The following is a 231964-nucleotide window of genomic DNA, read 5'->3' as shown; positions in this document are numbered from 1 at the left end:
AATATTTTCCCAAGTCAGAAGACTTCTGGTCAATAGGAACAAATGTGGGACCTGGAAAGGTGCCAAGCAGCTTCCTTGCAGTCAAATAATTCTGAGGTTCATCTTATTTTAAAAACTTATCTATTTTTAAATTGTATCTCATGTAGAAAACAGACACAAATCAATAGATCGCATGGAAATGACAGCCCCAATCACAAAGGATAAAATGTTCTCCAAGGACACGCTGCTCTTAAAACAATGCTTAATGCCCTCCATTCTCAATTTTATTTAGGTTATTGTTTGTTTTGTGGCTCTGCCGGGGATTTAATTGTTTTCATACACACAGGATATGAATTATTGTGATTATTATTTCAATGGATCGAAAGTCTTTTTCCAAGCTCCTCTTTAAAAGTAATTACTGGCTCTAGGAGGATTGTTCAAAGGGCTGGAACACATGCCTGGCATGCCGAGGGCAGGTTCAATCTCTGGCACTACATAGCCGCCTCCCTGGTGCCTGGGAACCCCTCACCCCCTAAAAAAAAAAAGAAAAGCTGATTGCTTGGGCCAAGAACATGGCCTAGTGATAAAGCACATACCTGTTGTATGTGTAAGGACTGAGCTCTATTCTCTATACCACAAAATGATGATGTAGATGATGATGACGATGATGATGATAATAATAATAATAATAATAATAATAATAATGACCAGAGTGATATCATAAGGGTTATGGCACTTGCTTTGCCTGTAGCCAACCCTGGTTCAATCCTTGGTACTATACATGGTCCCTTGAGCTCTATGATGAGTTATCCCTAGCCACAGAGAAAGCAGAAAGCCCTGGGTTGTGACCCAAAGCTAACAACAACAATGATAAAAATCACTTGGGACTCTCAGCGAAGTACCCTCAGTATTCTTGGTATCCCTGAGCATGCCTCTATTGGGGAGGAATCTCCTTGGACCTCAGTATGGTTGAATCATGAACAAATCAAGAATTTCATGTATTTGTTTTTTTTTTTCAGAAGAAAAGAGACTGCAATACAAATAAACTGTTTCACCAGGGTGAAGGGAAATGCATGGCTGCTGCTTTTCCTCACTAGCTTCTCAGTTCTCAGCTCAAAGGACAGAGTCTCAGGATTTCCTGGCTTAATCACAACAGTCAGGGTTCACAGAACCTCCCTGGGCCTCAGTTTCCTTTTGTTTAAAGATATAGCATCCACCTCTAGGGGGTTAAAATAGAATAGAGGCTTAGGGAGAGAGTTCAAAGGGTGGTGATCCAATGAATGTCACTGGGGAGTGACCCTGTGTCACAGGTGTGGCCCCCTACTAACAAATACCTAATTAAAATAGATGATGTAGGTGCTGGAGAGATCCTACCGAGGTTAAGGCATGAATATGATACTCCCCCCACCTCCCTCAAGCATCATTAGGAGTGACACTCCACAGCCAGGAGTAAGATGTGAACACCTCTGGGTGTGGTCAACAGCCTGCCCTCAATAATCAATTAAATAATGACTTGTATAAACAGGTTTTCTGTTTGCTTTTGTAGAAAGGCAGCTTGTCACATGCAGCACTCCATTTGGATATGCCTGGCGTCTTCAAGGTTGACTACCCAAAGTTCTCCTACAAATGGATCTGGAGGGCTTGTTTGTAGGTTCTAGAAGCTACTAAACTGGATAACTGTCTATTCCAGAAGGCCATTCTCTTCAATGGAGGACACAGCTTGGGAGTAGAGGGATGGAGACACATATGAAAGAGTGAGGGAAGAAGGGAACACCTACCTAGCTATCCAGATCATCTCAGTCAAACTTGATGGTCAATGGTGCCCTCAGATCCTATGTATAAACAGGTTTTTTTTTATAGATAATATAAAACACAGGACAAAATCTGCAATATGATAAGTGCGCCATGAATGTTAGGTCACAGTTATAGCGGTAATGAATCTGTAAAATACTGATTATTGTAGTTGACAGTTAGAATTTCATCTGAATACTTTAGTGAGTATTCCTGGGGTGAAGGCATTTGATCTGGCACTTCCCACAGCTGTTTTTTCTTCCCTATGGATGTCCTAGAGTTCATGGACTGCTGGGTTCGTGGGGAGAGAGGCTGAATGAGAAAAGTTTGCTGTCTGTCTGCTGTTCGGGGTGCAGAGGAAAGCACTCCTCAACCAACACGGGCAATGCTGCAATCTTATTGCATTGCTAAACAAACTATTGCAAAAAACATCGCAATATCTGTAATCAAATTAATTATACTTATTACTTATTTACTGGGTTTTGGTGAGCCAACACATTGCAAATATTGTCCTACTTTTCCCTATTAGGAACTCTATGAAATAGATGGTATTATTCCCATTTTGCTGATGTGATCATATTTCAGAAAGACTAAATAGCTAGTTCAAGGTTGTATGGCTAGCTAATGGCTGAAATTGTTACTTGAGCTGTTTAAATCGAAAATTGGTGCTCTTACCAATATTGCACTGCCTCCCACAATACAATATACTATTATTATATAAGCACAAATATGTATCACTTTATTAACATAATAAATATATTTTTAATATAGATCATAAAAATCTGGAAATTGAGGAACTAGTTGGCTAATTCTGCCCCAGGGAAGACAAGACAATAACATTTGAATTAACCAGCAGAATTATTTTCATGTATGTGCCAGAAAGTAAATTCAAATATGCAGTTAGTTTTCTATCCCACTCAGCTACCAGAAGGACCTAATTTTCAGCTCTTCCTAATGCTTTACAATACAGTTTTAAAATTTCCTTTATTTGGTCACTGAGCACATTTAATCACTGAAACTCTTCTTTATTTAATCACTGAAACTCTTAAATAATAACAGTACTCCCTTTCTAGAAGAAAGCAATTCTCCCTTGCACACTTTCTCTCTCTTTTTCTCTCTCTCTCTCAAATACACACATTTCAGAGATCTCTTTACATAACCAGCTCCAATAAATCATGATGCATTTAATAATGTATAAGTATTATATGCATGAAAATGTTAACATTGATCAGTTCAAATTCTGAGTTTATGACTACAACCTGTCTACTTCTGAATTGGCAAGTTTTCTCAAAAAAGATGGTTCCTTTGCCATCAGCTTGTATATTTAAAATAACCAGCAACAAAACATCCTGCTTTCCTGAAACCAAAGTAGGCTCGAGTCACTTCCCACGCCAGGGCTCCAGCTCCAACTACAGCAATAAGCTTCCCTGTGGCATGAACTGTCACACCCGGACAGAGGAGAGGAGATGCCAGAACTTGCACGTGATAGGCGCTTGACAAATATAAACATGTAACTCTTACTGTGACAGACCAACACCTGGAGGAACCCATTCAACCTAGAGAGGAAGTCAGAGTTCAAAGTCCAGGAACTTATCTTCTGGCAATCATTGTGTGCATAAAAGGACCACACATCTTGTTGAATAGTTAGTTGTCCTATAACACTTGGGTTTGTTGTATACAAGGTGCTGAGAGGGAAGAAAAGAGGAGGGGCTTTGAAGCTTTGACTATCTTGCAGTGCAGAAGTCAACAAGGATTGGGAGGAGAGAACAAAAGGCTGGAGAGCAAACTTCACATGTGGGAGCCTCAGGTTTGATCCCCAACATCAGTATCACATGGTCGGCTGAGCACCAGCACCAAGCCAGGCATAACTGAGTCCTACTGGGTATATCCCCAGAACCAAGTAATGTGTAAACCTTTGACAAACCCAAACCAGAAGATATGGGAGTTTTATTTTTCAATAGTAAAAAGAGGCAAGTTTTTCTTTTAAAAAGATTCATTTAATAATGAATGCCTACAGTTGGAATCAGTTTAAATTCTTCCAAGTGGCAGAAATGTAACCTCCTAATTCCAAGACTGCCTCTCTCCTGGTATGTGCTGCATATTGGCTTAAAGTTCGAGGGGAAACAAAAAGATGGGAGGAAGAATGGGGCCAAGACCAACCCACCCCCTGCTCAAGTTGCACCTTGCTGAGGTCTGGGGTTTAATCTGGCCGAAGAGGACGTGGTGGCTGCTGGGAGGGAGCCTGTTCTCAGCCGCACTGACCCTCAGGCCGTCCTACCAAAGCACCTCTTGAGGCTCCTGCATGCTGGAGAAGGATTGGGGGCTGCACCAGCTCCAATCTCTCCTTTTTTTTTTCTTTTTGGGTCACACCCTGTGATGCACAGGGGTTACTCTTGGCTCTGCACTCAGGAATTATCCCTGGCGGTGCTCAGGGGCTATATGGGATGTGGCAAGGGAATTGAACCTATGTCAGCCGCTTGCAAGGCAAACACGCTACCCGCTGTGATATTGCTCCAGCCCCTCCAATCTCTTCTTGCACAACTGGAAATGCTTTCTGGAACCTTACCAATATGGGCTGTGGGTAGTTGACTGACTGGAAGGCAATCTGAGCCTCGGCTTACCTTTGATTGCTAACATTCATCTAATAGTGGGAACATGACTTTTGCCTGAGGAACGCAGCTCATGTCCTTTATTTCCCCTCAGATATTCAGGGAAACTTATCACTTGACCCATCAGCCGGTGATCTCACTGGAAACTTTTGCTCTGGCGTTACTGTGTATTCTCTCAAATCCATTTACTTTGCCTAAGAACGCCTTGTTCCCTGTGGGGTTTCTGCATTTGAACTCAAGTCAGAAAAAAACACTTATTTTCTCACTCAGCGGATGCTCTTTGGATGCAAAATGGGAGAAGGGTTAGAGGATTATAAGAAAACACTTGAGGGCCTAGGAGAGATAGTAGAGTGGGTAAGGCATTTTCCTTGCACACTGCTGACCCCAGTTCCAAGAGTAATTCCTGAGCATCAACAAGAGTGATTCCTGAGCACGGAGACAGGAGTAATACCAAACATTGAAAGTTATGCCATCTTTCCCCTCAAAACGCAACAACAACAAGAAGAAAATGCATCAACAAAATCCTCTGGTCAAAGGTTAAAGTATTTTGGTAGCAAATACTTAAATGATTCTTTACTCAAAAAAAAAGGCAGCGAGTCTCCTGGAAGGGAGCATAACATGACACTTGCCATAACCATGACGCCAGACCCTGAGCCAGGCTGTTTCACTCGGGACACCCTGGGGGGGGGGGGTGAGACCCTCTCCCCGCCCCAAAGGACCCAGCCCTGGCAGCCGAAAACCTCCAGAACCCAACTGTTGCTATGCTCACAGCTACTCTCCACACGCTCGGGCTGAGCCTCACCCATGAGGGAACCCCGGGAAAACCCAGATATGCAGGACTTTGTGACTGAGAACTCTGGGTTCAACGGAATTGGAAATGGAGATCCCCTGCTTGTATGCACCTCACCCCCCACCCTGTCTCTGGCGACTCAGCAGTCACGCCCATAAGTCACCCTTGGCAGGAGCCAGATAATCTTGTCATTGGCCACTATCCAGATGGCACGTCCTTTTCTCCCGGAAAGGAGCATAATGTGATACTCGCCATAGCCACGCCACTGGACCGTGCCCAGGCTGTTTCACTCGTGGAGCCCTGGATGGCGGTGGGTGATACCCCTCTTCACCCCGAGGGACCCAGCCCTGGCAGCTGAAAACCTACAGAACTCAACTGATGCCAGGCTCACAGTCGATCTCCACACGCTTGGGCCGAGCCTCACCCATGAGTGAACCTATTCCTGGACGCTTCATATCACACACCCTACCTATACTTCAAGAGTACTGCACCACATTTGATGGGGTTCAAAGTAGGAGGCAATCAATCTTGGGAAATATTTTTTAACATATATATATATATATGCACACAAAGCTCAACTTCTAACAATATGTTAGTGATCTCTTCTAGAAGGGCTTAATGGCCTCTGGTGGAACACAATGATCCTTACCCTCTTTTCTCTAAGGATACTTTTTTGTAGTCTTTTCAGCAGTTTTTCATAACAAACAACACAAAATATATTTTTTCGGTTCAACTTTGGGGCAGGGATTGGGGCTCGGGATAGAAGCACCTGAAATACGGTGGTGGGAAGGTATAATGGTGGTGGAATTGGTGTTTGAATATTAAATGTAATGAAATATTCTGAATTACTTTATAAAATTATGTATATATAAAAGAGCCAGCGAGATGGGCAGGTCTAGATCTCAGACCAGCCTGAGATGTGGTGGGAAATGCTGCAAAGTTGACCTGGTCTAGTAGCCAGTACACAGGGATGTGCATGGACACCGGCTCCTGGTGGACAGATTTGTAGAGTGCTGGAATTTTCACAATTGTCAGACAGAAGCAACCAGAGAGAATAAAGCTTCCTATGATGATGAAAAATAAATCATGCTACTCTCCTTCTTCAACTCTTATTCTTCAGGAGAAATGGTCTACCTGAAGCCTTCTGGGGCTCAGCTCTCTATTCGCTGATGGTTTCAAGCTGTGTGAGTTTTGTCATCAGTCAGGAGTGTTGGTGTCCTTCACTCAAGGCTGACACCAGAGGAATAAAGTGCCAGGTGGAAGGAATCAGCAAGGCTTTCTGAAGACCAGATGAAGGATTTCAGGAATCTTTTTCCTACAACCAACAGGAAAGTTATTTGTAACCGTAACACACTCAAATTTGCATTCAGAAGAATTGCTCTGGTTGAAGGATATCTCCTTTCACTCAGCATCCACACTTCAGGCCTCATCAGCACTGCCTGTCACAACATCTTCCTCTCGGCTCACCAGCTCTGCCCCTCCCGGAAACAAAGGCATGATCTCCTGGTATCCACCTCTTCATTTCATCCAGCCCTTCAGCCTTTTTCTCATTTTGCTATCTTCTGAATCGTCTACATCAAAACTCCATGCATTGTCTACATCATTTCTCTCTTTCTCTTTCCTGCTTATCTACCTGACACCTCTGAATATGCCATCTTGACATAGGGTTTATTTGGGGCAAACAAAGCATATGAATGTTTTGTTTGTTTCTTCGGTGCCAGATTGAACCCAGGGCCTCCTACATTCTACATGTAACTCCTGGATCCAGAAGGCGTTTAAGAATTGTCTGGGGTCAGGGATATGGCCCAAGTCATTGAGCACATGCCTAGCATGTGTGTGGTCATATATTTGATTCTGGGCACGATTTGTACACCCTGCTCACACATGCACATGTGTGTACCTCCCCCCACACATATACACACACACATACACACACACAGAGACCCAGATGCAGCCTAGGAGGCCCTAAGCACTTCCAGAGTGGCACCTACATAAACTAAAAAAAAAAAAAGATTAAAATATGGCACACATAGACCAAATGCTTTCCCTACATGAGGCCCTGGGATTGATCCCCAGTGGCCCTTCCCTCTTTATACCGTCCTCCAAGTAAGCTTAAAAATAAGAAAAAGAGCACTTGCGGGAAGAGCTCTCTGTCCTCCTGCTTTTTACCTAAAAGCAGGACATGAATTTCCCATGAGAAATATCCTCTCAGAAGTAGGGAAAGGAGCATATTGTTCACTGGGAACTGTGATTCTCTACCAACAGATGCACTAAAATAGCCCTTATCTTTCATTAGTTCTTATTTCTTATTCACATATTTCTTAGTCACTTTCCCACAATTCACTTCTCCACCTCAAATTCCTCTTCCTTTGTCTTGGCATATCTCCACAATTTATTGCTCTTTGTTGAAAGGGTGCGTTTCGGGCTGACTTGATTGTTCGGTCTTCATGTCTTTTCTGTAAAGTTTCCCAGACCACGTGAAAATAGTGCTATATCCAATACTACTAGCACACTTGTCTTCTGCTTACCTATCTTTTTTACCAGTTAATTATCAAGCCCAGTCACAGAACCAGAGGTCAGAGGCAGAGCCTCTTTGCCCAATGTGATTAAAGGTTCAGTATCCATCATTTAAGTTTTTCTCTTACTATATCCCAGATTCCTTGTCCCTATCTTCTCGGTCTGACACCTGCCCAGCAGAAAGCAGTGTGACACAGAGCAGAAGCACAATTACAACTGGTGGGTGAGGGGCAAAAGAAATAGTACAGGGGTTAAGGTGTATACTGACCTTCTTTGACCCTTGCTCCCGCCCCTCTGAGTATTGCTGGGCTGCTGGGCACAGCCAAATTTCTAGAGTTTTAAGCATATACTATTCCACTGTCTCCTTACCTCACTGCAGTTAGACCTGTGCCCTCAACATACCGGGCAAACCAGTCCTCTGAGTCATCAGGGGTCAGATTAGTTCTCCAGGTCCCTGACTCCTCTGTCCTTGCCAGTGACCACATTGTTCCTTAATTCCCTTAACCCAGGGAGGGGAAAAGGGCTTCTTGGTTGTTCTCCTACACGCCAGCCCCCTCCCTATTTTCATTTCATTGATTCTTGATTTTTACCAACTTAGAAAATGATGGCATTTACAAGAGTATTTTTCCCCCAGGACATTTTTTTCAAACTTCATTTTCTCCTTAGAACCTCTCACTCTAAGCCCCCATTTATGAACTAGTGAAGACAACTCTTAAATCTATAAAATCAACTAGCCCATTGCAAGTGCTTTCTCTACAACTACAGCTCTCCTTGATATTCCTTAAGGACCTCAAATTCAACAAAATAGTGAAACGGAACACATGAACATCCCTCCCAAACCAGGTCTGCACAAAAAAATTCACTGCCTGTTTGGGTGCTAGGAAACCACCACTCCATCAAAATTCCTACTTCAGCTGGAAACCTTGACTCTTTCACCATGGACATTTAACCAGCAAATTTGTGTCTAAAATGTTTCTCAAAGCCCTTCACATCTTGTCACACTGCTCCAGGTTGTCATTCTCATTTGACAGGAGAGTTAAAAAACTCCCCAACTGGTCTCTCAACCTAGTCCTGCCTCCTCAATCAAGGCTCTCCATCTCAGTTGTAATTGTACATTCGACCCTACCACTTTTACTTAAATTCCTTTAATGTCTTATCTGTCCTCTTGGCTACCTGTCCTAGCCTTCATTTTAGCTCCACCAGACTTTTCTCAGTGGTTTGCATTCAGCAGGCTCTTCACATAGAATCCCAGACAAAGACCATTTCTTTTGCCTAGAATGCTTATCTACTCTCCTTTCCTCCATCTGATTATCTTCCACAGTCTCTTCTTTGAAGCGCTCCCTGGCTGCCAGACTAAGTTAAGTCCATCTGTTTTATATTTAGAAAAACTCAGGACTTTACATTTTAAATTGCTTTAACTTTCATGATGTGTCTGTTTAGTGTTTATTTCCCCTGTTAGATTCTAAGCTCGAGGAGGGTGGGGTTTATTATCTGCCTTGATCATCTTTGTAGCAACAGGAACTGGAGAAGTGACACCCTCATTACATCTGTAACTGACCATCTTTCCTCTTGCTCCGTCTTCAGATTGTGGGCATCCAGTAAATAGTCAAAAATTGACCTTAACATTTGAAATAAAATCTCAGGGCTAGAAAAGTAGTGGTGGTGGTGGTGGCGGGTGGGGGGGGGGCATGGTAAGGTCTTGTGTATAGGCAACCCCAGTTTTTATCCCTGGCATCACAGTCACCTGAGTACTACTGAGGGTCACTCCTGAGTATGGAGCCTGAAAAGTTTCTGAGCATCGACCCAAATTAAAACTGAAACCCACTTATTTCCTTAATGGTATATTCCAAGTCAAGCAAAATGTTGATTGCAACTGTGAGCCTTACTACTGAAAGTGACATAATCCTATACTGGGTTGGGTAAACTGCAAGCAAAGATGACACACACAGTAACCGAGAGAGGTGCACTAAGGGCCCTCCACTTCATTTAGGAGGATGCTGGAGCAAAAACAATTTTAACTGTGACCTTAGTCAAGGTGATACAACCGGTAACTCTTTTTTGTAAAACTTGCAAGTGATTTTGTATTTGTTACTGAACTCCTTCTAGCTACTCTACAGTGATGTCTGCTAAGAACTTGCTAGGAACCAAGCGGATAACAGAGCAGCTCCTGCTAGCTGGACATAGGGCTGTGGGAAAGAAACCAAGCAGGACCTAAACCTTCTTGCCCAGGGGACCGCCAGCCCTCTCCAGAGCGCTTGCCCACCTGTACCCTATTGGGTCACTAGCGCCACCTGGTGGACACTATGGTGGCTACTTTGAATTTTGCAGAATTCCTCACAGGCGTAATTAATGCAACCCATTTCCTGAACTTGCTCTTGGATTGTTAGGATGACAGACTTAGGCACTATACTACATGTCTAACAACTGGATTTATTTTTTAATTTACTTTTTACTTTTAAGTCTTTCGAGTCTATATTGAAATTTGATTAAAAATAAAGAGAGGGCCTGACTTTTAGTATGGAGGTTCTGAGGGGTGCAACCCTGTTCTGATTCACAGCACACATGACCCATACCCCTAGACCAGAATCATTGGGCATGGCCTTGAAGATCACCAAGACATCTATAGGATGGCCCTACTGGTCCCCAGCATGAGAGGGCCGCAGCAGCACTATGTCCTTGGGTGCTAGCATTGTACTACAAACAATCGAGAACCACACAGTGTGATGCTGGGTCACTTCAACTATCACTCTGGAAACTTCCAAAGAGAAGGAAAAAATTTGAAGCAGTCAGTTGAAAGGGGTGGGGTGCATGAGCACTGCAGGGGAGTGACGAAAAAATCCAAGAAAAGGAAAAGTACCAGGAAGCTAGCTCAGGGCTAGACCATACAGGCCCTGAGTTTGATACTGGTACTGCATGTCCCCTTCACTGCTGGGCTGTGTGACTCTGGTGGGCCCTGAGCATGGCCAGGAACAACACAGGGGTTGGCCACTGTAAAATTATTCTCTAGTTACTAAAGCAGGTGTGCATCAGTCAAAACTATTTTTAAAAAAGATTACAAAAAGTGAGAAATTTGCTATTGTCACTTAGCAGATTGTCACTTTTCTTTTTTTTTTCTAAACGATGAAGGCAAAAATCTCTCAGTCAATAGATTTAAATTTTGTGACTCTATAAGAAAGATAAAAATCATGCAATTTGGGTTTGCTTGGATTGATCTGGAGAGAGTCGCACTGAGTAAAGTTAGCCAGAGAGGAAGAGGGACAGACAATAATCTCCCTCATATGTGGGATATAAAGAAGCACAGAAGGGGAATAACAGATGCCCAAAGGCAACAGAAATTAAAAGCTGGACAACTGGTCTTCAGTAGGAAGCTTACCACTGGGGTGAGGGTGGGGGATAAGTTAGGGAAGGGAACACTAGGACAATGGTGGAGTGGAAAGTGCCTGCTATCGAGGCAGGCTGGGGAACAGGAGGGAGACTGGGGACATTGATGGAGGGAAGTGGACACTGGTGAAAGGATTGTTTTTGGAAAATTGAACACTTGCAGCATGATAAAGAATAACTTTTCCAATCTGTAATTCACAGCAATTCAATACAAATAACAATAATAAATTAGTGGTAGATCCTGAAATTTTTTTAAAAGTCTGTCTCTCTTTTAAATGATTATATAATAGCATCAATCGGGGCTGTAGTGATAGCACGGTGGTGGGGAGTTTGCCTTGCATGTGGCCAACCCGGGTTCGATTCTCAGCATCCCATATGGTCCCCTGAGCACCTCCAGGAATAACTCCTGAGTGCATGAGCCAGGAGAAACCCCTGTGCATGGCCGGGTGTCACCCAAAAGCAAAAAAAAAAAAATAGCTTTTATCTCAGAGAGTTATGATGAAAATGATATCAATTGATCTATATAAAGTGACAAGACAGTAGCCAGCACATACAGTAAACATTCAGTAAATGTGACCTGTGATATTTAATGTCCCTTAGAGGATCAAGACAAAGACAAACACTTTAATTTCTAGCATTCTTCGATTCATTCCTTTTGAAAATAGGTATGAGCAAAAGAGAAGGTGAAATATTACAGCTGGGCAAAAGTTTCATTCATTCTATGAGTATATTCTGAGTCTCTACTATGTGCCAAGGAATCTTGTTCCTTGTCCCTGTATGTCAGGGGCAAGGAACAAGATTCCTCAGTCTTTTAGAATTTAGTCTAAGGGCAGAATAAGTAGGTGGACTGAGCCAATAAACCATGTGATACTGGGAGCACAGAGGTCAAAAGCAGCTTTTTGGGAAGGCTGGAGAGAAATGAGGGTTGAGTCAGGGAGATGGAGATCTGTCTCCAGAAGCCCTGGGAAAAGCCCATCCCTCCTGGAGATCATCTTCTACTTGGAGGAAAATCCTTTCCACCCTAAATCTCCCCTCCTTCATTGGAGGTGATGGTCAGCTAACCCATGCTAATGCAAAACCATTTTAACCTGCTGCACAGTCACATAACCCATCCAAGGAGCAGTTGCACTTGAAGGGAATCCAGTCAAAAATCAACAAAATTTAAGATGTTTAGTAAAATCTACTTGAACGGCATAGACTATAAATTTACTTGAACAGCACAGAAAGATAAACAAATGGTCATTAGGAAGAAAAATCCATAGTGAATTTTAGAAGAGACACTCTTTCCTATTTGAATGGATATGACTGTTTTGTTAAAGGACAAAAGCACTTTAGGATGTTTTTGCTCACCCCATATGCATACTCACTCATTCATGCTGTGGGTATTAGGAACTTCTATAAGGGACATCCTGGGTCCAGATATCACAATACAATGGCTGCCAAAGAGCCGTTTTTAAGAGATAAATACTGCTTGACTTTCTGAAAAGATCTCTGTGGATTAAACATTGACTTAAAAGACTTTAATTACAGCAGTGTAATTCCTCACTACCAAATAATACCATAACTCAAAAATAGTTTTTTGTCTTTTTGATTTAAGGTAAAGGTAAAGGCCCTCCCGTTGATCGTCGATTTGCTCGAGCGGGCCCAGTAACATCTCCATTGGAGACTTTGTTGTTACTGTGTCTGGCATATCGAATACTCTCGGTAGTTTGCCGGGCTCTCCGAGAGGGGCAGAGGAATCGAACTCGGGTCGGCCATGTTGGCCGCTTGTAAGGCGAACGCCCTACCACTGTGCTATCGCTCCAGGGCTGGGGCTTTTTGATTTAAACATTAAAAATATTTTTGTCGTTTTTGTCAGCCTATCCATCTGCTTCCTGTCTTAACTCTCCCGTTACCTACCATCATTCATCTGCAGGTATAAACTAAGAATAAAGCATAACCTGCCTTAAAAAACTCTTCCTCCCTCCCTCTTCTTCTTGTTGACATTGTTGTTGCAGTAATGAGAGAGAGTTTTGACCACATGTCTGACTACGATCTTATACAATTTTTAGCCTTGGGGTTTGTTGGGGTTCAGCTTCTGGTGCTTGTACATCTCGTTGTGGTGCCAGTCGAGATCTTCAGTCATTACACTGTTCCTCAGAGGCTATTTTCATAGTGAAAGCAATAAGTTAAGGTGGTGGTAGTTGCTGGGGGCCACACCTTTTTTTGTGTGTACACACACACACACACACACACACACACACACCTGGCTGTGGTATGATCAGAAATCACTTAGTAGCACTGGGAATCACAGACACCAAAGCAGCCAGGATCGCACCTGGCACATGTGAGACACGGGAATTTGAACCGATGATTGTATGCCAACAATTCAGATGCTTGAAGACACTCTACTATTCCTCTGACCTCCACCCTTCCCCCAAACTCACCAGTTACAGACAAAAACTCTAGAGTGTAAGTATAAAATCCAATAAAAGTAATGATGGGTTGAATAGGGATGCAGAAAGAATGAGTCAACCCCTCAGGGTAGCCCCTAAACCCTGAGCATGTCAAAGCATAGCATTAAATCACAGGTTCTCTGCTGACATCAAATAGGAGCGTTCATGGTCTTACCTCCCCAGGTCTCCAAACCACCAAATTGTCATCTCAACACCAGGTTCCCTGACTCAGGTTTACATGTACTCCCTCCCAGAGGACAGGACAATAGAGATGCTGCACTCAAGTTTTCCAGTCCCTAAAAGTCACACCCTCCACTTCTTGCCCATCTGTTCAACATTTTTTGGAGGCAAGTAATATCTCTGAAGAAAATTCTGTTACAAAATTTTGGAGATCTTTCCAAGTTTCTCAGTCCAGTAGAATAGTAAAACAACATTAACAGGGTATTTAGTAGAGAAGTTTTACATGAGAGTCCCTAATAAGGGTTGACTTAACAGAATTCAATTGTCCAAGATACCACAGGCAAGTAGAGGAAGGAGATATCGTCTTTTTTGTTTGTGTGTTTGTTTCTTTTTTAATTCCACAACTGATTAACACAGCTAAGTTATCTTGAGCCATTTTGTCTGTCAATTAATGGCTTTCCTAATCAAACCTTTGTTGAACAACCAGTTTAGCTCCAAATAAAAAAATTGCTCAATTAAATGACTAAGGAGATAGGTTGGAGGAGGTGGAATATTAACTCCCAGAGGATGACTTAAACTGACAATTATTGTATTCTGTTGGTATTTTCATAAGTGATCACTGTGTTGTTGTTTTTTAAAAAACTCCCATGGAGTAGTTGTTTTCTGATCCAGCAAGTTGAGCCAGTTTCAAGTCTCATTAGTATAGTGTAAATGGCCACTTGGCTAGAGAATGCTTCTTTCAAACCATTCTCTTTGCCCAAATTGCCCAATCCAGGTCAACACGAGGACTTGAGGGAGTATCAGGCTCCCTTTCCATAGAATTACTGCTTCCAGCCAACCACAAGTTGGAAGTTAATTGCTCTAATCTCAATAAAACTGGCTAATTCAACTTTCCATCCTAAAACAAAAATCTCCCTGTAGTGTAGACAAACTTAAATTAACTATAATTTGCAACTCTAGTTCAAATCCTGGGTCTTTCCAAAGCTACTCTAAAAACAATAGCAACATCATATGAACCAATGACAAGAAGACAGGATCTTTTTTTTAAAATTTTTATTAGTGAAACACCATGAGGTACAGTTGTAGACTTACAAATTTTTGTGTTTGGGTTTCAGTTATACAATGATTGAGTATCGATCCTCTCCACCAGTGCCCATTCTCTACCACCACTGATCCCAGTATCCCTCCCACCCCCCATCCCACCCTGCTTCTGTGGCAGGGCATTCCCTTTTGTTCTGTCTCTCCTTTTGGGTGCTGTGGTTTGCAAAAGAGGCATTGAGTGGCACTCATGTTCGGTCTAGAGTCTACTTTCAGCATGCATCTCCCATCCTGGGAGGATCTTCCCAACACCCTTTATTTGGTGCGCCCTTCTCTATCTGAACTGCCTTTTCCCCTAGCGAGTGCGACTTGCCTCCAAGCCATGGAGTAAACCTCCTGGTACTTACCTCGGCTATTCTTGGGTGTTAGTCTCCTATTTTGTTACTTTATGTTCCCCAGATGAATGCAGTCCCTCTCTTTCTGACTCATTTGGCTTAGCATGATACTTTCCATGTAGTACTACTTGTATGTAAATTTCATGACTTCATCTTTTCTAACAGTTACATAGTACTCCATTGTGTAGATGTACCAAAGTTTTTTTAACCAGTTATCTGTTCTTGGGCACTCAGGTTTTTTCCAGATTCTAGCTATTATAAACAGTGTTACAATGAACAAACAAGTGCATATATCACTTTGACTATACTTTTTTGCCTCTCTGGGATATATTCCCAGGAGTGATATTGCTGGATCAAATGGGAGCTCAATTTCTAATTTTTTGAGAATCGTTCACACTGTTTTCCAGAAAGGCTGAACCAGCTGGCATTCCCACCAGCAATGAAGGAGGGTCCCTTTCTCACCACATCTGTGCCAACACCGGTTGCTTTTGTTCTTTTGGATGTGGGCCAGTCTCTGTGGTGTGAAATGATATCTCATTGTTATTTTGATCAGCATCTCCCTGATGATTAATGATGTAGAGCATTTTCTCATGTGCCTTTTACCATTCGGATTTCTTCTTTGAGAAAGTTTTTGTTCATTTCGTTGCCCCATTTTTTGATGGGGTTGGATGTTTTCTTCTTGTGGAGTTCAACCAGTACATTGTATATCCTTGATATCAACCCCTTATTGGATGTGTATTGGGCGAATATCCTTTCTCATTCTGTAGACTGTCTTTGTATTTTGGTCACTGTATTTTTTAAATAAGTATGGGCTCAATTGTGACACTTGTTACTGTGTTTGTCATATCAAATACATCATGGGGAGCTTGCCAGGCTTTGCCGTGTGGGCGAGATACTCTTGGTAGTTTTCCAGGCTCTTCAAGAGGGATGGAGGAAATGAACCTGGGTCAGCCAGGTTGGCAGGGCACTTGCCTTGCCTGTGGCTGACCGGGCTGACCCATGTTCTATTCCTTCGCTCCCTCGGAGAGCCTGGCAAGCTACCGAGAGTATCTTGCTCACTCAGCAAAGTCTGGCAAACTACCGGTGATGTATTTGATATGCCAAACACAGTAACAACAAGTCTCACAATGGAGACCTTAGTGGGCCCGCTTGAGCAAATCGATGAACAATGGGAGGACAGTGCTACAGGACAGTGCTACGGTGTTAAGTATGGGCTGAAAAAGAAGCCAAGCCTCCAAATCATCCCAGGCATATTGAGCTTTGGGCTGAAAGCTCAGAGGCCTTCACAGAATGGGGGTGGGAAGATCCCTCTCCCTTCTAGCAGCCACCACGCCCGACCTCTGAGATCAAATGGCCCAGCTCCACAGCTCTTGGAGGTATGGGGGCATGACACCCCCTCTATATTTCACAGAACGAATAGATCAGAGATGAACACAGCAAATTTGAGAGGGGGGGATTGCATCAAAGTCCACCAAGCTCAGTGAGCAAAAACAATGACAGAAAAAGCTCAACCAGCACCAACCTGCCCAGTAAGTCCTCAGACAATAAATAGCACCATTTGGTAGCACCATTATAAAATACAATAACACAAATGGACTTATACTGATCTATTTTCTGACAATTCCCCTTGCCATATAACAAGCAATATGAAGTAATTATATTTATGCCTGTTAAAGGAGCAGGTTTCGGAGGTGGGTGAGAAACTAGAGACACTGGTGGAAGGAAGGTCACTCTGGTGGTGGGAATGGTGTTGTGACATCAAATATCTGAAGTCCTGAAACAACTGTATTATGAACAACTGTGTAAACCATGTTTTTTACATAAAAATTAAATAAAAGAAAGTAGACTGTATTTGTAACTGCTGTATTCAATATGCCAAATACAGTAACAACAAGTCTCACAATGGAGACATTACTGGTCCCACTCAAGCAAATCAATGAACAATGAACCATATATACATATACTATATATAAATATATGCATGCATGTATATATACATAATGCAAATATGTATTGGGGCTAGAGCGATAGCACTGCGGTAGGGCGTTTGTCTTGCACACAGCCAACATGGCCGACCTGAGTTCGATTCCTCCGGCCCTCTCGGAGAGCCCAGCAAGCTACCGAAAGTATCTCTCCCGCACAGCAAAGCCTGGCAAGCTCCCCGTGAGGTATTCTATATGCCAAACACAGTAACAACAAGTTTCACAATGGAGACATTACTAGGCCCACTCAAGCAAATCAATGAACAATGGGAGGACCATGACCGTGACAAATAGGTATTATGTATATATATATATATATATAGAGAGAGAGAGAGAGAGAGAAAGAGAGAGATTACACGTATATGGAAACTTTGAGCATAGCAAATTAAAAATGCAAACCTAAGTCAATATGACCTGGAGGGAAAGAAAAATATGTTTTGGAGTTAGGAAGAACAATCAGAATATTTGTTCAGCTGCCTCGTTGAAGCATAAAGTACCACACCTAAGACATTCTCAGAAATGAATGGATTTCATTTACTTACCTTTAAGGGTAGCAGAGCAGACTCTCTAGGAAGGAAGTATGTATGTTGACTGCCCACAATACCCTTTGTTCCCTGAAAACTATAGAGAATCACCAGCATATCGAGGATCAAAATATAAACTATTTCTATTAATAAAATTAACACAGGCTTTTCTATTTCTAGTACTATAAATACCACAAAGGGCCAATTTCTAAAGAAACTATTAATATACATTTCTTTTATTTTTTTAGATTCTTTTTTTTCCTTTTTTTATAATTTTATTTATTGAATCACCGTGAGAGCAGTTACAAAGCTTTCAGGTCTAAGTCTTAGTCATACAATGAAATACCCGTACCTTCACCAGTGCCCATTCTCCACCCCCAACAACCTCATATACGCCCACCTCACACCCTCCCCCTACCTGTGGGGCAGATGATTTCTACATTACTCTCTCTCTACTTTGATCACATTCAATATTTTGACACCAGACCCACCATTATTATTTGATATTTTACCTCAACACTCAGATCTGCTGAAAAGGCAACCGTAGACAATTCGTTTTCTATTGCTGGTTATGAATAACATATGATGTCGCGTGGCTGCAGTAGTGGCTGCGCGATTTTGAAATTCCAAAATTTTAACACTTAAATCTGGAGGGATTTCTACCAAAGCCTGCTGGGGTTCCAAGATTTGCTCCTGAGTCTCTGGGATCATGGCCATTAAGCAGCTTGATTAGGAGCCAGAAAGGCCTTTCGTGGGCGATGACTTGGGGTCTCGTTGGGGTGGGGAGGACAGGACCGACTCCACCCCCATCCCATGAGGCCCAAAATGTCTCGTCACTGCGGGCCCAAGCCTGACTGTCCAATGGCCTCTGGAGGATGGCGGCCACCGAGCCACCAAGGGGGAGCAGGTGGAGGGACAGCACCCTTTGCCCCCTGGGGTGGCCCGGTAACAGTAACCTACTGTGGGGTCCAGACACATTTCTGACAAAAGTCACTGGGTTTTGAGATTTGTTTGTGAATCTCTGGGATCATGGCCATTAAGCGGCTTGATCAGGAGCCAGAGAGGGCGTTCATGGGCCATGACTTGGGGTCTCGTTGGGGTGGGGAGGACAGGACTGGCTCCATCACCATCCTGTGAGGCCCTGTGTGTCTTGTCACTGTGGGCTCAAACCTGAGTGTCCAGTGGCCTCTGGAGGATGGTGGCCACTGGACCGCCAGGGGAAGAGGCCAAGGCACGAAACCTATTCCCACCTGGGTTGGCTCAGCACCGGTAACCTACTGCAGGAAACGGACGCATTTCTGCCAAAAGCGTTTGGGTTCTGAGATTCGTTTCTGAGTCTCTGGGATCATGACCGTTAAGCAGTTCAATCAGGAACCAGAGAGGCCATGCCTCCAATTATATAGCTGAGCTGGAGGTGGTTTGTGGGTGTGTCTCCCACATACCTAACTTTTGGCTGTTTACTTTCTTGGTAAACTTTGCCCCAAGTTTTGGGGTCTGGCCAGAGATACAACGTCAATTTTGGGGTATCTGGAAGTCTGATGGCGTCAGCAGGCTGCTGATGCACTCGCCTCACAGGTACAGGTTGACCTGTTGGCGGCACCATACTCCCTATACATTTCTTTTAAATGATTTCTTGATCACAGAAATTTGCCGTTGATAATAATTCTATTCACCATTTTTTCTTCCTTCTATTGTCTTAATACAGATTCTTTCACTTCTCTTCCTTTCTGTGTTCTCCCTGACACTAAGCTTGCACCTGCACTAACTTTTTTCCCCACAAGACTATCACAAATCAAAATAAGAAGCTCAAAACCAAGTAAAGCCAGGCAATATGTTGCTTAAGGCTCTATACATAAAGGTAAAGGTAAAGGCCCTCCCGTTGTTCGTCAATTTGCTTGAGCGGGCCCAGTAACGTCTCCATTGGAGACTTTTGCTGTTACTGTGTTTGGCATATCGAATACGTCACGGGGAGCTTGCCAGGCTCTGCCGTGCGGGCGAGATACTCTCGGTAGCTTGCCGGGCTCTCCAAGAGGGGCGGAGGAATCGAACTCGGGTCGGCCATGTTGGCTGCATGCAAGGCAAACGCCCTACCGCTGTGCTATCGCTCCAGCCCAAGGCTCTATACATAGGAGAAAATATATTACTTCAGAAAACAAGAAAGCAGTAAGCACAGAGCACAGGGTTGTGGTAATCTACCAGAGGAGGTATGAAGATGACGGGAAATAACTTACACACAGAGCAATGAAATAGGGACTGCTGTTGTTCTTAAATGGGAAATGACATCTTACTCCTATTGAATAATGAGTTCATGAGTATCCACCCTCCTCTTATAATTCATAATTTATATCTGACATATTCTTTTAAAATAATGAATTATTATGTAACATTATTATTGATGTGAGTTAAAGCTGATTTAGAGAAAAGTTAAGTACATTGGTACATTATAAAGAGTGAAAATGTGAAAGCGATGGAAAAAATATTACCGAAATGTAGGAAATATGGACCTATGGAACCAAATCTATATTTCTTAGGAGATCATAGAAAGTGAAGTCTGGCTCAAGGTCGCTTCTCAAACATAACCTCTGTCTGGCAGACCCCCTTCCAAACATACCAAACCAATCACAGTCTTGCATGTCTTGTGCCTTTGGTCCATACCGTTTCTTCTCGTTGATCCATTCATCTTCTGTTTTTCTCCTGATGTTCTCCTACTTATAGTACACATACTTATAGTAAGTAAGATACTACCTTTCCTGGGAGCCTGAGGTACTGTACTAAGACAGAAAGATTTCTTTTTCACATTTCCAGGACATCCTCTCTGTTCTTATGCTCTATTGCACTTGTGTGTTATATGTTTCTTTTTATTTTTTCCAGCAGTCTTCCATCTGAAGGTTGATTTCCTTGAGACTGGAATGTACTCACTTTGCACCTCCAACTTCTAGGACACTGTACATCATTGAAAAGGTGTTATTGCATAAATAGCTCAGGACTGATCCCGACAAGTAGCCAAAAGTGTATCAAGTGTTTCTCTACTTGAGTTGCATTGTGGCCTCCAGCTCACTTAGAATTCCAAAGTATATAGCCCTGTGAAGGGAAAGAATCACTGAGCACAGAGTGTTCTCAATGATAAAAGGTGCATCCGAGAAAGATTAAGAAACTCTAATTTGTTTTGTTATTGGAGCAAACCCAGCTGTGCTCAGGACTCACTCTCACCTTTGTGTTTAGGGAATCATCCCTTTCATGCTCGGGGGACATAATATGGTACCAGAGATTGAACCCAAGTAGGCCACATAGAAAACAAGTGCTTTAATGTTGGATAGGATGCAAAGTAGAAGCCAACAAATCTCGATTAAAAAAATTAGCATACAAAGTTCAACCCGTAACAATATGTTAGTAATCCCTTGTACAAGGGCTCAGTGGCTCCAGGGTAAGATAGAACAATCTTCACACACTTTATTCTAAAGATACTTTTGAAAATCATTTTTAGAGAATTATTCATAACAAGCAATATAGCACTGCACTGTAGCACTGTCCTCCCATTGTTCATCGATTTGCTCGAGTGGGCCCAGTAACATAACGTCTCTATTGTGAGACTTGTTGTTACTGTGTTTGGCATACTGAATATAAAATAAAAAATTAATTATTTAAGGACTGATATTGGGGCAGGTTTGGGTGGTGTTGGGAAATTTGAAATAAGAGTTTTTGGAAGGTGTAATGGTGGTAGTATTGGTGTTGGAATATTAAATGTAATAAATAATTGTGGAAAACTTTATAAAAATAAAATAAAAATTTAAAAAGACTCAAACAGATGACAACAAGAATTATAAAATCTTACCAGTTCCATGAATACTCACTCCTCATGGAAATTCCTAGTGAGAAGTGTGCCTGAGCTGTAGTCTCACTTGCATTGTTGGCCTCTGGTCCACAGAGTCAGAGAGCAGAGATGCCTGCACACCTAAAGTGAGAGAATTGGCTTTTGTTTAAACATGGATTAAGAATCTTGTCTTGGAAGTTAGCTCTGATGCCTATTTTCAATGTGTGTATTTTTAGTGGAGGAAGAGTTCCCCCCACCTGCAAACTCTCCATGATCCTACAGTTTAACTTAACTCAATTCTGACACTTCTGCAAGACATAATGTCAGATCACACCTGTGAAGGCCTCAGTTCTCCCAGATGTCTGCAATCCATGTCAATTGCCATTAGCAAGAAGTAGTTTCCAGGTTGCCCACAAGGTTGCCCACAACTTCATTCTATTTAGCGACAGATCAAGGTTCCCACCACCACTTCCTAGGTTGAGTTAGTTTACTAGAGGATCTCAGAGGACTTGGGAAAATACATTTCGCAGTTATTAAATGATATAATAAATAATACAGATGAACAGACAGATGAAGTAATACAGAATATGAATTCTAATTCTAGCCACTGTACTTTGCTAAAGACTGGGGGATGTGGTTGAAAACTCAAAGCTTCTACTCATGGCTTGGTCTTTCAGTGACCAGTTTTATCCAGAAACCAATCTGACAACTCACCTAAGCAAATTCACTGTAGCAAAAGATGATTCTAGTGTTTTTATCACTTAGAAACTTATAGGAGTTTTAAGGGTTCTGTTTGAAGAGGTCTGAATCAAAGACCAAATATTAGAGAAAGAGATTCTCCCTCCTATCGCTTTTATCACTTTAGAAAATTAGAAGAGTTTCAGGAGTTCTGAGCCAGGAACTGGGGCAGAGACCACTATTTTTTTTTCTATTATATCACAGGGGTCCTTCTATTCTCCAACATCACTCATTCCACAATGATTTGTTAGGCTGGAAAAATAGAACCACAGATTGAGGGCATGCTCTGCATGCAGAAGGTTTGATACACAGCAATGCACAATCCCCCCTGCTGGGCGTGACCACAAAACAAAAGACAGTAAAACAAATAAAAGACAAAACCACAATGATTTGTTGAGTGCCATTAATTAACTGACAAGGTAGAAGTTGCTAGGAAATCCCTAAGATAATTAAGATTCAGCACTTCCTTTAATGAACTCACACCCTCCTAAGGATAAATAATGTGTCAAGTAAGTAATTGCTTAAGTTAGAAATGATAGCTATTCTATGTGAAGTGTAGGCCAAGAGATATGGAGATATAGAGGAAAGTTATTTCTCAATTTAAAGATATTGACAATAAATAAATAAGCATGGGAAGAGATAGATCATCTGAATAATGAGGAATGGGTAGAAATTTCAAAAGTATGAACAGAATTAGGTATACAAGAGAGAAGGGATAATGCGAAAATGTGGAAAATTCAGAGAGAACTGAGAGTAATTAACTTATTCATTCTAAGGGAATTCAGAAATATCTGAGATTGTCCCCAAAACAAATATTTCTATGGTATGGTATGTAATATCTCTTATATAACAATTTATGATACTTAGGTGGATTATCACTTAAAATGGATTTTAAAAGCCATAGAATCATTCCCAAATTATCCATGATAGCAAAACATATGTATTACTCAGAAATGGTTACATTAATCATTTAATGCAATAATATAGAATACAAATATAGAATTAGGCTTTTCTGTTTATTTTGAAAATAACCTTATGAGATATGGGATTGGATTAATACTAATGCATTTGGCTTCTTATTGGTTGGATATTTATTTTTAATAATGTGGCAAATTTTCTGCTTCTACCAAAAATAGTGGAATACTTGCTACTGGGCTTATAATACTTTATAAATCATTAGAAAACTAGACACAATATAAGAAAAAAATAAGCTTTCAAATTTTAATAAGGGGCTGGAGAGAAAGTACTCTGTGGTTGATGTGGATTCAATCCCCACATTGGTCCCCCCAAGCCCCACCTGGAATAATCCTTAGGCACAGAGCCAGAAGTAGCTCTGAGTCCCAATATGTGTGGCCCATATTTTTTAAAAAAAAAACTTTTTAAAAAGAAACTAAAGAGCAGTGAGTAACCAACCTGACACCGCTATTATTATAATATAATCAGTAAGATCATTTTGTATTTGTTATGAGATACATAAATTAATCAATGAGAACATTAAGAAAGATCCCCTATATCAATGTAAATTTGGTGATGATATGTGACATTTTGGGTACTAGGAAAAGAATCATATTTTAAAAAACGTCACTTATTTCTATCACCTATGAAGGTCAACTCAAGGTGTATTAATGATTTAAATATTAAAAATAAATTTGAACATTTATAGTAGAAAAATAATGTGATTTAGATTTGGGGATAGGAAAGTTTTTTTTAAAATTTTTATTAGTGAAACACCATCAGGTACAGTTGTAGATTTACAAATTTTTCTGCTTGAGTTTCAATTATACAATGATCAAACACCCATCCCTCCACCAGTGCCCATTTTCCACCACCACGGGTCCCAGTATCCCTCCCACCTCCCATCCTCCCACCCCACCCTGCCTCTGTGGCAGGGCATTCCCTTTTGTTCTCTCTCTCCTTTTGGGTGTTGTGGTTTGCAAAAGAGGCATTGAGTGGCAATCATGTTTGGTCTATAGTCTACTTTCAGCATGCTTCTCCCATCCTGGGAGGATCCTCCCAACACCCTTTATTTGGGGTTCTTTTCTCTATCTGAGCTCCCTTTGCCCCTAGCTTGTGTGGCTGGCCTCCAAGCCATGGAGTAAAACTCCTGGTACTAATCTCGGCCACTCTTGGGTGTTAGTCTCCTATTTTGTTACTTTATGTTCCCCAGATGAATGCAATCTTTCTGTGTCTATCCCTCTCTTTCTTTTTTTTTTTTTTAAGTTTTTCTTTTTTTTTTAATTTTTTTTTTGCTTTTTGGGTCACACCCAGCAATGCTCAGGGGTTACTCCTGGCTCATGCACTCAGGAATTGCTCCTGGCGGTGCTCGGGGGAGCATATGGGATGCTGGGAATCGAACCTGTGTCAGCCATGTTGGCTGCGTGCAAGGCAAACGCCCTACCTGCTGTGCTATCGCTCCAGCCCCTCTTTCTGACTCATTTAGCTTAACATGATACTTTCCATGTAGAACCACTTGTATGTAAATTTCATGACTTCATCTTTTCTAACAGCTACCTAGTACTCCATTGTGTAAATGTACCAAAGTTTCTTTAACCAGTCATCTGCTCTTGGATACTCAGGTTTTTTCCAGATTCTGGCTATTGTAAAGAGTGCTGCAATGAACAAACAAGTGCAGATATCACTTCGACTATACATTTTTGCCTCTCTGGGATATATTCCCAGGAGTGGTATTGCTGGGTCAAATGGGAGCTCAATTTCTAATTTTTTGAGAATCGTCCATACTGTTTTTCAGAAAGGCTGAACCAGTCGGCATTCCCACCAGCAGTGAAGGAGGGGCCCTTTCTCACCACATCCACACCAGCACTGGTTGCTTTTGTTTTTTTGGATGTGGGCCAGTCTCTGTGGTGTGAAATGATATCTCATTGTTATTTTGATTTGCATCTCCCTGATGATTAATGATGTAGAGCATTTTCTCATGTGCCTTTTAACTATTCCGATTTCTTCTTTGAGAAAGTTTCTGTACGTTTCGTTGCCCCATCTTTTCATGGGGTTGGATGTTTTCTTCTTGTGGAGTTCAACCAGTACTTTGTATATCCTTGATATCAACCCCTTGTTGGATGTGTATTCGGCAAATATCCTTTCCCATTCTGTAGACTGTCTTTGTATTTTGGTCACTGTTTCTTTTGAGGTGCAGAAGCTTCTTAGTTTAAGATAGTCCCATTTATCTATCTCTGTTTTCACTTGCTTGGCCAGTGGCGTGACATCTTTGAAGATACCATTAGCTTCAATGTCATAGAGGATTTTGCCAACTTTGTCTTCAGTGTACCTTATGGATTCCAGTCTGATGTTGAGCTCTTTAATCCATTTTGATCTTACTTTTGTACATGGTGTTAGGCAGAGATCTGAGCTCACTTTTTTGCATGTAGCTGTCCAGTTTTGCCAGCGCAATTTGTTAAAGAGGCTTTCCTTGCTCAACTTCACTTTTCTTGCCCCCTTATCGAAGATTAGATCATCATATGGTTGGGGGGAGATGTCAGTATATTCAACTCTGTTCCATTGGTCTGCAGCTCTGCCTTTGTTCCAGTACCATGCTGTTTTAATTATTACTGCTTTGTAGTAGAATTTGAAGTTAGGGAGGTTGATTCCTCCCATTTTCTTTTCCCCAAGAATTGCTTTAGCTATTCGTGGAGGCTTGTTGTTCCAGATAAATTTTAGGAGTGTTTGCTCCATTTCTTTGAAGAATGTCATGGGTATCGTAATAGGGATCACATTGAATTTGTACAGTGCTTTGGGAAGTATTGCCATTTTGACAATGTTAATTCTCCCCGTCCATGAACAGGGAATATTTTTTCATTTCTTTGTGTCCTCTTTTATATCCTGAAGTAGCGTTTTGTAGTTTTCTTTGTACAGGTCCTTTACTTTAGGAAAGTATTTTTAATGTAAGATTTTAAAATTCTTTAAAAATGTTTTGGGTTTTAGGGCCACAACCTGACTGGATCAATAGCACAGAAGGTAGGGCATTTGCCTTGCACATGGCCCGCCCGGGTTTGATTCCTCCATCCCTCTCAGAGAGCCTGGCAAACTACTGAGACTATCCCGCCTGTATGGCAGAGCTGCCAAGCTCCCCGTGGCATATTTGATATGCCAAAAACAGTAACAAAAAGTCTCACAATGGAGATGTTACTGGTGCCCACTAGAGCAAATTGATGAACAATGGGAGGACAGTGCTACAGTGCTACAGACAGGACCACAACCATTGTTGCTCAGTGGTTACCCTGTCTCTGTGTTCAGGGATCACTCCTGGTAGTGTTCAGGAGACCATATAGGATGCTAGGATCAAACTCATGTCAGTCATGCACAAGACAAATGCCTAACCAACTTTAATCTCTCTGCAGCTCCTATGCAAGATTTTTTAAGCAATTACTACACACATTGATAAATTATATTTAAATATATATATATATATATTTTCTTATTCTAAATGTACCTGGGCTGGAGCAATAGCACAGCAGATAGGGCGTTTACCTTGCAAGCAGCCAACATGGCCGACCCGGGTTCGATTCCTCCGGCCCTCTCGGAGAGCCCGGCAAGCTACTGAGAGTATCTCGCCCCACGGCAAAGCCTGGCAAGCTCCCCATGATGTATTCGATGTGCCAAACACAGTAACAATTGTCACAATGGCGATGTTACTGGGCCTGCTCAAGAAAATTGATGAACAACGAGAGGACAGTGACAGTGTCAAATGCACCTGGAGAAAATGGAGAAAAATACCAATTTGAGGAAAAAAATTGTCATATGCTGTGATAAGTATCAAAATAATAAGTAGCAAAAACATTTAGCGTCTGCCGATCAACAGTGGAGATGCATAAAATTAGAGAAAAAGGAAAAAAGACATTGAAAGCCCTTTGTCAGAAGCAGAAACATATATAGGCAATATACACATAAATAAATGATTACTATCACCAATCAACAAACAAACTAATACCACAGCAAAATATCATTTTATACTTATTTGTAGGGAAAAATACAAACAAAATTATAGCACTGTCCTCCCGTTGTTCATCCATTTGCTCGAGCAGGCACCAGTAACATCTCACAACAATTGTGAGACTTGTTGTTACTGATTTTGGCATGTCGAATACATCACGGGTAGCTTGCCAGGCTTTGACGTGTGGGCGAGATGCTCTCGGTATATATTTGTTAAATTCATATTTGTTAAAATTTCCAATACTAAGATTCTAATGTGTTCTAGTTTTGGCTAAAGGGTATAACGTCTATAAGGTAGAAACTTAAAAAAGCAGTTTGAAACTAATCCCTAGAGAGTATTAAATGATAGACTTGGAAGGTATTTGAGGCTATAAGGTAACCTCTAAATGAGAACTACCCTTATTCAAAGTAGTGATTTGTGATTCAGCTTCTTAAAATATCATCTCTAGGCTCTCACAAACCACTGGCCACTGGTTTTATTTCAGAGAATATAAAGCATAAAAATGTTTTTCATATGATTTAAAATTTTACATATAGCATTAATTACTTCAAACCCCAAACGAAGAAAGTTGGGGATTTGAAATGTTTAGGTGAATGGGAGAAAATTCTGTGTTTTGTTCTAATAAAATAAGTACGTTTGTTGACTGAATGAATTTTTTGGTGTCTTTCTCAAATACCTGGAAATTCCCACAGGATATGGTGGATTAGATCTTATCATTTTAGATTTTGTAAAAAATGTGTTTGCAGGCTCAAATTACAGAAAGGGAAGCTGTGGTTAAACAGTGTTCCATTTGAACAACAACAATACCACCTCACATTTCAAAATTCATACACTTTTCAAAGCTCTTATTAATTTTGTTCATAACTCTTTGAATCAGAATAAACATTATTCACATTTTATAAGTTGACAAACTTAAACATAAAAATTTAGTTGCCTTGCCTAAGAAGATGGCCTCTTAATGGTAAAGTTTGAACTATAACTCAGCTCTCTTTATTCAAAACTCCTTATTCTCATCTCTCTGTATTCCCTTTTCTGTATTCTTTTTGTCCTGTTTCTCTTTTTTTAGATAACAACTTTAATAACTACTTAAAGTTTATATTTATTGTTGATAATGTGGAAAATATAAATAAATTATAATCACTATCTTCTACTGCAGCTACTCTTAAAATATATATGTATGCCTATTAATTTTTTAATTTGTGTATGTATTTTTAAAATTGTGTCACACTTACATATAACTTTTATTACATATCTTTTATTTTAATGATATAATGGGACTATTTTCCAAATCATTAAATAATTTTCAAAACCACATTTTGCTGATTGCCTAGTATTATCAACCTTGACTATACTATAATGCATATAACCTATCCATTCTATGTGCTATTTTCATTGTTTCAACATTAAGAACAGCACAGAACTACAGATGTGCATATATCTTTGTGTACATCTCTGATTCTTTTGTCATGATAAATTCTTAGATGGAAAATTGGGGGAGCATGCTTTTGTATTGTAAACATATTGTCAAATTGTTCAAAGAACCTCAATAATTACTTACAGCTATGGGGAGTCCCCATTTCCATGATTTCTTTGCCAGTATTGTTTTTGTCTTAAAAGAAGTTTCACAACAGAAACTGAAATTGGTTTTTAGCAGGAAGCAACTCACACTAGGGAGGATGGGGGAATAGGACAGGGTAGAGAACAGGGAATAATGGGACATAAGGGAGGAATCTGACACTCTGATGAGGGGTGTAGTGTTGGAATTATTTTTGTATGGAACCCTGCCATTGTCAATATTGTAAATCATGGTGGCTAAAATAAAACTTTAGAAGTTCCAGTTACCATGGCATGTTTAAGACCCTAGTACTATGGACCTCAGCATCTTAACAAAAAGTACCTGCTAGCTCAATAAAAATACTATTTATTCATGTAACATTTGTTATATGAATAAATAGTATTTTTGTTTTTGTGCCACATCCAGTGATACTCAGGGCTTACTCCTCACTCTGTACCTAGGGATCACTACTGGCAGTGCTCAGAGGACCATATGTGGTTGAAAAGGTCAGCCTCATGTAAGGTCTTACCTGCTGAACTATTTCTCTGGCCTCCTCACATGAACAAACTCTTAATAAGCACGTACTATGTTCTATTAACCATGACCATCCTCTTTAGGAATTGAAGTCCCATAGGGGTGGCAGTTTCCAGAGAAATTGGACTAGCTCTTGAGTATGGGGTCCCTGGGTAATGTACAAAAGATTTGCATTCAAAACTCCAGAGGTTTGTGAAGTTATTGATCATTATACAGTTTAAGTATGTGGTTCTAATCTTTCCAAGAGGCCTAAGTTTATCTCTCTCTTTCTCTCTCTCAATCTCTCTCTCAATCTCTCTCTCTCAATATCTCTCTCTTTCTCTCTCATACCTGATACCTATGTATAATGTCACTTGTCCTCTACCCTCCAGTATTCAAAGACCGGGTCTTGTCACATGCTGTACTCCATCCAATGTATGGCTTGTGAGTCTGGGGTCTAAGACTGGAACATCTTGGGGCTTGGAGATTGTACAGTGTTGTACAGTGGTTAGATAGTAACTGATCGGCATAGGTTTGACCCTGGCACTACGTGTCTGCCAAGCACTGCATGCTGCAGCCCTGGAGGCCCCTGAGCACTGCTGGGTTGAGCCAGATAATTCCTAGCACTGCATGGTCTGAGAAGCACAGCGTTTTCAGGCTGCTGCACTGAATTGCTGGCCTGGTTGTCCAAGAATCCTAGTAGGGTCTCTATACCTCTGGAGCGTTTCTTGGGAGTTTCCCCTTGCACCAAGATTCTTTTGTTGGAGGATCATAGAAAACCTTTCTGCACAAGTACCCAAGTTAGGGCTTCATGAATGAGTAGAGAGAGCAAAATAAAGAGTAGAAAAAGATTCCAGGCAAAGGAGCAAGGTATCAAAAGAAAGATTGAATTTGGTATTATGTGCCCAGATGCCTTCAAGTCAATAAAATCCAATTCAAACCTTCTAAGCCACATGACAATTCATTACCAGGCACAACAAGGTCACGTGCTGTGTGGGCCTCAGGTGGGTGTACAAAGGTTAAACTGATTATCTGTGCTTCTCAGGCTCTCCCTTCATCATGGGACAGATCCTGCTCCATCCTCAGTGTAAGAAGAGATACCATCATTTCCAGGATTTTTCTTTAGGATTGAAAACATCTTACTCTGGATAAAGAACTGAGTGCTAAAAGTAGATAAAGGGACATACATGATAGTATCTGTATTGCAAACATAATGCCCAAAAGATGAGAGCGAGTGAGCAAGCAAGAGGGAGAGAGAGAGAGAGAGAGAGAGAGAGAGAGAGAGAGAGAGAGATGGAGAGATGGCGGGGGAGGGGGGGAAGTACCTATCACAAAGGCAGACTGGGGGATGGGGCCAGGAAACTGGGAACATTGGTGGTGGGTGGGAACTGTACATTGGTGAAGGGTCAGGTGTTGGAACACTGTATGATTGAAACCCAATCATGAACAACTTTGTAAATGTATAATCTCATGATGATTCAATTAAAAAATTAAATTAAAAGAAAACATTTATCTCTGGTGATTGCAAGCTGACTTCCCTTGTGTACTAATGGCCAAGATTGGGTCAAATCCACCTTCTCAACCAAACAGTTAAGAAGGGTGTGAGGTGACTGTGTTTGGTTTAGACCAAGATCTGGATTGCTGATGGAGGGTTGGGGGTGTAGGATTGACACCACATTCAATATCTAAAGAGCACAAAGCAAGTTCCACGGAACTGTAGAATGAGGTGAGAAGGGGCAAGAGATGATGCTGAAGAAGCCAATGGGGGAAAAGCCTTTTTCATGAAGGATGGTGAGATGCTTCAAGGTCAGGGAACCCAAGGCTGTGAAGGTGCACATTGGTATTACTGCCAGGATATTACTTGAGTTTCTGTCAGGAGGACTGAGAACAGTGTGGAGGGGATCACAGTCAATGCCATGATTCTTACAGAAAGGGTAGACTGAGGAGAGACTGCAAGAGGCAGGCTGAGGCTTAAGGGAAAGATTTAACATGTGACAGCATGAAATCTGCCTCTTTGCTCTGGAGAAGAAGCCAGGAGAGAAGAGAAATGGAGGCCAGAGGAAACAAAAATGCTTATCATTCTGCTAGGGAGAGTAGGAGGAATAGTCTTTTCCTGATTGAGTGTGATCTGACCGTTCAGAGAAGTGACTGTTTTTGCAAGCATTTGAGGAAAGGCAGTAATGAGAGAAGGTGGGTAGTAAGAGGTTTTGGAGTAGTCCAGGTGGAGGAAAGTGGTCTCTTATCTCAAAGGACCAATCCTCAGGCCTTTGGTGCAGAACCAGCAAGGCAGACTAGAGTTGGGGAGAACAAGATTCCACAAGCAGAAATAAAGAAGAAAGCATCCAGACGGTAACTCCAACCCTGCTTCTCCTAGCAGAGAGAGTGCTAAAAGTAATGAGAGTGGGAGGGAAAAGAACTGTTCTGAGGAGTCAGAGAGATTAAAAAATGCCTCAAGAAGGGAACACAATATAAAAAAGTAGAGTGTTGATATTCAGCACACATTTCTTGAACCCTCACTGTGCTCTAGACACTGAGTTGAAATGGAGTCATTTTAACATTTTACCTTTTATAAATGCCTATTGTCACTAATTTCTTTGTTTGCCACACTTGGCAGTGCATGGGTGTCATATGCAGTGTCAGGATTTGAACCAGGGTCGTGGTGACAGTTGCATGCAAGGCGAGTACCTTAACCTCTGTTTTCTCTCTGCCCCAATTTCTTTATTTCTTAAAGAATAGAAAAAGGAAGAATTGAAACCATGCTCCTGGCTAGACCCCACTGCTCAGATGAGCCTCACCCAGAAATTAATTTGTTGAAAAACTCAGGTAGGTGGGTTTTGTGACTGAAATCTCCAGCCTTCACAGTGTTGGGGATGGGCTGCCTCCTGACATCTTCCTGTATTTCTGGAAACCCAGCAGTCACACACACACACACACACACACACACACACACACACACACACACATGCCCCAAAGCCACCACCCAGTTAAGAATTTAACTTATCACCCCATTAAAAATTCTGGACTCCCTGGAGCAATATCTCATACTGTACAACATAGATAAACCAAGAATAGCACACCCGATTGAATGGGATGTAATGAAGAAGGCAACTAATCTCAATCAACAAAATATAAACATAGAAGTTTAACCTGTAACAACCTCTTAGTAATCTCTTATACAAGGGCTTAAGAGCTCCATGGTGAGATATAATAATCGTCACCTTTTTTCTAAGGAAACATTCTTTGATCATCCTTTTAGCAAATTATTTATAACAAGTAGCGATAGCACAGCGGGTAGGGCGTTTGCCTTACAAGCGGCCAACATGGCCGACCCGAGTTCGATTCCTCCGCCCTTCTCGGAGAGCCGGGCAAGCTACCGAGAGTATTGGATATGCCAGACACAGTAACAACAAAGTCTCCAATGGAGACGTCACTGGGCCCGCTCGAGCAAATCGACGATCAACGGGAGGGCCTTTACCTTTACCTTAATGTAAAATAAACTATTGAGGGCCTGCCATGGGGGCAGGCTCAGGGGGTGATTAGGAAAATTAGAAATAATGCTGTTGGGAAGGTGCAATGGTGGCAGGATTGACATTGGAATATTGAATGTCTATGACTAAACTAATGACTTAATAAAGTTATTTTAAAAATAAAATAAAAAAGAAAGACAAAGATAGAACCGGTGAGATAGGACGGCAGGAAAGGCACTTGTCTTTCACATGGCTGACCCATATTTGATCCCTGGCACCTTATATGGTATTCCTAAACCCTACCAGGAATTATCCCAGAAAGCAGAGCCAGGAGCAAGTCCTGAGCACTTTGGGAGTAAGTAAGCCCTGAGTACCACCAGGTGTGGCCCAAAAACCAAATACAAATAATAGGAAAAGGTTTATTGAAGATGAGCATACATTCAGAATCGGGGTGTGGGTGTACTCACAGTGAGATTCCTTGTTTCCAACTAAGACAAATAGTTTATTGAGTACACAAACCCAGAGTCATCCTGTGGCCATTCTCCAAAGAGGAATCCACCTGTCAATTTCAGTGTGGCTCCTTGTTAGTTCCCATTGACTGGACCCCACCCCTGGTCCCCACCACACCTGTCTTTTGTTGATACTTCATTAGCTAGACTAGAAGTCATCAGGAGTCTCAGGCCCTGATCTCATTCCCAAACCTATTTTGTTTGCCCACAGAGTGTTTAGATGTTTTTGAGCTTGTTGTATTTTTTTTATATAAAAGAATCAGGGGTGAGAGAAATAGTACATGGTGAAGCTACTTGCCTCGCACAAGGCAGTTCCATCCCTGGCACTTCATATTATGGTCTCTGAGTATAGCTAGGAATGAACCCTGGGCAGAGAACCAGGAGCAAGCCCTGAGCATCCATGGTGTGGCTCCATTCCCTTCTCCTGAAAATCAGGAATTTTAAGTTTCAGATCTTTTATTTTTATTTTTTTTTGGAAAATCAGAAGACTGAACAACAGCAGGCCTCAGCTACAGAAGAGCAGAGCCCAGTTTCCTTCTGTGGCCAGACTGCAAGATCAGCCCATCCTCTCCTGTCCTGGGGACAGAAGAGCTTTCTGTACCTTCAAGGGCAATGTCTATTCTGTGCTCATGATGACTCTGGACTTTCTTGGCACACATATGAATGTGGAGACAAAGGGGGTTTTCCTCTTGCTGTTCAAGTCCTTGTGTGTGGACATGGTCCAGACCTGAATGCCAGCAGCACTCAGGAGAGCAGTAGAACACTGGGCAAGGACAAATGAAGGTGAGGAGGATGATAGAGGGAAGCAGACCTAGGAGAACAGTTGTAAACAACTGGATTTTTACCCCCGACATATAGAGGCGAAATAAAGGATGATTTAACTATCATCCTTAAATGTGTGCGGGGTAACTGACAAGAATGATACCCAACTGCCCTTTATCACAAAGTCATGAAAGAGACGTTTTTATCCTGTGAAGGGAAGGAGGCAGTATAACAAGCAATTTATTATTGTTATTATTATTGCTTTAGTAGGAACTTTGGTGGAAAAAGCCCCATCTGCCTCAGCCCTTTGTGAGGGTCAGGCTACACTATTTCATATAAAGCTCAAAAAGCAACAGTAGGCGGCATTTTGTTTGTTTTTGAGCTACATTCAGTGATGCTCAGGGGTTACTCCTCACTCTACACCCATGAATTAACTCCTGGTGGTCATATAGGGTGACTGATATTGGACACAGAGTAGGAACATGCAAGGAAAGTGCTTTACTCACTGTACTATCTCTCCAGCCCCCAAACTAAGTGACTTTTGAAATTCTTTCTCAACTTTAATTCTTAGTGCCTTCCTCTATCATGTTCTCTTTTATTTCCATAAGTTTCTCAGAAGTTGGAAAGAATTTCTTTAATCAGGAATCATCATGTGAATCATTAGAAAGTCTATCTTTAGCAGCTTCCATGCTTAGTGTTCCTGCAGTAAAATGTACGTATCCGCTTTTGAAGCACACAATTAGAATACAGCTGAGAAAGAATTTACACTGCTTTTCCCAGTTAACTTTTTACCAAATGGCTGTAGGTCTCATTTGCTCGACAGTCTGTAAGAGAATAACTTGGAAGACTTAAGCAGTGGGCTTAGAAGAAATATTCCTGAGTTATCCAGTCTTGATTGTTTTTATTTAGTTTTTAAGATAATGGCAAGTTTCTATGTCTCTGCTTGTGAGCTCTGTACATCTATAAGATTGCTGGAAGAATTTCTCATGTCAGAACTAAGAGACAGCATCTGCTACAATAAATTAGAAAGCAGAACCTGGTAGATGAATGGTTATGGGACATTTTTGTTGGATATGGTTTTGTGTTTGTCCTCCCAAGCAGTACAGGGGGGCACCACTGGGCAAGGGAAAGAGCTCAAAGGGCTTGAGGTTTGCCTGTGGGAGCGCTGGGATTCTCCCTCCCTCCCCCAATCCACCCAAGACCTGTACCCCAGCACTTGCAGAAGCTGGGAATAGTTCCCAAGCACTGCTGAGTGTAACCCAGTCCTCTCCACCCCCCAAATACCCAAAACAATAACTACCCTTTGTTATGAGGCCAGTGGGTGCCAAGTGCTTTTCACGTTAATCTTCATAATGACTACATGAGGGAGTTATTAATATTCTCCTTTGACAGCCTCAAGTACGGAATCTGTCAGAACACAGAGTCACCTTGTTCAGGGTCACATAGCCAAGAGCAGTCACATCCAGACTCCAGTGCAAATCGGCTCAACTCCAAATTCTGCGTTGTTTTCATTCCCTGCCCTGTTCCTCCTCCCCATGTGGCTCTTTGGTTTTGTTGAGTGAGCCCCCAACACAGAACCACAGTAATTTAAGGGGTTCTTTGTTTGCTCTGAATTTTTGGTATTACCCCTCTAGAGGAATATTTTGGGTTTTGTTCTGTTTTTGTTTTTGGGCCGTGCCCAGCAGGACTGGGGGCTTATTCCCAACTCTGCATTCAGGGTTCACTCATGTGGTGCTTGGGTGATCATATGTGATGATGGGAAAGAAACCCAGATCAGCTGTGTGCAAGGCAAGTGCCTTGCCCTCAGTACTATTTCTCCAGTCCTTAGGGATTCTCTGGGTCAGTCTCCCGATGTCACTACTTTGCTGACTAATATATTTCACTAATGTATTTCACTAGCTTCCACAGTAAATGAAAGCACAAGTCCAAAAACAAAGGAGCTCCATACCTTTCTACAGGTCCACTGCCCACCCTCTGCATATGATCATCTGTTCAATTTTTTGGGCCTGCAACTTTGCATCTTCAGAGCTGTGATGGCTTCACAATTCCTACCAGTGTACCGTACCTCCTGACGTTCTTATATTCTTTCAGCAATCCTGTCACTAACACACAATTCCTTCTGGAATGTCCAGGTTCATGTGTAACATGGAAGATTAGGAGAAAAGAATTCCTGGGTTTCATCAATGATCTACTGAATACAAATCTCTAGGGTGACTGGAGTTAATTCCAGGTCATTTTTAGGCAAGATAAAGTTTGCAAATCATTGCTCCTAAAATAGTTGTTGTCCTTAACCTTGATTGTAATTGTAATCACCCAGAGGACTCAGGCTGATTATAATTACCACCACACCACCCCCCATTTTGATTTGTCTGGAGTAGGGCTAGGGTATCGAATCTGGGAGGGGAGAAGGGGAGTTGGGACATACCCATCAAAGCCTACTCCAGCTTTGTGCTCCAGGGGTCACTCCTGTGGCACTAGTGCTTGATAGACTGTGTGGTGCCTGGTTTGGACCTAGGACCTCCCATATAAACCCAGGATTTGAAACTTTATCTGATTGTAGGGAGCCAGGACTGAGAGTCATTTTCGAGACTGAGAACACCGCTTCTCAAATCTGAGCTCACATCAGATTCAGCTGCATCCCAGACTGCTGTGCAGATGATTCAGTTGGTCTGGAGTAGAACCTGAGAGTTTTCCTTTCCTGTGAGTTTCTAAGGATTGCTGTTCCAGAGGTGACAGTTTGAGGGTACAAAAGTGAGAGCTCCAAATATTGTCAAGGATCACTGCCAGAATTTAAATAATGAGGGAAAAAGTGTTTTCTTAATTAATTATGCTTCATAGACACCTTCTACTTTTCAGCCCCGATTTACATTCTTTTGCATATGTTAGGTCCTCTGTAGACTACATCAACTCAGCCTTGGAAATGGAAGAATTACTAACTTATATTCCCCCCCTCCCGGGGAGATAATAATATTCAAGGGACTAAAAATCAGCATTTACCTAGAAAAATGATGATGATGATGATGACGACGACAACGACGATGATGATGATGATTGTAGGAAAATTGTGCTTTGCTATGTTTGGAAAATTCTGCTACGTGGAGAACCATTTCTGTACAGGATACTTCTAAATCATGGTATGGGTTGGCCAAAGAAAATGATCTGAGAAAGCAAGCCAGTGCTATCCCCTTGTTTTGTCATTACGGGTCCATTTGCCACTGTCAGAGATGATGGGAGCAATAACCTGGACAAGAGGTCTCTGGGGAAGAAGTGGATCACTGCAGACAGACTGATGGAGTATGCACCACACAAACCTCCGCACCACTGATGTACACTTCAGTGTGAATCACACCCCTGAGGATCGTGCTAGACTAGACCGGTGAGAGGGCCACATGTTGTCTGTAGCTGCAGAAATGATAGCAATTCTTGCCCTAGGAACAGGCACTTAGAAAGTTATATAGCACATGCCCCCTGAGGTCAGTGTTCAGTTCAGGGCTTGACCCACACCACAGCTTCCAGGCACTGATTCTGCCATAACCCACGAAGGGAGAGAAGGGGAACACACAACATTTCCACAGAATATGATCCTCCATGCAGAGAAAGATGTGAGAAATCAAGCTAGGCAAACTCTGATGACAGTCTTGGGGTGAAGGAAAGAACATTCTTGAATATCCAAGTATATGTGTGAAATAAATCCTGCTTAGAGCCAAACATGTGAGTTACATCTTTGTAACTCAAACCAGTTCCCTTCTTACCCCCTCCCTCCCTTTTCCCTTTCTCTCGCTAGGAATCAAACTCAGGTGTCCTGCATGATGGGCAAATGCTCTACCAATGACCCACATCCCACTCTTCTTTCTCTACCTTCACACAGTCTCTGTATTCCCTGCTGTCTCCTTTTACCAGTTTTAGAACCACCATATACTATTGTGTGGCTTGGAGAAACTTCAATTTATAATATTTTCGTGAGTCCAGAGATCTGTCCTGGTTTCTGTTCTGGACATTATTCTTTTCCTTTTTTTTTTAGAGGTGTATGTGTTGAAGTGTGAGCAGGTCCCAAGCAGTGCTCATAAGGCCCAAAGACCACTCCAGGATATTTGACCAATAGGGTCAAAATCAATGCTTGAGCCTAAGAATGAGCTACTCTCGGCCAGAAATGCTGGGGGTCACCACGGTTACACATGATTGTCCTAGAGAGAGAGCTCCTGGGACGTCAGTGTATCCCTGGGCCCTGGGCCCTTTCTGTGGCCCTTTATGGATGGCCTTCACTGCAGCCTGAAGGACAATTAGGAAGTGGCCGCTCCTGCTCCGATTCCAGTGACTGTCTGGGCACCAGCCCTCCCCTCCAAGAAGCAGCTTCTGAAACGGAGACTGTAAACTAGGAGTGAGTCATGCCTGTGGGACTAATCCAAGTAATAAGTCATTGGTTTCAAGTAAATCTTCCAGGCAACCGGAATGAAATGTCAGCGATCCTTGGCCCTTCCAGCTGTTGCATCTCAAACCCATTGTTCTGGATGGGATGTTTGCGTCTCCTCAAAGTTCATTGATTTAAGCCCAGACCCTCAGGGGTGGCTGTGTTTGGAGTCAGGAAGTAATTAAGGTCACGTGGGATGGGAAAAGCGGGTTAGGATTAGTGTCTCTCCCATCTGTCCCAGTAAGGAATAAGACACTAACAGCCAGTTTGCTACCCCTCCCCCATGAACAGACTGAGGAAATGCCATGTGAGGACAAACAGGGGGGCTGTGCCAAAGCCAGGGGAAAAACTCCTATTCCAAACCAAGTTTTGAGCCCAATCTTGATTTCTCATGCTGCCCCTCAGAATAAAGGGGAATCGTCTATGTCTGTTGTTAGAACTATGGTTCGAACCCATGGTCTTTTGTTTTGGCAGTGAGACTTCAGTCCTTTCTTCTCCCTTTCTCACTTCAAGTCAAACTCCTCTACCCGGGGTTGATTCTTTGTATAAAGAAATTCTCTGAACTCCGATGAGGAAAAGATGAGGAAAATGCAAATCAAAACAACATTAAGACATCACCTCACGCCAGTAAGACTGGCACGCATCACAAAGAATCAGTATTGTTGTGGATGAGCAGGGAAAGGGCCCCTCATCCACTACTGCTGGGAATGTCAACTGGTTCAACCTTTTTGGAAAGCAATATGACTGCTTCTCAAAAAAGCTAGGGATTGAGCTTCCAGATGATGTCGCAATTTCACTTCTTATTATCCACCCCAAGAGCCCCAAAACTCTTTTCTCAAAAGACATTTGTGCCCCTGTGTTCATTGCAGCATTAAAGCACAGTAGCCACAATCAGGGAACAACCCAAGTGTCTAAGAACAGCTGACTAGATAAAGAAACTATAGTATATATACATTATGGAATACTGCTAGGTTATACGAAAAGACAAAATCATGTCACTTGCTGCTGTGTGAATGGTTGGACTGAAGGGAATCATGCTGAATGAAGCTTGCCAGAAGAGGTCCAGATACAGAATGTTCTCTCTTCTATGTGGAATATAAAGAAGCATAGTAAGGGAATAATAAATGGCCAAAAGCAACAAAACCTGACAATGAACAACTACAGTACTGAGCTTACCAGGGTGGTAGAGAGTTGAAGATAGAATGAGGGGCGGGTGGGGGGCACTTTGGTGGAGAGTGTGGTGTTGGAACGTTATAGGAATAAAGCCCTATCATTATCAGTATTATAAATCACAGTGGCAAGAAAAAAAGTGTTTTTTTTAAAAAGACTGACACTTTATAGTTCTCATCATGACTTCTCACAATTGTCAGCTCTGGATTATAAATTGCCAAAAGTAGTGACTGGGGTTCCGTAGTTTTTATAGGCTAGCTGTACCTCTCCCATTCTTCTCCTCCAGTAACAAGAGTCAAGGATGCCTGCAGAAGGAAAACTCCTCTGCTACCGTGGAATTAGCTCCTTGACTGCCAATGATTTCCACTACGCATCTTCTCCCACTGTGGAAACTGTGTCATGCCTGCTGAGGGCAGAGTAGAATAGAACAATAGCTCTGGAAACAATGGTTGTTCTGCCAAATGTTGGAGACAAAGCTTTCTGCATTGTTTGGCTCAAGTGATCCAGGCATTTGATTCCTCTGTCTTGGCTGGAGATAGCTAAATTCCTGCTCCGGGAAATAGCTTGAGACGCAGGAGATGATCAATGGGTTGTTGCATTGGTGAGTCCTTGATAGAGAACCACAAAGATCTTTCCAATATTCTCTTGGAGAGGCCTTCAAAATATCTAACACCTGGCACGGTGGTTGTACATAACCCTGTAGTGGTATTAGTGCCTAGCAGCTGCTCTTCAGCCCTGGATGGAGCTAAATGCTGTTTCCACTTTACACATGTGCTGCATAGACAAAAGGCACATTTGTGGACACAACTAGATCCAGGCAGTTAGGATCCTGTACAGTTTATCAAAAGATTGCATGCCATTATGAGAACAAACCAAAGAACTAAGCCATTCAAAGATACAGAGCCCGGAGACCCTTTTCTAAATGGTTGAATTTAGACCCTTTCTAAATGGTTGAATGGAACCTGGTTTTTATTTTGCTAATTTTTCCCATTTTCCTTCCCTATCATTGTTGTGATGACCAGTGGCCATTCACACTTGCCTGTGGTGCTTGCATACCTTAGCTGTATTGCTCAGAGACTTGGTGGCAGCAGCCTGGAGCTCATATGCTCTTGAGGAGCTGGGGATTCCAACACCAGAGCCACTAAGATATCTCCAGGTGGCTAACATATATTTTTTTTGTTTTAGAAAAACAAAGAAATAAGGCCCATTGTGATCCTTATCAACATAATATAATAACTGAACACAAATACTGACATCATGTTTTCACATTTTTGTTTCTGCTTTTTATTGGGGGTTGGGACTTTGTTAGTTATTTTGGGGGTGGGGAGAACAACATTAGGCTGTGCTCAGGGATCACTCCTGGTTTTGTGTTCAGTGGACCATATACAATGTCAAGAATCTAACCCAGGTCAGTGGCTTAGAAGGCAAGTCCCCTGCTATCTCTGTGTTCATTTACATGTATTTTAACTTCTTTACTTCCAGGCTTCAAACACTGTGAAGAATAGATTTACAGAGAATATGTCGGGAGCAACCCTAATCATAGATGAGTTTACACTCTAACAATTATAAAATGTGAGAAACCAATTACAAAATGGAGAAACAAATTCTATTGTTATCAAATAAATGTAATTTGATAAACAATAATAAAGGCATTGGATGTAACTGAGAGGAAGAATTCAATCCAAATTGTTCAGGTTATGTGCAATTCTTACACATACTTAAAGCACATACTCTGAGAGGAAACTCCCGTATTTGGAATGTATTTTGTGACAGGGAAAACAAAAATGTCTTCAGTTTTACAAAAGAATATGCATGTGTATGTGTGTGTATGCGCATGCACGTGTTCATTTCAATAGCTATAATAGTTCTCAGATATTCATCTGTCATTTAGGTGGGAAATTTAGTTATTCAGAACCCAATTGAGAATCTGGAAGAAAATTCAAACATATGGCATTGTCATTAATTTTTTATTTTATTTTATTTTTTGTTCTATAGCCATACCCAGAAGTGCTCAGAGCTCAGTCCTGTGGTCTGTGCTCAAAGGTCACTTATTAGCAGTGCTCAGGTACCATATATAGTTCAGGGATCAAACCATATGCAAGACAAGTGCCTTTTGTACTATCCCTCCAGGATCAGTTTTTTAAGTTAAAAAATTTCCCTTCCCAGGGAACCCCTAATCATGGGTCAGTCAGAATCTGAACCCGTGGACTTTCACTTATGAGACAAGCGCCTAATGTTATTAAATCATCTTCCAGAACCCCAAATGTCACTCACCTCGCCCTCTGGAAGAAACCCACATTATTCAAAATCTCTGCATGAATTTTCAGTTTGTATATTTACCATTGGAATATAGCAGAGGCTGTTAGTGGTTTGACCCCAATATCCCCTTTTCCCTTTATACTTTATATCAAAAACTCATCTATTCAGGAAAATAATGCATCAGAAAAACATTTCCCACTGTTCTTAAATCTCTTTAATGTAACACCTCTCTTTTTATTGTTGTTGTTAATTTTTGGGTCACAACAGCAGACCTTAGGACTTAATCCTGGCTCTATGCTCAGGAGTCATAGCTGGTAGGGTTTGGGGGACTGAACCTGTGTTGATCATGTATGAGGGAAGCACCCTACCTGCCATAGTCTCTCTCCAGCCTCTACAACACATTGCTGACCAACAAGGTACAAGTGGAAATACTTTGTGATACATCCCAAAGTATCATCTGATTGTGGGAAACAGTTCTCTCCGAGTTCCAGTCTGCTGACAGAATCTCTGAAGTGATGACTTTGGGGCCAAGCTTATACTGTGATGATAGAGCATGACCCACGTATGTTGCAGCCGAGTGTTAAAAAGAGCCAGAAAGCTTAATAAGCTCATGGCATACTGCAAACAGTTTGTATCACCTATCTCTGGTTTTGAAAATAAACTCTTATGCGTCAGTAACTCTTAGTTTTGCTCTAAACGTTTCATGCATTTCAGTTTATAATGCTACATAACAAAAAATCCAAACCAGTTTATGTTGAATATCTAACTGACTATTTAGATGATTCATGGAATCAAGTAGCTTATATATAGCAAATGCAAGAGTGATCCTATCCCAAAATCAATGCAAAATTAAAGAGTTTGTGTTTTAATTGGCAAGGGGTGGGGGCCAGGTATACACAGTTTTCATGGGACACTCCCACAGGCAGTGCTTAAGGGGATAAAAAGGGTTCAGAATTTGAACCTGGGGTTTACCCTTAGAAAGCATGAGTTCCCAGTCAAAGATATGTTGCACAGGCAGAGAGAAGGCAAGATAAGTGAAGAAGGGATTATTTCAGGTAAACACCTTAGATAATGTACCTATGATTGGCATAGAAAAAGATCTTTCTAACAAATAGGTTGTGGCTGCAGAGAGAATTTAGGCACTTGCCTGGCATACACACGACCTACCAGTTTAATCTCCAGCATCTCATGCAGTTCCCTGAACACCACCAGGAGTAATCCCTGAGCTCAGAGGCCAGAAGTGAGCCCTGAGCATTATCCTATATGTTCCAAAAACTATTAAAAACAAACAAACAAACAAACAAACAAACAAAAGCCATGTTCTAAGGCACGGAGTTATCCCCATAGCCTCCTGGGAAAAGATCTTATGGTAGGTGTCTCATTTTCTTTTTGGGTGGTTGTAGAAAATAATATCTTCTTTGGTGCTGACCAGAAAATGTCTACACTGATAGCTGAGACAACCATCCTGGAAGAGGATAAAATTGCAGTGAGGTTAAGTATTAAGTCATGGCGGGCTTGGCATTGGTGCCTCCATTTTGAGACCGCCATTATTTTGAACAATTCTTATTAATTCATTGTAGCACTGTCCTAGCATTGTTCATCGATTTCCTTGAGTGGGCACCAGTAACGTCTCACAACAGATTCTTATTAATAGCTCAACATAAATCAACAGTATTAAACTGAGAATTTTGTTGCTAGAAGCATAAAATCTAAGGAAAGGATATTTGCTACCCCCAACAATGACAGAGACATAACAAAACATAAAACCATGAACAGCAACCAAATTTGAATAGATTTTATTTTACAAGTACCATAAAACATAGAATTCTAGTCATACCCATTGCAGTAAACTATTCTACAATCTTAAATACTGAAACACCAGTTTGTTACAGAAAAGTAGAACCATCTGAGTTAGCCAATTACATTTGGAGTCAGCAAGAAAAGAGCAAATTACACTTAAGAAATAGGAAATATGGGAATGTTTTGTTCAAAATATCTGTCCTAAAATCATGTCATTCATGAAACATGTAGCAAAAGGAGAATATTTTCTGAAAATTCTGTAATGCTGATGGTATATTTTTCTAAGTTACAAAATAAATGAGTTGTCACTGTATGTGCTTTTGCTGGTTTGGTTATTGTGCTAATTTTAGAGCTAACATTTGTGAAAATTTCTTTACAATTTAAATATTACATCAGTCCTATTTTGGTATGTATTTCATTCCCACTAGATAACACTTTCCCCACAAAATAAAACTAATTTAAATGAAAGAATAAAACAAAACAATAGAGAATATAAAAACCTCATCTGTCTCTATCTTTGACTCTGTCTCTATCTCTGTCTCTCACTTTCACTCTCCATTTAAAAAAATTTTAGAGCAGGAGGTCTTGAACCCAGGTCTCAAGTATGTATGGCTTATACTTGAACACATACACTGAGTCAAACCTGACCCCTTAAATCTCAATCTTTCGCTAAAGTGAACTAGGGGAAAAAGTCATTTGCTGGAATTTTTTTGTTCTTCTATTCAAATCGTGTGAAATTCTCACCTGAGCAATGCTTTACAGGGATGCCTGGAGGAAGACCCAGATCTTTCTGACAAGGATCAGCAGTAGGCTAACTGCAATTCTGCAATTTGATCTTTAAGTCAAAACCAAATAAATGAGAAGTCTTTTACAAATGGAAAATCTACTAAGAACTTGTTGGGTATTGCCATTCTGCAAAGAGAGCTAAAGATAGCAGAGGTGCAAACAATGGAAACAGAAGGTTAAAGAACAAAATATTTCATTAAAATCCTGACTAGAACCTTCCTGCTTGCAAAGTCACGGGCCCTGTCCCCTCGACTTCTTTAGCTTCCAGGAGGTGCCTTTCCCATCTTCTCCTCACCAAATGCACCCATGCATCCCTTAATTTCTGTCTTTCCTTGGGTCTCATCAATTGTCACCATCATTTTTTCACAAAAGTACTCATCTCTATGAAAGAAAAGGACGGTCTCTTATTCATGATTGTATCCCCATACCCACCCAGCAGAGGGTCTGGCAAGTATTAAGTACTCATTTAGATGTTAGATAAACAGAAAAACAAATCAGGAAGGAAGGGAGGGAGGGAGGGAGGGAGGGAGGGAGGGAGGGAGGGAGGGAGGGAGGGAGGAGAGGAAGAAAGAAAAATTTTGAAGGAGAAATAATTAGGGAAGAGAAATTTAATTTTAAAAAGAACTGTCATTAACTTCTTCTCCTTTGTAACTTTGATTCTGATAATATAAGGATTCATTTTTAAGGGAGATAAAAATATAAATAGAGAAAAGAGGATGGTAATGAAATGCAAATGAAGCTATGAAAAGGTTAATTAAGTTGATTTTCTAATATTCTAATGTGCATCCCTATATACATATGCTCACATTAGTCCTAGTACTCCTCACCATCCAAGACAAGTCAGGATATTTCCCCAGTGGTTACTTTGAATATATTGTGTAAATTAGATAATATGCAAAATTTCGCAACCCTAAACCTGACAATTAATCCTCAGGAGACAGGTGGAGGCGCTAGTCCAAGGCCCAGTAGCCCCATTTGAGGTGGGGAGATTTGCATTTTATGCCTCACTTTCCCTCTGGTTCTTTAGTTCTTTGGTTGATGAGTAATAGTAACAGTAAAGTAACAGGAATTAGAGGCAGGACAAGAAAAGCAGGAAAAGAGGAGCAGCTTATTTAGAAACCAACACACCTATATGAATAGAGACCAAAGCCCAACTTTATCAATCATTTCTTCAGTACCAGGAACACAAAGCTCAGCAAACAATACGGCCATGGAAAGAGCTGATCAAAGGGATTGTCCCATATGCAATAACAGCCCTGAGCTTCCTTCTTTTTATTTTATTTTATTTATTTTATTTCTTTTATTAATTTTTATTAGTGAAACACCATGAGGTACAGTTGTAGATTTACAAATTTTTCTGCTTGTGTTTTGATTATACAATGATCAAATACCCATCCCTCCACCAGTGCCCATTTTCCACCACCATGGATCCCAGTATCCCTCCCACCCCCGTCCTCCCCATTCCACCTGCCTCTGTGTCAGGGCATTCCCTTTTGTTCTCTCTCTCGTTTTGGGTGTTGTGGTCTGCAAAAGAGGCATTGAGTGGCAATCATGTTTGGTCCATAGTCTACTTTCAACATGCATCTCCCACCCTGGGAGGATCCTCCAAACACCCTTTATTTGATGCTCCCTTGTCTATCTGAGCTGCCCTTTCCCCTATAATGCCCGGCTGACCTCTAAGCCATGGAGTAATTCTCCTGCTGATCTCAGCTATTCTTGGATATTAATCTCCTATTTTGTTACTTTATGTCCCCCAGATGAATGCAATCTTTTTTTGTCTATCCCTCTCTTTCTGACTTATTTCACTTAGCATGATACTTTCCATGTAGTACCACTTGTATGTAAATTTCGTGACTTCATCTTTTCTAACTGCTACATAGTACTCCATTGTGTAGATGTACCAAAGTTTCTTTAACCAGTCATCTGTTCTTGGGCACTGAAGTGTGGAGTGTCCCTTTCTTGCCACATCCACACCAGCATTGGTTGCTTTTGTTCTTTTGGATGTGGGCCAGTCTGAGCTTCCTTCTTTTCTAGGTATGCTGGATTGTTTGCCCACTACCATCTGTTATACTTAGAGATGTGGCTATAGGATTTTCTGTGGTCAGCAAAATGTGAGTGGAAGTGATGTGGGCAATTCCTGGTAAAGCAGTTAGGAGCTGGTGGGATTCTCCTGGGTAAAGATGAGCTGTTTTCTTCCCATGGCTTTGATGTGCAACCTCCAAATGCGCGTACCTCCTCCAGCCAGCCTGGCTTCTAGCTAGATTGAGGAGGATTGAGAGCAGGAACAAGCAACCTACTGTCTCTGACTTGGTAACTTGCATTTTGGTTGTCTTGCTTTAAATATGGGATTTCTCAGGGATGGAAAGACAGTGCCATGGATAAGGCATTTGTTCTGCATGCAGTCCAATCTAGTTTGATTCTTGGCATCACATATGGTCTCCTGAGCTCTACCAAGAGTGATGCCTGAGCCGAGTCAAAAGTGCACCCTGAGTACAGTCACATCTGTCTATGGGAATGCGTCATGAATTTGTGCTGGAGTCATGTAATCTTTTTATTTTTTAATTGAGTCACCATTAGATACACAGATACAAAGCTGTTCATGATGGGATCTTAGTCATGCAATGATCCAACACCCATCCCTCCACCAGTGTCCATTTCCCACCACTGATGACCCCAGTCTTTCACTCACCACTCCCTCTCCCCCTGGAGTCACGTAATCTTGAAACATCTTTGAATCATTCCCATGTTTGTATTTGTGCTGCTGAAATGAGCACTGGTAATTGTTTTTATAAATAAAGTGTCATCATAATGCAGCCAGAGCCATTGTTCACAGTACTTTCAGGTGACAAAAAGCAGATCTGGGTTGTTGTACAAAGCGCAAAGAACCTGCAAGTCTCTAGTAATCACCAAATGGTGATTTTGCTATTGCCAGTGTTGAGCTGCCACGGGTCACACACACCTTCCATGCTTATTCATTTGTTTATGGTGCTCCCTGGGAGTTGCACTCATTTAGCTGTGGTGCTCTCACACCATCTGGTTATGGAACTTGAAAGGGGCTGCTAGAATTATAAGACATAGCTGTGATGCTCATCAAAGGTTGAAGTTGTAGTGCTGGCACACTCTTGGCTTCACCAATATAGACACAGCACACTGTATTTCGAACACAGGGTTTGAAAAACAGGCCAAGCCCATGCTTGATGGGTGTGTTGTCCCTAGGGATCAAACATAAGGCCTAATGCTTGTAAGGCAAGTGCTTTTACCACTAAGCTACAACCCTAGGCTCTGCATTTGTAATTTTAAATCAAGAAAGGAGGCAAAGGGCAGGAGAAATGGTCTTAAAGGTCACATGCATGCCAAATATGGGGAACCCCAGGTTCCATCCCTGGCATCACATGACCCCTACGTCTGAGCATCCCAGGGAGAGAGCCCTGAGCACTGTGACAGGGCTGGAGCGATAGCACAGCGGGTAGGGCGTTTGCCTTGCACGCAGCCAACATGGCCGACCAGAGTTCATTCCTCCGCCCCTCTCGGAGAGCCCAGCAAGCTACTAAGAGTATCTCGCCCGCACGGCAGAGCCTGGCAAGCTCCCCGTGCTGTATTCGATATGCCAAACACAGTAACAACAAAGTCTCCAATGGAGGCGTTACTGGGCCCGCTCGAGCAAATCGACGATCAACGGGAGGGCCTTTACTTTACTCGAGCTCGAGCAATTAATGACTAAAGGAATTATCAAAAAATACTTCAGTAGAAGGAAATATGTGAAAATTGTTACATCTCACCATGGGATCATTAAGTTCTTATCTGAGGGTTTTATCCTTCTGTGTTAATGTTTCTGTTTATTGAGCTTAGTTGGCTTCTATGTTGCTTTTTCATCTAATTTGGTGGGCTCCTACTAGGATGTATTGTAGAATTTGGAGGGTCTCCAAAACTCCAGGATATTTAGCTGGGGTGGGGGTGATTGTACATGGAGGCAGTTCTGGGATGTGTGTGTGTCTGCCAGGTCTTCTGGAAGGGAGGGTAGGGGAACTGAGGGGAGAGTCCCCCCCTCCACTCTGAAAAGATTCTCAGCCTAAAGATTGGTGTATCTAGAATTTTCGACAGTTTGGCATCCCTACAGCACTTATTATGGAAGCAGCTGTGGGGTGTGTGGGGCTACCAGGGCTTTGGCAAAGTGGGAACTCAGCCAAACCCACCTTCCTGAGGGCGTCTCAGAATTTCCAGTTTGGAGAACAGTGTGCCCATGGATTTTTACAGCTTGTTGATCTCTCAAGGCAAAGATTCTTTGCTAGGCTATGTTTAGAAGGATGAAATCCCCCCCCCCCAAAAAAAACCAAACTTATGTATAGTGGCTTAAACAATAAGAAAAGTTATTTCATGCAATGAAGTTAAGAGGAAGGAAAGATGCAGCAGAATGGAAGGTGAATCATTGGTATCGTGAAGAGAACTAGGTTCTCTTGTCTTTTTATTCTGTTATTCTGAGCATTGACTTGACCTAAGATTGGTCTGCTTATGATAAATGATGGCAATCAGCAACACAATAAAGAAAACCTTCCACTGTCTTCCATTGTTTCTGGGCCTATAACATCTCATGTTCATGCTGGGTGGGAGTAGGAGTGACCAGGGCAATGTCATACACTATTTGGTTACAAAAGATCAGGGTTCTGGAGGCAGAGAAAGGATCCACTATCTCTATGTCAGTCTGCTGCAAGATGAAGGAACATAATATCAAAATAAAATCAAGATCTTCCTTAGGGGGCTGGAGCAATAGTACAGTGGGTAGGGAGTTTTCCTGGCATGCAGCCCATCTGGGTTCAATCCCTGGCATTCCATAAGGTCCCCCAAGCACCGCCAGGAGTAATTCCTGAGTGCACAGCCAGGAGTAACCCCTGAGCATCACTGGGTGTGACCCGAAAAGCGAAAGAAAGAAGGAAAGAAAGAAAGAAAGAAAGAAAGAAAGAAAGAAAGAAAGAAAGAGCTTCCTTAGTAAAGAGGATGGGTGTTAGATAGCAAGCAAATAGCAGTGCCTATCAGCCAAAGTGCAACCATTCTCTAACAGTTTTCTCTGACACCCTTTCCCTGGGGAGCCTTCCACAAAGAATTGATCAACATTGATCAACTCAATATGTTGATTGAGTTGGGAAAATTTCAACTCTCATTACACTGTGAGTTTGTATCTGAATGTTCTCTATGAACAATTTGTTTTAACTATTTGGGGGAGTGGGGACACCAAGCTGTGTTCAGAGCTTACCCAGGGCTCTGAGCTCAGGGATCACTCCGGGCAGTGTTCAGGACCATATTTGTACTAGGTGTGGAACTTGGGTTGGCTGTGTGCAAGGCAAATGCCTTAATCCCTATAGGTTTTCTTTGTTCCAACTTGCTTAAACTCATGAGAAAAACCATACAAACAGACCAAGACCAGACTGTCCAGAGTCGTGCATTCCCCACAATGTTTTCATCAATGATATTTGCATATATAATATTGGACCCAATAAGATAAACAATTTAAACTAAACTTGAAGTAGTTTATTCTTTCAATGTTTGTGTAGTGATATTCTACAGCATTTAACAAAGACAAAACATCTTAGTTTCACATGTATTAAAACACAGCTCCATCATTAGGCAACACAGAAAATAGAATTCTGACCCACCATCTATAGCAACCAGCCCAGAAAACCAACCTAACTACAGTAATCAGTCTAGGAGTTAGGATCATGATTCATAACAATCAATCCGTAAAATTCAGTCTACAACCCTGAAACAACTGGCCAAAAATACAAAGACTCGAATAATTAATAAGTTCCATATTTTTTACCCCAACTTCTGAAATCTTAGAAGCAACCAAAGCAAGCCAAACATATCCTAAATATATAGGTGCCCTCTTTTTGGTTAGTCCACCTACAGCTTCTCAAGTCAACAGCATCCAGTCATACCAGATACAAAAATTAATCAGTTTTCTGCTATAAAGTTTTCCCATTGTCTCTTGCCTGTGAGTCCCTTCCAAACACAAGTTATGGTAGCAGACTACTGTGCTGTAGCAAGGTCTAAATAACCGTGCTTTGTTTACTCTCATTTGTGTGATTTTTTTATCTTGTCACTCTCTAGGCTTCAGAATCTTCATCTGTAATGTGGGGATACTCTTAATATTGACTTTAGAGCATTGTCCAGATTAAATTAGATTAGGCATTAGATTAATGTGCCTTTAGGTGGGCATTGCTTCTTGAGAAATAATTATTAACTCTTTGGTGGACTTATTTATAGATGGCAAAGAAAATTTAGTTTTCACCAAAGGGTAGGACTACAAGAAGCCCAATACCATAGGGTCAGAGCTGAAAGGGCCCAGAGTCACACAGCCAAATATTTCCCAGGAGGAGCCATTTACTTTATGTGAAGTGTCCCACAAGTCAGTGAGTATCTGTAGCTTCACTGACTTCTGTATGGGCTGGTGGAGGGACACTGATCTGGATTTGATATCAACAAAAGAAGCCCAAAATATAATTTTGTTGATAGTTTTTCAGTGTCAGTTCTGTATCTTTACAGAGTAGGTAGGTGGTGTGGTATTTGTCCTTCTAAGGAGTCAGGTTTCTTCTTAAGATGCCCAAAATAGATACTCTTCTCAAAAGTGCATCCTTGGTCCTCACAGATCTCAGAAGATCTGTTACTGTTGCTTAAACAATGCAGATCATATTAAATTGAGAGCAGTGAAAGATCTTGAGGTTAAGAAGCAGTTCATATCCCTGGCTTATTTCTTTGCCTTGTTCCGAGTAGAAGCAGCAATCATTATGAAAAATAATATCTTTTATTATCTGGATAATGTGTTATACGGAGTGTTATTCAGGCTTATACTCATCAGTAAATATGTTCTCTCTTTCTTTTTTATTATTTTTAAATTTTATTTTCAAAGAGCTGTTCACAGTAATTGATTACATTCAATAGTTCAACACCAATTCCACCACCATTACACCTTCCCACCACCATTATTTTGAATTTCCCACCACACCCAAGCCTTCCCCAAAGGCAGATGCTAAATAATTTATTTTGTATTGCTTGTTAAGGAAAATTGACTAAAATGACCTAAAAAGGTTTCCTCAGAGGAAAGTGTGTGAAAATTGTTGTAATCATTAAGCCTCTGTATTAGAAATCATCAGCATACTTTAGAGTTTGAGTCTTGTGTGCTTTATACATATATATATACATATATACATATATATGTATATATATGTATGTACATATATATGTATGTACATATTAAGATTGGTTGTCTTTTACCTTAAACCCATAAATGTGGTGTCCTACTCTTGGCATAATATCAGCGGCATTATTATGAGATCTTATGTGGCCACTTTTGTGTCCACATGCTCCTGGAATTCTAAAATTTTTTCATAATGTGCTAGAACTGGAGTTAAATTTTTTTTAACTGGATGGTAATTTGGGGGTCAAGAGATGTCTTTGCAGTGTGTTGCTCTCTTCCTTGTTCTCTTTTTTCTATGAGATGAAGACAACTTCTTCTTGTCAAATGAAAAGTCTCCTCATTTCTCTCCTTGATGTTTCAGATCTCCTGAACCAGGCCATATAAACTTAGAGCTATGCATATTCTCTCTATGTATGGCATTAGATTGATTTTTCCTTTGCTGACTTGTTGATGCTATTTGAATTACTAGTCCACCCAGAGAAAAATACTAAGGACAATATTTGGTCTCTGTACTCCAGTAAATGTCTGTTAATTGACTGAAAAAATAAATTGTGCTAATTATCAGTGTGAACAGTTTGAGAATTAACTTGAGTTTCATATGGAAATTCACATAACCAAAGAACCTAAAATTTCTAGGGCATGTGATTAAAACATGTACTTTAGTTCAAACAAATATTTTATTATTATTTTGTTGTTGTTGTTGTTGTTGTTTGGGGTCCAAAATCAGCAGTGCTCAGGGGCCACTCCTGGCAATGCTTGGGGAAACATATGCACATCACAAATAAAACCACTGTCACAGCTGCCGGCACATGTAAGACACGCATCTTAACCTCTGCACTGCCTCTCAGGCCACTCACAAATATTTTAGACCACAAAATTTACAATGTATTACATCTACTGAAAAGAAGAGAAGAAAAAATTTAATGTGAAAGAGAAATACATGAAGTTAGAGAGAGGATACAGAGATAGAGAAAGAGAGAGAGAGAATATGAAACTTCCCCCATTTACTATGAGACACATAAACAGGAAAGCAAGAGGTTCCATGAGAAAAAGTCAAAGAATAGGAGAGAGAAGTATCGTACAAAGGAGCAGAGAGATGACTCATCCCCTAACTATTAAGAAATTTTTAAGTGTGTTGGTTGTATGAACCCATCCATGTTGTACATTTTCTTATTTAAAAAATTAATTCTTTAAAAAAAAAATTAATTCTTTTGGAGACGGGTAGAGTGGAGGTAAAAGTTACCATCTTGGAGAAAATTATAGATTTACTCTGTTTATTCTTCAAAGGCCACGACAAATGATAAAAGAAGTGAACAAGTATAAGACATGATGACTCAAGGTACAGTGAGATACCTTGCCTACATGAGAGAAGGTAAATCAAGCTGGAACTTCTCAAAACTATTCATGTGCCTCCCTAGATTTGTGTTGAACTTCTGACATGAAAAAGTAAATATGAAAAAACCTGAGCCATCCACATGGTCCCTGTATGAAGACTGGCAAATACCTGTGAGGAGTGGAGAAAACAGAATTTTATTTTGAAGGTGATGACTGTAGCCCCTGGGAAACACTGAGAGTGCAAAGGATCTGAAAAAATGAAATCTATGATCATCTATAACAGAGAATGGTGAGGAGTAAAAAAAATTCTTTAAAAGAGCAAACTAGAAGAGGCAATAGAGAGGCAGAGGCAATAGAGAGGCAGAGCATTCACCAGTGTCCTGTAAACTATAAGCAAGAGTGGGTTTCAAAGCTCAGAATAGCCCTTCAAGTATAGCCACGTAGGCCTTTTCTCACAATTAGAGAGTTTTCTGCTCTCTGATTTTTCATTTGGTTTTCTTATGCTAAGGGCCTCATCAAGACCTCTCTTCTTCCATGAAGTACCATCTTCTCATTCTCCATCTCTCCCTCTGAAGTGGATACTGTCTCAAACTGCTGTTGACACTCAGAACTAGGCCCATAGAGATACTTACAACCTATTTTTGACAATGATGAGAAATCAAGCAACAGAGACAAGAACTCAAATTTGATAGATAGATCTACGTGTAGAATATAAAACTGAAATTTTTAGATGACCGCTAACTCAACAGGCCCATCTCCACATCTCAGACCATCTGTTTTCTTATCTAACCTTCTAGATGAGGTTAACCTCCCTGCTAACATCTTTGGGCTTTTTTGGAACAGGAAGTGGATTCCCCTTCCTTTTAGCTGGGTTCATCCTGACCGCCTTCATAGCAGACTCCAACATCTCAGCAGGCCCTTCTCCACATCTCAGACCTTCTGCTTGCTTCTTCAAGTGGCTGCTTGTATTTTAAACCATGCAGCCATGTGACAGCTCTACTCATCATGTGTCACACACTCATACCTCATGTCACTGAGTGAAGACCAGCAGGGATGGAAAGGAGCAACTCTCAGAAAAATCCCTTAGAGACTCCCAAGTGGGGTTAACTGCCAGGAGCACAGCAAACATAGTAGGGAAACCACACAAAGTTCCACTAAGCTCAATGAGTGAAAATAGAAACACAGAAGGCTCTACCTGAACCAAGCATCTCTGCAAACTCTCAGAAGACTTTAGCAGGATGTTGAGGATGTTTGATGAACTCAAATAAATGATTTCACAGATAGTCAGCAAGGCACAAGAAAGTATGAGAACTGGAATGAGAGAATCAGAAGTGACAAAGATGAAGAGTGATATGAAAATGCTCAATAGAAAGTCTTAAGAGTGGAATAACAGAAGTTGAGCCAAAGATTGATAAGCTCCAGATGAGATGTAGGAAATCTAAAAAACAACAGAAGATAAGGGAAAGTGTGAAGAGAAATGAACAGAACATCAGCAAACTATGCGATGAGTCCAAGTGGAACAACATACGAATAATCAAAGTCCCTGAAGAAAAAGAAGGAAAATTCAATGAACCACCAGCTAAAGAAATCATGCATAAGAATTTCCAGACAGGTGCAACAGAACAGCGGGTAGGGCATTTGCATTGCACACAGCCTACCCAGGTTCCATCCCCAGCACCCCATAGGTTCCCCTGAGCACTGCCAGAAATGATCCCTGAGCACAGAGACAGAAGAAAGCCCTGAGCACAGTCAAGTATGGTCCACACCCACCCTGAAAAGAATTTTCCAGTGTTGAGGACAGCAGGAGCTCAGACTCAACAAGTCAGAGGGTCACAGCAAAAGTATACTCATATAGAAAAACTCCAAGACACATTATAATTATAATTACAATTACAAAAACCAAAGACAGAGGAAGAAAACTAAGAACAACAGATCAATAAAGGAACTTACAGTCAAAGGAAATCCCATAAAATTCAAAGCAATTTTATCAACTGAGACCTTATGAGCCAGAAGTGAATAGTAGGAATAGTAGAAATGAAAACAAACGAATAAAGTAAAACCTCACCAAGAATATGCTCTCCAGCTAGCCTATTATTCAGATTTGAAGGAAAGATATAGAGCTTCACTGACAGGCAACAGCTCAAGAAATTTATATCCTTGAAACCAGTTTTTCAAGAAGCATTAAAGGAACTTTTTTGAAAGACAAGACAAACTTTCTGCACTATGACATCAAGTATGAGATTTGTTCATGGCACTAAAGGTTGCCCTCTAGTCGATTAACAAATGTCTGTCTACTTCTTCTACCTTGCTCAGGGATTTTATATTTTAAAAATAATGTTTTATATATATAATCTCTGCCTATTCATATGATATTTTTACATCCATAGATACTTTTATTACAATATTTTACTTATAATACAGATACTTAAGCATTACTATAATAGTTTCTAACAAAATTTTAATATTCCCATTTTAGGATAAAATATACTTTTATACTTTATAGGCCTATTCAGATTTTACTTTTAAATCTTTTATTTATTTTATTTGGGGGCCACACTTGGCAATGCTCAGGGCTTACTCCTGACTCTGAACTCAGAAGTTACTCCTGGCAGGGCTCAGGAAACCTTATGGGATGCTGGTGATGAAAACCGGGTGAGTCATGTGCAAGGCAAGTGCCTCCCTTGCTGTACTATCTCTCCAGCCCATACTTTGAAAGTTTTTAAGTCTCCTCTTCTTACTCTTATCAAATTGTAAATCTGTATGATTTATTTATTTCATGTAAATTTAAAATGTATTATTCATGATATAATTTTAATTTTCATTATACAATTTTATGCTATAATTATTCATAATTTTTAAAATTTATATACTTGCAAAAGGAAATATACAGTTTTAAAAAAAGTGTTATTAGCTTATCATTGATTTACAATGTTGTGAAATTTCAAAAGTTTAGCTTTATTTATCTATATGTGTGTAGGGTCACCACCTCTACTGGAAATAAAGTTTTCTCTCATATGTAGTGTATGAAGAAACATAGTAAGGGAACAACAAATGCCCAAAGGCATTGGAACTGGAGATTTCGTCTACAGAACATAGTTTTACCTATGGAAGAGGTGGTTGGGAGGGGCCTTTGGCATACTGGTGGAGAAAAGCAGTCACTTTGGTGATGGGAGTGGTGTCAAAATGATGTATGCATGAAAAGTATAATTAATAGTATTGTAGATCCCAGTAGCTCAGTAAAAAGTAGTTTAAAAAGTTTTAGGGAAAAAATTATAGAAAATAAAGAATTCTTAGACTTGATAAAAATAAGATCCATAAAAGGAGAAAGCAACAAATTAGACTGCATAACATTAAAAGTATTTGCTCTGGACACAAAAGAATCTCGGAACCAAGCAGCTCACTGCAGGGATGCTTCCAGACCAATTTCACCAGGGTGCCTCAGACAGGAACAGGCGTTCTCCCTCCACCTGCCCCCTAAAAATCCCGGTGGCCGCCATCTTCCAGAATCCAGTGAGAAGTACAGGTATGTGGGTTCAGTGATGGCAAACTCTAAGACTCAAGGGATGGGACCCTGGAGGTCATGCCCACAAACTGCCTCCGGCTGCTACTTAATCTCCTGGGCAGTCATGACCTAGAAACACACAAAAGAGCAAACCCAGCAGCTTACTGCAGAGATTTCTCCAGACCATAATTATCCATAATTATGGAAAACCAGCAGGACCTTACTACTGTTCAAGAAGGGAGACATCCATGACATTGGCAACTATCGCCCGATCTGCCTATTGTCTGTCATCTACAAGTTGTTCACTCGAGTCATCCTAAATAGGATTGGCAGAACACTAGATGAAGGACAACCATGCGAGCAAGCCGGGTTCCGCAACGGATTCAGCACCATCGACCATATCCACACGATAACCAAGCTCATTGAGGTTTCTCGGGAGTTCAAGATGCCGCTCTGCTTAACGTTCATTGATTTAAAGAAGGCCTTTGATTCTGTTGAGACAGAAGCGGTCATTGAAGCCCTAGCCAATCAGGGCATTCAATCCCAATACTTCAGGATCCTCCGTGAGCTCTATTGCGGATTCACTACCAGGATCTCACCATTCTACAAAGAAGTGATCGTTGATGTCAAGAGAGGGGTGCGGCAGGGTGATACCATTTCACCGAAACTCTTCAGTGCCACCCTCGAGAACATCATGTGACGACTGGAATGGGAAGGAATGGGAGTGAAGATAGATGGTCGGCAATTACACCACCTCCGCTTTGCTGATGACATTGTTTTAATAACACCAAACATCAGCCAAGCGGCACAAATGCTGGCCGACTTTGACCATGAATGTGGAAAGGTAGGACTACAGTTGAATCTTTCGAAGACAATGTTTATGAGAAACAGCCTCGTTCCTGATGCCCCATTCGCTCTCAATGGAACGACCATCTCCGAATGCAACAGCTATGTGTACCTAGGTCGAGAAGTCAACATGACAAATGACCTGGCACCTGAGCTGCGCAGGAGGAAGAGAGCGGCTTGGAACGCCTTCAAGAACGTCGAAGAAATAGCTAAGAGGACGAAGAACCTCCGGCTCTGGGCACATCTCTTTGATTCCACTGTTCTTCCTGCATTAACATATGCCTCAGAGACCTGGGCCCTATGCAAACAGAATGAGAACGCTATTCAGGTCTCCCAAAGAAGAATAGAAAGAGTTATGCTTGGAATATCACGTTTCACTCAAATGAGAGAAAAAATCTGGAGTTCCGACATCCGTCGATGATCAAGAATCAGGGACTCTGTCTCATTTGCCAAGGTGTCAAAAATCAGATGGGCTGGTCACGTAATGAGATTTAAAGACGACCGCTGGACTAGAGCTGTTACTGACTGGATTCCACGGGATGTCAAAAAACCGCGTGGCCGCCCACCTACCAGATGGTCAGACTTCTTCGTCAAGATCATGAACAATTGGTTTGAGACTCTTCATGTTCCCAGAGCAAACAGATGCCATTGGGCTACACTAGCACGCGACAGGGACATATGGAGACGTTACTGGTGCCTGCTCGAGCAAATCGACGACTAACGGGAAGTTAAGTGATAAGTGATAATTATCTGCAATTTTGGAATTCCAGGAGCACATGGCTGCTCTTGTGGCAGCGTGACATATCATGCTATTCATAATAAGCAATACAAAATAGAGCATTGGGTAGATTGTCTGCCATAGAGTCGGGGGTCGGGGGGGAATACTGGGTTTGTTGGTTGTGGAAGATGTGCACTGGTGGAGGGTTGGGTCATCGATCATTGTATGACTGAAACTCAAACAGGAAAGCTTTGTAGCTGTATCTCACAGTGATTAAAAAATAATAATAAAAATTCATAGTGTGAAATTTTGTATAGAGAGTCAACATAGGACAATTTTAATGTGAATAAACAAATTTGTGATTGCCAGAGATTAAGTATTAGAGAGGTTACAAAAAGAAGGTGGGTGTGGCTGTAAAAAGGCCACACAAGAGATTTCATTGGTGTTGGAACTGGTTGAGATTGTAGCAAAGTCAGTAGCTTGGTTATGATATTATACTTTAGTTAATTCAGGAAAATGTGTACCTTTGGGAACTGGATGAAGTGTACCAACATGGTCCAATTCTTCTTTATTTCTCTATTAACCTATAATCATACATATATACAAACATATATATGTATGTATATAACACAGATATACATATATACAACCAAACCAACAGCACATGTCACCAAACTAAACCATGCCCTTTAAAAACTAATTCTCACCATTCTAAAGATTTATATGTCTACTCTAAGACCAGGCTATATCATACCCATAGAAGTCTGTTTTTTTTAAACGTTTTTGTTTTTATTTATTTTTTTTTTAATTTTATTTTTTTTACGTTTTTGTTTTTATTACAAGATAATGAATTGTAGAAAAGATGAACGATAAAAAATAATGAGAAGAAATATAAAATCATTTATAATTTTCCCACCCAACAAAAACTTTCTTTCAAGAGACTATGGCATAATAGAATTTAATTTTGGGTTTTGCTATTTTAGTAAAAGGTAAAGGTAAAGGCCCTCCCGTTGATCGTCGATTTGCTCGAGCGGGCCCAGTAACGTCTCCATTGGAGACTTGGTTGTTACTGTGTCTGGCATATCGAATACTCTCGGTAGCTTGCCGGGCTCTCCGAGAGGGGCGGAGGAATCGAACTCGGGTCGGCCATGTTGGCCGCTTGTAAGGCGAACGCCCTACCCGCTGTGCTACTATAATTAATTTTCTCTTGCATTTTCTCCCATAATATCTAAGGCTTTATGTCTTAGCACAGGCTATGTGTTGAAAAATTATATTTTTATTAATTTACTGTTCTAATAAGTACAAAAGATAGGTAGATAGCATCAAAGCCACTATCCCCTTTATGACATTCTGCTACAGTTTTATTTTTGTATATACATATGAACAACATAGTACAACTCCTATAGTACACATAACCCATGAACATTCCTGCTCCCTGCTTGGGATTACCCAATTCTGTATCCATGTTCATGGAGGTGTTCAGGAACTCAGTGTGTACTTAGAAACAATGACCTAATATCAGACACACACCTGCAATGCTGCTTAGTTAGATGATTCAAAGTGTTCTAATTAAGGATGCATATTCAAGGAGAGATAGACAATCATTTAGTGCCTGTTAAAGATAGAAAGATTGCCACTTCTGAATTTCTGTCGATTTTACTGCATCTCCCAAATTTTAAAGCAGGTGTATTCCACAAGCCTCCTTAATAGAACAAGAGGAAGAAAAATGGCCAACAACCTTCCTGGCGAGTCCCATTTTCCAGCCCTTGCCTTGTCTGGCAGTGGGTATATTTTCCTTTTTGGTTGCATTTGTGCAAGCCTGTAATGAGTTTTCCTGGGCAATGAGAATTAGATTCTGTCATTTCTTCTGCTTCCAAAGTAGAATTTACTGGAAAGCACAACCTGTATGAAGAAGGAAACAGCAAATTAAGCGTATGATTATATATATATCCCAGGCTTTGGCATCATGGTACCATAGAAGAGCAGTTGTCTTTTTCAATTTAAAGGGAGTAAAATGGAAAACTCTTCATGTACAAAGCAAGTGTGCTATTACCTTCATTCCAGGTGAGGTTTTCAGTCTCTAGAGCAGCACCTGACAGGTCCTGGAATTGGGCATCTTTTCCATGGTGGAAGCAGAAATTTTAATGCTTTGTTTGTACCTCTGGTGTGGCAAAACTGCCTAGAAACTACCTAGGATTTTTTTTTTTTTGCAGACTTCACTGAATTGCATTGAATTTGTAATTTTCCTGTGGTGGCGAGGGAAAGAAGTAGAAGAATTGATGGATTGAAGACTGATTTTTCCTCTCTTGTTTCTCTATCTTCTCATTTTGGGTTCGATTTGCTCTGAAATCAGAAGTGAGACTGCTCTTGGCAAACACATCTCAACTCAATGCCAGGGCGCACCACGGCTGGCGTCTACTGGTGGAAATTTGAAGCCAGTTCATCAGTTTCCTCCCACAGAGCTAGGGCAGATATTCAAACACATTGATGCCAGGCTAATTTAAGACCTGATAGGAAACAGATTTTAGCAAGCTAAAACTATTTTGAAATTTTCTCAGGCAGGAAATAAAAACAAGAAGTTTCCTAGGAATTTATTTGGAACGTGAAATAAAAGATTAGTGGGCCTTGTACAGCTGCAGTAGCTACAGAAATGCAGGCAGTCAGAAGGTACAGTTCAGACCTTAATCCAGGCAGACATCATACATGTCAGAGGTGGAAACCCACAGACACTGAGGCAGTCTATGAGGCTGCCAAGGGCAAAGCAAGTAGATTTGCAAGGAATAAGACTATTTTCAAGGAACAAGAAACATTTTGCTCTCGATGCATGTTAACCTTCAAGACACCGCCAAAGGTTGACTTGATAGCTGTGCTAAAAGGGCACAGAGTGCTATGTGTACCCGTAGGGGTGAACTTAAGAACAGAGGAAGACCTCTGAGCCAAGCCTTCGAGGAGGAAGTTTAACACAATAGATTTAGCATTAGAAAAAGGCAATAATTCAATCTGACATAATCACCTTCTTTTATTGCACTTCCTCTTAGTACTATACCCTATTTCATTTCCGAAGACCATGTTTTGCCTCTGGAAATGTAGATTCTTAGAACACTCACTTTGATTCATCAACCAGGCAGGCAAGGATTGTTTAAAGAATTTTTGATCCAAAATCAACAATCACACTTCAAAATTACCTAACTAACATCTTTCCTCCAACATTTTGAAAACTGCTCCTAGACATTACCTCACTAAACCAACACCTTATAAAGACTCTGATAATGGCAAAAGTTGGGTGCCAATGACCACCCCCCCCCCCACTGGCCTTTCACCTGCCTTGTTGGTTTGATATTGAGCAGGAGGCAAGCAGTCTCATTTCATACGTGCTTTGACTCAAGAGTATTATTTCAGCAGTCTAATGCTCAGGCTTCTCAAGTTCTCTTCCAGAGAGGTAGAGCAACTTGCTATGCCTAAGATCAAGGTGTAGCAAGGTATGTGAAGCAAAGTGAATGGGTTACCTTTAATATCAAGGCAATATCCTTGAAGGAAAAATGACACTATGAGGTTCCATTTAACTAAAGTAAAGTAAAGTAAAGTAAAAGCCCTCCCGTTGATCATTGATTTGCTCGAGCGGGCCAAGTAACGTCTCCATTGGAGACTTTGTTGTTACTGTGTCTGGCATATCGAATACGTCACGGGGAGCTTGCCAGGCCCTGCCGTGCGGGCGAGATACTCTCGGTAGCTTGCCGGGCTCTCCGAGAGGGGCGGAGGAATCGAACTCTGGTCGGCCATGTTGGCTGCGTGCAAGGCAAACGCCCTACCGCTGTGCTATCGCTCCAGTCCCTGCCTCCTCCTTCCCCTCCCCATTTAACTATCAGCCATTTTTCTGTCCATTCATTCATTCATTTTCACCTAATTTCTGCAACATGGCCTTGGCTGTTAGCTTTCTTTCCCCACTTCACAAGGAAGATCGGAGCTGCAGATCCTCTAGTGCTGCTGTCTGAGAACTGGCTGTGGCTGGGTTAACACCACATACCCAGAAGCATCAATGGGCAAGGCCAACTAAGGCACCGAGGCCCCACTGCCACTGATTCCAGATCCCATGGCATGCATAGGGCCTGAAGGGGGTGTTGATGCAACTGAGTTTGGAGTAGTGACAAAATGGAGTGAACTCTGACCAACCAAAAATAGAAAATGAGAGATCTAAACCCTAGTTTTAGACACATGTAAAATAAGTGTCTAGATCTCTGAGATGGCTTGGCTTGACATGACAGGATGGTTTTTCCTTCTCCCCACTCCCCTTTAGAGGGGATAACTTATCTCAAATTGCAGTTACTGTTGTATGGTCTCTCTGGAGATGGTTTTTCAAGACTGAGCAACTAAGCTATTTGTGGGAAAGCTCTGCCTTGCTAGGTCAAAATCTGCAGGCTTCTTTTCCTCGTCGCCAGCCTCAGTGCTTTGAAATCCCTGGGATTCCATCCTATCAAAGAACATTAGAACTTCAGGGTCAGAGAGATAGGACAAGAGTAATGCTTGATTGACCAAGATGTGGTTGATTGTGACTTGGTCTCCAGCACTGAGCACCACTAGGAGTGATACCTGAGCACAGAGCAAGGAGTGATCCCTGAGACCAGCAGGTATGGACCCTGCACCCAAAATTATAACAATAATAATAACAAACATAATAAATGATAATAATAAATGTTATTATTTTAAATTTTGCCTCAACTTTTGCTTTCCAGACTGAGACAGGGGTACAAATAATGCCCTTAAATACACTTTCAGAATATATTGGCCCCTTCTATGCTGGCAAACTGGTGGTCCATATTCCTGGGCATGCAGTAGTGTCAAAATTACTAGCACATTCACCTGAGCTTAATCGGTTAGAGGTATAGGTAGAAAGCAAGATATTGGCATATCAAGTGTCTGCTGTACTTGATCAGTAATGGAGGACTGGTAATTACAAGGATTATCTTATGGGGTGACTGCTTTTGATGGCATTGGGAGATTTGCTAAAAGGAGTAACAGGCTCAGGGGAGCTAATTGCCCACTTATAGCATGCTATGAAAGCCAGCAGGCTCTGTGGCAGCTCTTAAAAGCCTCCTGTCTCTGGCAGCTGCAAGACAGACAAAGAAGAAAATCAGGTCCAGGATTGTCTATTATAGGATGATAAACCCACAGAAGAGACACAAGTGCTATGAAAGTGCACAGCCTCCAAGTACTCCAATGTCAAAGGGAGGAAAAGAGAAGAAAACTAAAGCCTGGAATGTGGATATCTGAATGAACAAGTTGAATATTTGTGAATGTCCAAATTCACAAATAATAGGCCCTGCAATAGCGTGGAACAGAAATTACTCCCAAAGAACTGAGACCACCTTTTCTCAGAGGGGGAGAAAAATCAAATTGCCTAGAGCTAATTCACTGATCTCACCTGAAATCTTGAAAGACAATACTTGTTCTCAAGTATCTGCAACTTTGTCTGTGGGCAGTAATTGAGGTAACAGCCAGAGCTATCTGGTTTAGGTGGAGGCACTGGTGTTTTGATCCACAGGGATTGCTAATGATGAATAATGAATCAAAATTTCCTAGGAGCAAGATGGATAGACAGAGGCTAGAATGTTGTGTCCTTTCTCATTTTTCTCTATATCAGTGAATCAACAGGCCTATGGGCCTAGTCACAAGCCCAGGCAGCAGTCAACATCTACCCTGACACATGAACTCTGAGTCTTCTGATATGAATATTATGAAGCTCTCTATAGATAGGAATTCTGTGTAGAACCTCTGAAACATCCCAGAAGAAAAATATCATAAGCCCTGAGAATGCATAATCAAGCGATAACTTTTTTTGGGTAGAGATCAATTTCCTGTTTGGGAAAATAACACAGTGCTCATCACACTGGAAAATGTAATCCCCAATGTAGATCTGTGAAATTAAAGGTACTCATCATGAGCTGAATATTATCAGATCTACCAAGCTAGGTGGGTATCACAATAATTATCACATAATGAAAGGGGTACATTCAGAATTGGATTGAAGTCTAAATTACATGGAAAGGTGCCATGAGCTCATTTCTCCAACTTCTATATAACCCAAATCCACATCTATGGCATCTTTGGAGAGCCTCTATGACCAACTGGCAAAGGAAGAAAGGACTGGGTCCTGATTTAAACATGTTAAACTACAATATGTTTAAACTTGTTGGTGCAAGCCAGAAATGGAACAATTACTGTCTGAAAACCCCACTTAAAATTGACCCTGAAGGAAACTAGTTAAGAGAAATCCTATTGAAAAGAATAATACATTTAGTTATTCATTTCATCTTAGGAAAAGGCCTGAGAAAAGAATATAAGCTGAATCCTGAGCATTGAAAATATATTTGATTTTATAGTCATCACTTAGAAGAAAAAACATTCAAAGACATGTGACAAGGATCTAGCAGGAATGTATGCACATAGGAAAATAGACACAATGCATGTGGATCTTTCATTACATACTAAATTGCCTATAAAGATCTGTCGGAGAGTAACAATCACATATAAAACTCCCCCAAACCAATTAGATATGTAATACCAATTTATTACTGAGGCATTCTAGTATTTGTGCAATCGGACCATGAAGCAATGGTGGCAAGAATGGAAGCAAAGTAGATATCAAAAGTGGGATTCTATTTGTTAAGTTTAATCTAACTAGGGCTACAACAAACTCTTACTTGTCAGGGTGAGAGGCTGATGATGAATCTTTGGTATGACCTCACTTTTGGAGAATAAAAACAACTGAAAACCAGTTGGTGGCAAGCTAATGTCATCAAATTCTTTCTCCTTAAAGAAATCAGTGGTTCATACTTACCTATATTACTCCAGTTATGAGGTCTTCTCCCCGGATCACTGTATTTCTGCTAACACCACCAGATAAGAACTATAGAATCTTTGATTACTAAGATTTGTATGACATTTTGTCAGAATAAAGGACTAATTTTATAGTAAATGAAGTACACCAACAGGATTGTGACCATACATTTTAGGAGTTTTACAATAGTTGGTCACATAGAAACAACTTGATTGATAAAGAGAGGATGTGGAAGACTCAGCTAAGATGTCACTGAAAGTGAATGACTTCAAGTATTGTCCTTTATGGTTTTTTTTTGGTCCTCTATAATTTTTTTATTGTCCTCTACAATTAACTAGATAGATGAATGCAAAGCTGTCACTGTCACTGTCCTCCCGTTGTTCATCGATTTGCTTGAGCGGGCCAAGTAACGTCTCCATTGGAGACTTAGTTGTTACTGTATTTGGCATATCAAATATGTTATGGGTAGCTTGCCAGGGTCTGCTGTGTGGGCAAGATACTCTCGGTAGCTTGCCGGGCTCTCCGAGAGGGGTGGAGGAATCGAACTCGGGTTGGCCATGTTGGCTGTGTGCAAGGCAAACGCCCTACTGCTGTGCTATCACTCCAGCCCTGAAATAGAGGTGTTTGTTCCATCATAACTGCAAGTGACCCACAAACAGAATTGCAGAATTTTGTTTCTTATCCCCACACATTCAGCCTCCTCTAGACTGGATGTTCTAGTCTCTAGTATCAGAGTAGGAATTCTTCTACAGCGATTCCACTGGACAGGGAATATCCACCATCTGGTCACTGGGGGTCTTTTAAGGCAGTGAATTGGTCATTAAATACAAAAAGCTACTATAATAACAGGAATTATGAATGATTTCCATGAGAAGTGAGGACAGCTGTTAGAGAGAGGAGGAGGTCTACATCTAAGAGGATTTACTGGGATTTATCTTGGTTTGTCTCTGATCAACAATACCTATAAAAGACTCTTGCATCAAAAGTGATCTGAGAAAGTAAAGAAACTGAGTACTGAAACTCTTCATGGTACTTAACTAAATACACATGTACACACACACACACACACACACACACACACTCACATACACACGTGTGTGTATACCTCATTAGTCAAGTGGAAGAAAATCTAGAATTGGTGTTAAAGAAATGATGACTATTGATAGTGCTATGCTGGACCAGAAGCTTTGTTTAACCCTATCTAAGCCTTTTAAGAGATTATGATTGAGCATTACTTTGAAAGACTGGGTTATTCGATCTTTTGGGAAAGATAAGAACTTATTTTTGTGGGGTGGGAGGGGGAGAGGACAGTTAGATGACAATGATAGTTGGAAATGATCCTTTTGGACAAGAATTGAGTGCTGAAAATAGGTCACTCTCACTGTCCTCCTGTTGTTCATCGATTTGCTCTAGCGGGCCCAGTAACATTGTGAGACCTGTTACTGTGTTTGGCATATTGAATACATCACGGGTAGGTTGCCAGGCTTTGTCATACAGGGAAGAAGGGGCAAATATGATATGATAACCTTATAGTTCCTGTATTACAAACCATAATGATCAAAGGGAGAGAGAGAGAGACAGAGAGATAGAGAGAGAGAGAGAGGGAAGTGTCGCCATAGAAGTTGGTTGGGGATGGAAGGAGGGAAACTGGAGGCATTGGAGGTGGGAAATGTACACTGGTGAAGGGATAGGTGTTGGAACATTGTAGGACTGAAACCTAATCATGGACAACTTTGTAACTGTATAACTCACAGTGACTTAATAAAAAAAAATTTTTTTTAAAGAACTTATTCTTATCTGGACAGTAAAGTTGTGGGCATCAGAGCTGAGGAGTACAGGTAGGGATCAGGTCAATTTCCCCTCCATTCTTTAGATTGCTTTGAAATGACAACTACTACATACCCTCTTATTAGACCCTGTCATGAAGCAATATCAAAAGGAAGGGAAGAACCAAGTTACTTTTGTGAATAAGCCCAAACAGTAAGTTACAATCAAGTGTAACTAGGAAAGCAGAAATACATAGTGAGGTGAGGTGATTCAAGAGCAACTGGTTGTTCCTAGCATTGATTTTAGGAATAGTAAAAAGTGCCTATATATGCTACCTCTAGAGTGCAGACTGTCTAACATAATGAATGTTCTTAGAGGGCAGCCAGCCTAAACCTTGCTCATCAAGTTTCCTCTAGTAAATACAGAGTTACCAAGGAAGAAGATGCCTTAGTAACTAACTCAATAACCTCAGAATCATAATGGGGAAGCAAGGAGACATTTACACATTTTATTGTGCAGAAAAACGGAAATATATTGTGTGTAGTGTATGTGATATGCTACACAGAACATATATGGTGACAGTGGTGTGGTGCAGGGCAAAAGGAAAACAATAACTTTTTTTCCCAAAAGAGCTAGAAAATCAGGGGAAATCCAAAGGAGCATTAATGTTTATCAGTTAGATCAAATACAAATTGAAGGAGCTAGAGAGATAGTACAGAGATTGAGGCACTTTTCTTGCTGGTGGAAGGCTTCAATTCAATCTTGGAGTCACATATAGTCCCCTGAACACTGGCAGGATTAATCCCTGGAGAGTCATGGGTAAGTTCTGAGCACCACCTCATCTGATGCCAAAACCAAAACAAATCTGAAGAATTGAAGAAGAAAAGGAAAAAGTAGAACTTTCTCTATCAAAGATATTACTATACTGATAAGTCATTCAACTGTTATTTATACTTGAGACTCGAAAGGTAAAGAAAAGGAATCTAAAGAGTCAAGAAAAGCCCACCCTATCTGATAAAAAAAAATCAGTGATATATCCTGGGTATCTGTAAATGGTCTCCCTATAGTTCCTCTGTATTAAATCGATTTTGTAGTGAAAACACAGCTTCTGTTGAGGAAATATCAAGAAAATGGTCAGTTGGAAATGATCACTCTGGATAAGAACTGTGTGCTTATATGCTGAAAAGGCAAAGAAACAAACATGATAAACTCTCACTGTCTGTATTACAAACCCTAAAAGGGGGGGGGAGATACAGAGAGATACAGAGACAGAGAGAGACAGAGACAGAGAAAAACAGACAGAGAGGGAGAAGGAAAGTTCGTAACATAGAGACAGGGGGAGGGAGGGGAGGGAAACTGGGGTCATAGCGTTGTGATTGATGGTGGGAAATGTGCATTCGTGGAAAGATCGGTGTTGGAATATTGTATAACTGAAACCCGACCATGAACAGCTTTGTAACTGTGTATCCCTGGTGATTCAATAAAGTTAAAAAAAAAAAAAACAAGGGTTGGTTTTTTCCATTCTATAGAAGCCATGTTCTCTCTTAAACATCTTTTTCTTTCTCCCCCCCCTCCCCGCCCCGCTCCTCTCTTTCTCCTTTCTCTCCTTGTCTTTCCTGATATTCCTCTAAGTAAATTTCTCCCATTAAAACTATTTTGTTATGGGATCAGTGGTGGTGGAGAATGGGCATTGGTGGAGGGATGGGTACTCGATCATTGTATAACTGAAGCCCAAGTACAAAAATTTGGAAGTCTACAACTGTACCTCATGGTGTTTCACTAATAAAAATTTTTAAAAATCTATTTTGTTTCACTAAAAACAAAATAATAATGTATGACTAAATAGCTGGGTACAATGACCTACCCAAATTAACTCATAAGAGTAATCACCACAAACAGTAATTCATGCGTATTTAATTGCATGATAAAGCTGTGGTTTTTTGTACTGAGATAATGAGTGTATTAGTTGAAATTGCAATACAAATGTTTTAATTTAGCCATTAGCACACATTTAAAATACATGAAAGTGGTTTATTCTCTGTAAATCAAGGAAGCATCTACCCTAATCACGATCAGTTAACACCCCAAAATTTTATAATCTATAGGGTTGGTTTTTTGGTTGGTTTGTTTGATTTCTTTTGTTTTGTGGGTCATGCCCAGCAGAGCTCAGGGCTTACTCCTGTCTCTGCATTCAGGGGTCACTCCTGGCATGTTTGAGGGGCTATGTGGAGTTTTCAGTATCAACTTGGATCAGCCGCACGCAAGGAAATCACCTTACATACTATACTCTGCAGCCCCAATATGTTGGGTTTTTAAAGATACCAATTCATCTTGGTTTTTATGGGATCGTCTTTATTTCAGTACTAAAAATCCCATTGCTCATAAACTCTTCCTTTCCAACAAATCAACTCAGGTACCTGTATTATGTTATGCAAATAACTCCCCCTCATCTCTCAAGAGAAGCCGGGATTTAAGGTGGACACGATGGCAAAAATAATTTGGGGTGGAATGGTTATGAATCATTTTATGATGCTTCCTAAGGCTACTTCAAAAAGAACCATTAAAAATAAAAACAAACAAACAAACAAAAAAACCCAGAGGACCAGTAATGGGACATCATCCCTGGGAGACTTTGTCATTAGTTGTAGCTAATGAAGAGCTACATTATGCTGGCAATTTCCCATCTAAAACAAAGTTGACCTCACTGTTTGTTTCCATGACACTGAGGACAAAAGCCAGGGACTGTCAAAGGAGGTAGCTGTCCTGACTGTAGGTACTAAACCATGTCTGTGATTGGTTCTGCCCTCCTCTAGGTCATAAGAGACCCATGACAACCCAGGATTAAGTTCATCAGGTGCCCCCAAACCTCCTGCACAGTTATAATATTCCACCTTGGCAAGACACTCTTCCATCATCTCCCATGGCATTTGTCTGTTACCTGGATTCACTTACATGAGTGGTAAGTAGAAAAATGCTTAGGAATCTAATAATTAGTTTGTACTATACATAGAGCTTTATTTTACAGAGGTTCCCAAACTTATTTGATTACCAGCCCACTTCCAACAAAACAAAACATTATTTACCACTTCTCTGGAAAATTTTTCTTTAATCAAACAGAAAGTGAACCCAATCACATCTGAGCCTTCTACCACCTTATGGATCACTATAGCATGTCCCCCTCCCCACCAAGGGGCAGAATCATCCTCTTTCGAAAACACTGGTCTAGGCCATAATCTGAGCTTGGGAAGAATATTTGAGATGGAAAGAATATTTGAGGGGAAAAGAAGTAAGATATTGTCATCTTATTAATGTTCTACCTTTACGTTCCCTGAGTATCTTTTTCATTTTATATTTCCTACTCAGAATATAAAATTTTTAAAAATTATAAATATTTCCCGTATGGCAAAGTCTGGCAAGCTACCGTGACATATTCGATATGCCAAACACAGTAACAACAAGTCTCATAATGCAGACGTTACTGGGCCTGCTTGAGAAAATCAATGAACAATGGGAGCACAGTGACAGTGATTTTTATATAAATATTTGTATTGATAAAGTATTTAAAAAGAACTCAGGGAGCAGAGAGACAGTACAGGGGGTAAAGCACTTATCTTATATAAAACCCACCCAGATTGGATCCACAGTACTGCATATGGTACCCCAAGGAGTGATCTCTGAGCACAGAGCAGAGAGTATGCCTTGAACACAGTCAGGTTTTTCACAACTCCATCCTCCAAACTTTCAATCAAATGAAATACAAAAGAACCAAAACGTAGGATGCAGAATATTTATAATTTTACTTGTACAGATATGAATATGAAAACATGTGAGTACTGAAATGACCCCATTGTGTAGTAATTGCAATGATGTCAATGTTTGTCTCTTCAATTCTAGAGATAGTATTCCTTAACTTGCTGCCTGCTTTAAAACAAAGATAGTATTCCTTCCCTTGCTGCCTGCTTTCTGTCACTGTCCTCCCGGCGTTCATCGATTTGCTCAAGCAGGCCCAGTAACGTCTCCATTTTGAGACTTGTTGTTACTGTGTTTGGCATATCGAATACGTCATGGATAGCTTGTCAGGCTGTGCCATGCGAGCGAGATACTCTCGGTAGCTTGCCAGACTATCTGAGAGGGGCGAGGCGGAGGAATTGAACCCGGGTTGGTCGGCCGCATTCAAGGCAAACACCCTACCTCTGTGCTATCGCTTCAGCTCCACTGCGCAATGGATAGTGCATTGGACTTCTAGAGGCTGAAGGCTGTCTGCTTTAAAACAAAAGAAAGATAATGGGGGCACTCCAGTGGGACCGAGGTGCTGCTCCCATGGTGCAGCAGTGTTTGGGGCATCATTTGGTGTTAAGAATTGAACTGAGGGCTCTCATATTCAATGCATTGATCCAGCCCTTTGAACTATCTCCCTGGCCCTTAATGTAATGAATTGGTTTAAATTCCAGGTCTCTGTTTCCTAACTTTGTGCCGCTGGTGAGGAATCTGAAATGACTTGTACCCCTGTTCCTTATGAACAATTTGAGTATAATAATACTGACCTCTAGGTTCGGTGTGGATCAGATGAACTAAACAATCACACAATCAAATGAAAATGTATAACAAAATGAAATAGCCAAGCCATAACAATACTATTTGAATCAACCAATCACCAAGCTTTACAATGAAACCTCTGGATATCCCTCCAGTTTCTCTCATCATCCTCTAACAGCTCATCCTATTGTGACATCAACATCCCTTTAAGTTATAGCAGAGATTTAAATCATATTCAAAATAAAGAAATTGAGCAGTTACCTGAAGTGCTGCTACAGATTTGGGAAGGAATGGCAGATGTTGTTCCCATGTGAACTTAGAATGTCATCCTGCCTGAAACTCTCTTCTTGGGCTTTGGTTTTTCTAGTCTAACTGAACTTTGTCCTTTTTCTCATCTTCAAGCAACCAACGGACATATTAGTATTCCCCTAGTTTTAGATCAGATGTCACCTGGCCAGAAGTCACTATAATTTAGTTCTCTCATCTAAATTAGAGGGTCCTCCTCCAAGTATGACTAGAACAACAAATTGGAAGGCTCTGGAAAGGTATGATTTAAGACTGGAATCCCTCACAAGACTATTATTGCAAAAATATTTCATGAAACAGGCCTTAGAACTGCCTATTCTAAGAGGATCTCCCTACTCATAGGCCCTAGGTGGTCAAGTTTCTTAGAGTGTCATCTTCATCTTTTCCATTTGAAACTGAAATTGTTATGGGTACTTGCTCCAAGAACCACAACTAAGAATTCTACCCTACGACTTCGTGTGAGGGTGGTTTCAATCCTATAGGTACAGAAATATTGCCACTGGGACAGTGGATAAACATGCAGAAGAATAGCATGTTACTGAATGAGGGCTATGGAAAGTCAAGGACACTTGTCTCCTGAAATTCCCGATAACAGAGCCAAAGTGGTGGTAGAAATGGTGGTTGCTGGAGCAGGTATGGAAAAAGACTCAGATGTCACATGAAAAAGGCTTGAAAGAGGCATATACTACAAAGGACTACAGAGGTGGACAGAACTATTGAAAAGATTCTAAGAGAGACACATGCAGCTTGCTACCTGTACTTCCTTCATATTTGCCACCAGAACTAGAAACTCCTGTGAACTTCTCACTCACCCCCCACATGCAATTATGCAATTCCACCTCAAAATAATGTCTTTGAAATGTAGCATTTCTTCTCTAATGCCATTGCCACCATCTTAGTGTAGGTTTCATCAGTCCTTGCTGAGACTATGGCCCAAAACTCAATACTTTCTCTATGCTATCCCCTTTTCCTTAGTCCAGTCAATACCAAGACTCTGGCTAATCCTGACACCTCAACCATTTTATGAATCAAGAGGCTGTCCTTATGTGACCAACCTACCTCCCCTTGTCCCAAATATCTACAGTCCTGATCCCACTCTGGGGCCTTCGTATAGCACCTGGGTCTTTGTAAATGTCCCTTCCTGCACCTTCTCTTGTATTTCCGTGGTTATCTATTTTGGTTTTAGCAAATTCTTATGCATCCTTCAAATCCTAGCTCAAATAGTTATCTGAGTGATGCCTTTCCCTTTCTTCAGGCAGTGTGACCTTGTTTCACAGTCCCAGCCCCTATGTTGCCCAGTAAACTATGAGCTCCTTAAAGAATAAGATACTTCTAGTTATTTCTAAAGGCACAAGGCCTTGAAAGCAGAGTGCTTGTCACTAGTGAAGTTCTGATTTGCACATGATTTGAAAACAATGCTTGAGTACAAGAACATTTTTTGAGTGGGTAGCTATGCCCTGTTTATGATTCTGCACTCCCAGACTCTGCCTCTATACTTTCAGTGTCTTGTTTCCATCCACACTTACACCCTTAGATACTCTTCAAAACTATACCCCTAGATCCTCTTCAAAACTCCAAGCAGTGTTTCCCTGCTAACCTCAGGAGAGGTTTCTGGAAGTAACAGTTCTTGGAGGCAAAGAAGAGCAGTCAGTTTTCTACAAGAGCATTTAGACTGCCTACATGTTCATCCAAAAAAATATTTTTATTCCTTTGACTGAATAAATACCTAAATAAATGCCTAAATAAGAACACAATCTTGACAGAGGAGAAGAGGACTGTGAATTCACTTATCCTTCATGAAGTGATTCATTTGGAACATAGATTGTAGGAAGAAATCTGTGGTCAGTCAATGTTGCAACAGCAATTCTGATACAAAAATGCACACTGAAGGGGTATGGTGCCACCAGTAGGTCAATCTGTACCTGTGAGGCAAGTGCATCAGCAGCCTGATGGCACTGTCAGACATTTAGATACCCCCAAATTGCTGCTGTGCCTTTGGCCAGACCCCAAAAACTTGGGGCAAAGTTTACCAAGAAAGTAAACAGCCAAAAGTTAGGTATGTGGGAGACACACCCACAAACCACCTCTGGCTCAGCTATATAATTGGAGGCATGGCCTCTCTGGTTCCTGATTGAACTGCTTAATGGCCATGATCCCAGAGACATAGAACGAATCTCAGAACCCAAAAGCTTTTGGCAGAAATGCGTTCTGTTCCTGCAATAGGTTACTGGTGCTGGGCCAATCCACGTGGGTATAGGTTTCATGCCTCGGCCTATTCCCCCTAGAGGCCCAGTGATCGCCATCCTCCAGAGGCCGCTGGATAGTCAGGTTTGGGCCTGCAGTGATGAGACACGAGGGGCTTCACCAGATGGGGGTGGAACCGCCCCTTTCCTCCCCATCCCAGTGAGACCGCAAGTCGCTGCCGACAAATGGCCTCTCTGGCTCATGATCAAGCTGATTAATGGCCATGATCCCAGAGACTCAGAAACAAATCTCGAAACCCAGTGGCTTTTGGCATAAATGCACCCAGACCACATACAAGGTGGCTGCTGCCTCAGAGCTTATTGAAAAGCCAGGTATGAGCAGGCGGTGACGGGGCAACTGCAGTCTCATGGGAAGGGGGGTGGTACCGACTCATCCTTCATGCCCTACCGAGGTCACGAGTTGCCCCCCACAAGCGGCTCCCTGGCACAACCATGGCTCCAGAGGCAAAAGGACGTAATCCAGAGCCCAGCAGCTTGTGGCAGAAAAGTGAATGGACCATGCGTTAAACTATGGCGCCATGCCTCCCTGGGAGGGAAAGAGTGTTGCTCCCTTCCACCTCCCCACCTCCCGGCAGCAAGGTGGCTGCCTCCTCAGAGCTTATAGGAAAGCCAGGTAGGAACCAGTGGTGACAGGGCAACTGCAGTCTTATGGGAAGGGGGCCGGTACTGGCTCGTCCTTCACACCCTACCGAGGTCACGAGTTGTCCCTCACGAGTGGCTCTCCAGCACAGCCATAACACCAGATGCACAGAAACCAATCTCGCAATTATCTGGCTCTTTGCAGAAATCCAAAATCACACAACTGCTATTGCAGGCGCATGACATTATATGATTCTCATAACCAGCTACAGAAAAAGTATTTCACAATGCCTTTTCAGCAATTCTGATTGTTGGGGGGGGGGGAATTCTAAACAATAATGGTGCATCTTTTGTCGAAATAATGAATGTAATCAATGTAGAGAAGAGTTAAGTAGAAATCATCTGCCTCACAGACATTTGGAGGGTTGGGAGGGGGGGGTATACTGGGGTTCTTGGTGGTGAAAAATGAGTACTGGTGAAGGGAAAGGTGTTTGATCATTGTATGACCAAGACTTAAACCTGAAAGCCTAGTAACTTTTCCCACAGTGATTCAATAAATAAATATAAAAATTTAAAAAATTAAGGTGGAGTTCATGCCCATAGCAGTACTCCTACATTTAAAAAAAAGCAATTTCTGACCAGTTTGTAATTTGCATATTTTGTTCCTTTTGTTGGTGATGATGAACAGAGCAAGGAGGAAAGGAAACTCAGTATGATGTACTTGTGGAATTAATCTACTGGATAGGCACAATTCAAGGGTTATTGGATATCAATTTGAGGACTGTCATAAATCCTGGTTGCTTATGTTGACTGAAAATATAATACTTAAAAATCTGGAATTTTGTGCTAAGCATTTTCATTTGGTCATGTCTTCCACTTGAGTCACTTGGTATTAGATGAAAAATGAGTAGGAAGGAGAGGATCTCTGCCAGCCGAAAGGAAAGGGGCTAGTCTGGGCAGTACATGTTGTAGGATGCAGATTTGAGTGTAAGCCAACTCTTTTTAAAACTCTCATTCTTCTAAGCTGGCACATGCCCTCTTGGTAAAGGCGAGGCAATTCCAAAGGTATGTTTTTGCCATCTGGAGTGGACTGTGAAAATTCATCTAGAAACCTGCATCCCTGTGAATTTGAGATTAATCAGAGTGATGAACAAGGAGAACATGCTGGGGCAAAGAGGTCAGTTTCATTTGATAAGAATGGAACGCGTGGTCTAGCTGGGAATGTGCTGACATTCATCACATTCAGGAAAGTTCTACACAGCCTCTCCCTGTGCAGAGGATTCCTGAGAAAAAAAAGGCCTCCCTGTGTGTTAGTAAAATGGAGAACCCCCTCAAAGTCTCTGGCTTTTGAGGATGTCCAGGGTCACTGGGATCTTAATGCCATGGAATACTGCTGTTTTATGTTGTGGAAAGAAAAATCTCTCTCCTTCTCTGCTTTTCGGGTTGGCTGAATTCTGTGTGTGTCTGAATTCTGTCAGAAGCAAATGCCTAGTTACTAGTAAGCAACAAGTTGGAGTTGCTTCCTACCAGGCGTATGGCTTTAATTTTGAAGGTATCTCTTCCAGTGTTCTTTCTCACTGTTGCGGGCTTGTAACATAGCAAACTGCATTTCTCAGTTTGGTCTGGGAAACCAAATGCAGATCTGGCTTAAACTTCAAGCAGGCAACGTTATATTTTGTTGGTTTCTGTTGCTATTTGATTTTGGAAAAGGCATGAAGAGTAAACAGCAGTGAGAATGAGATTCAAAGTTTGCTTATGATGTTTCATTGAAATAGGTACTGTTAACATGCAAAGAACATCTCAACTTGGCTCTTAAAATTGAAATGTTAGAGGAGCAGCAAAAATCTGGCAAAGGATCATAGACTTTAGAGGGTGACAGAAGATATGTAAATGTATGGATTACAATCCCTTTAGTAAAATCATAATCTGTGGTTGTCTTTAAAGTGATTCATCAAAATTAGTTAACACAGAAGAGTCTAGGTCCTTTGTAGTCTCTCCTCCATGTATTAGAAGTCTGTCACAAAGTCTACTTGTACTTATATGAAGATGACTTTTGATTCTTCAAGTACAGAGGATCTGATTTGAACAGAAGAGAATCTCAACCTGCCTCTTAATTGTTTAATTGTTGTGTGAACTAGTTTAAGTTTCTTGCACACTCTGGGCCTTTTCCCCTTCTATACTATGAGAATAATAAAACTGCCATGCAGAAATGATTACAGACTAGATATAATTGTGCTATTCCTCCTATTTGATTAATATAAGCAAAACTTTCAAAAAAATTTTATTAGTGAAACACCATGAGATACAATTATAGACTTACAAATTTTTGTGGTTGGATTTCAATTATACAATGATCGAGTACCCATCCCTCCACCAGTGCCCATTCTCTACCACCACTGATCCCAGTATCCCTCCCACCCCCCAACCCCCCTGCCTCTGTGGCACGGCATTCCCTTTTGTTCCCTCTCTCCTTTTGGGTGCTGTGGTTTGCAAAAGAGGCATTGAGTGGCAATCATGCTCGGTCTATAGTCTACTTTCAGCATGCATCTCTCATCCTGGGAGGATCCTCCCAACACTCTTTATTTGGTGCTCCCTTCTCTATCTGAGCTGCCTTTTCCCCTAGCATGTGCAGCTGGCCTCCAAGCCATGGAGTAAATGTCCTGGTACTTAAAATCTGATACTCTGCTATTCTTGGGTGTTAGTCTCCTATTTTGTTACTTCAAATGGGAGCTCAATTTATAATTTTCTGAGAATCGTCCATACTGTTTTCCAAAAGGGCTGAACCAGTGGGCATTCCCATCAGCAGTGAAGGAGGGTCCCTTTCTTGCCACATCCGTGCCAACACTGGTTGCTTTTGTTCTTTTGGATGTGGGCCAATCTCTGTGGTGTGAGATGATATCTCATTGTTGTTTTGATCTGCATCTCCCTGGTGATTAATGATGTAGAGCATTTTCTCATGAAGCAAAACTTTTAATGCAAAAGAATTGTGTGAACCAGTGTTAATCTAAATTATTTTTTATCATATCAAGCATACACAATATTATATTATATTTATTCTCTATACAATATACAACAACATAATACAACTAAATAAATGTAATACAAAGGGCAGAATTATTGCTGAGATGTAGTGTGGTTACAACATGAATTCAACAGTTGTGCAAAGATTTGTTTTAGTTCAATGGGGCTATAACATCAAGTTCTATTATGTAAATTCCCAGGAATTCAATTAGTTCCCAAAGAGATTTCTTTCTTTGCTTTTCATAGCATAATGGGTGGCCAGATACTACTTTTATACTTCTGTCTGAGACTATTTCTTGGGCTAAAAGGATTTTGCTGACCCAGATACCTATAAAGCCAATCAGGTTAATAGGAGCCCTACAAGAACCTCTGTCTTGGTGCTCAACTAAGAACATTATCACAGATACCTACACTTGCTTAGGCAAAGGGACCAGAAAATCCTTCAACAAGGATACACCAAATTCCTCTTTTAGGAGAATCATTTTGGGAGCAATTTTGAGGATGGGTCAAGAGGCTGAGCATGAAATCAGGGAATGCTGCCTGAACCGTAGAAAAAAACCCAAATCATGAACTTGACATTTGAAACACCACAGTACAGGTCAGCTTTTACTTGTCAATCTGAAGCTCTTGCTCCTGCCAATATGCCTCACATTATCTTCCCCAAAGACAATTTCCCTGTCCTTTCAGCTTTTTCTTGGGCCCTTTTCTTCACTTATACATCTTCGCCCTGTCATTATCAAAAGTCCTATTATAATTTTGGGAACATCTTTTCCATCCAGTTTGCTTAAGGTTGCTCAAATCACTTAATAGGAATCACAAAGTGCCATATGCTGAAATATTTAGGCTAAGTTTGTCTCTTTGAGCAGTTGGAAGAGACAACAATTGTCAAGCAGTGATGTGATGTATGTATCTTGCACAAATTAGACTCGCACCTGGGTTTAAGTTACTGCTGTTGATCGTTTGGTGTCAGTTCTCAGATGAATTATAGATGTTAATAGGTGAGTAAATAACTTCCCACTGACCCATCTTATAGACAGTAATAAGGACAGTATTTAATAGCTGTTTAAAATGTATCAAATTTGTTGTTTTACATATAAGTACATTAGTGAAAAGTGAGAGTTCACACTTACAGAAACTTATTGGATATCCTTGAATAAAGCTTATTTAATAAACTATTTTACAAAAGAACACATACAGTCATGGAAAACCACAGAAAGTGGGAGTGATGTAGAAACATACTTTCAAGAATAACATTTTGTTGATTTTTAAGGAAAGTAAAAATAGAAGTGAACAGTGAAAAGACTGAAATAATCTTTCCTCCATATGTTTGGCTTCATATTTGTTTTGCTTCTGACCATGACAAAAACAAACTTACAGATAAAAGATGGCACTTTTTAGTCCATAGGAACAGGATACTGCTAGCAATATATTGAAATGTAATAAAGTGGTAAGTAAAAACAGGAAATGTGAGATCTACAGGCAGTCAGAATGATAATCTTACATTGTAAATTTTTTAAAATATCAAATAGAACCAAAATAAGGTTATAAGAATTATTTTAAGACACTAAATTTTCTTTGGATTTTTATCCTAGCTTCAAAGAAAATCTTCAAAGAAATGTAAAAACATAATCAGGACTTCATTACCTCTTAACCATTATTCCTTTGATAATTTTTTAAAAAGAAAAGTCAATACCAATGATTAAGGTAAAAATAGATTTAAAAAAATTCTCAGCTGAAGCTTTTATAACTTTGGAAAAACCTAATCAACTTGTTTTCATTTTAGTTTTTTTCACACATAGTAGGGTGTCCTTACAAAATTAGACCCAATCATTGTCAAATGAGTGAATGAAAAAAAAATTCACTCTAAATTTCTTGATAATCATTTCCTAGGTCAACTAGAAGTTTGGGGTTTTAGCCATGATTAGATGCAGGGACTCTTGTTGGCTTTGTTCAACAATATCTTCCAGAGATAGGGGGAAAGCCACCCAGGACTCTAGGTTCTTATCACTTAACAACACCAAAAAGAAAACATCCAAGAGATTGACTACCATAGGCCTCTCATGAGTCCAGACACATAGGTCACTAGAGGGAAAGAGATGCTGAACTAATACTACCATGTTCTTCACGAAAAATCCCAAAGTAGAGAATTTGGTAGCACGTCTACATAATTCTAGACTCTGTCCTAGAATATGACAAAATCCACTTTGAGAATTTGAATTAGATTTTGAACTGGAAAGGGAAAAATATACCTGAGAACAAGATAGATGCTCCAGTTAGGATAAAGCCCAAAGTCTTGGGGTGAGAAACAATTTGTTTCAGCTGTGCTATTGAATAAACTCAATCAGGCAAATAAATAAACCTGAAACAATAGTCCTTTCTAAGCTAACATTTACACAATAACAGTGGACAGCAATGGTGAAAAACTCTCCAGATGGACAGACTCTCTAGGACATTGTCCCTGCATTGGCCAGCTCCTGTCAAGGTGTTCTCCATGGTAACCTGACCTTGAGTTTTGCGCAGGCATCATTTACCAGAGTTAATTACCTTCCACCTGATAACATTTACTCCATTGGTTATCTCCAAAAAAAAAAAAAAAAAAGCAGCACTCTGTTGGAAGCTTCCACTTAAAGAAATAAGCAGAGCAAGAGCCAAATGAAACATACTTGGTACTCTCCTAGGATTGCCAGAGAAGACAATAAAGTTAGTGTAGTTCTTACTACTTGGCCCTTTGCCTTAAATGAAGTGGTAGAATCCCTATCTGGGGATTCTGCCCTTTGCTGGAAAGATGAGTTGACTAGATGATCTAATCGTTTTTTCTCCCTCTGCCAACCACTGTATATAATCCATTGTTATCATTATTAAGCAACAGGCAGGGGTTTTCTTAGGGAATGGCAGAGGGAGTGAGAAAGACAAACACAGGGAACACAGCCGGCCCCTATGATGTCAGTTTCTGTTTTAGTTTAAATATTTTTCAAGGATATCCCAGTTAAGCCAGACATCTTGTTTACAATGGGGCAATTCTGCGGGGTATAGACAAGAGTACAATATACTTTTTTAATACAAGTCACCACTATGCAATCATGTTAACGTTTTATGTTAACTCTGATTAACTAGCTGCTTTTAATATGGCCAAACATGACAAACTTTTCCATCTCTAAGAGTCTGACTAAACACTGTTTGATACATTACCACAGGCATTCCAAGAAAATGAACTGATTTTTCTTGATAAGCCTGTTGTACACACAGTAGCACTGGATAAAGATGACTACGGCTCTTATATTTCCTGTGTGGGTTTCCTATGCTTAGTAGCAATAAGGATATAAATACCCAAGTCTTGCATTCACCTGAGAAGTGAGTTGCAGTACCAGAGAAAGTTCTCTGGAGAAACTAACCAACTGACCATGGCACAACAAACTTGGGAGAGGCAGCCAGGAGCTTGTCTTGAAAGTGCTTTTGTGTACCAACAATGCCATCTTTACTTAGACAACATCTATTTTAGGGAAGGGGATGTTAGTGAGGCATTAACATGGCTACTCTGTGTAGAATGAACAATCCAGAAAAAGTATGAAAATCTTACCTAAATTGACCAAATTCCTGGCTTAGATCTCTTCAAAGACACAAATCTGAAAATACTCAAGTTATGCAAAGCCAAGAATAAATCCCCACAATGATTGGAGTTAAGCTTTATTGTTCATAGCCCTTCTGGTTACCCAGCCCTGTCCTGGATAAATCACTTTCCCGTATACTACTCACAGCCTCAGAGCAAGCTGGTGGTTAATTTATTAACTCTGTAAACCCTGTGATGTCTCAGGGACAAAGCTATTATATGATCACAGGGGGTAAAAGCCTGGACAATAATACTCTCCTCATTTTAAAGTGAAAGAATCTCTCTTAAAGATAAACTCAGAAGTAAAAACAAACAAAACCTCCATTTTTAGTTGCTTTAAATTGGGTTCCATGGAAGAATAGTGCCCTCTGGTGTTTGTTTAGTATTCCAATCTCCAGAACGGGCTAAAAACAAAACAAAACACAGCGGTAAGGCGTTTGCCTTGCAAGCTGGCGCCGGCTGAGCTGGGTTCGATTCCTTCGCCCCTCTCAGAGAGCCCGGCAAGCTACCGAGAGTATCTCGCTCACTTGGCAAAGCCTGGCAAGCTACCCTGATGTATTCAATATGCCAAACACAGTAACAACAAGTCTCACAATGGAGACGTTACTGGGCCCGCTTGAGCAAATTGATGAACAATGGGAGGACAGTGCTACTAGGTACCCCACATCAAAAGATTTACGTGACAACAGTTTTCTAAAAATACGACCTTTCCATTAAAAACTGTCTTCATAGGTTAGGGATGTAATTCAGTGGTAGTGTTCTTCATGAGTCAGACCATGGGTTTAATTCCCTGTACTAAGAAAAATAAAAACTAAAACTAGACTGTTCATAACTGTTAGAATGTTCTTTCATTGAACTAATAGAACCTGAAACTAAAAAAGACTGTGGTAGTTCACACAGAAAGATGGATGCAGGCAGCAAAGGAATAAAATATGTGTTCTACTAGCAATGATTTGAGAATTTAAACAATACTCTTTTGGATAGAGAGCATGTTTGGGACATTGGGGGGTCTACTAGTGATTTGGGGGATCTGTTCCTGACTCTTTATTGCAGGTGATGTTCCGGGTTCTGAGGACTTAACCAGTGTTACCCCATGCAAAGCAAATACCTTAACCCCTGTTTGATCTATCCAGCCCCAGTAAGTCAAACAATTCTTAAGAGAAAGAACATACCAATGCTTCGTATTAAACATTTGATTCTTATTGTTCACTGGAGTTACAGAGGACTACAATTTCCATGGAAGTATCTGACATATTTTGGTTTGGAACTGGCTACATATTCCTTGACAAAATCTGTATGAGGGAGAAAGGATGCTATAATCATCTAATCACTGTCACTGTCACTGTCCCTGTCCTCCCATTGTTCATCAATTTGCTCGAGCGGGCCCAGTAATGTCTCCATTGGAGACTTTGTTGTTACTGTGTTTGGCATATCGAATACATCACGGGTAGCTTGCCAGGCTCTGTCATGCGGGCGAGATACTCTCGGTAGCATGTCGGGCTCTCCGAGAGGAGCGGAGGAATCGAACCCGGGTTCGGCCATATTGGCCGCTTGCAAGGCAAACGCCCTACCGCTAATAGATTCTTTTCATAAACCAGGAACTTATTACAGATGATTATTTGCTTTGGGAATTAATTTTAAGTTAATTTAATGAGTTAAATTTTTTGCTTAAAGCATAGAATGAGCTGATAGTGATTCTTATCTGATATAACCATGACAAAACTATTGCTCCATATAGTTAAGGCTGCAAATGGGTCCTTCATGCTTTTAAGAGAATCAAACTAATGAATAAGCAGGGAGAACGTAGTTGGTCATCTTTTTGGGGGGGAGGGGTGGCTTTTTGAGTGACATCCAGATTGCTCAGGAGATACTTCTGGCTCTGCACTCAGGAATTACTCCTGGCGGTGCTCAGGGGAACAAATGGGATGCCATGGATTGAGCCCAGGTTGGCCGCCTGCAAGGCAAACACCCTACGCTCTGTACTATAACTCCAGTCCCGGTCATGTCTTCTTAAATACTTCAATCCTTCTTGCTATATAGGGCAAAAATAAGCTGTGGGATTCTTTTTTTCTTCCCCTTTAGCCTTTTCTCTATCTTTTGAGAAACCACTTATATATAATGCAGGTCTTATATAGATTGATTAGAGCTAAAAATATTCTCTTAGAACAGAAAAGAACACTTGTAGCATTTATTTCTAAAGTTCAGTTATTCTACTAGAAGAGTGAGCTTTGTGCTATGTGTGCGTGGTTATATTTTAAAATGTATCTCAAACATCAAAATTCAGTTTTTTCCTTAAAAAAGTCTATACTTGCAAATTTTCCCAAAAGATTTTTTAGATGAAAGCTGGGGATGTAACTGACTGGTTAGAGCATTTGCTTGCATATGTGAAGCCCTGGATCTGATTTCTAACACAGAAAATAAAATCACAGTCACAGTCCTCCCGTTATTCATCGATTTGCTCGAGCGGGCACAGTAACATCTCCATCGTGAGACTTATTGTTACTGTGTTTGACATATTGAATATGTCATGGGGAGCTTGCCAGGCTTTGCCCTACGGGCGAGATACTCTCGGTAGCTTGCCAGACTCTCCGAGAGCGGCGAAGAATCAAACCGGGCTCGGCCGGGACGGCTGCACGCAAGACAAACGCCCTATGGCTGTGCTATTGCTCCAGCTCAGAAAATAAAATAAACTAAGTTATTTGGGGCAGAAAAATTGTCTCAAGGAGCTGTTAGAAAAATTATTACTAAGCCCATCACCTGCTAAAGGAGACTGAGCCACTAACATCGGGAAAAGGGCCACTCTTTGTTCATCTACAGAGCACTGGACGCTCGCGCTGCACTTTAGAGTTCTATCAAAACATTTGAAGGCCTCTCATTTCATCTTGTTCACTCTTCTTTCTCCCTTCACATTAAGTTTCATTCTGCCCCATCACCATGCCTTTTGCTACAGAAGTACAGCAGAGGAAAAGCTCATGTGTCAGAAATAACTCGTCGTAAAATCTTCCAACTCTCTCCTAGGGACTCCAACACTGATACTCTGGATCAAAACTAAACTACTACCATGACTACCAAGAAGGAAGAGACCGAAGCTCCCACTCAGCAGCTCAGAAGCCGTATTCCGAGGTGACTTAGAAGCAGAAGGCAGTAGCTCTGCCTTTAATTGGATTTGACCAGTTATTAGCAAGGTTCACATATTGGAGACTGAAGTCATTTAGGTTTAGATTTCAGTCTTCATTCAATGTCCTAACCTGTGTTACTTACGCAGTAAACAAACAAAACAATTATTCTCAAAGATTCTGGTACCAGATGACTTCTTTACAATGATGCATGATGTGTTCAGGGTATTTTCCTTATTACTCAAAAGGATGCCAGTCTTAGTCCTGCATCACTAATCCATTCTTCCCCTGCCAAAAACACATCTATTAACCTTGTGGGGGAGGGGAGGGGAGCACGGTGAAAAAACATAAATCCTAAACTTTCTGATTGCCTCAATTTTTTCAGACCTCGAATTCTGCATTTCAGTGGCATTTATGTTTAGTCCTATAGTTCAACTGAGCACTTACTCATTTCATATGTTTCTTTTGCCAATATTTTGATTTTTCAAAAAGATTCTTCCCTAAATGATTCTCATTTTGATGATCACAACGTAGGAGCTCAGTAAATATTTCATACTGAAATAAATGGATTTTCAGACAAGTATACAGCCATAGTTCCTGAAAGAGTTTTAGGACCTCTGCTTTGGACATGTTGGTTTAACAGGGAATAGAATTACCATATAAAATCCAAGAAGTTTCATTAAATTAGAATTTCAGGCTTGCTATGAGTATGTAGAAAAACAATATTGGAAAAAATAACTTATTGACATTCAGGTTTGACTCAAACTTATTTTACTAAGTCCAGAAACCCTCTCTAATTTTTCTCCTGCCTTAAAATAACATTTAAGAATACACATAGAAATACATAAAACACTGTTTTTCTGAACAGGTTTTGTAATGCAATTATCCCTGAGGAAACAAACCATGCAATCTTTATGATCAACTCAATTTACTTTCTGGAAGAGTTTTACTTTCTAGAAGAGTCTTAAGGCTCTGGTCCAGAAAGACTAACATCAAACAGAGTCTAGTAGACTCCCTGACATGAGAAAACAAAGTTGAGAATTTGGGGAGGTCACATTTTCTATAGTTTACTAGGAAGAAAGTAAGAGGTTTCAGAATGTTTTTCTTGATTCTTTTCTTGAGATAACCACTACAATGGCCATAAAGTGCACCCCCTGGTGAGCATGTGTTCATGCACTGCAGCAACACCTTTATAACCAGAATATATGTAGTCCCATAACTAGAGTTTGATCCCTGGAGAGCTCGAGTGTAAAGACAACTAAAGGAGTATCACCTATTAGCCTTAGGTGATGGTGGCCAAAGTGTGTGAGCACCACCATCCCCAACAACCCTTACGACTAAATGTGAGAGCATCACAGTCAAGTGTGTGTATGAACACTTCCCCTGCCCTCCACGCACACACCCATCATTGCGATGGCATTGACAACAATGAAGGGAAGTGGAGGATGAAAATAAATAAAATGGAAAATTTAAAAGACAAATGAGACAGAAAACTGAACTGAAAGCAAAGTGTTCAGAAGAAAAAGAAATTAAAAGTGTGAGTAGAAATCAATGACATGGCAGACAAACAACCAAAAAAAAGTATAAAACTAAAATGATATTATTTGATAAAATCAATAGAATTGATAAGCTTCTAGTCAGATTGTCCCAGAGATATGATACAAATCCCCAACACTAGGGTAGACCAATGACCTTATTATTGAGTTAAATAGAGTATCACATTATAATTTTATAATATTACAATTTTTAAAAATAATATTTTAAAAATCATTAAATAATATATTGTGTGAGTTTTGCACCTATAAATATCTAAACTTCTAAGGTAAATTCTCTGAATAAAAAATTATCAATCCTTACTCAAGAAGGAATAAACTAAACAGTCCTCTGTCTAATAAAGAAATTAAAGTCATAGTTTAAAATTTTCCACTAAATAAAACTATAGGAGGGACCAGAGAGATAGTAGAGGAGGTAATGCACTTGTCCTGCAAAGCAGCTGACACTAGTTTAACCCCAAACTGCATATGGACCCCACAAGTGCCACCAGTGGTAGTCCTGAGCACAGAGCCAAGAATCACTGTCACTGTCCTCCCATTGTTCATCAATTTGCTCGAGCGGGCCCAGTAACGTCTCCATTGGAGACTTTGTTGTTACTGTATTTGGCATATCGAATACATCACGGGTAGCTTGCCAGGCTCTGCCGTGCGGGCAAGAGCCAAGAATAGCTCCTGAAAATCACAGGATGTGGTCCTAAAACAAAACAAAACAAAAAAGTTCATTAATTAAGATAAATTAAAAAAAAACTCTAGGCAGAGATTGCTCTACTTGTGAAGTATTCCAAATATTTAAAGAAACAATGTACATAGCTTGTTCCAGAAAAAATGGACAGAAATATCATTGTCGCTCATCCTGAGTCGAGTATTATTCTAATAAAATAAAATGCAGATATTCAAAAATAAGTTACAGGGAAATATATCTAATAAAAGTAGTTGCTGAAATCTTTCTAAAATGTCAAATCCTATCTAGCAATGCATAAAATGATATATATCACAATCAAGTATGTTTATTCCTGTCAATGAAAGACTAGCAAAAAATATTAAATCAATAAAAAATCACTATATTAACAAACTTAACAAGAATCATACTAAACCTGAGCATATTAGCAGATTCAAAAAGACCATATATTTGACAAAGTTTAGCATTTATTCATGATAAAATTCTTGGAAAAAGAAAATACTAAGTATAAAAGTTTGCTTCTTTAAACTAACTATAAAAAAAAGTACATAGGAAAAACTTACAGTCACTTTTATACTTAGTGGTTAAAAGTAGCAATACCTTCACCCCAAGATCATGTACATTCAACCATCACGGCTGTTAAACATTGTACTACAGGAAGGACATACAGGTTGGAAAGGCCAAAATGAATTGTTCCTATTGACAATAACCTGACTGTGCATGCAGAAAATTCCAATTTGCTCCATTCTTTAAATTCTTATTTACATCCCTGCATAGTCTTTATCAGTTTTTTCCCCTTTCTACTACCACACCATACTGTTTTGTTCAGATCCTTTTCTAAATAACAATGGTTATTCATTTGAGAGAAATAGAAATTGAAAGATAATATTCTCAACCCTCTTCAACTTAATTGTTCAAATAGAATTTTAAAGTTCAAAAACTCACTTCACAGGTTTCCCACACTATCTAAGCAAAGCTACAGCATTCCCATGACACCTCTTGCATGACAAAATAATTTAAGTTGAAGAAACAATTACCAGTTCTTGATATAGAACTTTTCTCAGTGTTCCTACACAGCCCCACAAACAACCTACAGAAGTATGCCAAATAAAACATGAAGTCTAAAGTAACGGTCATGTAAAGAAAAAGCAGAAATGACATAGTACATAGTACATATACAGATCGCATAGAGTAGTTCCTGATGAGTAGTTTTTGTAATATCATCTTGATACTCAGACTGCCTGATTCTTCTAAATCTACAAAGCAAATGCTGAACATCATAAAAGTAACCCTCTCCCTTTTTTTATGAAAAAAATATTTTAAAAAATTTTATTAGTGAAATACCATGAGGTACAGTTGTAGACTTACAACTTTTTGTGCTTGGGTTTCGATTATACAATGATCAAATGCCCATCCCTCCACCAGTGCCCATTTTCCACCACCACGGATCCCTGTATCCCTCCCACCCCCCATCTCCCCCAACTCACCCTGCCTCTGTGGCAGGGCATTCCCTTTTGTTTTCTCTCTCCTTTTGGGTGTTGTGATCTGCAAAAGAGGTATTGAGTGGCAATCATGCTCGGTCCATAGTCTACTTTCAATATGCAGCTCCCATCCTGGGAGTATCCTCCCAACACCCTTTATTTGGTGCTCCCTTCTCTATCTAAGCTGCCCTTTCCCCTAGAGTGCCCGGCTGGCCTCTAGGCCATGGAGTAATCCTCCTGGTACTGATCTCTGCTATTCTTGGATATTAATCTCCTATTTTGTTACTTTGTCTCCCCCAGATGAGTGCAATCTTTTTATGTCTACCCCTCTCTTTCTGACTCATTTCTCTAAGCATGATACTTTCCATGTAGTACTACTTGTATGCAAATTTCATGACTTCATCTTTTTTAACAGCTACATAGTACTCCACTGTGTAGATGTACCGAAGCTTCTTTAACCAGTCATCTGTTCTTGGGCACTCAGGTTGAAAAAAAAATCTTTTATCAAAGAGAAAGATCCTCTTTTTTTGGTATTTGAGTTTGTGAAAATAGGTACAAAGGTAAATCTTTATAAAAGCAAAGTAGATGTAATGAAGCTTTTGGAAAGCAAACACTATCTGTATCAATTTTCGATTGATAAATGTGAGATCTTATTATAAAGAGACAGTGATATGTTATGATGCTACATGTAATAACATATAGTGATATAGTGGTACACATGTAATATACAGGTCTTATTATGATGATGTAATGAAGGTTGAAGAGTGAACAAAAGAGTCTCGGTATAGGCTTTGAGATTAGAGCACTTAGCAAATGTTTATGAGTACCCACTCTGTGCCAGATACTGAACTGGACACTGGAACAACAAAGTAAAGTAGCATTTAGTCCTGAACTTCTAAATCTTCAATTCCAAGAGAAACCAATCATGGGAAATACACAAAATAGAATAAAACAGAGGCTGTGGAATATTAAGTTAGGTAACTGGAGCGATAGCACATCAGGTAGGGCATTTGCCTTGCACGTGGCCGGCCCGGGTTCGATTCCTCTGTCCCTCTCGGAGAGGCCGGCAAGCTACCGGGAGTACCCCTCCTGCACGGCAGAGCCTGGCAAGCTCCCTGTGGTGTATTCAATATGTCAAAAACAGTAATAACAAGTCTCACAATGGAGACATTACTGGTGCTTGCTTGAACAAATCGATGAACAACGGGAGGATTGTGCTACAGTGCTACAGTTTAATAGTTTAGGGTAAACAGAACAGTTTGGGGGAAGAATTTTCAATTCAAATACCCTTCCTGCTGTCAAGCATCATTTTCAAATTTGTGGCTGAACAGAAACAGACACTTCAGGTACAATATAAACAAGATGCTGTAGAACCACATAGATTGCTAAATGTTTTGAAATTCTAAAGGCAAAGTGTCTCTCCTATTATTCGCTGAAGACTTTGGATGTGTGGATAAAGGTCCATCCACTCCAAAGGAAAACTGTAGGATCAGCACTTATGCATCATGTAACCAATGGGCTACATAGGAGTCTATTTTGAAATTTGTGTATAATTAAATTTAATTCCTTGGTAGTACACTAAAAAAAAAGTATTGTTTTACTCTCATCGGCAGGTAAGTGTATTAATGTATGAGAATGATTACAGGCATTGTTTCCAGAGCAAGACAGATCTGACTGTGAATCCTGACTCTGCCCTTATCATCTGATCAACATTGATCATTCAGATGGCGTATGCCTCATGGGGACAGCCCACAAAGGGATTTCATTATTCATCTCGTGCCCACTGGTCTGCTGCCTACCCTTTCCTTCCTGTTCTTTCCCTATAAAAACCCCCTTATTGTGACTGTTAGTGAGTGAATTGCTTGCCTGTTTGGGGGCTATACCTAAGTAGTGCTTAGGAGATATTCCTGGCTGACTCTTTTCAGGGTTACTTTTGACAGTTCTTGGTGAATAACACGCAGTTCTGGGGATTCAACTATAGTTGATCATATGCAAGGAAAGTTTCTTAACCCTTGTATTTTTCCGGTCCTGTGCCATTTAATTTTTTTAATCCAATATTGATCAGTCCCACTAAGCTGCAATCTTCTTGTATTACAACTGTAGATTAAAATTATATTTAACTATATGAGGTGTTGTAAGGATTGGTTAAACTGGTGTTTAGGAAGTTGCTAAACTTTGGTATGAAGTTAGAGTAAATGAAAATTCGATTTTTTAAAAGAAAATTAATTTGTAGATGTAATACCTCTAGGTAGCAGTAGAGGGAGCAGAGTCATTGGCAACTAGATGAGAAAATTAACATGAGATAGATATTAAACCCTTCCTACAAAACATTTCCTTATTTTGATAGAATTTGAGGGTCCTAAGAAGTCTGAGAGATAGTACAGTAGGGAAGGTGCTTGCTTTTGTATGCAGCTGATTCAAGTTTGATTCCACCAGCCCATATGGTCCACCAGCACTGCCAAGAGTGATCTGCACACAGATAAGATTGTCAGACCTACACCAAGCTATCTTGTCCCAAGAATCCTTCACTGATACTAGGATATGCTACCTCTGCTTATATACATGTTCTGCATGGGCAGTATCTGACTCCAGGATATCCCAGTTTCTTTGAGAAATGTAAAAGAAGTAATTTGAATAGGAGAGACAGATGCAAACAGAAAGAAAAAGGAAGGAAGGAAGGAAGGAAGGAAGGAAGGAAGGAAGGAAGGAAGGAAGGAAGGAAGGAAAAAGGGGAGGGGAGGGGAGGGGAGACAGAGGACAGGGGACAGTGGACAGGAAAGGAAAAAAGGAAACCAGCAAAGGCTTACATTCTTTGTAGAACAACTGGAAGAAAGTAGAGTTGGGTTGCCACCTGCAGCAGGGAGAGGGATCACTCTTTTTCTTCCTCTTTTGCTGCCACCATGATTAACATTTCTGAACTTGGTGAAAAAAAATCAGTCAGAACTGATTTTGGGGGCTAGAGAAATAGTACAGTGGGTAGGGCACTTGCCTTGCACAGGATTAATCTGGGTTGGATCACCAGTGTCATATGGTCCCCTGAGCACCCCTGCAAGAATGATTTCCAAGTGCAAAGTCAGGAGTAACCCCTAAGCATTGCCAGCTATGCCCCCCTCAAAAAAACCAGAAAGAACTTTGATCCTCTCTGCCTTTAAGTTACAGGTGTGAACCTGCCTGCCTTATTTCATTCCCTTCAACTTCACTTGAAAACCTGTGCAATAGTGGGTAGAAAAGGCTGAGGGTCAACTTCGTGAATTCAAAGTTCCTCCTCAGAACCTGATTATTTTTCTATTACTATCAAGCTATTTTTGAGCATCTCTTCTTATCTCCATCCATTAAATCTTTGAATCTTCTCTGCACTTTCATGTGGGATAAAATATCCCAATTTTTATAAGAATATTGGAGCTTAGAGAGATTAGGTAGCTTATCTGATTTTATGCAGATAGAAAGTGGCAAAGTGAGAGAACTTAATCTATTTTCCTAAAGATCTGTAATCTGAGATTTTCCTGGGAAAAAATGAGGCAACAAAATATTAAGAGTTATATTAGAGGCTTATAACTGAGAGCTCATTTTTTTTAGGACAGAGAAGAATCAATGGCAGCCTTTGTATTAGAAACATTTATGAGAATTTAACTTTAGGATATTTTTGTTTTTCTTTATATTTTCTTTCATTCCTTCTTCACTTTCCTCTTCTTTTCCTTCTTCTTCCTCCCTTTCTTTAGATCTCAGGGTGTAGTAAGCCCGACTTAGTATATGAGCAAGGAACAGGGACTTGATTGTCAGGAAGAGAAGCAGAGTTGGATACAGAGATATCCATTCTTAGAAACCCTGCCATTATCAATATTATAAATTACAGTGACTAAGATAATTTTTTTAAAGATACATAAGTATAAAGCAGGATGCCTTAAGCAAGAAGAATGTGTTGATTTCAGTGAAGAGATCTCATGATCTCTTGACCTATACCTCAGGATAAACTGATTACAGAGAGTAGAGCACGTGAAAATGTCCTTAGATCCTAAGAATGATCCCTGAGACCTTTATGGAGGTCTGGAGAGAAAAAACTACTTTTGTAATAGTATTGTCTGGCCTTTTAACTCAGTTCATGTCTGCACTGGTGGCACCAAAGCAGTGACGGATGACACTGCCAATACTCTAGCACTAAACAAGGTAGAAGTGCTTGATTGTGATCATTTTCTTTTATAGTCTTCACCACTGCACATTTTTTAGAAAATTAATCTTCACCACGGCACAATTTTTAGAAAATTAAATACCAGTTTGGTTAAAGAATATTTTAAATTAAGCTGCAAAAAGTAGTTTTACTAAATCTCAAGTTTTGAATACAATTCTCTTTAATATTCCTTGAATAAAATGGGAAATATGCATAATAACATATGATGAGCTCCTCAAGGGTAAACTTATATATCATTGAATTGCCCACTAAACCAGTCAATTTTTTTTCACTTAACTCCATTTTCAGTTCAAAGAAAAATTGAAGGGCTGGAAAGTAACCCAGGAGGTAAGGCACGTGCCTTGCATGTGCCAACCCAGTTTGAACCTCTGGTACCACAATGATCCTCCAAGTACCACCAAGGGTCTTTCCTGAGTTCAAACCAAGGAATAGCCACAGAGCATCAGATGGGTGTAGCCTAAATACCCCTTCCCCCCACCAAAGAGGAAAGAATGAATGCATAAAAACCCATATTTATCGTCTTGGGTATTTTAAAAAAAACATTTTCCTGAAAAAATGAACAAAATATGTTACTTCAAGGAAAACAAATTGCAATAGTTAATGCCAATAAAAAAAATCTTTCAAGGAAAAATTATAATTTGGAAATTTGGTATTCTCACCATGTGTTTAATAGGTTCTTCATACTTACATTTTTTCTGGGGCTATAGAAATAGGATAGTGAATAGGACAATCGCCTTGCACATGGCCAGTCTGTGTTCAGGCCTGGGTTAAATCCCTGGTATCATCTATATCTATGATCCCTTAAGCTCCACCAAGGGTGGTGGTCCCGAGAGCCAGGAGTAAGCCCTGAGCACATGTGAGTGTGAGTCCCCCCTTCTCTCATCATTGGATAGATCACCCAGACAAAACATCTATGAGGAAACATTATATTTATAGAGATAAATGTAAGACTCAGCTTAAAAGGCATACATGGGACTTTCCACCGCCCCAAAAAATTATATACTGAGAATCTCAGCATATAGTTCTCCCCAGTACACCAGGGATATTTTCCAGGATAGACCCCCTATTAGAACACAAAACAAGCTGTCTATAAAATCATGAAGATAGCAATAATACTAAATATCTTTTTAAACCAAAATGCTAGGAAAGTAGAAATAAGACATAAAAATAAGCCTGAGAAAAACTTTAAAATTTGGAGATGAAACAACATACTACTGATCAGCTATAGGATTACAGAAGAAATCAAATTTCTTCTGAAAAGAAATTTCCAAATTCCTAGAAACAAATAAGAATAAAGTCATGAGCTTTTAGTACATAAGGGACACAGCAAAAGCTCCATCAAGAAGCAAACTAACAGAAATACAGGTTCTTACCAAACAAGAAAAGATTCAAATAAAAATTCTAACCTAACACCTCAAGAAACCAGAAAAGTACAAAAAAACAAACCCAAAATAAGTAGAAGGAAGAAAATAATAAACAGAATGAAATCAATAATACAAAAATTAAAAAGCATAAAAAGATCATTGAAACTGAGTTGGTTTTTTTCAAAAGAATAAACTAGATCAACAAACTCTTAGCTTGACTCATGCAGAAAAGAAGAGGAAAAATTAGAAATAAATTGGATTAGAAATGAAGGAGGAAAAGTTACAATTGATACACCAATCAAATGAGGTGGGACTGAAATATAATCAGATTCTCAAATCAATAGAATATAATTGAGAATCCAGAAGTAAATCCTCAGTTGACATTTGTCCCCAAAACACCAAACCACTAATTAAAAATGCATGCATACCTATTGTTCATTGCAGTACTAATTATAATGTCCATGACCTGGAAACTATCCAAGTACCAAACAATAAATGAGTGGATAAAGAAATATGGTATACACCCAGAATGAAATATTACTCAGCTAAGAAAAGATGAAATCCTGTATTTTGTTTGGATGAAACTGAATGAAGGCTGTCATGTTAAGCTAAGTGAGTCAAGATAAGGACAACAAATAACTAATGATCTCCCTCATCTTTGGAGCATAGTGGAACAAAGCAAAGGAACAGACAATAGTCAGTGAAAGCAAACCCATGGTTCTGCCAACTAAATGGAATCCGCAAAGCAGGGAGATAGTGGTGGAAAGATATAGGTACTCTGATAGTTGATATGGTGCAGTAACATTGTATGTCGAAATCATAAACCTTTATACTTCTATAGATCAGAGTAGCACTGCACTATAGCACTGTTCTTGCATTGTTCATGCTTGAGCGGGCACTAGTAATGTCTCCATTGTGAGACTTGTTACTGTTTTTGGCATATCGAATATGCCACAGGGAGCTTGCCAGTCTTTGCCGTTGCAGGCAAGATATTCTTGGTAGCTTGCTGGGAACTCTGAGAGGGGCGGAGGAATCGAACCCGGGTCAGTGGCGTGCAAGGCAAACACCCTACCCATTGTGCTATCTCTCCAGCCCATAGATCAGAGTAACTCAATAAAATAAAACAAAATATGGATTTCTATGATTCTCGTTTCTAGTGATGCTAGAGATAGTGGAGGAATGGGGCGACTTCCAGCAGTGCTCAAGTGTAGGCCTGACAGTTTCAACTTAGCATTCTGGCCTATAAGTGCTATGGGGCTACGAGAATCATACCCAGTGATGCTCAAATAGCTATGACTCCTGGAGGTTGAATCCAAGGTCTCACATATGCTAAGCATGTGCTCCATCGCTTGAATAATATCTGTGACCCCTACATCAATAGATTTAATCTAACTCTATGTGTACGACTTGCTAAAATGAATTAATATTCTACTGTCACTGTCACTGTCCTCCCGTTGTTCATCGATTTGCTGGAGCGGGTCCAGTAACATTGTGATACTTGTTACTGTGTTTGGCATATCGAATATGTCACGGGTAGCTTGACAGGCTTTGCCGTGTGGGCGAGATACTCTCGGTAGCTTGCTGGGCTCTCCGAGAGGGGCAGAGAAATTGAACTTGGGTCGGCTGTGTTGGCCCCATGCAAGGCAAACGCCCTACCGCTGTGCTATCACTCTAGCTCTAATATTCTACAATACAACCAAATTCTTTTTTTTTTTTGTAGGAGTACTGATATTTATTCAGCCACGGATTAGCTGATTGAATTGGGCATGAACTCCACCTCAATTTATTTATTTATTTATTTTCTTTTTATATTTATTTATTGAATAACTGTGGGAAAAGTTACTAAGCTTTCAGGTTTAAGTCTCGGTCATACAATGATCAAATAACTTTCCCTTCACCAGTACTCATTTTTCACCACCAAGAACCCCAGTATATCCCCCCTCCCACCCCTCCAAATGCCTGTGAGGCAGATGATTTCTACTTAAGAGTTGATGACTTAATTTTTTATGACTAAATATAATACATTGATTATATTCATTATTTTGACAAAAGATGCACCATTATTGTTTAGAATTTCCCCCCAAACAATCAGAATTGCTGAAAAGGCATTGTGAATATTTTGTTTTCTATAGCTGGTTATGAGAATCATATAATGTCACGTGGCCACGATTTTAGATTTCTGCAAAGAGCCAGATAATTATGAGATTAATACAACCAAATTCTTAAGTAACCATCATTTGTTAGGGTTTGGTGTAGCATCAAAGATCTGTTTTCAATACACGATTGCACTTGTTTAAATACAGATTTAAATACTTAAGCCAAAATAAGAGTTTGCAAGACATTAAATGCAGAACTAACATAAGTCAGCTCTCATCTCAGATATAAATGTAATTCAACACCATTCTGTTCACTAATTTTTAAAGGATTTCTGCATTAGAAAAATGCCATTTTTGATGGGAAAAATGTTTATTTTTCTGTAAATGAGTTGATGATTTAATTTTTTATGACTAAATATACACAGTAACTCTTTGGGATTGTCACTAGTTTAAGAATATAAAGGGATTTTGAGGACACGTAGTTTGAGAACTCCCAAGGTTGGGTCCTTAAAAGGAAGAAAACAAATTTTTTGCTTTTCATATTAGACACTCAGTAGATGAATACTGTGATGTTAAAAGCAACAAAAGTAGCGTGACTAATACTAAGACAGGAAGTGAAAAATGCTAAATGAATGATACAGATCTATCCACTAGCCATTTGTGGCTATTCAGCATTTGAAAGGTGGCGTCTAAATCGAAATGTCCGAAAAGTGTCAATCACACCCCAGACTTGAGAGATTTAATATGAAATATTGCAAAGTTTCTTGCTAATAACATGTATATTGATTATATGTAGACATGTTCATATGGGAAGTGTGATGAGAATTTCAAGTAGAGGAAAAACTCCTCTGGATTAGGGTCTTCACTAACCCTTCCATAGGGGATAGTTTTTCAATAAGGAGAAAAGCTGTGGGGAGGAAATTGCCGTTAAAGGAAGTAGAAGAACTAAAAGATGAGAGGGAAGTCTAGGGGTTGAGTGGACAGGCCAGCCCCTCATTCTAGGAGAGATATAATTCCTAGCTAGGCTAGGGCCACATTGTGCAGAATTTGGGACCAATAAGACGTAGTGACTATGCATCATGATCAGAAACATAAATACTACTGTCAACATGTTAACTAAACTAGAAAAAAATTAACCTGGGCCTAGGTTAAAAATTAACCAAGAATTGGACATTTTTCCTAGAGCCAATGACTACTATCCCTAAGGACATTATACCTAGATTTTTATCCTTACAGTCTCTGCCCTGCTGTTTAAGGGTTAATCTGTATTGGGATGTTCCCAGTGGGCATACAGCCAAACCTGGGCCCAATGATCAGAGAATTTTTAATTTTGGTACAAAACCAAGCAGTGCTCAGGACTTACTCCTGTATCTGGGCTCAGGGTTCACTCCTGGAAATGCTCAGAGGACCATGTGTAGTGCCAGGAATACAACTGATACCAGTAACATGTCAGGCAAGCATCTTAACCCCTGTAATATCTCAACCCTCTCAACAGCTGTAATTTTAAGCACCTGATAATAGCCCTGCGGTAGTGCAAGAGGAGATAATAGAAGAGCCAACGGCTATAGCCCTGTGAAGACTCTTCAGAGCCAGAGGTGAAGCAGACCCCAACCTGTTTTGCCCTGAATAAATCCCTCTAGCAGATCAGAACCATTCTTTCTGCCTCTTTTCATCTATGCTCCGTTTTAGTCTTTATTTTCCGGAACAGCTGCAAAACTCTCACTGTGTGTCTAGAAGCAGGAAAAAAAAAAAAAAAAGGAAAACATCCCTGCCCTGCCTTCGGCTAACTCCCAGAGAAACTGGAAATCTCTGAGGACCTTAGTTTCTGCAGAGAGGAAAGAGGATTTAGAACCAAAGGAGAGACTAGGGCGCCCTCTAGCGCTGGGATTCTAGAGCGGACAGCGTCACAAGGGGCGAAGGGGCTATAAAGGACCGCGTGCAGGAGCTCAGAGAGCCTGAGGATGGGTAGGGGAAGGTGTGTGCCACCTGCACTGGAGCTGACCCTCACCTCGGGGTGCTCATCCTCCTGCCAGTGAGCGCAAGTACTGGGAGGTTTTGGCGAGTTGGATGCTTGGCTCCTTGCTCCCAACCCAGGATTGTAGGTTGCTTCAGGCAAGCACGTCTGAAGGTGGGGTCGGGATCCTCGGGCGAAAGTCCCCAAGTGAGTGACCACGAGTACCTTCTCCCTCCACCTCCTCTCGAGGCCCGGGGGTGGGTGAGGGTTGGGTGGGTTCGCAGCCCCTGTTGGGGATGTAGGTGAGTGGGTGGTGAGGCGGGGGGCTGCAGACTCCTAAGGGAGCCAAGGAGAGGTGCGAGGGCCTCCTCGCCCACTGTTGCTGCTCTTTAGCATTTCTAGACTAGCGAGTGGGTGGGAACCGACCCAAGTAAAGTCCCAGAGACTCTCAGCACTGACGCACAGGAAAGCCTCAAGGGGGGAGGAGAGATGCAAATGTGCCCCCGACGCTGGTTTCGAGGCTTTACCTGGGCGGGGGGACGGTGAAGGGCGGCGATTCTGAGTGGGACCCGGTGCCCAGCTGCAGGTACGGTGCGCGGACACGCCTTCCTGCGGCTGCCGGGGCCAGGCCGGGCCGTCGGGGCTGCGGCGTGCTGCGGGCCTTTGCGCGGGGCCGCGGGTTTGACAGTTCCTCTGCTTTCGCTGGGCTGAGAACCGGCAGGGTTTGAAAGCGCCGCGCTCGTAACTCGCAGAGACGTGCTCCGGTGCCTCGCGGAGCTTCGGGTGGCTGCGGGCCGTGGTGGGTGGGCGAGCTGGGGCTGCGGCGCGGGGGCTCGGGGCTCGGACCCGGGGGAGACCCCTCCCCACGTTTTTATCTAACCTTTCTAAGAGTCGCGGGGTCTGACGTTCGCTCCAGTACCTGTTTCCGACAAAAGAGAGAGAGAGAGAGAGAGAGAGAGAGAGAGAGAGAGAGAGAGAGAGAGAGAGAGAGAGAGAGAGAAGGAAGGGAAGGGAGGGAGGGGGGAAGGAAGGAAGGAAGGAAGGGAGGGAGGGAGGGAGGGAGGGAGGGAGGGAGGAAGGAAGGAAGGAAGGAAGGAAGGAAGGAAGGAAGGAAGGAAGGAAGGAGAAAGAAGGAAGAAAGAAAGGAGAAGGAAGGAAGGAAGGAAGGAAGGAAGGAAGGAAGGAGAAAGAAGGAAGAAAGAAAGAAGGAAGGAAGGAGGAAAGAAAGAAAGAAAGAAAGAAAGGAAAGAAAGAGAAAAAGAAAGAAGGAAGGAAGAAAGGAAGGAAGGAAGGAAGAAAGGAAGGAAGGAAGGAAGGAAGGAAGGAAGGAAGGAAGGAAGGAAGGAAGGAAGGAAGGAAGGAAAAAGAAGAAGAAGCTTGCAGCTTTGCTTGAATGGGAGCGGGTGAGAATGTTAGGGCAGGTCATCATCTTTGCAAATGCGGGGTCACATTGGCCTAGTTATTCGCTCGGGAGACAGTGGTAAAACGGTGTCTGCTGGGCTCTGGGGGTGAGATTTCTCTTAACTGGGTTCTAAGGCTTTTCTAGAGGCGAAGGTGGAGTGAAGTCCTGGGAAGTATATGTGCCCTGTCCTTCTCTTGCTCAGTCCCAGCTGGGCTCTCTGGATGGGGGGGGGGGGGGGGGGGGGTACGCCGGGGACTAGGGTATTGGAGAGTTACCTAATTTTAGGCGGAGTTGATTCAGTTGATTCTCAGAAAACAGATTTTTCAGCCCATAGCAAGGATCCTTTAGCAGCAATTGTGATTGTAGTGCCATTTCAGTTTGTGTCCCTCTGGCAATTTGTGACTTGTGAACGAATTAATTAACCTAGGAGGCACTGTCAAGATAGCATGGGAACTAATGTTCCAGGTGTGTGTCTCTCTCTGTGTGTATGTGTGTTTGTGTACATACTGGGCATCTGGAAAGTCAAATGTGCCTGGGGCCAGGAAGTCGCAAAATCTCCTTGACTCTATGATACTTTTCATTTTTTAAAAGTTGGAATGATAATTATCACTCACCTATTCTACTTCCATCTAAAGTGTCTCTGCTTCCTGTAACAAGCGCTTGAGAATTTCTAGCATGCCTAGAAATAGATTGTGTCTTAAGGTCTTTATAAATATAAAATAATGTGAAAATGAAACACTTTCTTTTCTCAATTGCTTTCATTTAGCAAAACGTTGGCAATCATTTTCTTCTATATATTTAGATCAAGGAAAAGGTGCCCCCAAAGGATTCCATATAAACCCAAGAAATATTTATAGAAATGCACGAAACTTACTTTCATCACGTTCTGTAGGCAAAGGAAATCCTAACTTATCTAAATGTTATGGTGCTTAGCCGTGTAATAAATTTTCCTTTGATCTATAATTTCTGAAAAAAATTTAAAAAACTATAAAAATCATACCATTTTTGCGACCTTTTCAAGTTAATAAATATAATTGAAACTTATAAATTGGTTAGAAGTGGGGCTAGTTTTTTGTTTGAGGGCCACACCAAGCAATGCTCTTTGGGCTCTGTGCTGAGGGATCACTCCTGGGAGTGATCAAAGGATCATTATAGGCAGTGGCAGTGGAGATCAAACCGTGGTTGCCGCAATGTAAGGCAAGACCTGACCTGCTGCACTGTCTCTCAGGCCCTAGTCATAGTGGGAATAGGTAGAGAGGAACACAGGCTTCTGTTTTATGACAAGCTACCAAATATATGTCTGGTGTAGGTTTATCACTCTCAATTAACTTGAGGTCTAACTATTGTTGGATCCACTCCAGAGACTTAATCTTTAAAGCTTTTAATCATTATGGGCTGGAGAGATAATATAACAGATTAGGCACTTGCTTTGCACACATGAAGGAAATAGGTCAATCTCTGGCACGATGTATGGATCCACTGAACCCCTCAGAAGTAATCCCTGAACATAGAGTCAGGAATAAACACTGAGAACATCAAGGCTTGCCCCCTCCAAAATTTCTTTTTCTTTTGTCTCACTGTTGTGGATCATCACAAAGAAAAGTTATCAGTTCAGTTAGTTTGAATGGAAAGAATACATATGAAGTACATGTAAATATGAAATTAGAGAATTTTAGAACTATAAAACTGAGTCTACAACACAAATAGACATAAAATATATAGAAAAGGACTAGTCAAATAATATATAAAATTCTGTTGTTTGTTCCTTGTTTTGAAAACATTAAATATGTTTTTAGGATACAGGTCTCCCTACTATACAAACTTTTGAAATGTGGGTGATACTTGCAAACACTGTTTGCCTTCAAGATACTTTACATCTAATAGCATAGAGGAAACATAGATTAGGGAAGGAGTTGTTGAGAATACACACTCCGATGAAGAATGGGATCAGGCTTGGAATGTTGGATACTGGGCAGGGAAATGAAAACTCTTTTTGGAGAAGCTTCCAGCAGTGCCTGGTAAGCAAAGGAGAGTTGGGGTTTGAGGCAGAGAAAAAAATCTTCCTGTCATCAGAGATAATTTAGAAAAAAATCTTAGATTTGCTCAAACTTTGCATTACAAGCATACTCTCTTTTGTGTTTTCTTGAATTGGATGATGTAAGTTTTCCTTCAGTTAATGAATAGTATTATATTTGCCGGAAATCTAAGGGGAAAATGTACTGCAGTTATTAAATTTTACCTTTAAGTTTGAATTTTACCTCTTATTTTATAGCATGTCTCAGTGGAATCAAGTCCAACAGTTAGAAATAAAATATTTGGAACAAGTAGATCAATTCTATGATGACAACTTTCCTATGGAAATTCGGCATCTTCTGGCCCAGTGGATTGAAAGCCAAGATTGGTAAGGTCAACCCTTTTTGCATTTTCCCTATAGTTGAGATACAAATGCTTCATGCTCTGTCCAAATAAATTTGTTCTGTGATCCACTTTGGAATCAATAGATACATTCATTTCAGGTATTGAAAAGTTCCCACAAAGGTGGAAAAGCATTCTTTGTGTTTTATTTACTGTAGATGAAAACCTAATGATTCCAGAGCTGTTTCCTAATAGTTTAAAATATCAGCAATCTATGTATTAGAAATTCAAGAGGAGGACCGGAACATGTAGGGCATTTGCCCTGTTCATGACCAAAACGGGTTCAATCACTGGCATCCCCAAATACTGCCAGGAGTAATTCCTGAGTGCAGATCCAGAGAACCAGGAATAACCCTGAGTACCTATGTTTATGACTTAAAAAGCCAAAACAAAAAAAAAAAAGAAAAGAAAAGAAAAAGTCGAGGCAGATCTATCATTTATATAAATTCTCTGTCACAAACTTGACATAATGTTTGTAGTGTATTTCATAAGCATTCTTTAAAACAAAATTTCCCTCATATAACTAAATGTTTTTCTATAAATGTCTAATTTTTACTATGTTATATAAACATTTGTAGGTAAAGTTCAGCTAACATTAAATAAATTCACAATGTTGTTCAATCACCACATCATTTATCTACAGAACAATTCTTCCCACTCTGAAACTCTGTATCCATTCATCAAAAAACAGTTATCTGCACTCCATTCCCTGGTAGCCACTTGTCTATTTTGTGCTTTTCTGAATTTGGCTATTCCGGATATTATAGATAAATAATTACAACAATTGTAATTGTGGTGATGTATTATTTCATTTAGTATAATATTTTCCAAGATTCATTCATGTAACATATGTCAGAAATCCCTTCCTTTATAAGGATAAATAATATTCTGTTTTACACATATGATACACATTTAGTCATTAATATGTAAATAGATATTTGAGTTGTTTCCAACTGCTGGTTAATGTCAAAAATGAATATTGATGAACAGATATCTGTGCAAACCCCCATTTTCAGTTCTTATCCCCCCCCCACACACACACTGGCTGTTCCTGTAGTTGCTGGATATCACGCCTCCCATTGCTGCAAAGCACACTCTCAACCCCTGCTTCCAATTCCTTTGGGTTTCATCCAAGAAATAAAACTGTTTCATGTTACTGTTTATATGTTGAGGGCCTCCATTGTTTTCCAAACCATTTTATATTTATACCAGCAATGCACAAGGATTTTAATTTCTCTCTATCCTCTCCAATGCTGTTATTTTGGTTTTTTTTTTGTAACAGCCATCCTAATAGATGTGAAGAATAACTCTTTGTGTTATGTTTTGCATTTTTGTAATAATTAGTAATGTTAAGTGTCTTTACATGTGCATAATTTAATGTTCAAGAATCTTCGAATACCTACCACTGTGAAATGAGTTATCATTTATAAAATTAGTATGGTAAACAAGCAAGCATTTTACTAAATTATCTCTTGTTATCTATTAACATTTGCTTTTGTTTGTTCATTTAAGGGAGGCAGCTTCTAACAATGAAACCATGGCAACAATTCTTCTTCAAAACTTGTTGATACAACTGGATGACCAGATAGGTCGTGTTTCCAAAGAGAAAAACCTACTCTTGATTCACAACCTGAAAAGAATTAGAAAAGTTCTTCAGGTGAGAATGCATTTTATTTTATCGTAAATCTTAAAATTGGAATTAACAAGTCTTAAATTCTGTTTAAAAAATAAAATGTATATCCCTTATTTTACTACATTCAAGCCAGATTTGAGGGCAAATATGACTTGTTTTACCATCTTAGATGTTGTGTTCAATTTCATCATGTTCCCCAATGTTGTTATTTTTTCATGAAATTAATTGTGTATGTGATTGGGGAAGAGATTATGTGTGATTTGGAAATACTGGAACAGGAGTTTGAAATATGATCATTTTTCAGCTATCAACTGTACAAGAAAGTTCTACCTCTGAATAAGAATAATAACTGTCTTTTGCATGATTGTGTCCTTGATTAAATTAAAATCTTGCCTCATTTAAAAGTGTTTTTTGGCCCACTCTAGTGACCTATTCCAAAGTCTCCCCCAGCAAATCCGAGTTTTCTGTTCGGATAGAGCGTGAAGCTTTCTTGTACGGTGGCATTTAGTATATTCTGTGTTCATATTATTTGTGTTTTCCCCCAAATTGTAGATTCCTTGAGACAAGAGCTTTAGTATCATCTTTCTATCCATTGAGCCCATCATTAATAGCTATGTAAGAGTCATTGTTTAAAGAAATGAATAAGGTAAAGGTAAAGGTAAAGGCCCTCCCGTTGATCGTCGATTTGCTCGAGCGGGCCCAGTAACATCTCCATTGGAGATTTTGTTGTTATTGTGTCTGGCATATCGATTACTCTCGGTAGCTTGCCGGGCTCTCCGAGAGGGGCGGAGGAATCGAACTCGGGTCGGCCATGTTGGCCACGTGCAAGGCGAACGCCCTACCCGCTGTGCTATCACTTACTTTACTTGAAAGAAATGAATAAAGCGTAGAAATCAGAGATAAGGCTAATAGTGAACTAAAATCAGTGATGCTAATGTAACAAATTATGAACATAAACTTACAAAATCAGATAACATGGAAAGTAGATTCCATTTCCTAATCATTTGTAGGAGGCCCATCTCATAGAAGATGTTTTAAAAAGTTTATCTAGGTTGTAATAGAAATGAATTAGGGAGAGCGACATACACATTAGTTGTGTTTTCTGTTGTTTGGGTTACACTTGAGCCATCTTTACTTGACCTTTTCCAATACCTTGTATTGTTCTTCTATAAATTAAAAACTAAAACAAACATAAAACTAACAACAGACATTTGAAATTGAGAAAACCACTTTACTTTTTGCCCTTCTTTTCTTCTGCAAAATATATTATTGGATATTAGTATAAATTCATAGTACAATAGTAAATAAAACATAATAAACTATAATTTTATACTGAGACAAATGACACGTTTTGTTTATCTTTAACTTAGCATATTTCCAGTAAGTTTTAAAGACCATTTTTAAATTTATTTTTTGTTTTAAGGCACAATACATAGTGGTGGATGGAGGCTACTCCTTGCTCTGTGCTTTGAGGTCACTCCTAGGAATGCTGAGAGGACAATGTGGTTCTGGGGATTGAACCTGGTCTCCCTTGTACAAAGATGTGCTCAGTTCATTGAGCTATTTCTCTGATCTTACAAATGTTTTTGAGTAAAATAAAAAGATCCTCCATCAAGAAGAAAAAAAGGAAAAGGAATATTAAGCTTCCTATTTAAAAAATTATAGATACTGTGCTTATCTGATTTGAACACTTTAATCCTCAAGAATTTTAAATATGGTGCTAGAGTGATAGCACAGTGGATAGGGTGTTTGCCTTGCACTCGACCAACCCGGGTTTGATTCTCAGCATCCCATATGGTCCCCCAAGCACCACCAGGAGTAATTCCTGAGTGCAAAGCCAGGAGTAACCCCTGTGCATTGCCGGGTGTGACCCAAAAAGAAAAAAGAAAGAATTTTTAATATAATACATCTTAACCTGTATAGCAAAAAAAAAAGAAGTAAATATGCAATATAACTGGAGAACTGAGAAAATAAATGTCATTTTATTTTAGTTTTTATAGAACAAGTGAGGCCTGCAACTTTAGAATTTTATTTACTATTTATATCAGAATGTGAATCAGCTTGTTATAAAAGACATGAAGCAAGAGTAAAGGAAGCTCTGGGGTGAATCGAGAACACTCATGCCCTCACCACAGCTCTTTTGTTTATCTTGGGGTTTTTCGTTTGGTTTGGGGCCACACCCAGAAGTGCTTCGGGGTTACTACTGGCTCTGGACTCTGGAATCACTCCTGGCAGGCTCAGGAGACCATACAGGGTACCAGGGATCAAACCCAGGGCAAGTGCTATGCCCACTGTAGGAAGGCTCCAGTCCATTGCTGCGACTCTTTAAAGGAAAGGGAGTCTCTTGTGAAGACCAGGTGTAAGCTCTGTATCAGGAAGAACTCTTGCTCTGTGACATTCTTGCTATGGTCAACACAAGGCATTTACACTGAGTAGAATCACACCGCTATCTGTCCCATAAGGATATTAGGAGTTATGGTAGGGTTTGCTAAAAGCAAATGTATTATCAGACACTTTTCTTCCCATCATTTTACTATGGGGATCCTCCTAAGCAGTGCTCAGGGGACTCAAGAAACCTTGTCAGCAATTCTCCAGTTTGTGGTTCAATGATTGGGACTAAGGAGCCTCAACCCCTGTGATGCCAGGTTTTCTGTGCTATCCCAGTGATACTTGACACTTTGGGGCCTCGGTTGGTGATTTTGGGGGCACATTCTTGGTGCCAGGGATCAAACCAGTATCAAAGGCATGAGCCTTAAACCCCGTAGTATCTCTCCAGCACCCATCTGTACAGTTCTGCATATCCTCCTTCTTCATCCTTCCCTTCCCAACTACCTTTATTATTAACATCTTGCATTGATATTGCTACATTTGTATTGTTGAAGAACCTATTATGAGATTCTATATTAAAGTCAAAGATTGCATTAGGGTAATTTGGACAAGTCTCTGAGATTTTCTCCAAATTTTTTTCTTTTTGGGTCACACCCGGTGATGCACAGGGGTTACTCCTGGCTCTGCACTCAGGAATTACTCCTGGCAGTCCTTAGGGGACCATATGGGATTCTGGGAATTGAACCCAGGTTGGCCACGTGCAAAGCAAATGCCCTACCCATTGTGCTATTGTTCCAGCCCCTCTCCACATTTTTATTGAGAAACCATGATTGACAATACTATACATGACAGTTTCATGAGTATGTCGCTCCAACCCCACACCCACCACCAGTGTCACAAAATCAGTGGATTTTGAGAAATGCCTAATGATAGGTATCACTGTTTCAATTTTTCTAATCAAAAAAAATTCTCTTTGTTTTACAAGTTCATCTGTCCTCCTCTCCCCTAACCTCTGACAGCCAGTGATCTTTTTAAAATTTGCTTGTTTTTTGGCTTTTGTATCACATCTGGTGGTGCTCAGGGCCTATTCCCAGTTCAGTGCTTGGAGTTTGCTCGAAGCAGTGATCAGGGACCATGTGTTGCTGGGCATAAAGCATGTAAATCATGCACTCCAACCCTTTGAACTATCTGCCAGATCAACCACTGATTTTTCTTAAACTATATTTATAGACCTGCTTTTTCCATAATGCCATATGGTTGAAATCACATGTTGTCATATAATTGTAATCTTTTCTGATTTGGTTTTTTTGACTTAGTATATGCTTCTAAATTCCCTCCATTATTTTATAACTTATGAGTTCATTTCTTTTGACAGCTGAGTGATTTTCTTTATGAATGCACTATAGTTTGATCTATTTTTGGCAACTATGAATAAAAATTATATTAATATTCATGTATAATTTTTTGTTGGTATGTGTCACATGGGTTGATTGTTGGACCTTGTACCTGGACTTTCTATTGAAATCTCCTTTTCTTTTATTTTAATTTATTTATTGAATCAATGTGAAAACAGTTACAAAGCTTTCAGATTTAAGTCTCGGTCATACAATGATCAAACACCCATCCCTTCACCAGTGCATATTTTCCACCACCAAGAACCCCAATATACCCCGCATCCCACCCCTCTGCATGACTGTGAGGCAGATGATTTCCACTTAACTCTCTCTCTACTTCAATTACATTCATGATTTTGACAAAAGATGCACCATTATTATTTGGAATTTTATGCCAACAATCAAACCTGCTGCAAAGGCATTGTGAAAAAATTTGTTTTTTATTGCTGGTTATGAAGACCATATGATGTCGCCCAGCTGCAATAGAGGCAGCATGATTTTGGATTTCTCATATTTTACTAATAAAGTCTGGAGGGATTTCTGCCAAAAGCTCTATAGTTTTGAGATTGGTTTGTGTGCCTCTGGGGCCATGGCCATGCCAGAGAGCTGCTCATGGGGGGACAACTTGTGGTCTTGGTGGAGCAGGAAGGATGTGCTGGTTCCATCCCCCATCCCATGAGGTCACAGTTGCCCTGTCATACCTGGCTGTCCAATAAGCTCTGAAGTGGTGGCCACCATGCTGGCGGGGGTGGGGAAGTCGGAAGACACAGACACCGTTTCCCTCCCCGGGGGGGGGGGGCGGGGGGCACAGCGCCATAGCTTAATGCATAGTCCATTTACGTTTCTGCCAAAAGCTGCTGGGTTCCGAATTAGGTCTGTGTGCCTCTAGGGCCATAGCTGTGCTGGAGAGCCGCTCGTGGGGGGCTACTTGTGGTCTCAGCGGGGCCGGAAGGACTTGCTGGTCGAAACTTTTTCTTATTCCCCTTTTGTTCATGTCTTATTTTATCTGGGCAGCTTCAACAAAAAATACAATTGATTGAGTGGCTTAAAATAAGACATTTCCTTTCATGATTCTGGAAGTTGATAAGTCCAAGATGAAGGTACTAGCAGATTGATGTCTGTTTTGCCTAATTCATAGATTGCTGTCTTTTTACTACAACTTCCCATGATCAAGAGGAGAGTGAGCTCTCTGGGGTGACAATTCTGAAAGCACTAATTCCATTCAGAAAGGCTCCACCCCCATGACTGAGTCACTTCCCAGGTATACACATCAGGTCTCAGGAGTTCAACAGACGAATCTGGGAAGGAGGGTCACAAACATTTAGTCTATAGTACATTTCCTCTCCCACAAAATGACTTTTAGACAATAGTCCATATTTATGAAAATTGAAGTAATACAGCAAAAATGCAAACAAAATATTAAATAATCCAAAATCTGCTGCTCAGATCTATCCACATTAATATTGAACAAACACTATTTCAGACATCTCTCTGTATATAGCGTTAGAATGTTGTGATACATTCTAATCACAACCTAAAACACTCACATTCCTATACATTCCTATCTCCTACACACAGGGTTGGAAGACAGAGCTTCTCGCTCTCTCTCACTCTCTCTCTTTCCGTCTCTCTCTCTTTCTTTCTCTCTCTCTCATATACACCTTACACTCACATACATGCATCTAAATCTCCCCATGTGTCTAATCTTCCATTAATTTGTTTCATAGCTTTATTATTTATAGTTCTGGAGCCACACAACACCTGTTCAGGGTTTACTCCTGGCTCTGTGCTCAGGGATCATGCCTAGCAGGCTCAAGAGATAAAATGGGGTACCAGGAACTGAACCCGGGTCAACTGCATGCAAGGCAAGTACCCTACCTCTTGTACTACCGCTTGACCCCTGTTTCATAGTTTTTATTAATCTGACTTTATCAATTTGACCCTTTTTGCTGGTTGGTCTCTTCCTGCCATTAGAAAGTAATCTTTACAAAGAGAAGGCTTCTTTGTCTATTTACTGTTATCTGCCAGTATCTAATCTGTGCCTGGAAACATAGTAGGGACTTGTCAATAATTTTTAAATAAATATAAGAATGCCTGGATAAAAATAAAGCCAAAAATAAAACCAAAAATAAAACTGACACAGTACATATGCTTTTATAAGAATGAAAATTTTCCAATTTGATTAAATATTAAAATTTTATTCTCCAATTCATATCTTCTCACTTCCTTCAATACTTTTTCCCCAAAATAAAGTGCACTGAAGTTAATAGAAAACTATGAACATCATTAAGAGTTGAAATTAATTTAATATCCCTAAACTATGTTTTTAAATTTTAAACTTCATATCATTGACTGTAACAGAACATGGAAGAAGTTAATATTCTTACAAATTAGCACTCACTACCCATCACCTCTGCTTCCCAATTTCTCTTAGTTGTATTTTTCAGTTACATTGTCATCCTGTTGTATAATTGCAATTCACATACTTGGAGTATTGCACTTTGATCCCTTCTTAGTTGACCAGATTTCATCAAGTTTTTCACGAAGGTCTCAATAACACTGCCACACTTGAAAGTTGTGATGTGTAAAGATGTCTGTCTTTAGAGAGCACTAGCTGATTATAGAGCTTCCAGTTATTCTTCTATTGTCTCAACTATTTATAAAGACCTATTCATTGATAATGGAGAAGTATAAGAACATCTTGAATTTCCCGATTCATCCACAATTTCTTGGGAAATCTGGGCATCTGTAAGATTCATGCATAAAGTCTCCTAAAGCACATATTTCTTTTTTTAAAATTTTTATTAGTGAAACACCATGAGGTACAGTTGTAGACTTACAAATTTTTGTGCTTGGGTTTCAATTATACAGTGTTCGAGTACCCATCCCTCCACCAGTGCCCATTTTCCACCACCACTGATCCCAGTATCCCTCCCACCCCCCATCCCCGCTATCCCACCCTGGAGCGCATTCCCTTTTGTTCTCTCTCTCCTTTTGGGCAAAGCACATATTTCTGCTGATTGTTCTGCAATGACTTTTTCTTGAAATAAAACTGTCTTTCAAGCCCTGAAACCACAAACTCAGTGTGGCTCAACACAAAGTATAAAAAGCTTACAGGCACCCTTGCCTGTCATATGTCTTGCCCATGCAAGAACAGGAGTGAAAGTCAGATATTATTATGAGAGAAAAATGTGCATATTGTTCAGGACAAAGTTCATACTGACAAAGCATGAACACCAACAAAAGCAAGAAAAGATGCAGGATACAGTGACTGTTTAGCATGGCACCCAAATAGTCTGTCCTGCATATAGTAAATATTTGAACGAAATAGAAAGGTATATGTGATAATATATACGTATATAAATATAGCACTGGACTGGAGCAATAGCACAGCGGTAGGGCGTTTGCCTTACAAGCGGTCAACATGGCCGACCCGAGTTCGATTCTTCCACCCCTCTCGGAGAGCCCGGCAAGCTACCGAGAATATCTTGCCCGCACGGCAGAGCCTGGCAAGCTACCCGTGACGTATTCGACATGCCAAACACAGTAACAACAAGTCTCATGATGGAGATGTTACTGGGTCCGTTCGAGCAAATCGATGAACAACGGGAGGACCGTGACTGACTGATTGACTGAAATATAGCACTGTAGCACTGTCCTCCCGTTGTTCATCTATTTGCTGGAGTGGGCACCAGTAATGTCTCCATTGTGAGACTTGTTACTGTTTTTGGCATATCGAATACGCCACAGGGAGCTTGCCAAGCTCTGCTGTGTGGGTGGGATATTCTCGGTAGCTTACTGGGCGCTCATATACATATATATAGTTTATGAGGGTTCCTCATCTCAAGAAACTTTTGAACTAATGTCCCAATTGTCAGTTTTATGTGGAACAAAATTTTTATTCAGTTTAACTGTTACATAGTATTTCTTTGTGTGAGTCTATCACAGTCGATCCACTTTACAGTTGATGGGCATTGGGATTATCTCCAGTATTTCTTTGCCACTTAAAAAGGTTGATCTGAACATTCTAGTGTGTGCTTCTCTGTATAGATATGCAAAAAATTCTCATATTATTGTGTAAGTGGGCTGGAGCAATAGCACAGCCGTAGGGCCTTTGTCTTCGTAGGGCCTTTGTCTTGCAGGCGGACAGCCCTGCAGAGCCAGGTTTGATTCCTCCGCCCCTCTCTGAGAGCCCGGTAAGCTACTGAGAGTATCTTGCCCGCATGGCAAATCCTGGCAAGCTACCCATGATGTATTCGATATGCCAAACACAGTAACAACAAGTCTCACAATGGAGACGTTATTGGGCCCAGTCGAGCAAATCAATGAACAACGGGAGGACAATGCTACAGTGCTATTGTGTATGTGAAGTTGCTGGATCATGGAATATATAAAGCTTTAATTGTATTAGATAATGCCACATTTTTTTTAAAAGTGTGATTTATATTTCACATAAATTGGTTACATCAGTTTACAATTTAGTGTCACTTGCTTGCGCTTATACGCTACGTCAGATACCATGAAACATACTGGTAGTGCATATGTGTAATTGCTTCAGTTTGAATTTTTGTTCTTTAGCTAACTCTTTATTTAATTGCTTGCCTTGTTTATTTTCTGCTTTCTTTTTTCCCTTATAAATAAATTTAACTACATTTTGAAAGATAATTTTGATATTATTCAATATGTAATACTCATTGTACTCTATAATTCCAGTTTTAATTTCTGTAATCTACATTATTCCAGTTTGAACTTATGCATCTTAGATATTCACTTTGAAAGTGTAGCAGAATGCTAGGTGGAATATAGGAGATGTCAAAAATGCATAAATAAAGTTATCGAATTAAAGTAAATTATTGAACTAAAAATGTTTTCACCGGCTAAAGAGATAGTATAGTACAAGGAAAATAACTTAAAAAACATCAATATGAAATATTCTTCTTCAATGTATTTACCAGTTTTATCATCTTGAAATATTATCATGTGGCTTTCTTTTTTCCATTTGGTAAACTGATTTATGTCTTTCATGTTCATATTTTCTATAGCATTCTGTACTAGGCATATCTTTTACAAATATATAAAATATTATGATTTATTCAACAAATATTTAATGAGCCCTTATAAGCTATCAGTTACATCTCTTGTTTGTATGATTGGTTGGCTTGGGCCACACGGGGCCAACCCAGGTCAGGTGAATGCAAGGCAAGTACTTAACCACTGTACTAGCTCTCTGGCCCCCACTATTAGTCACATTTTAAGAATCAGGCATTCACGCATGGGAGCCTTGTGGACAGCAGGTATGAGCCGGGGTACTGGGGGCGACTGGAACCTCATGGGAAGTGGGGCGTTTCAGTCCGCCCTTCATGCCCTACCGAGGCCACCAGTTGCCCCCCACTAGCGGTTCTCCAGCACGGCCACGTCTCCAGTGCACAGAGACCAATTTCTTAACTATCTGACTTTCAGTAGAAATACTTCCAGGGTCAATAAGTAAAATAGCAGAAATCCAAAGCCAACATTTGGTTCTCGAACCCAGCTGTAGAAAGCAAATCACTTCACAATGCTTTTTCAGCATGTCTGATTTGGGGGGGGGGGGTAAACTCTAAATAATAGTGGTGAATCTTTTATTGAAACAATGAATCTAATCAAAGCAGATAGAGTGTTAACTAGAATTCATCTGCCCCACAGGGACTGGGAGGGGGGGTGGGGTTTTATTGGGGTTCTTCATGGTAAAAAATAAGTTTTGGTAAAGGGAAATGTGTTTGATGTTTGCATGACTGAGACCTAAACCTGAAAGCTTTGTAACCTTTCCCACGGTGATTCAATAAAGAAATTAAAAAAATTAAAAAAAAAAAAGAATCAGGCATTCAATTAGAAAAATCATGAAGCTTCATTTTAAAAAGAATGTAATTATTTGATTCCCAATTTATGAGTACATCTATGATTATTCTTCAGAAATCACTGTTAGGGAATAAGGATGTCTATGATGTGATAATAAAAAACAGCTTTAATGAATTTTGAAGACTCTGTTCAGGGTTTTGGGTAAGCTCTATGGTTAGCAATGCTACCATTGGTGGAGCACTGGGGGGAATGATTCTATTAGTGAGAATTTTATCTCTGTGTGTGTGGGTGGGTGAGGGGCAATAAAAGGTGACACATTTTAAGTGTTTTCTTCTGCACACCAAGATCTCTTTTCCAAATGTTTTTTTTTTTTTGTATTTCTTAAGGGGGAAAAAGTATACTGGAGCCAATAACACCTTGAAACAGAAAAAACTGTGGGTTCCTTCTTTTCTACACCATGTAAATCCTACCTTTCTGGTTCTGAGTACCAGAACAGAGAAATTTAAAGTGGTACAGTTGAGGATTACAGCAGCACCGTTTTGCAACAACCAGGGAGGAAAAAAAAGTTGACTAATGAGCAGCTCTCACTCTGTCAGATCTTACATTTGTTCTCAGTTCACTCCTCTTCCTTCCCCTCTGTACAGCACAGAAAGCAATAACCAGGTCACCCCAACCTATGACCTGGAAAGAACCTCAGCCAAGTCATGTTAACCCCGAAAGAGCTCTGGGTTCAAAGTTCAATCGTTCACGCTCCTTTGCCATGCACGGTTTATTGCCACTCCAGCACACACAAAGTGTATTTTTCAGAACTGCCAAAATTATAAAAGGTTTTTTTTTGTTTGGTTTTTGTTTTTCTTTTTGTGCCACACTCAGCTGTGCTCAGTGCTCAACCCTGTCTCTGTGCTCAGGGATTACGCCTCTCAGAATTCATGGGACCTCTATGGGATACTAAGGATAGAATTGGGATTGCCCACATGAAAGACCAATGTTGCACCATAGCTTCGGCCCCAAAAGTCACATTTTGGAGGCCCAGGGGCATTTAAGATGAGAAATCTGAGGCCAGGAAAGATAGTATAGCAGGTAAGGGACTCCTGCCCTCTGAGTGATCTCCTCAGCTCTCTGGATAAAGCCTTAATGTTCAAAGAATTTATCATCTAGAAGGGAGGTAAAGTATATATGAATATGTGTAATGCAATGTGGAAAACACTATCACAGAGCAGAGTGAAGAGCATTGAGCTGGTCATAACAGGATGATTCAGGACTGTGGAGAGAGGGAGGAAAAGAATCATGCTCAGAGGGGCAAGTGAAGAACATGACAGCAAGAATATGTCCATGCCTCAAACAAGTTGGGTACTTTGACTATTAAAGGAAATTGTACATGATTGGATTTCAACATCCATCTCTCCCCCCAGTGTACATTTCTCAGTATCAGTGTCCTCAGGCTCCCTCCCATCACCCCCATCCTCCATCCCCTGATGCTCAGGTTCCCTCCCATCACCCCCCATCCACCATCCACCACCCCCTGCCTGCCTCTTCTGCGCCTTGCATACAGTTGACCCAGATTATCCCATATTGTCCCTAAATCATACCAGGACTGATCCCTGAACACAGAGGCAGAAGAAGCCCAGAGCACTGCTGGGTGTGGCCCAAACCAACTGTCACTGTCACTGTCACTATCCTCCCATTGTTCATTGATTTGCTTGAACGGGCCCCGTAATGTCTCCATTGTGACAATTGTTACTGTATTTGGCATATCGAATATGTCATGGGTAACTTGCCAGGCTTTGCTGTGCGAGCGAGATACTCTCGGTAGCTTGGCGGGCTCTCCGAGAGGGGCAGAGGAATCAAACTCGGGTCGGCCTGGCTGGCCGCATGCAAGGCAAACGCCCTACCTTCTGTGCTATCGCTCTAGCCCTGGTCCAAACAAACAAAAACAAGAATTCTGTCATTCTGATGACTATATTCTTTTTTAAAGTCCTTTCTTATTTTAGTTGTAATCTTTCCCATGAATGAAGACAGGAAAACATGTCTTTACTATTCTAAATCCATTGTGACCTGAAGTCTTCCTAAAGATAGTCTTAACCAAGACAGTTATCTTCAGTGTTTTCCTTCTGAAGCATTTTATTTAAGTCTTGTAGGACTTGATTCACAGATCAGATCACAGATCATCCTGTTATTCGTCGATTGCCTCGAGCAGGCCCCAGTAACGTCTCCTTCATCCTAGCCCTGAGATTATATTCAAGGCTCTTTAGGAGAATGAGACCCATCATTGTTACTGGTATTTGGCATATTGGGTACGCCACGGGGAGTTTGCCAGACTCTGCCATGTGGGCAGGCTACATTCGGTAGCCTGCCAGTTTGTCAAAGTAGGAATGAGATGTCATAGTAAGATGTCGCGCGGCTGCGAATGTGGCCGCGCGGTTCCGGGAGCTGGTTTTTATAGTCTCTGAGTCTTGGCCGCTGATGGGATTACACGGCGCCAGGGGGCCAGGTGGTGGGTGTGACCCCCGCCTACTGGAATTTGGAGGATCTGGGTGGAGGATGCTCGACTCCAATCCGAGTAGGCTTGGAGATCTCGGCCCCGGAACCCACGTGGCTTTGTTAGCAGAGCATAAAAAGTGGGAAAAAATAATGTGCAGGAAGATGACTCAGCAGCAGAGTACACATTTCGTGTGTGTACAGAGCACTGAGTTTGATCTCCAGCACTGCTTGGCCCCCTGTGCAACACTAGATGGTAACCATTTTTAGCACCATAGGAAGTACCTCCCTAAAAGACAAATAACATCATCATCAATGACAATGATTACAAACTACTATGGTGGTAACTAGAGGGAAAGAGCTGGTGGTGGGAGGAATGGTCAGTGGTTTTTTTTTTCTGGTGTGTGGTATTTTGCTGGTGTGTGCAATGAATCTTATCACACATAGAGGTGTTATACCTATAAAATATTTTTACAAGCTGGTAGTAAATCCCATTTAAATCACTGTCACTGTCCTCCTGTTATTCATTGATTTGCTCGAGCGGGCCCAGTAACGTCTCCATTGTGACACTTGTTACTGTGTTTGGCATATTGAATACATCACGAGCAGCTTGCCAGGCTTTGCCATGTGGGCAAAATACCCTCAGTAGCTTGCTGGGCTCTCCGAGGAATTGAACCCAGCTCGGCTGGGCTATCTGCGTGCAAGGCAAACACCCTACCCACTGGGCTATAGCTCCAGCCCAAATCTCATTTAATCCCATTTAAATTTATCAATGACAAGTTCATGATCTGGGGAGAAGAGGTAGTTTTATCCACAAACCTCTAGGCACCCTGTGAGCTTGCATTGCTGTTTTCTAGAGATAACCTAGGGACAAATGACCTGCTCAGTTGGTCTCATCTCTTCCCAACACTTCCTTCCAAAAGAGTGCAGAGTCAAGAACTTGGTATGTGGTTTTTAACATTCCATTTCCACAATCCTCTGATTAGCAACTTTAGTGGAATATAATGTACCCTCACTCTTAGGTCAAGAGTTGTCTCCTAAGTGCATAGCTGTAGCATGGAATAGGTAACCCAGAACCATGTTGCTACCCTCAAAATGAGAACCTCGTATGTAATATAAAATTAAGAAACTGCCTATTTTCTATTGTTTGATCTGAGTCTGTTATCTCTGGCCTATTAGCGGGATAGAGGAATGAGAAAGCAAGCAATGCCATATTGAGCTTTTCAGAAAATCAACTGCCCTTTCAGGTTTTCAGAAATTTCTCCTAGGGGAAAGAATTGACATCTTAATAATATTGGATCTTCCAATTCATGAACCTAAAACACTCATCTTACAAAATCAATAGTACTGACTATACTTCGCTACCTGTGAAACATAATTTTTCCTTCCTTCTCATTCCCCTTCCTTTTTCTTCTGTTCATTGCTACTAAAACTGATTTCCTTACATGTTAATGGGTTAAGGTAACATTGTCATATAACATTATATGATCTTCTGGTATGTATTATTGAAAATCAATATGTGCATATACTATTAGCTCACCACTAAAAGTCTAACTCTATACCTTGCCTTAAAATTGTTCCCTTTGTCCATATTTACCCATTCTTGCTCATCTTTGTGGTAACCATCAGTTGGCCTTATAGTCTACAATTTAATTTTGGTTTTATTTGGCTCATCTGTCTTCTTGTTTCTGTGTATACGATATGAGTAAAATCATACTGTGTTTGTCTTTCTCTGCTTTATTTCACTCAACACCCTATATGTTCATCCATGTTGTTGAAAATGGTAGAATTTCATCATTTTTATAGCTGAATAGTATTCTACATTATATCACACCTTCCTGATCCATACATCTGTTGTTTGTAGTTCTTGGCTACAGTAATGATGCAATCAACATAATATGTTGCATATATTTATGAATTAGTGTTCTTTATTTTTAAGGTGTCCCAGAAATGGGATAACTAGATCACCTAAAAGTTTAATTTTATTTCAGGGATCACTATACTGCTTTACATAATGCCTACCTCTATACTTTTCTACCAGTAGTATATGTGTTTCTTCTCTCCACCTCTTCTACTCTGGTATTTTCTTATCTTTTGGATAATAGTCATTGTGATAGTTTGATTTGCATTTCCCTAATAAAAAGGTATGATGAACATCTTTTTAATATTGCCTGTTGTCTATCTGCCTTCTCTGGAGATTTGTCTATTTTGGTCTGTCCATTTGTTTTTAATGCTTAGATTTTTATTTTTAATATATATTAAAATAAATATTTGTTTTTTATTTCAAATTTTTTTATTTTATAGATTAGTTCACAATAGCGATAGCACAGCGGTAGGGCGTTCGCCTTACAAGCGGCCAACATGGCCAACCCGAGTTCTATTCCTCTGCCCCTCTCGGAGAGCCCAGCAAGCTACCGAGAGTATTCGATATGCCAAACACAGTAACAACAAAGTCTCCAATGGAGACGTTACTGGGCCCGCTCGAGCAAATCGACGATCAATGGGAGGGCCTTTACCTTACCTTTACCTATTAAAATAAATATATATTTTTATTTATATCAAATAAATATAATTTATTTTATCAAATAAATATAAAATATTTAATATATAAATATTAAGTATATTTAATATATTAAATATGGGCTTTGTGGTCACATCTGGCAATGCTCAGGGGTTACTCCTGTTTTTTGCACTCAGGAATTACCCCTGGCAGTGGTCAAGGGGCCATATGGGATTCTGGGGACTGAACTCAGTTGACGGTGTGCAAAGCAGACACCCTACCCACTGTACTATTGCTCTGTATATTATTGCACCAGCCCCAACTCTGTCCATTTTTCAATCAAGAATTTTAAAATTGGATTTTGTGATTTCTTTTGTTTAGATCCCTTGTCAAATCTATGATGTACAAATGTCTCCCTCATTCACTAAAACATTCCCATTTCTTAATAGAATATATCTAGAATATACCCATAGGGGGAATTACTGTTGCATGATTATGATCTAGTTCTGTAGATTCTACCAATAACACTTCTAAGAAACTTAATCAACTTATTTTTTCTTATTTTTCTGTTCATGAGTTATGGTTTGAGTCTTCCTTAAAGTACCTGTCATTAATTTTAGACTTTTTACCAACTTATGTTTGTGAAATGAATATACCATTATTATAAATTGAATTCTCTGACTAATATTCAAATTGAGCTATTCAAATTGAACTTCTCTGGTTTATGGTTCAGTGAGTATTTTGTATGGATGAAAGATCGACAAAAGATAAATTTTTATTTTAAATTTCTATGCCAATAGATAATTACTACTTTACCATTTCTGAGTAATCGTTTATACCCCCCACTACATTGTTGTGTCTATTTTTCCTATATATACAGATCAACTTTTAGGTCCTATTTTTAAATCTATTTGTTATTCGCTTTGAATAATATACTTTCAGTTGCTACAATTTTACAATAAATATTGATATTTGATAAACCAATCCATTAATATTTTACTTAAAATTTAAGTTAGTTTGGTTATGTTTTCTTTCATATAAAAACTTTAAATTCATCATTTTACATTTTTTGAAAATTTCTGCTGGAATTTTAGTTGGAATTATATGTATACATTAATTTAAGAAGATAATTTTTTCATATCATTGAATCTTTTCATTAATGACCATGTTACAGTTCTACATTCAGGTCTTAACAAGTGTTCTTCAGTACAGGTTTTTAATCTTCCTCATAAAATTGTAGGCTATTTTCCCTCAAATTTATCCATCGATGTTCGTTTTGCATTTTATTGATAATTTTGAGTGGTATCTTTTTAAAATTTCATTTTCTGTAAGGATATTCTAGTTGACAGGGATGCTGCTGGTGTTTAAAAGAAAATATTTCCAAATACACTTCTTTTTCCTCAACATATCTAAAAATAAGGAGCAATTTGGCTGTTATTTTCCAAATTTTATGAGTCATTTTATTTTCTCTTATCAACATTTTTATTACAAAATAATGAAGTTAAGCAGCCATAGCAGGTGACATTAGATATTTCTTGCTGTAGGTTCATGCTATTAAGGAAGTTTCTCATAATCAAGGTTTGTTTATTGAACTATCGAATATGACATTTATCAATTCTTTTTCTGCTTCTATTGAGATAACTATGTGTATCCTCTTTAATCCCTATTTAAATTATATGACATAAATTTTTATATATTAGAGTATTGTTGCATTTTATGCATTGCTAAATGCTTTGCTAACATTTTATTTAGGATTTTGAATCAGTTTGAAAACAGTTTTCTAACAGATTATTTTGGGATTTAGGATAAATGTTATACTAATCATATAAAATGAGTTGGAAATACTTTTTGTTTCATTCACTGAAACAGCTAGTCTCAGATGCAACACAGAAACACAATTGAGCTTTTAAAAATATGTTTTATATTAAAATTATGTATTTAAGATGCACAACACGATTTTATATACATATACATAATAAAATGACTACTTCTACCAAGGTAATAAAATATTTCACATAATTGCTATTTTTTGGTGACAAAAGGAGCTAAAATTTACTCAGCTTATTATTCAATATGTTATTGACCAATAATCATTATGCTCTACACTATATTGCTAGAAATATTCATCCCACCTAATTGAAACTGAACCCTTTGACCAATAACTCTCAAGTTTCCCTGCTCCCCAGCATTTGGTAGTAACATGAATCATTTTTTTATTTAGGTCTCAAATTTTTCTGTTATTTTACAGTATTCTTATATAGCTTTTTATTTCATAACAGGAATATAGCATAATTTAAACAGTCCTCTTGAAATAAGCATTTAGTTTCTAACTTCTCATATCTTTCAATAGCACAGTTAAAATTGAAAACCTTACTATTTTTGGTTTGAATATTATCATTTTTAAGTACTATAAATGGTCTCTTGTCACTCACTCTCCGCTCACATATTGTCATCTACTAGCAAGAAGTCAAGGGTAAACTCTTCCCCACAGCAGGGTAACATACCTTTAGTTTTGTTTGTTAGGTTGGCTCGTTTTGGTTATACTCTGCAATGCTCAGGGATCACTCCGTGTGGTTCTCAAGGAGTCACATGCAGTTATGGGGATTGAATCAGTCTGCCTTGTGCTAAGCAATTGTAAATTTCTCTATATTCTCTCCTGAGATACATTTACAAGCTTTCATGTTTGAGTTTCAATCAAACAATAATCAAACACCTATCACTCCACCAGTGTACATTCTCCACCACCAATGTTCCCAGTATATCCCTCCTTTCCAGCCCTCCCCCTGCCTCCATGGCAGACAATTTCCCCCATAGTCTCTCTCTACCTTTGGGTACTGTGATTTTGCATACAGATACTGAGAGGTTATCATGTTTGGTCCTTTATCTCCTTTTAGCACACATCTCACATCCCAAACGATTCCTCCAATCATCATTGTCTTAGTGATCCCTTCTCTATTCCAGCTGCCTTCTCCCCTCAGCCCATGAGGCAGGCTTCCAGGTATGAAGCAATATTCTTGGCCCTTGTGTCATATTTATGTTATTTTATATTCCACACATGGGCTGGAGCGATAGCACAGCGGTAGGGCGTTTGCCTTGCAGGCAGCCGGCCCAGCTGAACTGGGTTCAATTCCTCAGGCCCTCTCGGAGAGCCCGGCAAGCTACCGAGAGTATCTCGCCCACACAGCAAAGCCTGGCAAGCTACCCGTGACGTATTCAATATGCCAAACACAGTAACAACAAATCTCACGATGGAGACATTACTGGGCCTGCTTGAGCAAATTAATGAACAACGGGAGGACCGTGACTATGATATTCCACAAATGAATGCATTCCTTCTATGTCTGTCCCTCTCTTTCTGACTCATTTCACTTAGCATGATACTCCCTGTATTCTTTCTCTGGCCCTCATCCTTTGGTTTTTAATACCATAGAGGAAGGCCAGGGATGTGGCTGAGTGGTAACACATATACCATCCTTGCTGTCATGAGGTTATGGGGTTATCCTCAGTACCACAGTAAATAAACAAAAATTAAACCACAACTGAACCACTTTCATCTTTTTCCTGTTATTTAAAATTCCAGAGAGGGTGTTGCATGAATAAATTCTGTAGACTTTCCAAAATTTTTCCAGCAAGGTTGTCAGAAAATGCTTTCTTTTGTCACTCACTATAAATCAAACCCATTTTCCCTTTATTCACTTGTTAGTGCTCTGTAGCACTGACCTCCCATTGTTCATCAATTTGCCTGAACGGGCCCAACAAGTCTCCATTGTGAGACTTACTGTTACTGTTTTTGGCATATCAAATACATCATGGGTAGCTTGCCAGGCTTTGCCATGTGGGCGAGATACTCTCAGTAGCTTGCCGGGCTCTCTGGGAGGGGCAGAGCAATCGAACCCAGCTCTGCCGGGCCGGCCACATGCAAGTCAAATGTGCTACCGATATGCTATTGCTCCAGCCCTTACTTGTTTAATCACTTGTTAGTGATTAAAAGAAATTATCAGTGAGTGGAAGATCTGTTCTAATTTCTTCTAAATATTATTGTGTATATCATTAGATTTTTTTTTTAAATTCCATTTACTTTTAAATTTTTGTTTTTGTATGGTGCTGGGTCTCAAACCAAGGGCCTTCTACATGTGAGGCATAAGAGGGTCATTCTTGGGTCAGAAACTGTATTTTTCAGACTATTAATTTTACCATGTCTAACTTTTTTTAGTTTCACACATATTCCTAATCTCCAACTTCCCAATTCAGTGAATAGACAATGTCTTTGTTGGTAAAATGCTCTAATTATTGCCTTTTTAATAAGCATGTGAGCCACATTGGTGTCATGACTCCTCATAGAGATAGACAGCTTTCATATGTTATTGAGCTTCAACTGCATGACTACAGAGTCCTATAAGTGGTTTATCTCAGCTATTATGGGGCATATTGTTTTCTTTTTATATGTAATTTAACATCTACTGATATTTTAAACAAATTTTTCTTATGATAAAGGCATATTATATGTCCAAGAAAGCTTAGAAATATAGATAAATGTTAGCCATACAAACACAGAGAAAAGAGAAAGCACTAAAATTCTATCTGTAACTGATAATTTCTGTGAATGTTATACTATATTTTCTGCCAATATTTCTACTCATAAACGTGTTTTAGAAGGAATATAGCCTTATAGCTCTTCTCCTAAATGGAATGCATTATATAACATTAAATATTATTTTAGCATTGTTTTGTAGTCACCTATTAATTGGAAATATATTCATTTTTCGTTTTTTTCACTAATAATAAGGGGAAGTCACACATCTATTAATTTTGTGCTGTTATCTGGGGATCAAACTCAAATCCTCATACTTGTAAAGCATGTGTTCTACATCTCAGCCACATTTCTGGCACACATATATGTTTTGTTATATCTATAATATGTATCAATATGTATATAATATGTATACATATACATATGTATAATATGTAAACTACAAGACAATAAAATTTTATTACTGTGCATATAATATCTAACCTTGATTGCTCTGGTATGCAATTAGGTAGATTTGCTTTTCATTATGATTCAAAGATCCAAATTCTTCTTTTATGTAGTTCGGCTGTTCCAAGGAATCAAGATGCCTCTGGAGAAAGGAAATAGGGAAAAAGAAAAAGAATAATGTCACAGCCATGTCTTGGTATTCCTAGGCTAGAAATGACATACTATACATCTCATAGTCGCATACTATACAACTCATTACAAGCCTCCTGTACCATGCCAGCAGATGGCAGGATATAGAATCTATTTAGACCAGTTCCGATTTCCAAGAAAAATTTTGGTGGACAGTTAAATATGTTAGCTACATTTTCTATGTAAAATAGTGTTTCCATAGTAAAGTTTGATATTACCCAACACTTCCCTTTCTAGGTATTTATCCAGCAGAAATTCTCACACAGGTAAAAAGGCTATTCACAGAAGAATGTTCATGATTGTGTTGTTTATAATTATAAAATGTGAAAAGGATATTAAAATTCCATCTTTAAATCTCAAAAATTTAATGGAAGTATTCTTATGCAAGCTACATAGCTCTTGAAGTATTAGATCTGCATATATTAAAATGAAAGATGAATATAATAAAATATGTAGTCAAATGAAAGTTAGAAAACAGAACAGCATGTCCAGTGTGATTAATTGGAAGAATTGGGAAAAGATAGTAGAGGATATAAAGTTCTCATCCATGTTTAACCTTTCTATTACTTGACATTTTAACAAAAAGTCCAAATTGCATCAGTATTTTTTTTTACACCCAGATTTCCAGACTTCATCACAAAGCTGCAAAGTTAGGGTCTCCAGAGAGTGGGACTCAGACATCTGTAGTTCAAAAAACTTTGCAAGTAATTCTGATCAATTGGGAAGGTTGAGACCACAGCCTTAGGATAAATTTCTAAAAATGGAATTACTATGTCAGAGCATATGAAAAATGTTAAGGCTTTCGATAAGAATTGCCAAATTGTCCTTTAGTAATGTACCAATTCACATTCTCACCAGCCGTGCGTAAAAGCTTATTCCATCTTCAACACTGAGTGGTGCAAAGTGTTTTAATCTTTGTCAAACTGATAAATGAAAAATTGTATATCTGATTTATTTCAATTGAAGTGCTGGTTTGTTGTATTTGGTTCTTTTTCGGGGACATTCCAGGCCATCTATCACCTTTTAGAATTGTGTAGATAGATTCATCACCCCTAAGTTAGTGTTTCATTATAAAAATCACTTGGGGGACCCTGATGAAAAATGTTGGTTTCCAGCCACCTCCCATTTCCAGCCTCAGCTTTGATGGAGTAGGTTAGAATAGGCTTAAGGAATACAAGAAAGACAACAGGAGGAGAATTTATAAAGAAAAGATGCATCTCAAGCAGGAGCATAAGAAGAAACACAGCAATGGTGGGTTTAAGCAATAGATATTTTTCTATCTCTAGGATGGACCTCTGTCCTATCTCTTGGGCTGCTCTCTCTCCAGGATTCAGTGCCCTCTCCTCTCACCATCCATTAACTTCTAGCCCAAATTCTCGCCGTCACTAAAATCCACAACAGTTTCTCCTTCACTACAACCTTTCATGTCCAAACATTACTTAGTGACACTTAATAACGCACTACAATTACTTTAGATAGATGGGAATTGACTTACAGTAATAATGTCTAATGAAAGTTGGGGAAGTATTATTTCAGAATAAGAGTAAGTGCCCTAGGATAACTTGGAAATGGATCTGCAATAAATTAAGTTTGTGTCACCAGTAAGTTAGAGCAATGGCAACTCTATAGAAGGTGAAACTTGAAGTCAATTTTAAGTCTTCGTCTTAAAAACAAGTGTTTCCTCTAGGTGAACACAACAAAACCCCCAATATCTTACAAACTGCCAAAGAGGAAAACCTTTGATGCCACTTCGGGCTGTGTGGGCCCAGGTGAATCTGATGATCAGACAGGTTTATAAAACTGCCTCTCAGTTATTCTTAATGTTGTCTGTTTATTAGAAGCATCAGACATTTTAAAATTAACCCCAATCTAGAGATTGTTTTCATTGCATTTTAAATAATTTGTCTTGTTAATCATCACGTACAACCAAGCTTGAGACTAACTCCCAAAAATGTAAAAAAAAAAAAAGGTATGTGTATTTTATATACTTTAATGATTCTTTACCACATTGTAAAAAAGGGATAGTCAAGTTGCTTATGTAGTCGAAGTGGGTAAAAATCAACATAAAGGATGGATTCCCAGCATTTGTGGACTCTCAACGATTTATTTTTTAATAATTTAATAGTAATTTATTTTCAGTCTCCTCAAATCTCTGGTATGTGAAAAGATTTACTTTAATCAAAATGTATGCAGTGAGCAGGGTTCTCTTTGGGAGCACTGCTGAGGTGCAAAACACTGCTCTTGTGATGTATATCATCTTCCAAAGAGATCAAATTAAACCTGCCATCTTATTTATGTGAGATCCTAGATCTGACTTGTGAGCAACATTTTGCCTTAAATGATTAACATCCAGCTAAAAGGGCTGATCCACAAGATGGCCCTTTTGTCTAGATTGAATGTGATGTGCTTTTAAAGGACTTTTCTAATTCTATAAGGTTATTCCTTATAACTTGTTATAAAATTACTTATTAGAAATAAAGTTTTGGACCCCTCAGGGGTATTTCTTTGTAATCTGAAATAATATTTCTCAACTTTTTTAGACTGAATTATATTATGATTGAATTTATTCTTCTTTTTTTAAACTTTATATTGTAAAGTAATCATACAGCAATAAGACGTACTATGGGAGGGCATAAGTCTATGTTGGAATGTGATGGGATGGTATGATTCTGCAGAGAAAATGGTCTAAATTCATTCTCCCCTATCAATACCCAGTGGGAAAAGAACATAAGTAATCTTTGTTTCAACACAGGAATGGAAGCATATAAAGGGATCCTCAAAATTTCTACTTTTTCATTCATGGTTTTTAGCAAACTATTTCATATTATTAGCAGGATACATTGAAGCAAATGCTGTTTTTCTGACATTCAACAGTATTCAAAATTTCTTCCCCATGATCATAATATTTTGTGACAAGATCCATTTTAAATGTCCAGTTTGACTAATCCCTTACTCCTGCAAATGCTCAATTTTATATAATAAACAGCCTCATTTATAAGATACCAAATAAGAAGGCTCTCATTTCTAAAAAATACTTTTTATTAATAGTTAGATTCTTTACCAAAGTTATTCATAGTTAGGTTTTAGACATACAGTGTTCCAGCATGAATCCCACCAGCAGTGTCAACTTACTTCCCCCAGCATTCCCAGATTTCTCCATACCTCTCAGCCTCACTCAACCTGCCATCATACACCTTTTTAAATTAAATAGTGAAAATTTGAGGCTGATTATTTCAGTGTCGTTGTCTCTGTGGTTTGGCTACTTAGCTCTGTCCTTCCTTAATGCCGGTGGTGTATCTGAATCTCCTTGAGCCTTGTCTTGCCATTGCTTCTCATTAATTTCTTCTCCAACCCCCACTCTTTTTCTTTCCAAGAAGGTATCTAGTTTATTAGATATTTCTTGCACTCTGCATATTGATAGAAAGTCAGTATTTCTTAACACTTATATTACTCAGTGCACCCTAAGATATACGTGGGAAATACAGAACTGTCAGCACTTGCATATTTGTGCCAATGGGAACAATGTTCTATCTGGCATCTTGTGCACAGATGAGTAAGGGCCTAGTTGGCACAACAGACATCGCACCAAGACTTTTGGAGAGTCTGATAAAGTTGCATCTGTTACAGAACCAGTGCAAATAAACAATGAACAAACACTAGAGATATCACAGTCTTGAGGAGCATGGCTGCACAAATGCACCAGGCTAAGGGTCAAGTAGGCCATGAAATGCTATCAGCGCCTTTCTATAAAGCCAGTGTGGTCTGTTGTGGGTCTGCCAAGGTGGCTTTATTTAAGTCGCCTTAAGACAGTAGATGGGCTAGCAACTGCCTGGATTTTCTTTCATCTCTTCTGTCTGGGAAACATCCAGTCGATTCATGAATGCTTGGGTCAATGTGTTTATGAACCTGACAAACGGGATGAAGCAAGACATGACCCTAGCTAGGAGGGTAGAGCCCAGTGGAGAAACAGCTCTCCTGGAGGCAGCTGGAATGAATAACAGGGGTCAGAATTTGTGAGCCCTTTCAACTTCAGGCCTTTGTGTACATTGCCAAGGAATGACTGTCCACAGATTGGGAGCTGGGAGGGTAGAGATGCTGTTTTTGCTTCAGTGAGTCTAAGCACAAGGTGAAAGAACATGAAAAACAAAAACGGCCTACCTTGTGTTCAGTTTGGAACAGAGCTTAGAGCTTTAACTGGTCTTTAAAAAATTATCCTTGGTAAGGGAAACGGCTCAAAGGATCAAAGCACATATTTTGCATTCAGAAGTCCTGGGGTGAGTGAATCCTAGAACTACTTGATCCCCAGCACCTCTGAGAGTGCCTCTGACCTCGAAATTTATACTTTCTGTTATCCTGCCTTAAGACATGGGGGGATAAAAAGGAGAAAACATAGGTTAACTCCCCTCTTTTTCTTGCCCATATCGTCATTTTTCAACAATACTCTCTACTACCCAAAGAAGGTTTTTTTTTCTTCTCTGAACTCTTAACTGAAGCTTTTCCCCCTGTCAAACACTTCATAAAGTAGTATATGACTCTTACAAGTCTCCTTTCTGTTACACTGAGATTTTTTTAAATTTTATTTGTTATTGAATCACCATGCGATAGAGTTACAAAGTTGATCATGGTAGGGTTTCAGTCATACATTGTTCCAATACCCATCCCTCCACCAGTGTACATTTCCCACCACCAATGTCTCCAGTTTCCCTCCCACCACCCACCTTCCAGCCTGTCCATATGGCAGGCAATCTCTCTCTCTCTCTCCCTTCTCTTCTCCTCTCTCTTTTCTCTTCTCTCTCTTCTCTCCCTCCCCCCAACTGACATTTTTAAGAATAACCACAAATCACTTTAGTAAGGTAGTTCAGCAAGCTAATTTTTAATTACTTGGACCATAGTTGGATTATATTTCATTCAACTGTGGGCCCCCAATACCTGTCAGAGTGTATAATGAAGCAGATGCTGCATAGGGGATAGGTATTGGTGAAACAGAAAAACAGCTTTAAAAAATCCTCCTTCCCTTTGTTGTTGACAACACTGTTGAGATGATTAAAGTCTGCATATTTAAATTAATTTTTATCTGAAACACCTTGATTTACAATACTGTTTATGACAGGGTTTCATGCATACAGTGTTCTCAAACCACACCCTTCATTGGATTTCTTCTCCAGCCCCTCCTAGACAAGTGAGTTCTCAGGTTCTGTTGCCTTTAGTCATTTGTTGTTCCATTACAATGCCTTTAGTCATTTGTTTCTTTATATCCAAAATATGAGATAGATCATTCCGTACCTGTCCCTCTGACTGGCTGTTCTCAAGATGATACTATCTAGTTCTATCCATGCAGAGCAAATTGCATGATTTCACCTTTTCTTGTAGCCTAGTTACAGTCTGCAGTGAATGTAGGTAAGAAAATGTCTTTTTGGGGATTGTCTTTAGGCGTTTGCAATAGTACCTTTGGAATTACTGAGTTGTTTGGAAGCTCAATTCATAATTTTTGAGAAGCGGTCATATTGTTTGAGCCAATGGACAGTACTACTAGCAATGAAAGAGGGTTCCTTTTTCCTCACAACCACACCATCATGGGTTGTTTTTGATCTTTGTGATGTATGCCAGCCTCACGGGTGTAGATGTCTTACTGCTGTTTGGATTTGCATTTTCTTGACAAGTGATGCCGAGCCTTTTGGCCATCTGTATGTCTTCTTTCAGGACATTTCTGTTCATCTTCACCCAATTTTTAGATAAGGCTATGTAGTTTTGTAGGTTCTTCGAGGGTCTGAACATTTGGAACTATGGTGTTCCCCAGGGGTCAACACAGATTGTGGTGCCTTTGCACACTTGGTCTCAGTGTTCATAATGGTTTACAGTCATTTAGTTGTGCTTTCACATGTCATCTCTGGGATTAACATTCTTGATTGAAGTTCTCACATTATGGTCGTGGTCTTCATGGAGGTTACTGAGGTGCTTACATGTGTCCTCACCAGAGTTCACACTTCTTGACCGAGACTTTTCCCTATCTGTTTAGTTGCAGTCAACCATGCTTCATCACCTTGCCAAGGATTCAACCTTTTTTGGTGGTGCTTAAATACATCTGGCTATGTGTTATAGTATGGCCAAAAGTCACTTACACTTCTGAGGATTCACAGATATCGGTTCTGCCAGGTCCAAATAGCAGAATTGTCCACTGTGCTCAAATGCCTGTGAGACACCAGAGAAGTTGACCAAGTTTGCAAAGCAGTTACTCTAAGCCCAGGTGTTACTCCTTCAGGCCCTAACTCTTCCTTTTGATAAAAGTAACACACTTCTGTTCTTGTTATAGAAAGTAAAAATACAGAATAGAAAGAAGGGAAATCAACAAGTTTCAGGCACACAAACTTGTGTACATCAATGCATCAATTCTAAGAACAGAAATTAACCATAGCAGTGACGACAGTACAAAAACAAAGGCACATAAAATTAGGTCAATAGGGAGGGCGGACCTGTGGGTGGGTCGAGGGTGGTGTATTACAGCCCAGTAACCCAACAAAGCAAGCAGCAGTTAAACTGAATTGGAAGCAGAAATTTATTCTCAACCTTTACATGTTTGCTTTCTCTCTACTACCACAGAGTCCTCTAATTTTGGTTGCTCCTGTGGTAAGGGGGTCACTATTCAGAGCAGCAGGCTTATAGGGGTGAAATGTTTGGAGAGGAAAGCCCAGCACTTTCAATGCATACTGAAGTGACGTCACCGGGCTAGTGTTCTCACTAGAACTGACTTCATATTTCTAATAAATACTCAGCTGAAAAATAGGCAGAGAATGGAAAACACGAATTATGCAATTGAGAGTGTGACTTCCTGTTAAACTTTATGGAGGAGGTGAGAAAAGACCAGTAAGAGAGAAACTTCTTGAACGCTGCTTTTTTGATATAGTGCTATTTCTTTTGTTTTCCCATCTATATTGTATACAGAGGAAGTAAGCTTTATCTGTTTATTACACTAAGTGAAAGCATCTTAGAAAAATAACGTTGTTGATGAAAAGGGCCTAAGAAGTAATAGATATATATACAATAGATAAACAACAAAGTGTACTTTTAGGGCAAGAAGTTTTTTGTTTGGTTGGTTGATTCAGGGGCCCCAGGTGGCAGTGCCCAGGACTTACACCTAGCTCCATGCTTAAGGAACACTCTGATGATGCTCAGAGAACCATATGAGGTGCTCAGGATTGGACCCAGGTCAGTCATATGCAAGGCAAGAACACTATACTATCTCTCCATCCCTGCATTCTATTAATTCATGTTCTCTTTACCAGGGCTTTGATAAGACTTCAGGCAGTATTCCTAAGTTTTGGGTCTTGGTCAGTTTTAAAAATTGTACTAGCTGCCTAGTTTGGAAACAGTATTTAAGGCTCAACTTTTAAAAATTCTTTTGCTGACAATTATTCCCAACTATCTAGTTCCATTGGATAAACTAAGTCTGAAACACTCTCTAACTTGTAAAACAATTGTGGCCCCGACTAAATTAAAACAGCAGCTTCCTGTATGCCTCACCTTTGCTTAGACCACAGCTTTCTCAAGAATGTATTTTAAACATCAGATTTGATCAGCTATCAACCCTAGCAGAACCTCCTGCCTGTGGTAGTTTCGAGAGGAAGGAGCATGTCATAATAATATGTATGAAAATATTATATTTCCCAAATCACTTTCCTAATTTAGAAAGTTGGAAAGGGGAGAGATCTGGCCCCATGGACTGAGCACGCGCTTTGCAGGAGGCCTGCACTCTATCCCTGTTTCCCTCACGGTCCTTGGGCAGAGAGCTAGGAGTGCCCCCCTCAACCCCCAACATCACTGGGTGACTCCAAAACCCAAAAAGCAGAACAAAAGAATTTTTTAAAAAACATTCTTTGTTGCTCTTGGGGGGCTGGAGCGATAGCACAGTGGGTAAGGTGTTGCCTTGCAAGCGGCCAACATGGCCGACCTGAGTTTGATTCCTCCGCCCCTCTCGGAGAGCCCAGCAAGCTACTGAGTATCTCGCCCACACGGCAAAGCCTGGCAAGCTCCCCGTGATGTATTCGATATGCCAAACACAGTAACAACAAGTCTCATTAAGGGGACGTTACTGGGCCCGCTCGAGCAAATCGATGAACAATGGGAGGACAGTGACAGTGACAGTTGCTCTTGGGAGAACTTCCTCTATGAAAAAGTAAAGTTTGGGGGAGTGAGGGGCCTCCAAGGAGTGCTAAAGTGCCTGGAAGCAATGCTCTCTTAAGGAAACCAGTGGGCCAATGCAAAGCTTGAGGAATACCCCCGCTCCCCCACACCCTCACCACTGCTTACTCTGGTAGCTCTGCGGTGCAGGGGGATTACCCAAGTCACCCCATCAGTACTGGGGGCCACCAGGCCACACCCAGTTACACTCAGGAGGTTCTCTGGTGCTAGGGATCGATCTAGGGTAAACCCTCACTCGTGTACATCTCCCCAGTTCCCCCAGGATACCTTTAAAAAAATTATGTTGATTGGGCTAGAGGATAGCACAGCGGGTATGGCATTTGCCTTGCATGAGGCAGACCCTGGTTCGATTCCCAGCATCCCATATGGATCCCTGAGCACCGCCAGGAGTGATTCCTGATTGCAGAGCCAGGAGTAACCCCCGTGCATCACCGGTTATGACCCAAAAAGAAAAAAATTATGTTGATTTACAATGAACAAGTTTCTGTAATTATTTTTCCTCCATATTATTTCTCTAGTCTCTTTGCTGAAATTCCTATTGGAAAACACTTTCCAAAGAATATCTTTAACCTGCTTAACTTCTTAAAGGCAAAAGTTGACCTTTCAGCATTTGATCACCAGCCTGCCTCTCCTCTTGTCCTTGTGAGGTCTAACTTTCTGAGTTTTTTTTTTTTAATTTTTGGCAGTGCCAGAGATAAAACCCAAGTCTCATGCACTTTAACACTGAGCCACACCCTCAGACTCCTATAGGGTCCTAAATCAGTTCAGCCTTATTAAAGTTCTATTCAAGATTACCGTGTGTAAGTTTCTGAACTTTGTCAGTGTCAGCTTTTTAAAATCACATCAAATTCAATAATAGCATCACTTTTCTTGAATGAAATAGAGTTTAAATATGTGTTTGTCTCCCATGTCTGAAGTCCTGTACTGTGTCCTGGCCATCGTTCCTTACAATAAAGGGACAGTTATAAGTACTAAGAGAGAAGATCAGAATAAGAAAGAAAAAAAGAAAAAGGAGAAGTGATGCTTTGTTTGGTGTGTTTTTCTCAGCACTCAGATCAGGGTATGGCAATAATTGGTCAGTGCTGCTTTCAGACACAAATGAACAACACTTAATTGAATGAATAAATGAATGAAAGAGTGGTGTCAGTAATGTTTGCCAATTCTGGTTATAAGTGTAAGAGGAGGCTGTTTGCAGAGGTCAGCAGCTGTTACAGGCAATGAAATACAATACAAAGATACAGAAATGGAAGCAATGGAAGTGTGGAGACAGAGGAGCCTGAACCAGGTGATTTGCCATCATCCTTGGTGCATGCCTGAGAGTCCTGGAAAGGTGGGTCTGAGCATCTTGGCCCTATGGGAAAAGTGAATTAGCAGGACAAAATGAATCTTTTCCTTAATATTTGCCCTACTAGAAGATAGAAACTGTGTGTCTAAACCAGAATACCAGAATGTATGTGTTCCACTTCCAGTACTACCAACTCATTAGCCAGGTAATTTTCCCATTCTAATGTTTCTCTTTTCTTCCTTGTTCCACTGAATTAGGAGTTAATAAAAGACATAGCTTACATCACTGTTAAAAATAAAATGATGGGCTGGAGAGATAATATAGAGAATAAGGTGTTTGCCTTGGCTGACCGTGGTTAATCCCAGGCACCATTTCTGGTACCCTGAACATTACCAAGGGTGGCCCCAAAACATAATAACAACAACAACAACAACAATAATAATAATAACAACAAAAAATAATAACAACAAAAGTTTCTTTTTTGTCATTGGATTTATATTTCCTTATGATTTTACCACTAATTTCTATATTATGCATAGATATGTCACTTTCTTGTTTATGTAAAAACTTGTATATGCATATTAATATATGTACATATGCAATTTCAAAAATGGTGCATGCTTAATGTACACTCACCTTTTCATAAGTCATTTTCTTTGCTATTTCCCCCAGTTACAGAGGAGAAAAATAGGCTTGGAAAAGTTTAATTTACTCAAGATGACATAGGTTGTGAGAGAACTGAGATAATCTCATTTTTTTGTATTCAGAGCCTGTGCTCCATGTTTAGAAATATGTATATAATTTCCTTAAATTGTGTATGAAAAATACACTATGGTAATGTTGAAACTTTATTATTGTATAACACCATACAATAAGCACAAATTTAAAATGAATAATTTGAGAGATATCAATATAAATATCTGGCCATGAAACCATAACTGCAAGATATTGAACATTTACATCATCTGTAAATGTTCCGTGTTAGCCCCTTTGTAAACTCTATTTCCCTCAGCCCTCCCTGCATCAGATCCCATCCCCTGGTAGCCACTAATCTGCTTTGTCACTACTGATTTGTTTGGATTTTCTTTCAGTTTTTTTTTTAAGGAAAACATTTTATTTAGAGGTTTTGAAGGGAAGGAGAAAAAAAAAGTGGGAGAGAGTGGAGAATATCGTGCCCAAGAGAAAACCCAGGCTTCTCCAAGGGCAGAGAGAGCCCCTACACACAACCCAGCATTAGACACAAAAACATGAAAGTACACATCTCAAGAGGGGAGATGTGGGCGACATATATGCTCGGGTGTCACATATGCTCAGTCACTGGGCACAAGCAGCACATGGGCTCAGGCAGCATATGCGCCTTTTCTTTCACAGTTTTAATATCAATAGAATAATACATTTTACTCTCCTTGTTCACTCTTATGACTCAGCATTTTATATATAATATATATATGTATATATATATTTCTTTTTGGGTCACACCCAGCGAAACACAGGGGTTACTCCTGGCTCTGCACTCAGGAATTACCCCTGGCAGTGCTCAGGGAACCATATGGGATGCTGGGAATCAAACCCAGGTTGGCTGCGTGCAAGGCAAACGCCCTACCCGCTGTGCTATTACTCCAGCCCCAACAGTTCATTCTTTCATATTGCTGATTAGTATTCCATTATATGGCTAGATTATCACATGTGTTGTAGTTAGCTAGATGGTTAGTTAACTAGTTAGTTAGAGTCCTCATCCTTGGATTCTTGAGGGCTGCCCGGATCACAGCTACCCATGCTCAGGGAGCCTTAAAATGCTGGGGATCAAATTTGGGGCTATATGCAAGGTATGTGCTCTGTCTCTTGAGCTTTATCCTGGACCCATAAATTACTTTAAAAAGTAATTTTTAAAAAATTTTATATACTTGAAACATGCAAGAAATTAAAAAATAATAAAATTCTTAAACTTGGTAGTAACTGTTCCTTAATTTATATGTTTTAAGACTTAAGCATATTTGCTTGAAATATTACTTAGCTGTCTTAAATTTTTTAAAAAAGAATGAGTTTGGAAATAGGGGAAATATACAAAAAATGATATCGCTCCAGGCTGGAGCGATAGCACAGCGGTAGGGCATTTGCCTTGCACGCAACCAACATGGCCGACCCGAGTTCGATTCCTCCACCCCTCTCGGAGAGCCCGGCAAGCTACCAAGAGTATTCGATATGTCAAACACAGTAACAACAAAGTCTCCAATGGAGACGTTACTGGGCCCGCTCGAGCAAATCGATGATCAACGGGAGGGCCTTTACCTTTACCTTTTATACTAAAAATGATATCCCAGTATCTCAGGGGTCAGGAGTGCATGATATGATGCACAAAGCCCAGATATTGATCCCAGAACCACATGGAGCCCTAGGCACCACCAGGTGCAGTCTTGGGCCTCTAGCACTGCTGGCCCCAAGCAATGAACTGTGTGGTCTGGTGGGTAAGTATTGCCTAAGAGTAACTCCCTGAGCACAGCTTAGGAGTCCTGTCCCTCAAAAATAAAAAAAAAGAAAAAGGTCTCCCAGATATCACTTTCAGAACCATGAATTAATTTTGACATTTTACCCATGCATTCATGGGTATAAAAGTCTGTATTTTTGTATGCCATAATAAAGTTCTGCAATTGACATGTAATGTTTAAATTACGTTGTTCTAAAGTGGTGTCAGAAACTAGCTCAGTCAGTGACAGTGTTTCATTTGGATCTGCTGAAATGCATGCATCTTTTCTTGGCTAAGTGACTAATACATTTCCCAGCTTGGTGCAATTACATTAAGAGAGAGAGAGAGAGAGAGAGAGAGAGAGAGAGAGGAGAGAGAGAGAGAGAGAGGACAGGGACAGGAACAGAGACAGAGATGAGGGGAGGGAAAGGGAGGGGAGGGGAGGGGAGGGGAGAGGAGAGAGGGGAGAGAGAGAGAGAAGAGAGAAAGCAGTATCAGGTTTTATTCAGATTTACCAACTGACAGGTGAATTTTAAGAAAGCAGTTGAGAACACATTATAGATAGAAGGTCTTTATAAATGTTATTTCTGTCTCTCTGTCCTTCCTAAGGGTTTTTTGTTTGTTTGTTTTTTGTTTTTTTTTTCCCTTTGGTTAAGACTTCTCTTTAGTTCACAAAGAACAAGTGAAAGGGCTTCGTTTACTTCTTAGAATTTTAGCATTTTCCGTAGCCTGCCTTCTCCACACGGATCCGAGATGCAGCACTAGCTGGATCTTGAGTGTGTGGGGGATAAAGGAGCCCTTTTCTTCCTAACCCCATGGTTATGTAGACTGAGACGTTTTGGAGGTAGGGTTAGTGACTGTCCCATGAGAGATTTACAAGGGGGTCTCTCCAGGACTTAGGCTGTGATGTTGGCAGCCTTCGCCACAGGGAGATGGTGTGGTGATTGTGTCCTGGGTGGGAGGTGACAGCTCATAATAGAAAGCAGAGATTTGCTCCTTGAGCCTTGTTCAATGAAAGGCCCCCCGCCCCTTAGGAAATATAAGTGCTTGTCAAGGGCTCTTCGGCTTAGAGTGCTAATCCATAGGTGGTGATTTGTAACTAAGTATTCTGCCCTTCAGAGAGACCCAAATCAGTTTTCAGGAGACCCTAAAGAGACTGCATGAGACATAAGATGCTTAGATATTTGGATTGGAGAAATAGAACAAGGATTAAGATGCTTGGCTTTCATTCAGGCAACCCCGGTTTGATCGATTCTAGTACCGCATGTGTTTTTCTGAGCACTTCCAGGAGTGAACCCTGAGCATAGAATTAGGTGCACCCCTGACCACTGCTGGATGTAACCCAAAACCTGGAAAAAAATGCTTATTATACTTGACCATGTTGAGTTACAAAGAGAAAGAAAAATTAGCCAAAGTGTTTTCAACTCATCCGTAGGTTTGCTGAGGCAACATTTCTGGTCTGCATTCAACCATTTTCTGGCAGTGGTTTGTTTTATGAGAAGTACCCCATGTGCTCTGGCTCCTTAATCTGTGTCCTGTGCCCCCCTTTCCCATTCACCTTTCTCTCACAGAGAAGAGGGGTAGGAGAAGAAAGCCACAGGAGGACTCTGAGTGACCTCACAAAACTAATAGCATAGGAGCTTTATTTTGAGAGATGGAGTAAGATACAGGAGAGAGCAGGATAAAAAAAAGGAGGGGGAGGAGGAGGAAGGAGATAAAGGGGAAGAGGAAGAGGAGGAGGAGGAGGAGGAGAAAAAGGGGGAGAAGGAAAAGCAGCAGCTGCATTTTAATAGGTTTTAAAATTAATTTAAAATTAAGGAGAGTGGGGGGGGGGGGGACAGTACAGGAGTAAAGGTAACTATTAAGGTATCTGCCTTGCACCTTGGTTCAAATCCCCAGTACCCTGTTAGTCCCCTGAGCTCCATCAGTGATCACTCCTGAGCAGAGAGTCAGAACTAACCTCTGGGGGAGATGGGTGCAAAAATACAAATAAAAGAGAAAAAAGTGGGGGGGGGGGTCAGGGAGATGATTCAAAAGTCTGAAGTGTGTACCTGGTATATAAGAGGCACCATGCTTGATCCCAGGCAATGCATGACCTCCTTACACATGACCTACACTTCTGGGTGTAGCCCCTAGCATTTTGGGAAGGCCCTCAAAAATATTTAACTAGGTTTTTAAAGGTCTGCGCACTATTACAGAAAAACTTTGGGGTGGGCAGTAAAACATGCTGGAGTTCCAGGCTGATCTTTTCCAAGAAAAATGAGCCAGGGTAGCCATTTGACTTTGAGTGTGTTCATCACTCCTATTTCTGAACCGATGGTTCATAGTATCTAATTTCCCATGCTGTTCGAAAGAGCACAGAAAAGGAGGTAAGAAGAGGATGGGGGGTTGAAGACAGGACTTAGCCAGCTGTATTCCGTGAATCTGTAGGAAGTAAAGGCTTGGAGAAGAACCAAGCAGAAAACAACATTCTACCTTTCCTACCCTTTTTGGAAGTGTTTAAACCTGTTTGACACATTTCTGTCAAAAGTTGAAAGAGGTTTCATCAGAAAAAATGGTATTTCCTTTCAGCCTTGCTCTTTATCTATCAAAGGGAGACAATTGTCTCTCTTCCTAACCACTGCCCGCCAGCAAAAGCAGCAGTCAGGCTCTCCCCAGCCTGCTCCAAACCCTGCCCAACCCTAGTCAGGGTGTGAACTGTTCAGTTGAAATTGGTGATGACTGTCTTTGATAAATTGAAAAGTGAAGAAAGTTAGTATTCGGTAACTTTCCAATAGAAACCAGGAGATTTGTGGGTTTGCCCGATGGAAAAAAAGATTTGTCATGCACATAGTTCTAGTTTTCAGATAGTGTAATAGACATGGAAAATTCAATGAAGAAAAGCTATTTTGTTGGTGAATCTATCAGACATTTAGAAGTATGTAGGGACCCAGTGTTTTTGAATTCTCGGGGAGTTTCCAGCAGTGAGGAGGGCTTGTTGGGACTTTGACCTTTGGCTGGTTGAAACCTGTCAGGCCTGACCACAGTCCTAGTCTCAAACACAGCCTTTTTTTCTCTCCCCTGAAGCTGCTTGTCTCCTCTGTTTGGCTAATGCTGACCAAAATGTTTCCTTTATCAAGAAAATTTTCGCTGTGTGCTTCGTGCATTCAACTTATATTTGCATAAATTGAAGTAATTTTGAAATAATCAGTATTTCAATCAATCCTTTTTTTTGAACAATGCCATATTTATCATTAAAACTATAATCATGTCCTACTTTTTTCTCAGAAAGTTTCCTACTTTTCTGTTAAGTCTCTGACAGTTAAACAATGGATAATCTTATTTCAACCTTGGGGCCCTTTGGTCTATAGCAATTTTAGAACTTCTCCACATAAGAAATACTTGCTACAAAACTAGAGCTATCATTTAGATTTTCTTCCTCTGATCAGAGATAAAAAACGGCAGGAAGGGTTGGTAATAATCTAGACTGAAAAAGAAATCATGCCTTGAAATTTTCTACTTAGGGCCAAAAAGTACAGCAGGTAAGGTATTTGTCTTGCATGCAGCTAACCCAAGTTCAGTCCCAAAACTCCATATGGTTTCCTGGGACCTACCAGAAGTGATCCCTGAACACCCCTGGGTGTGATCCCCAAACCAAATAATAATAATAATAACAGTAATAATAATAATAGTAATAATTCTGAGGGATAACCTATGTGGTCCCTGATTTGTAAATTTTTTAAAAAGGAAAGAAAAAAATTTCCACTTAGTCCTGGTAAGTGGAAGTCACATTATATGTCTTTTATAAACAAAACAAAAAATAAACCATTCAAACCAAAAGAGAGGAACAGGATTTAAAATAATAACCTAATGCTGACACACATGTGTTCCTGGTTCAGAGAGGTAGCTAAATCCTGACTCTGATTTACTGGCAACATGACATTTGGTAACTTATTTCATCTCTTGCCACCTCACAAAATTTATTGTCCCTGTCTAGTGTGATCACAGAGCTGGTGTGAAGACTAGATGATATAACTCATGGACAGAATTTAGCAGAATTTATCTTTCTGTTATTTTAGAAAGACAAGCTCCCCGTGACGTATTCGATATGCCAAACACAGTAACAACAAAGTCTCCAATGGAGACGTTACTGGGCCCGCTCGAGCAAATCGATGATCAACGGGAGGGCCTTTACTTACTTTACTTACTTAATGATATTTAGAGCTAAATGTAAATGATACATGTTAGGTTTCCAGAGAAAAAATATAGAGACACAATAAAGGATGATTCCACGGAGCTCAGCCTATAAACATGCTTTTGTATCTCCTGAGCTCGACAACCCTAGGTTTGACTGTAGACATGGAAAGATGACTAGAATCTCAACGCGTTGCCCAAACTCAGGAGCTTCCCAAACTAATCTCTAAAGCTTTTAAACATTTCACAACTTACTGTTCCCATTGGACATGGCATATGATACAACTGCATTTTATTTGTAATAATCACAGTTTCCTACTGATCATATCAAATGCATGGAAGTACTTGAGTTCAGCAATGCAACTAACACAACTACCAACAGCAAGTCCAATGTTCCTTGACCGTTGTTCAATGTAGGTCACCAAACCATCAATTTGTCACTTCTTCCAACAGCAGCAATGCCCTCTCTGCTCTCGAGGACTGGAGGAATGCTTCCTTATACAAGTGAGGTTTCTCCACCTCACGGGATCTGGTCTAAGTCCAATGTAAGCCACAGGCATGTTGTCACTCCATCATTTGCTGCCCCCGAAGGATGCAGACTCACTGTTCCTAAAATAAGTTGGTGATAGATGTACATCTCTTGGCTCTCCCTGATCCAGAAAGTACCTCAATTCTGATGCATTTGCATTTTTTTCTAAGTAGACACTAAATGGTGAAACATACAGAATTCAGGATGTGTTTTGATTTGTCTACTGCTATGCCAACTTGGAAAAGCTCCCAGCATCAAGTGATTGAATTGCCAACAGAATTCATAGAAGCACAAATGAGACCCCAAGGGTTATGAATTTCTCTTTCATATCTGTGTTCTAATGGATGGTTGATTATTTTTGGCTTGAGATTGATTATAAAATAAAAATGAGGAGAGCGGGAATTCTAATGCCACTGAATTCAACACAGTGTTGCTGATGATTTGGTGGAGGCTGTAATGGCCTACCCCAAATTCTTCTGGAATGATAAAGCTGACCTCGAGCCTTGCTATTGCTCTTTCTCCTTTAGTGGTCAGACCAATTCCCCTGATGCACCCACAATCTCAGACAAGCCACAAGCCCTTAATGCTGATAGCCACACTAATCAGAAGTTAGGGACTTTTTTTTTAGTTCATATTTACCAGTAAAGATAATTAAATACAATAGTTAGAAACCAGGAACAACATAAATTAGGAAAAACTGGTCCTATGACTATGACCTAACCAACAATTTACTACATATATTTATTTAATATCTATAATATTTTGAAAGATTAATAACATGGAAAAATAATCCTGAATGGGTTCTGTGCTGAGTAAAAAGCATGGGATATAAACTCATCTCAACTTTATCTTATACTTTAAATACTAGACAAAAATTAATTTTTTAACAGTAAAAGGAGTTATGTAGGTATATTACTAGTGCTTACTTTTAGTGGGTAAAGTTGATGATTTTAATTTGTTTATTATAGCCTTGGGCTGGAGCAATAGCACAGCGGTAGGGCGTTCGCCTTACAAGCGGCTAACATGGCCGACCTGAGTTCGATTCCTCCGCCCCTCTCGGAGAGCCCGGCAAGCTACCGAGAGTATTCGATATGCCAAACACAGTAACAACAAAGTCTCCAATGGAGACGTTACTGGGCCCGCTCGAGCAAATCGACGATCAATGGGAGGGCCTTTACCTTTACCTTTATTATAGCCTTATGTATGTTGTATATTTTATTCAGTGATTACTGGTTATATTTACATGATCATGCATTTGCTCAGTAGGGATATGTTCTGAGAAATGCACCCATTGGGCAATTTGCAAGTCTCATAGAGTTTATAATGGAAAATAGAATAGTATAATAGATTCATGCCTCCTATATGTACTAGAATAATAGAATATATTATGCTTCAAATAGTACTTCTCTATTTTTCTGGGCTGGAGCGATAGCACAACCTGTAGGGCATTTGCCTTACATGCAGCCGACGTGGGTTCGATTCCTCCGTCCCTCTCGGAGATCCAGCAAGCTACTGAGAGTATCCTGCCTACACAGCAGAGCCTGGCAAGCTCCCTGTGGCATATTTGATATGCCAAAAAAGTAACAACAAGTCTCACAATGGAGACGTAACTGGTGCCTGCTTGAGCAAATGGATGAACGACGGGAGGAAGTCTACAGTGCTACAGAGAATTCAAGAGTTTATCTTAGAAGAAAACCTGGGTCACTCCTAACTTCTTAACTTATCTAGTGCTTACTATTAATGGCAGTGTATATTATAGTAACTAGACAGGAGAAATTTCTTCTTCCTTCCTTCCTTCCTTCCTTCCTTCCTTCCTTCCTTCCTTCCTTCCTTCCTTTCTTCCTTTCTTTCTTTCTTGTTTTTCTTCTTTTCTTCTTCCTCCTTCTTCTTCTTCTTCTTCCTCTCCTCCTCCTCCTTCTCCTTCTCCTCCTTCTCTTCCTCCTTCTCCTCATCCTCCTTCCTTTTCTTCTTCTTCTTCTTCTTCTTCTTCTTCTTCTTCTTCTTCTTCTTCTTCTTCTTCTTCTTCTTCTTCTTCTTCTTCTCCTTCTCCTCCTTCTCCTCCTCCTCCTCCTCCTTCTCCTCCTCCTCCCCCTTCTTCTTCTCCTTCTCCTCTCCCTCCTCCTCCTCCTTCTTCTCTGCTCCTCCTCTTCTTCCTGATCTCTCTTCTCCTCTCTCCTCCTCCTCCTCCTCCTCCTCCTCCTTCTCTTCTCTCCTCCTTTTTCTTTCTCCTCTTCCTCCCCAGCAGCAGCCTCATCCTCCTACTCCACCCCACATTCTCCTCTTCTCACCTGGTGGTAGGCACTCAGAGATTGCTCCTAGTTCTCAGGAGTAATCTAGTGATTACTCCTAGTGCTCAGGTAACGACAGGTAGTTCTGGAGATCGAACACGGGTTGGTGTCATGGAAGGCAAGAACTTATCCCCCATGCTATCTCTCTGGTTCCAAGACTAAATTATTTCAACAACCCAATGTTCTCTGTAACCAAAAAGATTCTCTGAATATATCAGAGATTGGAGAAGGAGTACAGCAGTTAAGGTACTTGCTTTGTACATGACCCACTCTGAGTCCATCTCCAGCACCACTTATGGTTCCTAAACACTTACGATGTGATCCCTGGACACAGAGCCAAGAGCAAGTCCTAGGCACAATCCCAAAAACATAAATAAATAAACAAATAAATATGTGTACATCAGCCTGAATACTACTGGTTAAAACCCTAGATGAGCAGCACCAAATCCTTAGATCCTGCCATTGAACCATTTGGTCCAGATGGTTATTTCCAAAAAGGGGCCTGCAGAATCCTGAGCAACTGCTAAGAAGACAAAAACAAAGAACCAGCTTGCACATAGTGTATAATGTATATGCCATTCACTCTTGACTTAAAATTTAATCTGAGAATGTAGATAGGTTTTTATTTTGAAGTGAGAAGTTATTTTGCTAAGGAGTAGCAAGATCCAGCTCATATTTTACTAGATAACTTTGGTAAATGTTGAGAACAAACTTTTGATGAGGCAAAGGAAAATAAAGATGGGAACAAGTCCAAAGAAATGGGGATAAAGAAGGACTATACAAGGATACTAGAGTAGGTGAGAAGGGTTGAGTCCCAGCTAGTTATCCTTCACAGGGTTGATAATGACTACTATTTCCCCAGTACCCATTCATATGAGGTGTTCAATCTTTTCTTTATAATTTTACCAGTAAAACTTATGAAGAATCTGAGAAAACATAGGTAGGGTAGAGAAGGTCTTCTCACTGACAATATTAACAAGTCTGATTTTACTTTTCCTTCTGAAATTTTTGTTCCTATTCCAATAGTTATACATTTCCATTGCACCAGATAAAATGGGCCTTTGCCCCCAACTCCACCCATTATTGCTCCACCCATTATTGCCTGAGCATTGCCCTATGACCATGGAGATCCCTAAGCATTGTTTGGGACACATCCTTCCAAAAAAAATTTTTTTTAAAGGAGGGGGGAAATAGATGGACTTTACTTGCCACAACACTAGGAGAAACAGTCTTAACCCAAGAGACATGAAGTGCCACTCAGGGTCCTTTTCTGTAAGTGGCAGGGGAACAGGGGCTCCCAAAAAGCATGGAGCTCAGGAGTCTAGGGGACATTCCTGGAAATTCTCAATCAACCAAGCCAAGATGTTCAATACTAGGGACCTGTAGTGCCAGGGACCACTAGGACAATCCCGGAACTGCTCAGGGTCCTCAAGAGCTGCAGTCATTGGTGCTCAGAGGTCACATGATCCTGGGCATAAAACTGGTTGGGCATCCCCAGTACTTTTTCTCCAGCCTCCCAGAGCCAGTTCTTCATTAAATTTTTACCAGTCGGCAGCAAGAAAATAATAATGAGAGCTTTTGTAAAGCCAAATTTATTCTTTTTAAAAATATGCTTGTTTGTTCTATAACATAACCTTTCAGAAAACTTGAAATAAGATCGTTGTACTTTATAAAGTCATGATGGTGACATGATGATACTTGTGGTGTTTTCTTAACTATATAATTATTCAGGGGCTGAAGAGACAGTACAAAGGGGAAGGTGCTTGCCTTGTATGCAGCCAAGTTGGGTTCAATCCCCCAACACCCCATATAGTCCCCCAGCACTGCCATGAGTGATTCCTGAACACAGATCTAGGAGTAAGCCCTAGAGTTAGGACCATAGTCAGATGTGCCCCCCACAAAAAAAATCAAAATACAAATCACTGTCACTGTCCTCCCATTGTTCATCGATTTGCTCGAGAGGGCCCAGTAACATCTCCATTTTGAGACTTGTTACTGTGTTTGGCATATCAAATATGTTGCGGGTAGCTTGCTAGGCTTTGCTGCATGGGCGAGATACTCTCGGTAGCTTGCTGGGCTCTCCGAGAGGGGCGGAGGAATCGAACCCGCCTCGGCTAGGCTGGTTGCACACAAGGCAAATGCCCTACCGCTGTGCTAATAAAATAAAATACATTGTAGCTGAATGAATTTCTTTACAAAAGAGAACTATATGGTTGTTTCTTCAATATATGTTACATCAAGATGCTACTGCTATCATTCTGGTACCTAGAAAACTTAGACATAAACCCATTAGTCATAGTTTTGGATCTTGGGTGATGTTCACAAATGTGCAACTAAAACTACATGTATTTTAAAGTTGGGGTGATGTAGAAAGTAGACAAGCTATAGAAAAAAAGTAGATGTTCCAATGAGAAATTTCCTTCAAGTTAAAATTGAGAATAAATACTAAGGACATTATAGCCTTAAGAAAACACTCTTAAAGGAGGGAGGGAATCAAAATACTATGAGAAAGAAAGCAGTTAATTACTGAAAATATTTTAAAGCAAGAGAAAAGGACACACCTCTTGGTACTTGGGGGACCATATATTGCTGAAGATCGAACCCAGGGACCTTGAACACACATAAAGCATATGCTAAATCACTTGAGCCATAGCTCTGGCCCTGAATTTTTAAAATCTATTCTCATGACCATGGGGAAGGCATCAGGTTTAACGATTTCATGGAAGCTTATTTCTGTTAAATATGATGATTTCAAAAAAATATTATTTCAAAAAAAACAAATATGATGATTTCCTATTTGTGTCCATGGGGTGAAGAGTTATGTTCAGAGATTGAAGCCAAGTTCTCATATATGCAAAGATACATTCTTCCACTGAATGATGTATCTATTACTTCCAACTTAATTATTTAAAAAAATTTTTTTACTTCCATCATTTCAAATTAAAATTTGATTTTGTAATAGGATCAGCTCTATGAGTGAGAGAAGTTAGGGATTTCTACTTTTGCTAGTAGAGACTTTGATAAGAGATTGAAATTTTAGTATGTCTTGTCATGGAGAGTATCATGCTAAGTGAAATGAGTCAGAAAGAGAGGGACAGACAGAATGAATGACTGCACTCATTTGTGGAATATAAAATAACAAAATATGAGACTAACACCCAAAGACATTAGAGACAAGTGCCAGGAATATTGCTCCATAGTTGGAAGCCTGCTTTATGAGCTGGGTGAAAAGGCAGCTGGAATAGAGAAGGGATCACTAAGTCAATGATGGCAGGAGGGATCGCTTGGGATGGGAGGTGTGTGCTGAAAGTAGAGAAGGTACCGAACATGATAGCCTCTCAGTATCTATTTTGAAAACCATAATGCCCAAAAGTAGAGAGAGAGTATGGGGGAAATTGTCTGTCATAGAGGCAGGGAGGGGGTTGGGAAGGGGGAAGGGATACTGGGGACATTGGTGATGGAAAATGTGCACTGCTAGAAAGATGGGTGTTCAATCATTGTATGACTGAAACTCAAACATGAAAGCTTTGTAACTGTATCTCACAGTGATTCAATAAAAATTTTTTTAAAGATTTACAAATATTAAGTACCACGCGCTAACCGATTGTGCCACTTAATACATCTTTAAAGATGCACTTTATCAGTCTAATGTATTTCCGGAAAATCAGACTTTGGCTTTGCTATTAAGGACTTCTGGTACAATTGTATATAAAACTCTTCAAACTTATTTATAAAATACGTATGAGAACAAAAAAACAAACAACATTAAAACCTGAAATGACTGGACAGTTAGATGTCAGAACATGAGCAAAATCTCCATCAATCTTAGACAAGAAAAAAAACTCAATCAAAAAATCAAACCTGTATTATTTAATGAAATACTGCTGGGGCTGGAGTGATAGTACAGTGGGTAGGGCTTTTTTGCCTTGCACGCTGCCGGCCTGGGTCCAATTCCCAGCAACCCATATGGTACCCCGAGCACCACCAGGAGTAACTCCTGAGTGCAAAGCCAGGAGTAACCCTTGTGCATTGCCGGGTGTGACCCAAAAAAGCAAAAAGAAAAAGAAAAAAAGAAATACTTCCTAAATATTCATGTCTGGAAAGGGTTTGTCTTTTTTAATAGCTAGGTGATATTTCATTCATATATATGTCACATTTTTATCCACTTATCTGTTAGTATGCATTTAGATTGTTTATAAATCTGGGCTGCAATGATGCTGCAATGAACATAAAAGTGTAGTTTTTAAAATCATTTCAAATTAGTGTCTTTGTATTCTAATAACATCAGAAGTAGAATATTTGGATTGTATGACTTTTCTATAATTTTTCCTTGAGGAATTGTCTACTGTCATCCATAAAAGCTACCTTAGTTTCACACTTTCCCACCAATAGTGTGTTGAAGGTTCCTTTTTCTCTCCTTGCTTATCAACACTTGTTGTTTCTTATATTCTTGTTAATAATTATTCTCCCAATTTATAAGTGTCAATAATTTATATGAGTATCAAATTATAATAATGATATATACCTAAAATTAATATAATGTTGTAAATCTGTGTTACTTCAATAATTTTTAAGACACATGGCTGGAACTTGTGAAGAAAAATATTATATAATAATAATAAGAGACTGTCAAGTTCATCTTGATGTATTAGAAGATCATCATACTTGAGAACATTATATCTTGTACAATATGAAAAATTAGGGTAATATGAGGAGGCCAGAGTAACAGCACAGCAGGTAGGGCACTTGTCTTTCATACAGCCTACCTGGACTTAATCCCCAGAATCTCATATGATTCCCCTGAGCACTGTCAGGAGTAATTCCCAAGTGCAAAGCCATGAGTAATCCCTGAGCAGCCTTGGGTATGACCCCAAAATAAAGCAAAGCAAAACAAAGGAAGGATGATATGAAAACGAGATAGATTACATTAAGGTGACAACAAAAATAGCAAAACATCTTGAGGAGTGGAAAAAAAAAGAAAAGTAGAATTAAATCTATATGGGATGGAGAAAATATAGAATTTAAATCATAGAGCATAAATAGGTGATGGGGGAGTCATACTTGAAATACAAAATGTAGTGAAGTGAAAGAAGAAAAACCATGTGCAATCCAAAGTTAGAATTCTAACCACAGAACTGAAGTTGCCAGATCAGGAGGGCATAGGGGCCCCTCAAGAGTGGAGAGGGTCAGTAAATGTTGGTGAAGAGATGTTTGCACTTTGGTCATGGTATGACAACTTTTGAAGAAGTGTGAAAAAGCACTACTGAAACACATACAAAGATGTAAACTATTGTTACTTAGGGTTATTATTGTTGGGGGTGGGTATTTTTTTTAAGATGTGGAAATCAGAGGTCGTGGAACCAGCATACAGGTCATTGTTAAAGAAACTGGAACAATTAGAACAAATACTGCAGTTGAAAATGAATCCTAGGGAACACTTTTATAAAACATTTCATATCCTAGGGAATGGATTCCTAAGGAAGAAACCATTTGAGTAAAGATTTGAGATATTTAATACGAGCATTCTATATGTCTTGAGATTTTTGCAAAGCCTATCTTTTACTTTAGTCTCTAGAAAGCTTTTCTTGGCTGTTACTATGTGATTGAGAGTGGCAAGTGAAGACGGTGAGTTAGAGGCAGTGTAACTGGGAATGGTCATCTTGCAGCACCTACTCAGTCATCATGCGGTAGTCCACAATGAGATATGAGTAGTGAAAGTGAGGTTAGTCACCAATGCATCAGAGTGACGAACTGATGAACAACTGGGTGCAAAAAATATTCCTGGTAGATTCAGTGCTAATTGCCTTATGAATGGAAAACTCTAGAAAATGAGAGATGTGAAATATAGACTCACAAAAGGCAGGAAAAGGAAATAGGAAACCAGGTAACAAAGTAAAAGCAAAGTGCAAGTGAATTATACTTAATGGTTGAAAATAAGATTCTCACTTAGAATCAAGACAAAAATATTTAGCAACATATTGTTTGAAGCAACCACTAAAGTGATATACTAGAATAATTAAAAGAAAATAGGTAGGCAATGATATATCAGGTGATATATAATATATCAGACAAAAGATATGGCTATAAATATGTATTATAATAGTGTAGTAATAAAGCAAAATGAGATTAAAATAGCATTCATTGTTTATTAAGGACATATCATATCTCGCTTAATTTTAATGATAAATATAAATATGCTACACATGTTACATTTTAATCCAAAAGTGATAATTAGGGCAAATATTGTATTCACCATTTTATCTTTTTCTAATTAGTTTTTGAATCATATTCGGCAGTGCTTAGGGCTTACTCCTGGCTTTGCACTGAGGTGTGACTTCCTAGCAGTGCTCAGAGAACTATATGGGGTGTGCAGGATCAAATCAGAATTGAGAGCATGCAGATAAGTGCCTTAGGCCCTGTATGATCTCTCCCTGAATTCACCATTTAAAATGAACATATAGCATTCACATACCAGTAAATGCACCAAGCACTATTAAATGAACATTTAAAGTCAAAATGATGAATAGAAGAGGAAATAAGAAAGCAAATAAGAAATTCCCTAGGAAATAGTTTAATGGACCAAGCACATGTTTTGTATGCAGAAAGACCAGTTTGGCTTTCTGGCACTGCCAAAAGCAATACCCAAACAGAGCCAGGAGTAGCCCTGCGCACAGAGCAAGACCTTGCCCCAACACAAAATTGAAAAGAAGAGAAATAGAATAGTTTTGGGACACTTATACATACTTATCTCTGTTTTTGATCTATCAAGTCGGCAAAACAAGAGGTAAACAAATTACAAATTTCAGAATGGACTGAGAATTGACTTAACCAAGAGTGGATCACAGCATTTTTTTTTTTTACTGACTCACCGTGAGCTACGGTTAGAAAACTTTCATGTTTATGAGTTTCAGTCATACAATGATTTTAACACCCGTCTCTCCACCGTATACATTTTCCACCACCAATGTCCCCAGTATTCCTTCCCCTCCAACCTGTTCCACCCCTCCCTCATCCTCTATGGCAGAAAATTTCCCTTTTAATATCTCTGTACTTAGGGGTATTATGGTTTGCAGTCCAGGTGGTGAAAGGCCATCATGTTTGGTCCTTTATCTACTTTCAGCACGCATCTCCCATCCAGAGCAATCCCTCCAACCACCATTGATTTAATGATCCTTTCTCTATCCCAGCTGCCTTCTCCCCAAGCTCTTGAGGCAGGCTTCCAACCACGGAGCAATCTTCCTGGTCCTTATCTCTACTGTCCTTGAGAAAAATGTTAAGTAACTTAAATGCAAATTATTAAATTAAGCAAACAGGGTTAATTACTTAACAACTCCAAAAATTAGAATAAGGTCCATGTTTTAATAACAATAACTTAGTTTTTAATTAAATGGAAAAATATATTGCAATATAGAGAGTAAACTCAGAATTTTATTTTTAATGTGAATAGACATGAAAATACAATTAAATGTTATATGAAAGTTCATCAGTATCAGTTATTCTCTCATCTTGTCGTTGTGGGTGCTCTTAATTTGCTTAATGATTCTTACATTTAGACATTTTCTGCAAGGGATGTATCTGTACAATCAGATAAAAACACAATTGACCTTTGTTTAATGATTTACTGTGATATTATGAACATCCCACTTGGTTCTCACAACTCAGGGAGTAAGAGATGCAAGGACATCAAAGCTCAGAGGTAAAGTGGTTGCTGGACTTTTTTTCAACGTCGCACTTAATGACAGGGCTAGGGTAAAACCCTTAACTTCTGACCACAGATCCTCAGGACTTTCCAGCACATTCTCCTGAGTAAGCTAAATCTCCACAGAGCTAGCTAGTTCAGTATGTCAAGTGCATGACCCAAGACCTGAGGTGGTAATGTACAGGAATCCACACTTAATAAGTATTTTTAAATCTAATATAGTAGGAGAAAGAGATGACAGATAAGTGAACCAGAAAACAGAGAGTGAGATAAATATATTTTGTTGGAAGCTGAGATTAGAAATAATTGTGAAAGGTAGAGCCAATTAGTTGCAAAGCACATGAGGAAAGAAATATTAGTTGGCATCTTCTCTTACTATCCCTAAGAGAAAAATTGTCCTTGAGTATATAAGTAAGTGTGTTGGTGTAACTTGCCTTTCAGGTCAATAAGGAAGTCCTTGGAAGTATCATTTCAGGCATCCATGTACCAATATTAAGAGTTCACACTCCAAGAATGAGCTCAGTGCTGGCCCTCATGCTTAGAGTTGGGTTTAGATCATTGGAGAACTAACTTCCCGTTATTTATGAGCTATACTCACTCCTTCAGTTTCCTTTCATCTTAGTAGCTGGATGGTATTAATACCTCTGCTACAGTTCAAATAGATTTCAGATTTTTGTTCAGTGGAAAATGTATGGGAACACTTCAGCGGTTACTTTATAAGTGCTAAGCATCTTCAGATCATTGTTTATTTCTTTAGGATGGAATAAGTTTTCCGCTTCCTGTTTTAGAAAGTCTAATTTTCTTAGCTTTACACGATATGTAAATTAATAACATTTTACTAATGGAATTTTTGCAATGATGAAAACTTAATTTTTCCTAATGCTTAAAAATTTAAATAATATAATCTAGGAAATGAAAAGTTCCCTGGAATTCTATAAAAAAATAATAATAAGAGTCATTAATGTTCATTGTCCACCATTAGGGGTTTTTGTATTTACTGCATATATATATATATATACTTATTTACCATAAATGGGGTATTACACACACTGCTTCGTATCTCAAGGTTTACCCCCTATCTTTTTTTTTCTTTGGCTTTTTGGGTCACACCCATCGATGCTCAGGGGTTACTCCTGGCTCTGCACTCAGGAATCATTCATGGCAGTGCCGGTTTATGGCATTTACAAATATTTTGCAAAGCTGAAATTTTATTTAGTTCTTTGCTTCTGAAGTCTCACATCAAAAGAGGCACATCAAAGAAATCTCTCTCAACTCTTTCCTGAATGTTTTCTGTGTCAATATTTTTATTGAGGAGAAAAAAATTGTAAACATGCCTGGTTATAGTGCCTTCATATTTTTAGGTGAGGTGCACTCTGGGTTCACACATCAGGTTGTGGTGCTTGCACCTATAATTACAATGCTCCCTGAGATTAACACTCCTTTAGATGCACTTCTCACACACATGCTTGCTGGGGCGTTGGATTCTTAACCGAGGCACACAGATTATAGTTGTGGTGCTCACTGGAGATTACTGCATTGTTCATGTAAGGTTTGCCACATTTTCTGGTCATGGCACTCCTATGTTATTTCACTTGTAGATCCCATTTATGTGGTGGTGATTGCACACACCTAGCTTTAGCATGAATGCAAATTTCTAACAGTACTGGGAGCATTCCCACAGATCACATAGGTGCCAGACTCAAACCACAGAGCTGTTCAGATCACTCTTGGCACATGTGGAACCCAGGGGTTTGAACTTGAAACCATATGTTTGTAAGGTAGATACTATAAGCCACTGCACTGTAACTCCAGGACCTTGAAGAAATTTTGATATATTTTTATGTTAGCAATGATCTTCGATGCCACAATTTAATGTGCCACTCACAGTAAGCAAGCAGATACTTTCTTTACCTCCAAATACTCTCTACCATAGTCAATGTTATAAGAAGTTTAGACATACCTTCTAATGTGTAAGAGTTATTATTTATTTTCATTCATTTATTTACTTATTTACTTATATTTTTTTATTTGGGGGTCACACCCAGTAGTCCACAGGGACCATACATTGCTATAAGCAAAACACGTGCTCAATCCATTGAGCTGTCTCTCTGGTCTCCTATTTTATATTTATTTTTTATTTGCGTGATTCTTTAGCTTACTCTAGTCAAGGTATAAGTATTTAAATAAAAAAACAATTGACAGGTTATTTTCTAAACAGGTTTTAATGTAAAATTCACATTTCTCCAACAAAATGTATGAGGACCTTCTTTCACACATTACTATTAAAGTAGGTATTACTTTTCCCAATCTGACTGTTGGGAAATAATCTCTTTCTCTTTTTACTTTAAATTGCTCTTCTGTATCTGTGATGTTGTAAGTTGCTCTCATATATAGTGATTGGTTTGACATGTTCTTTGGTCATTTTCCCATTTACTTTCTTCCATTGGGCTTTCTCATCAGTTATTTCAAAACATCAAAGGGTTCTTTACATACTAAAGATATTACTTTAAAAATATCTTCGTAGTACCTCTTTCACATGTTAGTAATATAATATTTTTGTCAATATAAGATGTTTCTTTTGGTCTTATGGTATTTTTTCCATACAAAAAGATTTAAATGCAAAATATCAAACATTTTGTAGCTGGGAGGGGGATGGTTTTTGTGGCTTAAAATTTCTAACCTTTGTATTATATATATTTTCCTGAATTTTATTCTACATTAAAAGCAATTTAATTAAATCTTCATTTGACCCAAAATTCTTGATATAGTGTTTTATTTGAATTCATGACAAGAAATACTTTTAAAATTATCATTTTTCTCCACTAACCTGGGATATGCCACCTTTTTCCTATGCTAATTTTGTATGAGTTTTCCCCCCCTCCAAATGAGGTTATCCTGGAGCTTCCTAATACATATTGTGCAGACTACTGAAGCAAAAACAAAACTATAAAGCACCATAGTGTCCATAAGTGGCAGGTTCTATTACTTTTATATTCAAAAGTATGAAAATGATGAGTTTCTTACCATCTACATGATCTCTTCATTTCACCAATTGACAGTTTATCTCTTAATTATATGTCAGAATTTTCCAAAAACATTAAATTTTAGTTTTCATAGTAACCTAACTGGGCTTTTAATTACTCTTTTCACTTTTTATCTAAATAAAACATATTCAAAGTCAACATTCATCTTTTACCAAAAAAAAAACCTGCTTAAATTAAGAAAAAGAAAGATCTGTTATGAAACACACGTGTAATTTATCACTTCTTGTTTAGCTTCAATCATAAAAGTGACACATGCTTATTTTTAAAAGATTCAAACAATACTGTCTCAGAGTAGCCTCCTCCAATCACATTTTTCTCTAGATTATCATTAGTGAGAGTTAGACATGTTCCTCCCAAGCCTTTTTTATGCATGCATTGTGTAGTGCTAATAATGTTCTTCCCCAATTGATATGATTATTCTCAGGTTAGAGCACTGTGTTATTTCTAATGTCCAGCAACTACAAATTGTTCTGTTTTTTGTTTGTTTGTTTTTTTAAGTCAAACAGCTTTTAGAGTATTTGGTTCATGTTCAAGTAAGTCCTAAAGAAATGCAGGAAAGTACCTCTGTCTAATATTTTTAAAACCCCAAATATTCTGAGTTTCTTTTATATTTGTACAAATATATTTCTTAGAACACATCTTCTTTGGCTTTAAAATCAGTTTCAGTCTTTATCTTTTTTTTTTCTTTTTGGGTCACACCCGGCAATGCACAGTACTCCTGGGTCTGCACTCAGGAATTACTCCTGGCAGTGCTCGGGGGACCATATGGGATGCTGGGAATTGAACACAGGTCAGACACATGCAAGGCAAAAGCTTGCAAATGCCCTACCCTCTGTGCTATTGCTCTAGCCCCAGTCTTTATCTTTAGACTAATAAAAAGATTTATATCTTGTTTTTATCAATTTACCATACTTGAGCTTCAAATTTCTAAATCCTCCCCCCCCCCCCCCCCCCCGCCCAATGCTAAGTAGAAAACTCCTTGAATTTATAGTGTGTTACAAGTTATGAGTCTGGCAAGCTCCTTGCAATGATTTTATAATGAATGCTTAGTATTATTCCAACTAATGGGGCAATTAAAATAATGAAGGTTGAGAAGTGATTTGCCTACGGTTACATGGTGAGTAACAGTCACAAATCCATGACTTTATAGAGAGCGGATTCCTGCTGCTTTGCACATGTTCTAGGATAAGTAAAGCCCTCCTAAAACACAGGACACTGTGCTGCGTGGGGAAAATACTCAGAACTCCCAAAGGATGAACTTAATACTTTTAAGAAGTGTTTTCTTTAATTAAAAAAATAAGTACATTATAGGGGCTGAAGAGAAGGCAGGCAGCTGACCAGGTTTCCATCCCAGGGACTATATGTGTGCTCTGAGGCCTGCCAGGAGTGATCTCTTAGCACAGGGCCAGGAATAAGCCCTGAGAACAGCTGGCTGTGCCCCCCATCAAAAACTCTAAGCCCTGCAAAAAAAAAAAATCTCTCTATATTCCTGCATCTAATTTTTAGCAAAGTTTTTTAGGGTGTATCATTTTTATTGTAATAAAAACAAAAATACTTAACTATTTCTGCCCATTAAAACTTTACACCTCACTTCTCTTTTCTCAAGAAAAGCTTTATGATGAGAGGAGAAATCAAAGCTAAATGAACAAGAGAGGCAGTCAACTTTAATCATTTGAATTTGTTCTTGGACAACGGAATAATAGGATAAAAATGTGTCAGAACTGTAACTTTACTAGGATTATGATGAAGACCAGCCTCATCTATTCAGAATAGTCTTAGGTAAAGGTAAAGGTAAAGGCCCTCCCGTTGATCGTCGATTTGCTCGAGCGGGCCCAGTAACGTCCCCATTGGAGACTTTGTTGTTACTGTGTCTGGCATGTCGAATACTCTCGGTAGCTTGCCGGGCTCTCCGAGAGGGGCGAATAGTCTTAGATTTACAGAAAAAAAAAAAAACAACTGAGTACAAAGTATAGAGCTTTCCGTCTTACTCCCTTAACCCCATCCACCCTGCTGTTCCCCATTTGCCATTGTTTTGGAATTTTGCTTTTCTGAAAAGATGTGTAGTGGGAATCTCACAGTTGTTTTAAGCTGTAATTCACCACACATATGTTTTTGGTGATGTTTTCATATGCTTATTTGCCACTTGTATATCACCTTTGATAAGATCTTTTCGATCTTTTGCCCATATGATTTTTTAATTCCTTTTAAAAAATCTCTTCCTCTTCTCTCTCCTTTGTTGCTGAACTGAAATTACATATAATCATCTAGTTTTCATCATGAAGTCTGTTAGCTGCAGGGGTCTTAAGGTTTTGGGGTTTTTCTTTTTTTAGATTTTATTTCTAAATTTGAGGAAGCTACTCTATTCCTAGTTTACTGAGAGGTTTTATTTAAATTTTGCTTCATTTGGAGGTCAAAGCTAATACAGTGGGTAGAATGCTTGCCTTGCACATGACTGATAGGGATTCAACCCCTGGAACCTCTTATGGTCCCCCTAAGCCCCTCCAGAAGTGGTCCCTGAGCACAGAGCCAAGAATAAGCTCAGAGCACACCTAGATGTGGCTCCCAAAGACCCTTCCCCCAATATTACATTTTATATCTTGTTGGATTAACTGTCCTATATGTAAATTAAACTGAACATGACTGATTAGGCCTTTTAAAAAATATTTGTGGGATACTTTTTGCACAAACAAAACTTTTATGATTCTGGTGGAAGAAATATTAGGTTGAAGTATTTTAACCATTATATGCTTAATACAAAGAGAAGAAAATTCTAAGAGACTGAAGCTGAGTCCAATGTGTCAAATACTAGATGATGTGTTGATACTAGTAAGGGGCAAGGATAAAAATAAGTTAGTAGGGGGGTGGAGCCATAGCACAGTGGGTAGGATGTTTGTCTTGCACGCGGCCGACCCGGGTTCGATTCCCAGCACCCCATATGGTCCCCTGACCACCGCCAAGAGTAATTTCTGAGTGCAGAGCCAGGAATAACCCCTATGTATTGCCGGGTGTGACCCAAAAAGCAAAAAAAAAAAAGTTAGCAGTGGTATTTACAACAAAGGGAACGTGCTATAAAAGCATTTTATTCTATAAACAGAGACAGCTTCTTCATAAAACAACAGTAGCAAAAAAGTAAGAAATAGCTCTTGACCATAGCACAGTTGTAGGTAGTTAAAAATAAATGTCAGGGGACTGGGGACGTTGCTCAGTTCTAGAACACTTGCTTCCCACATAAGAGGTCTTGGGTTTGATTTTAGGCACTCCTTATTTCCTGAGCATGTAAAACCCGAGGACTTAAAACTTCCTCAAATTGAGGATAGGACAAGATAAGTGATACAGAAGCTACATGATAAGGGGATAAGGACAGGGATAAGGCACTGGAGTGATAGCCCAGGTAGGGCATTTGCCTTGCATGAGGCCAACCCGGGTTCAATTCCCAGCATCTCATATGGTTCCCTGAGCACCGCCAGAAGTAATTGCTGAGTGCAGAGCCAGGAGCAACCCCTGTGCATTGCCGGGTGTGATGAAAAAAAAAAGAAAAAAAGACTGGTATAAAACTATTCTAGTTCTCTAAGTCCTCGGGTAGATAATTCCATCACTTACCTATAATGACCCCCAGGATTTTCTACCCATCTTAGGAAAGTGCTTCATAATACATCTTCACTGGATATTTTCTTTCACTTATTCATTCCCTTAATTGTGTTTTAAAGGTACAACTCCCAGTTGTATAGCTCATACTGAAAACTTTTTCTCAGGGATAACTCTTAACAGAGGAACACAAGCTCAGTTACATGGTTATGTGCGTCTTCAGAATCCCGAATCTCTTTTCATTACTATTGTTTCCCTCTCTGAGTTCATCTGAATCTCTGTATGTGGATTGTTCTAAATCTCCCTGTGCACCTTGCAATCTATTATTCTCATCCAGTTTTCACATCACTGTAATCAGAAAGTCACCTCTGATGTGTCCTGAAAAATGCCAAGAAAATTGGTTCAATGTAATATTAACTTTTATGCATGCTTAAATTTTTAAGGGAATCCTTGGGGAAGAAATCAAAGGAATGAATGTCTCTCGTTGTGAAATTTCAGATTCTATGGCAGTTGAAGAACATTTTGAATAAGAGATGCCCTTCTCTGACTGGTACTTCTCAGATCATTTAGAAGGAAAAGAGAAGATAACATGGTTGCTCTAATTGACAAGTCAAACTTTTAAGTTTGGTGAAAAAGCATGTGAGGAATAGGAAATAGTCATGAACTGTTGCATAAAGTAGCAAATAGAATTTACAGCTCATTCACTGATTCTAAGATACCATTTCCTCCTCATTACAATATCTCTGAAATAAAAATGCATCTTATAATCAATAATGTTTTTTAGTTGCTGTTGCCAGGTGACAATCATAGTATCATTGTCATTCCCTGGAATGCGAAATTGGATTGTAGCTATTCATATTGTTGTCACATCAGTTGAATTATGGGCACTGTTATTACAACACATGTTGTGTTTAATTGCTCTTTAAAATGTCATCAATATAAAACTATGATTTAGGATTGAAATAAATAGTTATCATGTGTATAGAATGTGATGGGAACAAATTAGCAGGGTATAAATTTTACATTTGTAAAACAAAGTATTTATCACTGGATGAATGGCCGTACTTTCCTGGAAACCAACAGTAAAGGTATAAGAAAAGAAGATATTCACAAGTATGTTATATTATACTTTATATCTGAGATGCATACAAAATTATTGCCTCTCATACACAAAATGACAATGGCAAAGAAATTGCTAAATTGCTCACAATAGATGAATGGAATCTCAGAGCAGCATGAGACTAGAATAAACGAACCATGCATTGCACAGAATTATTATTAAGATGAACAACATCCATTTGTTAGAAACTTCAGAAACTTCCTGCTGATTTTGAGCAGAATGCATTTAACTTCCAGCATGATGTCATTGAGGAAAAGTGAAAAATACGAAATGAATGATACCAGGAAGTGGTTTGGTTTGATAAGATTTAAAGTCACACTATTAATGCAAAATGACCTTTTTCTTTGGGGGGGGGGGCACACCTGGAGGTGCTCAGGGCTTATTCTGGCCCTTCACTCATGGATCACTTTTGAGGGTACTTTGGCTGAGGTGCCTGGGGACCAAACCCAGGTTGGCCACGTGAAAGGCAAATGCCCTACCCACAATACTATTATACTATTGCTGTAGCCCACAAAAGGATTTTTAAAGGAAAAAAGAATATTAGCTCTACATGTTAAAAGCAGTGTGTCCCTATGATTTTATCCCTAATTGCAAAATGATAAGCTTTTCACTATACTTAATGCAAAATAATGTCTAGAAATATCTTCAAAGGTGTTACTAGAAATGATCCAAAGTGGTAGACTATGAAATCATCTGGAATAGACACCTTGTGAGCCTATTATATTTTCAATTCTTAGCCAATTTATAGAATTTCACATGAGAAGTTATAAATTTCACGTAAAAGTATAGTGATATGACTGTTGATTATGATGAAATAACTAAACCATGACAATTTTCAAGGCTTTATTTAATAAACCATTTAATAAAAAAAAATTTTGTGGGGAGGGGCATACTTGGTGGTGCTCAGAGCTTACTCTTGCAAGCAGGGACTACCCCTAGCAGTACTCAGGGTACCATATGAAGTACTGGGGATCAAACCTGAGTCAGCTGCATGTAAGATAAGAGCCTTTTACACTGTCCTATCTCCCCATTTAATGGACTTTTGCTGAAGGAATGTAAGTCGTGGTTCTGACATGAAGAGTCCCTGTTGAGAATTTTCTGGTATGATAAGTAATACCAGTATCAAAACTTTCAGAATGGAATAACAGTTATGCACACCTAGGAAATTGTTGCATCTTAGTGGCTCATAGGACATTATTTCATTGTAAAATGTGCATGTTATTTAATCTGAGTTGAAAGGGAATTTAGAAAAGTTGAAATCTGTATTGTCAAAAAGTTTTAGGTATATGCTAATTTATTTAATGCTGATTTACTTTATATTCATAATAATGGTACTTGTGATTTTAAACAATTAAGAAACAATGCTGAAATAAATCAAAATAGCTCTTTCAATATGAATAAAGCGAAAATTCTATTGGGTGGCCCCAGGAGTTGGGTCACACAGGTGATGCCCCGGGGTGACTCCTGGCTCTGCACTCAGGAATTCCTGGTGGTGCTTGTGGTGACCATAGGGGATGCTGACTTTGGGGATGGGATGGTGACCAGGAATTGAAGCTGGGTCAGCTACCTTTCAGAAGAGCATCCTGTCACTGTCACTGTCACTTTCCTCCCATTGTTCATCGATTTGCTTGAGCGGGCCCAGTAATGTCTCCATTGGAGACTTTGTTGCTACTGTGTTTGGCATATTGAGTACATCACGGGTAGCTTGCCAGGCTCTGCGGTGAGGGTGAGATACTCTCGGTAGCTTGCCGGACTCTCCGAGAGAAGAACATCCTACCCACTGTAATATCTTTCCAGTGTTAAAATTTCTAAGAATAAAAAAAAATATGTCAGAGCTATGGAGACAGTTAAAAGAGCTAGAGCTCATGCTTTGTATGGGAGGGCCAGGGTGGGCATGGTGGTTAATACTCAGCACCACAGAGACTCCTAAGTTTTTAGCTAGGAATAGCCGACAGAGCACATCTGGATGTGCCCCACAAAATAAAAATAAAACATTTACTATAAAGCAAAAAAAGCATTACAGAGAAAGAAAAATCAGTTCATAGAAATGAAAGATATAACCTATTTAGTAATATAATAAGACAATGACAGAACCACAGGGAGAAAAATTTACAAGACAGATTTTGTAATAGATTTTTTATTATATAATTTTATTACTATATATATTTCAGTTCCATAAATTGTATACTAATGTGTTATATATTTTATAACATTTATTTTATATCATTTATATACTGATGTTACAAAGTTGAAAGATATTAAATAAAATAACACATCTTAGTTTTCTTATTAATAAAGGACAACTAAACATTTAAAAAACAGATTTTAACATGCACTTTTCAATAACTGATCAAATTAATCAAGCGAGAGGCCAAGAGAGAGTACTGTGATTAGAATGCATACCCCGGTTAGATCTCAGGCACCACAAGGCTTTCTAAGCCACAGAGTTGGCCCTGGTGGTCCTGGGCCCCTAAGCCAAAGGGTTGGCCCTGGTGGTCCTGGGCCCCTGGGGGCAGGAGCAACTCTGCATCATCAGAACCAAGCACCAATGCCTTGATGAATCCCCAGGTTGTATCTGTGCCCCCCCCCCCAGCACCTCTTGGAGCACCCCAGGCCTCACCATCCCCAGTCAAAAAAAATAATCTGGCAAAAAGTCAGCAAGGATGCAGAATTTTGATAAAAACAAATACAAGTTTAGGTTAGTAGCCTATAAAAGATGTTTGTTCAAAGCAACTGCACAATACATTCTTTATAAATTCATATGGAACATTCCCAAGAAGTCCATATGCTGAAGCACAAATTAATTCCCAGCAAATTTTAAGTTACAAAAATCATTCATAACATCTATTCTGATTCTAACTGATGGTATAAATCTGTTTAAGAAAAAATCAACAAAACAAACGAACAAAAAAAACTCCTGTATTTGAGAATCAGGCAATGCATTTCTAAAGTATTAGGATGTAGTTTAAGATGAAATCTGGTGGAAACTAGATGATTGAAAAGGAAGAATTTTTCAACATACACATTTTTGTGTGCATATAATATGTTTGAAAGCACTAAGTTTTATAGTGAGTGACTAATTGCATAAATATATCATTACTATTAAGGAGTTTGGCAAGGAGACTGGATAAAAAATATGAAAATTGTGGGGACAGAGACAGAGTACAAGGAGTAGAGCCAGGTTAGATCCCTGGTAGCACATATGGCCCACCAAGCCTGCCAGGACTGATCCCTGAGTTCAGAGCCAGGAGTAATCTCTGAGCACTGTGGGGTGTGGTCCAAAAACAAACAAATCACACTTCCAAATACTAGTAAAAACAGACAAACAAACAAAACCCGAACCTAAGAAGAAAACACACCATTTGTTCCTCTCTTTTTTATTTTTCAAGTGTTTGGGTCATACCCAGAGATGCTTGGGGCTTACTCCTGGCTCTAACCTCAGGAATTAATCCCGGCCATGCTCAGGGAACCATATTGGATGCCAAGGTTCAAACCCAAATTGAACGCATATGCAAGGCAAATGACTGACCTGCTGCAATATCTCTCTAGCCCCTCCATATTTTTTAAAAATAGAAATAAACCTAATAAAAATAATGTGTATGCTCTCTGAGGATAAAGTGTTGAGTAGAGAGAAATTAAAACGTGAATAAATGGATTCAGACTTTTATAAAGAGCCAAACCTACCACGTTTTTCGCAATTTAGTGTTGGGGTCAAGAGATGGAAAGGTGCTTGCCTTGCACACAACTGGCCCAGGTTCTATCCTTGGCACCAAATATGGTCCCCTGAACATTTCCAGAAGTGGAAATTGCTCCTGAGCACAGAGTCAGGAGCAATTCCTGAGCACAGCCAGATGTGGTCCATACCCCACTCCACAAAAAAATTATTTGGTGTCATTAAAATTCTCAGTGTGTATGTATGTGCATGTGTGTGTGTGGCTTAACTATAAAATTTATGTCGAAACACAGAAAGCTGTCACTAAAGTTTAATAACTAAGTCAGTCTCTGATAAAGGTGATTGGACCTAAAAGAGAGAATTGAGTCCAGAATCAAATTTACAAATATGATTTATACTTGATTTATAACTTTGCTGATCTGGCTAGTGATAAAAGAATAAAATATTCATAAATGTTGTGGGAACTGATTATATCTATATCCATATAGAAAACTTATTTGTGTGTAAGCAAGATAGTTCTTATTGAACCGAAATGACTTAGACATAAGGGGAGAAAAAGAGAGGAATACATGTTCCTACAATATGGACTTCTCCAGAATGGAACAAAAAACAGAGAGAGAGAGGGAGGGAGAGAGAGAGAGAGAGAGAGAGAGAGAGAGAGAGAGAGAAAGAGAGAGAGAAAGATGCATGTTCAAGAGAGAACATTGGCATGAAGAGCAAGTCAATATGGAGAAAATTCTGAAGGGATTTCTTATTATTAACAATCTCCTCGTGAATTATGATTAAAGACAACTATAAGGAGAGGATTGGAATAGAATAAAAAAAAAGAAGAAAAAAAGGAGATGAGAGGAGAATTTCCAGGACTTGGGGGGAGGGAGGAAATGTTTCCATGGTAGAGAACCTACTTTGCATGTGTGAAGCCCAGGGTTTGATGATCCCCAACATTGCAAAACAAATTAACAAATAACTCCATAATTGCCAGTAAGAGAGAGAGAGATTCCCTAAGTCATAGGAATCACCAGCCATATAGGCAAGTTTGGGCTCATGCCTAGCATGCGCCTGAATAGGATTTTATCCCCAGCACCACCTTGTCCCCTCACTACTTCTGGGTGTAGTCCTGGAGGCCCCCACCTTGAGGAGGTAGCCTTCCTCTCACCAATACACACGTTAGGACTATTTTGTTATTGGGGGTTTTGTTGTTGCTTTGCCTTTTGAAGTCTTTATACGTAAGATTCCTATATGTGGTGACTCTGAAATGTGGGGCTGAGTACATCTTTGATGCTTATGAAAATGAAAAGTGTTAATTTGGTTTTGAATCTATAGTGATTCATTTTCCATAACATGTTTTTGTCTTACACTTTTAAGTGAGGGACTGAATTAGGAAAAAATTGCAAAGAAAGCCAATAGAAGCTTGCATGAAAACAATGGTGATTCCTTGCTCTTCACAGAGAGGAAAAATAAATAATTGAACTCTAAAAGATACAGAGGGAAACTAAAAAAGGAAAGTTTACAAATAAAGAACAAGCAGGAAAGGAAAATAAAGTATCCCCAATGGAGCAGAGAAATGGTGAAAGTTAGTATCTGAATGAACATTCAACTATGAAAAACCCCCATGCTTAAGAAAGGGACACATGAGGATGATTCTACAGGCTTAGAGCAACTCCTGAAGTTGCCTGTGAAGAGCACTCAGGTTTGTGTAATTAGCAGGACCTCCAAATTAGCTCTAGAAGAAGCACTTTATTTTTAACCATGAAATATTTTAATAATGAATTAAAGGAAAATGAGAAAACAGAGCTACTCTTGGGGTGATGGATGAAAGAAAGAGGAAAAATCAATTAATGGGGAAATTAATAGGAACAAATTCTAACTAGGAAGAATTTAAAATTGTCAGCATGAGGAAGGACTAATGGTGCGAACTAGTGCTTCAAATTGAAGTTGGAAAACTCAGACACCTACAGGGGCCTGGCCGGGGCCAAACATTGGTGAAAACTGAAATGTTCATGCTCTTCCTCTGAAATGTTGCATGTTATATTTTCATATTATTTTAATTGAAGTAGCTGGCTTAACATCTTATAAAGGTTTTGTGTTTTTGTGTGTAAGGACATTCATATAAACCACACTCTGCCACCAGCTGTCTAGTGTTCATTCAACACCATCTAATTGATGCCCCATTCCCATATTCTTGGACTCTAAAGACTGTTCATTCTTAGACTCTTAAACTGTCTTTTTGATTGTTTGGTTTTGTTTCTCTTCTTCTGAATATGAGTGAAATCATATATACTTGTCTTTCTTGTCTTTCTCCTTCTTACTTGTTTTACCAAACATAATGCCCTCTAAGTCAATCCATAATGTGACAAATGTTAAGTTTTCATCTTTGTAACTGAATGATCTTTCATTGAGCACATCCATCCCATCTTCTTTATCCACTCATCTGTATATGAGCACTTTGGTTGTACCCATATATGTTCTAATATTTTAACCTATCTAAAAATACCTGATGGTACAGATAGCCAGTTTATAGTACCTGCACCATCATATACCTGCACCATGATATTGGTAATAAAATGTGCATATATCAATAGAAATAACATCTGCACCTGTACGTTCATTTCAACACATTCACAATAGCGAAGAAACAGAAGCAACCAAAGTGCCTGAGAACAGACAACTGGTTAAAGAAAGTTTGGTATGTCTACATAATGAAATATTATGCTGCTGTTAGGAAAGATGAAATCATGAAATTTGCTTAAAAGCCAGAAAGAAAGGGACAGGCATAAAAGCACTGCACTCATTTGTGGCATATAAATATTGTAATATCAGACTAACATCCAAGGACAGTAGAGACCAGGAAGATTACTCCACGGTTGAAAGCCTGCCTTATGAGTTGGGGGAGAAGGCAGATGGGATAGAGAAGGGATCACTAAGTCAATTATGATTGGAGGGATTGCTTGGGATGGGAGATGTGTGCTGAAAATAGATAAAGGACCAAACATGATGGCCTTTCATTATCTGTAATCTGTATTGTAAACTGGAATACCCATAAGTAGAGAGAGAAAGAGTAAAAGGGCAATTGTTTCCCTAGAGGCAGGGGAAAGGGTGGAGTGATGGATGTTCAATCATTGTATGACTGAAACTCAAACATGAAAGTTTTGTAACTATAGCTCATGGTGATTCAATTTTTAAAATGTGGAAAAAAGATTTTTAAATATACATATGCTTTGATATCATAAAAATATTATTTCTGAATGTTGCACTCTCATACATTAATGTAGTATGAGTAATCAACATAATCCGCATCATACAAAAGCCAAAAGAAATGTTTTAAGTGTATCATGAATCTCAGAGTTATCAGTTAGCTGGAACCACTTGGTTCATACTAATTTAGAGATATAACTCTTACCTAAAACCCAGATTAAGGTAAAAATAAACTGCTACTATTGAGTGGATGTACAGGGGTCTTTTCAATAGAAATGTTCAGAGATATTCTTAATTACTAAGAATTATTTTTAAAAATAGAAGAATGTCACATGGGAGTCCATATTCACAGTACAAGTACATATGGTTTTACAATAGAATTTCTTGTTTGAATAAATAGTAAGTAATTTTACATTCATAGATACATGCAGTTAGATTTTTTAAAATGTAGAACTGTTACATTATATATGTACTTTATATATATTTACCTATTTAAACTTTTGTGTTGTTTTGTTGACTTTTTCTCTTTTTTTTTCAGGGAAAATTTCATGGAAATCCAATGCATGTAGCTGTTGTCATTTCAAATTGTTTAAGGGAAGAGAGGAGAATATTGGCTGCAGCCAATATGCCAGTTCAGGTAATTTTCTTGAGCTTGTGATCTTATTTTCACTTGAATTCAGTTTTTCTGAAGCTCATTTACTTATCTTCTTCTTCTTTGCTTAGTGGTGCTGTCATCCTTTTAGCAATTTGGCAGCAAAGTCTCGGGATCATCTTTGAATAGTTTCTTTTTCCTGTCTTCTTGGTTTCTTTCAAAATTTTGCTTCCTGAATCCTAACTAGATCTTTGTTTAATCACACACTGACCTGTGATATTAACTATATTAGTACAGGAGCCTGAGAAATAGTTCAAGAAGTTGAGGAGAATTCCCTGTATTGTCAATCTCTAGCACTGTATGGTTCCCCAAGACCACCAAGAATGATTCACAGCACAGAGCTCTAAGAAGTCTCTGAGCACTTAAAACAACGAAAGCAACAACAACAACAACAAAAAATACAGAAAAATCCAAAGACATCCTTTTAGGAAGAGCAGAACCATCTCCCAGCTAAATTCCTTACTTCTATGTAGACTTTGCTCCCCCAGCAGGTTGACTTTGTTGATTGACTTTGCTTAATTAAATCCCTTCAATGGTTTCCAGTTTCCCACCCCACCGTCCAAACTACCTAAAAGCAGAAATTTCATTTCACAGGAAAATACTTGCTTTTTTTTCTTTTTTTTGTCTCATAAATGCTTGTCTATTTGATTGCTTCAATATACTTTCCTTGTCATATTTAGGTTCTGTTTAGCTTACTATACTGAATTCAATAATTCACAGACAAGTAGAAAACTCAATGAAATCTTTAGGAATTTTTTTTCCATTAGTCCTTATAAAAGGCATGTAGATAATTGACATTACAAACTGCTCCTCCATAATTTATCAAATCACACCAATCTAATTTTAAAGCTCCAGAAAAAAAGTTTCTCTTTTTCTTAAGTACTAAATATTCTCAGTTCTGCTATTATCAGATTATGGTTATTTTAGAAAGGTAGCAATTCTTAACAGTTTGTTATTATTTTGAGATGAGAGCTATATCACTTTTATTCAATTTTAATGTATAGTAAATTTCTAAACTACTTAAAGTTGTACTCACTTCAACAGTACATATACTAAAATACATATATTTGATTCTACTTCGGGGGTAAAAAATGGGGTACCATTATATGGTACATGCATTTATACTCAGGTATTTTTATATCCCTCTTTTCTAATCATTTTAGTGTTTGCCTACATATATTTGTGTGTATGTATGTGTGCTATTCTTATCAAACACCAGACGTCAAATAAGAAACATTCCTTTATTTTATTAAATGCTTAGTTAAGTCATTGCAGATAATCTGTTAGTAATACACAGTATCACAAAAAAGCACTTGTTTGGAAATCTTAAATAGGTAGGAAAATAATGGAGAAAAATTTTATAAAAGCTTTACAATCTTAAGATGAATTCCACTTGAGTTTCCAACACTGATTAGCTGTGGATCTGAGCCAAGTGATAAACTTTTCTGATCACAGCTGCCAACTGAACTGTAAAGCAAGCGGTTTGCTGGCCATTTCTAATTCACGTCTCTGCGTATGTATGTAATTTAGCTTCTAAAGAGCTAAGATTCTGAGCCAGTCCTAATTTCAGGTTCAAGTCTATGTAACATTCATTACATATATTGTACAATATTTTTCCTAGCCACTAAATAGTTCTCTGATACCTGCTGGTGTCATATAATTCAACTAATTTTCTAGCATTATTTCCCTGTGGATAGCATCAATCCCACAGATTAAAGGATCAATACTACAAGACTAACCCCCTCCTTTCAGATGCAAATCACAAGTCTGGGTTGTCCCCTTAATTTCTGACTTCTCATCAGGTATAACTAATTTAGTAGAGTGACTCTCAGTGTTCAGATAAATGTTTTATTACCAAGACTACTAATTTATTGTAAAAGGGTGCAACCCAAAAGCAACCTAATGGAAGAGATGGCAGATATGTGGTAAGAAGCACGACATGTTACACCCTCTTTGAGAACATCACTCTCCTCAAATCTCCACATGACTCACCAACCTGGAAGCTCTCTGAGCTCTGTCCGTTAGGGTGGGGGTTGAGCAGGGGGAGATAAGGAGTCTTTATTACATAGGCATTATGATTTTTAATATTGACCATTAGCAGTCAATGACAACTTTATCACTGTTCCTCACCTATAAATTTCAAGGGTTTTAGAAACTCTAAGACAAGAATATGTAATTTAGTAATAAATGATTACTGTATAATAGGAATTTAGAGTCAGATTATTAGTGTGATCAAGAAATAGTGCTGTCTCAGAACTTATTGGAAAGCCAGGTATAAGCCGGCGGTGACGGGGCAACTGCAGTCTCATGGGATGGGGGGTGGTACCGGCTTGTCCTTCACACCATACCAAGGTCACGAGTTGCCCCCCACGAGCGGCTCTCCGGCACGGCCATGGCTCCAGAGGCACGAGGACTTAATCCAGAGCCCAGCAGCTTGCGGCAGAAAAGTGAATGGACCATGCGTTAAACTATGGCACCATGCTTCCTCAGGAGGGAAAGGGTGTCTCTCCCTTCCGCCTCCCCCCCACCCCCAGCAGCAAGGTGGCCTCCGCCTCAGAGCTTATTGGAAAGCCAGGTATGAGCTGGCTGTGACGGGGCAACTGCAGCCTCATGGGAAGGGGGGCAGTACCAGCTGATCCTTCACGCCCTACCGAGGTCATGAGTTGCCCCCCACGAGCAGCTGTCCCGCATGGCCATGGCTCCAGAGGCACAGAAACCAAAATTGTAATTATCTGGCTCTTGGCAGAAATCCCTCCAGACTTAATTAGTAAAATATCAGAAATCCAAAATCATATGGTTCTCATAACCAGCTATAGAAAACAAATTATTTCACAATGGCTTTTCAGCAGTTCTGATTGTTGGGTGGAAACTCTAAACAATAATGATGCATCTTTTGTCGAAATAATGAATATAATCAAAGTAGAGAGAGAGTTAAGTAGAAATCATCTGCCTCACAGGCATTGGGAGGAGTAAGAGGGGGGGGCTATATTGGGGTTCTTAGTGGTGAAAAATAAGTACTGGTGAAGGGAAATGTGTGTGATCATTGTATGACCGAGACTTAAACCTGAAATCTTTGTAACTTTTCCCACAGTGATTCAATAAATAAATATAACAAAAATTAATTAATTAGTTAAAACAAAGAAATGGTGTTGAAGGAAACCAGTTAGCCTATTTAAAGAGATTAATATTTCATATATTCTTTGTTAAATGCCTGTTGTTCTAGTATAAAAATGTTATCTGAGGAAATTCAGCTCCTGTGACTTTGATTGTAAGTCTAGCTTAACATAGTTTTGCTGTACTAAATTTTAAATTACATGTATTGATTTTAAATTACATGTATTGATTGAATATCATATACATTGAATATCATATATATTGATTGAATATATACATATTCAATCAATATCACCTGTCATCCCATTGTTCATTGATTTGCTCGAGCAGGTGCCAGTAACATCTTCATTCGTCCCTGTCGTGTGATAGTATAGCCCAGTGGCATATTGGGGGAGCTTTCAGGGTCTGGGAACGAGACCTATTATTGTCATTGTTTTTGGCATATAGAATACGCCACGGGTAGCTTTCCAGGCTCTGCTGTGTGGGTGGGATACTCTCAGTAGCTTACCCGGCTCTCCGAGAGGGACGAAGGAATTGAACCCAGGTTGGCCGCATGTAAGGCAAATGCCCTACCTGCTGTGCTATCGCTCCAGCCTGAAATATGTATTAAATTAACATATATATATATATATATATATATATATATATACCCACAAACTGCCCCCAGTGCCATGTAATCTCATCAACAGCTAAGATCCAGAGACTATAAAACAAAGTTCCTGGAAGAGAGCCAACACAGTTTTTCCTTGAGGAAAAACACAGTTTTTCACCCCCAAAAGCCTCCGTCCAGAGGCAAGCTCCCCATGGCATATCAGATATGCCAAAAACAGTAACAACAAGTCTCACAATGGAGATATTACTGGTGCCTGCTCGAGAAAATCAATGAACAATGGGAGGACAGTGCTACAGTGCTATAATATATATTTATTTATATATATTATATATAATGTTCGATTCCTCCTCTTCTCTCAAAGAGCCCGGCAAGCTACTGAGATTATCTTGCCCGCCCGCAAAGCCTGACAAGCTATCCGTGATGTATTCGATATGCCAAACACAGTAACAAGAAGTCTCACGATGGAGACGTTATTGGGCCCGCTTAAACAAATCGATGAATAACAGGAGGACAGTGACAGTGATATTTATTTTTATATATTTATTTAATATATATTTATTTTGAAACATATTTTGAAACATAATCTAAAATTTCACTAGAGATAACACAACTTAACATTTGGAATGTGTGTTCTTTTGATAAAAAAATTTTATGTATAGTCACCTTTTTCTAAACATTTGTATAATATATGTATTCAAACAAAAAAGATCATAAATATGTTCTTTTTATAATCTGCTTTTTCTTAACAACCAAATACTACTTATATGTCATTAAATGTTTCTACTACATGAGTGCTAATAAATGTAAATTATTTTATATCATATTGATTCAAAAATTAGTTCAGAGTGTTTACTGCATATATTGAAAATACATTACAATATGCATGTCATACAACACACTCCTGTTTATCATCATCATTGAAATTTTGAGACATTTTTTTCCAGGGCCCTCTGGAGAAATCCTTACAAAGTTCTTCAGTTTCAGAAAGACAAAGGAATGTGGAGCACAAAGTGGCTGCCATTAAAAACAGTGTGCAGGTGAGTGATGGAGGGAGCCCGAGAAAGATTAGCTATTGTCCATCCAGCCTTGCTCCTGCCGCCCTAGTTCCCCAGGTCAGTGCCTGTTAAAATCAGGAAACCCAGCCTTCCCTGCTGATAGTAACTAAGTAAAGGGTTCAGGTGGTTCAGGAGGTCAGACTCCTGCAGCAAGGGGAAGAGAACTAGGGGAAGAGAACTCTGTCTGCAGACCCTAGTTCTGAGCCCTGGGGAGACTAGACCAAAGCTGGATTTCAAGTTGTGACTACTTCCTTTTTCACCTAGTTCCTTCTGCTTGCCGACCTGTCTCCTGTTGGTCTTTTCTCCCTCAAGCTCTCCCAGTAGGTCTTGTGCTTCTGACCCCTACCCCAGGAAACCTGACCCTGACATATAAATAGGTAAATCAGTCCTTTTAGTTTAATGTTCTTCCCTCACTTATTCTATAACCTCATTTTCTCTGTGGACTGTTTTGGAATGTGGCACACCTATAAGAATTCTCAGAGAGAGATTGTGAATAATAAGTGTTACCTGTTCTGTTTTCACAGTTTATGATTACTGATTGCCATATCTGAAAGCCTTCAAGTTATTTATCATAGCCTTTTAAAGATTACAGCAGTAGTTTGATGTGCTTTTCATTACAAGATTCTGCAAGATTTTGCCTTATGGGAGGGGGCTGGAGTGATAATTTAGCAGGTAAGGCACTTGCCTGCATGTGGCAGACCCCAGATTAAATCCCCAGCACCCAATATGGTTCCCTGGAGCCCTCCAGGAGTGATCACTGAGTAAGCAGGAGTAAGACCTAAGCACTGCCAGGTGTGGCCCCAAAGCAAAAACAAATAGTGTCTTATTTTAACTTTTGAAATTGAAAGGTAAAATTTCTATATATTTTTGCTTTAAAGCAATCATATTTGACTTTCTTATTTTTTTCATGCATGTGGGTTTCTTGCTATTGAATAGCTCAGAACATTCCACAGCTCTTTGCTCTTAAGAAAATTAACATTTAAGGGAAACATTTAAGAAAATAAAGTTTGATTTTCTTAGAAGGATGGAACATAGTTTGAGATTCAGGAAGTAGTGGGTCTAACTTTGGTGAAAGAAGGATGCAAAGTTACACTGGTACAATTCTTTTCATGCCCAAAACTACATCACTGGGAACCCCCATGGCCTTGGACAAGGAAGGAACCTCATGTTCTAAGTATCAGCTGCTTTATCTATATAAGTTTAAATAACCTCCTTGTAGGATTGTTTGTTTTGGTTTGGTCTTATAGTTTTTGTGAGTTCCAGTCTTGGGCCACACATGGCAATACTCAGGACTTACTCTTGACAGGGGACAGTATGCTGTACTAGGATTGAACCTGGGCTGGCCATGTACTAGGCAAGCACACTACCCAGTGTACTATCCTTCCATACCTATTCATGGATTGTTGTTAGGACCACACAAGAAAACATTTTAAAAAACCTTAGAACCCAGATTTTATTCTAAATACCTATTATGTTTGAGCAGAAAATAACATCAGGTTTGGAGAAGAGTAAAGAAAATATCCCAAAGACAAACAGGAAAGACAAAAGAAACATTTCCCCCCCAAAAAACAACAGGGGCATGGCAGGAAATAGACCAAGTCCTCAAAAACTGCAGCAGACTAGAATGAAGACTTAAAACCAAAAGATGGTATATTAATGAAGTTAATATGGAAACAAATGGGAGGAAGTGTCAGTATTCTCCAGTTTTATATATATATATATATATATATATATATATATATATATATATTCATTAGGAAGAAAGTTTCATTTGGAACTGAGAAATGACAAGGAAGGTGTTGAACGATTTCCAATCAGGAAATGAAAATAGTTGGAGGAGCAATTTCACTGTGACTTCTCCAATGTTGTTCCCCTTTCATGAGAAATTAGATCTTTTAAAATGTTAGGGAGTTTGCTCCCCACCCTCACCTGGCTTTTGAGGCCACACCTGAAGGTTTTTAATGCTTATTCCTGGCTCTGTACTCAGAGATCACTCCTTGTGGGTCTCTAGATAGGGATAGACCAAGCGGGGTGCCAGGGATGGAACTCAGATCAGCCACAGGCAAGGCAAGCACTCTAGCCACTATACTACCTTTATGGACCCAGTTTTGCTTTTCTAAATTTAATATGTAATTAAAATTTATGAATACATTAACTTATAGTTATAATTTTTAAAATTATAATTTATATGATTTACAATAGTGTTAAATTTTATGGTTTTGAGGAACAAAGGTACAGCACCTTTACCACTACCAATTGCCTCAAATCCTCCACCATCGTCCTTATGTCACCTCTAATCTTCTTCCCTCCCATCTCTTCTCACTACTTGGAAGTTTAGTCAACTCAGTTTTACCATCAAATGTTTTTCCTCCTTCCTTGTTCTCTATAGCCTTGTTCTGTCTCTTTACGTACCACAAATAAATGAGATCGTCTGATATCTGTCCTTCTCCCTCTGATTTATTTCACTTAACATGATGCTGTCTGGTTCCTTCTAAGTTGCAGGAAACATCAAGATTTTATCTTTTCTTATAGCCCATAGTATTCCATTGTGTAGATATACCACAACTTCTTGATACATTTACCAGTTACAGGATTTTTATGTTGTTGGAAAAGGTAGGTTTTATTTTATTTTATTTTATTTTAAGTTCACACCTAAAATAACTTTTTAAAAAATTTTTTATTGAATCACCATGAGATACAGTTTCAAGCTATCATATTTGAATTTCAGTCATACAATGATCAAACACCCATCCCTCCACAGTGCGCATTCTCCACCACCAATGTCCCCAGTACACTCCCCCTTTTCAACCCTCCCCTTGCCTCTATGGCAGACAATTTCCTCCATACTCTCTCTATTTTGGGGAATTATAGTTTGCAATACAGATACTGAGAGGTTATCACGTTTGATCCTTTATCTACTTTCAGCACACATCTCCCATCCTGAATGATTCCTCCAACCATCATTGTCTTAATGATCCCTTCTCTATTCTAGCTGCCTTCTCCCCCAGCTCATTAGACAGCCTTCCAACTATGGGGCCGTCTTTCTGGCCCCTGTGTCTACTGTCCTTGGGTGTCAGTGTCATATTATGTTGTTTTATATTCCACAAATGGGTACAGTTCTATGTCTGTCCCTCTCTTTCTAACTCATTTCACTTAACATGATATTCTCCAAGTCCATCCACTTATAAGAAAATTTCATGACTTCATCTTTCCTAACAGCTGCATAGTATTCCATTGTGTAGACGTGCGAAAGTTTCTTTAACCAGTTGACTGTTCTCAGGCAGTTGGATTGTTTCCCGATTCTCGCTATTGTGAACAGTGCTGCAATGAACATTCAGGTGCAGATGTCATTTCTACTGACATATACACATTTTATTACCAATATCATGGTTCAGGTACTATAAATTGGCTATTTGTACCATCAGGTATTTTTAGATAGGTTAAAATATTAGAACATATATGGGAACAACCATTTACAGATTGAAATCATATATACTAGTCTTTTTTTATTTGCTTTTTGGGTCACACCTGGCGATACTCAGAGGTTACTCCTGGCTCTTCTCTCAGGAAACACTCGTGGCGGTGCTTGAGGGACAATATGGGATGCTGGGAATTGAACCTGGGTCAGCCACCTGCAAAGCAAATGCCCTATCTGCTGTGCTATCGCGCCAGCCCCTTTACTGTACTTTTTTGCACCCTCGGGACATATTTCTAGAAGTGGTATTGCAGGTCATATGGAAGCTCAATTTCTAGTTTTTGAAGGAATGTCCATATTGTTTTCCAAGAAGACTGAACCAGTCGGCATTCCCACCAACAGTGAAAGAGCATCCCTTTCCCCCCACATCTATGCCAGCACTGGTTGCTTTTGTTCTTTTGAATGTGTGCCAGTCTCTATGGTGTAAGATATCTCATTGTTATTTTGATTTGCATCTCCCTGATAATTAGTGATGTGGAGCACTTTTTCATGTGCCTTTTGGCCAATTTTATTTATTTTCTTGAGGAATTTACTGTTTATTTTTTCTCCCCATTTTTTAATGGGGTTGGTGGTTTTTTCTTGTACAATTCTACTAGTATCTTGAATATCCTGGATATTAATCCTTTATTAGATGGGTATTGGATAAATATTCTTTCCAATTCCGTGGAGTCTCTGTATTTTGATCACTATTTCTTTTGAGGTGCAGAATCTTCTTAGTTTAATGTAGTCCCATTTGTTTATGTTTGTTTCCTCTTGCTTGGTCAGTGGTATTTCATTCTTAAAGAAGCTTTTAGCTTCAGTGTCTTGGAGGGTTCTGCCTACATTTTCCTCCATGTACCTTATGGATTCATGTCTGATAATGAGGTCTTTAATCCACTTTGATCTGACTTTTCTGCCTGGTGTTAGACAGAGGTCAGAGTTCATTTTTTGTTTTCAGGAAGCTATCCAGTTTTCCCAACACAAAAGGTAGGTTTTAAAGGCTAGTCTAGTTATTACCAGAGTCGGGAGCATTGATGTATGCTAACATACTGATGAGATGGTGTCTTTGACATGCATAATGGTAACAGTATATTTTCTTTTGTAACAAGATGACTGAACAAGACACCAAGTATTTAGAAGATCTGCAAGATGAATTTGACTACAGATATAAAACAATTCAGACAATGGGTAAAGTTTTGTTTTGTCTATAATTCTACATAGAAATATAAGACAACATGACCAAAGTTTGTTTATTGATGAAATACACATTTTATCTACTTCCCTAATTGAGTTTTCTTTCTGTTGTTGTTTTGGATTTGGTGGGGACTGTTTTTTGGGACACACTGTGCAGTGTTAAGAGACTGCTGCTGGCACAGTGCTGAGGAAACCATGCAGTGCCAGAGACTAAACCTGGTGCTCCTGCATGCAAAGCATATGCTCCATCCTTTGAGCCAACTCCCTGTCCCAAGTTTTTGCTTTTAATGGAAGATGTAGGTGAGAAATATTCATTTTGCTTCCTTCTTTTCTCTCTATATCAACATATTTCTCACTACCAATCTAAAAAAAATTATAAAACCTCTGAGAAATTACCCTAACTTCAACAAGTACCTCCTAAAAATAAGTACATTCTCTGATGAACTCAAAATATCATTGTTAAAACCAAAAATTAGTACCTGGAGAGATATTACAGCAGGTAGGGTGCTTGTCTTGCACAAGGCAGACCTGGGTTCAATCTCGGTACCCCAGATTGTCTCCCAAGCACTGCCAGGAGTGATCCCTGAGCATTGTGCAGAAGTCCCAAAATAAACAAATGAAAAACCCTAATAATTAATGTCTATTGTGATCAGTAAACTACTAATTTACAGAAAACTCCTAGCTGAATTTTTAAATACATTTTAAATGAAAAAGTAAAGCTGATCAATGGAAGAAAATGTGAAAAATAATATAAAATTTTTTTAATCATCTGAAATCCTATGTGTAGATAGAAAATGTCAAACTGTTAGAATTTCCTTACATCTTATGCTCCTCCTATATGTTCACATTTATTTTTTAAATTGGACAAAATATGTATGAAATTTTACATAATGAATTTTAAAGTCTTGCTCATAAGTATTTCCTTATATCAAAAAATCTGCAAAAGTACAGGTAAAGGTAAAGGCCCTCCCGTTGATCGTCGATTTGCTCAAGCGGGCCCAGTAACGTCTCCATTGGAGACTTTGTTGTTACTGTGTCTGGCATATCGAATACTCTCGGTAGCTTGCGGGGCTCTCTGAGAGGGGCGGAGGAATCGAACTCGGGTCGGCCATGTTGGCTGCGTGCAAGGCAAACGCCCTACCTGCTGTGCTATCGCTCCAGCCCATCTGCAAAAGTAGAAATATCAAAATCTAAGGAACCTACAATTTATTTGACTTTCTTTTTTTTTTCAATTTATTTATTGAATCACCATGAGAACAGTTACAAAGCTTTCAGGTTTAAGTCTAGGTCATACAATGATCAAACACCCATCCCTTCACCAGTGCACATTTTCCACCACCAAGAACCCCAGTATACCCCCCATCCCACCCCTCCCCCTGCCTGTGAGGGAGATGATTTCTACTTAACTCTCTCTCTACTTTGATTACATTCATTATTTCGACAAAAGATGCACCATTATTATTTGGAATTTTCTCCCAACAATCAAACCTGCTGAAAGGCATCATGAAATAATTTGTTTTCTATTGCTGGCTATGAAGATGATATGATTTTGGATTTCTGATATTTTACGAATTAAGTCCGGAGGGATTTCTGCCAAAGCTGCATAGTTCCGAGATTGGTTTGTGTGCCTCTGGGGCCATGGCCATGCCAGAGAGCCGCTCTTGGGGGGCAACTCGTGGTCTCAGCGGGGCAAGAAGCTATTTGACTCTCTTTGTAGTTAGGTACTAAGATTGTTGTAATTATGTGTATTTTAAGAAATTAAAAATGAGAGTATTTACAGTCTCAAATTTACATGTAATAGTAGAATAGATTGATCATTTAAAATGTGCTGCAATTAGTGGAACAACTGGCAAAATTCTAATGAGGTCTAGATTAAGTCCTTGGATTTCTTTTTATTTACTGGGTTTTGTCCTTTCATTTTATGCAAGACACTGAAGGAAGCTTGGAGAAAGGCATGGAAATTCTTTGTTTTACAGCATTTTTTAAATTCTAAAATTGTCTCAAAGTAAAACTAAAGTTGTATAGTAATGTCATTTAAAAATATCTTTATTTAGTCTATAAATAACAGTAAGGTAAAACACAGTACCTAAAAGGTAAAGGAAAGGATAAAAGAAAAAATGTAGTGTTTGTCATTGAGGTATAGGCGTAGGGGGGAACTGGAAACATTGGTGGAGGGAAGTGAATATTGGTGAAGAGACTGGTGTTAGAACATGTAAGCCTGTAATTCAAGCATGAATAATTTTGTAACTCTGAAATTCACAGTGAATAAATTTTTAATATTGATTTTCTTCATTGATCCATAAGTTTAAAAATTGTCATAAAGTAGGGATGGTGGGGATTAAATGCTTTCATTCAAGATTTGAAAGAGAGGATATTCAGAAAAAAATTTTCTCTAGTATAGGTGAGGAGTCACATGTTGACTACTGTAATATGTCTTGATTCCCTTGAAACGTTAATAAAAATATAATTGTTTGTATGTATACATTTTCCTTCAGAAGAAAATAGCACAAACATTGATTTTCATCAGATTGATCAAGGCATCTTTAATACTTAAAGATTTAGCACAACTATAAATTTAATCAAGCATTGTACTCATTGAAAACACCTTTATTCCGAATTCATATATGAATTGCCAATTTAAAAAAATTATATATCAGGAACCAGGAGTCAGGACCCATGGCTTGTGTGCAGTAGATCTGGAGTTTGAATCCCAGCTCCTCATGGCTCCCTGAGCACTGCCAGGTGTAACTGCTGGCCTCTGACCACAGCCTCACCTTGGCCTGAGTATGAATCATACTGTTGTCGGAGAATCACAGGGAGTGGCTGGGGCTCCTGAATACTAGTTGCAAGTTCCTCCTCCCAATAGAATTAGACTTTTACAAAATACATTAAACATAAAAATGTTTGGAATTCCAGTCATTTTAGTATCGCTCAATGCTTAATGTAAATAATGAAAAAAAATGGAATCAGTATTTTGTTGGTTATATGTGAAGCTAAATGTTTTAAATGACATGAAAGATACATGAAAAATCTTGCTAGTAAAGATTAGGAAACATTAGCTTAGAAGATTTGGGTTTATAAAATGCGATTTAAAGTGGTACTACATGGAAAGTATCATGCTAAGCAAAATGAGTCAGAAAGAGAGGGACAGACATAGAAAGACTGTGTTCATCTGGGGAACATAAAGTAACAAAATAGGAGACTTAACACCCAAGAATAGCCGAGATAAGTACCAAGAGGTTTACTCTATGGCTTGGAGGTCAGCCATACCCACACATGCTAGGGGAAAAGGCAGCTCAGATAGAGAAGGGAGCACTAAATAAAGGGTGTTGGGAGGATCCTCCCAGGATGGGTGAAGCATGCTGAAAATAGACTCTAGACCGAACATGATTGCCACTCAATGCCTCTTTTGCAAACCACAGCACCCAAAAGGAGAAAGAGAACAAAAGGGATGCCCTGCCACAGAGGTGGGGGGGGTCGGGGGGGGATACTGGGATCAGTGGTGGTGGAAAATGGGTACTGGTGGAGGGATGGGTACTTGATCATTGTATAATTGAATCCCAAGCACAAAAATTTGTAAGTCTACAACTGTACCACATGGTGTTTCACTAATAAAATTTTTTTTTAAAAAAATGCGATTTAAAGGGTCAGAGAAGAAAATATAGGCAGTAAGGCACTTACTTGCCTTGCTCCTCTCTGGCATACTCAGATGTGATTCTTTCTGGCAAAAAAAGAGCCAACCTTTCAAACCATCAGAGATGGCTTCCAAGCTCATCTTTTGAGGAGTCCATTTGTGCTCTTGAATCTTAAATCTTAGGATGGAGGATTGTTGTAGATGTCACTTTCAGGGCAGAGAGAAGATTGGAGAGGATTCTAAATCTAATCTCTCTTCCTTCACAGATCATGGGGACAAGAACAATGCACTGATGAATCAGGAGGTTTTGACTCTGCAAGAAATGCTCAATAGCATTGACTTTAAGAGAAAAGTTAGTAAAGAGTTTTTAATTTTGTCTTTTACTTACTCTTCCTCTTTTTCCTTACATTTAGTGCTACTAAAAAGAATTAAGTACTTGGGATTTGACCTTTTTCTTTGATGCTGAATGAATACACAATGTTTCCAGGAGGAGTGCCACACTGTTTGCAATTCTCTTCATAAATATCCATGCTGGATCTCTCCAGAATCTCTTTATCTTAATTCTGAGTTTTATTGACTATAGTCAGCATTAATTTTAGGGAGAACATTTTACCTAGCTTCTATTTGCTACTATTTCAGACATGATTGTTTCAATAATTATGCATATTATGTTGAGGTAAACTCTACTATTCATGGAAATTAAAATATTTCTTAATAGCTACTAAAACTTGAATGGAAAAATAAGTGACCCAGCGCTTACTCTGAAAAATTCTGTGCTAAGTAATATTCTCGATTTCAGAATAGTTCCTTGACAGTTAAATGTATTCAATATAACCTTCTCTGAAGGAGAGGAAAAACTTTCCTTCTAATTCAATAAAATATTTTATACGTGGGGAGAGAAGACTGGAGATATGGTTCAGCAGTAGAGTGTTTGCCTGGCAGGTGTCAGGCCCTACATTCCATTCATGTCACTGAAAATATAAAGAGAGGTAATATCTCTATTTTATTTTTATACCTCTCTTTGAAAATAAATGTAACTGACATGGACCAGAGAAGTAACTCAAGAGGCTGGAGCACAATCTTTTCATCCAGAAGGCTTTGGTTCAGTCCCCAGCACAGAATAACTCAGAGATATCTGAGCACAGAACTTGGGTGGCACAAAAACCAAAGCAAACACAATTGAAATTTAACATATCACTGATTCATACAATGTTTTTTTCTAAATTTTGGCTCTACTTTCTGTGCAGGAATTTTTTTCAGCAAAAATCAATGTAATTTTATTTTCTCCCTAAGTCAATTATGAAACTTACATTTGTATGTCATATTTTAAGCATGTAATTAATCCACAATAAACTTAATGTTTATGCATAACAATTCTATGCTATATATTTATGCATTCTCTGTATTATACTATGCTAGAAATACCATTTTCAAAGAACAAAAGTAATTAATTTTATTCACCCAACTATAGATCAGAAGATCAAAGTCCAGAAATGTTAAGTGGCTTTTTCAAATTAACTTTTAAAAGTTTAGGCCTTTGAAAGTTAGGCCTTCTCAACTTGCCTCCAAAACCCCAAATAAAATCCTAATAAAATAAAACAGAAAGACTCAAACTTAAGTCATTACATTATTAAAATAAATATGCCTACATATATATAAGAAATTAAGTTAAAAATATACCCATATTTTAAGTCAGTCACTAAAGAGTCAAATTATTGCTTCAGCATATGTACCAGGATATTGTGAGATTATTACTAAATTTTCTTCATTGCACTATTTAATCGTAATAGTTTACTTATTTGAAGAGGCAGTGCTATGGCAAATGAAATGTAGTGTTTGGTAAAATACTTGGTCAAAATGTTAACTCAGTCTTTATCTTCCTAGATTCAGACAAATTATTCTATAGGTTGAATTGTGAGTGGCTTTTGGGCTCATGAGCATCTTTGTCTTTAGGAAGCCCTCAGTAAGATGACACAAATAGTAAATGAGACAGACATGCTACTTAACAGCATGCTAATTGAGGAGTTGCATGACTGGAAGAGGCGGCAGCAAATAGCCTGCATTGGAGGTCCACTTCACAATGGGCTCGATCAACTTCAAAACTGGTAAGACAAATTTACTCTAGTTTCTAGTGAAAACCACAGGAAATACAAAAAACTTCAGTGACACTCAAGTAAGGCTAAGTTTCGGCTTATTGATGGTGAATTAGCATCTGGGAACTCTACAGTTGAAAACAAATATACATGTATATGTTTATATATACAAATATTCTTGATTTGCATGCCTTTGGGAGAAAAGTCAATCATCAATAAAAATTTATAGAGTGTCCTAGCAGTTGCTTAATTTTCTCATGTATGGTATCAATCTTAGAAAGACTCAAATGGATCATTGAAATCAGCAAAAGATATACTCTAAAGATCAATAGCTTCTAAAGCTTGAAAAAAGATCTCTCAATTTTTAATTGTATATCTTGATATAACTTAACCATTTTGAGTTATAAACAATGATTTCTTTTTATATGTGAATGAAGAATCTCAAATGGCTAATACAGGATGGCATTCTCTATATATACACCCATGTAGGAGTCAGGGATGTGCTGTAGTGACAAAGTATTTGTGTTGCATACAGTAGGCATCCCCCCAACACACACACACACACACACAACACACACACATAACACACACACAGAGCTTACATAGACACATAGGTCATAAATGTTTACTGGGTTCCCCCTTCAATCCATACAAAATAAAACTATTTAACTGAAAGAACAAATGGGAAATATAATGAAAAGGAAATGTCCTGCCTGAAATCCAGAATTCCTTTCAAAGGAGTACAATTTAATATGAAGAAACTCTTTAGTAGTTAGCAGCTTTTACTCTAAAAGTTTTGTCCTGCCTGGTCCATTTCTCAAGAGGAGGTATTATGTCTATTTTTTTAATGCATCGATTTTCCTGAGGAGATGCTTTAATTCTCTGACCTCTCTGCACTCTATTGGGAAACGATAAGCAATATTCTGGGAAACAAGAGGTAAAGGTAAAGGCCCTCCCGTTGATCGTCGATTTGCTCGAGCGGGCCCAGTAACGTCTCCATTGGAGACTTTGTTGTTACTGTGTCTGGCATATCGAATACTCTCGGTAGCTTGCCGGGCTCTCCGAGAGGGGCGGAGGAATCGAACTCGGGTCGGCCATGTTGGCCGCTTGTAAGGCGAACGCCCTACCCACTGTGCTATCGCTCCAGCCCTGGGAAACAAGAGAGTTTAGTGAAATAAAAATCACCACAAACCCTAGTGTTTATTTAAAAAAAAAAAAAAGAAGAAGAAGAAGAAGAAGAAACGGGCTGGAGCGACAGCACAGCATGCAGCCGACCCCTGTTCGATTTTCGATTCCCAGTATCCCATATGGTCCCCTGAGCACCGCCAGGAGTAATTCCTGAGTGGAGAGCCAGCAGTATCCCCTGTGCATAGCCAGGTGTGACCCAAAAAGAAAAAAAAACAGAAAAATAAAGCAGATGTTGATACTATAGCAAAAGTTAGTGGGGGCTTTACTGTCCTTTCCACAATGTTATATGAAAACGAAATGTAAGGAGAAAGTACAGCTATCAGGACCAGATGGATATAGTTGAAGGCCCCTTTGTTCCATTTCAATCTCCCTTTTCACTGAAGTTTTCCTACCCTTGCTTCCTCCTTCATTTTTAAAGTGAAATCACAGAGTAATAACAAACAGATACCATTGTCCAGATAAATCCATTAAAATTGTTTGGCTATGATGTAGGACTTATAAAGAACATGTATTTGTTGGATAGAGAAGAATATATCTTTTCCTTCAAAAAATATTTATGGAGGGCTGGAGGGGACATTGGTAGAGGGTAGTATGGTGAATGTATTAGTGTTGGGACAGCATATGCCTGAAACTCAATCATAAAAATCTTCTTAACTTTTCAATTCACACAGTGATTTAATACAAAAATTCACAGGATTATATCACATTTTCCTTCAGTATTCTTACACAGCATAGTCTTCATATGATATATTTTTAAAGTTTAAATTTTTCCCTCATAGTCCTTTAATGGGTAACACTTTTTCGAGATATAAATTTTTAACAGGCTTTTAAACAAAGGATAATTAAAATGATTTTGTTTCAGATAACAAAATTTCATCAATGATTTATTAGCTATAACTGAAGATATAAGTTTGAGAATATTAAAAATATTTACTTGTATCACGAATTTTAGAGGAAAATGGATTAAGAAATAAAGAACTGTCAACTCACCTTGAATGGAAATTAATAATTAATTTAATCATTATTTAGCCATTTAATATTTTTATTTATTTATTTATTTATGTTTTTTACTGTGCTACAGTGTTATTTTTATTCTTTTACTTTTTGGTGGGCTAGAGCGATAGCACAGCAGTAGGGCGTTTGCCTTGCACGCAGCCAACATGGCCGACCCGAGTTCGATTCCTCCGCCCCTCTTGGAGAGCCCTGCAAGCTACCGAGAGTATCACGCCAGCACTGCAAAGCCTGGCAAGCTACCCGTGGTGTATTCGATATGCCAAATGCAATAATAAGTCTCACAATGTTACTGGGCCTGCTCGAGCAAATCAATGAACAATGGGAAGACAGTGACAGTGACAGTTACTTTTTGGTGGTTTTTTTTTTTTTTTTTGGTGAAACACTATGAGGTACAGTTGTAGACTTACAAACTTTCGTGTTTGGGTTTCAGTTATACAATGATTAAGTACCCATCCCTCCACCAGTGCCCATTCTCCACCTCTCCACCACCAATGATCCCAGTAGCCCTCCCACCCTCACCACCTTATCCCCCCCATCCCGCCTCTGTTAGACATTTAATATTTTTAAGATATGGTTAATTTGATATATTGTAAAGTAGAATTACTGTGATCTTCCTTTGCTGTCCAATAGCTTTACACTCTTGGCAGAAAGTTTTTTCCAACTCAAAAGACAATTGGAAAAATTAGAGGAGCAGTCATCCAAAATGACATATGAAGGTGATCCCATCCCCATGCAAAGAGCACACCTGATAGAAAGAGTTACCTTCCTGATCTACAACCTTTTCAAGAAGTAAGTGAGGCATTGTCTATCTGAGTATCTTGTAGCATCCTCAGTCCTATGGAGCTAGAAACATACCCAGACTTGGGTTTTGGTATGAAGATAAAGTGGAGTGGTAATATTAAATAGTGAGTCTTGGGGTAAAGTGAATAAAGCCCAAGAAATCTCTAGAAATCACATTTCTGCTGTTTACCACAAACTTATCGCCACTTCTCCCACCAACTGACTCAGTTTTCCATGAGTCAAGTCACATCACCCACTTAATGTTCAGTTTTCACATTTTAGAAAATATTTCAAGGATTTCTTCTTCATTGTATATCCAGGAAATGAAGGGTAGAGATCATGTTTGTGTTTATAAGCTCATATAAAGAGAATGAAATTCTAGGGCCAGAGAGAAAAATACAAGGGTTGAGATGCTTGCCTCTTTATTGCATCCCTGTGCAAATCCCAGCACTGTGTATGGTCCCCTGAGTATTGCCAGGAGTGATCCCTGAGCATAGAGCTAGGAATAAGACTTGAATACCACCAGGAGGGGTCCAACTCCTCAAACCAAGAGAAAAAAAATTAGTATATATCAGAACTCCTAATTAATTGGCTCAAAATGGTCATGAAACGGCCATTTTATATTGTTTAATATGATTAAAATACATTGGAGCTTTATTCTCAACTGAGACATGATGACTGGAAATTATTTTTATTACTAAAGACAGTCTTTAGGCATTGTTCCATCTTTTGGTCATTACTTGACAAGTCATTAGAAAGATTTGGGCTTCATAGGAATTTAAATAAATATCTTCTAAGTGTAGAAATGTGGGCTTTTAAGAGGACATCGGCCTGTTCCTCTGTGGTTTTCATTCTGTCAAAATTTTCAATGTTTTCAAGTGACACATTTGTTTTTCCTCTTAATCTAGCTCGTTTGTGGTTGAAAGACAACCATGCATGCCAACCCACCCTCAGAGACCAATGGTACTTAAAACCCTCATTCAGTTCACTGTAAAGCTAAGGTAGGCAGAACGTTTTCACATGTTTATGGCATCATTGTGTAATTAATATTGAATGTCTCTCCGTGTGCCTTTTACTCAAATATTCTTTATTGAGTACCTCTTGCATATCCAGCACCCAATCCGGTTCTCTAAGAGCCTGGAGCAGGGAGAAACAGAATTTAGTAGGTAAATTGGGAACAGAATGTGGAAGTCTTTGAATCTCCTTTCCAGGAAATATATCAGCTGCGATTTTTTTCTCTTTAACTAACCACCCAGTACCTTATTGAATTTCTATGAAAACTCTCAGCTCCATTTTCAGTATATCCTTGTGTGTGTACCTTGAATTACTTGTATATGACTTGAAGTGATTATTGCCTTATCTATATATCTAATCCTTTCCATTAACATAAATAACCCAAATGTCTCATTTCCCCTTAGGTCACTTAAAAGTTTGAACTTCCAAACATGTTTATCATACCTTATCTCCAGGTTCTTAAGCTTTAAATTTCTCATCACTCAATAATTTCTGGGAAGCTGAAATTCTGAACTAGAAAAAGAGCAGGCAATGCTCTAGGTAGAGTGTGATGTACTTTGATAGGGTTCCTGATCACATATCACTATGAGAATTCCATTCTGATATTCAGTTTGTTGATGTAATTGACATTGAATATTGTGTAAGCTGAAGAGGGTCAGCTTAATAACTTTACATACATATGTTGTAAAATGATTACCACAATAAGTTTAGCTAACATCCTGTGCCTTAGAACTCCATTTTCAAAGACAAGGCATCTGTCCACACTTCAAAAAGCCCAGTTGCAATTCTTCATTCTTTCCTTTGTACGAATTTTGCATGAAGATTGAATAAACAGAAACCAAAGTAGAGGCTGGGTTTCCTTTTAAAATTTCATTATTTTCTTAAAGTTGCTTGTTCCTCTTCTCTGAAACTATAACCCACAAGAAAGAAACAGTAAAGATCAGAATAGGATAAATGGGTGGTGAACACCCTATCCATGAGGAAGCCCCATAGATGATATGTTACATCTAAGATGCTTTCTGGGATAAAAAAAAAAAAGTCGAATATTAATTGTTCTGCCAAGATTCTGAGTGCAGGAAGTGAAGGTGGGATCCCTTTCTTGGGATTGCTCTGGTTGCCCAAGTCCCTGGTTTGGGTGTTCTCTCCTCCTCTTCTACCTTAGTTGGGTGTTCATCCTCTCTACCCAATCCCTGTCTTGCTGCTCATCTTTCATTTTGTCAAGGTTTTCCCCTAAAGTTCTTCTACACCATAATATTCTATTCTATTTCAAAGGGAAGCATAATATGGAGCTCTAGATATCAACGTCTAGTAAATCAGAACCCTTCTGATGCAGATAGAAAGATGAGAGAAAAAAAATTTACTCATTTACGACTGAATGAGTGAGTAAATTTCTGTGAAAAATGAAGTCACTTCAGAGAAGACTTGCAAAAGGTTACATCTCGGAGGAGTACCTGCCTTTTTCAGATGATCACCTCATTCTCCACTACCCATAACAGCATTTGCTGTTATGTATTTCCACTTTGCAATATATCATATTAACCATATCTTAATCAAGTTCCAATTTCTGAAATCTACTCGGAAATTATGGGTAAAAATTTTCCCCCACTTCCCTTTTCTCTTTGGATATTGTCTATAAATGATCAGAAGTGCTACATGCTTGGTTGTGGTGCTTGCACATTTGGTTGTGGTGTTCACTGGATCTTCTACTCTTGATACAGGTTTTGTACACATGCTCACCTGGGTGTGTACCTTTATTACTGGAGGATGTCATGGAGCTCAAACACTGTACTCCTGGCTACAGAGCTTTAGTTGCATATCTCTTTAGTTGCAGTGCTCTTGATGGCTGCACCCTGTAGTTCAGTGCTTACACATACCTGGTTATAGTATGGCCAGAAATCATGCGTGTCACCTGGAAACATAGACAGCAGAGCAGCCAGATACAAAAAGCCACGTGGCCAGATCATACTTGGCACAAGTGAGTAATGCCAAGGATCAAAATCATGGTCTCACACTTGCAAGGCAAACGCTTTAGACACTTAGCCATTTCTAGGTCTTTACATGGAAATTCTAAAGGAATTTTTACTACATTTAACCCTCCTTTTTGTCTGGGCTACTATCAGTGAGAATTTTTCTCTAGTAACAGTCAGTTACTAATCTGTGTTTTATCTATTTTGCAGAACTTTTTTTCTGTGCTTACCCATGTTCACACTTCTCCTGGCCCCTATCATCACTATACCAGTTACCCATATTGAGAGTTTATATAGGGATATAGGTTATATAAGGAACTTAATATATGCTGAGTGAGCAGAGTGTGGGCTATGTGCATAAATGAGTGAGTAGATTTCTGTGAAAATGAACTTTAACTGCAGAGAATACTTGCAAAAGATTACATCTCTGAAGACTTAGGAACTGCAAAAGAATGAAGGAAAGGATGACTCTGGGGGTATAGGGAACTGTTATTCTGATTTCTAATCACTTATTTGAAGTTAGGTCTCTTTTGGTTTATGAGCACTTTGCTGTTATTTAATACATTGTGTTTAGATTATAAATACATGTGAATTGAAATTTTCCATATTCTATCAAAGGCCTACTCTGCCTCAGTATTTTTACTGTATAATCATTTTTCATTAAAAAAAAGGTTGATTTGCTAAGTTGACAAAACTTTTTTGTAGCATGAGACTAAAACGAAGAAATATAAGTAGACTTGCACATGATTGTTGTTTACTCAAATTTGGGCTTCAGCCAAAATATATGGAGTATTTTTTCTGATATGGTCAATATATTATCTAACTCAAACCAAATGAAACAAATGGAAACTTTTTCTGAAGATTTGTCAGTAATATGATTGATATAATATGATTGATAATATGATTGATATAAAGAGTAGTAACATGACAAAATAAAGAAGAAAATGATATTTTTAAAACACAGTATATAAAATATGCTAAAATATGAAGATATGTTTTTGTTTGCATATATATCATAAACACATGTAAGTCCTTAATATTAAGATTTTGCACTTTTAATTTTTACCTTTGATTCTTTATTGATGCCTGTTTTCAGACTACTAATAAAGCTGCCAGAGTTAAACTATCAGGTAAAGGTGAAAGCATCAGTTGACAAGTAAGTTCTTAATTTCATTTTGAAACATAAAAATGTCACTTTTTTAAATGAATTATTTTTAAAGAATAATGTCAAACTTTTAAGTTTATGTTTTGAACAGTATATTTATCAATGTGCTTCAAATATTTAACTTTGAAGTTCAAACACTGAGCAGTATTTCAATACAAATTTGCTTTAAAGTTCTTTGTGATTAAGGCTGGGGAGATAAATCAATGGTTAGTGGTACTTACTTTGCATGTTTTGGGATCCAAATTCAAACATTCCACCCCATGGCCCCCTGAATACTACTATATGTTTCTGAAGCCCCCACCCCCACAAGCACCATCATCATGACTCTGATGATCTTTGAAACAGCAGATCCCAAGGAACTTCACATTCTTTGAGCCTAGCATTGAACTATTTGGCCCCCTTGGCCACGTATTGCTGGGACTGTGCCCTAGCCATCCTAAGGACTGCTTGGGAGAACCCAATTATTTAAAAACATAAGATTTGAATTTTTAGAAATTATTTTCTTAAAAGTTATTACTAAATGAATTACAAGGCCCATTTTGAAGGATTTTCTTTCTTTCTTTTTTTTTACAGAAATGTTTCAACTCTAAGGTAAAACATTTGCTTTAGACATTTCTTTGTTTTTGCTATCTTACAATTATATTTTATGCAAGACCATGTAACTAGCTAAGATTTTCTCTCTAGTAATCGAAGATTTGTTCTTTGTGGAACTCATGTCAAAGTAATGTCCATTGAAGAATGTTCCAATGGGAGTCTCTCGGTAGAATTTCGACATTTGGTGAGTTTAATAGGAAAATTGCAGGAGTTTTGGTCTTTCAAATTAGACACCTCTTTACTAATACATCCTATATTTTAATGTTTTTCTCTTTAGTATTTTTTATAATATGAAGAACCATATCAAGAAATCAAACATGCCATCATTGTGGAATTAAAAATGGTAGAAAACATTGAAACTTAACACAGAAGGTCTTAGTTCTTAACAATGGTGATATAATAAAACTACTTGTAGTAATGATCAATAGATTTTGGAGATGATAACACAGATAATCCGCCTTCTGGCTCTACCATTTCATTTCTTAAATCTTTCCAGGAAGTTATATCCTCTTACAACATGGCTGAAGTCGTTTCATTTTAGTCGGATTAGTTTGAGGATATAGGATGTTCCTGGGTAGGGCAGTTGTACACAATTTGTTCTGGCATTTCTAGAAAGCTTCTGACCCACCTCATCCTGTTGCTTCTTGTTTTTACCACTTCCTCTTAACCTAGAGTTCTCCTGCTTTCTTTTTGCACTGTGCAGTTCTTACAAACTAAATACACTGCTGCCTTTCTTGCCAGAAACTTATTACTCATCCGGTGTATTACAATTTAGGAAATAAATCTACTGCACAAATCTCTCAACTCAAAAACGTCTACTTTCTAAAAGATTAAATTTAGGTTAAGAGAAAGGTGTCTGCAAACACAAATTTACTCCTTTTTATTTTGTTTCTTTTAGCCTGCCATATTGAAAAGCACATTTCTTTTTAACAAAATCCATCTTCTGATAAATAAATTAAATATAATGAGAAGCTATGTTTTAGCCATCCTTCAAGCCAGCACTGTTTTTTGCTTAGGTTCTTATCCTCAAGGAACTTTGAATAATGGGAATAGGTAAGAATCAGAACACATAAAAAAAACAGTCTTTATTCATCAAGGATAATTAATTATCAGCATTTTTACAGAATAGTTGCAAATGATTGTCACAGAATTTACATAGTAACATGAAAATTGTTTAAATATATATATATATATAATTAGGGCCTATGGAAATAGTTCAAAGGGTTGGAGGACATTACTTGCATGCACTAGAACATGAGTTTGATTCTCAGCACCAAATAGCCACAACCTTAACCCCAGCACTGGGGAGATCCTGGTGGCTCTCAGCATTGCTGGTTCCAAGCAGTAACTGCTTGATACTACGTGTCATAGGGAATGTCTGAGGACCCCTATAGCACTTCTTGGTGGCCCTCCCCCCACACACACACACAAAAAAGAAGAAAAACCTGAGAACACTTTTTGAAACACTATAGACTTCAATACTGTCAATGATGGGTTTATGTATACCATGTACCAACACCACAACGTCCACCAATGTCCGCTTCCCTCCACAGTTGTCTCAGGTTCTCCTCCCATCCAGCCCCCATGGCTGCCTTTGGGAAGCTCAGTTCTGTAGATCAGCTCTCAGGTTCTATTGTCTTTGCCATTTGATATTCCCATCCTGTTTCTTTTAATCCCATATACGCAAGAGCTCATTTTAGTATCTGTCTCTATGCTTCTGATTGACTTCACTCAATATGATCTTTCCAGTTCATACATGTAGTAGAAAGTTGCAAGATTTTGTCCTTTCTTATAGTTGAATGGTATCACATTGCGTGTGTGTGTGTGTGTGTGTGTGTATCACAGTTTCCTTATCTAGTCATCTGTATGAGAACATTTTAAGTGTGAAAAAATAATCCATGACCTCTATCTGGAGTAACACATAATTTCTAATAAATAACAGTGGGTAGGGCATTTGCTTTGCATGTGGCCAACGCGGATTCAATTCCTCTGTCCCTCTCGGAGAGCCCGGCAAGCTACTGAGATTATCCCACCTGCACAGCAGAGCCTGGCAAGCTCCCTGTGGGATATTCAATAGGCTATAAATAGTAACAACAGTCTCACAATGGAGATGTAACTGGTGCCCGATCAATCAAATCGATGAACAATGAGAGGACAGTGGAACCTATGTAACCTTTGTCTTTTTTTACATTTTTAAATTTTTTATAAAAATAACCCATTATCTCTCTGGAATAATATATATTCCTACTTTTATGTTTTTGCTCTTTATCTAATATATCTCACTTTTTTACAGTGGGACTAGACTGTGCAACTTATTTGACAGCCTTTTTCCCCCCAATAGTAATCTCTATCATGAATGTTTTGGGGTCAGTAAGTATCCTGCAGATCTGTCATTTAGCATCTCATTGTGCCATGGGAATACCACTCTTCGTTTATTACCCAGATCCTTCTACAAACTTGGTTTTACAGAGATGTGGAAACCTTACAGATTCTCAGAAGTTACTTTTCAGGTACAAAGAAGTACTGAGTAGACTAAAGCATCCCAGCATGATTTCTTCTTTTGAAAAGTTGGCTTAATTAAAAACACAGTCTTAAATAGTATGCTGACTTGCTCACTTATCTCATTGAAAGTATTTAAAGTGGCAGCTCATGAGTGAAACCAGAAATTTTTTGCTGTTGAATCTGGTGGTTATATCAGGTATCTCTGAGTGAGAGGACATCTGGTTTACTATTCTAGAAGACAAAATTGTGGCCAAGCAAAAAACTATAATAGGCATGACCAACTTGCTATTTAACGAATAATGAGTATTTCTCTCTCTAAACATTGTTATTTTCTTTTCCAAAGCAACCAAAGGAAATGAAATCCAGCACTGGGAGCAAAGGGAATGAGGTAGGCCATGTTGTCTCCAAGAGAATTGTCCTAGGAAGTAATCCTGTGATTGCTTATTTCCACAATGCACTTAAATTCACCTTTGTAGCTTTCTATAAAGTCAGTTTAATATTTCTCTGATTATAAATACAAAACTTAATAATTGTAGACTATATAAAAATATTTAAGTGGGCCCTGAGCGATATTACAGTGGGTAGTTCTGTGCTTACCTTGCATACAGACAATCCAAGTTTCATCCCTGGCATCATATTTGGTCCCCCAGGTCCTGTCAGGAGTAGTAATCCCTGAGCATATAGCCAGTAGTAAGCCCTAAGCACCACTGGATGTGACCCCAAACCCAACACCCTCCACACACACAAAAGAGAAGAATTATAAGTATTTTTGGTTTTGCTTAGTTTGCTCTTCAACATTTGCTTTTAAATATTTTTACCTTTTTTTTTCTGCTGCTACTTTTTGCCATTCCATTGGTCACACACATTCGATTCCCTTTTCTGTGGTCCTAGCCCATTTAGCCTGCTCACTGGTTGAGCTTGCTGGGGGGTGCTGACGGGATTGCATGGGGGTGTTGGGACCAATGCCAGGGATCAAACTCAAGTCTTCATACTTGCAACACTGATGCTCTATCATTAAATTACCTCCAAATTGCTTTTTTTTAATAGGCAAAAATAAAATTGGCTTATAACAATATCCTCTGAATTAAACTACTATTGACATTTTGGCACATCACTGCAAATTTTCGTTACTTTAAAATATATAGATTGGGGCTGAAGCAATAACACAGCGGGTAGGGCATTTGTCTTGCACGCGGCCAACCCGGGTTCGATTCCCAGCATCCCATATGGTTCCCCAAGCACCGCCAGGAGTGATTCCTGAGTACAGAGCCAGGAGTGGGCTGGGTGTGCCCCAAAAAGCAAAAAATAAAATAAAATATATAAATAATATTGTTTCATTACTTGCTCCCCTTTTTCCACCCAAGAAAGGGGAAGGTGAACAGCCTTCCATGATCTTGACTCTCATGGAGCACATGACTACAATAGTGACCCAGAATAGCATTGTGCAAGCCTGCTGTGATCTCTTCAGTCAGTTATCCCCAGTTATAAACTCTTTAAATCACTAATTCTCCACAAAAAAATAATTCTGCATGACCAATGTACCATCACATGAAAATCACTGGTAAAAAAAAAAGATCCTTTTAGTTTATGTCATCAGTGGCCGCACTTTTATTTCTAAAGTGGGCGTTTTGTGTGTGAGTGGAAGAAAAGAACAAAGGAGTCCAATTCACATCTGAGTCAGTCAGTGATAGAGTGGTCGGAATCCCGAATGGTGTGTGGCCTTGAAGAGCATCTGTTTCATTTTTAATTACTTAATTGACCTAGACACTGGGGAAATGTCTATGGTCGACATATTTAAAATGAGAAAACATGGGTTTGAGTGCTTGCTCTGACAGTGACTGAATGGGTGATCCCTGGCAAATGATCCTGAATGAAAAATACTGCATTTTTTTCTCTCCAAGAAATCAGGGTGGTGATGCTCAACAACAGGTTCTGCTCAGGGATGCTATAGATGTAAAAACCACCTCTATAGTATAGTTGTGAAGCATTGTGGGTTGTTTCTGGTGCGGTAGCTATTGATCCAATCTCTTAGCTTGATATTCACAGTTCCTATGAGAAAGATCTTTGAATCATTTGGAAGGGGGGGGAAAAAAAGCACTTTATAAATCCAGCATTCAGCTGCAATCAATCCGGCCGACCACATAGAGCCACAAAAATCCATCACAACAGGTTTAATGCTCTGCATTTTCCCTTGCAAGAAACCTTCATTTGCTAAATTATATCTCAAAGATATGTGCCAAATATCGGAGCTGCCCCCAGGGGTAATCTAAGAGGGGTTGATTTGGGCAGCGGTCCAGACGGATCTAACCAGTCATCACATGAACAGAGAGCCTTTGAGTTTAAAGATATTACATTGGGGGGGAGAGTGTCTTCCCATCTTATTAAAACCCACACTTTTTCAGACTTCCTAATTGAAATGTTAGTGCATTATAATGAAAAGCCTATTTCTCTCATCTCACTAGCATTTTGGCCAGAGTTGCAAACAACATTTCACTGTAGCACTGTCCTCCCGTTGTTCATCAGTTTGCTCAAGTGGGTACCAGTAACGTCTCCATTCTGAGACTTGTTGTTACTGTGTTTAGCATATCAAACATGCCACGGGTAGCTTGCCGGGCTCTGCCACACGGGTAGGATACTCTCAGAAGCTTGCCGGGCTCTCCAAGAGGGACCGAGGATTCGAACCCGGGTCAGCCGCATGCAAGGCAAACGCCCTACCGCTGTGCTATCGCTCCAGCCCAAAGGATATTAAATTGAATGAAACAACATTTCATTCACTGTAATATCCCTGAATAGTATTTACTAAAAACTAACTACCCTAAGAACAATGCCCCTGAACTTCTCTTAAGTAAATCAATTGGAAATAAATCTTAAAAGGCTCAACTCTTCTGTACATTGTTTATTTTCATGAATGTGGAAAAATAAAAATCTTGGATTTCTCTAGAGAAAAAAAATTTTTTTTGACTTTTTAAAAATTTTATTGAATCACCGTGAGATAATTACAAGCTTTCATGCTTGGGTTACAATCACACAATGATCAAACACCCTCCCTCCACCAGTGCACATTCCCCACCACCAATATCCCTCATTATACCCCCCTTTTTCCACCCTCCCCCTGCCTCCATGGCAGACATGATTCCCCATAATCTCTCTCTGCTTTGGGGCATTATGGTTTGCAATACAGACCCTGAGAAGTTACCATGTTTGAGCCTTAATCCACTTTCTGCACACATCTCCCATTCCAACCTATTCCTCCAGCCATCTTTTTCTTAGCGATCCCTTCTCTATTCCAGCTGCCTTCTCGCCTTTGCTCATGAGGCAGGCTTCCAGCTATGGAGCAATCTATCTGTCCCATGTATCTACTATCCTTAGGTGTCAGCCTCATCTTATGTTGTTTTATACTCCACAAATGAGTGCAGCCCTTCTATGTCTGTCCTCTTTCTGACTCATTTCACTTAGCATGATACTCTCCATGTCTATATTTATAAGCAAAGTTCATGACTGAGGGAAAAATTTTAACTAAGTAATCTTAACTGAAATCATCTAAATATTTAGTTAACTAAGTCTTAATTAAATCAAGTAAATTATAAAGTCCATCGGTGATTTTATTTCTTTTCCTTTTTCCCCTAGGTTGGCTAGTGTAGGATAATTTTGTTTAAAGATGTTCTTTGAGCTCCCCCTGTTGATAGACTATGAATATGACTCCTAGTCCATTTAAAACAAATCTGAACCTTAGTATGTGCTACAGAAGAATTGCAAGCTACAAAAAAGGTGAAGGGGAACAAGAAAAATGAACCGAGGTGTTTGTCAATTGGCCAATAATAGGAGTGTCCAAAGGAAAGGCAAGAGCTGAGGAAAAGACTTGGCTATCAAGTGGGGTTTATAACGTAACCAAGATTTCAGGAAAACAGGAGACTAGGATGGCATTAACTCATGTTCAGATTTCAAAGTGTTGGGGCTAGAGTGATAGTACAGTGGGTAGTGCATGGTATGGCCCAAAATGCAAAACCTGAGGAGTTAAAACTTCCTCAAATTGAGGATAGGAGAAGATATGTGATATAGGGCTAATAAGGGGATAAGGACTGGGATAAGGCACTGGAGTGATGGCCTAGGTAGGACATTTGCTGTGCACGAGGCCGACCCGGGTTCGATTCCCAGCATCCCATATGGTCGCCTGAGCACCGTCAGGAGTAATTCCTGAGTGCAAAGCCAAGAGTAGCCCCTGAGCATTGCAGGGTGTGAACAAAAAGAAGAAGGAGGAGGAGGAGGAGGGAGCCCCCTAGTACCACCAGGAGTAATTCCTGAGCACAGAGCCAGGAATAACCACTGAACATTACCAGTGTGGTCTAAAAAAAAAATTAAAACAAAATAAAAAGAACGGATGAAAAGGTAAAATAGGGGCTAAATTACTTGCACCCTGCTGACCCCAGTTCAAATCCCAGCTACCACATGTGTTCCCCCAAGAATTTCCAGCAGTCACTCATGAGCAAAGAGCCAAGAATAGTCCCTGAACAAAATAAAAATAAAAATGAATTTATAGAACAAATCCTTGTGTGGTGCCTGCTGTATAGTGGACACTCTTTAAGAGCTCCCCTGACATTGATTTATGTAATTCTTATAGATATGCTTTGAAGTAGATGCTGTGGGTGTCATCCTTTTAGTTAGAGAAACTGTCTGCCCTGCTCTGACCATGCTGTTTCCCTGAGTGCCACTCTGCCTATCGAGAGGGTCGCAAAGCATCTTTGGCAGATGCAGCACTGTTTCTACCTCTTTATCTACTACCAGTAATTGTCCTTGCTGCACCCACTCAAATCCCACAGCTCCGTCACCCCTCTGAATCCTCGCAGTGATTAGGAGGAATTATTTCTTTAAGTGGACTGGAGCGATAGCACAGCGGGTAGGGCATTTGCCTTGCAAGTGGCTAACACGGCCAACCCGAGTTCGATTCCTCAGCCCCTCTAGGAGAGCCCTGCAAGCTACCTAGAGTATCTCACCCGCCCGACAAGGCCTGGCAAGCTACCCATGATGTATTTGATATGCCAATCACAGTAACAACAAGTCTCATAATGGAGAAGTTACTGGGACTCGCTCGAGCAAATTGATGAACTACAAGAGGACAGTGCTACAGTGCTACAGTGCTTATTTTTATTAGTGAATCACCGTGAGGTACAGTTACAGACTTACAAACTTCCGTGCTTGCATTTCAGTCATACAATGATTGCGTATCCATCCCCCCACCAGCCCATTTTCCACCACCAATGGTCCCAAGATCCCTCCCACTACCCCCACCTCGTCCCCCTCACCCCACCATGCCTCTGTGACAGGGCATTACCTTTTGCTCCAGAGAGGCAATGATTCTAACAGTGTATAATCTGGCTGTGGACAACTGATTGTTAATGCGGTGCTGGAGACATTGTCTTTTAAGGCCCCAACCATCTCTTTCTTCAGGCTCTGAGTCTCTAAAACCTCAGATGACCAGGTGTGTGCCTTATTTATGGGAGTCGTGTACATGTAGGATCCCACCATGACCAACCCCTGTCACCTATACACATGTGCACACATAAATTCATATGCACACATATACACACTGGGTTCTGACTTTGTCACTATGAAATCTTGAATTGGATCCTTATTAAATGATCATAAACTCCCCATGGGCTAGAGTGATAGCACAGCGGTAGGGCGTTTGCCTTGCACGAGGCTGGCAGGGCCAACCCGCGTTCGATTTCTCTGCCCCTCTCAGAGAGCCCGGCAAGCTACTGAGAGTATCTCACCCGCACGGCAAAGCCTGGCAAGCTACCCGTGACGTATTCGATATGCCAAACACAGTAACAACAAGTATCACAATGGAGACTTGAGCAAATCGATCTCACAGTGGGGCCCCCTTGAGCAAATCAATGAACAATGGGAAAACAGTGCTACAGTGCTAAACTCCCCATGATAGTTTTCTGAAGGTTGCCATTACAAACCTTGCAACACTAGTGATTATCCAAGAAGTGACCTGTCAAGGTGATCATGGGCAAGGTGTCAGAGAACTGGTGAAAGGAGGAAGTGGCAGTGTTGTCAAAAGACCAAAAGAGATCACAGATGCCTCAGGAGCTATCACCTCTGAACTGGGATTAGCGTGAGGTGGCGTCCTACATCTCCTGCTTATTTCAATCAGGACACTTCTGGATTATGCATTTTACAGACAGGATTCCATATGGGAAACTTATATTCTAAAGTTTTTCTTGCAAAGCATCTAAAAACCACTGGACACTGCGGCCTCTGAAGTTCCTTTCACTAAGATTCTGCAAACGTGCAATACTTGGTAAATACTTTGTAAAGAATTTTCCTCGGAATTTCACAGCCTGCCTAGAGAAATCCATGAACATGTCAATCACAAAATTAAGGTCCACAGTTACTGCTTCCTCCTTCCTGTCTGTGCTTCCTTTGGAAGAACTACTGCAAAGAAACGATTCCCTGGACTTGCAAGTGGCCCAGTTTTGAAGACATCAATGTGTCCTTGTAGAATAAACATTCCCAGGAAGAAACCTTTCCGGGAGGGTCTTATCTGACAGGGAATCTTCCTGAGAGTAATTGTTGAATTAGGGGAAACTGTTTGGATAAGGAAGCAAGAATTGCAGTTTGCTCTTAGTCACTGATAAATGACAGTTTTAGCCACAGGCTGAGGTGCCTAGGTAATTTTGTTTATGTGGTGGAAATTCATGAAGCACAAAGAAGCTATTAGTAAAGCATGGGCAGCTTGAGTTTCATTTAACAAAATAGCCAAACAGATGTTCTTTCAAGGTTCGGTGTTCCCAAACACTGGTACTCGGCTCACACTCCAACTCACCCAAGCGTTTTCACAGGAAGCTGATTTCCTCCTACACTAATTTAAGTTTTTGCCAACCTTTAAAAGAGAGAGAGGAGAGATCAGGACAAGAATAACACTAAAGAGGAAGACTTTTTAGGCAACACCCTCCCCTGTGTTTTGGCAGCTCAGAATTCATTGTCCTGTTACATTCTGTGTAAAATGATTCCACTGATTCTGTGATTGAGGATGCTCTCTGTGGGATTCTATCATTAATTTCCCTCTCAGTATTGTTCCCCAGCATCTACCCTAGTGCCTAATGGAGACAGATACTCAATAAATATTCATTAGGTGGACAGGGTACTGTCTTTTGCATTTTATTCCACATCATTTTCCATGTGCAACAGGATCATAGATTAAGGCTGGTTAAGAGACAAGTAAGAAATTTCAGTGATGATCATCCTTATCCCAGTTGTATTTTTCTAGCAAGGGTTTTCTTTAAGTCAAAATCTATAACCACTTATTACTAAGATATTGTAAGCTTCCAGGGCACACTTTTAGGTATTTAATCAAAGGTGTAAAAAAAGAATATGGTGCCACCTAGACCTACTCCTATTTATTTCTCTTGGGTGATGTTTTTTTCTAGGTGGAGCCCTGGTCAAGTTATTAAGTCATCTTAGCAGATTATCCAATGGGTACTTTTTCTTAGAAGTTCAATCCAGTCAAATTTCTTATAATATGGCATATTATATTGATATAATCAATGTAGGTATTTTAAACCATAATCATCTCAAGATGATCAGAATAACTTTTAATGATACATCTTTATTACTTGTATATGTTCCCAACTTTGTAAGACATGGGTTCTGGGAATGTAAACTTGCTTAGCATCTCAGTTTGCACTGTGTTAGAAAACAACAAAAACTGAATGGTCATGGAAGCCCATTGATGCTTCCTCCAGTTCAAGGTGCTTTACTTCGGTCCTGGGTACGTCAACTTCCTTGTCAGATTTTGTCCTGAATGTGCCTCAGAATTACTTCAGGTATTTTGAGTACAGGTTAGAAATGAATTTGACTCACTGAAAAAACATTTTTTCAGCCACATTTCCGTTAAAAGCATGAAGTATTTACCCAAAAGTTAAAAAACAAACCTGAGAGTCTTTGTTCTCACTTTGTAGTCCTGGTTTCTCCTCTGATTCAAAGTTCTGCTGTTTGGATGATGAACACACAGAAGCTCTACTCAAAGATGGAGGGAAATCATAATGATCAAACTATGCATTTATTCATAAATGAACCATAGAAACTGAAATAGGGAAAGATGGACCACATACTCTGGAAGTTTCCCTTTAGCTGTCCATCAGCTCCTGCACCTTCTATATGGAGAAAGAGGTCACTGTGAGCTGGAGAGAGATGTTCTTCCAGAGTTCAGGATGGGACAATTTCTCAAGCCCATTTCCAGGCCCTATTTGGGCATCTGGGTCTGCTCTCTCAAGCACAGATGCTGCCATCAGTGCAAACATTTCCGGCATTTTGACATATAGCACAGTGGGTAGGGCGTTTACCTTGCATGCGGCCGACCTGGGTTTGATTCCTCCGTCCCTCTTGGAGAGCCTGGCAAGCTCCCCGTGGCATATTTGATATGCCAAAAACAGTAACAACAAAGTCTCACAATGGAGATGTTACTGGTGCCTGCTCGAGCAAAACGGAGGACAGTGCTAATAGTGCTAACTATTAACAATACAGCACTAATATTATTAACATTCACTGTCCTCCCGTTGTTCATCGATTTGCTCAAGCCGGCCCAGTAATGTCTCCATTTTGAGACTTGTTGTTACTGTGTTTGGCATATTGAATATGTCACGGGTAGCTTCCCAGGCTTTGCCTTGCGGGCGAGATACTCTAGGTAGCTTGCCGGGCTCTCCAAGAGGGGCGAAGGAATTGAACCCAGGTCGGCCTGCTGGGCTGCGTGCAAGGCAAATGCCCTTCCACTGCGCTAACGTTATATGTTTAAAATATCTAGGGGGCTGAAGCAATAGCACAGCAGGTAAGGCTTTTGCCTTGCACGCGGCCGAGCCGGGTTCAATTGCCAGCATCCCATATGATCCCCTGAGCACCACCAGGAGTAATTCCTGAGTACAGAGCCAGGAGTAACCCCTGTGCATTGCTGGGTGTGGCCTCAAAAGCAGAAATAAAATAAAATAAAATATCTATACAAGCAGAGCTCCAAGGAGCAACAGTTGTCCTGTGAAGCCCCTCACAAAGGTGAAAATTGCAGAGTGGGGGCAGTGGAGGTAGGGGTTGGCCCAGTATAAACATGCTCTCTCAAGGTTATGTTCTATTTGGACTTTGAGGCATTAAAAACTGGCCAGTTAGGTCATGTGAAAACTTAGATGTCATGGCAGAAGGCTGGGCCATATTCTAGCAGTCTATTAACATGATTTATGATGGTTAACTGTTTAGACATATGGTATGCGGGCTTCCATCTGTGCATTTGCCTCAAGTCTCTCAGATGTTCTGCAGAGTCCTGTATTACTCCGACTGCCATTGAAGTAGGCTAAAAAGTGAAGGACACCCAAACCTGAATAAGGAATTGTGGATTCTTCCTTTGTCTTGGTGCTTCACATTGTATAAACACTTCTCCCATCAGTTATGCAGGAGATTCCCATTTGTTTAAAAAATTAATTTTTCTTTAACTTGGTGTCTAAACCCAATTAACTTCTTCATCTCATGTTCAACCATAGAAACAGCAATCTATTTACTTCATCATAGGGACTAGCAACCATGATCATTGAAGTGGTTTTGATGTACTGGGAGTCATTTTAGGAGTAGTCAAAGGGATTTTCAAGCAGAATTTTCATTTACATGGTTTTTTATTAACCTAGTAAGAAATCCCCTCTAATGAGTCATACTTCCTGATAGCAGTGGAATGTGCTCTATGAAGAACAAAGAGTTTTCTTTCTTACTTAAAATAAGGAAAGTTTTAGAAGGAAATTTCTAATTTACCTACTCTTTTGTTTTTATTTTGTTTTTGTTTGGGGGCCACACCCAGGACTGTGCAGGCCTTACTCCTGGCTCTCTACTCATGGATCACTCCTGGAAGGGCTCCGGACCTTGTGGGGTGTCAGATATTAAACCTAGGTCACAAACGCCTTACCTGCTGCAGGATAAACTCCAAATTCTCAACTTTCTTCTCAGTAATACATCCTAAGTTTAACATTTCTCATTATCAGTAGTTTCCTCGTCTCATTGTTATTGCAATCATCACATTAGAACCACTTCTTAATACAGATAGATTTGACTAATTATTAATACACCACCTTTTATTAGGACTCTGCCCTCCCCTACTTTTCTAGTCTAGATAATTTCATGTTTGTTCATGGGTTCCCACAAGAGTTTTTTTCATTTTTTTAAAAAATTAAACATCATATAATTTTCTAATCTTTTCATAGCCCTTTGACACTAACCACAATGTGGTATACCATATTGACCTGGGTTCTTGTTAAAGTGCAGAATCTGACTCTGTATGCCTCGGATGAGACCAGAAACCCCATTTTGTTTTTGAATAAGCTGTTATGGAGCGATAGTACAGCGGTAGGGCGTTTGCCTTGCGCACAGCCAGCCTGCCCCTCTCAGAGAGCCCGGTAAGCTACCAAGAGTATCTCACCCGCACAGCAAAGCCTGGCAAGCTCCTCGTGACGTATTCAATATGCCAAACACAATAACAATAAGTCTCACAGTGGAGACGTTACTGGGCCCACTCGAGCAAATCGATGAACAACGGGAGGACTGTGTTTTGTTATATGATGACACATAGAAAGCACTAAAAGAACTTGTCAAGAAAAATCAGAACATTCTGCTCCATTCCTTCTCACTTCAGCTACATCCCAGAGTTGATCATTTCTTTTTTTTTTTAAATTGTACCAATTTGTATTTTTTTTTAATTTTATTGAATCACTGTGAGATAGTTACAAGCTTCCATGTTTGGGTTGCAATCACACAATGGTCAAACACCCATCCCTCCACCAGTGCACATTCCCCACCACCAATATCCCCAGTATACCCTCCCTTTCCCACCCTCCCCCTGCCTCCATGGCAGACCTCTCAGTGTCTGTATTGCAAACCATAATGCCTAAAAGTAGAGAGAGAGTATGAGGTGATCATTTCTTGATCTTTTCATTGTATCACATATACAGTGGTATTTCATAATTTGTAAGTATATTTGATTCCTGAATTTTTTCTATGAAAGATGAACCCATCCCCCCAAAAGAAGAATAATTCATGGCTCTCTTATTGCCAGGTCTCCAGAGGTATAAATTTTCCTCCATCATCACCATATTATTGCATATACATCATTTTCACAATAGATTTTGGTTTAGTCATTATACATAATGCTTACATTGCTATGATTATGTAAAATTTGTTAACTGAGCTATGTTCTACAGTATGATTGCATTCCCATGCAAATATTAGTTTCCCTGATCTTTTATTTGTTTTTTTTTAATTTGATCAGTTTTTCTTATATACAATCACTAATATAGTCTCAAACTTTCCTGAGAACTAGAAAACCACTTTTTTAAAAAATTTTTATTAGTGAGACACCATGAGGAAAACCTCACATTTTGAACTAGAAAACCTCACACTTCCATCAGACATGTCAATCTCTCTTTCTTCTCTTCTTGGCACTCCTCCTGGAGTCCTATACCTCTTTTTCTAATTCCATTTTTTATTGAATTACCATGATTTATATTGCTGTTGATGATAGTTTCATGCATACCTCATTCTAATATCACACTCAGCCACCGAAGTGCCTGCTCCTTCCACCAGTGTGGAAGGATCACTCCCATTCTTCCCACTTCCTTAGGCAAGCTCAGTTCTACAGGAAACCTCTCCAATTCTGATACTTTTGACCTTCTGTTGCTCCTTTATCAGGTCTTTATCTCTTGCTCTAATCTTGGCTAGGAAGTTCTGATGCTGTTGTATAGTTGTTCTCTCTCTCTCTCTCTCTCTCTCTCTCTCTCTCTCTGTGTGTGTGTCTCTCTGTGTATCTGTGTTTTATGCGGGGCTTTTTTGTGTTTTTTTTAAACTTCCTTTATGTTATCCTAGAGAGTACCTCCCCTTCCCTTTATCATGATAAGCTTCATGTATTCTTTTTGAATTTGCTGTCTATTTTTCTTATTAAGATTTGCTCTAATAGTCTCAGAAAAGTCAATGACTTCCTGTAGGACATTGTAGGTCATTCATTTCAAATACTACATTGTTTTTCACTCTATAAATATACCTGGCATTAATATTATATCAGCTATTATACTGATGAATGATCTTAGCATTATAAATGATGCTGCTATAACCATATTTTTATATCCTTTTCGTGTGGCTCTGGGAATTAAACCTAAGAGCGCATACAAGCAAGGCATGTGCACTACCACTGAGCTACATCCTCTGCTCTAACCCCTACATGTCTTTCTTTTTAAAAATGTGGATACAAGAAAACCTTTGACCTACATAAAACAATAATTTATATGCATAGTATCTGAGTGTTTTCTACTTTACCAATATTAAGAAATTATTCTACAGAGTGATAACAACCAGCTCCCATCAGCTGTGTACAAGAGTTACCTCTGAATTATGCCTTTGGTACTTCCTCTACTTTATTTTCTCTGTTCTATTTCTAGAACTTCTATTAGATTTTTTTTTTTTTGGTGCCTGTGTATTAAAAGTTTGTATCGGGGCACCAGAGGGAGGGTATAATGGATAAGGTGCTTGCCTTGCATGAAGCTAACAGGCTTTGATCCCTGTAGTCCCATATCGTACCCCGGGCCCCTGCCAGTAGATCCCTAAGCACCGCCAGGTGTGGCCCAGAAACCAAAAAAAGATTGTTAATTTTATCACCTGATTTATTTGTTTTACTTTCCGGAAAGCACCACTTCCAATTTGTTCCTTATTTGCCTGTGTATCCAACTTTATCTTAAGTTACTTATTTAAAGACTTCTCATTATTTTATTTCACTTTTATAACATTTTATCTGTGAGGATGTTAATAAATTTCTAAAGTATCTTTAAGAACTCTTTTAAATGTGTACAAAAGGAAAGCAAGAGATATAACAAACTTTCTGGAACATTTAAGTTCCAGGAATTATAAGATCTTGCTCATTGAGATTTTTTGATGACAGCATTTTCATAAATGAAAATAATTAAAAATAATAATCAAAATATATTTATCAGACACAAACATCATTTAAAATCTTCCTTAATGAGAAATCTCATTTCTCATTCAGTTTTCTCCATTGTTTTCCAAAAGTGCTTCTGTAGTTGGTGTGCATAAATCAGTACCCAAACAATACCCACCAATTACACCTGGCTAATTTGTCCACTTTCTTTGGCATATATTGGTTGAATGGTCTAATATGTTTTGATTTTTTTTTGCTTTTGCTTTTTGGCACTTAATTCTCTTTTATTATTTATACGTGAAGATTTGTTAAATGTCTTATAATTATTAGCTATTCATATTCTTGAGACAAACCCTTCCAAAATTATCTGGATAGGACTGGAGAGATAGTGAAATAGTGCAGAGGGTAGGGCCCTTGTACATGGTTCATTGGGGTTTGGCACCTAACAGCATATATGGTCCCCTGAGCCCTGCCAGGAATTATCCCTGAGCATAGAACTAGGAGTAAGCCCTGAGCACTACTGGGTGTGGTCCCCCACAAAAACAATACATAAAAATTGCCTGGAAGTTCTGTGTGTGGTGGGAATTGTTGAGTTAAGAATGATTCTTAAAAGGGATCACGAAGTCAATGATGGGTGGAGGGATCACTCAGGATGGGAGGCATGTGCTGAAAGTAGATAAGGGACAAAACATGATGGCCTTTCGGTATCTGTATTGCAAACCATAATGCCCAAAAGTAGAGAGAAAGAGGGAAATTGTCTGCCATAGAGGCAGGGGGAGGGATGGAATGAAGGGGGAGGGACACTGGGGACATTGGTGGTGGAAAATGTACACTGGTGGAGGGATGGGTGTTCAATCATTGTATGACTAAAACTGAAACATGAAAGCTTTGGAGTGGTAGCTCATGGTGATTCAATTTAAAAAAAGTGATTCTTAGGATACTCTTCCTCCTCCCTCCATGAGACCCATCCTCCACTCCACCACAAAGGAGCTATCTGTAAGTTGTCTCTTAGACCTGGTCCACTTCCCTGATAGCTCCTAACATGTCAGACACAGAAAAAGGCTCCATCTTGTATATAGACTATAAGGTCCCTTTCTCTTCAGAGAAGCTCCTCCCTCCCCACCCCACCCCCCCAGCTTGGCCCCTTACCCAGAATGCAGAGCATCTCTTTAGTTCCTCTGACTCACCCACTCCAAAGACTGCATCTTTCCATAGTCATAGTTGAGGCAGGGCTCTGACCAAGCCCTTACTTCCAAACTCTAGGAGGCACAGTGCTACACACACACACGCACACACACACACACAAACACACACACACACCACCACCACCACCACCACCACCACCACCACTCCCCTCCCTACACCTTCCCACACCACCAAATGAGTCAAAAAATTTTTTTCATCAATCACATTTAGCGAGAAAAAAAAACACCTTTTTTTTTGGTCTTTCTCTTTTTTTTTTTAATTTATTTATTTATTGAATCACTGCGGGGAAAGTTACAAAGCTTTCAGGTTTAGTTCTCGGTCATGCAAATATCAAACACATTTCCCTTTACCAATACTTATTTTTCACCACGAAGAACCCCAATAAACCCCCACCCCTCCCAGTGCCTGTGAGGCGGATGAATTCTAGTTAACACTCTATCTACTTTTGACTAGATTCATTGTTTCGATAAAAGATGCACCTTTTTTATTTAGAGTTTACACCCCAAATCAGACATGCTGAAAAAGCATTGTGAAATGATTTGCTTTCTACAGCTGGGTTCAAGAATTAGATGATGTCGCGCGGCCGCAATAGCGCCGCACTGTTTTGGATTTCTGCTATTTTGCTTATTAACCCTGAAAGTATTTCTACTGAGAGTCAGATAATTAAGAGATTGGTTTCTGTGCTCTGGAGCCATGGCCGTGCCAGAGAGCCGCTCGTGGGGAGCAACTGGTGACCTCAGTAGGGCGTGAAAGACGAGCCCGGAATGCCCCCCCTTCCCATGAGGTTTTAGTCGCCCCATCACCACCGGCTCATACCTGGCTTTCCACAAGGCTCCCAAGCGGCTGCCATCTTTCTTTCCAGAGGGAAGAAGCGGTCTTTCTCTTTTTTCTTTTCCTTCCTTACTTCTCTTGCTTTCTCTCTTTCCTCTTCTATAGGGAAGAGGATATCTAGGTTCTGGGGTCACACTTAGGAGTGCCAGGGGTGAAGAAGGTGATTATGTGTTACAGGGTCTGAACTCAGAGACCAACATATGCTAGGTGTGTATTCCACCACTTGAGCTAAATCCATTGCCACCTTTTTAAACAAATGTACTATGATGCTGACTTGTTTCTTTATACCTATGCATTTAGGACTTGTTTCTATTTAATAGTTGGTTTTTTAAAAAGCTAATTTTCAAATGTTAAAAATCATCATTTCTCTGGAATTTTTATTCTAATATTCTGGAATCTTAAAATTCAGGAAATATAGTGTTTTGGAGACTTAAAAGTATTGCTTGTGACCATTAAAATTTCTCTAAATATATAATAAATATATATAATTTTAAAAGAAATATATTCTGTATTAGGAAGTGGTTGGGGACATTCACTTGAAGAATGTAAGTTTTACAAACACAATAGTGATAATAGATCGCAATAATTGATAGCAATTAAGACTTGTAAGATAACCGTCTATTTCTTTCTCCCTAGGGCTGTCACATGGTTACTGAAGAGCTTCATTCCATAACCTTTGAGACACAGATCTGCCTCTATGGCCTGAATATAGATTTGGAGGTATGTCTGTATGGAACATCTCCTACTAATAACATTTGCAGAAACTTAACAGTACTCAGAAATTAAAATTCAGTTTTTCTACATCTTAGAACCTTCCCTGGTGTTTTTATTTCCACTTAGAAAAGCATTGTCTCTATTCACTAATCAGTGTACACTTCTATTCTTGTTAATCATAAATGGTAAAATCTCATAGGAATAATGAACTCAGTATAGATGGACTAAGTCATTGCCAAGTTTATCTGTTTTGTTGTTTGTTTTTTCCTTAAGTAATGGAAGTCAAATGAAAATTGTAGTGAAAGTCCAAAAGAGACATAAGAATCCTTGAATCATATCTTGTAAAGCTAACTTTAAAAAGTTAATTTATACATAAAATTTCCTCAGAATAAACATTTTTCTAATGGGATGGATGAGTTAAAACAAATCTTAAAAACATTAACAGGGGCTAGAGCGATAGAACAGCAGGCAGGGTGTTTTCCTTGCACATGGCTGACCCGGGTTTGATCCCCAGGATCCCATATGGTCCTCGAGCACTGCCAGGAGTAATTCCTGAGAATAGAGCTAGGAGTAACCTCTGAGCATTGCAGGTGTGACACAAAGAGGGGAAAAAAAAATAGAAAAAAGAACCCTTAACAGTACATTGTTTTGATCGTCTTGCAAGGCACCATAGAACTATGGGACTCAGCAAAGAAATAAAGAAATCTAGGAGAATTTTTTAGTGTTAAATTGTGGGGATTGGTGGGCTGGAGTGATAGCACAGCGGGTAGGGCGTTTGCCTTGCATGCGACTGACCCGGGTTTGATTCCAGCATCCCGTATGGTCCTCTGAGCACCACCAGGAGTAATTCCTGAGTGCAGAGCCAGGAGTAATGCCTGTGCATTGCCGGGAGTGACCCAAAAAGCAAAAAAAAAAAAATTGTGGGGATTAAAGTTGAACATGATTAACTATGAACTCCTTGAAGGAAGTAGTGAGTGGCTCATTTATTCAGCCTTAGCACAATTCCTACAGTGTAGATGCTTAATATTGGTTGAACAAGTGAACAAATGTCTGCATGAGGGAGCAGTTCTACACATCCCAAATGTGGTTCAGTGGGTAGGCTATGTTGTTTTAGAGCTCTACTTTTTGCTTTTTTATCTTAATTGGTGTATACATGTTTATAAAATACTACTTTTATTTCTCTCCTTTATCTTTTTACCCTAAACCTCTGTTTACAAGTTATTAATTGCCTTCCCTGGACATATAACTATCACAGCAATCAAACCTCTATAGTTGATGAGTTCCCTGACCGTATCTGTGAAAGTGTGTTTATTTCAATCGATTAAAAAAAAAATACAGCGCCAGTCATACTAAGCTGAGTTCTGCAACAGCACTCTCTCATTTCGGGTACCAACTTTGTTTGAGAATAATTTGAAAACATTGACTCAATTCAAAGATAAATTTAAAATTATATCATTTGATGTGACACACAAAGGTAATAGTTGCCAAATCAATACAATCTATAATTTGCTGTATTTTGAAAAGTATGTGACATCAAAGAGTAAAATTGCATTATCAGTGAAGACATTTGAGAAATTGGACACTAAGAATGTTTTCCTATTTTAAGAGCTTCTTTCCTCCCTTATTCTTTGACTCATTTTTGCTTAGAAAGTTCCAGTGCTTTTATAAGTTATTTTAGCAACCAGGGAACAGTAGATACCAGAATTGGTGGAGTGGGATTTGCTTGAGATGTCATTGTAGTGAAGAGGAAAATGCATAAAATCATTAAGGCAAGACAGTCTATAATAAATGTGCTTTCATTTATCTCTTTAAACCAGACCAGCTCGTTACCAGTGGTGATGATTTCCAACGTCAGTCAGTTACCCAACGCATGGGCATCTATCATCTGGTACAATGTGTCAACCAATGATTCCCAGGTAGGGTTCCTGTTCCCATCTCCCCTCCTTGAATCCTAATAGATTTACTTTATTGTCAATAAAATTCATTTGCACCAAAATATAGAGAGAAATGAGAGATTGCTATGTAGTTTTATGTACCATATAGCTATGTGTCATATAACTATGTATACATATGCACACATATTTTGGCATATCTTTGTCAGTTTTCTTATTCCAGAACAACAATATTTCTAGTTGTAGAATTCTTCCCTAATGCCATATTAAAAATAATATATTCTAGGGCTGGAGAGCTAGTATGGTGGGTAAGGCACTTGCCTTGTACACACCTGACCCAGTTTCAACCCTCAGCACCACAAAAGTGATCCCTGACCACAGGTGTAAGCTCTAAGCACAGCCATATGTGTCTTCAACCCACATCCACCCCAAATGAATACATGAATATGAATTTTTAAAAAATTCACTCTGTCTTTTGACCCTAAAAGAATTCTGTCTAGCTCAAGTGGCAAGTATTTGCTTTGCCTCGGAATCTGGTATACCCTCCCCCAACTCTCGTTCCATTCTCTGCTTCCTTTAACTGGGTTTCAAGGAGACCCTTAGCCCCAGAATTTGATATGTGACTGTTGAGTTCACCCCTCAGCTGCCTCTGACTGCATTCTTCACTCAGGCTTTTCTACACAGGTATCACTTAGGTATCCAAAGAAGTAACCAGAATAGTCATCCCTCTTCCCTAACATACACTGAGAGCACAAATGATTAAGTTGATTATGAGTATAATCCATTCTAGGACTCAGAATATGGCTCCAGTGGCAAAGCCTGACCTTGCAGAGTTTGACTCCTGGCACTGAATGCCCAAAAACTGAGCACTGCTGGGCTAGTCCTGGTGACTACAGAACAATCACAGAGCCTGACACCCAACCTTAATATCAGCCTCTCAGGGTGACACACCTTTCCTCCCATCTCAGCATTCTTAGGTGTGGCACTTTGTGATCCTAAAAAGAAAATACAAGAAATTAAATTCATTCTAGGTTAAAATTGGGTTTTAATGCCATCTGGTGGTTATTTTGAGATACTGATGATAAAATGACTTCAGATCATAAAAGAAGTAGAAAATAAATGCTCTTAAAAGGGAAGGGTCTGTCGGACCTAAAAAAGGGGGGGGGGGCAGGGAGAAAGGTTCAAAGGGCAGGAGCAGCCTAGGAGCCATCTCTGAGCACTGATCCAGGAGTAGCCCCCAGACATTCCTGGCCGTAACAGCTCAAAAATCCTCACCACCACCAAAAAATAGAAAAAGATAATCAGAAAACAGAGTGGCAAAAAAGAAAACCATGAGTCAGCACTTCCTTTGAGCTCTCCTGCACAACCTCTGTTGTCTGGGAAAGCACCCAGCACTAGAGAAAGGAAGTAGGTTAGAGATAAACACAAAACTCCTTTGCAATGTGAAGGAAATAGTTCACCCTGAAGGAAAGAATTATTTTAGCTTAGGTCCTACCAATAAGAATTGGCATGATGTATTATCCCCCTACTGTTTGACATTCCCGATAAAGGGGACGGAGCAAGGAAGTGACTCGGTCGGTCCCATTTCTTCTCAACCTCTGGTGCCGGGACACATACAACAAATGAACTGCAGTGAATAAGACCACTCAGAGGGCTTTCGGCCCTGCTTCTCTCAAACCACTGTCAGAACAAAATTTACTAGGGAAGTCACCTGGTCTTTAGGGCTGGGAACCGCCAACACCATTGAAATTAAATGTCACATCCCATTAGGAGAAGCATTTGTTTTGCATTTTTCTTCCACCTCTAAGATGGAAGAGAGGAGAGAGAAGACTTCTCTGTCCTCTGCCTGCACAGAGGTGCAATGCTGCTGCCCTGACATTCTAACAGCTTTGTAAGAGAGCCACAAAGCTGACATAACAATACAAATTCTTTTCTAGTTCAGGATGAGGAATCTGGAAGTGTCTATCGTCTATGTTTACTAAAGCTAGATATCTGTACAGCCTACTTTTAGAGCCCAGTTCAATAAATATGTCTAATTTCTCTTCTTAATCAGATTCTGTTTCAAATCCTAAGCAACAAAGACTTTGTTATATTTATTTGTTATTGATCATTTATCCAGACAGAATTATTGTGTTCAAGGAAAACTCTCCCTAGGAAGTGTCATTCCATTTTTTTCTCCTTCCTACCACCCCATTTTGTGGCCACTTCATTCCATCCTTCTGAAATATCTTGCATTGGTTTCTTCTCATGCTTCCCAGTGTAGCTCAGACTTCCCCATTTACTGCATCAGTTTTCTCATTTCTTTCCTTCGTCCTTGAATATCTTCATTGACTTTCAAACTTTGTCTTCCACTAATCTGGAACAGTACCACTGTTATTAACCCACTTTCTAGTACAATCTTGTTTGCAGTTGATCACACAGAAAGGTCTGTTGTCCAGTGAAAAATCAGAAAACAGTGTTTTGTTTTTCTTAAAACAAGAGTCCCAGGGGGTGGAGAGAGAGTACAGGTGGTCAGGCATTTGCCCTACTCAAAGCCAATCCAGGTTTGATCCCCAGAACTCCATGCGGTCCCCCAGCCCTGCCAAAAGTGATCCCTGAGCACAGAGCTAGAAGCAAGCCCTAAGCACTTCCAGATGTGTCCAAAAGCAAAATATAGGAATCTCAGGCTAACTCAAATTCTCCTTGTAGTATCACCTTTCTTAGCCTGAGATTTAACTATTTTTCTGCTATAGGATGCTTTGTCTGGTATCACTTCATGGTGAACTGATTAAATGACATGACACAGTTTTGTGTAGGATTAACACATTTCAAAAAGGAGAACCAGTCCAAGTTTTCCAGATTTGTTGAGATGTCAATGGCGTGTACCATTGTGTGAGTTTAAGGTGCATAACATGTTGGTTTGATACACTTACGTCTTACAAAATGATTCCACCATAGCATTACTTAGAACCGCCATTATGACACACAATCATTATTCTTTGTGATAGAGCATTTACTATCTATTCCTTAGAAATTTTCAAATGTATTTATACACATTAAATATAATAAATTTTCAATAACTAAATCCTCAGAACTTACACTTAATACTGGAAATGTGTACCCTTTAACCAACACTTCATTGTTTCTACTATATTCCAAATCCTAATAACCACCATTCTCATCTCTGTGCTTCTATAATTCAGTTTTTCTTTATGTTTCTTGTCCAATTGTTTGTCAGAAGGTATTAAGTATTCCTGTGTGGGCTGACAGTTCATAATCCAGGGAAAGTTTAAAGAGATGCTCAATGTTTACTTCAAAGATAAAATGGAGTCCTGCATCACATATATATTAGATGAAGGAACAAAAAACACTTTCAGAAAAGAAAAATTTCAGCCTCAAAAAGCATAAGAGAAATGAGATTATATTCTTATCATTAAATTAACTTGGCCTGAAGAGTTTAAATTAGAAATCCTACATATTGAATTATAGTTTTTAATATGATCATAAATATAATCAACATTACAACTCTATTTCAGAACTTGATTTTCTTTAACAATCCTCCATCTGCTACTTTGTGTCAACTCCTGGAAGTGATAAGCTGGCAGTTTTCATCATATGTTGGTCGTGGTCTTAATTCAGAGCAATTAAACATGCTGGCAGAGAAACTTACAGGTGAGAATTGATAGATATGGAGTACCTGGTATTTAAGTGTTAGAGAATCAGGATTTTAATACTACTGTTAATAATAAGAGGCATGTTACTGAGTACCTGTACACTGCCAAGCACATGGTTAAATTCTCTAGTCCCTCTAATTCTCTGAAAAGTCCTTTATGACAGACACTATGTGATGGTACTTCAGTTTGGAGGTTTGCTGCATGGTTATTACATAACAGAGTCAAGTTACAGATCCAGTATTTAGGTTTAAAAACCCTCTTTTCACATTCCATGGTCTACTCTCTAGGATATTCTTTTATAATTTCCACTGAATGTGATGTGAAGGACTCTTGATCTTGTTATTTAATATCACAGAGATCAATAACCTGACTGGGAAAAATAACTTATTTTCCAAGAGATATCACTGTATCACTGTCATCTCGTTGTTCATCGATTTCCTCAAGCAGGCACCAGTAACCTCTCCATTCGTCCTAGCCCTGAGATTTTAGCAAGTGCCACATTAGAGTCTCTGAATGAGACCCATCATTGTTACTGGATTTTGGCATATCGAATATGCTACTGGGAGCTTGTCAGACTCTGCTGTGTGGGCAGGATACTCTCGGTAGCCTGCAGGGTTCTCTGAGAGCTTGGTTTTATAGTCTCCGGATCTTGGCCATTGATGGGATTACACGGCACAGGGGGTTGGAGGGGTTGGGGGGACGATTGGTGGGTGTAACTGCCTAGCTACTGGAACATGGGGGATCAAGGTGGAAGAGGCCCAGTCCCGATCTGAGCAGACTTGGAGATCTCAGCCCCAGGTCCTGTACACCTGGGTTCCTCTTCCATTTCCTTCATGTGTGAGGCTCGTCCAAGCGTGTGGAGAGTGGTCTTGAGCATGGCTGTGACTGGGTACCGGAGGTCTTCAGCTGCCCCAAGCAGAGCCCCAGCAGCTGATTTTCCAGGAGATATAGTAGAAAATTAAAGCCAACCAAGTAATACTTAGTTCTGCATATGATAATTTTGGCTGACTCTTTTTTCTAAAGATGCATAAGTCATTGGAACGCCTGTAGTGACTGTAATGTAAGTGTTTACTAGAGTTTAGGAGATATTTGTATTTTTCTAAGTCTAGAGTGAACAGATTGGCATACCACCAAAAAGTGAAAATGAACGTATATGTGTTTCTAGTTAAAGTAAGTTCTCAAAGGCATTTAAACAACAATGGGACTATGTTTGAGTTGAATAAGTTTAGCTTCTAAGTAATGCTGAGTTGCCAGTTGTTCCTACTATCTCATCAATACATATTTAAATAAATCAGGACTTCAGTGAATATTATTAAAATTTACTTAACCTAAATGTCCTTTCAAAGCCTTATTGAATTCACAAATCATAGTTGTAGGTATTAATAGATATGGGGCTGGAGCTATAGCACTGAGAGTAGGGCGTTTGCCTTGCACGCAGTCAACATTTTGGTAAAGAGTCAATAAATATGTACTTTAGAGACCAGCTATATCCATTCAATATTTACTAAATATAATTTCCTTTAAAATTAGAGAATCTCTTTTCATTCTTTCACTACTTTGTATCTGTATCTGTATCCTTGCCTAATAAATCTTCACTCTTTTCATCATAGTGGTCAAGACTCCTGGCTGCTTAAGATTTATATCAATTCATTTATGATGACTATTCAGCAACATTAGACTGCTCTGGCGGTCTCTTCCAGAAGTCACTTTCACATGCACTGGACCTCGACCTACATTATTCTTGTTACTGGGTGGCCTCCTTCCTAGTGAGAAAGAATTTATATCTGACCATTTATATCTCACTTATTCTTGGAAGCCTGGTCCTGAACAGCCACCCTTTTATAAAGTTATCTTTAGCTCCTCCATTGAAGAGAATTTTTTCCCCAATTTCAGCAGTCTGTACAGTAAAACTGGAACAATGTAGAGAAGATTTATCATTTATCAAGAATAACATGCAAATTCATAAAGCATTCCAGCTATTTTATACTAAAATTAACCCCTAAAAAGGAGAAGTATTCTTTACCAGATAATAAACTTATATCCCTAGCATTAAGTCCATGTAAATGAAAAGTGCTTGAGAAATACATGAAAGAAGGGCTGAAGAGATAGAATAGTGGGTAAGGTGCTTGCCTTGCACGTGGCAGACCTGGGTTCCATCTCCATGGTCTCCCAAGCCTCACCAGGAGTGATTTCTGAGCAGAGAGCCAGGAGTACCCCCTGAGCATTGCCGGTTGTGCCCACCCTGAAAAAAACTTGAAAGAGTGTGTGTGTGCTGAAGGTGGGGAAGGATCTAAAGTAAGCCCAAAATGAAGAGTCTAATGGTTAATAAAAAAATCTCATTTTTTTCTTTCATTTTTAGTTCAGTCTAACTACAGTGATGGACATCTCACCTGGGCCAAGTTCTGCAAGGTATAAACGGGAAGGGAAATATCACATAGGTTATTTTTAAAATGAGTATTTCTTTACAAGTCTCCATATCATAGTCAAAATTTTGAGGACTTCCTGAATTATTTAAAAAGAAAACTTTAGTGTTGTCTCATTTAAAGAGAACATTTCATTGAAAACAAGAACTTGTATATTAGAAATGATCAATGCCCAACATATTTTCTTATTCCATTAGGAGCACTTACCTGGTAAATCCTTTACCTTTTGGACATGGCTTGAAGCAATATTAGATCTAATTAAAAAACACATTCTTCCTCTTTGGATTGATGGGTGAGTTACAGGCTGTATTTTTCCTCACTCGGTTCTTATATTTATTTTGCTATTTTTTCCTTGCTTTGTCTTTGCCTATTTTTAAGCATTTTCAATGCTATGGGGTATTGGAGGAAATAGTTAGTTTCTTTTATTTTTCAATAGAGGATTGATATTTACTTTAACCTGTAGAAGAATATTGTAGAAGAAGAAGGCATTATTGACTTACTTATACTCACAAGGAACTGTGTCTGCACTTTGTGAATGAAACAAATGCAAATGTAATAAAACATGACCTTTGATCAGATTCAACTCTATGTTGCTTTATTTTTAGGTACGTCATGGGCTTTGTTAGTAAGGAGAAGGAACGCCTCTTGCTAAAGGATAAAATGCCTGGAACCTTTTTGTTACGATTCAGTGAAAGTCATCTTGGAGGAATAACTTTCACCTGGGTGGATCATTCTGAAAATGGTATCTGCTCTTGACTATCTATTCATGTGAATTTAGCATTACGTACGGAATTTGAGCAGTATTCCCAATACCCAGAAGTGTGTGGTAGGCCATTCAGTTATTCATGGTTTGAGTGCTGTCAAGAGTTTTCCCAGAACACGGTATCATGAATTTCTCAGTCTGTGTGGGCTTCCTCTATCTGTGGTCATATGTATAGTCTAGCCTGTGTAAAATAATTATAATTCAATGTAAAAAAGAAAAGAAAATGGCTGTATTATTTTCTAATCAGCAGCACCAAGATAGTGTAGGCAGAAAGAATAGCCAAAAAGAATGCCTACCAGTAACTGAGTAATTCCCACTTCCTCTTTTTTTCCAGGAGAAGTAAGATTCCACTCTGTAGAACCCTACAATAAAGCCCGCTTGTCTGCTCTGCCATTTGCTGACATTCTTCGAGATTACAAAGTTATAATGTCTGGAAACATTCCTGAAAACCCTCTGAAGTACCTATATCCTGACATTCCCAAAGACAAGGCCTTTGGTAAACACTACAGCTCCCAGCCCTGTGAAGGTTAGTGCTTTTATTTACCCATTCTCTTGATATTTTGAAAAAATAACAATAGTTTGGAGGAAAGTTAACTGAAGTTGCTCTTTTCACGTTTACTTTGGATGGGTGTAGGACCTAAGGGCCTTGCAGAAGTGAAAGCCTTAGGAATGAAGAGGTACATGGGCAGTTCCTGCAAAGGGCCTCCCGGTTGTCCTCCTTACACAGTAATTAGTGACCAGTATAGGGGCCAGACTTCACCATAGTTGTGGCATCTCACTTCTCCAGGGGTTCCACTTTATAAAGAGGAGGGCTGACAGCTTCAGTTGACTAAGGCGGGGGGAAAGTAAGGGGGTGAGGGGAAGACTAGAAAACTCTTAAAAGTTATGTGAGTCTATTTTTTACAAAAGACATTCAGGATTTATATTTTCTTTTTTCTTCCTTCTTTTTTCCTTTTTTTTTCTTTTTTTTTTTTTTAAATTATTTTAGGGGCCCTACCCATCAGACTGCGTACTCCATCCCCAGAGAAGCTCAGCCAGGTGACACAGGCCTGATGTTCCGTGAGCTGACCAGGCAATGTAGTCCTTGGGAGTCACCAGGGCCTCGCCCGGCATTGCTCCAGGGGCTTTGCAGTGCTGGGGACCGAACTCCAGTCTGAACATGCTAGGCATGTGCTCTACCACTTGAGCTATCTCTCTGGCCTTTCTTTTCTTTTTTCTTTTTTTTTTTTTTGGTGTCAAGCATTGCAGGACTTGGTGCATGTAAAAGCATGTACTGTGCTACTAAATTACATCTCCAGCTAGGAATGATATGTTTTAAATCATTTATTTATGTGCCATATTGCAGCTTCATAACTCAGAGACTGTTATTCATTGGTTGGGGCAAGAGCTAGAGATCTGAGCCCTCCCTTCTGGCTTCCTACGGTCAAGTCCTGACATGCCTAATTTTCTGAAGTATATAGCCTGTGGGCCTAAACATTACCTGGCCAGAATAGGCGCCTGGTTAATCTTTCTTGGAGATGTGAAAGAAAATAATAAAATTAGCTATATCACTTAATGAAAGTTCACCATTCTCTTTACCTAATAAGAGATGGATACAATCCGTGGAAATCTTGAACCGTAGAACTAAATCCAAGAGCACCTTCCTGTGGTTTCATACAAGGTGACTCATGGATGGTGACCTGGATCCCTTTCTTCATCCCCGCTTTGAAACCAATAAAAAGAATAAAGAGAGGGAAATGTGGCTTTTTTTTTTAGTTTATTCGGCATCATATGAAAACTATGCATTTTTAGGGCCACACTTTTAAAAGGTACCATATAACGAACATAGAAATTGTGGCTTTTAAATGTCATTACATATAAGCAAATGAAATAACAAATGTCAATGTAGCCAATGAGAATGGAAAAATTACCATTACTCCAAATTACAGCTGGACCAAGCACAGATCCCATAGAAAAACGTGGGGAGCATCCCCAAAGTGAGAGTGGCACATTACCAGGAGCACAGAGCAGTGGTACTTTTAGTGGTGTGATATCTGTGCTTCAACCATTTACATAATCATAAGATCATGGGCATCAGTTTTAATAAAAAGAATTGAGTTACAATAAATTCCCCAATACAGGAACAAATGAGTTCTTATAATGAAAATTAAGTTCATCATGTAAGGTAGAAAATATAGTCAATTCCCATTTTTTCTCATGCATTTTAGAGATACTAATATCTAAAGTCAGATTAGGCCTGCCAAGGGATTTGTTTTCTCCTCTTGCATATCTGTGCTTATCCAAAATATTAGTAGATATGCACAAGATGGTCACACTGGGGCACTTGCTAAGAAACTCTAATTTAGTGTTATCTAAATATTTAGTAATATTTAAAATATTACTAAATAAGCACAAAATGTAAAAGAAAACATGTTTATTCATTTATTCGACTAAAATTTTTATGAACTATTAAACATTTGTATTATCTTTTTTTTTGCATGACATACTTTTCTAGACATGTCTTTCTAATCTTATCGGTAACAGCCATAACATTTCCCCCCCCCCCCAACATTGTGCCTTTCTTTTTCAGTTTCAAGACCAACAGAAAGGGGAGACAAAGGTTATGTTCCTTCAGTTTTTATCCCCATCTCCACAATGTGAGTAATCTTAGTTACATGTAAATAACATCGCATTTTTAAAAAGCTCTTTAATGGTTTTGTCTACAAAAATTTAATGATAGAGAAAATGCATACAACTGGAAATAAAGCGTTTTAGTGCTCAATGTGCATTTTCTTTAATACAAAAGACCTGTTCCTTATAAAGTAACAGAATGGAAGATAAACACCCAAGAATAGCTGAGATAAGCACCATGAGGTCTGCTCCATGACTTGGAAGCCAGCAGCAGATGCTGGGGGGAAAGGCAGCTTAGATAAAGAAGGGAACACCAAACAAGTAAAGGGTGTTTGGAAGATTCTCTTGGGATTCAAGATGCATGCTGAAAGTAGACTATAGACCAAACATGATGGCCACTCAATACCTCTATTGCAAACCACAATACCCTAAAGGAAAGAGAGAGCAAAAGGGAATGCCCTACCACAGAGGAGGGACGGGGTGGGAGGGGATGGGGTAGGGGGTGGGAGGGCTACTGGTTTCATTGGTGGTGGAGAATGGGCACTGGTGAAGGAATGGGTACTCGATCATTGTATAACTGAAACCCAAGCATGAAAGTTTGTAAGTCTACAACTGTACCTCATACTATTTCATTAATAAAAAATCAAAATAAAATAAAATAAAAAATAAATAAAATGTAAACCTTGGGGCTGGAGTGATAATGCAGCAGGTAGGTTGCATACAATTGACCCGGGCTCAATTCCCAGCATCCCCGATGGTCCCCTGAGCACTGCCAGGAGTAATTCCTGAGTGCAAAGCCAGGAGTAATCCCTGAGCATTGCTAGATGTGACCAAAAAAGCCAAATTAAATAAATAAATAAAAATAATAAAATGTAAACCTTGTAAGCAGAGCAAAAAAAAAAAAATGCCTGTTCCTTAGCATTGTGGATGCACCACAGTCTCTCATGACTGGAATTATCAATTTGCTCTTTAAATGCCACATGTTCCATAATAGTCTGAAAGATCTAATAGCTGATGAGGATCTGGGATTTTCAACCTCACAAATAGATGAAGCCCTAGAAATGAGTTCCTGACACAGTAAGTCACCACAAGCTATTATCTTTTAATCCATTTCAATATTTACCTTGTTATCTCTTTAAGCCGAAGTGATTCAACTGAGCCACATTCTCCATGTGACCTTTTGCCTATGTCTCCAAGTGTATATGCAGTGCTGAGAGAAAATCTGAGTCCCACCACAATTGAAAATGCAGTATGTTCTCAGTCTTTTTCATTGCGGGTCAAGGGTATTTCTAAGAAAGCAAAGGTAGTGTGTGAATTAAAGGGGCCAAAGTTCTGCTTGGGCAGTGAGAAATATACTGTTGATAAAGTAAATTCACGAGCATAACACAAAAAGTGTGTTTCTGACATCAACGTGGATTATAGATATCAACAGCAGGCACCCTCTCCTATTTGAACTGATTTAACTTCATTCCATTCATCAAAAGCCACCAGAGAGCAAAATGTTCTTATACCCCTAATTCAAAAACTTTTTGTTCTGCATCTACTATTAACCCCACAACTTCCTACTGCTTTAGCAGACACAACATATTAGTCAACATGTATAAGCTTTGTTTAATATTTCTTTCAGTTATAAAAAAAGGAAAAAAAATTTCTTTCAGCAATTCAAGCACCACAAATTCCAATTTGTCTTGATTGCTACTTTGCCAAGAATCTATTCAATGTAGTATGTGAATAATAATCATTAGTAGCACAATACTTTTTGGAGAATTGAGTCATAATCTTAAATGATTTGGGATGCAACCTAACTGTACTGTTCGTCCCAAAACTATCAAAGATGGGTCCAGAGAGAAAATATAATGGGAAGGTACATGCCTTGCATGTGTCTGGCCCAGATTCCATCCCGTGCACTACATTTGGTCCCCCAAACCCCTCTAGGAGTGATCCTAGTGAAGAGCCAGGAGCAAGCCCTGAACACTTCAGGGTGTAGACCCAAAACAGAAGTTGTAAACTATTCCATTAAGTGAAAATGAACATATAAGAGAATAGTGGTTGGTATTCTGAACCCAAGAGATTTGAATCTAACCATAAAAAAAAGTGTTTTGAACTCCTTATCTTGAAAATTCTCAGGGAAGGAAAATTTAGCTCTTCCTTGAAATCTTACACCAATATTAATTGTTTGTAAATAAAACAACTTTTCCTATATTTTGCATTCAGTGCTCCTCACTACATGTGTGGTTGAATAAATACCCTTTCTTAAAACTACTTAAAAGATACATTTTTATTTAAAGGGATCAACTCCAATTACTTTTGTGAATATTCAGTAGTTAATTGGTAGAGGGATGGTGGAGTATTTAGCAGCAAGACAATGTACATATAATAGATTGTGACTTACTTTCAAAATAATAGTTAACTCAGAGGTTATTTTATTTTTCAATTTTAGATGCAGTCTCCATATTCTGATGAATGACAGAACAAACTTTTGACATTCATATAAAAGGATGCAAGTTAATTAAAAGTGTGATCTTTGCCAACATCTTCAGTTTTGTTTGTAGCAGTTTTCAGGAAATAGTTGAAGCCTAAAGCTCTCCAATCTCAGGTATAACATCCCTCTACCAAAGGACTGTAATTCTAAAATTTGAATTTAGAATTATAATTCTAAAAACCATATCTTCAGATGAACTTGGAAGATGAGACACTTTAATATAGTATTAATATAATATTAACAAAAAGACTGTGTTTCTTTTGTTTCTGATTTTGTTTCTCAAGTGTTACTTATAAATTTGACTTTAGAAGGTTTAAGTGTTATGATTTCAGAATAAGTCAGGAATAACAAGTCTTACCTACATTACCCGAAATCCACGAGGAATACATGAGGGAAATATCAAATAAATCAATGACCTGAGATTTATCAGGTAATAGTTATCATTCTAGATACAAAATGGAAATAACGATACTGTACTGCATAGCAGCAGCAATCCACAGGAGCTCTGGTGTGAAGGTGGAGGGAGAATTATGAAGTCTCTTTATTGCCATTTCAACTTTGCTCCAATTAGGGCTTCATAGTTACAGATACCACAGGTCAAAACATAGATCTTATTATTGGAAGGGATCCAGAATTATATCTGGTGGTAGCATGGGCAAATTGCAATGAAAGCAGATGCATGGCTAAAAAATCTCTTGAAATGAAGACTGGAAAGAGAATTTCAACATTGACCTTGGGTGAATGGTTTAAGACGAAAATGGCATCTTCATCTCTAGAAAGGGATGAATAAGTTAGGTCCTTATGGTCCTTTCTAGCTCTGATAGTCTCTTGTTCCATGGATGTAGGAATAATTTTTAAGCTGAGAAGTTCTCAGCTTTCTCTAGAAAAAATATTTACTGGTGTCAACACATGTCTATGAGCACTGAACATCTGTTTTGATCCTTGCGTTACCTATCTCAGGACTGGATTCTGGGATGGATAAGGCAATGAAAATGTGATGTCATTGCACAGCTACTACTTTAATGTTAGCCTGGAATTTCCTTGTGTCCAACACCTGAAAAGCTCTATCTCCCAGGCCCCTTGGGGAGCAGCTATTACAAGCAAGAAGTCACCACATGCAGACATCTGCCATGACCAGCTTTAGCAAAATCCTCAGGCTGATAACCTTGGTGAATCTTAAATGCAGAACCAGAGATGTCTGGCCCTCTGATAGACTGTTTTCTAATTTATTGCACCAATTTTCTATTCTCCAGGAAAGTCAAGGATGCAGAGGCCGATTAATATATTATAGTAAAAATCTCAAAGAGAAAAACAATTTCCCCATTAGTGATATGTAATCCTAATAATCTCATCTTTTATACCCATCCACATATCCACATACGCTCAACTGGATTCTAGATTATTCTCATAAAGTTAAGCTCTACACCTGAACCAAGCACAATTTTGAAATTGATTCACTGAAACTATTCTTAGACACTATTCAATGCTGCTAATAAAGTATTTATATTATTATGTAACAAAGTTGGCTTAGTATTTTTGTATCTGTATCAACTAAAAATTTTATTTTTTAAGAGTTCACAGGTTGTCTCAGACTGCCATAGCACACACACACTTACCTCTGGATGCACACCATGATTCTTAATAGGACCACATATTATTTATTATCTGCTTAGTCTTTAACTCAGACCTCCCAGCAATGGTTTCTCATCCCCCAAAATATGCACACACAAGAATACTGAACTGCTTTCAGTTTCTGTTATGGCCCAACCTTGATCTTACCTCCCTTTTCAGTAGCCTCTTAATTCTATATCCCATCCTTATGTACCCTCTCACCTGATGATATTCACATATCTTTTACATTCTTGAGAGTCATCACACATGCACACACACCCCAAACACACACACACAGTTTGGCTTAGGTCACATAGCACCCTAATTTCTCTAGACTTCCCAACACAGTGTTTATCATCATGTAAATGTAAATAGCATTTTTTCCTCATTCTTCATTTGTTTGCTTTAAGCAAGCTCTGCATATACAGGAACAAAATAACTTTACTCACAGCTGAAGCTCTAAAAGCTACACAATATGGTTCTTAATAAATATTTGCTAATGATTTAGTATTTGAACACATAGAAGATAATTTTTTCTTTCCTTTATACTTTGTAAAGATTCAATAGAATTACCAAAATCTAAAACTATGGAACAGTGTTATACTTCAAACCCATTACATACATCATTGCTCAAGTAACACACAACTTCCTCTGTATTTCACCTCTCAACTTTAAACACTGAAATGCTATTTAATTGTACATTTATTAGCATCCCTAACTTCCCTTTATCTCATGTGTACAAGATATCCCAGGCATCCACCACCACTCACAGATTAATTATGTCCCTGAAATTCACCCCTTTAATTCTGCTTCATTACATTCACAGTCTTTACTACCCCTGCCCCTGATGAAATTCTAATGTAAAAACTCTTACATTAGGCTTGATATTCTCTAAGCTCACTGACTGCTGGATGGGAAGAACTTAGAGACCACCTAGGGCAGAGACAGTCTGGAAGAAGAAGTGGTGTTTTTACTTAGGTTCTTTAAAGAGGAATATGGGTGCTGGTGAGAAAGTTCTAACAGGCCACAGTGCAAGATTTGCATGCAGAAAGTCCAGAATCAGCCACAGTCCTGCATCACCATCACCAGAGCAGAAAGCCAGGAGTACTGGGAACCACCAAGAGAGAGAAAGAAAAGAAAAAGAGGAAATGAAGGTAGGGAGGAAGGAAGGGAGAGAGAGAAAGAGGCCTGATAGTATAGTGGGTGAGGTGCTTGCATTGCATATGGACAGTCCAGGTTTGATTCCCAGTACCCCATATGGTCTCCAGAAGCCCCCACAAGGATTGATCCCTGAGAACAGTAAACCCTGGACACAACTGGGTGTGACCCAAAACCAAAGAAAGAAAAAATTTCATAACCTATTTTTATATTTATTGAATCACTGTGTCATAATTTTTTTCACTCCCTCAATTCTAGCTAAGCTCAGTCAGTGCTGAGATCTGAGGTTGAATGAACTGATCCCAGTATTGGTCAATGTATTCAATCGAAGTTGGATTCCTGATCTCAGCTGATCAATATGTTTGAGACTACATCAGGCATCACCTTTCTCAATCAAAGCTTTCCCATGAGAGCACAAGATACAGAAGGCAATTTGGCTTGTCCGTTTTTCTCAGTTCTCCCCCAGGGTAGCACAAGTGTTCCGTTGTAGATCTGTAGCAGAGAGAAAAGGTGATATATACATATATTTTGGACTTCAGGGTTATTTAGTTTTGTGGAACCAAGTTGGGACAGGGTATGCCTCAAGCTGTGAAGTGAAGCACACAAGGTAATAAATGATAATGCAAATGGCCAGAATTAAGTAATATGAAAAATGCACTATGAAAAGGGAATTGGAAGAAGTAGTCAATAAATGTTCTGAGTTATTTGAGCTGAGACCTACATTACATGGATATAGTCTGGAAAAGAGTGTCCCAACAGAATACAGATATAGGCAAGCAAAAGCAGGGCAATCTAAGCAACTGAAATGCCAAGGGGAGTTTAGTGAAGCCAGAGCGGACATGAAAGAGGCAAGACTAAGGCACGTAGAGTACCACAGCAGTGGATTTCAGCCGCTGTCCGTGGACCAATGCCCACTGCAGGTATAAAAAGGATAAAAACCCACCTTAGTTATAACAGCCAGATGAGGACCGTAAGTAGGCCCCGTGCAGATGTGAAAAGGTTGGACACTTTTATACAGGATAAATGGAAGACTCTGGATTTTATTTCAAGCAGTATAGGAAGCCCACGGAGATTTTTACTTATTTGAATATTTGGGTTACTCATGGCATGCCAGGGAGCTAACTCCTAGCTCTAGCATATGGATCTTTCTCTGGTCTATCAAACCCTGTGCCTGTTTGAAGAGTTTTTGTTTTGTTTCTTTTTGGGTCAACCCCAGTGATCCGGGTAGTGCTCAGGGAATCATATGGGATGCCAAGGATGGAACTTGGGTGGACCTCATGCAAGGCAAATGCCTAACCCACTGCACTATTGCTCCGGCCGGCCATGGTTTTAAAGCTGGGGGTGGGGGTGGGGTGACACTTCTTTCTTTATCATATCTAAGTTTTTCTCTGATTAAGCATTCAATGCTCCATGGTTTCTAGAGCTGGACTCTCACTTGTACCAACCAGGGAATTTGTAAGTGTGCAACCAGCACAGTGCTACAGAGTGGATCAAGCAGAATGAAGTAGTGTTTGTTTGAATTCTCTTCATGACCCTGAAGTTCTGAATAGGTTTGAGAAAGCCACATTGTTTCACTTTGCACTGGACTGAGCAAATAATACATCCAGGGCTGTTCTCCCTTCACCAGCAAATAATCTGCACCTTCTGCATTGTATAGAGGGTATTTTGGAGTCTGCGCTTTCACAGAATAACAAGAATGTGGTCCCAAAAGATGGGTCCTCACACACATCGGGGTGGGTCCTAAGTTACCCTCAGTAGATACAGCCTGCTAAGTAGTTCAGTGGGGCCCAAAGAACCGGTCCCTGGACCCAAAATCTTTTTGCTGGGCCCACTAAACTTTGGAAATCATACTCCAGTAACATTCTCCTCCGTTTACCTTCTGCCTCCTTCCCGTGGATGATAAGAGGTTAAGATATGGGACTGAAAGACACCACCCCACCCTACCCCCACCTATACCACCCCCCGAGTGTGTGGAAAAAAAAAAAACACCTTTTCCCTAATCTAGCAAAGTGTGAAGGGCGCCCCAGTCACTCCCAAGTAGACGGGGTCAGCTTGAAAGACAAATGAGTTCTGAGTGCACCCAAGTTCAGATTCTCAAAAAGCGAGTGCTGGAAACCGGGCCTTGCAGGCGAAGGGACAAGCAGGTGTGTCAGAAGGGGTTAAGGTTTCCAGCATCTTGTGCAATTCGGACGCACCACTTCCATCCCTCCTCCAGAGTTAACGGGTACCCACTGTCGCCTCCGTTCCGCGGTCCTGCAGGACTCCGGGCTGCAACACGGGACAGAAGCAGAGGCGCTGCGGCTCTGCGCGGGCCCGTGTGCGGGACAGGCGGGCGTGCGGCGCGGGCAGGGGGTAGGGCTGCAGGCCTGGCGTGCGAGTCGTGGGAAAACCCCCAGCGCGCGCCTGCGCAGCTGCAGCCGCCCGTCTGACTTTCGCTTCTCGGTTTCCTCTCAAGCCAGCTCCTTCTCGGTCGCCAGCCGTTTCCCCGAAAGCACGTGGGCCGGCTCTTCTGTGTACTGCGTCCCTCCCTCCGCGCGCTCTGCAGTTTGTTTGGAAACCTTTCAAAGCAGCTCGGCAACTGCAAGCCCTGTAAGGAGGGGGCAGTTACCAAGGCTCGCACAGGACCTTGAAGTGAATTGCGAGTGCAAATGCAATGGTGTGTTAGGGGCACTTTGGGAAAAAAAGGAAAAATATGCATAAAGGAGTAATTTAATGCCCAGAAGCATTAACGCTTTTTAATTTATTCGCCTCTTTACAATCCCCTCTTCTATGTTTCAATTTATATACATTTCTGCCAACATGCGCGTTCATTGATTTTATATAATTAGATATCTTTTGATGAAACAAAATCATCCTAGAGAGAATAATTTGTTGTAGCACAGGGAGATATAATATGTGTGCCTATATATATAAATGTATAGGTACATATATATGTATATATATACACACACATATATATACAGCCTATTTTTGGCAACCTACCCGGGTTTGATGTTCCTCTGTCCCTCTCCGGCAGCTCAGCAAGCTACCGAGAGTATCCCCCACACACGGCAGAGCCTGGCAAGCTCCCCCGTACGTATTTGGTAAAGGTAAAGGCCCTCCCGTTGATCGTCGATTTGCTCGAGCGGGCCCAGTAACGTCTCCATTGGAGACTTTGTTGTTACTGTGTTTGGCATATCAAATACTCTCGGTAGCTTGCCGGGCTCTCCGAGAGGGGTGGAGAAATCGAACTCAGGTCGGCCATGTTGGTCGCTTGTAAGGCGAACGCCCTACCGCTGTGCTATCACTCCAGCCCATTTGATATGCCAAAAATAGTAAAAACAAGTCTCACCATGGAGACATTACTGGGCCCGCTGGAGCAAACTGATGAACAATGGGAGGACAGTGCTACAGTGCTACATATATGTGTGTGTGTGTGTGTGTATTTTTTAAGGCAAAGTGGGGATAGGTGGGTGAAGCAATAGTACAATAGGGTGTTTGTTTTGCACACTACCCAGGTTCCCTGCATCCCAAATATGGTTCCCCGAATCATCCAGGAGTAATCGGGGCACAGAGCCAGTAGTAATAAGCCCCGGGCCCTATTGTGTGTAATCTAAGAAACAAAATAAAGTAAAAAAAACAAAAACTACATTTTTTTTACATTCTTTAATTGTGTTTTACTTCAAATTAACAAACAGGGTTTACACTGGTTGCATGTAATTCTTACAATATATTAGGTACTCAGGCTACATTCCTTCAAAAAGTTTCTCCAGAAATGCAGTATGAATGCTTGGAGGTAAGAATCTTTAAAAATATTCTTAAGGATTTTTTGTTCTCATTCTGCAGCTCTCCTTTTGAAACAATCCAAGACTGTGAAGATGGAACAGAGGCAGTAGTTTTATGGGGGGAAGAGGGGAGTGGTAAGAGCACACAGAAGGGAATGCTAGTTGAAGATGGGAGAAATTCTGGAAAATATTTACAGTGAGGGTCAATGGGTAGGCATCACTGAGAAACTTTGTTCTAGAATTTAGTAGTAGGATATTTCGCTTCCCTCATGAATCTGGAGCGATAGCACAGCGGTAGGGTGTTTGCCTTGCACTCAGACAACATGGCCGACCCGAGTTCTATTCCTCGCCCCTCTCGGAGAGCCTGGCAAGCTACCGAGAGTATCTCGCCCGCACGGCAGAGCCTGGCAAGCCACCCGTGTTGTATTCGATATGCCAAACACAGTAACAACAAAATCTCCAATGGAGATGTTACTGGGCCCGCTCGAGCAAATCGACGAACAACGGGAGGGCCTTTACTTTACTCTTTACTTCATGAATCTGTCTGTGGGATTGATGACTACATAACAAGCCAAATACCCTCCAAATGTTCTGAAGTATCCCTAAGCACAATTGGCATGGCCATGGCAGCCTTGCGTCCTTTACCTCACATTGAGACTGGTTCAGACAGGCTGGCCAGAATCTGCTTGGGAACATGCCCACCAGGAAAAAGAAATGGAATAAAAAGAACCATTAATCACTGCTTGTGAGTCTAGGATAAACTGTGCTATTTTGCTTCTCTGTTGGAGGCCATCAGATCTTTCTTTTCGGGGGGGGGGGGCGGGGGAAGGGGGGGAGGTTGGGAGAGGGTTGAGGAGCTTTCCAGTAGAAAGTCATGGATGGGTTGTATTCATCACATCTGCTGGTGAAAGCAAGTCACATGGCCGATGTGAGTCAGTATAAGTGCAATGCTTCACTCAACAAAATGGGGGAGGAGGGTTGGGGTGCAGTAAGGGGGGGGAAGAGCAGGGGAAGAGAAAGGGGGAAGGAGGAGGGATTGAGGAGCTTTCCAGTAGAAACTGGACAAATTCTGAAAGAGCTGTAACATTAAGGAGGTCATCAGATCTTGGGTCATGCACTTAGCCACATTGCCCAGTGGCGCTCCTGCACCTGTTTCTTCCACAGGACTAACGTGCTCCATGTGGCAGCCGACAGGGCTCCAGAGGAGAGAATGAGGCCTCGACTCCAAATGACTCACTGTCATATCTGCAAAATATTGATCACTGCAATCACTGATCACCAGGGTGCCAGATTCAAGCAATAGGGAAATAGAACCTGCTGCTCTTTTCTATTCTAATAGAATCCAGAGCCACATTGAGAACGGGAGTGGATGCAGAGAAAGGAATAATACGGCTATTATGGAAAACAATCTACTAAAACATCCTTCCAACCATGAGACACTGATAACATCTGTTTCCTAGTATTATAATTATAACAAATGAAACTCAGTGGAGAATAGGAGAAATTAAATAGGAATTGGTGTCTCTTTTTTTCCTCCAGGGGAAAAGAAATTTACTCCAAATGGGAGGCTATTGTGTAATGTAGTTTCTAAACTCCTCATCGTCCTTAATTCCCCTTTAAAGCAAAAACCAGTTGAGTGATGGCGATGCACATTTCATTTTAGCAACCTTCTCAGATTGCTTGCTAATGACTAGTTGGATGCCATGTTGGAAAAAATTCAAAGCTGTGCACTGGTACAGAGTACCATATCAGTTGTTGCTTTTAAAAAACATATTTGAGGGGGCTGGAATGACAACACAGTGGATAGGGTGTTAACCTTGCACGTGGCCGAGTTCAATTCCCAGCATCCCATATGGTCCCCTGAGCACTGGCAGGAGTAATTTCTGAGTGCAGAGCCAGGTGTAACCCCTGTGCATCGCTGGGTGTGACCCCCCAAAATAAATAAAATAAATAAACAAACTCCAAAAACACTTCAGTGCCACCCTCAAGAACGTCATGTGATGACTAGAATGGAAAGGGAAGGAATGGGAGTGAAGATAGACGGTCGGCAACTACACCACCTCTGCTTTGCTGATGACATCGTTCTAATAACACCAAACATTAGCCAAGCGGCTCAAATGCTGGCCGACTTCGACCATGAGTGTGGAAAGGTTGAACTATATCTGAATCTCACGAAGACAGTGTTTATGAGAAACGGTCTCCTTCCTGGCGTTCCATTCACTCTCAACGGAACGAACATCTCCGAATGCAACAGTTATGTGTACCAGGTGGAGAAGTCCACGTGACGAACGACCTGGCACCTGAGTTGCGCAGGAGGAAGAGAGTGGTATGGAATGCCTTCAAGAGCATCGAAGAAATAGCTAAGAGGACAAAGAACCTCCAGCTCCGGGCATATCTCTTCGATTCCACTGTTCTTCCTGCATTAACATATGCCTCAGAGACCTTGGCCCTATGAAAACAGGATGAGAACACTATTCAGGGCTCCCAAAGAGGAATTGAAAGAGCTATGCTTGGAGTATCACGTTTCACTCAAATGAGAGAAAGAATCTGGACTTCCGACCTTTGTCGATGGTCAAGAATCAGGCATGCTGTCTCTTTACCAAGGCGTCGAAAATCAGATGGGCTGGACACGTAATGAGATTTGGAGACAACCGCTAGACTAGAGCAGTTACAGACTGGATTCCACGGGATGTCAAAAGATTACGTGGCCGCTCACCTACGATATGGTCAGACTTCTTCAAGACCCTGAATGATCGGTTTGAGGCTTTTCGTGTTTCTAGAACGAGCAGACGCCATTGGGCTACACTAGTATGTGACAGGGACAAATGGAGACATTACTGGTGCCCACTCAAGCAAATCGATGAGTAATGGGATGTCAAGTGGTCAAGTGATCAATTATTCTAAGGGAGTTATCACACATTTGGTCCTGATTCTTCTAGGTCTCTAATATTTTAATTGGCTTTTTGTTTGCTTCTTAAATAGTCAATACGTCAAATGGTTATAATATGCAGTTTTTTCTGCAGAAACATAAACTTTGAGATAGAAGCCTTGGTCACTTAACAAAGCATAACATAGGGAATGTATGATGACCGAATAAAAATGAACAGTATTATTTCAGAGATCTGATTGATTAGCAAAGCTTAAGGAGGGGTTAAAAGGAGAATAAGAGGTTTGGGGTTTGTTATTATTTTGTTTGATGTGGTGGCCATACCTGGCAGTGTTCAGGGTTTACTCCAGGCTCTCTGTTAAGGAATCATTCCTGACTTGCAAGGCTCTGGGAACCAGTGAGGTTCTGGGAATAAAACCCAAGTCAGGTACATGCAAAGCAATAATCTTACTTCTTGTATTATCTCTCCAACCCCTGGGGTTTTTTTTAAATTGAAGAAAGATAGTTCTTGTAAATGTAGCTTAAAAGATATGAGAGAGAGGAGCAAGAAAGGAATATGTGTTAAAGAAAGAACAAGAGCTTGAAAGAGCAAGTAAGAAAACAGAGACAAGCAAGCAAGATACATGATAAAGTGAGAACTCAGGTTTGAAAGGGCAAGAGTGAGCTTGGTTTTGATTGGTTGAATGAAGGACTACAAAGCATGAGTTGCTATTTAGTATGTGAAATCTATGATATAGTAAGTGTAGTTGAACAGGATGAGGAACATCAAAAGCACAATGGGGAAAGCAGAAGATAGTTTTTTTTGGAAATCAGATGGTGGAAGACAAGATAAAAAAGATGTGTAGAGATGTTTTTACAGAAGATCCAGACAATCAAAGTTCCTATTTATCATACATTGAGAGTTGTCAAGTCTTTTGATCAGAAAATAATGGCATAAATATGGAGAGTTGGATATTTATTATGTTAATTTGGCAAATACAATGGCAGAGAAAGGTACAAAAAGAAGGTAATCTGTTTAGAACCAATCTAGTTTTGAAGTGAAAACTTATAGAGGGTATTGTTAATAATTGAGGATAAGGGTAGAGTTAAGGAAGCATGAATTTTGAAAACAATTAAAATATACAAGTAGGGAAACATCCTGTTTGCAGACATCAAATTTATTTAATTCACTTGCCCATGTTGAAGCTCTCTCTGTGCAAGTTGTATAGTATCACTGTATCACTGTCATCCCGTTATTCATCGATTTGCTCAAGCAGACACCAGTAACATCTGCATTTGTCCTAGCCCTGAGATTTTAGCAGCCTCTCCTTACTCGTCCTTCCAAATGGTGCCACATTGGAGGCTCTTTCAGGGTCAGAGGAATGAGACACATCATTGTTACTGTTTTTGGCATATTGAATACGCCATGGGAGCTTGCTAGGCTCTGCCATGTGGGCAGGATACTCTTGGTAGCTGCCAGGTTCTCCAAGAAGGAGAACTACACTACAAGAAGTTCGGAAGCTTTGTTTTATAGTCTCTGAATCTTGGCCATTGATGGGATTTCATGGCGCTGGGGGCAGTTTGTGGGTGTAACTGCCTAGTTACTGGAGCTGGAGTGATTGCAGTGGGTAGTATGATTATCTTTGCATGCAGACAATCCAGGTTGGATCCCCAGCATCCCATATGGTCCCCTGAGCACTGCCAGGAGTAATTCCTGAGTGCACAGCCAAGAGTAACCCCCGTGCAACGCCAGGTGTGACCCAAGAAGAAAAAAAAGTTGTATAGTACCAGAGAAAACTATTTTTAACAAATTATTTAATGTTTTTAAAATTCGCTATTTAAAAATATTGCCTGGACTCATGTGGGCAAAGGGGAAGGAAAAGATTCATTTTGTTGGCCTAATTTCAAAGAAGGCTGCTACTTTAGGAACAAAGGTCATTGCTATTGCCAGGCTGAAGGACTTCGTGAGGGTGACTGTGTGAAAAGTAGTATACAGATGTGGGAATAATTTTTTTAAAGAGTACATGCACATATATGAATATCTCTGAGAAAAATATTTGTACTCTTTTCTTACCCAAAGTTGCCCTATTAATCAAAGTTGATTCAGTTCCATTTGCTAGAAGGAATCAATTACTTTTATTCCAACAAGATCTAGTCTAGTCTCATCTCAAGAATGCATCCTCCAAGAATGCCTGACTCACTGGCATATAAGTGGAGATTTTAGCTAACAAACAACAGATGAACTAACTCTCTGAGATGTTGGGGAGGGGAATATTGGCTCAAGGGGTTTTCCAAATGGAGAAGTACTGGTGAGTTTGGGGAAAGAGGGTAATTTATTTCAAGAATAAAAATGCTTAAGTAAGAAATGTGGCACAAGACAAGGTTGGAGAAAATCAGGGAAGTCAGCGTTTAATATGCTATCCTGAAATTGTTTGGATTTTGCCAGAAAAACCATCATAGGAGCTTCAGGTTGCAAACATATCTGCTTTGCAATTTAGAAAAAACACTCAATAGCTGTTGACTGGAAAGGGAGTTGGGTTGGAATGAGGCATACATTTGGAAATCTACTGCAATCATCTAATGAGAACAGATAGTGTAGTTTCTTTCATGGTAGCCTAACATTTATAAATATATGATATTTAAAGAGAAGCGATGAGATGAATACTTAAAAATATTATTTGTGAGTCTGGAGCAATAGCACAGCGGTAGGGTGCTTGCCTGGCACACAGCCCGGCCTGGCCGAGCCAGGTTTGATTCCTCCACCCCTCTTGGAGAGCCCGGCAAGCTATGAGAGTATTTTGCCCACATGGCAGAGCCTGGCAAGCTCCCCGTGACATATTCAATATGCCAAACACAGTAACAACAAGTCTCAAAATGGAGACGTTACTGGGCCCATTCGAGCAAAATCGATGAACAATGGGAGGACAGTGGAGTGATAGCACAGCGGGTAGGGCATTTGCCTGGCACGCAGCCGACCTGGGTTTGAGTCCCAGCATCCCATATGCTCTTCTGAGCACCACCACCAGGAGTAATTCCTGAGTGCAGAGCCAGGAGTAACCCCTGTGCATCACCAGATATGACCCCCCAAAAAAGCGGGAAAAAATACAGGGGATCTAACTAAATAAAAAGAATATCACTTAAAAATATTAATTTTTGGTGTCAGACGTGGAACACATCACATGCAAAACAAATACTCGACCTCTAAGCTACATCCTCAGTCCCACGAGAACTATTTTCAGGGTTATGGAAGAAAGCAACATCAAGGGTGACCTTTAGGTCTCTGGCACGTGCGATTTATAGCAAAAGGCAGGTGTAAGGAGGA

The 231964-nt window shown here is 39.5% G+C and overlaps 1 protein-coding gene across 1 annotated transcript; it reads left to right on the top strand.

The window, feature by feature from the left end:
- The first annotated feature begins 97768 nt into the window (after positions 1–97768).
- STAT4 (signal transducer and activator of transcription 4) lies at positions 97769–219438 on the top strand. Its single transcript, XM_056111799.1, has 24 exons — positions 97769–97864; positions 100953–101081; positions 102608–102752; positions 164220–164318; positions 169005–169097; positions 173679–173757; positions 177664–177749; positions 179351–179502; positions 182323–182481; positions 183381–183473; positions 186550–186609; positions 187192–187209; positions 187303–187396; positions 190058–190102; positions 205343–205426; positions 207238–207336; positions 210828–210963; positions 213325–213374; positions 213586–213680; positions 213994–214130; positions 214486–214677; positions 216721–216787; positions 217902–218010; positions 219202–219438. Exons 2-24 carry the CDS (start codon positions 100954–100956, stop codon positions 219226–219228), a joined length of 2247 nt encoding a protein of 748 aa, XP_055967774.1. The 5' UTR covers positions 97769–97864; position 100953; the 3' UTR covers positions 219229–219438.
- Positions 219439–231964: the final 12526 nt, after the last annotated feature.

The sequence above is a fragment of the Sorex fumeus genome, unplaced genomic scaffold (genome assembly GCF_029834395.1).
Source record: "Sorex fumeus unplaced genomic scaffold, SorFum_2.1 ptg000014l, whole genome shotgun sequence".
Classification (NCBI taxonomy): Eukaryota; Metazoa; Chordata; class Mammalia; order Eulipotyphla; family Soricidae; genus Sorex; species Sorex fumeus.
The sequence above is the reverse complement of the archived record's forward strand: the minus strand, read 5'-3'. Positions and strand labels throughout refer to the sequence as shown.

Bases quoted from the DNA above. Each gene is read 5' to 3' on its own strand.
- STAT4 (XM_056111799.1), top strand. From the start codon at position 100,954: ATGTCTCAGTGGAATCAAGTCCAACAGTTAGAAATAAAATATTTGGAA. The intron at 164,319-169,004 runs GTAATTTTCTTG...ATTTTTTTCCAG, and splicing joins CAGCCAATATGCCAGTTCAG to GGCCCTCTGGAGAAATCCTT. The intron at 182,482-183,380 runs GTAAGTGAGGCA...CTCTTAATCTAG, and splicing joins ATCTACAACCTTTTCAAGAA to CTCGTTTGTGGTTGAAAGAC.